At 44.7% G+C, this 288,358-nt stretch overlaps 1 protein-coding gene across 1 annotated transcript; it reads left to right on the top strand.

The window, feature by feature from the left end:
* Positions 1-69,386: 69,386 nt before the first annotated feature.
* Positions 69,387-204,015, top strand: CD180 (CD180 molecule). The gene is made up of 3 exons (XM_086963490.1): positions 69,387-69,584; positions 183,366-183,532; positions 201,965-204,015. The coding sequence occupies exons 1-3, from the start codon at positions 69,387-69,389 to the stop codon at positions 203,703-203,705; spliced, it is 2,106 nt and encodes a 701-aa protein (XP_086819616.1). The 3' UTR covers positions 203,706-204,015.
* Positions 204,016-288,358: the final 84,343 nt, after the last annotated feature.

Below are 288,358 nucleotides of genomic sequence, written 5' to 3'. Positions count from 1 at the left end.
ACTTTTCATTTACAGAGTATGTGAAAGATAATGCTATGTTCTGATATGAGTTAAAATGCAATGTTCTGATATAAATTAAATAATCTTGTTTGAAGGGGGATGGGGATTTTGCACTCATGTTGTATTTATTTTTACCATCTTTCCTTTTCAGGAAGTTTTTCTCTTGTGATGTATTTTTGTCATCTCTGCATCCTAGCATTTAGAAATATGTTCTAGTATTGTTTTCTTATCGCTGCATTCTAGAGATTCGCCATTTGTTCTATTGTTGATTTTCACTTCTTTTAATGATTGCATCTTCTTTGATGCCTTTTTCATTTGCTGCATCTTTGTGATTAGTAATGTATTTGTATTGCAATGTAATTGTTTTCTTTTGTTTAAAGAAAAAGAGGTAATGTTGTATTCTACTTCATAATAACAGGTATTCTAGCCCTGCTGCCTCTAGCTGCTCAGCCAGAGTGTGTCTTAGTATTAGAATGTTGGTGTGCCTGTGATGCGTGGAATGCCTGGGTGACTGAGTGGGATGAATGTGGCAGTTGGAGATGGGCTGAGCAGCTGGGGAGGCTGCTCCTGGTGGGGCTGGTACCATACTAGGCTGGCTGGAGTACAGAGATGTTGTTACCTTAACTGAAGACTGAATAAACAAGACCATCTCTGTACTCCAGCCAGCCTAGTATGGTACAAGCAGGGCTAGAATACCTGATATAATTATGTAGAATACAACACTTTTCAATGTCTACAAAGATCAGGTCAGTATGTTTCTCTTGGTGTCTTTTGTGGTCTCACTGGCAGATAAAGAGGATGCCTGGTGTTGTAGTGTTTTTTTCGTAGAAAATGAATGTGGCTAAATATTGATTTTTAATAATGGCTCCAATGCTGTAATACAAAACTAACTTGAATGTAATTAAAACTAGTTTTCAATAACGCACAGATGTTGATCTATTTTAGTTAGGCCGTATTAAGATGAAGACCGCATTTTAAGATAATATGGATGCTGTTTATATCAGTCCTGCTCATTCCCCCTCCCATCTAGTGCCTCTGGGCACATTCTCTCTACACAGGCTTTGCAAAGAAAGAGAGAGAATGATAGTACACAGTATTTTCCCTAGACATACATGTATTGTGAATGAACTTTCTTCGTATTCCTAATGTTGCAAAGTACCCAAGGTCCTTCGCTGTAGTTCTGCTGCTAGATTAGCATTCTTCAACTAGTGTATGTTATGTTATGTTATGTTATTTATTTACTTATTTATTTATTTATTTATTTTTGTTCAAAATATTTATTAAATTTTAAGAAGTGAATAAATAGTTAAATACAATACTAGGTGATACAATCGAAGAGAAAATGAAAGGGAACAGTACAATAATTGGTCCAAAGATGGAACAGGATTTTCAAGGAATAAATTAATACATGGAAAAAACTATAGAGGATATGCCAATGAACCAAAATGAACAACAAAAGTATCACCATTATAATGGAAAAGGAAAATAAAGAGAGAGAAATGAAACAGGAAAAGAGGAAAGAGAGCAAGAAAAAAGACAGTAAGAAAAGAAGAAGAAGAAGATAGAAAAGGGAACAAGGGGGAAGGAAAAGAGAGGGACAAGAGAAAAAAGGGGAAAAAGGAAAGGAGAGATCTACTGCTGGGCTACAAGGATGTTGGTGTATTATTCATGTTCATAATCTCATTTGGTTTTTCTGTTGGTTGGTGTGGTTATCAGATTCACTGAAATCTAAGATATTGCGATATTTTGGATTTACTTGTCTGCAGTGGTGGCTCCTCCGCTATTGCGGAGGAGCGATGGCCCACTGTTTTTGAGCAGTGCAAAGTAAAGGAAATATAAAAAGATGTTAAATTTGAGTTATCATTTTATGTTTCCTTTGCCGGTGGGCGTGCTACTCTGCCTTTGGAGCAGGGAAGGAGTGGTTTGCCCACTCCTAAGTGTGCAATGACTGTTTGGTCGGCCCTCTCAGGCTGCCCAAACCAGTCATATGCAATTTCCCCATTCTCCACGCAGGCTGCATGACAGCCGGCGTGGAGAAACGGCCCAGGCCCCCATTCCCTGGCTGAGTGTCCAACCAGGACGCTCAGACCAACCACAATGCTGCATTCCAGCATTATGATTGGTCAGGGAGCCTGGTTGCTTACCAATCACTACGCTGCATTGCAGCGTTGTGATTAGTCAGTGGGGCCTGCTTCCTGATACTCGAGTTCCACGAGGAGAGCGGGAACAGAGACGCGGGACCGGCGGGAAGGTAAGTTTATTTTTTTTAAGTTTTTTTAATATGAGCACCATGAGCAACCCCCCCCCCCCCCTACTGCGTGACCACCCCGGGTCCACCCCGCCACCCGCGAATTATGCCGGCGACCACTGCTTGTCTGTATAAGACAGTTTGTGGTGTGAGGCATCACATAAAAATGGAGTGGGATTCTGAACTCAACAGAGTTTTGCTTTTCAGGTGTTGTGCCTAAATTTGGTGGGTTAACTTTCTCCTAAGTGCACAGGAGTAAATGCACTGAATTGATTGGGGCTTTCCATTTTCTGTTCTCGACTCAAATTCATGTTTTTTCTGTTACTGAGGTTTCATGGTTTGCGATTGAATTGTCTTCTTTGATTTACTGACTTTTCTTTCATATATAGAGTAAGCATACAAAGGTATATTTAGTTTATTGCTTGAAAAGAGGCTTTACAATTGTTTTCTTGCTCAGAGAGAAGCCAAGCTGTGATTGGTTAGTCACTCAGAGAGCCATGCTGAGATTAGAGAGACGCCACCACAAAGCCACATTCGGATTGGTTTGTTACTGACAGAGCTGCAATGTGATAATTTGACCTTTCACAGACCCACACTGGGATTGGTTGTTGTTCACTAGTTTGTTTGTTCTGATTTTAGGGTGTTATTCAGTTAGTTCCATTATGTGGGAATAATAGGACAGGTATTGAAAAGCCTAAGACTTCTGTTTTACCTGCTATACAGGGCCCAAAAATACCTCCCAAAGGGGACACCTGCATTTGAGATGATGGTGGACATTGGGTTTTACACATGCAACTGGATTTCTGAATCGCATGACTATATTGCTTCTAATATTTTCTTTAGAAGGTAGTTTTAATACTCAAAAGCTGAATTTCCATAGAGGATCAGTGAATGTCAAGAAGCCGATGCCTGGACCTACACAGTTTGAGGTGATAAATAAATGGGATTTGAAGACAAAAGAGAAAGAAAGAAAGAAAGTGAAAATGCAGGTAAAGTGCTCATTCAGACAGTGGATTGAGAATGAGTGGGACAGGAGAGAGAAATGTTGGCAGATGGATATTGTGATAGGTGTAAGAGCCTATCCTGCCACAAACCAATAACAAAGACAAGACATACAGAAAGAAAAGTAGACAGAGGATCCTGATGAAGAGGATAGTTTCATAAATTAACTTTTGAATTATAGACTGACTCCATGAACAGCCAGAGCAACAGGGACCAGTGGTCTTAGTTCAGGATCTGATACGATTGCTGGAGGAGATGGTACTGTGGTACAAGCTCCTACAGGAGCAGAACCGAGTGCACCAACTGAGATGGAAATGGCAGTGTTCCCTAGTACAAGTAAGAATGCCCTACCTGATGCTCAGGTTCTAGCTACCAGACCTATAAGGACAGTGATATTTGAAGAGGTTCCTAGAGAAACTAGCATTGGCATATTAAAAATTGATTTAGGTGAAATGTTACGGAAAAACATTGATTTAAACAGGCTATTGACTTACAAAGATGATGAAATTAGATATTTGAGTAAAGAAGCAACCAGATGTGCAAATGAAGTGCATGTTAAATTAGAGGAGCTACCTGGTTAATGTGAGGTTGGCATCAGCAAGATGAAAAAGGTGAAACAAGATTATAAAATGCATTTAACTCATGCTAAGATCAAAGAAATGGGCTGGATTACCCCGAGATCCCATGTAAAAGTCTTAAGAAGATAAGAGAATAGAATGATTTAAAGATTTAGCAAGAAATATGGAAGTGAGGGACAGCCAGTAAAAATAAAACAAAAGGGACTGGAAGGGGGAAGAAGGGAGAATAGTAAGTGATTCAGAAGCAATGACAAGGACCGCAGTGTTAGAGTTTCGTTTGAGGGAAGTGCATAGAGGGAATATGGTGCATGTGCCATGGTTGTGAGCTAATTTACATGCATTTACTACCAATTTCCTGAAATTGAGATAAGAGCAAGGAAAGTGGTAGGAAGAGGATGACAGAATGGCTAATATTTCTGAGATTTTGTAGACTGATTTGCATTTGCTGTTTGAGATTGTAGTTCCTAGTGACTTGTGGACAGAGTGTGTGGTGTGCTTATATGGCTGGCACAGGAACCTGCTAGAGCAGCTCCGAATAATGCTTCTGCTGTGGAAGTAGCCAAAGAAAAGGTAATAGAGTATTTAAAAAAATGAGTTCCTAAAGACAATATAAACTGGGTAAAGATTTTGAGAACTTCACAAGAGTGGAAAAAAGTCAGTGCATACCTTTTAAGAGAGGCTTATGCAAATGTTAAAGAAAGACAGTGGAGTAGACGATCCCATAAAAGATGGTGTCAATGGTTTAGTATCTGCTTCCATGAAGGTTTTGAAGCTTGAGCTGAGGAGTCATATTCAGCAGAGTGAATTGTGTTGGCAAACAAAAAGCATAGAAGTTGGTAATTGCCCAGACAAAGCAATTTGAGAGATTGTCCTGGAACCAAATGGGTTCAAATATAAAGTTTGCTCTGCTTGGAACGTGTGGAATTAATCAAATGCAAGGTGTGTATATGGGAATTGTGTACTGCAAATGCAAGTAGGTGGAAAAAGGATGATGACTAATAATGGAATAAATATGAATGTTCAAATGTTGATGAACAACACAGCTTGTCACTTCTGTGGGATGATCAGGCACTATAAAAGAAGTGTCATTACAATCCAAATATTATTCACGGGGAGGTTGTTCCACGAATGCAGAGAAATGTGATGATCTAGAATATGCCAAGTTCTGAGCAGGGTGTGCATTATCAGAAATCATTTTTAAATGCCAATACCTCCAGCCTCTGTGATGCAGCAATACATGAGAAACAAATGCCCTATAATACAGAGTATCAACAAGAGCCATTAACTCTGAGAGATGAGTTGCGAAAGAGCAGTTCACAATGACTGTGGCTGAGGGGGGAGGAGGATTGAGTACTTTAAGCAGTTCTAGAGGTAGACCAAAGTGGCAATATATTGCGGGAGCAGTCAAAGGCCATTCTGTTTAATTTTTGATTGAGATGGAGCTACCCGTTTTAAAGTTTGCACGGTGAAAGTGTCAAACCTATTCCTCTTAGGAAGAGAAGTCCAAGTTGTAAGGATTAGTAATAAACAAATTATTAACCAGGTTTCAGCAGATGTTCTAGTTAAAATTAGTTATATGAAGAACAAACACCAGTTCTTTTTGTGTGATTCACGTCCTGTGAAACTATTGGGAAGGGACTTGCCTTGCAAATAAATTGTGTGATTTACTGCGCCCAGGAAAGGGTTGCAATTGAAACATAAAATGAGGATTTAGGGCCTGATTTACATTTTGATTGTTCTGGTCCCACCATAGTTTTTATTTCACTTTCTCTGTCCGCCTAGTAGGTGGTCACCCGCTCAATTTTGATGCAGGTGGGTCTATGACCAAAAGTGCCTCCAAGTGCTGCCATCTCTGTCACAATTTTCCTCCCACATGGATGACACCATAGGCAAAAGCAGCTGTTTGCGGTAGTCCAGGCAATATTTTCACCAGGCCAATCACAATGGGCCATTCCGCCGATGTTACTGTAGCGGTTAAACCTCCACATATGAGTTGCGATGTCGAAGGTTTATAAGGTAGACACTTACCATTTCTTTTCACTTCTGTTTCCAACATTAAATCAATTATCTAAGTCCTTCCTATGCTGCTGCTACTTGACCACAAAGCTAATGAACCCCATTGTCACAGGAATCAAAGGTACGCTTCCGTTTTACATGTTCTTGTTTGCATTGTCTGTTTGAATTAGCTCTGCACTCGTGCATTTTGAAATCTCACTGACAAGCAATATTTTACTAATGTGTGATGCATGCACCTGCAATGTTGTCATTTAAGAAATTTAAAGAAAGACAACTGTATAGTTTTATTTTACTTTCCAATTTGAGGTGTTGGACCTGGCCCTTTTTGCAGGTTTATCCCCATACCTTTTGCTTCCTTCCTCCTATTTTCTCTGACCTGTTTTTGTTGGCTATAGGACTCTGGGAACTTTTCCACTGCTGATCATTGTTAAAGTGCAGATGCTCTCAGTGTAAATTGTGATTATGAATGGTTATCTATGATTGGCATAGTTGATTTACTGGTAAGCACCTAGTAAAGTGAAATGTGTGTGCCTAGGGCATGTAAACCAAATGCTACTAGTGAGCCTGTGGCTGTAACAGCTGCCGTCTTCTTCGGGATCTGCATGACGAGATTATGGCCCACCCCCAGGCATCTCCAACTCAGTATGATGTGTGCTGTTATAGCTCTGAGGCTTAGAAAGGCCAGGTGGGTGGAAGGGTGTGGGAAGGAGATCTGAAAAGGAAAAATCAGTTAACACACACAGGGCAACCATAAGCTTAACAACCTTGACAATTCATTTCTGTCTCTTATCCTAAAATACTTCTCATACAGAAACATATATGACTTCTGCAATAACATCTTGCAGAACTATAAGAAACCCAAATGTTCTGCAATGACTACTTGCCGCATTTCAATACACAAGCACTACACTTAATAGGTGTATTCCAGTACCCTGTTCAATTATCACAGGCACTGACTTATGTAATAAGACATGAATTTCGAGCCTGAGACACACACATACATCAAAACACTCTCCAAGAATACTGCCCTCTGGAGATTCAAGAGAGGGCGTAACTGTAATGTAGAAAAATGGAAATGAACGCGTTCCCTACCACGGGGTGGTTGCCGTTCAGAGTACCGCCTGCTCTGACTATGGCTACCGGAGCGTAGATGGAAATGGAACTGCAGCAGGCCAAGGAACTTCACAGCTCTTGATGGAGAAAATGCACCAATATGGCAATCCCAAGCTGGCCAGCAGAGGGCGTGCCCCCCACGCACCAGCACCTCACCAAAGGCTCAACAATGACTGGAGCGCTGTCGAGCAATGACGGGAACTTCACACTGGAAACTGGATCCAGGATGCACTCCAGAAATCCCGAAGGGCCGGCTGCCATCAATGAAACCTGAAGGAGAATAAAAACCCGGAGCTCCTTCTCTGCCCAAGATCGAACAATAGTGAGCAGCACCCAAAAGGCGGGGCTTCTTATATAAATCTGGACCAGGCCCAAGAAGACTGCTTTCAGCAGGGGGGAAATCCCCACAGCTGCAGCAGGAAAACAAGTTTGAGCACAGGAGCCACACCCTAAACAAGCATTGCAAACCTGTAAGAGAAAGGTTACATTAAAGCAGGACATTGTAACCACCAACATGCGGAGTGGGAGAGATGCCTTTTCCCACAGCATACCACTCCCTTATAGAGGCAGGAGGGGACCCACAAAATCATGCACACTCTGAATGGAGCAGGCTCTAGCGCGCTGCTGCTGCACTGACAGTACATCCCTCTCCCAAGCACATACTATGGCCCGGCTTGGCAGGATGGAGGAGATGAAAGCACTGCATAAGGGGCGTAGCATGTACATTCTGCGTCTGAAACCCAAGAATCAATTACTGCCCGTACCCTTGCCAGGCAACCAAGTACCAGAGCCAGTCCTGCATCTTTAGGCATCCAAATCTGCATGCACCTCATGTTCCCATTCCCCATGGACCAATACTGGAGGTGGACAGGAACGGGAGTGGGTGGAAGCCAATTTCAGGAGCAGGTGTGTAAACTGGGTGAATCTGCAGAGCACGGGGCAACTGTAGCGTGTACGTGAAAGGATTCACTTGTCGCATTACTTGATAGGGACCTATGAATTTTGGACGAAACATATGTTTATGTTTAAAAGTAATGTGTCATGTGGACAACCAAATGTTGTCACCAGGTTGGTATGTGGGACCAGGACGATGTTTTTTGTCATATTGTGTCTTATAAGCTTTCTTAGCTCGATCTAACTGAGTCTGGATGTGCTTCTGTGTCTGCTAGAGGGTGTGTCAAGCTTCTGATACCGCGGTTGTAACATTCGCTGAACCAGGGATAGTGATAGGCAGCATATCAGGGTGATAACCATATAAACGATAAAATAAAGTACATCTTGTGGATGAGTGATAAGAGTTGTTGTACGTCATTTCTGCCAACCACAGGAACTTTACGCAAGCCTCGATTGTGTCCTCAGCATAACATTGAATGTATTGCTTATGAGTCTGATTCAATCATTCTGTTTGACCATCCGTTTGTGGATGGTGACTGGTGACTAATGTGGAAGAAACCTGCAATGCTTTACACCATGTCTGCCAGAATTGTGAGGAAAACTGAGAACCGCGATCTCAAAGAATCACCCTTGGTGAACTATGTAAACATACAATATGATGAAGCAACATAGCTAGTTGGCTGGAGGTTGATAACTTATTACATGCTATGAAGTGAGCATATTTGGTTAATCTGTTAACTAAGGCCAGGATTACGGAACATCGCTGTACCTGTGGAAGTCCAGTGATAAAATCTAGTGTAATGTGTTCCTATGCTTTTGTTGGGTTGGGAAGAGGCATCAACAGACCCTTTGGTTTGGAATGGTAAGTTTTGTTCCTGGCACAAATGCTGCAGTTTGTTACCATTGTCTTGATGTCTTTTCGTAAGGTTGGCCAACAGAAGTATCTTTGTACCAGTTCCATGGTCTTTCTAAAGCCAGGATGTCCAGCTATGTGAATAGTTTGAAGCCAGTGAAAAACTGTTTGCTGTAACTCTGGGGTTTGCCCGAAGAGGCCTGAATCATGCATGGGTAATCCTTGATTTATGGTTATCTACGGATGCTCACTGAGCCATTTTTGCCAGGCTGAGTTGGTAAATAGATCTCATAACTTATCAAAGAACTTATCAGTGCAAACTGTGTAAAGGACCTTAGATGGAGCAATGATAGACTTTGGAGGTCCAGTTGTGTGTGTTGTTATTAGATCTTGACGTGATTGTCCACCAGCTTTCCTGTTGTCACTTCGTGGTCTGAAGGTTACTATAAAATCAAATTCTGCGAAAAAGAGCAACCACCGTAACTGCCTAGGTGCAAGGAGGCAAGCAGAACTCATAAATTACAAACTGCGGTGATCAGAGTAGACCATGATGGTATCCTTGGCTCCCTGGAGATAATGTCACCACTCTTTGAAAGCATCCCGAATGGTAGGCAACAGGGTGGTGTTGCCACGTTTCATGGTTTCAGAAACTATTGCACGAATAGCTACGTCGGTATTACCTGCTACTACCACAAAGGGTTACTCTACATTAGGATGAGCTAGGATTGGAGAAGTGGTACAGGCCTCTTTTAATGTACAAAAGGTTGCTTCTGCCTCAATTGTCCATTCAAAGCGTTCCTTTTTGCGCAACAGTCTTTTGACTGGAACCACTGTTTGCGAGAAAATATTGTTGAAGCAGCAGTAGAAATTAGCAAAGGCAAGGAAACATTGCACATTTCTAACAGAGGTTGATGTAGGTCATTCCGCCATGGCCTTGACTTTCCTTGCTGCTATTTTCATTCTTAAAGGAGAGAGCATGACTCCTAAGAACTCAACAGTAGTGATGTGGAAGTCACATTTGCTGAGTTTACAAAACAGATGATGTTTTCCGAGCACCAGCAAAATGGCCTTGACATGTGTTTCATGATCCTTTACATTGTCTGTGTAGAGGAGAATATTGACGATAATCAATTATAACAAATCCAAAAATTACTTTAAGACTTTGTTTAAAAGATACTGAAACACAGCTGGCACATTGCAGAGCCCAAAGGGCTTCACTGTGTATTCGAATAATCCATACCGAGTCTTAAAGGCGGTCTTCCATTCATCCCTGTCCCACATTCGAGCCAGGTGATATGCCCTACATAAGACCGATTTCGTATAGATAACAGCGGAATTTACCTGATCGAGGAGGACAGGAATTAAAGGTAACGGATATCTTATTTAGTGCTCTGTAATCTATACAAGATCTTAGGTCCTTTTTGGCTGTGGGGACGAAGAAGAGTGGAGATGCGACCGGGGACTTAGAGGGGCAGATGAACCCATTAGCTGGATATCGGTCAAGATACCCCTCAGATGTTGGTTCTCTTACTGCGATAAAGCATAAATGCGACAGCTGGGACTCATAAGATGCCATTTTCCACAGCATACCACTACCTTATGGGGGGGGGACCCACAAAACTGTGAATGCTGGTAATGTGGCGGGCCTTAGAACATTTACTCCTGCTGCACTGACAGTAGCACTGATTGTGCCACAGACACAAGTAGCCCTTCAAATGTGTCATACCTGCCACTGTAGTGTCTGCGCATGCAGTTTTAAAGTGCCATTTCGACTTGGCCAGTACACCAACTTTATAGTGCCAACAGGAGAGGGAGGGATATTTACTCTTATTCCCCCTAATGTATAAAGACAATAACAACGGAAGAGTGAGGAGTCAAAAAAATATCAAAAAAGCATCAGCATGAGGAATCCCTCTTATTTAAAAGATCCCTTACTCACCAACCAAGTTGGTGACATGCTTCCTCATTGGATTCCCACCAGAGAGGCCTCGCTGGTGTGCCACGATGCCTGAATTAGAGAGGAGCGGGTATTTGTGATGTGGTGTCAATGCAGCAGTGAAATAGTGCAAGTGAAAAGATGCTTTGGTTTATTCCCAGAATAATTTTAACGGTGGAAAACCAGGGGGTCCATTACGATGTCGGGCGGATTTCCTCCGCCAGGCTGGCGGTGGCCACCGCCAGACTGGCAGAGGAAATCCACCCGACATCTATTGTTCAATTCTCCCCGCCATATTAGGATGGCGGAAGAGACCCTGGCGGTGTCTGTTAGTAAATGATTAATATGGAGGCGGTGTCTGTTAGACACCGCCCGCCATATTACAATGGGCTTTTGCTGATGCTTTTCCGTGGCGGCAATGCCGCCACGGAAAGGCATGCGGAGGCTCCCTGCGGGGCCCCTTGTGGGCCCCCTGGTAGTCCGAGGCTTGGGGGGTGCACATGGGAGGTACCTATGGTACGCCCCCGCATTTCTAAGTGCAACATGGCAGGCAACGCACGGTGCCTGTCATGTCACGCTTAGAAAAGTACAACTTGCACTTTTACCATTGCGGCGGGCAGAGATTTCTGCTCCGCCCGCCGCATTGGTACATATACAGGATGCGCCCGCCTGTGTGGTGGGCGCATCCTAATGCCCTGATCGGAACTCCCGCCCTTATGGCGGGCGGTCCCGGGTCCCGGTATGATGGCGGGCAGACTAAGTCCGCCCGTCATCATAATGACCCCCTAAGTATCATTAAAAACAGGGTGGGATGGACGTTTGTTATCTGGCTAGATTGACCAGGCACATCCAATTTAGACCAGGTGTAGGTGGTGGTCAACATGTTTCTGCTTTAGAACTGCAATTTGCAAAGCATTCGTCAGGACCAAAACCCCATGGCGGTATGCGCACACTAAGGCGCACCCTAACCTGGGGAGGGATTTAATGGATAAACTCACGGTTTTATCTGGAAGGCCTTATGTAGTTCCAAAAAACTGATATCTGCTGTAAGAGAAAACACAAATAAAAAACAGACACAACTATTCGGTGAGTTCAAGAGTACCTTCTGACAAGTAATCAATAGGTCTTGTCTCTTGTCTTGAGCAGTATCTGGTACCCCCTTCGCTATGAACCCCCCACCTGCTTTTTCATGTAGAAACCGGCAGGTTTGTGGATATAGAACCTGAGTCGGTCTCAGTCGTTCTAATCTACTCTGAAAACACATTAGCAAGAGACCATACACCAAGACATAGACTATGTGCACCTACACATACTTACTAACAGGCTCAACAAAGTTTTTTGTATTGACTACAATTCTCACATTCTAGTGTTCCAGCTAACGCTCCCCAGATGTAGCACGCACCACATGACACGCCCCGGTCACATGATCGGAACGAGTTCCAGTATTTGAATCCTCTGAGCAGAGACTGAAGTAACATCCAGGTACGAGGATTCAAACTGATAGACAGTGTGCGGGTGAGCAGCTTTGGAAGTAAGTGAACTGGGGGGATTTATCTTGGTGTGGAAACCCACATCAGGTTTTCTCCTGTCCTGACAGTGTTTTCCTTTTGTCCGGCTTAGATCCTAACAGCGGCTCCAGCCCCCACCTGGACCCATGACGTGAAGTCAGTTTAAACTTCACGTAAGCTCTAGCTTTTTCCATGTTTTTAATTTTCACTGCCTTTTTATGCTAAACGTGTGTTTACTTTCAGTCGCGCTTTCACAGGTTAGTCACCGTTACTGAACTTGTATGCATCACAGATAATGCATAACACACGCTTGATAGATAGCGCACCATTTGTTACTGGGTGTTACCCTTAACGACGACCACTCTGCATGCAGATGGAAACACAGAGTTGCAGTACGATTTTCACTGACAGCCAAATATTCTCATGCATCACACCTGTGCAGCAAATCCATGATGACGCTGGGCTTTCAGTAAGAAACCAACGCATCACCTCCTCAGATGGAAACACAGAGTGGCAGTACGATTTTCACTGACAGCCGAATATTCTCATGCATCTCACCTGTGCATCAAATCCATGATGACGCTGGGCTTTCAGTAAGAAACCAACGCATCACCTCCTCTTCAGTTAGGAACCAACGCATCACCTACACTGTCTGCCAGTAAGCAACCCATGCATCACCTCCCCTGGAGAAAGGAACCGACACATCAGCTTCCTTGCGTCTGTTTTTGTCCTGTATTTTTGACACATTTGAGGTACTTTGCGCAAAATAGTTTTGTATTGACAGAACTGCTTTCTACCTTTTAAGAATCATATTTTCATTTGTGTATTTTGGATATTTGGCTTTTTGGTCCTGTTTGGTTTTAGATAAATATTCTCTATTTTTCTAAACTGGTGTGGTGTCCATTTGTAGTATTTTCACTGTGTTACTGTGAGTTATAGGCAAATGGTTTACACATTACCTCTATAGTTTAGCCTGACTGTTCTGTACCAAGCTACCAGAGGGTGAGCACAAGCAAACTTAGGTGGGTGCATTAATCATTCAGACTAGAAGGAATGGTCTCTACTTGGACGGGGTGTATAGCTCTGCCAACTAGAGACCCCCAATTCTAACATGGTGCAAGCTGCCTTAATGATAATGGACACTTAAACAAAAATTGACATTAATCAACAAATTCGAAATGTGTCCATACATGAGTTCTATTATGTATCGCAAACTATCAAATTATAAATGTATGCATTACACATTATTTGAATAATTTAAATGTAATATAATGTAGCAATTGCACTAGACATGGTAAAGTGTTTGGTTTATAAAATAAATGTAACATCAATGTTAGTTCTAAACTTAAATCAATTTACATATTTATAAATGTAACATTACCTCATGTCTAGTGCATTTTCCGTACTTTATAACATTTTAGTGTTCTCTTTATTTTATCCAGTTGTAGTGAATATGTGTTTATTTTTTATCACTTATCAAGTAAAGATAAACACACTTGTATTACACTTAAAGGAATAAAAAAAATGTTTATTTGATGTAAGTGTCAATTATCATGATGAATGTGTGCACCAAAATGTTAATGTACATTACACATTTGTTTACAACTAATGTTTGGACTGAACAAATATGTAATTTTAAAAACCCTTTAGTAGTTAGTTTCTGTCATAAATGTAAGTAAAATATGTCTTTCACATTTTGAGCATTAACATTTTAATTAATCAATGACTTATAAATGAAAAATAATGTTAGGACAAACTTTGTAAAAGTACAATAATTTTATTCATAAATAAGATACTTTTCTATAAGTTTTATTTAAAAAAATTTAACATGAGAGGTGAACTAAAGGGTTTGTTTCAAAGTCCAGCAGGTTGGGGTTTTGAGCCCACAACTTGCCTCCTAAACATACTGCCAAAGGGTAACCCCCTCATGAAAGGGCATCTATTGGGCCCAGAGAAGGCACCTCAAGGATCTTTCTTGGGAGGGGTGGGTTTGTGTTTAACAGGAGTTAAGGACAGGTAAGAGGTGAATTCAGGTGAAGGAGAAAGGTTAGGAGGGGTGAGAGAGTATTGGGCTTTGGAAGTAGAGAGAGATGGAGTGTGCGACCTGCGTGTGTCTGTATGTTTGGCTGTTGCATATGGGTCTGGTGTATGTTGAGTATGTTTGCATATGTGTTTTTGGGTGGTTTCTGATATTCGGTGAGTGTGTGTGTTTGGTTTTGGTTGGTGTTGTTTTGGATCTTGCAGTGAATTTGTGTGAGTGTGTTTGTTTTGATGAGTGTGCTGTTGAGTTGGTTGGTGTGGTTGTGGTGTGTATGGGTGTGGTGGTGCTTGTGGATGTGGTGGTGATGGTTGTGGTGCTTGTGGGTGGTGGTGCTTGTGGGTATTGTGGTTGGTGTGTTTGAAAGTACGCTAGTGGTTGTGGGTGTGGTGGTGGTTATGGTGGTTTTGGGTGTGGTGGTGGTTGTGAGTTTGACAGTGGTTGTGGTGTCTGTGTGTGTATGTCGTTTGTGTGTGTGTTTGTATTTCTTTGTGTGTTTGTGTTTCTGTCTGTGTGATTGTGCTGCTTAAGCATGTTGGAGTAGGTGCATGAAGAGAAGTGAGTGTGCTTGGGATTAGGGTGGGTGTTTGGGATTGGGTTGAGGAAGGGACCTGAGTTGGGACACAAGGCTGGGCTGATTGGAAGGCTGGGTGAGGAAGGATGATTTTTTGCAGCGATTTCTGCATGTCATTTATTGAACTGTTAATGTCATCCAGAAATGCAACCATTTGTTGCCTTTGGAAGCTAAGGCCCTGGATACCATTCAGTATCGCAGTATTTCCTACCGAGATTATGTATAAGAGGTGAATAGCCTCCTCACACAGTGTACCCAGGGGCAGGCGGTGAGATGCCTGTGGCAAAGAAGACCCCAACCATTTTAGGGGGCTGGGTTTGGCCAACTGGAGGCACGGGGCAAGAGGAAGGTTGGTACAGTTCTTGTAGGGCCCCCTACCATTGGCGACTGGTCACTTGTAGCGGCCTCTGAAGAAGACGACAAGCTGTTGGCCTCCGTTCCAGTCCACTAACCCTCAATGCTGCTGATCCATTGATGTCAGATGTTTCACCACCCAAAACACAATGGCCAGCTGCTTCCCCGCCTTCTTAGGCCATGTCCCCTTCGCCTGCTCCTGAAGATGCTGTAAAAACATATACAATAGTTTTATTGTATCTATGTAAATATAACTTATCATGAATTTCTTTCTCAAAACATTTTCAAACTCTTCAAATTTCAACTGCTTCCAGGCTTTTAAACTTTGTTTTATTTTCATCACTATCTTATGCATGTAGGGAACTTCTTCAGAAGCCATTTGGACACAATCTTCTTATTTCCCATTTTGCTCCTATATTATTTTTGATCATTTCTCTGTTAAACACCTCTGAATGGCTCTAATTTGCAGTTTTTGAATAGTGAACTTCTGCCACATAAAGTTGCATAAAGTAAAAATCCCTTTGTACATTGTGTGTATAAGGCAAAAAAAGTAGATTTTTTAAAATATAGAAATATAAATCAATGTCTGTCAATATTTACTGAAATGTTGTACCAATATTTGTATAAACTGAAAACCTGTTCCATTTGTTTGGGCATTTCATAATAGTAAAACTTACTTCAAGTAATTTAAGTTTTTTTCAAATGTTAAAATAAATTTTATGGATTCAGTACCTAAGTTGTAAATTAATGTGTCACACCTGATGCATTTTCTCATGTAGTTTCAAAATACGTCTACAGCATAAGTAAATACATAGGGCTTGATACATGTCTAATCCACTTCAGAGGAAATAAAATTACAAATACCTTAAGTTATTTTTTATTTGGTTTAGCATTGTGAAAAAAAAAAAATGTGACTTCAGTTTAGTGAAAAATTGGAACAATATTACGTTCAGTTGTAAATGCAATGATTCATATATATTTTTTTTTAAACAATGCACTTTCAAATATATATGTTATATATATATTAAACATAATAAAAAAAGGTTTTATATATATATATATATATATATATATATATATATATATATATATATATATATATATATATATATATATATATATATATATATATATATATATATATATATATATATATATATATATATATATATATATGTAGCTCGGGGGGATGTGACCAAAAAGCGAGTCGCACTCGAAAGCAAGTTGCCTTTCCCCAAAGCTTTTATTGGTATTAGCATGCTCGGTGATAGGTGATTGAAAGCACCCGACTGGTGCTGACGTGTTTCGTATGCTTACTTCCTCATAGGCAATTACAGTCAGTTAAGGTGCATGCTGGTCCTTTGATTTCTATACTTTGGCAATATCGTTTGCCCAAATGGACAATGGGGAAAGGCAACTTGCTTTTGAGTGCGACTCGCTCTTTGGTCACTCATGAATGATGTAATATGTGACATCATCAGCAGTGGATTGCGGGTGCACGATATATAGTTAGTGCGGGTGCGCGATATATAGTTAGTGCAACTAACTATATATGCGAATTTCAATGTTTTTGTGCGAGTAAATTAAGGTTTTGTACATGCTAATCCCTAACTATATATGGTCTATAACCTATAGTTTTTTCAGTGAATTTTTAAGGTTTTGTAAATGCTAATTCCTAACTATATATGGTCTATAACCTATGATTTTTTCAGTGAATATATATATTTATATATTATATATATATATATATATATATATATATATATATATATATATATATATATATATATATATACATTATATAGCTTGATCTGATTGAAAAATATGATATATTTTAAAAGTTGATGTTAATTTTGTTGATTTTCCATGAAATATATATATATATACTTGTGCAACTTGGTGGCAATAAATTTACCGCTCAGCAACTCCAGCATATGCCTGACCAGTTTTTAATGTGAAGTGGGATTGGTGAAGTATGTTAGGCGGAGGTCGGCTCTGCGATCAGGCACGCCTCTTGGTCTGGTGCTCCGCGTGTAACCGACAAAGATTGTGGAGATGTGCACGGACTGCACAACGCGGCACCCCCCCCCCAGCCTGGACTGTGGTAAAGGCATTGGGGAAAGAGCAGCAGCTGGTCTGCTGATAGAGTTGCTCAGCGGTGAAGGACCTTGCGATTGTTTATACAGGTACACGGGCGCAATCTGCACAAGGGCTGACAAGTTCAGGGCATCACTGTATGCACCGGCAGGTTATTATACCTCGCTCGCGAATTGGAACATTTGTGCCCCCCTCTGTATAATCGCTGCACAGGGTTAAGTGCAGGGAACCGTGGAATGGACATTTTGAGAGAAAAAAGGTACTTACTAGATGGAACTCCTCCCTGTGCTCTCTCAATGAATACAGCAGTCAACCAATGGCGTTCCCCGCCACAGTCATTTAAACATCGTTCTGTCATAAGCCTCACTTTGATCTATCCAGCTACAACGGCATTGATAAAGGCAACCGCTGAAACGCGTCTGCCAGGAGCTGTGACTGAGAACATTGTTTTATTACTTGTGCAACTTGGTGGCAATAAATTTACCGCTCAGCAGCTCCAGCATGTGCCTGATGCGTTAATGTGAAGCGGGATAGATATATATATATATATATATATATATTTTTTTTTTTTATTCACGGTTTGACACTGAAGAAGCCTTACTGGTGAAACGCGTCTGTTGTCTTGGGGGCAGGGGGTCTGCCATTAAAATCACTTTTTAACCACAGCTCACGAGTGCCGTCTACTTTCGTTGAAGCTAACTAATGTGTTGGAGACATTAAACGCGGCTCACCACCGCGAGACGAGAGCACCCGGGACAAAGTTGGAGCGACGGCGGTGACTGTGCTGTTCGATAAGTTAATGTGGCAGTTTGCCCCGAGGTTTGGAAGAGGACCGCAATAAGTTTCCTGATTGGGGAGCCGAAAGCGAGGATCCATGAACAGGAGAAACCTGCTGGAAGCCTGCCGGAGTTGTAAGGTCGCGGTACGCCGGACGGCTGTTACGGACTTCCGACCCGGATAAGGGCTACTCGCACGAGTATCCCGTATTCAATCAAGCACATTATTAACAAACCTCTGTCTCGACTTGTGAGCGAAACGTGGCAGACCCCCATTACACTGTAGCTGTACCCCACAAAGTGTGACAGAAACAGCGTGAAACGAGTGCGCATTCTTTTCCCTTTTGTTAAGAAAATGTCAAACACTGCTGACAGAGATAAAGAAGCGGATGATATCTTTAGGAGCCTGAACACTGTGGCAAAAAGAACGGAAGCCGCGGGAACCACACAACCAACAGCCAGTAACTTACAATTGTCATTCCAGCAACTAGAAAAGACACATGAGCGAGAGATAAGAAAGTAGTGGGAGGCCACATCGCTCCAATGCCATGTGGACTGCAATCAGGTACCTAGGGGTCTACGCATATTTACGATACCCTCCTACGAGAACCCAGACCCGCAACTCTTAATAGACTGGGCAGCCTACACTGCAGAATCAAGTGAAGTAATGCTGCATATGCTGATAAAGAATGCGTGGAGCGACAGGGACAAAGCTCTTGCAGAAATCCAAAAACTGGAAGAGAACATCATTAAGGAAAAAGATACTAAACATGCCGAGGACTTGCGCACAGCAATGCAAAAAAGATTGAAGGATTATGAAAATGTGATAAAAAAGAGAGAACAAACTAAATTCCATGAGCAGGACTATTTGACTGGTCGAATCCTCACCTTTGAGAAGAAATTCGACGCAACAAGAAAAAGGCTCGCACAAGGGGGGCAAACTGCTTCGGAAGTCATTACATCAGAGTCCGAGGCATTTGTCTCGGAAGATGAGTCAGCTAGAAACAATAGAAGCGGGAAGAAGGGCACTGTGTACGTCGTCGCAGTTCCTTTTTTAGACGAATTCCAAGTACTCAAAGAGACCCGCCAACGACCGCAATCCCAGAAAACAACAAAAGCATTCCAAAAAAAAAGGAGGAAAACCAGGCGGGGCAGGAGGGGGCGATCAAATGGCAACCCCCATGACCACCCGCAGCAAGGGCAAGAGAGGGAGATGGTGAAACAACAAGAAGAAAAAACTATAGTGAACCTCTCAGATAGAAAGCTGATAGAACATGAAGAAGCAGTCTTGAAAAGAGGCATGACTTTTTGTCCCACGGCCAAATTTGACCCAGTACAAGCTCGAATCGACATCTTCAAATTTGTGCGCAAGATAATAATTACAGAAAATATTTGCGTCAAAACCTGCAACACCATTTTCAGCTACACCGGAAGAAACGGAAGAATCCGGAAGTGGCCTGATAGACAATGACGTACCATTGCTGATGACTACGCATTCCCTGGCAGAGCTGGATGAAATACCTAGTTCCATAGAAATCTTGAGAAGATAAGAAATAACAAAAAAGAGGGATCCCAGCAACCTCAAACGAAAATCAAGGTTTCTACCACACGTCACGCATGATGCAATTGACGTTTTTAATGATGCAATCCTACAGGATCTGGAGAAGATGACCATCAAAAATGTGGAATTAACTAGAAAAAATTCAAACATCTCACGCATGGAGTGGCAAGCTATTACTGCACTGAAGGAGGATAAATCAATCGAAATCAAACCTTCTGACAAAGGGGGGAACATTGTTATTTTTAACAAAACTAATTACAAGAAAGAGGCCCTAAGACAGCTACAGGACCAAGACTGTTATTCCATCATTAACAGAAAGGACTTTGAAAAATGCACCATGGATTATCATGCACTACTGAAGGGATGGAGGGATGAGTGGATGCTCAACAAGGATGAATTTGAATATCTATACTGCGAGCACCCAATAATCCCAACATTTTATCATCTACCCAAGGTGCATAAGGACACCAGCAATCCACCGGGGAGACCCATTGTCTCCTCAATAGGAAGCCTCCTGGAAGCGACATCTAGGATTATCGACAACTACCTGTCCCCCTTTGTGAAAGACTTACCCTCGTACATCAGGGATACCCAAGACTTCCTAAGGTTAATAGATGGCATCATATGAGAACCAGACATGCTGCTGATCACCCTTGATGTCGCCAACCTATACACCTGTATTGGACATCAACAAGGACTGTCTGCAGTCAAATGGTTCCTTGGGAAGAAAAATATGCAATACCATCAGCATAACCGCATGCTCATCCAAATGACTGAATTCTGTCTATACAATAACATCTTTTTATTTGCAGGGATGATGTACCGCCAAATCAGAAGGACTGCCATGGGAACGTGCTTTGCCCCCAGCTACGCGAATTTATTCGTGAGCTGGTGGGAGAAGCACGTGGCCTGGGGAGGGACCAATGAGACGTGGTTGGACAATATAATGATCTGGACTAGATATATTAATGACTTGTTTGTCATTTGGCACGGCGATCGAACCTCGGCTGAGGAATTCGTTGCAGCGCTGAAAGATAACAGTCTCAATTTAAGATTCACCAGTACCATCAGTGACAAGTCCGTGCACTATCTGGATCTAGAGGTCTTCACGGTAGGCCGATCCCTAAACACAAGACTCTACCGGAAACCCACAGCGGGTAAAACCCTTCTGCATGCGGCCAGTCACCACCCTAGAAGTATGAAAGTTAACATCCCTTTCGGTCAAATGCTCCGCCTGAAGAGAAATTGCTCTGATACAATTGAATTTTCAGAAGCAAAAGAAGCTGCATAACACGGTTCCGAGCTAGAGGGTACTCGACAGCGTCTTTGTTGGATGCTTCGAGCAGAGTAGATCGCATAAACAGGAGGGATCTCCTAAAAAATAAAACGAAGACGACAGAACCGGAACCAGTGACTAGAATGATCACCACTTACAACATGAGATCAAACGAACTGGTCCAAATTCTAAACAAAAACTGGCACATCCTCCAAACAGATACAGTCTTAAAAAATAGGTTACCATCGAAACCATCCATAACCTATAGACGCTGTCAGTCCCTCAGCGACCATCTGACCAGCAGTCACTTTGAGGACCCCCCGAGAACATCTAAAATGAAATTTATCCCAGGCTTTTTTCCGTGTATGCACTGTAAAGCTTGCAAACACAGCAAAAAGCGGACCAAATATGAGGGAAGGCCCAATGACCCACAGCCCACTAGGACGATCAGGAAATTTCTAAATTGCAACTCAGAATTTGTAATTTATTGCTTGGTCTGCCCCTGCTCCAAAAGATACATAGGGAGTACCATCAACCCAGCGAAAAAGCGTATCCTGGAGCACATGCGTGCCATAACAAATAAAGATAAAAACTATCCTGTGGCACGCCACTTCGAAATACACCACAAAAGTAATAGGGATCTATTAACTTTTTTTCTCATTGACCAACTTGAGAATAAGGAACGAGGTGGAGATAAAATCAGATCCCTAAGGGCACTGGAGTCCAAGTATATTATTGATCGCCAGACCATGCAGCCGAGGGGATTAAATAATGATGAACAACTGTGGGTACACCTCGAATAACAACACGGTCCAAATACTGAAAAAATAAGGTCCTCCAGCGACAGCTTATAACATCAAAAACCCAGGAGAAATAATTGCTGAAATATAGAAAGAGAGAGATCATTAACATCCGTGAGCCTCTCCGTTACTCAGCAGTGTGGGACCGTAAAATAAGGTCATAGTAACACCCTTGCCCATATAGGGCGAGACAACAAAAAGAATAAACAAAAAAAACGAAAGGGTTGTGATGTAAATATCTAACAAAACAATAGTAACAAATAATGATTTGTACTACCATTATTGCATATATAGTGCAGAGTAATGACGGCATGTCACCCATCGAGACATGGTTTAAAATAAAGGTAACGCCTCTACTAGGAGGTTGAACAATGATGAATTGAGCTCTTGCAGTAAGATTGAGACGGGTTGACACTGAAGAAGACTTACTGGTGAAACGCGTCTGTTGTCTTTGGGGACAGGGGGTCTGCCATTAAAATCACTTTTTAACCACAGCTCATGAGTGCCGTCTACTTTCGTTGAAGCTAACGAATGTGTTGGAGAAATATATATATATATATATATATATATATATATATATATATATATATATATATATATATATATATATATCACCTACTGGCGTTCGCCAGTAGGTAGTTATAGTTAGGACCTATTTTCCATAGGAAATCCGCAACATTCTATTTGGAATAACTTTGGTGCGGCGCTCCGGTCCGCTCCTATCCTGGAAGTTTTGGGGTGATTCGTTAAGCAGGGGCTGTGAAAAGAGGGGGGTCCCAAAACGTGTTTTCCCAATGCAATTTTCCATAAGTACCGTTCATCGCGGCTACAGCCCGAACAGCTGAACGGAATAACACCAAATTTGGCAAAGTTGTAGTCCTTGGTTCAGACTTGTGCCTTTTGCTTATATGGTGTAAATCTGTTCAGTAGTTCCTGTAAAAATTACAATTAAAAGTACATATATATCTATGGCTTCGGTGGATCCGTGCAAGTGTTGGCAGCCATTTTGTGCCTCAGTAGAAGCGAGGATCTAGAAATTAGTGGAACAAGTGTTTAAAACGTATAAAGGGGGCAGGTAAGAAATAATTGACCCTCTAGACCTGCTTAGGGGGTCCCACAAGGACTGAGAAATATGCACTGGGTGCATTGATCTGCCATTAAAAAAAAAATCAAAGCGCGGGCTCCTGTGCTTGTTTAAAAATTAACTACCTGGGAAGATGAAATCCCGGAGTCTAAAATATTGGATATGAAGTGGGGGCCGAGAAAAAAATGGGGTCCCAAAATGTGTTTCCCCATGCAATTTTCCATAGGAATCATTCATCACGGCTACAGCCCGAACGGCTGAATGGAATTACACCAAATTTGGCAAAGTGGTAGTCCTTGGTTCAGACTCGTGCCTTTCGCTTAAATGGTGTAAATCCATTCAGTAGTTCCTGAGAAAATTTCAATAAAAATACATATATATCTATGACATTGGTGGATTTGCGCATCTTGCGCGCACTCTAAGCGCACCGTCCCGATCACGGGCTGAATGCTAATTGGCTGTCAAGTGGTTGTTAACATTCGAAACCAGGAATTGTTGGCAGCCATTTTGTGCCTCAGTAGAAGCGAGGATCTAGAAAATAGTGGGACAAGTGTTCAAAACGTATAAAGGGGCATGTAAGAAATATTTTGATCGTCTAGACCTGCTTGGGGGTCCCACAAGGACCCCTATGGTCCAAAAAAAAGTTATTTGGGGGGGGGGAACAGGGAAATGTACGTTGGGTGCATGGATCTGCTGTAATAAAAATAAAAACAAAGCGGGGGCTCCTGTGCTTGTTTAAGCATTAGCTACCTGGGAGGGCCAAATCCTGGGGTCTAAAATATTACATTCAATGGGGGTCCAGAGGGGCCCTGTAGCCCGGGGACCGCCACTCCTCAGTGCTACAAAATAAATGGATAAGGGAGCTCAAAGATCCATCTAAGCTCCGGTGATTACCACCCTTTGGGGTTTTTATCTTTTGGGAGGGGAGCTGCATGGTCTACATTCTGGAGCAGTCGAAAGCATTGAACACCACCTCCCAGGAGCGGCTCCTGCTGTGTCTCGGGGTGTCTACCCCGGGACACTGCTGTTTGCTATGGCAGGGTGGGAGTCGAGGTTCCTGCTGTGTCATAGCAAACTTGAGGGCATATTAACAAGTGCCATTTCGCTGCAATTTTTGAAAAAAAGACAAAATGCGGTGAAAATTATATTGCCCTATTTACTAGGTGACGCTAAGACGCATTAATGCATGTTAGTAGCCGGTTTGCTAAGGGCTCGCCTCGTATCTCCAATGAGTTGCAGTGTAGGTGTTCTCAGTGGGAAGGTAGGTGTTCCTATGAGAATATAAAAAGGAAGAGGAAGGTATGACAATAGCGTTGTCTTTACAAGGCGGCCCTGGATTTGAGGACCAATAGGAAAACTCTCGCTAATTGCGGTTTATGTCGGATCCTAACATCTGTTCTGAAGTAGACTTAAGCATGTTTAATATGCGAGGTGGGTTGATATGTTAAGTCCACAGTCTTATATTAATAAGCTTTTCACTTGCGAACATAAATTATTGCTGTATTACTCATGATATTGGGGGCATATTTACAAGGACAGCTTTAAAATTATCGTCGCTTTAGCGTTAGGAAAGTATTGTTAAAGCGGCCCTAATGGCTTAATAATAGGCTTTTGAGAATTTGTGAGAATTCCAATAGAAGCCCAGGTTTACACCAGAAAATGTTAACGCTGTCCTTGATAATATGCTCCCAATTTTGCTATGACAGGGCGAGAGCCTCGGCTCTCACTTTTGCACAGCAATCAGCAATGTTAAAAAAATATTCAGGTAAGATAAGAAAGGATTTTGAAGTCCATTATTGCCGTTTTAGTTGTAGTTTGCTGCCGTTAAAGCGGCGACAATTTTAAGGCCGTCCTTGTAACTATCCCCCTAAGTTTAGTAATGTCGACGATCCCGTCTCCCATTTAAATAGGCACAAAGTATTTAGTGAAGTGCATTGTGAATCGTGAAGCAACACTGATTAATTGTGATCGATAAAGAATTTGAAGAGTTGTGTACTTCTTTTGCTCGTAATGTGCACAGGGACAGATTTACACGTTCCTTGTGTCACTATTTCATCACTTTTAACACATGAAAAGTGACGCGAAAGTGGTGCAAGGGGCTTGTAAATCTGCTACACAGTGTTCTGTCTTAGGTTGCTTTCCTTTCTGTCATGTAGAGGATCCTGGGTAAATATAACGGCTTCTGTACAGCCAGTACCTTTCAACCCTACCCCCAAACTGCTTACTGCCTGTTACCATAGAAACAGTTCATGGAACACTTAAGGGAGCACACAGGTTACATGTTCACCATACAATGTTGCTAATCCAAACAGTTACTGTGCTGGAGTTTTTAAAGTTTTTAATAGGAACCGTTAATCGCAGCTACAGACTCTGGTAAAGAGCTGGTAAAGAGTTAGCCTCAGTATTATACTTCTAGTTATAAACATCATTTCTATTTTAATTGTTTAATGTTTTCTAAGCACATGATTATCACACTAAATAATACTGCAATATTGTCAGAAAAAGAATACATATATACTTTTTTAATTAACTTTCATTAAATCAACAATAAATAACTAGAAACGTAACTTTAAAATAACAATGTAATAAATAACTATAAACATAACTTTAACACAACAATATAATAAACAAAATGTTCGATGGACTCCAATGGAACAAGGGTAGGTAAACAAAAATGAAAATAAGTGTTTAAAATTAGATCGAGGTGACTGAATGAGGTCAAAGATCACAAATTAAGGTAACACTTGGCAATATTTGTTAATTTGCACGTCTGCAGTGTGCCTGATACATTCCACATCTCTTATAGGCCCGCGTTCAAGAGGTGTCTGCACAGAAGTGCCTACTGCGTCAGATTTACAGTATGGACCAACAGGTCTTTAAAATGATTCAGAGATGAGACAGAATTAGGTGAGAGACCACGTCATTATGCAGGACAATATTCTTTATTTTGAACGCATTTAATCAGAGGCATCGTGTATCTAGGCCGCTCTGCTTACCTTGTGTAAACACTGTGGTGAACAGAGTTCACAACTTGAACTCAGCTTTGGTTCTACACTCTAGACTATATTAAATTCAGCTTTGATTTTTTTGTCAATTAAAAACGTCAAAATAATGCAGGTCCTGGCACACTTTCCTGTTACTGATTGATTTTTTTATCAGAAGAGTGGACAGCAGCGTCCATAACTTTAAAAGAGAAAGAGAAACAATGTGAGAGAGAGGGAGAGAGAGAAAGAAAAAAAAACAACATTAAAAGTGTGAGAGAAAAAGTAATAGATGGAGCAGTATTACTGGAGAAAATCTTTGTAGCTCACCTTTTTGCCTCTGTTGTGTGTCCAAGCACGTGCCGGTTCATAGTACACCCTCAAGTTTAGTGATCTGAAAGATAGTATAGAGTTAGTGATAGCATAGTATATACAACTGCACAAGTATATTTTTTAATTATGTCTTTGTACACTCAGGATACTCTATTTCATCAACTTTCAGTGTAAGGAGGTGTCTGTGCGCTGTTTTTCTTCCAAAGTACTATACCCCATGCACTCCCATTGCATAGCGGTGAGTTCTCATTACTGCGTACCCAGACTGTTGCACCCCATTGACTCCCAGAGTCCGGAGGTGAGTGCTTTTTCTGCGCACTCAGGGGCAGATTTACAAGCTCCTGTAGTAGTAATGGTTTTATCCGGTTGTGATAGCAAGTGGTGCGCAGTGATACACATGGTTTCGATCATCATGAGCGTCGGACATTTGACCGATTATAAAATCTTTCCTGCTATTGGAAAAAAAATATACAAATGCAATAAGTACGGTATATAGGACTGCGTACGCCTAAATCGCTGCATCGCCTTTTTGTATCCAGTCTGCTGCACCCCATCTAATCCCTTCGCTGCGCACCCAGGCATCACTGCTCACCTTTTCGTGGACATGGCACCTTCTACATCATGCAGTCCCGCTCTGCCACCAAGAAGTCTCACATATGGTGCTGAGTCTTGATATCGCTATGGCTAAGGGCATACTCGTGCTCCCATCATCATCGCAGGTTGCTCACCCGCTCAGTCCTTGTGGTACCACTAACTCAGTGACTAAAGAGGCCTCGCACGTAGTGGTGGGCCCCCCTGCTCGGTGGTTCGGGCCTACATGAGGCGTCCGAACCACTAGGAAGGGCTATCACAGCGCTTGCGATGGGAGCAACTCTAAAATGGCATAGAGCACTTGTGCCCCTTCTTTTTTATTGGTAGGGTCACATGTGTAGTGACATATGTGCTGGATGGGTGTGGTGTGGGTGTATACCAGCCATGAGGGAGTGTGTGTGTGCCGTTCTGACAGCTAGACCTGGAAGTAAGAGATCACTACAATGGAAATCTGGGCTGTGTACGTAACTTTGTTATGTTTTCCTGGAAGCGGAAGCGGAGTGGGCTGGACTGACGTATACCAGTGCTGAGCGAAGCTGTGAACGATTACTCCAGAGATATGGGTGTGGTTCCGTCGTGAGCTATATGAAAAATCTACTGATTTGGGTGTCCGTGTTGTAGTGCTGCTGTCACCCGGGTCTTACATGCCAATGTGTCATTATCAGCCTGATTCATCATTCTCCCGTTTTGCGAGCCCCTAATAGCGATTCATAGCGAATCGCTATTAAGGACTCGCAAAACGGGATTCATGTAGAAATTGCATAAAGAAATGCGATTCCTACATATTCCTTATTTGCGATTAGAAAATTGCTAATCGCAAATAAGGAATAACTCGCCACTCATTCCTATGGGCCAAAAGGCCCATAGGAATGAATGGGGAGTTTTCCTTATTTGCGATTAGCAATTTGATAATCGCAAATAAGATAGCGATTTGAAGGGTGCCACGGGTGTCCAAAGGACACCCTGTAGCACCCCTCAAATGAAATTTTACACAGGTGTTGCACACACACATGTCCAAAGGACATGTGTGTGTGTCACATGCAACTCAGAAATTTGCGAATTCGCAAAATAAAATTGGATGATGAATTGCATTTAAGGAATCTCAAATAGAGATTCCTTAAATGTAATTCCTCGCAAAATTGCGAGATCGCAATTAGCGATTTTTACATTTGGGATGTTGAATCCCAAATGCAAAAATCGCACTCGCAAAGGGCCAGATTCTCAGAATCTGGCCCTTTGCGAGCGCAATTTTGTTTGATGAATCGGGCGGTATGTCTGTAAAGTCAAACAATATAGCCAACATGGGAGGTACGGGGTATCACTGACCCTATATTCATCCATAGATGCACACATAAAAGATGGTGGACAGGACGCATTTCTGCGAACATGAATGTTTGTTGTACATTCAGTGGAGTGTTGTAGCTGTAGTAACACAGGCCTGTGAAAGGTTTAGGTTGCAGTTTTTGGCACATGAAGGACAGATAATATATATATACGTATGTGGTCATTCAGGTATACTGTCAAACTTGGTGCTGGAAATCATTGTTCGAGGCTCGAGTCGCGTCCACATTCTGTTATTGTAGAGTAATGACGTAATCAACACGTGCCTGAAAATGTACGGCAAATACGATGATTATGTAAATTGTTGATATAGTTTTAGGTCAACTTTGCGCTATTGAAATATGCAAAAAAAACAAAAGAAATAGTACAAATTTATAAATTGACTATATAGTTTCTTTGCGGTATTGTAATGATCCACTTTGTACGTTCGTTATTGTAGAATGAGCTAGAGAAAGTTATATAATCGAATTTTTGGTTATTGGCAGAGGTAAGATGGTTGCATACGCTATTTACAGCACAATATAATGTGGTAGGGCGCAGGAGCAGCATTTTACAAACATAATAAGTAAACAGACACAGATAGCTAGTTGACGTGGGCACGGGCATGTGTGCTCGACTTCATTTTATTACGGTGTTGTTGGTAATAAGTAGAATAATGATCATGATATCATACACATATATACAATCATAAACGGTTTATGACTTCCGCTGTACAAAGGTAGGAGTACTATATGTGAAATTTTACACAGAAGATTCTATCGTAAAGTGGTCATGAGTTGTGGTACACTGAGGTAGGTGCGGTTTGTGTGAAGCTTGCGATGATGCGTGGTTCAGGCAGAACACACTGGTAAGAATATATTTTGGCAACTGAATTTTGCCTTAATAAGGCCACGTGGCGTTTATTTGCTCAATGTGTGCTCACCCTACGATGATGCGTGGTTCTGGCGGTCTGTACTCAAAGCATTGACTGTTGCATACTGGACTGCATGAACTTTGAGGGGGAAAAAAATAACTACCATCAATGGTTATCAACTGCTCTGCAAACTAGGTCTACTGATTGTTCCCCATAACAAATTAAACAATTGCATTTCACGCAATGCATTCTAACTTTCTCAAAATGGAGACGTATGTCTGGTGGCGATGTTGAAGGTGATGCCCCACTGGTACTTGGTATTGCTGGTGGTGGAGGTACATTTTGGCGCTTTGTTCTACATTCTTTGTGAACATAGTTCACCGGATGCAGGGATTAAAGGCGCTTGCGCATACTAGCAGTGCCACAGGAGTATTTTTTGTCTGTGCCTTAAATAAATCAGGGCTAATTTCCCTACTGTCTGTAATGTAGATACAAAGCTCAGTTCAAGTTGTGTAGCCTACTGTCCGCAGTGTACATCGAAGCCACTAGTCAGCACTGTTATAGAAGAATGTTTTTTTCACTTATTTTAACAAAATCTGAATACATACAGTATAATTGTCTCTGCATTAGGTAAATCAAGGCTGAATTCCCTACTGTCTATAGTGTAGATGCAAAGCTGAATTCAAGTTGTAAACCGTGCTGTCCGCTGTGTAGATCGTAGGGTGGACTGCATCATCTGTAATCATGATTGAAATGAAAGATAGAACATGTATAAAATACATTATTGAAATATGTATGTTTCAGGGACATTATACTTCAAATTGTGATCTGTGCTGTCCTTAGTGTAGACTGACATTAAGTGTGTGTTTGCACTTGCAGCATGAATTTTATCATTCAATTAAATCTATAAGTGATATATAAAAGAGGTTTTTGAAGGAAGCATACTAAAAGGATATTGTATAGATGTGATAGGTGTTATACTTAGTTTGGTTTGCACTGAGTTAGTGGCATCTGAAACAACAAGGTTCTGTGGAGCCTGCGATGATGCGTGTTCCGGGTAGGCTGTATTGATAGTAATGATTTTTGTTTTGTGAATTCAGTCTTAGTAACCCCACGTGACAATGATTTTTTGTGCACTGAGTTATTAGAACCTTTGGCGCTTAGCGTGTACGTATCCTGCAATGATGCGTGGTCGGGGAGCACAGTAATTGGAGTATTGTGTTTTGTTGATTGGATTCTGCATAAATTCCATTTAAAAGTGATAGTATGCCTCATTGCTGACATAAAACTGTTTACTCTCCTCTGCGATGATTTATGGTGCACTGAGTTAGTAGTATCTTTGACGCTGAGCTTGTACTTATCCTGCAATAATGCATAGTGCAGGGAGGCTGCACTGGCAGCAATGTTTTTTGCCTAGTGAATTCTGCCTTAATAAGGCTAGGGGGGATGACTTGTGGTGCAGTGAGTTAGTGTTACTGAAAGAACTCAGTGTGTGCACACCCTGCAATGATTTGTGGTTAGGGGGGGTCGCAGTGGTATAATGTCTTTTGTCTACTGGAATGTGTAATGTACAATCGCCATTCTACCTGAATCATGAGCGCTCACAATGTAGATCAAAGGCAGTAGTCATCACTGACATCAAGAAATTATTTTTGTCATATCTTTTAACAACATCTGAGGACATAAAGTACAATTATCTCTACCTTAAAAAATCAATGCAAAATTTCATGCTTTTGGTAGTATAGATTCAAAGCTGAATTCAAGATGTGAACCCTGCTGTCCACACTGTAGATCGAAGGCAGTAGTCAGCAGAGATATCAACAAATGATTTTTGTCAATTATTTTAACAAAAGCAGAACACATACAGTAAAGTTTTCTCTACATTAAATAAATCAAGGTTGAATTCCCTACTGTCCGTAGTGTACATGCAAAGTTGACTTCAAGTTGAGATGTCATCAGTCATGTCATCAGTGATGTCACTGGCCATGTCATGAATGATGTAATATGTGACATCATCCCCAGTGGATTGTGGACGCGAGAGTTACAGTTAGTTCAACTAACTATAAGGGAGGAATTTCAATGGTTTTGTATGAGTGAAATGTCCAGCTAACTACAACACCCCTGAAACCCATGTTTTTTTCAATGAATTTCTACGGTTTTTTAAATGATAATTCCTAACTATAACCTGCCTGAAACCTATGGTTTTTTCAGTGAATATATATATATATATATATGTAAATACATACAAAAAATAGGTTGTCAAACACAACACACACCAATGTTGTGGTGTTGTCTAATTATGTGTTGAAAAATACACACCATCGTATTTCTATGTAATTTAAAAAGAACAGAAATGTCACTTCAATCACTACACTTCACTCAGGAACTAAAAGGGACATTCAAGCCTGTGTTAAAAAATAATTTTTAAGTCAGATTTACATTTTCATTTTAAACATTTACCTGTTCCTCTGGTGAGCCATATAGCTGGGTGTACAGGGACCGGGCCTCTGTAGCCAGCAACACCAATGTCTCTGGCAGGAAGTTTGGGACCCTGTCTCCTGCTTTCCCTGGAAATTGTGGCTCCCAAAGATCGGAAACAGCAGCAAAAGTTAAGGAGGTGTTGCTGGTTGCAGTGTTAGGAAGCAAGTGGGCTTTTTTTTTTAAACACCACATACATTTACACAACGGGTGCGATTGTCAAGGGAAACAGACGGGTCCTTGGCTTTTGTATATTGCTTTCACACATGTTAGCCTATGGCTGTGTCCGTCGTGTAGTTTCCCACCTACTACCCGGTCATCTTTTACCATCTTACGTCTGATTGGAAATGTCTGACAGCGAGGTCAAGCATCCACCATTATAGATTGTGAAATAGTGTGTATGTTGTGTGCATTACCACCTCTCAAACTGGTGTCTAGTTTGTTTTCAGATACGAAATGCTAATGTTATTAATTTGCTTTGCCAAAAAATGTTTTATGCAGTGTGTTAATGTGGTTACATGCAATATTTGACAGTTTTGTTATACTTCCGTTGATGGAATTATCGATGAAATAGAAAAATAGCCTTAAGTTCTGAGACCTTTTTCAGGCCTTGCCACCTTGGAAGAATGGTATATCATAAACAACTGCTGATTATATAGGCACACTATTCTTGATTTATGTCATCAGCTGGAGCCAGATTTTCTACCTCTTAATAAGAATCCCACAGCAATAACACCAATAGTGAAATTATTGTCAGTACTCCATTTTGTGGCCACCGAACCATTCCAATACACTGGTGCAGTATCTGGTGGATTTTAAGCGCTGTGCTACAAGAAGTTGTTTCTTCAGTATTGAGACACATCAACAGCTTTATAGAGTTTACACAAAATTAAGATTTTGCCAACTTGAAGGTAGATTTTTATGTTTTGAGTCACCTAAACCATGGTTGGAGAAATTGGGGGCACACATAGTGCGTTGGTACCACCACACAACAGAGAACAAGTCTACTGCAGTCAGAATAACTTCCATTCATGTGTCCAGTTACCAGTATCAACACATGATTCCTTTCTACTATGGAACAGCACCATACCCTTGCAAATGTCACAACTTGAACCTGAGAGGGCCTGGCTTGTTGGTAAGTACAATCTGTTTTTAAATGTTTTGGTTAATTTCAAGTTTAATGATAAAAAAAGGTAATTTTATTTTTTTCTCCATTTCATATAGGAGACTCAGCTTATCCAAACCAACTGATCGTCAAAATGTAATTGACAACTTTTTCACATGAGTAGAAGTATACATTCACATATTATAACATGAAATCTAAAATGAACTTTGAGTCTAATGGGAATAAAACTCTGTGCTAAACATGCTTGTGAAAGGGCAAATTAAAGTAAATCCAGGGAAAATAAGTTTGCTGGTCTAAGTTTTGACACAATGCCTACTGTGTTTATTTACATTGTTTATCTTTCAATGCTTTTAGAAAATGTGTCCTCAAAATGTGTCATTTCTAAAGAGTCTATTTTGTTATGCCACACTAATAATGTATTTTTGTTTTAATCTGGTTTCGGTGGGAAACATCCTTTACAACGCAACTTTTACCACGCAGTGCCTTTACGACGCAACTTTTACAACGCAAACCATTACAACGCATTGCACTGGGGGGCGCTCTAGGATAGGGAATAGGTTTAATCTACTATCCAACACCTTCCCTACTATCCACGGGGACTGGAGTTGGAATAGTAAATTAAACTATTCACTATCCAGCGCCCGAAAGCACGCGTTGTAAAGGCATGCTTTGTAACGTCATACATCCGCTTTCGGTTCCTTCACCATGTCTTCTTCATTTGGACATTTCAACGTTATTACACTTGCAGTTATTTGCTGCTGTTGCGAAGCACAAAGGGAACATGGGTTGATCCTGTGAAAGACACACACACTTTAGATGTACAGAGCTTGTAGAAAGACAAATTGCACTGTGATTGAATTTCATTTGTTAAGATTGCATTAAACTTGTTTTTGTTGATTGTGGCCACCAAAACTATTTGAGCTGCTTACATTGCTCTACTCACATGTGGTAGGACAACCAAAGCATAAAAATCTGCCTTCACCTAGGCAAAATCCCCATTTTGTGTTAAGTGTATGAAGCTGTTGATATGTCTCATCATCGTAGAAATACCTTATTGTAGCACACCACTGATGGTTGGGACATTCCACCAGACACTGCAACAGTTTATTGATAGGGTCCTGTGGCCATAAAATGCTGTACTGCCATGATTTTGCCTATTCGTGTTATTAGTGTGGGATTCCTATTGTAAGGCAGAAGATCTAGCTCTAGCTGATGACATAAATCAATAACATCTTGCCTATTTAATCCATTGTGGCAAGGTCTGGAACTATAAATGAACACAAAAGGCATTATGTATGGGGTTTATGCATGGATGTAATGTTTTTGAAACATATGAAAAACATTTATTTATTCGAATGTAATAAAATGCTAGTATTTGATTTGATGTTTTTGTTCCTTTTTGTCATTTTAGAGAAATGTGAAAAACATTTCCTTCATAGAAATTATTTAAGAATAAACGATTTAATTTTTACCTTTTAAAATGTATGATGGAAGGAAAAAACTAAACAGATTGAGAAAAGAAGCACAGCACCAGTCTTTGACTTTGTATCAACAAAACCAAATAAACTAAAACAGGATGGAAAACAAAAACCAAACCAACATTTTAAAAAAAACTTAATCATGGTGAATTAAACTATTATTGAGAAGCCAAAATAGTTTGAAATTGAATGTACAGAATAACAGCTGGCATCAAAAGAATAAATGTTTTCAGAAAATTGTCCACAGGGTGAATGGTAGTCACACACTAGAGAAAATTAGGTTCTGCATCTCTTGCTCGTGGTGAAGGTCTTGCCATCCTCTCTTGTTGGTCAGGATGAACGACCCATCCTGATGGAGGCTGGTAGATCCACAGTTTCAGGGACAGAAGTGAGTGCAGGTGTATCCTCTTGTGGCAGGGTTTCCCTTTCTGTGGCTGAGCGAGATGTAGTTGGCCCACTTGTTATTGGACCACAGAAAGGGGAAGATGTTGCTAGAAAAGCCCCGCACATATGGGTATAACAATCCTGCAGCACACCAGTCAGGGAGCCCAAATTGGAGTTTAGATTTTCCATCTTTAGATTATGCTCCCGCTGCAACTGCTTCATCTCTCACAGCTTTGTACGGACCTGGCCTATCATGTCTTGGGGCTGACAGAGGGATTCCAAGACACAGTCGATGGTGGCCTGGGTGACAGAAAGCCCAGTGGCCTCACTTTGCTGGCCCACAGATTCCCTCCCATGACCCCTATGCCCACTACCCTGTGCCCTTGACCCAGTGTGCCCCATCCACTGGTTACTGGCTGAACTGGAGGTGGTGGTGTTGCATCAATAGCAGCCAGAACTGGGCTGCAAAAGATTGGGGCGATGTTCATTTGGACACAGGAAGCGCAGGTATCCAGAGGCTCAGGTGTGGTAACAGCCGGAGTTCGAGGTGTAGGTGTGGGTCAAGTAAGACTCACTGGAGCTGTCTGCCCAGGCAGACCAGATGGACCAGGCTGCTCATCATCATCTGAGCTTGCAGGAGTGGGTTCTTCACTGAAGGTTTGATACTGGTCTGTGGTGGAGGTATCCTTATTAACAGTTGTATATGGTTGTCCAAGTACATCTGGGTGTTGGACCTATTACACATTTGTTACAATGATAAAAGTTTGGATTATACGTCAAATGAACTTGAACCTAAAAATGAAGCAACCTAAATGGAAAAATAAAATGAATATAATGATTAAACCTTTCAGTAGTATAATTATAAATTACATAAACATTTTAATTCACACACAAAACTTCTTTAAAAAGCAGGAACAAATATGCCCTGAAATGAAACAGAAATACTTTAGAAAGTATACATAAAATATACCAAACATTCAAACCAACACAGTAGAGAGGAGAAAGGTGAAATAATCCATTCCAATGCAGAGCATGGTAAAATTCAGACAATTTAACAACTTAGAAGGATGAATAGCATTAGTCATCATAGAAACATTGCAAAGTACATTTATTATCAATAAAACTTATATTCAAGAAACTACAAAACACACATTAAAATGTTTAACATACTTTGATTTGTGAAACTAATTACATCAATTCAATAAACCAAAAACCGACATTTCAAAACATAGTATAACATAGAGATTGATTATTATATTACATTTTAATGTATGTGAAAATATGAAAGAAAAGAGAGAATGACCAACATCACTTTGCAATGTTATTTTCACAAAACAAAAAGAAGCATCATGGTAGTTGTAGTCATTTCAATTAAAGATTAACAACACTTGCAAAATCGTAAGTTGAAGATACCTAGTAATATATATGCAGTGAAAATGAACAGACATTTACAAATTTTTTTTGGTTTTGTTTTTATTTTATTGATTTTTGTTGCAAACCAAACAGATTATTTTGTTAAGTAGTATTAAATACAAAGTCAAAGAGACGAAATCAGATTCTCCAATAGAAAGGTCAATACTAAAAAAAGAAAGAAGTAAAGGGAAACAATACATTTTGACATAGATAGAATCATAGAGTTGATTAGTTCGTCTCCCCATGGATTCATTGTTGTATCGGAGCCCAGATTTTCATCCCTAGTTGTTTCTTTTTTCTTCCTTTTGTTGTATATATAGCAAGTTCAAAATTAAATTTGGCTAATAGGCGAGCCCTTCACATGGCAAAAGAAGGTGGTTCCGGGCTGATCCACTCCTGAGTAATACATGCACGAAATTTAGACATCATAATAAAAATCAAGAGTCGTTGTTCTCTTTCTATGGAGTCTGATGATAATCCAAATAAAATCAGTTCAGGAGAAAGAATTATTGTTCTCCCTGAAATTCTCTCAATAAATGTCTGGATTTCTGAGATTATACCAGCTAATTTAATACAAGAAAAGAGCAAATGTTTTGCATCTGCTCCTATCAGAGTACAGCAATTACAGGTTATACCAACAGTGACCCCCCATTTCATAACTTTAGCAGGTGTATAGTAGAGATCGAACATAGCCATGTAGTGTTGAGTTCGTGATCGCCCAGAAAATAATATGGAGTTAGCTGTCTTAATTGATTCTTTTATTAAAAGATCGCTTACTCCTAGTTTCACAGCCCATTTATGCTGAATCAAAGAGAGATCATCTGGAAGATAGGTCATAAATAAATTGTAGAAATAGCCAATTTTTCTTTTGACATAAACACTGCCTATTACCAAAATCTTTTTAAGGCCTTGTCGATCATTAGAAGAGAGTGAATTTAAAAAACTATGAATTTGTAAGTATTTAAAATAATCATGAGATGGGAGTTTAAATTTAAGTTGAAGTTCAGAAAAGGTAGTTATACAATTGTCTGACCATAAATCACTCAGATGACAAATTCCATTATGATTCCACCTTTTCATCACAGGATCTCTAAATATAGGGGGGGAAATAGTGTGGGGAATTTAAAGGAGTATATCTTACACGTTTTGGAATCCCAACCAGTCTTTTTATAATTCTCCATGTTTTATATGCAGCAGTTATGATCTTAAATGTAGTTTTTTTGTAGTAGCTTGGTTCTATTATTTAAAAATAAATAGCCGCTAGCTTCGCTACCTAATAAGAGTTCATATATCGATGGGGAATGTGCTTGTAAAATTGGAGCTTTGTTGTCCACGATCAAAGGGGATATAAATTGTAATAATAAGAATCTTCCTGACATTTTTTCAAGTTGTTTAAAAAAATCTAATGGAAATTCAAGTGGGACTGTTCTAAATAAATATGTAAATTTTGGTTGAATCAACATTTTTAGTACATTGTTCCTACCATGTAATGATAAATGTAAATGATCTATTCGTTCTAGGGTTGAGTTAGCTTTTTTTAAATTGGAGTATAATTGAGATTAGGAATATTCGAAATTGGGGTAGTTAGTTTGATTCCCAGATAAATTGCTTCAGAAACTACATTACTACGGGGCCGAGGATTTTGACCAACAAAAAGTATTTGTGTTTTAGATAAATTTAGTTTATATCCTGAAAAGGAACCAAAAGTTGCTGCTAGTTCTTCAATCTTGAAAAAGGCCTTTTCAATATCTCTAGTAACTACCACCACATCATCTGCATAGTCAAGAGCTCTATAGCTAACTCCCGCCAGCTCAACCGGAATTATATCCTCATAATGGTTTAATTGATTGAGAAAAATATCAATGTAGATGGCGAAGAGGAGAGGGGAGGATGGGCATCCCTGGCGTGCTCCTTGTTGGATAGGGAATAGAGCAGATTTAGTAGCCCCAATTTTTACATATGACATCGGGTTTTTATACACAGCCTTCAACGCAGCTATTATACCTGAGCCGAAGCCCCTTATAAAAAGTAAATCCCAAAGATAGGGCCAGGCCACCCTATCGAATGCTTTTTCGGCATCCAATAGGGCATCCAATAGGGTGATCCCGATTGATGTATTAGTACCTTCTGCCCAGTCCATCATGGCAATAATTCTGCGAATATGATCTGCTGTATCTCTGTTTGGGATAAACGTGTGCTGCCATCGGGACACAATTGTGGATATTATTTTTGACAGTCGTGAGGCAAGTATTTTAGAATATACCTTACTATCGGTGTTTATTAATGATATTGGTCTATATGATGCAGGGTTTAGTGGATCCTTATCCTTTTTAGGAAATGTCAATATTACCGATTGGGCCCAGGAGGCCGGTGAAGACCTCTCTGTGCCTCATGAAAGTTAATAAGCATATCTTGCTTTATAATGTGCCTGAAAATCTTACAAAATTCCAATGGGATGCCGTCGGGTCCCATTGTTTTCCCTGCTGCTAATGAATTTTTCAATTTCTTCCCATGTAATTTCTAATTCTAAAGCAAATTTTTGATCATTAGAAAGAGATGGTAAAAAGTTTAACCTACCAAAGTTCATGCAGAGTTCTGAAGAATAAGAATCATCATCATATTGGTATAGTTTAAGATGGAATTGATGATAGACTTCCAAGATTGATTCAGGTTTATTGTGTGTCTGCCCTGTTCCGTTGAGTTTATGGTATTAAACACTTCTTTTTGCCTAGTTCTCTTTGTGAGAATTTTCCCCTGAATTTTCAGCCATCTCATACATTTGAAACCTAAAAGTTGCCATCTGTTCTGCCAATTTAGATGCAAAGGATTCATATAGTCGTGCTTTATAAATAGCTAGATTAGTTTCAATGTCGGATGTTGGCTGTGCTTGGGCAATTGCTGTTACTAATTTCTTCTCCCAGAATAAAACATTTTTGTACCCTTGATCTACTTTTTGCCGGATAATTTTTTGTTTCTTAATAACATACGATAGTGATTCTCATCGAATTCCTGCTTTGAATGCGTCCCAGACATTCTGAGCGGAAGCCGTTCCTCTATTAATATCAACGAATTCTTTTATCCATTTTGCCATCATCTCTAAATAATCAGAATCGGCTAATAGTTTACGGTCAAAGGTCCAGGATCTAGCATGAGATGTTGACATGTTGGTTTTAATTTCAATCAATATTGGATTATGATCCGAAATTATGCGTGGGTATAACTCAAATCTGGTATCGAAAAGTAATGCCTTCTTGATAAAAAAGTAGTCTAAGCGTACAAGTTTTTTGTGAGGAAAGGTGAAGAATGTAAACCCAGGTGATGATGAATTTTTTTCCATGAGCTACATCAGATAGACCACAATCCATTATCAAGGAGCAAAGAGCTTTGAATGAATTTTTTTTGACACCTTGATAGAAAAAAGTATCACGTATATTCAAATTAGGGTCTATATGAAGATTTAAGTCTCCACATAATATTAAAAATGGTGAGAAGTCTGCTAATTCTAGATTTAAAAAAATCAAGATGCTTGGATCATCTATATTTGGGGCATATACTGAACAGACAGTCCAAACTTTATTACTAATTCTAAACTCAGCAATTGCCCATCTACCATATTAATCCACCTTACTCCGAATCATAATCCCCAAGCCTCTCCTAACTAAAATTGCGACTCCTATTGTCGTTGTCCCTTGAGATGTACATACCACTAGATTGAAGCCCAAATCTTTATATAACTGTCTATCATTCCACATGATATGTGATTCTTGAATACATAGGATATCAACTTTCATAGTCTGAATGATTTGTGCAGCAATCCCCCTTTTTTTTATTATTTAAAACACAGATATTCCATGAACATATTCGTAGTTTCTCCATTTAAAGGATTATTATACACATAAAAAAAAAAATTCCCCCAGTGAAGCAATATATATGAAGTCCCGTTGGGAAACATATAAGTCAGTACACTCCAAAAATGAATATTATATCTCAGAATATAATGAATGTTGAGAGAACAAATGAAGAAAAGAAAGAAATTCAACATAGTCAAAGTAAAGCATTTACTGATTTTGTTTGCAACCCCACTTCCCCACCCTACCCTCCCTGAGCTCAACCCGAGCCCTCCCACCCCCTCCAGCACCCCCACCCTACCGGGGCAAAGGGACTTGCTAGTCCCTAACATTGATGATGTGATAGGTGTAAACCCGCAAGTTCCGAGCGGGGAAAGATGGCGGATGCAGGAGCGTCCGAGTGAGCAGCCCTGAGAGGGAGCTCGCGTCCGGCTCTACTCTATGCTATGTTTTTTTAGCATCTAGATACCGAACCGCTGATTTTTCTTTAAAATGGGCTAAGCCTGGAGAAGAATCTTGCTTCTTTACAAAAGTGAAAACGAACTTACGGAGCCGAACGGTACTGGTGTGCGGCTGGACCTCTGGAAGATTTACACGCGCTCACTTCGCTCGGCGTGGGTACGCCCAACTCTCCCTTCCTCTCCCCGGAGCACACCTGACGTGACTATCCCAGCCTCGCAACTGAATCATCGGAACCAGCAGAGACGCCCGGAATCACTTGAACGGTGTAATCAGCGTAATCTGTACATTCGGGCGGCTCAACAGAACTGCTTAACCTCAGATTCAGCCAAAACTTCTTCACTAATGGCTCCAAAAAATCCGACCTCAGGAGCACTGAGACCGCAAAAGCCGAAGACAAGGGCTGTTACCGCCGCAGCACAAGAGTCAACTCAGACTATGGGGACTACGGCAGTATCTTCAGATATTGTGAGTACATTGAACCCAATGAACACTGTAAATATACATCCTGCTGTGGCTGAAAATAATCTCCTAGCCCCTCCTATATCTCCTGCTACAGTCTATACCATACCCAATGTAGAAAACACGAATATGGTGAATTCTGGGGGATGTAGGCTGGGCGCTATTCCTAAAATACCAGGGATGTTTACAAAAAAAACTCCTCTTACTTCAAAGCCCTCTAAAAATGTAAACAATCAAAATGCTATGCAGGATAAACACTTACAGATAACTGTATCCTCTAGCAATGATTTAACTACTACAACACCAGATCAAAGTGTGGAAATATCTGGGGTGTCAACGTCATTGATCCCAGTTGAGGATACGGAATCTATTGACTCTGCTGGTAACTTTTATTCTATGACAGATCTATCTCAAGCTTTAGATTCTGATGGCGCAGAAGGTGTAGAGGGAGCAGAGGGGGTCCGATCCCTGCATGACTTTGAAAAATCGTTTTCTGACCCTGGGCAAGACTATCTAAGTAATGTGGAAGATTCGGATGCCGAAGAGTCTCCAAATAGGCCAGAGTGGGGGGAAGAGGAGAATTCAAATATTACTATGCAAGGTGGTAATGGATGTTCCCCTCCCCCTACATTTGTTTCACTCGAAACAACTAAATCAACTTTAGAGGGGTCTGAAACACCGGTGATAACATTAGAAGTTCTATATCAAGTTATGCTCCACCATAGAGAAGAGACAAAAGCAGAGAATCTACGTACACATGGGGCAGTACGGAAATTGCAAAATAATTTAGGAAAGGTGATGAAAGTATCTAATGAAACAGTTGCGAGAGTAACAGAGACAGAAAGCAGGATCTCACTAATTGAAGACTCTATGGCTCAGCAAAGTCTCAAATACGAGCAATGGAAGGATTAAAGGAAGAAATTAATTGGAAACTTGTCGATTTGGAAAACAGATTGCGCCGGAACAATCTCCGAGTCCTAGGCATACCGGAAGGAAATGAAGGGGCAAATCCTCGACAATATGTAACAGAACTGTTTTCAGAGGCCTTCCCGGAGCTAAGTCATTGGAGATGGGAAACTGAAATACAGAGGGCCCATAGATTTCCGTTCCAAAAAAATCTTCGACAAGATTCAACTCTCAAACCGCAAGCTATCCTGATTTCTCTAAACAACTTTTTGGCTAGGGAGGCTCTCTATGACCTAGCTAGGCCTAATAGAAAGCGCAAGGGCAAAGGCTTGGAATTCTTTGTGTGCTCTGATTATTGCCATGTTACAGTTCAGTTGCGCTGGCAGTTTATTTATTTATTTATTGACATTTATTAAGCGCGACGAATACCCGTAGGCGTCTCGGCGCTGGCTTAAGGGGTGGATCAGCGTTTAAGAGAACCTAACAGAATACAGAACTATTGGTCAAATAACCACGTCTTAAGTTGTTTGCGAAATATGAACAGGGAAGGGCTGGTCCTAATGTGTAGAGGAAGGGTGTTCCAGAGTTTGGGGGCGGCGACCAGAAAGCGCCTGTCACCCCAAGTGACTGTTCTAGTACGAGGCACTACTAGGTGGTTATGAAGAGAGGAGTGAAGGGAACGGGTTGGGATATAGTGATGAAGATTATGTTTAAGGAAATGGGGGCCTTGGTTATTGAGTGCCTTGTAAAGAATACACAATGATTTAAATTTGATACGACTGCGTATCGGAAGCCAGTGAAGGTCCCTGATGGTGTTTGAAACAGATGCAAACTTAGGGAGTCCCGCCAGCATCCGGGCGGCAGCATTTTGAATTGACTGCATCTTGTTAGTCACCCGGGATTGTGCATTTAGGAATAGGGCATTACAATAGTCCAGTGCGGACAGGACCAGAGAGCTGACCAAAGTTCTCCCAGCAGTGTCCGGTAGGTAGGGTAGTATTTTCCTGATCATTCTGAGTTTCATGTGAGCAGTTGCAGCAGTCTTGTTGGCGTGTGCCATAAAATTTAGTCCTGCATCAAAGGTGACGCCCAAATTTCTAACTTTAAGGGCTGGGCTGGGAGGAGTTCCAAACGATGTTGGCCACCATACTGGTGACCAGGCCGGAGAGAGGTGACCGAAAATGACCACTTTAGTTTTTTCTGAATTAAATTTTAAACAATTCGTGGCCATCCAGTCACCTATGGCCACCATTCCTCTGGTGAATAGCTTCGCCACTTCTTCACCATTCCCTTTGATGGCCAGTACCAATTGGGTGTCGTCGGCGTAGGAGGTCAGGCTCATCCCAAATGCTTTGATGACCCTAGCAAGGTCCGACACGTAGATGTTGAATAGTGTCGGACTTAGGGACGAGCCTTGGGGGACCCCACACGGCAAGGACACCTTAGAGGATTGGTATGGTCCTAGAGATACCGCCTGAGTTCTGTTAGCCAAAAACGATACAAGTAGGTCCAGCGCTGTTTCCTGGACCCCTAGTCGTTCGACACGGTCGGCCAAGGTCTTGTGGTCGACCGTGTCGAAGGCCGCAGAAAGATCCAACAGGACCAGGACTGCTGTCCACCCCTGGTCACGTATGGCTCGGATGTCATCGGCCGCTTTTAGAAGGGCGGTTTCAGTTGCGCCTGCTTATACCGTTATTCCAAGCTAAGGGAGCTCAAGTATTTCTTCTAAATCCTGCTAAACTTAAAATAATTCATAAAGAGCGCTCTTATTTTCTAACTTCATAGGGGACAGCTAAAGAGTTATTAGCCTCGTTTTGAAAAGTTTACTATTCTTTAAAAAATGAATAAGTGATGGTTGTAGCGGTTCACCAGATTTAATGTTCAATGAGTTTCAATACAGAGCAAGTAGCTTCTTATTTTACAAGGGGTAGAGAAGAGTATATTATTTCGTTTTGTACTTGCCTTTATCAGTTTAACCAGTATTTCCAGTTGATTGACTTTGGATGTTCTCAAGTTGCTCTTTCATTTTTTCTTTCTACTGGATACTGGATTGGGTATGGAACAATAACCGTGGAGCAGAGCCTTGTGACGTGAGCTACTTAGCGCCTATCACATCATCAGACATTTACAATTTAAAACACATATATGAAATATGTTATGAGGTGGAAAGACACTTACACGCAGCATAAATTAATGTGAAATGAAATGGAAATTGAAACATGTAATCTTAAAGGCAGCACAATACATTCAAACAAAACAAGGTAAAAACAGCATTCACTATGTCAACTATTCTGGCCCACATTTGCCTTTTCTGAGCAAATGTTGTATTTTGTATTCTGGCCCCAAACAATTGTGGTTCTACTCTAAAACTTCTCCCTCACTAAAATGTGGATTTCCCCTTCCATGAGGAAATAATAAACTTTACAAAATATAATAACCCACAAGATAATAAATAAGAAAAGGACAAAATGAACATGAAACAGAAAGCAAAAACATAACCTGACTTGACTGAAAATAGGGCTCAAGAACAATGTTGTGCTGAGGTTGAATGGCAAAGATCATAGTCTGAAATGGAGTGTGTTTTAAAGTGTGGTATGCAGGTGAAAAAAATTAGCCTAAACACATCAAGTGTGTGATGCTCGCATCCATCCAAAAGCCATTGGAATAGTACAATGTTCAATGAATCTCACGGCGGAATCACTACATGGGCAATCCACCGCTAAGACACTTTCAGTGCAACTGTGAAATCTAAATAGACTCAGCACAATCCTCCCATCCTGACAGCAACGCATTCATGTTAGCCAGCAAAGGTGTCCATTACTTCAACAGCGGTGAGCTGCTTATGCAAGGGAAAACAGACGGAGCATCAGCCAGCTCACATCTCAATACGACAGGTGGTAATCTATCAGCTCTATGGAATACTTGTAACCTCCACTACGGAGGGAAGACGGAAGTCCCACCAAGATCTAAAATAGAGCCTCTATGTTTAAAATAAACCCAGCAGTTTTCATAAAAGAAGATGTGCTTTTGGTTGTAAGACATACTGTCAAAGAAGAGGTATTGGAGTTTTCAGGAAAAACAATTGGACTGATCAAACGAGCAGAAACAGTAAAGATAAAAGTAAAAACAGATGCAGTTTTCCTTAGAATTAGATGATACAGACTTTCAAAAGAAGTAGATAAGGGAATGAAACCAGTAATTGACATACTGATTAAGTAGAGAATCCTCCAGGAGGTTTTTGGTAGTCCTTGTAAATCTCCGCTTAGACCTGACATCCCTAGAGTGGTCTTCCCCAAAACCTTTTGCCTTCAGTCCTCCTGTTTTGCTTGCTGAATTTGCTTTTGTTGACCTTAGAACTAGGACTATTACCACTCCTAACCAGTGCTAAAGTGCATGTGCTCTCTCCTTTAAACATGGAAAAATTGGCTTACACCTGATTGGCACACAATTTAATTATCAGTCCCTAGTAAAGTGGTACTACGTGTACCCAGACCCTGTAAATTAAATGCTACTGGTGGACCTGCAGTCCTTATTGTATCACCCACTAAAGAGCCTTTTAAAAGCATGTCTCAAGCCTTCCACTGCAGCCTGTAGGACAATTTTACACTGCCATTTTGACCTGGCAAAGTAAACCTATTGCCAAGCTTAAACCTTTCATTTTAATACATTTAAGTCACCGAAAGGAAGGCCCTAAACAGCCCACAGGGTGCATTATATTTAAATAGGTGGATATGTACATTTAGATTTTATATGTCCTGGTGGTGAAAAACTCCTAAATTAATCTCTCCCATTGGATAACATTGGGTTACATTGTTACCTTTAATAAGTGATACCTTTTGATTGGGCGCAATAAGGAATGTCATGTTAACACTCAAATTAATTGTCATTCAAAACATCTTTAATGTTAGCGTCAGAATTTAAGTCACTATTCTGCAAATGCCATTTTGAGCAAGTTTCTTATCCTAACCATTTGGTACCTGCAGCCTGTGTCCTGGGTCACTGTGCATAGTTGGCAGTTGGCTTTTGGGTATGCCTCCGGGACATTGAGACAGAGGGGGACCAGGTAATTGCAGGATGAGAGTGGAAGAGTTGCTCTCTTCCCCACCTACATTTAAATGGACTGCCTCCAGCACACTCACACAAGACCTAAAACCAGGCATTTGTCATCTCAGACTGCTTGGAGCCTGGGCAAGGGAAATTTCCAGAACCAGATGTAGGCAGGGCTAGACGTTTTACCCACTTTAAAGGATGTTTAATTATTAAATCTTCAGAGACACTCTTCAGAACACTCCTGGACCTGTAAGCTCTTCAGAAGGAGGACTGCAATGTTGCAAGAGGATTGCCCTGCTGCATAAGAGCTTCCTTGCTGTCTAAAACAGAAGACTGGCACTGCTTACCTTCATCTCAGGCTACCTCTGTAAATAAATAAATAAATAAATCCTGTATTTGTAAAGTGAGAACTAATCACCCCTAAGGGTCTCAATGCGCTGGGGGCCGTTAGGGGATTAGGGGCCAGATGTAGGTCGCCCAATACCGGTCGATAACGGCCGAAATTACCGAATTTTGGCCGATACCAACCAGTATGGGGCTTTTTAGATGTAGGTGGCATTTTTTAAGGATTCGGTAATTTACCGAATCGGTAATTTAAGGATTTGGTAAAGTACCGAATTCTTAACATACCGATTCAGTAAATTACCGAATCCAGGATGTAGGGAGCACTCAAGTTGGTGCATTCCTCAGTTGAGGATTCGTTATTTACCACCAACTACAAGTTGGTGGTAAATAATGAAAACCTTTGAAAAAGCATTTTTTTGCTTTTCCAACAGTGCGATGTGGCATACATACATGCCCTTAGGGCATATATGTGTGCCACATGTGCACCCATACACAATTGAGGGGTACAACAGGGTGTCAAAGTGATACCCTGCCACCCTTCAATGTTCTCCCCTTTTACCGAATCAGTATTTACCGATTTGGTAATTGGCAATTACCGAATCGGTATATACCGATTCGGTAATTACCGAAACTTACCGATTCGGTAATTTTTAACGAAAAATTACCTACATCTCATTTACCTATTCTTAAATACCGAATCGGTATGATTCAGTATTTAAGAGTCGGTAAACTGGTATTACCTACACCTGGCTCCAGGTGAGCTTTTGCCAAGTGCCACATGATGCTGAGCTGAGCTGCCGCTGGGGAGCAAACTGTGAGCCCTGCACTCCAGAGTCAGCTGCTCTGGCTGCTGCGCCACACCACTCCCTTAGTGACTCCAAGGATCAGTTGGCTGACCACCTGCTCTGAGTTACAGGGACACAATAAGCTACAGAGGTCTTTCTGAACATGTCCAGCTGCCCAGCTGCAATTGGACTTCCCTGGACCAGCAAATGGACCTGCATGATCCCTGCTGGCCTCTTCCAGTATCAATCCTTGATTCCCAAGAGGTGCTTCCCCAGATCCTGAACCCTTGGCTGGGTTCAGAATGTAACTCTCTGAAGAAAAGGGAGAAATCCTGAAGTGTGGGCACTTCACAACAGCGAACGGGCCTGTTCACTCTGAGACTCTTTCTGCCGCGATGACTGCCAATGTGAAGCTCCAATAAACCTCACTTTGCACTACAGCGACCACCAGCAATAACCGGCAATGTGAGATCTGCCATTTGTGCTACAGTAACAAAAGCCCAAGGTGACTACCGATTTGAGGCTCTAGTGACGACTGGCCATGGCACGTGACCGAATCTTCGCACAACAGCAATGACCTGACCTGCTCTTCGTGCCACAGCAACCACCATTCTCTACACACTCCCTGCTCCTCACCGCCTACTCCACCGCCAACAGAACTCTTCTCTCTAGGCGTGCAAAGGTTAATTTTTTTCAGCTGGACTAACCAAGTCCCTGTATCCAGCCTGTGCTCAACTATTCTCGACTTGAACATGTAACTTTACCCCAGTCTAGAATGACCAGATTACAGCGAGTCGCGTTTTGTGCTTTATAGAGATATTTCCACCTGGATTTCTAAAAATTGTATCTCACCGGTTCTGTTGATTGAATTTTTGTCATTTTGTTGATTACATTTTTCGCTACTTTTCTAAATTGGCATGGGATTTTTATTGTGTCATGTTTTCACTTTATTACTTTTTATGTGTTGCATACATACTTTACACTTTGCTCTAAGTTGAGCCAGTCTGCTTATGTACCACAAAAGCACAGGTTCATTTAGTGACTTTTTGTGGTTCACCATGACCAGGATTGATGTCTTAGTGGAGCTTCCACCCCCTCAACCAATAACCTGATTTATTACACTTGTCTGATTGAGCAGCACCACAGAGTTTCTTTGTATTACACTGCAATTCAAAATAAATAACTTGATACCATATTCAACCTTTTTTTACCTCGTTTGCTTTTTCCAAACTCAATTCTAGTCAACCTGACTCTGCCTTCTGCAAGCATGGCGTTTGGGCTAAACAACCTAGAGAGCCACATACACTGTGGCTGAACTCATGAGATTCTGCAGGGAGAGGGGGATTTCAACAACCAAGAACTCCAAGAAGCAGGTGCACCAAAATGCCATCATGGCCTGGGAGAAGGCTCAGCATGTACAGGCTACAGCACAGGAGGAGGATGAAGAAAGTGGATGTTAAGGAGTAGGAGGAGGAGATGGAAGGGAAGGATGAGAACTCCTTGATTATGGCTCCAGAGGAGGGCCTGTCAAAGTGAGGTCCTCTGTCAGATTCAGAGAAAGCCCCAGCATCTTTTTCCACAACTGTCCGAGGGGAGCTGGTGTACAGAAAGCCAGAGAGGGAGTTCAGGCTTCAGATGGCTAAACTAAAGATGGAAGTGGCCAGCGAGGAAGCTACTTCAAATAAGCCCTGAGGAGGGAAGGATGTGTCCTGAACAGAGTCTTAAGGAGCTGAACCTAAAAGAAAAGTCGCTCTCAGAGTCCAGCAGTCATTCAGACTGTGATAATGCAGTGTTCAATGGAGACATAAAGGTCCACATCCCCAAAGACTTTCAGGGGCATATATATGAGTGGAGTTGTGTCGCGCTTGCACCATACAACGTGGTGCATGTGTGTGCAAGCCCGAAATGCAATTTATGAAGCGATGCAATGCCACGTTGCGTGGCTCTGAGTGGTTTCTTAAATCAGGAGTAACGCAATGCAGCATTCCATGGGTGTTGCATTGTTGGCCCTAAGTAACTCCCATGGATTTTGACGTAAACCCTCAGATTTACCATTGCTAGAAGACCTGGGAATGCACCAAAAAGATATGCCTTCTCAGGTAATGTGTGAATAGGAGAAATATCTGTATTTCTCCTCAGTACTTCCTCTATCTATGCGTGCTGCATTGTGCAGCACACATAGAAAGAGGAATATGCCTCTCAGGATTGTTTTTGTGCAGGAAGGTGCCCCTTCCTGTCTAAAAACATTCCTGCATGCAAAAGAGGCACCCTTGCACCATGGTGCAATGGTGCGTGTGTTGGTACTAGGGAGCCAAAATGGTGCTAGTGCAGGGGCAAAGGCAAGAATCCACAGTATTCTTTTAAATACAGTGTATTTCTGCCCTTTTCCTATCACATAACACAGCATGGTGACTTTCTGCGCTACGTGACTTTGTTATAAATATGGCCCCTGCTGTCTAGCTATGTGGTGGGCATGACATTGACAAATGTTGTTCACCCTATGAGGTAACCCTGAGGAAGTGTGGCTCACTGGTTAGAGCAGGCAGACCCTGAAGCAGAGGTCAGACCCGGGACCAGGGTTCAATTCCCGACGCGGCTGGGTCTTGAGCTCAAATGTCCATGGACTCGATAATTATCGCTTCGGTGCCTGACCTAATCATGGGTTCACACTCTGCAACTCTGGGCATTAAGCTTGCTTAATCTCCACAACGGCCCCCCCGCGGCGGGATGCCTGGCTTTCACCTTGAGGATGCCCTGTAGGGGCTATCTCACAGGGAAAAGCCAGGACGGGTTCCCAAGGCAAGCGCGGAGATACCCCTTCGGGGGTCGATTCAGGCGCTATATAAGAAACATAATAATAATAATAATAATAATAATAATAATAATAATAATAATTGGGGCAAGTTTCTGAAAACACATGCCTATGGTGGGAGGAATACCCTACTTACACTAGAGGTAAAGGACCAGATGTAGTATGCCCCCATGAAGGCCATTCTTGTCACTAAATGTGGGCTAACCCCAGAAAAGTACTGCATGAAATTTAGAGTTTAAAGACAGTCAGAAAATGCTAAACTAGTCTTGGGTGGATTTCCTTGCTTACTCCAGCAATGCACTGAGTAGTTGGGTGAAGGGCAGTAAATTGAAGGATTTTAAAGGGCTATATGATCTTATTTTGAGAGAGCACATGCTCAGTACTTGCTTAACAGAGTTGCCCCTGAATGATTGCAAGCTCACTTCACCTACAGAGCTTGCCAAGGAGGCAGACTTCTGGGTCAGCACCAAAGTGTTCACTAAGGTGTTCACTAAGGTATCTCTGGAATGGTATTAACAAAATTAAATACGTGGTCCCCACCCGCAGAAAGAAAGGGGAGACAAGAATACATTAAGGAATTATCTAGGAATTCTATAAAGGCCCCCAAAATAGTTCCCAGCAGAAGGATCCCCAATCTCAACCTTGCCAAAAGATGAATTGATTCCCTGACAACAAGTCTTCAGGGAAGTTCACCCCAAATTGCTGTGAATTCCATAGGTACAGGCTCTACAAGGGAGGTTGTGAAATGCCCATAGAGGGCGCAGCCTCTCACTAATGGGTGGACACCAGGGTTGGCTAGAGTACAGCGTGGGGTGGAGGTAGCCCTTGTTACCCTGGGGTGAAGTGCAGAGGCTACACTACTGCCCCTGAGTGACAGAGGGATGGAGCCAAAGGCTCACAAGCCTATTAGTACTAAAGCGTAAAGGCAGTGGGTCATCATCAATGGCACATAGGTGGAGTCTCTGAAAGACAAAGAACCCAGTATGACTACTGTGGCTTGTCATTTAGTGTCCTCAGAGCAGGCAACACAAATGCAATCGATCAGGTTATAGTAGCTGACAGTCATGACAGTCAGCATCCTGTGGCTCTTGGTTCCCTTTACATGGGGGAGGGCTCAGGTTCCTTAAGGATAGCTATGAGCCTAGCAATACCTGTGGATTGTCTGCTCAGTCATGAGATGGAGCACATCATCTGGAATGAGGTGGAGCTCCAGTTCCACCTGGAGATGTTAGGGTTGCCTGAGTGGGTGTGTCTGACCACGCTGTCCATGATCGCCTGAGAAGGTAGTCAAGAGGACCTGGAGTCTGAAAGAATGGCCTAGGTAACTGCCAAAAAGAAAAAGGACAGGGGCATGGGAAACCTACCACTGAGTCTCCCGCAGTCCAGAAGGAAGCTGAGCCTGAGGGTGATGCCCTGTAACCTACATTGCTGCCATGGGGGACCTACCCGAGCTGGCAGGTTGGCAGGATGAAGGAAGATCCACCAGGGAGGAAATCTGTGGGGCACAGATAGAGTGCCCTACTCTGGAGGGCCTATGGGTGATCACCTGATCTAGTGGGAGAAAGATCTCCTGGACAGTGAGACTAAATGTTCCTGAGTATGTTGCAATCTGTGTGTTGGTGGTCCCCAAGTGCTGCTGTGCCTTCCTACTCGGTTTGGCTCATAATCTACCTCTGGCGGGACATCAGAGACAAGACAACACCTTTGCCAGGCTTGTAGCCCATTTCTTTTGGCCCTGGATCAAGATGCCATTGGATGCTTTCTGTAGGTCATACCCCACCTGCCAGGAAATTGGTAAGTCAGGTGGAAGGCTCCCTTGGGTCCCCTTGCAGTAATTGCCACACCTTAGAAAGCATGGGCATCAACATTGCTGGGCTCATAGCTCACAAGACTACCCAATGCAAAAGCGTCATCCTGTTCTAGATGGACCAAGTCACCCAGTACTCGGAGGCATTACCACTGAGGACCGTGACTGCACCCGCAGTGGCCAGAGCACTAATGCTGATATTTACCAGATTGGGTTTCTCCAAGGAGGTAGTATCTGACTGGTTTAGGTGGTGGAGGACATGAGGCTTAGGGCACAGAGGAACACTGCCGGACGCCTCTTGGTCCGCGCTAAACAAAGGTTAAACAAGGCGGCAGGGAGGCGTGTGTACTGTTCTGGACTTGCCTGACTTTTGGCCCCCGTCACCTCACTCTTCCTTCTGTTCCTGCTTGGCTGCTGCAGGCGACTAGGCGCTTTTCGCAGGCAGACTTCACCCTGCCTCGCCCTCCATGAGCGCGTAGAGCCTGCAGGATTCTCCGTGGCCCCTTGCAGCCCCCTGCTTCGCTCCAGTAGTTGGATTCACCGGTGCAGCTTGAGTCGAAGAAGGCAAGGGGGAGAGGTGCACATCTGTGTGTGGCGTGCAGCAACGGTGAGAGCGAGCCAAGGAGTAGGAGTAGGAGTGAGAGGAGTGAGAGGGGTGTCCATGTCAGCGAAAGAGTTTGCATTAGTGCATCCCGCACCGGCTCCTCTACTAACCTCCTTGACAGATTGAGACTACTGCACTACCTGATTACCGTGGGCGCACTCCGAAGGGTCACCAGCAAGTGCGGCTGCCTCTAACGCAGTGACTGCAAAGAGTGCAGTCCCTGGAGGCAGCTTGATTAGGTCAGGTGAAGCCTGCGATTCCACATCAACACACCAGTGGACTTTAATCCCGCAATTATCGTTGGCACTACTGTTTGATCCTGCTGCAGGGACACCAGGCTGTTCTTTATGCCCCCCCTGACATCAAGCCCACGAACTTGATACCCTGGTAGGACTCGCTGTCCCAGGGTATACCGTGCCTTAGTTCCTGCATTGTTTGTAGCTGCTGAGGGAGGGTGGTGATCGCGCTATAAAGAGCTGCCTCAACCGCCGCGGCGGGCCACCCCCTTTGGTTTTGGTTTTCTGTTTTTTGTAGCTGTGGGACATAACTGTAGCATTGGTCTTGGACTTTAACCTCCCTGTGGCGGCCCCCTTGGAGAAGTTCATAGGCGTAGCATTACAATGTGGGGGCAGTAATATTATTTATACGGGCTCCCATATGCTCTCTCTGTTGAATGGTATGACTGTGTAACGGTTTTTCAGGTTGTTACTGTTTCTTTTTTCTTTTAACCAGTGAACCTGGTGCTGTGTTTATACTGCTGCCTTTATTTTTGGGGGTTCATTTAGGTATTGCACAATGGGGAGGCAGAAGACTGAAGCTAGACAAGAAGGGTCTAAACCTGTAACTAGGGCTTATGTTACAACTATGGATGCTTTTTTAAGGAGAGCTGCCTCAGTTATAGATAAAGAGATCGAATTAGTTAACAGGGGCCTCTCTAGATCTCCTTTACATTGCCTAACTTCCCGTATGGTTGGTTCTATCAGCCCCCTTAGGGAATCTGATATGGAAACTCCTAGTTTACCCTTGCCTCTTGTGTTGGGTAGTGACTCACAGCCCATTGAAGCTTCATCTCCCTTGCAAGGAACTCCTGGGGTGATCCCACATAGGACACTTTCCCCTGTTATCACTATTGTTGATAAGGAGAATGGCGCTTCTATACGTACGATAGGGATTGGTGGCATCAATAACCATAAGTCACAAGAAGTTCATACCATTGTTGGCCCCCCCACAACAATCTAGGGTGGCCCAAAGGTCATCTGGGTGTACAAAAAGAAAATTGAAGCCCTTGGGAAGTCAAGCTAAACATATCCTCTAAGCTAGCCTCTAAGATCTTGGTATCTGCTCCCCCAGTAGCAAATACAGTCCAACCGGCCATGATGGAAGACTTTATAGCAACCATGAGTTGTATGTTGAATACAAAGCTGAGTCCCATCTTGGATAGGCTAAACTCAATAGAAAAAGCTCTAGCAGACCACAAAAAGTCTGCGCCACCCACACAAAGTACTCAATCCTTGGTTTCAGGGATGTCTAGCGACAACATGGCTCCTGGTGCCACGTGTGTGCCTGGGCCTGTTCTATCACCCTGGCCGGTCAGAGGAGTCCAGCCCTGTGGCAAAAACGTGGCCTAAAGTCCCAGGGATGTGTTCCAAGAGAAAGACAGGTCCCAAATGTGCCTACTTCTATTCATCCTTAGGGCTTGGTTTCCCAAAGTTCAGGAATTCCACCTGAAGAGGGACAGGTTCATTCAACAAATGCCACACAGAATTTAGAGGTTATTAATCTCCAACCCCAATCCACACCCCTTGTAATAATTTTGGATGATGTACCTTCACTCTTATCAGGGTCAAATAAGAACTTCACTCAACTCAAAAACAAGGTTACACACTGGCTGTCGAATAACACTTCTCTGGGCCCAATGGTGGAACGTAGTATTATCCTGGTGTATCGTGTGGGTTGGATAGGGAGTTCGAGGAATTCAGGAGGGGATGATTGTATCATTGTGAACTTTAGTAACCCTACCCTTGTGGATAGAATTTTTCAGGAGGCTCAGCATACTGATACACAACGTGCTTTTGGTATCCAGGTTCTCCCACTGGGCTTTATCTATAAGGCTAATTATACAAGATGCTTAAATACAAGCAATTCACGTGATAGGTGGTTCCAAAAACCTTGTGAGGTTAGGGGTGGGAGTCACTTATTATCTCAGGGGGGTTATCCCCGACTGATTGGGTACCAGCTGGTCACTCGGGTAGAGCTATCCAACAGATTTTCAGCTCTATCGAAGCTGGACTAGTGCGACTGACTACAAATCCAGAGTCCGCCGGTGAGCTAGCATATCAACAGGTGTCCCCTTGCTTTCCCATGGGAGACGCTGTACACAGTTCCATGGAGAGTTTTGGAAAGCCCAGCACTCAGCAGCAGTTGCTTTTACCGGTTCTAGAGCACAGGAAGATTGCAAGGTCAGATTTGTATAATGTTCTGTCATGGAACATAGCAGGACTGAAGGGAAAATTTCAGGACCCTATTTGGATGCAGTTCATCAGACAATTCCCTGTGATTTGTTTCCAGGAGACTTGCCTCGTGAACTGTAACCTGTTCTTGGAGGGCTACAAAGCCTTCTTTGTTCCCGCGTCCCCGTCTCCATGTGGTAGAGCTAGGGGGGGATGGTGATCTATATATTGTTGGCTGTACCCTGCAGGATACAGCAACTCGCTACTTATAATAAGGATTTTCAAGCAAGTAATTGTCCTAAGGAGAGGAAATGACAGTATGGGCATTATTAATTTTTATAATGCAATAAGCATGCAGGGGGAGTGCAAGATTGCCCAGTTGGGTTGTCTTATAAGACATACCTGTGGCTCTGTTGCTCTTAAGTTTATGGTGCCGGGGGATTTTAATATTCACCCCTGTGGAGATCCTAAATCCAGAAGTGTGGCTGACTTGGGATGTTCCTGGATGCAGGGATTTCATTTTGAGCATTCTGTCCATTTTGAGCAACTGAGCATTAAACAACTTGCTTAACAAATTTGATTTGCTTTCATCAATGTCTTTAACTGCACCCCCTTAGCAAACAGCCCGTCCCCTCTTTTAAAGCATGTAGTAGCGGTTCTTTTATAGATCATATTCTGATCTCCACTGGTCTTCAGTCCAGTTTTCGCTGGTTCACAATTATGGACAGTATTTTTAGTAACCATAATCCTGTCTGTATGCACTTGGAAGTAAGGCTGCTGTCAACATTAGCTAGGGTGTAAGCCCCAGGCATGTTGAGACCCGTAGAGGGAGGACGCCCCTTAAAATGGTCGTAGATATCTCGAAACTCATTTTACGGTAAAGTTCAAGGGTCTTGTGCATCAGAATTAGCCTATTGTGTGTCATCTGATTCCCATCCGGGGGGAGTCCTCAAGGCTTTTGATGGCATTACCACCAAGGTAGGGTCTCTCCTATGCGTTCCTTCGAACAGGACGGTGTCATCGGATCCCAGATGGTTCAACCCACTATGCTCTAGGGCAGCGAGACAATTAAAAGATGCCCTAAAAGCCACCCGAGAAATCAACCTTTGATTAGCGCCGCCGTATCGAGTACAAATGGGCTTTGGCCACCTATAAGGGTGAATTGAAGGAGGAAAGGTGGAGAGATCTTCTGGAAGCAAGCAACTTGGGGAATAATGCAAGGTTTTGGGGCATTATTAACCGACCTCTATTTGAAAGGGCGGGGGACGGAGAAGTAGGCACTAATATAAATGAGGACGAATGGGTGTCTCACTTTCAATCAATCTTTGCCTACCCCATGGTTCACCACCAACTCCTCGGCAGGGCCAACACTAACGATCCAGTAACGTTCGAACAGAAAGAGGTAGAGAAGTGTATTCCAGGGCTGACATGCAACAAGGCCCCAGGCCCGGATGGTATCCCCCTGGATCTTTTCAAATGAAACCCACACTTTTGCGCTCCGGTCCTGATGGCGATGCTTAATGCAGCAGCCAGGATCAGTTGCCCAGGTTCTTGGGGCATCTCGACCATTGTGCCGGTCTTCAAGAAGGGCGATCGCAACAGCACTCTGTGTTATCGTCCGATCTCCCTTCTTGATTCTGTGGTTAAGGTTGTGGGCGGGGTGTTATTGGAAAGATTATCCTCCTGGGCCGCAGAGAATAAGATTATCTCCGACATACAATATGGGTTTCGCCCAGGGCGGTCTACCCTCGCCCAATGCCTTAACCTGTATATGATCGCTCGCCAAGGTACAATCTACATGGCCTTCATGGATCTTTCCTCCACTTTTGACTGTGTCAATCGGGGGAAATTGTGGCAATCCATGAGAGCCATAGGGGTGGAGGACAGCTTGGTTGACTTCCTGGAGGATCTACATCGGGACACCAAGGCCAATATTAGATTTGCCAAGGATCTTTGTGTATCCAGGGATTTCAAAATAGAGAGGGGGGTTAGGCAGGGATGTATCCTGGCCCCCTTCTTATTCAATCTATATACCCTGGTAAAAACAGGGGTTGATTTCCCTTGTGTGGGGCGATGGGGTCTGCCCGGGCTGCTATACGCGGACGGCAAGGGGACTTCAGACCCTGCTTGATACATTCCAAAGCTTTATGGAAGATCGTGACCTTGCAATTAACAACTCTAAATCTTATATCATGCAGATCAGGACTCGCTTGAAGAAACAGTACCCTTTCAAAGTGGGTAACGAGAACGTCCCGGTGACCACGATATTTTCTTACCTGGGTGTCTTGATAGATGATCGGTTAAACTGGGAGGCTCTGATCAAGAGGAAAAAGGGGGAGGTTATAAGGGCAAATGACTCAATCTTTAACTTTGCCGCAAAGATGGGTAAGCGCCAAATTGCGACAATGTTGAAGATATAGCAGGCCAAAAGTGTTGCCATTGCTAGCTATGGGAGTGAAATTTGGGGCTATGCAGCAACTGATGCTTTGCAGGTGGCGGAGAATTACTTTTTAAAACGCATTTTAGGAGTGCCCAGTGGAACATCAAACTTGGTAGTTCATGGAGAACTGGGGTTGCCTTATATAGGAGATACACTGTCTATGCGCCCCTTGTTGTTCTGGCTTAATTGCTCGTTAAACAAAGATCTAGCTCTTAACCATCAGTTTTAAGATAGAACATTACCCATGATCATATGACACGCATTCCATGGTTAAACTATATTATGGGATGCTGTGAAGAGCTGGGGCGGCCGGTCCTGTTTTTAAAGCCTGAATCAATTACCCTGAAGGACGTGGAATTTGTAAAGAAAACTTTCACTACCTTCAAAAAGTTTTGTAGAGATGACTTAGAAATTGGAAAAACTAGTGTCTGCAAACATATGGTGCTCAAAACATCGCCATCCATTGAGCCCTATCTCTTGTGGCCACTTTCATCTGATAAGCGGTTTTTATTGACCAGGTTTTCACTTGATGCTTGCCAACCCAAAAGGGAGCTGCAGCGGTCAGGTGTTAGCATCCTGTGGCTACGATGGAGTGTCTCCTCAGGATTTGCTACACTTCATGTTTTTTTGTAAATTTTATTAAGTACCTGGCAGATACTTTTTAATACCCCTTTTAAAGAAGTTGAATTTTACCCAGGTCCGCCCAGCCCTTTTTTATCTACAATTGTTGAAACCAGATTGTGTAACTTTTATAGTAGGTTTTTTTAAATCGTCATTGAGAACAAGGATTTGTACAGAGAACTAGTAATCCCATATCATTGGTAGGCACTCCTCTTTGGTTGTTTTCTCGTTTTGACCAGTTTTTTGTACCAGATGTATATATTGCTGTTTTTTGGGGGGATTTTTATTTATTTTTATCGTTATTCATTGTATGTTTTAACTGTTTTATGGATCTACGTAACTATTATTGTTTTAACTCTAAAGCCGAATAAAGTATATTTGATTTGATTTGACTGGTTTACCAACTTCATGTCAATGTACATGAGGACCATATGGTATGAGTGTAGAGTAACTTAAAACATTCTCTCCACCCTTTCAGCCCTACAGCAATGGCTTTGTCGAAAGGTTCAACAAGTCCTTCAAAAACATGAATATGGGCTTGTCAGAGCTCTTGAGGTGGAAGTGGGACGTCCTCTTGCCATGGCTGTTGTTTGCTTACAGAGAGGTACCACAAAAGGGAGTTGGGTTCAGTCCTTTTGAGCTTCTATATGGCCTCCCTGTCAGAGGGCTTCTGTAGAATTTCCATAAAAATTAAGAAGCAGGGAAGATTTGAGTTGTAGTTTATCCAAATACAAAGAATCCAATCAGACAGCTGTCAGAGCCTGTTACAACTGAGCAGCATTCTTCAAAGCATAAATGACCTCACCACACTCTAGATTCCTGAGAGCATGGTACATAAATAACATTACAATTCCAGTAATACAGAATATCACACATCTCCCTCCTATAATAACTATGTACAAGCTTGGAAATAACATTACAAATAATCCTTTAGATCACATTACGAATAATCTTTTAGATATGATGGACGTTTTGAAACCCTCAACGAACAACAAAGAAGATCACGTTCATTTCTGCAGATACCTTCGCCTTCACCAGCAACAACATTCCCTTTCTCTATAGTATTATGGTCACAATTGTCCTTGTCATTGTTGCAACTCGATCTTACTATGACCACTCTGTTCAGGTTCCATATTCTTAACAGCATTATTAAAAACTTTTATGACTAACATAGGTTTGAGAAATTTTGAATTGCCACCACCAAATAAACCAAGTTGTTTAATGGCAATCCAATCTCCTACCTTAACCATAGTTTTCTTTACAGATTTTTTAAGACAAAGGTTTCCTTTCTTTGCTGCGCTTTATGTTCTTCCCTATCATGCAAGCCTTTTTCATCAACACTCTCACTTCTACCTTTTTTTCTACAATAATCATTGACCCAAAACGGTTCCAAACATGTGTTGGCAAACCTACCACAAAACAGAAAGAAAGAAGATTTTCCAGTTGTGGAATGGGGGGTTAATCTGTATTCCTCAACTTTCTTACGTACTTCCAGTCAAGACGCATGGATTTAACGAGAACAATGGTTTCTTTCAACATCCTGCTAAACCTCTCAATCATACCATTTCCTTCAGGATGATATAACGCACAAGTTTTATGTACAATGGCAATATTTTCAAGAAAATTTTCCATTTCCCTGGAAATCAGCTGCACACCATTATCCGTTAAAATAGATTTTGGATTACCCTCTCTAGAAAATAATTCTTTCAAACACCTTATTGTACAATGTGTCTCCATACTGGACAAAAAGAAAACCTCAGGCCACCTAGAAAACATGTCCATGATAACCAATAGAAAAGTTTGAGAACCATTACTATGGATTGGTCCTAAGATGTCCAAAGCAATATCTACCCATGGACCTTTGGGACGTCTTCTCACTACCATGGGTTGGACACGAGGAAATTTGTATTTGTCACTTAGACCACAAGGAATACAATCTCGAATTTCCCTCTCTATGAATTTATCCATCGCAGGCCACCAATACGAGTTTCATAACCTTTCTTTGGTTTTAGTGATACCAGAATGTGAAACATGAGCCATGTCTAGAAACTCTTTCCTAATACTGGCTGGAGGAACTAACCTCGTACCACGAAAAAGAATCCCTCTATTGACTGACAATTCGTGTCTCACATACCAAAATGGGCTTGTGGCTAAAGAACCAACCTTAGCACTATTCCAGTTACCACTCAGCAAAGACAAAACTTCCATCAATGTTTTATCCTGTGCCACTTCATTAACCCATCTCTCTTCAGATATTCTTGCCAGATCCAATGCACAAACAAACTCTTCCTCAAACTCCTTGTCTTCATCCTCTGAATCGTCACTGTCATTAGCATTAACTTGACCACTACAAGGAACCAGGCAGGAAAGAACATCAGCTATTTTATTTTCAACTCCCGGAATGTACTTAATACAAAAAGAATACTATTTTGCATTATCCATTTAGTGATGCGGCCAGAAATTAAATCTAAACCCATCTTCTCAAAAATTTCCACTAAGGGCTTGTGATCTGTCCTGATCTCAAATTCCATTCCCCACAGAAATTTCTTTAGCTTCTTGACTGCCCAAAATACACCGAAAGCTTCACTTTCTACAACAGAGTACCTAGACTCCGGATCCCTTAAACTTCGAGATAGGAACATGATAGTTTTTAATCCTTATGGACCATTTTGTTGTAAAAATGCTCCCAACCCCTTTTCACTAGCATCCGTCGTGAGAATTGGTTTAAGAGAGGTATCATAACTTTGTAACGATGGAGCATTTTTCAAACTCTCTTTCACACTTGCAAACTCTGCATCACATTCAGGAGACCAATTATAACTAATACCTTTCCTTAGTAAACTTCTCATGTTGGCCGTGGTTTCAGCAAAGTTCTTAACAAATTTCGCATAATATTCTACCATGTCTAAGAACTTCATCAATCAATCAATCAATCAAAGCATTTATATAGCGCACTACTCACCCAGAGGGTCTCAAGGCGCTGGGGGAGGGGGGTCCGCTACTGCTCGAACAGCCAGGTCTTGAGTTGCTTCCTGAAGGCGAGGTGGTCCTGGGTCAGGCGGAGGTGGGTCAGGAGGGAGTTCCATGTCTTGGCGGCGAGGTAGGAGAAGGACCGTCCCCCTGTGGTGGCTCTTCGGATGCGGGGACGGCGGCGAGGGCGTGGCCGGTCGATCGAAGCTGGCGTTTGGGAGCGTAGAATTTGAGGCGGCTGTTGAGGTATCCTGGGCCTTGGTTGTGTAGGGCTTTGTGTGCGTGGGTGAGGAGTCGGAAGGTGATTCTCTTGTTGACCGGGAGCCAGTGCAGGTCTCTCAGGTGACCGGAGATGTGGCTGCGACAGGGGATGTCCAGGATGAGTCGTGCTGAGGCGTTCTGGATCCGCTGGAGTCTCTTCTGGAGTTTGGTGGTGGTTCCGGCGTAGAGGGAGTTGCCGTAGTCCAGACGCTGGTGACGAGGGCCTGGGTGACGTCTTCCTGGTCTCGGTGGGGATCCACCGGAAGATCTTACGTAGCATGCGCAGGATGTTGAAGCACGACGAGGAGACGGCGTTGACTTGTCTGGTCATGGAGAGGGAGGAGTCCAGGATGAATCCCAGGTTGCGTGCGTGGTCTGTTGGTTTGGGTGCGCTGCCTAGGGCGGGGGGCCACCAGGAGTCATCCCAGGCGGAGGTGAGGATCCCAGGATGAGGACTTCCGTCTTGTCCGAGTTCAGTTTCAGGCGGCTGTTCTTCATCCATTCGGCTACCTCTTTCATCCCTTCGTGAAGGTTGGCTCTGGCGGTGGCGGGGTCGTTGGTGAGGGAGAGAATCAGCTCGGTGTCGTCGGCGTAGGAGATGATGTTGAGGTTGTGCTGGCGTGCAATGTCTGCGAGGGGGCTCATGTAGACGTTGAAGAGGGTTGGACTGAGCGAGGAGCCTTGAGGAACGCCGCAGATGACTTCAGTGGCTTCAGATCTGAACGGGGGGAGGCGGACTCTCTGTGTCCTTCCGGCGAGGAAGGAGATGATCCACTCCAGTGCCTTCTCCTGGATTCCGACGTTGCTGAGTCGCTGCACTAGTGTACGGTGGCAGACAGTGTCGAAGGCCGCGGAGAGGTCTAGGAGGATGAGGGCCGCTGTTCTCCGTTGTCGAGCAGCGCTCGGATGTCATTGGTGGCTGCGATCAGGGTGGTCTCGGTGCTGTGGTTGGCCCTGAAGCCAGACTGCGAGGGGTCGAGGGATCCGTTCGTCTCGAGGAAGGTGGCCAGCTGCTTGTTGACGGTCTTCTCGATGACTTTTGCAGGAAACGGGAGCAGCAAGATGGGGCGGTAGTTCTTGAGGTCGGTGGGGTCGGCTGAAGGCTTCTTCAGTAGAGCGCTGAGTTCGGCGTGCTTCCAGCTCTCCGGGAAGGTGGCGGTGTCGAAGGAGGTGTTGATGATGTCCCGCAGGTGGGGTGCGATGACAGCGTCGGCCTTGTTGAAGACGTGGTGAGGGCAGGGGTCGGTCGGAGATCCGGAGTGGATGGAGTTCATCGTGCGGACGGTGTCTTCGGTGCTGATCGGGGTCCAGGCGCGGAGGGTGGTGGTGGGGGGCGGTGGTTTGGTCGTGGCGTGCGTCGGTTGAGTGCTGAAGCTGTTGTGTATGTCCGCGATCTTGTTGTGGAAGTAGGAGGCGAGGGAGTTGCAGAGGTCTTGCGAAGGGGTGATGTTGTTGTTTCCGGCGTTGGGGTTGGAGAGCTCTTTGACGATGTTGAAGAGTTCCTTGCTGTTGTGTGCGTTGTTGTCCAGTCGTTCCTTGAATGCGGTTTTCTTGGTGGCGTGGATGAGTTGGTGGTGCTTTCGGGTGGCGAGCTTGAGGGCAGCCATGTTGTCCGGAGTTGGGTCTCTGCACCAGGTTCTCTCGAGGGCTCGGCAGTTCTTCTTGGAGCTCTTGAGTTCGTCGGTGAACCATGGGGCCTTCTTGCTGCCGGGTCTGCTAGGCGGGGTCCTTGTTATTGGGAGGACTCACTTTTTGTATGACATCAACCATGTCTTTCTTAGGTCTAGCACCATGTGCATCTATCATGTGACCAAGATAATTTATAGAATCTGCATGGAATTTACATTTCTCTTTTTTCACAGTGAGGTTACATTTATTCAGATTACTTAGAACCGCTTTTAATCTTACATCATGCTCATCCATATTATTGGCGAATATCAAAATGTCATCTTGATAGATGCACACCCCAGGTAACCCCTTTATTACATTCTCCATAACTCTTTGGAACACTGATGTGGCTGAGACAAGGCCAAATGGCATCCTCTTAAACCTAAACGTACCTAAAGGTGTAATGAATGCTGTTAAATCTCTGCTACTCTGCTCTAGCTCTATTTGATGATAAGCAGATGTTAGGTTGATGGTGCTAAAAATCTTAGCACCACCCAATAAGACCAGCAGTTCATTTATTTTAGGTAACGGATATTTGTCAATAACCACATTTTTATTAAGTTGGCACAAATCGATGCACAGACGAAGATCGCCATTCGTTTTTCTTGCGGCCACCACCGGAGCCAAACATTCCGTCACTTCGACCTCTTCAATTATTCCACCATCTTTCAATTGCATATTATCTCTAACCGATAATGGAACGTTCCTAACCTTACAACATACAGAAATGGAATTACTCTTTAACTTAATCTTGTGTTGATAACCCTTCAAACATCCCAGCTCATGCTTGAACACATTGGGAAATTCTTTAATGAGAGATTGCAAACATTCACTCCTTTCGCTCTTAATACCATCAGGAGTAACAGTGTGCTTCTTGTCCAAAACTAACACATTACATTTACTACACCTAGGAGTAGAATCGGATTTATGAATAACTGAAACATTTTCTCTGATCCGAATAGGAGGATCAGCATTTGGATCTAAATACACTCCTAAGTCTCCTTGGTGGAGCCAACTAATTAAACTGTCCCCCTTTTTTGATATGTATATTTTCCCTGCAACCATTCTATTCTTGTATTCAATCACTCCCATGAAGTACCCATGAAGTTTGATCGGTTCGCCTCCATAGGCTAAGGGTATTATATCAGGCTTGAAGAATTTAATTTTATTCTTAAGCTTTAGATTGTAACTCATTCGAAACAATTGTAATCTTTGCCCCAGAGTCAAAGAGAACCCTTGTTGATTCACCATCAATGAGTATATCATCGAATGGACAATTTTTCCTCTTAGAAGGGTCTTGAACCTGAACAACAATTTGTCCACACTCAAAGTCATCAGGAGACGACTCCGAATTGCTTTCATATACCTCAACTTTCGTAACTCTTGGAGTTATTTTAGTCCTACATGTTTCCGAAAAATTACCCATTTTCTTACATTTAGAGCAGATGTGATTAAATGCAGAACATTTGCTATCATTTGCCAAATGCCCTGTCTTGTCGCACCTAAAACATTTCAAAGTGTAATACTTTTCTTTGCTTTTAAATCTTTTATTCTTAAATTCTCTATTTGTCTTAACATCCACCCCAGAACTGAATTTATGAGTTTTCTCCTTGACTAAATTAACTTTTTCATCTTTCACTTCACCATTTTTCTTGAGAACATCAACACACTTTAAAGAGTGTTCTATTCTCTTTGCAACGCTAAGGACCTCTTCAAGGGTAGGATCATCTCGGAGCCATAATTCTTCCCTAACTTTTTCCATTTTACAACCTAACATGAACTGATCTCGTATATGTTCATCAGTCAAATTATCATATTTGCTTGATGAAGCCAACTTCCTTAAGTCTGTTATATATGTTTCAACTGTTTCCCCATCCTTTTGAGTATGTTTTCCAAAGTGATACCGCTCAAGTATAGTACTTATTTTTGGCAGATAATGTTTATCCAACTTACAAATACAAACTTCGTACTCATTTAAACCATTAGACTCTGAAGTTGATAGGTCTGGTAGATGATCAAACACGTCTTGGCCTTCGGACCCTAAGCAATGCAGAAGAAGTGATGTCTTTCTTTCTGCACTCAGAGATGCCCCACAAACCTTTAACACGCTTCCATTTTTTCCATCTAATTGGAGGATCACCAGGCGTGTCAAGAAAGAAGGGTGCCGCCGTAACATTCTGCATATTTAAATGGTAAAATTCACAATATCAAAATTATAAAGATGAGTAAAATATTTTGCCCTCACATGAAACACAACCACAAGCTTACTAATACCAAGTACTATTAGTGTATGTATATCACAGGACTACTATAATGAATCCTCTTGAATAATTTTAAAATTTGCCCAAGGATGTGTAATGCACATCTACAAATAAAACACTGTTAACTATAACTGACTCATAAATGCGTGCAAATTGTTGTTGAAAACACAAAATAAAGATTTGCAATTCAATGAAATATGACTCACTGCCCTAAATAGAATTAAAAAAATGTGTAAATCACTGTTGAGCAAAACAGATTGATGAACCCCAGAGTACTAGTTTTCAACGTTTCACTAAAAATACATCTAAAGCATGCAAATCGCTGTAGAAATCGTAAAAACTGATTTGCAACTCACTGAAGAATGTTTGATATGCCACACACAGTTTGTTCTTCGAAGCGTGCAAATTGCTGAAGAAATCTTTAAAGGCGGTAAGTTAAAAAAAAAACACAACTCACAGTTTGTTAAAGAAGCATGAAGAATGTAAATCATGGTAGAGCTTCAAAAACAAAGTTGAAAGGAAACGATCGCCACCATCAAACCGCAATGTCAGCAAAGATCTTGACCTCCTAGGCAACAGAAATGCTAAAATGGCCGCTGTGACGTCAGAATGCACAAAGCGTCATTAAGCGTTACGTAGACGTGCAATATGATGCAAAACGCTGAAAGCAGAAACGTCGTCCACCAAAGAACAAGAAGATGGAACTGAACCAAGAACAATGCTGTCCTTCACAAAAAAGTAAGGCGTTTTTTGAGCGCCGCACGCGAAGCATCCACAATGACTGTTTAACGATCTCCACGTCGGTAAGTGTTTACTTTGAAACACAAAGTGCATAAAATAACAATTCAAGTAGTTTTTAAAATCGAATCACCACATCCAACATAGATATCTTCCTGAAAAAATTTCCTGAAGCATTATAAGCAGCCAATTCCTTGATCTTTATGGTACAAAAATGTATGAGGATTCCAAAAATTAAGCAAATATACAAAATTGATCAAATGGAATGTTAGCTTAGGAAAGAATTACATTCAGAAAATTCTGGACTCCAATCCGATATTTATGAAAGTTAAAGAGATCTAGGATGAGCCCACATTGATGTGCTATATATATTTTAAATCAATATATATTAATATTATGCAATAAGTGGCGAAGCTCAAATCCCACTAGTCCATATGTAAAGTCATATAAATAGGTGCATTAATCCTCAGCTCCAATGAATTTATGAAGTTGTAGAAAAATTATTTTTTTCTGCAAAATGAAAGACAGAATCTGAGTTGACATCCTATGAAGCTGCTGACTACGCCAATGTAGAATTTCCATAAAAATGAAGAAGCAAGGTAGATTTGAGTTGTAGTTTATTCAAATACAAAGGATCCCATCCAACAGCTGTCAGAGCCTGTTACAACTGAGCAGCAATCTTCAAAGCATAAATGACCTCACCACACTCTATATTCCTGAGAGCATGGAACATAAATAACATTACAATTCCAGTAATTCAGAATATCACACATTCTCAGGCTTGTGAAAGAGGCGTTGGAGCAAGCTCCCAAGAAAGCCCCCCATAATGTAGACAGCTACATGTTTTGTTGGCTCCCAGAACCCAAATGCAGCAATTCTGGAAGAAATCCAAGGAGAATCTGGATACCAGCCAGGAGGGTATGAAACTCTGGTATGACCAGAAGGGCACTCTAGTCAGATTTTATCCTGGCCAGAAAGTGTGGGTGATGGAGCCAGTGAAGCCCTGGGCCATGCAGGACCAGTGGTATGGGCCTTATTAGATGAAGTAAACCTGGGGAAGGTCATCTACCTGGTGAACCTCAAGACCCCCAGGAGCCCCATATGGCCCTGCATGTCAATCACCTCAAACTCCATTCTACTGTGCGAACAGTGGTGGTTCCAGACTTATCCCTCTCAGTAAGAAGCATCAAAGTTGTTGGAGTTGCTAATTAAAAAATGAGGAATCCGTTTACTGAGGATGTTCCCATAAGAATAGGAATTTTTGAGGATACTCACCAATTTGCGGTCTGTGTTTCGAGCCCTGTGAGTTTTTTGGGAAGTGGCTTGTTGTGAAACCTGAACTGCACCATTTACCGCACACGGAGAGGTGTGGAATTTCAGACCCTTTTAAATGGTTAATCAAAATCCAGTTGTTGCACTGTGCCCTATGATGACAAGTGAAGAATTACCATTGGATCTTGGGAAATACTGTGAGGTTCAAGGTTTGGGATTTTTCAGGAAAGGACATGGAACTCATTAAAATAGTTGAGCTCATCCATATACAGATAAAGCCAAATGCAGACTATCCCATAACACCACAGTTTAACTTGACCCCTGAAACGATTGCTGGAATAACGCCAGTAATCAATACAATGATTCAACAAGGCATTTTGAAAGAGAATATGGGGAGTTCATGTAACTCACATATTATGGGTCTGTAGAAGATTAGCGGTAAGTACCGCATAGTGCAGGACCTTCACAAGGTAAACAATATTGTGATTCCTTGTTGTCCCATAGTACCAAATCATGATTTGATATTGTTTCAAAATTCCATGAGAGGCCGAGTGTTTTTCTTTTATCAATTTCTGTCACACTTTCTTCTCCATACCCCTGCATGAGGACACTCAGTTACTTTTTGCATTTAGTCTTGGCATTCGTGTTTTGACCTGGTGCCAAGTCCCACAAGTATATGTAGAGAGTCCCTCCATTTCTAATCAGATCCTTAAAAAGAAATTGAAGTCTAAGGTTATGCCCTGTTACTGTCCTGGTACAGTATATTGACGACCAGTTGGTTGAGTCAAATACTCGAGAAGCTTGCAAAACTGACACTTTTGCATTGTTGAACGACTTGGCTGAGAATGGACATAAAGTGTCCCCCAGCAAGCTGCAATACTATTTGAAAGAAGTCTTGAATCTTTTTCATCGTATTGAGAAAGGAGTCAGAAAGGTGTCAAAGGAGTGAATGTTAGCAATTTTGCAAATGAAACCTCTAACAACCCTAAAAGAGGTCAGGATGTTTTTGGGAATGGTGGGTTACTGTCACCAGTGGATACACAACTTTTCCCTATTGGACAAGCCTTCATAGAGGATGGCACACACAGATGTGTCAGATCTGGTGCCCTGGGACAATGATTGTCTGGTCACTTTCCTAGAGTTGAGAGAAAGCCTCTGCCATGCTATGGCACTAAGAATGCCTGATTACAGCAAAGCATTTACGCTTTATTACAGTGAGAGGGAGGGCTGTGCTGTCAGTGCTTACACAAACACATGGAAGTGCCCATAGACCTGCGGCTTATTTTTCAGCTACCTTAGATCCAGTAGCGGAGGCTTTGCCTGGACATTTTAAATCTGGAATGGCTGTGGGTGTCACAAAGAGAGATGTGAAGGCACTGTCATGGGTCATCCTTTACCGGTGTACGTGCCGCACTTTGTGGAATTATTGTTGATGCGTACTCACACACAAAATTTGACAAACAGCCGCCTGACCCAGCATGAACAGACCAAACTGGTGGCTGAAAATGTAACTTCAAAAAGATGCTCTGTTTTGAATCCTGCCACCCTGTTGCCTTTCCTGAAATTGATAATGATGAAAATTAAATGGATCATGACTGTCTTGATGCCACTGAACTGTACACCACGCCAAGACCTGATATACAAGATGAGCCACTACCTGAATATAATTTTGCAATGTTTGTGGATGGCTCATGTTTGCAAGACCATGAAGGAAATTTACGAGCTGCTTATGCAATCTGTACAATTTCAGGAGTTGTAGAAGCTTTGCGGCTCCAGGGAGACATTTCAGCACAAGTGGCGGAATTGATTTCTCTTACTAGACCAGCAGAGAGTGACCATTTTCACTAATATTACGGCTTTGGTATTGCTCATAATTTCGGACAGTTATGGTCCCAGAGGGGGTTTCTGACCTTCTTGTGCTCGCAAGTTTGGAATGGGGAGCAAGTCTGAAAACTCCTTGAATTATTGCAGATGCCTGCACAAATTGTTGTTGTTCAGTGTGCAGCACAATGTAGGAGGATGATTATGTGACCGGAAGTAATAGATATGCAAACGAAGTTGCGAGATACTGTGCTTACAATGCTTGTACCTTGAATGTAGAGTATACGAGCGAAGGAACAGACAAAACCAACTACAACCTTTTGTTAACTACAGTTGATACTTGGGTGGAAGTCAAGAGGTTGCAGGAAGAAGTGTCAGAGGTAGAACAGCGGCGTTGGGTAACAGCAGTTTGTGTCAAGAGAGATGAGGATGAGATTTGGGTTTCAAGAAATGGGAGGCCAGTGTTGCCTATCAGTCTTTTACCCCTGATGGCCAGGCATTATCTTGGTCCTACTCATGAGAGAAGGGGCGTGATGGTCTGGTTGTTTAGGCAGACTTGGTTCAATCCAAGGTTTAGGTTGATGGCTGAAGCAGTGTGCCACAGATGTGTTGTGTGTCAACAGAATAATGTGGGGAAAAGGACTGCAGTAATTCTGAGTCACATAGGGAGGTCAGGTGGTCCTTTCAACAGGATATATTTGGACTACATTGAGATGCCTGTGTGCAATGGATTGAGGTGTGTTTTGGTTGCTATGTGTACCTTTTCCTGATGGGTTGAGGCATACCCCACAAGAAGGAATAACAGCCTTACAGTAGCAAAGCTTTTTTTTGAGGGAGTTAACACCCAGACTTGGCATCGCAACTTTTTTGGAATCTGACAAAGGTATGCAGTTCAACAATGAAATTCTGAGGATGCTGTGTTCTGCTTTACAAGTTGATCAGAGACTGCATTGTAGCTACTTACCTGACGCTTTAGGTCTGGTGGAGCAGGTCAATTGGACTTTGAAATCCAGGCTTTCAAAAGTATATGTTTCTATGTCTTTAAAACGGCCGGATGCTTTGCAGCTTGTGTTCATGAGTCTCCATAGCATACACGATCATAGGACAGTATTGTCTGCCCATGAGACCAGCTGTGCCTGCAAATGCTCTTGTGAACATTACTGATGATCTGATAGTTGATTACTGCAAAAGACTTGCTGATATGGTGTATTATGTGTCTCAGATTGAAGCCATCACAACCTTGCCTCACCAGGAGCAGTGCCATGACCTCAGCCCCAGTGACTGGCTCCTGGTGAAAAAGCACATCCGCCTCGCTGGCGTGGGCCATTCCTGGTGATCCTTCTTACCACTGTGAAGTGCGGAGTTCGTCTCTCCAACTGGGTCCATGCTACCCACACTCGTTGAGTTCTGTGTCCCCTTGATGATATAACAGTACCTCTCCCAGAAGCACCAGTGGTGGTCGATAGACCAAGGAAGCAGGTTAGTCAAGCTGTCGGGGACCAGCAAGAATCTGAAACAGCACTTGTTCAGTCTGAGGTGGTCCTGTGAGAGTTGGTTGCCGAAGCTGCAAATTAAGAGGCTAGTCCTGTGGCTGTAACAAAGCCAGACTCACACCCTGATGAAGGGCCTAGTGCTGTAAAACTGCATGTAGCTGCAGGAGAACATTGACTGAGAAGACAGCAGAGGGGGAGACTACTAGAATGTGATCCCAGCCATCCCTAAGGATACTGAGAATTCCAATCTGAGTGATGGAGAAAGAGAAAGGACTACACTCAGAAGGTCAAAGCGGGCAAGCATGCCCTGTTGGTGGTACTCTTCCCCTGAATGGCTTACTTCCTTGCAAATGATAGGGAGAACAAGTTCTGGGAATTCTGGAATCATTGTAAAAATTCAACTGAAACTTGATCTTTAGGTTAATCTTACTCTTGAACCAATGAGTTCTTTGTTCCGCTTGATAAACTTAAACACTTTATTTTGAAACTGATTGTCAATGAGCAGAAACCGTTTCTTATTAGAGGCATTGTAAATTGTAAATATCAATCAATCAGGGGTTTATATAGCATGCTACTCACCCGTGAGGGTCTCAAGGCGCTGGGGGAGAGCTCTGGATCAGGCCAAGAGCCAGGTCTTGAGGTCCTTCCTGAAGGTATGCAGGCTTGGAGAGCGTCTGATTTTAATGGGGAGCTTGTTCCTGGTCTTGGCTCTGATGTAGGAGAAGGCTACTGCAAGGAAGAAAGAAGAGACACAGGCCCGAGGCAGCTGAAGGAAAAAAAGGTTGTCCTTTAGAAGAACGCAGAGTAAGGCTAAGGAAGACTCACGTAGATCTTTATACTTAATTTTGTTTCATATCCTTTGAACTTGGTTTTGCTGCTTGCATAGGTGGAAACCATAAGACTATGCAGCTGCTACGCTCCTCCTAATGGTTTAGAATCCAACGAAGAAATGGAAGCCAATTTTAATGCTAACAGATGTAGATGGATCATAACAGGTACATTAATAGTTGTATTAATCATAGTATTTACAGGGTTATATCCAGCTATATATGTCAGTAGAAATCAGGTCTACTAATGCCCCTACTGCATCACATTCTGCTGATAGTAACCTGCAATTGTGTGGGGCTAAGAAACTGCACACAGATCTATCAAGGGGACATTTTTCTTCAAACACTTGTTTAAGATTGCATTATGAATACATTGACACTATGATTGTGAGAGATTGCCAGGTTTGTACCCAGTTGGCTGCTTCTGTTGCAGTGGGTATAACTTACCACCATCTTCCTTTGGCATATGGAATTTCTTGTAGTCTTCTACCAAGCCTATTTTATTGACATGGTAGTTTGAATTATAACTTAGTCCGTTCAGAAGTCCCTATGTTCAAATACTTGAATAGGAGTCCTTATTTCAAAGGTGCAGAGATTGCAGGCAAATATTGTGTGGCTCCTAAGTCCCTGGCCACTGCATACGGACATAGACATAATTCTGCCTGTTCCATGTCAGACATGGAGAAGAAATTCTTGAATTTAGGGGAAGACAGAAGAAGTGATCTAGAGTCGCAATCTGTAAATGATAAAGGGGCATATGTAGGAAGCCGTTTGCGATTCGCAAACGCCGGAAATCGCAGAATTTTGCCGTTTGCGAATCGCAAACAGCGAAGGAATCGCAAAAATTGTGATTCCTTATTTTGCTCAAGCATTTAAGAAATCACAATTTTGGGATACCTTAAATGCTATGTAGGGGTGCCTCACAAATTGCGATTTTTGCTTAAGGAATTGCAAAATACCACCTACTCCAAGTAGATGGTATTTTGCGATTTCCTGTCAAAATGCATTTTTTTTTAATTCAAAGTGCCATGTGGCGCACAAACATGCCCTTAGGGCATGTCTGTGCGCCACATGTACTTACAGGCACATTCCAGGGGTGCAACAGGTGTCCTTTGGACACCCTGGCACCCTCGGAATTGCGATTCTCGAATTGCGATTTTCTCATAGAAAATCGCAATTTGAGAATGTATCTCTATTCATTCCTATGGGCCTCTTGGCCCATAGTAATGAATGGGACACTCATTCCTTAATTACGATTCGCAATTTGCTAATCGCAATTAAGGAATTTTAGAGATTCACAAAAAAATTGTGATTTATTACCTACATTCCATTTTGCAATTCTCAAATAGCGATTCCTTAAAAATCGCTATTTGAGAATCGCAAAATGGAAATTACCTACATATGCCCCAAAGTTCTTAAGTGACGCCGCAGGTGGAGCAGTGAAGAAACTGAAAATTAGGTGAAGGGAAGTTTTCCGGCCTTGACCTTGGATTGGCAACGTAAGGGAAAGCTGTGTTTACACATACATCAGATTTATATAGACCTGTTATTTTTAGGTTAGAGCAAATGTGAACATGTTTTCAAGGCGACAGGGAAGAATTACCTTTTCTTGGAGAGTCACGATCTTGTGATTCCTGGAATGTATTTTATTTGTGGACAGTATGCATATTTTAAATTACCCCATGGATGGCATGGTGTATGTTACTTTGCCATAGTGTTTCCAAAGATCTACCATGTTGAACCTTTTAATTATCCTGTATGGGAAACTAAATCTAGAACTAGATGAGTTGTTAGTGCAGCTGATTTGGCAGGAGATATTTTTGGCACCATAATCCCACCTGTAGCTGTCTATCTGAATGATTTGAAAATTAGAAAGCAGTTTACAATAATGGATAAATTGGCAACTAGTACTGCAAATTCTTTATTGCTTTTAAATACCTAGATGGTTGTGATAAGGTCCATGGTCTATGGAATAACAAAATCAACTTGCGTTAGACCTTTTACTCCCAAAAGAGGGCAGCGTCTGCAGGATGTTAAAAGTTAAGCAATGCTGTACTTATATCCTAGGCGAAAGTCAGGATCTGGAGAAATATATTCAGAACATATCTGGACTGACAAATTATTTGAAAGAGTTAAGAGCGACAAGAACTTGGGAAGCCATTGGGAATAGATTTTCTATGTAAGCAAATAGTTTAAAAAATTGGGAAGTGGGATTCTGTCCGCCATCTTGAAACCCCTTTTAATAATTGCTCCTTGTGCAATATTCCTTTTCATGATCCTTAAGGGATACAACAATGCACAGGTTAGATGGGGGAGTGAAAAGGAAGGGAGCAGATGTAGTTAGAGGAGAGTCAGGGTAAATATTATGATGACATGAAACTTCTGGAGGATTCTAGAGGAAATATGCTCAAGACTGAAATGTTTTAAATGGTCTGATTGATAACATCAGATTGTAATCTATGATGGCTTGATTTGCCATCAGAGGGAGGACTACAGCAGTGTATTTGTGGCTCCATTTTCATGTGTGACTAGGCCACTTAAATGTTTACTCATGGCCTTATGTATTCGTGCAACTTCACATTATTAATGTAATGTAGTGCATTTGATTAGTTAGAAAAAGTGCATTTACTTAGTAATCTCGACATTTATATGAATGTAAATATTAATGTTTTTCCTAACAATAACAACAAATTACAGTTCTCACATATATGTGCATTGGTGCAGTTTGAATAATATAGTTAATTCTTATATATTCACGTACTAATGCGAGTAATACTTAGCATTTATTTTATGACTTAAAATGTTATTCATTTGAATAGTAATCTGCATCCATATTGCACCCATATATGTATCCGTAATCATGCATTCGTATATGTATCTGTACTCATGCATTTAAAATATGTATTGATATGCTTGCCGGGAAACAACCTTTACAACGCAGTCATCACATTGCACTACATTTACAACGCAGTCATTACATCGCAACATCCTTTACAACGCAAGTCACAACACCGCAACCATTACATTGCCTGTCACTACAATGCATTACACTACAACGCATGTCACTACAACGCAGGCATTACATTGCATGTCATTACAATGCATACCATTACAACGCATACTACCCCTGATCTCTCCAACACTTACCCTACTGTTGCACCCCATGGAGTTAGAATAGTGATTTTTACCCTTACACTATCCAACACCTACCCTACGGTTGCACCCCCTGGAGTTAGAATAGTTATTTTTACCCCTACACTATCCAACACTTACCTTAAATGCAATGTTATGGCATGCGTTGTAATGGTATGTGTTGTAAAGTAATAATGCGATGTAATGGAATGTGTTGTAAATGTAGTTGTAAAAAATTTGTTGTAATGGTATGCAATGTAAATGTACGCGTTGTAATGGATGTTGCAGTGTGAAAACTGTGTTGTAAAGGCATGTGTTGTAAATGTATGCATTGTAATGTCATACATTCATACTTTGTGTACAACAAGGGGGGAAGAGGGATCTATATGGATCCTGAGGGCCGAATTACCACTCAAGGGGAGAGTGGAAGGTCCAGACCGCAGCAATAGGCCCTCAGATAACTGGTACCAAGGAGGGGGCTGGGTTGTTCCTGGTTTAGAAAATACAGGTCAAAGGAGAGTGGATCTGTGTAGGGGGTTAAAGGGTAACCCGCCTATGGGTATCCATTTTGTTGGATATATTGGCCTCACACACCCTTGCAGGTGTCATGCTTCATCATTTGAACCGATTCAGAAAAGGGGGTGGTGATGAACAGTGTCTGAATTAAGCAGACCACTCTTACCCAGTCCAAAGATCAGGGCTTGATCCATCACCGTTATTTATCTCACTGCACCATCCCAGCTCAGAACCTGGCTATATGCAAATCAGTCTGTCCCTGGCCCAGTGCATCATGGGAACAGGGCAGACTAAACTACCAAGCCAATTCTTCACCAGAAAGGAGACAAGCTACCGGGGACCGGTTTCTGGCATTTCAGCCGTCTTCGGCCCGGCTTGCTTGAATCCTGATGGTGCAGTGAGAAAGGGACTCATGTCTGAGTATACCCTGCCACACCTATAGTGGCCAAAATCGATTCAGAAAAGGGGGTGGTGATGAACAGAGTGTCTGAATTAAGCAGACCACTCTTACCCAGTCCAAAGATCAGGGCTTGATCCATCACCGTTATTTATCTCACTGCACCATCCCAGCTCAGAACCTGGCTATATGCAAATCAGTCTGTCCCTGGCCCAGTGCATCATGGGAACAGGGCAGACTAAACTACCAAGCCAATTCTTCATCAGAAAGGAGACAAGCTACCGGGGACCGGTTTCTGGCATTTCAGCCGTCTTCGGCCCGGCTTGCTTGAATCCTGATGGTGCAGTGAGAAAGGGACTCATGTCTGAGTATACCCTGCCACACCTATAGTGGCCAAAATCGATTCAGAAAAGGGGGTGGTGATGAACAGAGTGTCTGAATTAAGCAGACCACTCTTACCCAGTCCAAAGATCAGGGCTTGATCCATCACCGTTATTTATCTCACTGCACCATCCCAGCTCAGAACCTGGCTATATGCAAATCAGTCTGTCCCTAGCCCAGTGCATCATGGGAACAGGGCAGACTAAACTACCAAGCCAATTCTTCACCAGAAAGGAGACAAGCTACCGGGGACCGGTTTCTGGCATTTCAGCCGTCTTCGGCCCGGCTTGCTTGAATCCTGATGGTGCAGTGAGAAAGGGACTCATGTCTGAGTATACCCTGCCACACCTATAGTGTCCAAAATCGATTCAGAAAAGGGGGTGGTGATGAACAGAGTGTCTGAATTAAGCAGACCACTCATACCCAGTCCAAAGATCAGGGCTTGATCCATCACCGTTATTTATCTCACTGCACCATCCCAGCTCAGAACCTGGCTATATGCAAATCAGTCTGTCCCTGGCCCAGTGCATCATGGGAACAGGGCAGACTAAACTACCAAGCCAATTCTTCACCAGAAAGGAGACAAGCTACCGGGGACCGGTTTCTGGCATTTCAGCCGTCTTCGGCCCGGCTTGCTTGAATCCTGATGGTGCAGTGAGAAAGGGACTCATGTCTGAGTATACCCTGCCACACCTATAGTGGCCAAAATCGATTCAGAAAAGGGGGTGGTGATGAACAGAGTGTCTGAATTAAGCAGACCACTCTTACCCAGTCCAAAGATCAGGGCTTGATCCATCACCGTTATTTATCTCACTGCACCATCCCAGCTCAGAACCTGGCTATATGCAAATCAGTCTGTCCCTGGCCCAGTGCATCATGGGAACAGGGCAGACTAAACTACCAAGCCAATTCTTCACCAGAAAGGAGACAAGCTACCGGGGACCGGTTTCTGGCATTTCAGCCGTCTTCGGCCCGGCTTGCTTGAATGCTGATGGTGCAGTGAGAAAGGGACTCATGTCTGAGTATACCCTGCCACACCTATAGTGGCCAAAATCGATTCAGAAAAGGGGGTGGTGATGAACAGAGTGTCTGAATTAAGCAGACCACTCTTACCCAGTCCAAAGATCAGGGCTTGATCCATCACCGTTATTTATCTCACTGCACCATCCCAGCTCAGAACCTGGCTATATGCAAATCAGTCTGTCCCTGGCCCAGTGCATCATGGGAACAGGGCAGACTAAACTACCAAGGCAATTCTTCACCAGAAAGGAGACAAGCTACCGGGGACCGGTTTCTGGCATTTCAGCCGTCTTCGGCCCGGCTTGCTTGAATCCTGATGGTGCAGTGAGAAAGGGACTCATGTCTGAGTATACCCTGCCACACCTATAGTGGCCAAAATCGATTCAGAAAAGGGGGTGGTGATGAACAGAGTGTCTGAATTAAGCAGACCACTCTTACCCAGTCCAAAGATCAGGGCTTGATCCACCACCGTTATTTATCTCACTGCACCATCCCAGCTCAGAACCTGGCTATATGCAAATCAGTCTGTCCCTGGCCCAGTGCATCATGGGAACAGGGCAGACTAAACTACCAAGGCAATTCTTCACCAGAAAGGAGACAAGCTACCGGGGACCGGTTTCTGGCATTTCAGCCGTCTTCGGCCCGGCTTGCTTGAATCCTGATGGTGCAGTGAGAAAGGGACTCATGTCTGAGTATACCCTGCCACACCTATAGTGGCCAAAATCGATTCAGAAAAGGGGGTGGTGATGAACAGAGTGTCTGAATTAAGCAGACCACTCTTACCCAGTCCAAAGATCAGGGCTTGATCCATCACCGTTATTTATGTCACTGCACCATCCCAGCTCAGAACCTGGCTATATGCAAATCAGTCTGTCCCTGGCCCACTGCATCATGGGAACATTGCAGACTAAACTACCAAGCCAATTCTTCACCAGAAAGGAGACAAGCTACCGGGGACCGGTTTCTGGCATTTCAGCCGTCTTCGGCCCGGCTTGCTTGAATCCTGATGGTGCAGTGAGAAAGGGACTCATGTCTGAGTATACCCTGCCACACCTATAGTGGCCAAAATCGATTCAGAAAAGGGGGTGGTGATGAACAGAGTGTCTGAATTAAGCAGACCACTCTTACCCAGTCCAAAGATCAGGGCTTGATCCATCACCGTTATTTATCTCACTGCACCATCCCAGCTCAGAACCTGGCTATATGCAAATCAGTCTGTCCCTGGCCCAGTGCATCATGGGAACAGGGCAGACTAAACTACCAAGCCAATTCTTCACCAGAAAGGAGACAAGCTACCGGGGACCGGTTTCTGGCATTTCAGCCGTCTTCGGCCCGGCTTGCTTGAATCCTGATGGTGCAGTGAGAAAGGGACTCATGTCTGAGTATACCCTGCCACACCTATAGTGGCCAAAATCGATTCAGAAAAGGGGGTGTGATGAACAGAGTGTCTGAATTAAGCAGACCACTCTTACCCAGTCCAAAGATCAGGGCTTGATCCATCACCGTTATTTATCTCACTGCACCATCCCAGCTCAGAACCTGGCTATATGCAAATCAGTCTGTCCCTGGCCCAGTGCATCATGGGAACAGGGCAGACTAAACTACCAAGCCAATTCTTCACCAGAAAGGAGACAAGCTACCGGGGACCGGTTTCTGGCATTTCAGCCGTCTTCGGCCTGGCTTGCTTGAATCCTGATGGTGCAGTGAGAAAGGGACTCATGTCTGAGTATACCCTGCCACACCTATAGTGGCCAAAATCGATTCAGAAAAGGGGGTGGTGATGAACAGAGTGTCTGAATTAAGCAGACCACTCTTACCCAGTCCAAAGATCAGGGCTTGATCCATCACCGTTATTTATCTCACTGCACCATCCCAGCTCAGAACCTGGCTATATGCAATTCAGTCTGTCCCTGGCCCAGTGCATCATGGGAACAGGGCAGACTAAACTACCAAGCCAATTCTTCACCAGAAAGGAGACAAGCTACCGGGGACCGGTTTCTGGCATTTCAGCCGTCTTCGGCCCGGCTTGCTTGAATCCTGATGGTGCAGTGAGAAAGGGACTCATGTCTGAGTATACCCTGCCACACCTATAGTGGCCAAAATCGATTCAGAAAAGGGGGTGGTGATGAACAGAGTGTCTGAATTAAGCAGACCACTCTTACCCAGTCCAAAGATCAGGGCTTGATCCATCACCGTTATTTATCTCACTGCACCATCCCAGCTCAGAACCTGGCTATATGCAAATCAGTCTGTCCCTGGCCCAGTGCATCATGGGAACAGGGCAGACTAAACTACCAAGCCAATTCTTCACCAGAAAGGAGACAAGCTACCGGGGACCGGTTTCTGGCATTTCAGCCGTCTTCGGCCCGGCTTGCTTGAATCCTGATGGTGCAGTGAGAAAGGGACTCATGTCTGAGTATACCCTGCCACACCTATAGTGGCCAAAATCGATTCAGAAAAGGGGGTGGTGATGAACAGAGTGTCTGAATTAAGCAGACCACTCTTACCCAGTCCAAAGATCAGGGCTTGATCCATCACCGTTATTTATCTCACTGCACCATCCCAGCTCAGAACCTGGCTATATGCAAATCAGTCTGTCCCTGGCCCAGTGCATCATGGGAACAGGGCAGACTAAACTACCAAGCCAATTCTTCACCAGAAAGGAGACAAGCTACCGGGGACCGGTTTCTGGCATTTCAGCCGTCTTCGGCCCGGCTTGCTTGAATCCTGATGGTGCAGTGAGAAAGGGACTCATGTCTGAGTATACCCTGCCACACCTATAGTGGCCAAAATCGATTCAGAAAAGGGGGTGGTGATGAACAGAGTGTCTGAATTAAGCAGACCACTCTTACCCAGTCCAAAGATCAGGGCTTGATCCATCACCGTTATTTATCTCACTGCACCATCCCAGCTCAGAACCTGGCTATATGCAAATCAGTCTGTCCCTGGCCCAGTGCATCATGGGAACAGGGCAGACTAAACTACCAAGCCAATTCTTCACCAGAAAGGAGACAAGCTACCGGGGACCGGTTTCTGGCATTTCAGCCGTCTTCGGCCCGGCTTGCTTGAATCCTGATGATGCAGTGAGAAAGGGACTCATGTCTGAGTATACCCTGCCACACCTATAGTGGCCAAAATCGATTCAGAAAAGGGGGTGGTGATGAACAGAGTGTCTGAATTAAGCAGACCACTCTTACCCAGTCCAAAGATCAGGGCTTGATCCATCACCGTTATTTATCTCACTGCACCATCCCAGCTCAGAACCTGGCTATATGCAAATCAGTCTGTCCCTGGCCCAGTGCATCATGGGAACAGGGCAGACTAAACTACCAAGCCAATTCTTCACCAGAAAGGAGACAAACTACCGGGGACCGGTTTCTGGCATTTCAGCCGTCTTCGGCCCGGCTTGCTTGAATCCTGATGGTGCAGTGAGAAAGGGACTCATGTCTGAGTATACCCTGCCACAATTATAGTGGTCAAAATCGATTCAGAAAAGGGGGTGGTGATGAACAGAGTGTCTGAATTAAGCAGACCACTCTTACCCAGTCCAAAGATCAGGGCTTGATCCATCACCGTTATTTATCTCACTGCACCATCCCAGCTCAGAACCTGGCTATATGCAAATCAGTCTGTCCCTGGTCCAGTGCATCATGGGAACAGGGCAGACTAAACTACCAAGCCAATTCTTCACCAGAAAGGAGACAAGCTACCGGGGACCGGTTTCTGGCATTTCAGCCGTCTTCGGCCCGGCTTGCTTGAATCCTGATGGTGCAGTGAGAAAGGGACTCATGTCTGAGTATACCCTGCCACACCTATAGTGGCCAAAATCGATTCAGAAAAGGGGGTGGTGATGAACAGAGTGTCTGAATTAAGCAGACCACTCTTACCCAGTCCAAAGATCAGGGCTTGATCCATCACCGTTATTTATCTCACTGCACCATCCCAGCTCAGAACATGGCTATATGCAAATCAGTCTGTCCCTGGCCCAGTGCATCATGGGAACAGGGCAGACTAAACTACCAAGCCAATTCTTCACCAGAAAGGAGACAAGCTACCGGGGACCGGTTTCTGGCATTTCAGCCGTCTTCGGCCCGGCTTGCTTGAATCCTGATGGTGCAGTGAGAAAGGGACTCATGTCTGAGTATACCCTGCCACACCTATAGTGGCCAAAATCGATTCAGAAAAGGGGGTGTGATGAACATAGTGTCTGAATTAAGCAGACCACTCTTACCCAGTCCAAAGATCAGGGCTTGATCCATCACCGTTATTTATCTCACTGCACCATCCCAGCTCAGAACCTGGCTATATGCAAATCAGTCTGTCCCTGGCCCAGTGCATCATGGGAACAGGGCAGACTAAACTACCAAGCCAATTCTTCACCAGAAAGGAGACAAGCTACCGGGGACCGGTTTCTGGCATTTCAGCCGTCTTCGGCCCGGCTTGCTTGAATCCTGATGGTGCAGTGAGAAAGGGACTCATGTCTGAGTATACCCTGCCACACCTATAGTGGCCAAAATCGATTCAGAAAAGGGGGTGGTGATGAACAGAGTGTCTGAAATAAGCAGACCACTCTTACCCAGTCCAAAGATCAGGGCTTGATCCATCACCGTTATTTATCTCACTGCACCATCCCAGCTCAGAACCTGGCTATATGCAATTCAGTCTGTCCCTGGCCCAGTGCATCATGGGAACAGGGCAGACTAAACTACCAAGCCAATTCTTCACCAGAAAGGAGACAAGCTACCGGGGACCGGTTTCTGGCATTTCAGCCGTCTTCGGCCCGGCTTGCTTGAATCCTGATGGTGCAGTGAGAAAGGGACTCATGTCTGAGTATACCCTGCCACACCTATAGTGGCCAAAATCGATTCAGAAAAGGGGGTGGTGATGAACAGAGTGTCTGAATTAAGCAGACCACTCTTACCCAGTCCAAAGATCAGGGCTTGATCCATCACCGTTATTTATCTCACTGCACCATCCCAGCTCAGAACCTGGCTATATGCAAATCAGTCTGTCCCTGGCCCAGTGCATCATGGGAACAGGGCAGACTAAACTACCAAGCCAATTCTTCACCAGAAAGGAGACAAGCTACCGGGGACCGGTTTCTGGCATTTCAGCCGTCTTCGGCCCGGCTTGCTTGAATCCTGATGGTGCAGTGAGAAAGGGACTCATGTCTGAGTATACCCTGCCACACCTATAGTGGCCAAAATCGATTCAGAAAAGGGGGTGGTGATGAACAGAGTGTCTGAATTAAGCAGACCACTCTTACCCAGTCCAAAGATCAGGGCTTGATCCATCACCGTTATTTATCTCACTGCACCATCCCAGCTCAGAACCTGGCTATATGCAAATCAGTCTGTCCCTGGCCCAGTGCATCATGGGAACAGGGCAGACTAAACTACCAAGCCAATTCTTCACCAGAAAGGAGACAAGCTACCGGGGACCGGTTTCTGGCATTTCAGCCGTATTCGGCCCGGCTTGCTTGAATCCTGATGGTGCAGTGAGAAAGGGACTCATGTCTGAGTATACCCTGCCACACCTATAGTGGCCAAAATCGATTCAGAAAAGGGGGTGGTGATGAACAGAGTGTCTGAATTAAGCAGACCACTCTTACCCAGTCCAAAGATCAGGGCTTGATCCATCACCGTTATTTATCTCACTGCACCATCCCAGCTCAGAACCTGGCTATATGCAAATCAGTCTGTCCCTGGCCCAGTGCATCATGGGAACAGGGCAGACTAAACTACCAAGCCAATTCTTCACCAGAAAGGAGACAAGCTACCGGGGACCGGTTTCTGGCATTTCAGCCGTCTTCGGCCCGGCTTGCTTGAATCCTGATGATGCAGTGAGAAAGGGACTCATGTCTGAGTATACCCTGCCACACCTATAGTGGCCAAAATGGATTCAGAAAAGGGGGTGGTGATGAACAGAGTGTCTGAATTAAGCAGACCACTCTTACCCAGTCCAAAGATCAGGGCTTGATCCATCACCGTTATTTATCTCACTGCACCATCCCAGCTCAGAACCTGGCTATATGCAAATCAGTCTGTCCCTGGCCCAGTGCATCATGGGAACAGGGCAGACTAAACTACCAAGCCAATTCTTCACCAGAAAGGAGACAAGCTACCGGGGACCGGTTTCTGGCATTTCAGCCGTCTTCGGCCCGGCTTGCTTGAATCCTGATGATGCAGTGAGAAAGGGACTCATGTCTGAGTATACCCTGCCACACCTATAGTGGCCAAAATCGATTCAGAAAAGGGGGTGGTGATGAACAGAGTGTCTGAATTAAGCAGACCACTCTTACCCAGTCCAAAGATCAGGGCTTGATCCATCACCGTTATTTATCTCACTGCACCATCCCAGCTCAGAACCTGGCTATATGCAAATCAGTCTGTCCCTGGCCCAGTGCATCATGGGAACAGGGCAGACTAAACTACCAAGCCAATTCTTCACCAGAAAGGAGACAAACTACCGGGGACCGGTTTCTGGCATTTCAGCCGTCTTCGGCCCGGCTTGCTTGAATCCTGATGGTGCAGTGAGAAAGGGACTCATGTCTGAGTATACCCTGCCACAATTATAGTGGTCAAAATCGATTCAGAAAAGGGGGTGGTGATGAACAGAGTGTCTGAATTAAGCAGACCACTCTTACCCAGTCCAAAGATCAGGGCTTGATCCATCACCGTTATTTATCTCACTGCACCATCCCAGCTCAGAACCTGGCTATATGCAAATCAGTCTGTCCCTGGTCCAGTGCATCATGGGAACAGGGCAGACTAAACTACCAAGCCAATTCTTCACCAGAAAGGAGACAAGCTACCGGGGACCGGTTTCTGGCATTTCAGCCGTCTTCGGCCCGGCTTGCTTGAATCCTGATGGTGCAGTGAGAAAGGGACTCATGTCTGAGTATACCCTGCCACACCTATAGTGGCCAAAATCGATTCAGAAAAGGGGGTGGTGATGAACAGAGTGTCTGAATTAAGCAGACCACTCTTACCCAGTCCAAAGATCAGGGCTTGATCCATCACCGTTATTTATCTCACTGCACCATCCCAGCTCAGAACATGGCTATATGCAAATCAGTCTGTCCCTGGCCCAGTGCATCATGGGAACAGGGCAGACTAAACTACCAAGCCAATTCTTCACCAGAAAGGAGACAAGCTACCGGGGACCGGTTTCTGGCATTTCAGCCGTCTTCGGCCCGGCTTGCTTGAATCCTGATGGTGCAGTGAGAAAGGGACTCATGTCTGAGTATACCCTGCCACACCTATAGTAGCCAAAATCGATTCAGAAAAGGGGGTGTGATGAACATAGTGTCTGAATTAAGCAGACCACTCTTACCCAGTCCAAAGATCAGGGCTTGATCCATCACCGTTATTTATCTCACTGCACCATCCCAGCTCAGAACCTGGCTATATGCAAATCAGTCTGTCCCTGGCCCAGTGCATCATGGGAACAGGGCAGACTAAACTACCAAGCCAATTCTTCACCAGAAAGGAGACAAGCTACCGGGGACCGGTTTCTGGCATTTCAGCCGTCTTCGGCCCGGCTTGCTTGAATCCTGATGGTGCAGTGAGAAAGGGACTCATGTCTGAGTATACCCTGCCACACCTATAGTGGCCAAAATCGATTCAGAAAAGGGGGTGGTGATGAACAGAGTGTCTGAAATAAGCAGACCACTCTTACCCAGTCCAAAGATCAGGGCTTGATCCATCACCGTTATTTATCTCACTGCACCATCCCAGCTCAGAACCTGGCTATATGCAATTCAGTCTGTCCCTGGCCCAGTGCATCATGGGAACAGGGCAGACTAAACTACCAAGCCAATTCTTCACCAGAAAGGAGACAAGCTACCGGGGACCGGTTTCTGGCATTTCAGCCGTCTTCGGCCCGGCTTGCTTGAATCCTGATGGTGCAGTGAGAAAGGGACTCATGTCTGAGTATACCCTGCCACACCTATAGTGGCCAAAATCGATTCAGAAAAGGGGGTGGTGATGAACAGAGTGTCTGAATTAAGCAGACCACTCTTACCCAGTCCAAAGATCAGGGCTTGATCCATCACCGTTATTTATCTCACTGCACCATCCCAGCTCAGAACCTGGCTATATGCAAATCAGTCTGTCCCTGGCCCAGTGCATCATGGGAACAGGGCAGACTAAACTACCAAGCCAATTCTTCACCAGAAAGGAGACAAGCTACCGGGGACCGGTTTCTGGCATTTCAGCCGTCTTCGGCCCGGCTTGCTTGAATCCTGATGGTGCAGTGAGAAAGGGACTCATGTCTGAGTATACCCTGCCACACCTATAGTGGCCAAAATCGATTCAGAAAAGGGGGTGGTGATGAACAGAGTGTCTGAATTAAGCAGACCACTCTTACCCAGTCCAAAGATCAGGGCTTGATCCATCACCGTTATTTATCTCACTGCACCATCCCAGCTCAGAACCTGGCTATATGCAAATCAGTCTGTCCCTGGCCCAGTGCATCATGGGAACAGGGCAGACTAAACTACCAAGCCAATTCTTCACCAGAAAGGAGACAAGCTACCGGGGACCGGTTTCTGGCATTTCAGCCGTCTTCGGCCCGGCTTGCTTGAATCCTGATGGTGCAGTGAGAAAGGGACTCATGTCTGAGTATACCCTGCCACACCTATAGTGGCCAAAATCGATTCAGAAAAGGGGGTGGTGATGAACAGAGTGTCTGAATTAAGCAGACCACTCTTACCCAGTCCAAAGATCAGGGCTTGATCCATCACCGTTATTTATCTCACTGCACCATCCCAGCTCAGAACCTGGCTATATGCAAATCAGTCTGTCCCTGGCCCAGTGCATCATGGGAACAGGGCAGACTAAACTACCAAGCCAATTCTTCACCAGAAAGGAGACAAGCTACCGGGGACTGGTTTCTGGCATTTCAGCCGTCTTCGGCCCGGCTTGCTTGAATCCTGATGGTGCAGTGAGAAAGGGACTCATGTCTGAGTATACCCTGCCACACCTATAGTGGCCAAAATCGATTCAGAAAAGGGGGTGGTGATGAACAGAGTGTCTGAATTAAGCAGACCACTCTTACCCAGTCCAAAGATCAGGGCTTGATCCATCACCGTTATTTATCTCACTGCACCATCCCAGCTCAGAACCTGGCTATATGCAAATCAGTCTGTCCCTGGCCCAGTGCATCATGGGAACAGGGCAGACTAAACTACCAAGCCAATTCTTCACCAGAAAGGAGACAAGCTACCGGGGACCGGTTTCTGGCATTTCAGCCGTCTTCGGCCCGGCTTGCTTGAATCCTGATGGTGCAGTGAGAAAGGGACTCATGTCTGAGTATACCCTGCCACACCTATAGTGGCCAAAATCGATTCAGAAAAGGGGGTGGTGATGAACAGAGTGTCTGAATTAAGCAGACCACTCTTACCCAGTCCAAAGATCAGGGCTTGATCCATCACCGTTATTTATCTCACTGCACCATCCCAGCTCAGAACCTGGCTATATGCAAATCAGTCTGTCCCTGGCCCAGTGCATCATGGGAACAGGGCAGACTAAACTACCAAGCCAATTCTTCACCAGAAAGGAGACAAGCTACCGGGGACCGGTTTCTGGCATTTCAGCCGTCTTCGGCCCGGCTTGCTTGAATCCTGATGGTGCAGTGAGAAAGGGACTCATGTCTGAGTATACCCTGCCACACCTATAGTGGCCAAAATCGATTCAGAAAAGGGGGTGGTGATGAACAGAGTGTCTGAATTAAGCAGACCACTCTTACCCAGTCCAAAGATCAGGGCTTGATCCATCACCGTTATTTATCTCACTGCACCATCCCAGCTCAGAACCTGGCTATATGCAAATCAGTCTGTCCCTGGCCCAGTGCATCATGGGAACAGGGCAGACTAAACTACCAAGCCAATTCTTCACCAGAAAGGAGACAAGCTACCGGGGACCGGTTTCTGGCATTTCAGCCGTCTTCGGCCTGGCTTGCTTGAATCCTGATGGTGCAGTGAGAAAGGGACTCATGTCTGACCATGGATTCAAGCAAACCGGGCCGAAGACGGCTGTAATGCCAGAAACCGTTCCCCGGGAGCTTGTTTCCTTCCCAGTGTAAGAATTGGCTTTTGTAGTTTGATTTGCCCTGTTCCCATCATGCACTGGGACAGGAACAGACTAATTTGCATACAGCCAGGTTCTGAAACTGGGATGGTGCAGTGAGCTAAAAAACGGTGTTGGATCTAGCCCTGATCTCTTGACTGGGTGAGAGCTTTCTGCTTAATTCAGAGACTCTGTCCCTCACCACCCCTTGTTGTAAATATTTTTGTCCACCCTAAGCGTGGAAGGGTATTCTCAGATGTGAGACCCTTGCTCATTGCACCATCAGGATTCAAGCAAACCGGGCCGAAGACGGCTGTAATGCCAGAAACCGGTCCCCGGGAGCTTGTTTCCTTCCCAGTGTAAGAATGAGCTTTTGTAGTTTGGTTTGCCCTGTTCCCATCATGCACTGGGACAGGAACAGACTAATTTGCATACAGCCAGGTTCTGAAACTGGGATGGTGCAGTGAGCTAAAAAACGGTTTTGGATCTAGCCCTGATCTCTTGACTGGGTGAGAGTTTCTGCTTAATTCAGAGACTCTGTCCCTCACCACCCCTTGTTGTAAATATCATCATTTGAACCGGCACTGTCACCGAGTATCCTCTAGACGCGAGTCGCATCCCCGACTTGCGCCTCAGCACCACACTGAGGGTGCACCCGCGGTACGGCCATTGAAGCCCGACCCTAAAATTCCGTATTCCACTAGCCCATTGAGGTTTAAAGTGCGGGAAATCACACAGAAACGGAAAACTAGATTATCAATAGTTATTAACTTCATACTTACATTTGGATCCTAACAAGGACCTCATTGCTTGGCAACCCCCGGGCTTTTTACATTCAGGCATAATTTATTTCTAAGTCCTGATGATGATCCCATTTATTTAACTGAGCAATAGGGATCGAAACGTCGACACCCATGAGTGGGGATACATTTACGATATTGTCAAAAAGATTGTGTATGTTCCACTCCAGGCGATACTGTCATTACTTTCTAATTTACTCACAGTGCCCTGTTTTGCTCCTTTCTTTTGCCTGAAGAACACCCCTTTCACTCTACTATCATTCTTTCTTCCTCCTTTTTTGGTACGGCACAGGCTTGTGTCATGCTATTGTTTGCAATAATATAAATGTATATTTGACATTGTTTCTTGGAAATAAATTCCTCGCCCGGCTGGGCAAGGAAACCTCAACGTATAGTATTCCATTGTGTCCTATACTGTATTGTGATGACTTTGAATGAGCTAAGAACCTTTGTTTTCTATAATGCTTCATCATGGGCAATGCTCCTCGTTGGGTGGGCGGTGCAACACCCAACGGGCAACACCTAAAAGAGGGGCTCTTTAACTGAGATCTTTTAATCCAACTGCCCTTAGGGTGAAGTGCGGGTGAGGGGCCAGAAGCGATTGTAGACGGTATGTGAACTTAAAATAGCGCAGGGGTACCAGAAGGAACTTTATTCGGGTGGTCCCATGTGCTAACTAAAAACAACAATTAGCCTAGGAGACTTGGAAAGTAATGTTTTCCGTGCTCAAGACTGTGCTAATAGGTGAGAATTGTGGTCGACATGTTTCTCGCAAGGGTTAATTTACCCGCGATTCTTCAGGACCTATACAGAACAATACTCATTGTCTACAGTATGGCTGATCTTTCTAAGTATCAGTGCTTATGTGTATATATGAGAATTAAAGTACCTTCATCTACATTGCTCTATGCCTAGAGGTCACAAGTTAAATGTAGCAGCAGTGTCTGGCGGGATGAACATCGGTGAGTCAAGCCTCTAAAGCTAAGGTTCATGCTCCCGTGTCCTGCTTTGGACGCCTACCCCTCTCCGCCAGTACCGATCACTTCTGGCCCCTCACCCGCACTTCACCCTAAGGGCAATTGGATTAAAAGATCTCCGTTAAAGAGCCCCTCTTTGAGGTGTTGCCCAACGAGGAGCATTGCCCATGATGAAGCATGACACCTGCAAGGGTGTGTGAGGCCAATATATCCAACAAAAGGGATACCCATAAGCGGGTTACCCTTTAACCCCCTACACAGATCCACTCTCCTTTGACCTGTATTTTCTAAACCAGGAACAACCCAGCCCCCTCCTTGGTACCATACATTCATACTTGCCACACTAAATTGACCAAAGGACTTAAGCATTTGGGTTTTGCAATATATAAGCTTCAATGTGAACATTTGCTTTGGATGCCATGTTTTCTCTCCTCTGCAGGTGCAGTCATATCATCTAATGAATAAAGAAGGCATATTGTGTGAACGAGATAGTGGGGTTCGGAAGGAGTATTTTTGGCAAGAATAAGAACCCTTAAAAAATGGAGGACTACTGTCTATGCAGAATGGGGGAGATGGGAGGAATCCAAGGATGTTCTAATGTGCGGACCAAAGGAAAGAAGTTTTGAATGTAGTTGCCAAGATTTATTGTTTGAAGGTGGAAAATAATGAGACATGTGATATCAAATTCTCGAAGGTTCTTTTATAGGTATAATTGACACAGTTTGGTTTTATTCAGATCCGTTTTAGACTTTGAGAGGTACAGGCCTCTTTGCGAAATCTCTGTTGTTTGGCTTCATGTTACACAATATTCTTTCCCTTTAGAGAACTTCTACAGAGGTTCTGCTATGCTGACACCTTCCCTGACTTAAATAGGATGTTCCTGCTCTCTAGTTTACAATACAGTTTAATAGATTTTCTTAGACAACCTCATGTATTGGCAGTAGGATCGAAACTTTCAATCTAATTATCTTTGTATTACATCTACAGAATTCCTCATTTTCTTTCTGTTATTAACGATACATTTTGCCCAACGTTTTGGAATTCCATTTGTGATTTTTTATTTTCATACTGTGTTCTGCAACTGATTTATATCAGCTTGGGTTTTTAATCCCATCTTCCAACTCAGAGTTTTACTGTGTGGTCAAATGGACTGTGATTATGAAATTGTAATTGAGCCTAACTCCTTCTATTTCTCAGGCACCTACAAACTTCCATTGCAGAGGGCAAGAAAGTAGGAGCCCAAATTTGATGCGTTAGCAATAACGTCACAGGACTCCACATTGCAGTCCTTCAGCTTTATCAGAAGAACCGCAGCTGCACGACGCATCCTCGACATGGAATCTTGCAATGCTCTGCAGACCAGGATTTAGGATTCTTTTTTCATCTGGCCTAACTTGGTCCCTGTTTCCGGCCTACACTCCATCGTGGTCAGCCTGAACTTGTGACTTCGTCTCACTCTGGCGCGACCAGATAGCCACAGTTGACGCTTTGTGCTTTTAGGCACTCTTTTAACTTAAATATTTAAAAATTGCATGTTTCTGGGTCTGTAGATTGAGTATTTGGGCGTTTTGCTAGCAAAGAAATGTGTTTAATTAACTCTAATTTTCTAAATTGTTGCAGCATTTTTTTTGTGTTGAGTTTTCACTTTAGTACTGTTTCAAATGCTGCATACATACTTTATTTACTCTAAGATAGACCTGACTGCTTTGTGGAGAAGTGTGGCTCAGGGGTTAGAGGCGGCAGACCTGGAACTTGAGTTCGGCCCGGGACCAGGGTTCAATTCCCCGCCTCGGCGGGTCTTGGACTCAAAAATTCCACGGACTCGTTAATTCTCGCTCCGGTGCCTTCTCAACTCACGGGTTTACACTCTGCGACTCTGTGCAATAGCTTGCTTAATCTCCACAACGGCCCCTCGTGGTGGGATGCCTGGCTTTCACCTTGTGGATACCCTGCCAGGGTTATCTCACAGGGGAATACCAGGACGGGTTCCCTAAGCAAGCGCTGAGATGCCCCAGGGTAAGTCGTGCGCTATATAAGTTTCATTCGTTTCATTTCATTTGTGCCAAACTACCAGATGGTTAAGCACAGGTGAAATTGAGGTTTGCTTGTGTTCCACTCTGACAGATTCTAGTTGAAGCTCGAGTAGAGTTTTACCCCCCTCAACCAGTAACTCCATTTCTAACTGCCTGTATGTGCATCAATGACAATTTCAGACCAATCTTGAATCAAGGAATGGGACAGTCACATGTAGGCTAAGGCCTAAGACATGATGTGATGCTCCCTAAACTGTACAATGTTGCTTCTTACAGTGGCATGCATATGCTCTACAGATCTGATACCTGGCATGGTGGATAGGTGGCCGCATGCACCTTGACAGCCACATGGCCAATGTGTAGCATGGAAGGTCAGATTTCCGCACAGTGGCAAACTTCTGTGTACCATGCCGCACGTGGCCTAGTTATAGTATGCCATGAGCATAGAGTATGTTGTCGTGCCTTGCAGCTCCACCAGCTGACTGATAGATTGGCATTTCTGCTTAGGCTGTAGGTTTCATCCTGCTGCTTTGGCTTGAATGTCTCTAGGCCAGGCGCGCAACACCCATTGGGCTCAAGGGGCTTCAGGCCCCCCCCCGCATCGTGTGTGTCAGCCCGGGCTGACACGTCTTCGCGGGCTGGCGAGCATCTAATTGCACCCGAGTACTTAACCGATCTTTAAAAGATCATTAATTGTAAATGAGGCTTTTGTTGTGTTCACCCATTCTTACAGCCACTCTGTCTGTGGTTGGAAGAATTAGCCCCCCTGAAATATTTTTCGGCCCCCGCACCAGCCCCCCCCCCACATTCACCCCCACCCCCACGAAATTTGGCTCTAGTTGCCCGCCTGCTCTAGGCATTTAATCAATTACATAAGTTCTCAACCCCCATCTTGCTGCATTGTGATTATGACGTCGTTTATAGCACTGCCCATTTGGTGGGTTCATTTATACCACTATTCATAAATAAGTAAGTTGGGTAAAGTCCAGTACGTTATCACAAAGCATGCACGTTAATGCAGGTGCTCCAGAAGGGTCATGTAGTGCAGATGTCCTCAATGCTCTGCTTACTGCTCCACTAACCACATCAAGATGTCCCTTCGTGGGCAGCCAATGCCCTGCTCGGCTGGCTTCCTGGGCACGCGGCAGTCCACTTGATTAACGTGTAAATGCCACTCTGTCCTTGAAAGGTAGGGCTTCTGTGAACGCCGTTACTCCAGAAAAAGTTGTATTCACGCGAGGACGATGCTCTGGAGGATGTTTTAAGATAAAGTGATTTTTTTCCTCGTATACACGGTTTACCATTAAAACCCTTAGCCCAGAACTGATTATGGCTACCAGCAACACCCATAAACAACGTGTTATATCTACAAAACACACTCCTTATTTACAACATTTGGAAAACAAGAAAAACTTTGAGACAGAAAGAAACTCAGTCTACGATTAAAACTTGATCCAAAAATCACATTCTAATTAGTATTCGAAGCACCTGACAATAAAAATCCTGTGGACAGTTTTTAATGCCCTTCTGCTGAAATAAATTAGCACGTTACTTCCAGTTAATGTTTCAGATCTCTGCTTTCAGTGGCATTGCTTGCTTCTGCTTTTTCTTCAACTTTGTTGGGACCTCCGACACCAGACGCTGCACCGAAGCTGGACGCAATGTTACATTAAGCACAGACTCCTAATTGCAGAGGTGGTGCGAGATTTCTTTTCGATGGCTCTCGGCAAATGTCTCTTCGCCCTGGCCCTGGCTGTCCACCTCGGGTTTGAGGCCTCGAAACAGGAAGTTTCAGTCGCCGAGAAGACCTGTGTGGAGGTAAGTAAAAGAGCGCGTGCCCAGTGGCGTCACTAGGGTTGGTGTCACCCAGTGCGGTAACTCATGGTGTCACCCCCTCACGACTTACCATAATTTACCCCAAACTGACACTCACAGACAATATTTGCACTACTTCAGTGCTCTCTCACCTGTGCCACAATGACGTGTTCCCCTGTAGTGCCAGGGTGAGCCAGAGAGTCTTTCACCAGGTTCCTGGGAAGAGAGTCACTCAAGCTGCAGCCGTAGTGCTGTAGACTGACTGGAGGTGGCTGTCTGTGCTGTTGAGATGGTTGGCTTGCCTGGTTGGTGCAGTGACACGCACTGGCACCGCGCTAAGCAGCTCTCTCTTGTTATGGCACTTTGACGGCTTTGGTCCAGTCTGCCACCTTCTCATTTTGAAACTATTGTGTACTGATGTGGTCAGTCGGCTGGAGCTTTCATGTGTGCCTGTGCCAACCTCTGGGCCGCATTGGCACAGAGCTGCTAACCAGGCATGGCTCATCTGGACTGGGGGTTCTGGGCTGTGTTTGTTAAATACTTGCAGCACCGAGATGGCCTTCGATGTGATTTAAGAACTATTATATACATTTGTATTTACATTAACTAGTTTAGGTTTCAGTGTGACATTTTCATAATTTCAGTGAAATTATGTGACGTTATAACGACAGTGAATAACACGAGCAAAAATCAAGCATTGAAGACGGGGGAAACACATAGGGGCACGGAAGGCGGCTAGGAATGAATCAATTTAGCAGCCATAGCAAGTTACAGTTGGCACTTCCTCACCTCCTAGTGCGGGCACACAGAGCTCCTTCTCGGCACTTTCTCGCCTCTGTCAACGTTGAGCCTCTCTGGATCGTACTTTGCAATAGAGAGTTTACACCTTCTATTAGAATACGCCTTCAAACACTAAACTGTCCCGCGCTTGCCCCGGAAGTATGCCGCAGAACACCAAGAGCGTTGTCGGGCAACACCCCTCCCTCCCCCTTGCTGGTGGCTGCGCAAGAGAACACAATGCATCAGGGATGCTGCGGCTACTAAGCGGACCAGTGCCGATCTGTGCTTCTTTGTATATAGATTAGGCGAAAGTGAGAGATGCGCTCCCTGAATTTGGAGCTGCGACCTTGTCTCCTGGATAATCCACGTGAGAATCACCCACCCACACTGTAGGAAACGGGGTTCTGAAACCAATCGTGAGATGTCTGAAAGACAAGAGGGCTGGGTCTGAGTCAGTCTCGCGTGATTGTGAAGCCGTGAAATACTTCGCTGGGACATGACATGCCAGTGCTTCAGAAAGGCCTCCTATCCAGGCAGTCCGGAACTAGGCGTCAAGGGAGTTAAGATTTGTAAAGCAAGCTGTCCGGACGAGGCCTGGCCCCTGGGTAGACCTGGACCTGTAGATAATGACTCGGGGTGCGTGTGCGCCCCACAACTGGTCAGGACCTTTATGGGCAGGCCTTGTAATTGTTTAGATTTTTTGCTAGTATTTGGATTTTGAGTTTACTCCACTCTCCTCCAGCCAGAGACGGAAAATACACACATGTGGATAACTTTAAACTTCTCACAGGGGGCTCGTGTAGGATGACGTGCTTCGCCAAGATACACCGAAATACACCGAAATGCTGTGTCAGCAACTGTGTTTTCAGGAACCTTGTGACTTGAGGGCAACTAACCCTGCTGGAAAATTATTACTAAATCAGCAGCATTCTTTTTTTAACTTTTCTGTGGCGTAAAAACTGAAACATTTGTATGGGGGGGAAGTGAAAAGAGTGGAAATGCACATTCAAACTTTTCAAGTAAATGCCAAAACTTGGCAAATATTTTACTTCAATAGTTTTCGAATGTGTCTAAGGTGGGAATTTAACATGTTCAGAAACGTGTCTTTCTTTCACACCCTTTAGTGTGATCTCCTATGCTGCCTCTTTCGCCACCTTCTCGCGCTCCTTTGGTCAGCTCCCTTCATTTTCTGATGCCTGCATTCGCCCTCTCCCTGTAGGTCTCTCTTTACTCGTACACACTCACACTGCACTCTCTCTCTTTCTCCTCCCTCTCACACACGCCCACCCTCACATCACCTCACCATTTTCTATGTGCCCTTCGGAGCCCACGTGCTGCTGCCACATTCAGGTGATTCCTGGAAGGCAAGGCTGGGCGTTCATCTGCTCTGTGGTTCAGGAGGGAGGTCTCGCTACCTGCCTCAGAGACTGCCCTGTATAGCAGGTGCCTCGTGCTTCCGCTCCCCACACCTCATGCACGCACCTCTCTGGATACCCCTGCAAGCGCCAGCCCCGCGGGACCAGCTTCTTTGCTGCACTGGTTGAATGGATTAAGTCTTACATCCCGGCTCCCTCCCACCCACCACAGTCTTTTTTGAAAGAGGGCGCCCTCCATTCTAGCACGCCCTGCCTCCCATGGGCCTTTGCGCGCTCCCACTGCTCTGATACCAGCGGTGCCAAGATCATAACGGACATTGGACGCTCTCCCCTAATGAGAACCCTCAACACCATGTATCAAAATGGGACTACAACCCCCCCTCAACCCCCCACACACACAGACATTAGAGACCCACCCTCCAAAACACTTCTCTATCCACTCATGGAAGCTGTGGTCTGAACAGCTACAGAAAAGGTGCAAGCACTCTAATCGTTGTCACCTGAGAGCTATACAAATACCCCTGCGATGTTGTGCTTGTTATTCATCCCTCCTTTCAGATGCATCTACAGACCTTTCCCTGCCTGAAACTACCGGCAATGAAACAAACTCTGGTATTTCTGAAATCTCTAACCCACTGATTCCCAACATCTGCGCACATTAGGAAATACGTGTTTTCCTCAGATAAACTTTGCACTGGTGACCCGGACCGTGAAGTACAAGGACCTGGCTGGGGTTCAGCTGGGCTTCGAGGCCCGACCGTGCAGTATAATACCCTTACCCAGGCTGGGCTCCTGGCGCCGCCGTTCAGAGGACCTGCTCGGCACTTGCTCACGTCCTGGTGTGGGTATTCACAGGACCTCCCCAGCACCTCCTAGCACGGGCGCTTGGAGTCAGAGCGCATCACTGCACAGCAGAGAGGAGTGAGTCCTGTTTCCAGGCCTGCTGAAGCGGACACGGTCGGAGCGGAATTCACACAGAGCAGCAGCATGTCCTGTGTCAGGCAACAGTCTCCCGTCGCTGCTTCTGACTGACATGAGGTCACATCCCCCCACCACGGCGCCAGAGAGCCTGCAACGCTGAGGGCAGCCCCCCGAGTCTCCAGGCAGCAGAGGACATTTTGTAAGATTGTAGCACGGCACGGAGAGATTTTTAACCGTTACGGAACCAGCGCTGGCAAGTGAATTTGGCCGGCCCGGTCGCACGCACAGGTGTCAGATTTGCCAGAAATGCGTTAGTGTCATGCCCTATGGTGATACTTGGCAGGCCTGCACGGTGTCACCCCATGTGATGGTGTCACCCGGTGCGGTCCGCACCCCCCGCACCCCCCTAGTGACGCCACTGCGCGTGCCTTATTTATTAAAAAACACAAAACGCGCTGCTCAACCCGCTTGGGTGGAGACACGCCAGAGCTTCAAATTTAAGAGACACGAGTTTATCGCAACCTATGATTGAATTTATTGGCATTTGCCACAAACATTTCCCCTGAACACAGATCCAATTACAAAAACATGACATTAAAGGATACTGAAAACAGAAGGCAACATAGTACATTTTAGTTCCGAAAAAATATTTGCGACTAATATGCAAGACCAGGGTTATACCCCTAGATTCATCAAAGTCCTGTATTGCGAGTCCTTAATAGCGATTATTAAGGAATCGCTATTAAGGACTTGCAAAACGGGATTCATGTAGGAATCGCGAAATAAATTGCGATTCCTACACATTCCTTATTTGCGATTAGCAAATTGCTAATCGCAAATAAGGAATAACTCCCCATTCATTCCTATGGGCCTAAAGACCCATAGGAATGAATGGGGAGTTATTCCTTATATGCGATTAGCAATTTGCTAATCGCAAATAAGGATGCGATTTCAAGGGTGCTAGGGGTGTCCAAAGGACACCCTGTAGCACCCCTGAAATGTAAATTTAGACATATGTTGCGCACACACATGTCCAAAGGACATGTGTGTGTGTAACATACAACTGAGAAAAATGCACAAAAGTGCATTTTTCTCAGTTTTCGCTATGTACCACGAAGTCAGACTTCGCGGTAAATAGCGGCAAAAAATAGCAAAATCACAATTTATTAATGGTTCATGAATAGCATTTAAGGAATCTCAAATTGAGATTCCTTAAATGCGATCGCAATTTGAAAAATCGCAATTTTTTGCGATTTTTCTAATTGCGAGTTCATGACCCATTGATGAATTCCAAATGCCATTTTTGCGGGCGCAAACGGCCGTATTCTGCGATTCGCATCGTTTGCACCCGCAAAAATGCTTCATGAATCTAGCTGTTAGACATACAAAATTAGCGACAGATTGAAATCGGGGACTTATATGTTTGTATAGTTCTCGGCACATTATTCTTTTAACATATAGTGTTTTTCCGTCTTCTCAAGCTAAAGGATGGTTTAGAATGAAATCTCATAAAGTTCCCACTATCTACAGTTTATTGTTCGGTGTGTCACTCGGTTTATTTATTTATTTTAATTGTATTTTATTTTATAAATTTTATATAGCCCCAGCTAGACCCAGGGGTATCAGAGCGCTTTACTTACATAGATGCTGACAGAGGGATGCATACAGTTAAAAGCCAAACATTGAGAGTAGTCGTGCATTGCATAGCAGGACATAACAGTGCATGAGGATATAAGCAACACATTATAATTTGGCATGCAGTGAAGGATAGAGGGGGAGTTCACTAGGTTGAAACCAGTCCAATCTCCACTTATCCATGATGGACAAATAAGAAGGGAGTCAACTAGTTTATTGGAGTCTTGGTTCGTTGACTAGGAAGGAAGGTACTTCTTGAGGAGAATGAGTTTCGGTCTCTTTTGAAGCAGGGGAAGGAGGGGCTGCATCCGAGGTCTTTCGGAAGTGAGTTAAGGATCGGGACTTTCACCTGTGTCATTTCGTAAGCTATTTCACTTAGCATTATGCAATGTTAACTTAGTTTCCAGGTTACTCCTCAAAAAATGCCCATTGTGTAAGAGACAGATTTGTCTTAGAGATAAACTGTGGTAGCAGTCAATGTCCGAAGCAGGAAGGTCAGGATTCTTGGGTTATCTAGAAATGTGTGCTCTCATGAATACTATTCGACCTTTTAAAGCCTTCTCGTGGTTTTTAGAAGAATGGCTTCTAAGGATTTGGACACTTTTTTGTTGCACAGTCTTATATCTTGTGATATGAATTCACACACAATTATATTTGTGCTCCATAGCTGGAGGAATATATATCACCTACTGGCAGTTGCCAGTAGATAGCTATAGTTAAGGCCATGTTTTGGTATATAGTTAAGACCATGTTTTGCTATTCCTTTCTTTGTGGCCTCTAGGTATAGCACATTGCTGTAGTCCAGTTGGGAGGTGACTACGGCATGTACTATCGTTTTTCTTGCTGCGGGCGGGAGGAGATTAATGATCTTTTTCAGGGTTTTTATTGCTCCATAGCATTTGCCAGCTACTTTCCTGATCTGGTTATCAAACGTCATTTTCTCATCTAACCAGATTCCCAGATTTTTCACTTCAGCCTTGGGGGTGGGTGTTGTGCCTAGAGATTCGGGCCACCATGCAGAGGACCAGATTGATGATGCCTTGTCCACATTCATTACTTCTGTTTTGCTTCCGTTTAGTCTAAGGCAGTGGTTAGACATCCACTCTGCCACATGCGTTAGACATTCTGAGAAGCGGACTGCGGCTAGCTTTTGATCCTGAGACAGCAATACAATCAGCTGTGTATCAAAGAACTGGTTTGTTACGCTGCTGCACTCTGAATCGCTGCCATAATTTTTAAGCACTACAGAATACTAGTTCGCTTTTGAATACAGATAAAACTGTTTCCTTTGAAGTTATGTTACCGATGTCAGCATAAAACTATTGTTGGTGGAATCACCCGACATAGCGGGTGGAGAATTGTGGACTTTGTTCCCTTTACGACCATTTTCGCATTGCCTGCACTTTAAAAACTTTGAAATACACCACTCACCATTTGGGTGAGACTCGCACTGCCTCTCGTGACCGCCATTTTGAGTGGGAGACTAGGGGCTCAGGGACGCTCCCAAGATGCCATCTTGGGTAGCGCTCTAGTGTTTGAAGGACTGCTCGCCAAGCACGATTTAAGGACCCAGAATGCAAGCGCGCAGCAGGCGCGCAGCTGACGCGACGCAGGCGCGACGCAGGCGCGCCAGAGGCAAGCTTGTCTGCGCCCGTCCGCGCCAGGATGGTGCCAGGGACTTGGACCTCTCCTCAATTTCACTTTTACTCCAGGGATACTCTCCTGGCGCTAAGAACCGGAAAAGAGGTGCTGGCTGAGCTCACTTCAGCCAGGCTACAGGAAGAATCCCTCCTGCAGGGAAGGTGCGAATATACACGGCCCAAGATGGTACTACACTCACATACGACCCAGGGGTTAAAAGTTGCAATGTTGAACACACGCTCCTTGCAAAAGCACCATCTGGAAGTGTTTTCCCTCCTTCTCGATGGCGATATTGATATTCTTGCCCTTACCGAGACCTGCTGGGGGCCTCTTCCACCCCGGATGTCCTTGCGGCACTCCCTCTGGAATATGATGCATTATGGTACAATCGCCCTAAGGAGTGCAGAGGTGGAGGGGTTGCAATACTTTTTTAAAAAACTCTCAGGGCTACACAGGTTTTTGCGGAAAACTGTGGCAGTGCGGAGATATTGGGCATAAAAATCTCATTAAATTCAATATACATTATGATGGTGGTAGTATATCGCCCACCAAAGAGCTCCCCAGATTTCAATGAAGCCTTTCTGGAGTTCTTAACTGATCTGAGCTCTAGATATAAATATCTTTTGGTGGTAGGGGACTTTAATTATCACTGGGAGAAGTTACCCAGAGACCCTACAGAGACAGGGTTTGACACTAACCTGACCTCATTACACCTGCGCCAATTAGTGGTGGGCCCTACGCATGTCAAAGGGCATACGTTGGACCTGGTTTGGTCCTCTATACCCCAGGTAGAGATAATCGACGTTTGCCCTTGCATATGGTCAGATCACTCCCTGATCAAGTGCTGGGTTCCATGCGATGTCTCACCCGTAACGTCTGATCCACTTTGGAGGAAAGTTCGAGCTTGGAAGAAGTTGGAAGCTGAGTGTTTGACGTCCACGCTCCTCTCAATTCCACCTCCAGAGAGGTCGGAGGGAAATCTAGACTCAGACACCACAGCCCTCATGGCCTGGATTTGTGCTGCCTTGGACACTCTTGTCCCTGAGCGAATGGAAAGAACTAGAGCTAAGGGGAAGGGAGCACCTTGGTTTGATGCCTCACTTAGAGAGAGGAAACAAGCCCTCCGGCAAGCAGAGAGAAGGTGGAGACTCAATTACAGCCAGGCTGAGTCTGAAACTTACAAAGAACTTCTGTCAAAATACAAGACTGATATACTGTCGAGGAAGGCAGCCTTCTATGAGGACAGAATTAGACGTGCCGGGAATAAGCAAAGGGAGATATTTGCCATTCTCAGGGAACTAACGCAGTAAGAGGGTAAAGCCTCAACAAACGATCGACCGGATTGTGACACCTTTCAGAGGTTTTTCCTTCAGAAAATACAAGACATCATTAGGGACATCTCAAAAACTTCAGCTGATCCTTTTCTTTCATCTACCTCTGCCTTCCAGGAGTTGACGTGGAATCTGAACAGCATCCCGTGTTTGGATGCGGGGAGTTTGTCAGCCATTGTTCGTCAATTTAAGCCAGGATCTTGTATGGACCCATGTTCCCCGAGAATATTCCAAATGGCCTTGCCCAGCCTTGAAAAACAGTTGTTAAGCCTATTAAATAAGTCACTGGAGCCTGGTTATCTCCCAGCGAACCTGAAGGAAGCCAGGGTCATCCCCCTCCTGAAGAAAGCAGGAGCGGATATTAAGGCTTTAAAGAACTATAGGCCAATCTCTCAATTGCCCTTTCTGGGAAAGATACTGGAAAAGCAGGTCCTAAATACGCTTGCCAGTTAACTGGAGGAGCACGGTCTACTCCATCCAAGCCAGGCGGGCTTCCGGCCGCAGCATAGCACAGAACTGGTCATGGCCATGGTCGCTGACGATCTAAGAATCAGGGCAGATAATAAACAGCCTTGCGCCTTGATTCTATTGGATCTGTCAGCGGCGTTTGATACGATCAGCCATTCCATCCTGCTTGATCGTATCACGAAGCTGGGAATAACAGGGCAAGCATTTAAGTGGCTTGAATCTTTCCTTACTAGTCGGACCCATAGAGTGCAATTGGGAGACCAAATATCTGAGGTCAATGTTGTTGCCTGGGGTGTACCCCAGGGGTCCACACTATCCCCCTTGTTATTTAACATATACCTTCAACCTCTTGTGGAGGAGCTAACGCACAGGAATTGCCAAGTCTTTACCTATGCCGACGACAACCAACTGCTTGTTCAGTTGGAGAATTCGAGGGAGGCACAGGAATCAGTAAAGAACTTACTTAGATTCACTGTAAATTGGATGACCAACAACATTCTGAAAGTAAACGCTGAGAAAACGGAGGTGTTGGTTATTACCAATCTAGAAAACCCCTGGTGTGATTTATTCTGGCCCCCAGAATGAGGGAAAACACCATCTCCAGGAAGAGTGGTTAAAAGCTTGGGCTTGAAGATTGACGTAGACCTTTCTATGGCCCCCCAAGTCTCGGCAGTGGTAGGTTCCTGCGTTGGTTTGCTTAGGCAACTTCGGAAGTTGACCCCCATTCTGTCTATCTCTACATTGCAATCCATAGTGTCCGCCACTGTCATCTCCCGATTGGACGATGTCAATGCTTTGTATTTAAGCCTCCCGCAGAAACTCCTGAGGAAACTGCAGGTTGTGCATAATGATGCGGCCAGGTTAATCTACTCTCTGCCGAGGAGCTCTCATGCGAACCCCCTTCTTCTGAAGCTGCACTGGCTGCCTATCAAATATAGAGTGCAGTTTAAATGTCTCTGTGTGGCCCATAAAGCCATTTTTGGTAAGGCTCCTAAGTATATCAAAGAGCGATTGAGGAAGTACACTCCGGGGAGAGCCCTACGGTCAAGTAAAGCCTACAAACTGATTGTACCCAGATTTAAGCTTAAATCCAAAGGTGGCAGAGCTCTGTCCGTACTTGTTCCGCAACTCTGGAATGAGCTACCTGCATCTCTGCAGGAAGACTCGCAACTACTATCCTTTAGAAAGAACTTAAAGACCTATCTGTTTAAAAAGATAACATCTATACCCTAATGTGGTTCGATGGCGGAGGGCGCATTCGGGGTTGCTTCAGGTTTTGTAGCTTTTCTTGGAAGCGCTTAGAGACCAGTGGTGATTTGCGCTATACAAAAACATTGTAACATAACATAACATGGTCCGCGTAAGACACAATCGACACATTATATTGCTGTACTTGTTCTGCCAGTGGAGCCATATACAGGTTGAAAAGTGTAGGGCTCAAAATTGAGCCCTGTGGTACTCCCTGTGCTAGTGGGAAGGTCTTAGATAAGTGTATTTGTTGTGCGACTTGAAAACTCCTTCCAGAAAGGAACGAAGTCATCCATTTCAGTGCCCTATGTCTGATGCCACAGATTTTGAGTCTTTGTAGAAGCAGTGTGTGAGATACGGTATCAAACGGGGCACTAAGATCCAACAGGATCAGTGCGGCCATTTAACCCCATCTGCCTGCTTCCTCAGTTCTTCTGTCGCCAGTAGAAGGGCAGATTCTGTCGAATGGGCCCTTCTAAAACCTGACTGAGAAGGGTGTAACAAGTTGTTAGAGTTAATATGTTCTGTCAGTTGTTTATTAACAATTTTTTCAGCAACTTTGGCTACAAAAGGAAGCAGTGAGATAGGCCATAAGTTCTCTAGCACGGTACTAGCAATTGATGGTTTCTTTTTCAGAGGTTTTACAATGGCCTGTTTCCATTTCACGGGAACCACGCCTTGTTGGAAGGAGCGGGAGACAACTTTTGAAATCTGTGGCATAACCACAGCTGCTCCCTCCATTATTGTTCCTGGTCGGGCTGGGTACCGGGGTGAGCCTGATTTTATGTCCCTAGCTTAAGCTATCAATTCTGTTAGTTCTGGAATACCAAATTCATCTAGAGTGGTCCCTGGAGTCTTTTTTGGTTCAGCATAAATTTGGCTTGTCCCCTGTCTAGCTTCTGCTTCTGCTAGGAGCTTTAGACACAACTGCAGCCTGAACAACTGGACGGAATTACACCAAATTTGGCAGGAAGGTAGATTTTGGTTTGCAGATCACGCTTTCAGTTATGTGGTATAATTCTGTTCAGTGTTTGTTGAAAATTGTAAGGAAATCCAAATTTAGATATCTCGGATTGCAGCCATTCACGAATAATAACAAGCTCTGCAGGGAAATGCATGGCTCTGATTGGCTGCAAACATTTCAAGTAGGAAGTGTTTGCAACCATTTTAGGACTTGCTTAGCTGAGTCCCATAAAAAATTGTAAAGAAAACAAAAGGGGATAGATTAGGAATACCCTGACCCCCCCAAGTGTTGGTCTTGGGGCTGCAGAGGCATCCCGGCATGGCAAGAAAACATTGAAAGAAAAACATTTTGCTGCAAATTCACGAAATTCCTGAGGTTGCAGCAAAAATGAAAAAAAACAAGCACAGGCTCCAGGGCTTCTTTATACTAAAGACCTGGGTGGGTCAAGTCCCAGGAGCATGCAGATTTTATTTGTATAAAACTGGAAGGGGCACATCGGGCCCCAATCCAAGGGTTTCATAATTCCCCAGGGACCACCACCTCCCTAGGGCTAATGATAATGTTAATTGTGGGGCCGCAAAGAGCCCCTGGGACCAACACCTCCCTGGGGCTTTAATTACAAAAATTATGTGGGGGGCTGTAGGGACACACTCGGGCACCGGTGACCACCACCTGCCTGGGGCTTATGTAAATATGGTGCGGGGCTGCGCTGACCTGCCCACGACCGAGGACCACCACCTCCCCAGGGCTTTCTTGTTTTATAAGGAGAAGGGTAGCCATTCGGCCCCCCCACCCGACCAGTTCTGTGCTCCGGGGGACCACCACATCCCCAGAGAGGCCCATGCAAATAGAAGGAGGGGGGCATGCAGTTCCCCTCCTGGAGCCATACATGGCCCTGGGGACTGCCACTTCCAAGGAGGGAGCCGGTTGAAACCACAGGAGCTTTAGGCTCCCCCACAGTCCCATAGAAAAGTACAGAAAGAGGCAAAATAAAGGTCAGAAGGAAGCAGAAAGAGGCAGACTAAGGGTCAGCAACAACCAGAAAGAGGCAAAATAAAGGTGTGAAACGCGCAGACATAGGCTAAATAAAGGTAAAAAATTAGCAGAAAGAGGCAAAATAAAGGTGTTAAAGGAGCAGAAAGAATCAGAATAAAGGTGAGAAACGAGCAGCAAGAGGCAAAATAGAGGTCAGAAACCAACAGCAAGAAGGAAAACAAAGGAGAGAAACTAGCAGAAAGAGACTGACTAAAGGTCAGCAAAGAGTAATAAAAGGCAAAATAAAAGTGAGAAATTAGCAGAATGAGGCAGAATAAAAATCAGCTCTGAGCAGAAAGAGGCAAGATAAAGGTTAGAAACAAGTAGAAAGAGGTAGAATAAAAGTCAGAAACGAGCTGAAATAGGCCACATAAAGGTCAGCAATGAGCAGAAAGAAGCTGAATGAAGGTCATCAACTAGCAGAAAAAGGCAAAATAGAGGTCAGAAACTATCTGAAAAAGCCAGAATAAGGGTCAGCAACAAGTAGATAGAGCAAAATAGGGTTCATAATCGAGCAGCAAGAGGCAGAATAAAGGTCAGCAATGAGCAGAAAGAGGCAAAATAAAGATCAGCAACAAGCAGAAAAAAGAAAAAAAAGGTCGGAAACAAGCAGAACGAGGCAGAATAATGGCCAGCAACGAGCAGAAAGAGACAAAAGGCAAGAAGAGGTCCGAAATTAGTAGAAAAAGGCCTAATAAAGGACAGAAGTGAGCAGAAAAGGGTATAAAATGAGCAGAGAATGAGCAGAACCCTTTCAGGCACTCAGGAACCCACTCACAGAACAGCTCAGACACACACCCACTCACAGATGCAGTCAGACACTCATGCTTCCATTTACAGAATCACTCATGCTCTCTCATCCACACACAGATCTACTCAGAAACTCACACACCCACTTCATACCCACTTAGAGCTTCATGTACCCACTCAGACACTCATGCAGTCACTCAAAGGCTGACTGACATACTAATGGGGCACTCGCAAATCCACTCAGACACTCTCAGACCCACTCATAGCCCCACTAATACACTCTGAAAGGTTACAGTTAGGAAATAATATTTAAAAACGTAGATTTTCACTGAAAAACAAAGGTTACAGGGACATTATAGGTAGGAAAAAGAATTAAACAAACATTAGAAACTCAATGAAAAAACAAAGGTTGCAGGGGTGTTACAATTAGGAAACATAATTAGTTAAAACCTTAGAAATTCACTGAAAAAACAAAGGTTACAGGGACTATATTATTATTATTACTTTATTTGATCAAAAATATGATCATTCACATCATAAAAAAACAGTGCATCGGAATAAAAACAGTTGATATTACATTAAAAGAGTGTTCATTAAAATATCAATTAAAAACCAGGTTATAAGTCCTATAACAACACAATAAGCAGCATTAATCATAGAAACAGGTTAAGCTAAATAGGCACAACAATGTTCGGAGACTGGTTAACACATTTTGACCTCTTCCACCAGGCAAATAGCAAGAATCTCGAAGTAGCAAACACTAGCCAACTTGTAGTATCAGATTTAAAAATGTGTGTGGCTTCCGAAGGACACCTAATAGAAAGCATACGGCAGACAGGAGCTATCCAGGTTCTTCTAAAATGAACATAGGAGGGACAGCAAAAGAGAAAATGCTCAAGTGTCTCGGGAGCAGTGTGGCAAGAAGGGCACAATAAGTTAACCGACACATTTCCCCAGCAGCTTCTCCTTGCATTTAAAGGAATGGATCCGTATCTAAGTTGGGTATACAGTGCTCGTGCCTGTGGTGGCTCGATATCGTCCAGGAAAGATTCGAGGCCAAAACTTCCTTTAACATTTAAGAACCTCACAGTTAAAGTGCCATGTGCAAAGCGTTCAATGCTTTCCGAGACCATCAGTCCCCAAAACCTTTTTTAACAAGGGGGACCATAGATTTAGTAATGGTCCCAGGTTCCTCCCAGAGCTGCCCCAACCCGATTTATAAAAACCAAGCCTTGATCATGTTGAACCACTTGATTCGATCTGTCTGATTGTGCAGGGCAATCAGCTCAACCATGGCTTCCTTTAGCGGGGCCTTGGTGTTCCATGTCCAAACTCTTATCCAGAATAAAAGTGCCCTGAGAATGGCAAAGTGTTCGATTGGTTTTAGGCCAAGGTCTAGTCTTAGCAGCAGGAGTGGTGTGTTCACTGGCAGGTTCATGATGGCTCTAACAAATTTATTTTCAGTAAGGGTTAGGTCGGTCAGATTTTCCAACCCCCATAGCTCGGCACCATATAAAGCCGCTCTTAGACCTTTTGCCCTATGCAGTTCTAGGATAGGTGAAATGGGCCAGGAGGGGGAGGCTCTAGCCCTACGCACAATCTACATGCTGGAGGTCAAAGTACTCTTTTCCAGCTGCAGATTCCATGCCAGCCTATCGTTAATGCGTACTCTCAGGTAATCAAAGGTCTTTACTTGCTCCAAAAGTTGCATGCCCAGCACAAGTTTGCCCTTGCTAGATTTATAGGGATTGAAGGACATATATTTGGTTTTGGAGCATTTTACTATATAGTTAGGCTCAGATTTCATTCGTACAAAACCAGTGAAATTTAGCAGTTATAGTTAGCTGAGATAACTATAACTTATGCACCCACAATACACTGCTTAAAACCTCACATATTACATCACTCACCACATGGTCAGTGATATCACTGATGGCATCTCAAATAACATGATTAATGACCACTGATTAGATCATCCACAGAACCACTCACACACTAACTCACACCCCTTACAACCTTGCATAAACCCATTCACACAACCACTCACATATCCATTCACAGACCTATACAAGTACACACACAACCACTCAGTAATCCATACTGCCACTCACATACCCACTCACTCACTCATAAGCCATTCATACAACCATTCACCCATATAGCCACTCATACAACTAGTTACTCACCTTTACACACACTCATGCACCTACTCACTCACCCATACAGCCACAGCTACTCACATAACCCCTCATATACCAATGTAGCCACTCACACATTCAGTCACTCACCCACACAGGCACTCACACATGTATATTCACTTACCCATAAAGTTCCTAGCTCACCCATTCAGTCATTCATACAGATACTCAGACATCCACTCACTCATCCATACAGCTACTCATACACTCAGTCACTCACCCATAAAGCTCCTCACACATTCACTAACTCACCCATACAGTCTCTCAATACAGCCGCTCACTCACCCATACAAGCACTCACACGATCACTCACAACCATGTACCCATTCACACATTACAAACGCTCCCACATCTGCTCACTCACCCATATAGCCATTGACACAACCACTCACTCTCCAATGCTGCCACTGACACACCAACTCACTTAATCGAAACACCTACTCTAATTGCCAAATACTCACCCATATAGCCAATTATACACCCAGGCATTCACTCATACAGCCATTCAGACACCCACTCACTCAGCCTTAAAGTCACTCACTTATCCAGTCACCCACCAATACAGCCACTCACACAGCTGCTCAATCGCTCACAGAGCCCCTGATACACCCACTCCACTAAATTCACCAATACAGCCTCTCACACAGCCACTCACTCACCTACATAGTGACTCACACACCCACTTATTCACCCATACAGCCACTCACATACCCAAACAGTAACTCACACATGCTTACAGCCACTCTCATAATATATGATAGAAGTAGTATCATTCATTAGTAGTACACCTAGTATACTAATTTAACTTTTGTAATACTAAAGCATATATGTTTAACAATCATAAACTCTTAGAAAATACACTCACTTGATGATGTCATCAGTAATGTCATCCGTGATGTTGCTGACCATGTCATTAGAGATGTAATATGTGAGGTCATAAGCAGTGCATTGCGGGGGCGTAAGTTATAGTTCGCTCAGCTAACTATAACTGTTGGATTTCACTGGTTTTGTATGAGTGAAATCTGAGCCTAACTATAACATCCCTGTAACCTTTGTCTTTTCAGTGAATATATATATTTATATATTCACTGAAAAAACAAAGGTTACAGATTGTTTGGCTCAGTTTTCACTCACACAATACCAGTGAAATTCAGCAGTTATACTTACCTGAGCTAATGATAACATATTCCCCCGCAATGCACTGCTTATGCCCTCACATATTACATTACTCATGACATGGTCAGTGATATCACTGATGACATCATCAAGCTGGGCCTGATGGCTTAGTGGACTAATGCATCTACTGCAGGGGCCTGTGTTCGACCTCTTGGTCACAGGTTTAAATCCCGGTGGGTCCACTCAGCCTCTCATCCTTTCTGAGGGCGATAAAATGAATACCATTGATTTGGGTAACAATAAACATCTGTTATTCAGTCCCAAGATACCCCGTTGGGGGTTAACATGCACTTTACAAATACACGTTATATTATCATTAAATGAGTGTGTTATCTAAGAGTTTGAGTGTTAAATATATATACTAATCTGCTACAAAAGTCAGATTAGTATACTAGTTGTACTACTAATGAGTGATACTATTTCTAGCATATGTGATCTGAGTGGGTATGTGTCTATCAGTGTATGAGTGGATGTCTGAGTGGCTGTATGGGTGCTTGAGTGCATTTTTGAGTCGCTATATTCGTGAGTCAGTGAGTGAGTGGGTTTCTGAATAGCCCTATCTGTGAGTCAGTGGGTTTCTGACTAGCACATTAGTGTGTGAGAGGTTGTATGGGTGTGTGAGAGGTTGTATGGGTGTATGAGTGGTTTTGTTAGTGTGTGACTGGGTGTGCAAGTGGCTGTATGGGTGTGGGAGTGGGTGGATGAATGGATGTATGGGTGTGTGAGTGAGTGTGTGAATGATTGTATGAGTGTGCGAGTGGGAGTATGAATGGCTGTATGAGTGTGTAAGTGGGTGTGTGAGTAGATGTGTGTGTGAGTAAGTAGCCTTGTGAATGGCTGTATTGGTGTGTGAGTGGGTGTGTCAGTTGCTGTGTAGGTGTGTGAGTGGCTCTATGGGTGGATAAGTTTGTTTGAGTGACGGTATGGGCGATGAAGGGCTGTGTGAGTGACTGGGTGTGTAAATGGGTGTATGGGTAAGAAGGTTACTGTTTGCATGGGTGTTTGGTTAAGTGAGTTGGTGTGTAAGTGGCTGTATTGGAGAGTGAGTGTCTTGGTGCATGGCTGTATGGGTGAGTCAGAGGATATGGAAGTGTTTGTATGGATGTGTGAATGGGTATGTAAGTGGTTGTGTGGGTGTGTGAGTGTGTGTATGGATGAGAGTAGCTTTTTTGAGAGGCTGTATGGGTGAGTGACAGTGTACATGTGTCTATATAGGTTAATATGTCCGTGTGTGAGTAGCTGTCTGGGTGAGTGTATAGCTGTGTGAGTGGCTGTATGGATGACTGACTGGTTGTATGAGTGGTTTTATGGGTGACTGAGTGATTGTGTGAGTGTCTGTATGTGCAGTGGCAGTCACCAGGGCATATATGGCTCTAAAACAGGGGCCTTGTGGCCTCCCTCCTTCTGTTTGCATGGGCAGCCCCAGGGGCCAAGAACGGCCCAATAGGGGGTCGGGTAACCCCGCTCCTTCTAAAAAAAAATGTTTTAAATCCAGGGGGGTTGTCAGCACGGCCCCCTTAGTCAAGTTATTTATAGCCCCAGAGAGATGGTGGTCCCCAAGGCTTGGGGGAGTCTGCATGGTCCTCCTTAAGCATTTTTATTTGGAGCCCCTGGCAGGCTGTGGTCCCTAGGGCTCAAAAGGTGTCTGTGCAGCCCTCCATATAATTTTTAATTAGTAGACCCAGGGAGTTGGTGGTCCCTGGGACCCAGAGAGGGTCCGCCTGGCCCTCCATACTACTAAATGAGCACCAGGGAGGTGGCTGTCCCAGGGGCATTTTTAAGCCCTTGGCGGGGGGTCCAATGTGCCCCCTCCAATTTTTTATTTCAGCCCAATGCCCCCAGCCCACCCGGTGGCTACAATAAAAACAACTACGGGTGCCTTCCCTTGTTTTTATTTGCCCTGAATTCACAAATTTTGTGCCAGAGTCCCAGGAACAAGGCTAAGGGTTAGGGTATTTGTGCCCTGTCACCTTTTTTCGTTTTTTCCATTTTTTGTGGGACTCAGCTGAAGCGGTGTTCAAAGATGGCTGCCAAAACTTCGTGATTGAAGTACTAGCAGCCAATTAGAGCTCTGCATTTCCCTGCACAAGCATGTCATTATTTTCAAATTAGCCGCAATCGCAGATATCTAAATTTGGATTTCCTTAAATTCCTCAACAACTACTGAACGGATTCACACCGAATAGAAACCATGATCTGCGTAACCAAATCTACCTTTCTGCCAAATTTAGTCCAATTCCGTTCAGCGATTTGGGCTATAGTCGTGTTCAAAGCTTCTATGGGAATTAAAATAGGAAATGCACTTTTTTGACTCCCCCCCCTCCCCCACACCATCTGCGGTTCACCTCAAAACTGACTGCCAGTAGGTAATACATGCATATGTTACAGCTACTTGTGTCCAAGACGGTTTCCTCCACTGCAATGAACTCCAGGCTGTAGAAGCAAGCGGCACACCTCTATAAAGTGGAGAAGCTTCCTTTATTTCAATTCATTGCAATTTCCGAAAAACGCATAGTGCAGCAAAAATTGGCCTGCATGTTTCAGCCGGAGGCTTTTACTGGGCCATCTATAGATATATATTTTCCAATCATAAGATGATATAGTCCGGTTTAGCTGAACAGTTCTATATAATATGTCCAGCATGGCTGCCGCCCAGTACATTGCCACCTCAAGGCAATGGCAGGGCTGATGTCCATTTCAGTAGCTCACAGCATCTTTGCAAGAAATAACAGTCCATACTTCCAAACAGATTACAAAGTGTTTTTTTGTGTAAGACTACCTATTGCAAAGGGCTTGTATTGCGTATGACCACATTCAAGAATTGATAAAACCACTGGCAAGTGAAGGTGTACACTGTTATTTATTGTACAGGCTGCTGAGGGGGATGTATGTGCATGTATGTGTACATATACAAATATGTGGAAAGCGCATTCCCACAGGCCTAAAGATAGATTAGAGAGCGTGTATATATCTTCTACTAAGGTAACTCATACTTTAAATTGAAAATCCAAAACAAAACTATGCAACATAAATGAATTAATAATACTGCTAAAAACTCAATATTGTGCTTGTTTATGGCGCAATAAACTAGGGGGTTTGATAAAGAATGAACAGCATTGCATTTGTTGCAGCTGTTACTCATTATCTTCTTCAAAGCGATTCTCTTATCCTAGATCCAGTGTTGTGGACTTTCAGGATGGTTTAGATGAGAAGAGCGTTTCTGGGGTTGGCAAGTTCCATCTTACCATATACTTAGCCACCAGCAGCACATTGCGCCTTGCTATTGCAAATAATTCTGAGGGTTCGCCAACATGCGTATGTAGGGTTGTTGTGACGAAAAATAAGCAGAAGAATCTTTTTTGCAGTATACCACAAACCTCTAGAACAGTCATACCAAAGAAGGAAGCACATGTGTATTTTCCTTGTTGGTTACAGATGCCCACGGGAGAGAAAATAATAGCAAATTGTAACGTGCCTGGTTCGGTAAAATGTTGTGAACAAAAATGCTACACATATTTATTGATTTGTGCAATAAAGTATATAGAATTGTGCGACGGGCGGCCCGAAGCTTAAGTTGTTCATGAAAGTGCAATGCAACCGGTTCTAAAAAAAATATTGTTATTGTGTAACTTAAAATGGAATAATGTAGGAATTCAACACAAGGTATAGTGCATATTAAGTCAGATCTGAAAATGTTTTGCTGAGGTGGCTAAGCGATGTCTGGCACATTGGTCTCTTTGTGATCTGCAGGTCACTGCTCCTATTGCCTGTAGCGATGCTTAATTTGTTTATACACATTCAGGCACAATGTATGCGACCTGTGCGTTATAGATTCAGTTACTGACAAAAACAAAAAAACAGGTAATGCACATTCAGCAAGATATGCAGCTGGTTGGTCACATCTAACAAAGGCATGACGCCAGTACACTACAACCATTTCGAAATTAAGTATAAGAATCAAAATCACCCCATGCTCTTTATTATGATTTGCAAACCATTGTCCTTTCTGACCAGTGAGATTTGTCCCAATGTTACAGAGATCCATCCCGGAATATTCCCAGTTCTTTCCAGGCTTTTGAGTCAATTCTTGCTCCTCAATGCCATGAGCCTCTCCTCTTCAGTGATTTGGACAATTTAATCAACGGAGCTACAGGTCACAAGGAATCTTGGGCTTTGGACCACATGGACTATATGCCCAAAATGTAAGAATACAAGACATTTTGCTCTCAAGATCTGCCCTTCCATGTAGAGTTCCGGAATACCACAACTTGATTGCATCAGTTGCTCTAAGATGCTGAACTATGAACTTGCTTCCAAATTTCTACTTGTTTCCTATCATTCTCCAATGCGAAGAACTAGAGATGCTAGTTGATTCTCATTTTTTATATCACCCATTCCTCCAGGCATTTCTTTATATTGATGTCCAGGGACTCGAATTGTATAATTTTACTGTTCCTACCCATTATGCTACATTAAAGCACATGTCCAGTTCATTCCTTGATGTTGGTTCTGTTGCATACTCGAATATACCGCCATCTTGGGTGAGGAGGGTGAGTAGGCGAGCGGTGCAGCGCTCGGCCCCTCACGACCTCAGCCTATAAAAATCATTGTGTCACCACCTACTACTGTTTGGATGCTACGAGCCGGCCAGTGGGATCTAGCCACTCGCCCGACTCGCGCTGTGTTCTGCGCCCTTCGCGCACTATTTTTAACTATTTTAAAGACTTCTGTGCATGTCTAACCTTTTTGTTGTGCAGGTTTATCCCCATTGCGCACCGGGCGTAATCACTCCCCGCTTCTGCAGCCCGCTGATACATCTTTGACAGCCGCCCTCGCAGGAGATCAACTGCAATACTTTACCCTCCCTCTGCTCTTATGCGCCTACAAGCCTCTGCTAGCCCCCTATCACCCGATACCTGGACTCGGATCTCGTCACTTGGTATCGCAGGAAACTCCCCCCCCCATCTGGGGCCGGCGTTACCACTCATTGCACCTGCTCTTACCGAGTCGCAGATCCGTGTACTATACCTAAATACGCGTTCTTTGGTCAGGCATCAAGCCGATATCTTTCATCTACTCATGACCGAAAGGCCAGATGTCCTCCTACTATCTGAGACCTGGCTCACCGACGATTCCCTTCCCGATATCTTGGCAGCGTTACCCCCAGATTACTTTCTGCTGAACACCAACCGACCGGGGAGCCGCTCTGGGGAGGGGTGGCAGCGGTAATACGTAAGGATCTTAAGATTATTGCCTCCGCTTCCATGACTCTCCCTGAAGTGGACAACCTGGTTCTCAGTCTTGGGACTGAGGTGGGTGCAGTTACCCTTATGGTACTCTACCGCCCCCCCCACCCCATGCCGTCTTTCCCCTCATCTTTCATCGAACAGCTGACCAATCTTGCCACCTCCTCCCCCCGCATTGTCATTATCGGTGACTTCAACTACTGGTTCCAGCATGAGGACGCCGGTCCGCACGCCTCCGAACTGTTCGAGGGTCTTTCGAGCCTGAACTTCATTCAATCAGTCAGGTCCGTCACCCACAGTGGCGGCCACATCCTTGATCACATTTGGACCCTCTTGTCCGCTAATAACACCCTGTGTGTGGTCTGATCATTTTTTGATCGACACCACAATCTCGGCTGTCGGCCAGATTAGGATTCCCCCCGCGGGAGGGAGGCACTGCCCGTAAGTGGAGGGCTGCCGATTCCTCCAAATTGCTATCTCACCTGTCTCAAACCCGCCCCTTGCTTCCCAATGACATCGGTACCAATGAGCTCTATGGGCATATTTCTGACTGGCTCACGACAACCAGCGATATCTTCGCCCCCCTAACTAAGTTCCCCCGATCCCGACATAGCAACTCCCACAAATGGTTCACCCCCCAACTTAAAACCCTTCAATTGGAACTCCGTCAACTAGAGCGCAAGTGGAGGAGAGACTATTGCTCGTCAAGCAGAGACGTCTATGTGGCTGCTCGCAATAAGCATAAAACTGCCATCTCCGCAGCCAAAAAAGCCTATGCCTCAGAAAAAATCTTATCAGCCCCCTGCAAGTCCAAAGAGATTTTTAAAGTTCTCAACGAATTTACCTCCGATCCCAGGCCGCTCCCGACTCAGGCCCCCACACAGGAATCTTGTAATGTGCTACCCCCACATGCATCATTCTGGGTGTTTGCGAATTCTAAATTGCGAAAAATAGCGATTCGCAATTTAGAATTCGCAAAACGGGATGCATGAATATTTTCGGTAAATTTATGCGATTCGGTAAAAATCGCAATTTTTACCGAATCGCATAAATTACCGAAATACAATTTGCGAATTCGCTATTCCCATTGGTAACTATGGGCAAAAAGGCCCATAGGAAGCAATGGGACGGCATTAGCAAATTGCGATTTTCACTTTGAAAATCGCAATTTGTTAATGCATTTCATGGGTGCAGGGGGGGGGTCCAAAGGACCCCCCCATGCACCCCTGAAATGTATTTTTCGCATCATGTTTCACACACATGTGTCCGTAACATGAATGTTGAAAAAAATGCATTTTCAGCATTTTAAACACTTTTTGCAAATTTACCGAGTGGTTCAACCACTCGGTAAATTTGACCCCCTAATTGCGATTTCGCAATTTTAAAAGAAATCATGCATTGCTTTTAAGAAATCGCAAATTTGCGATTTCTTAAAAGCAATCGCATTTTTAGAAATCGCAAAAATGTTGCGATTTCTAAAAATGCTTGATGCATTCCAAAAAGCATTTTTGGAATCGCAAACGGCCGATTTTAAGGAATCGCACCGTTTGCGACTCAAAAAAAATGCTTGATGCATGTGGGGGTTAGTACTTTTTTTATTCAGAAAATTGTATTGATCAAGGACACCATCCCGGTCATCCCCCTGGCGCTGGATCCGTTTCCCCCCCCGCAACACCCTCTCTCTCACACAATTCCCTCCTCTAGATCCTACATCCCTGGCCACTCTGGCCTCCCGTACTAAGTCTGGATCTCCAGACGACTGTTGTCCCCCTTCCATACTCCGGGACATCTGCCATTCTCTACCCGACTGCATCCTCCCCTTGCTGAACTCTTCTCTTTCTTCCGGTACGGTGCCCAGCTCCTTCAAGGAGGCTGTGTTGGTGCCTCTTTTGAAGAAACCTGGGGCTGACCCCGCCGCTCCGGCGAACTACCGCCCCATCTCCCTCTTGCCCTTCTTCTCTAAAATCTTGGAAGCCCACGTCACCGCCTGTCTCTCACAGTTCATCGAGAGCTCCAACTTTCTCGAGGCCAACCAGGCCGGCTTTAGACCCGGCCACTCTACGGAGACTGTGATCTTGGCCGTGCTGGATGCCCTGAGAGACGGCGTTGACAAGGGTACCCCCCAGGCCTTGGTATTATTAGATCTGTCAGCCGCTTTCGACACGGTGGACCATAACATCCTCCTCCACCGTGTCGAGCAGGCTGGCATCCAAGGCCTGGCGCTGGCATGGGTCAAATCCTTCCTGACCGGGAGGTCTCAGACCCTCAGCCTGGGCACTTTCAGGGCTCCTAGGGAGTATTCGCCCTGCGGGGTCCCTCAGGGCTCCTCCTTATCCCCTCTTCTCTTTAATCTTTATCTTCGACCCCTTCTTTTCTCTCTGAGGCAGTGGGACGTCACCGTTTTTAACTACGCGGACGACCTGCAACTCATCTTTTCTCTCAACTCCCCTTCTGCTATTCCTAATTTCCAGGCAGCTATGTCCCACATTCTCCAGTGGATGTGCCAAAACCAGCTTAAATTGAACCCCGGAAAGACGGAGCTCCTCCTTCCTGGCAGGAGCTCTACCTACTGGGGCCGCACTTCTGGCCGGCAGAACTTGGCCCCTCTCCCATCCCCGTGGCCTCGGTGAAGAGTCTCGGGGTCACTATTGACTCCGGTCTATCTCTTGGGCCCCAGGTGGGGACGGTGGTCTCCTCCTGCATGTACCAGCTGCGCAGGATCAGGAAGGTGGCTTACCTCCTTACGCCTGACGCCCTCCTGCAAGTCATCATGGCCCTCGTTCTCTCCCGCTTAGATTTTTCGAACGCTATCTACCACGGTCTGCCTAAAACATCTCTCTCCAGACTGCAATCTGTTCAAAATCAAGCGGCGAGATTGGCCCTTGGGATTTCGAAATGGCAATCCCCCAAACCCCTCCTCTCCAAACTGCACTGGCTCCCTGTCACTTCGAGGGCAGCCTTTAAGATCGGCTGCCTCACTTTCAAATCTCTATCTGGTCCCTGTCCCGCCTTTCTGAAATTCCTCATCAGGCCCTACTTTCCATCACGCAATCTGAGATCCTCCCACCTTCACTTCCTGACCATTCCCCCTTTTAAACTTTGCAGATCTGGAGGCCGGAGATTTGCATACCTGGCCCCTAAACTTTGGAACTCCTTCCCTCTCTCTCTCAAAACCTCCAATTCTCTTACTCTTTTTCGTAAATCCTTAAAAACATGGCTCTTCCCTAAATCTAGCTAAGTCCCCCTGTCCCCTCTGCATCCGACCAGCGCCAGGAAACCCACGGTGTCAGTGCGCTTTACAAGCACCCCTTACAATACAATACAATACAAATAATAAATGTTTCAATGCAATCAACCAAAAAAATCCCATCTTTGGTGGTGATGGAACCAAAACCAATCAAAATGATCCTATTTTCACCCTTGAACACTGGGAAAGTATTGTATATTTCTTTAGTGATGATATAAGAACTTTTCGAAGGACTTTTGAGCTAATTGTTAAACCTTCACCCCCAATCACAACACTAAATCAAATGACATTTCTCCATTTCTGAACATAAATTGTAAAACATTACTCACAACAGCTGGTGAAATCAAACCACACAGCCAGGCCTTACCCAGCTTCTATAACCACATTGCCACCATGGGTTTCAGCACACTGCAATGATCAGTACATCTCTCCAACAGGAAAGTCTTAGAGGCTCTGAAATAAACTGTCATTCCATCACTGATAAATAAATCCACAGACTAGTCTGTGTACCTAGGGAACGATGATTCAATCTCATTTCCGAATATGTACTTGGATGGTGAGAACACCCATCATGTCCAAAAACACCTGGAGCGGTAAATATCTACTCTATCATCAATTAGACTTCCAGAACGTTCGCAAGCATCTAGAACACAACAGCCAACAACATTGAGGATCGGCTCAAATAACCTGATGCTTGACAACTGCAAATCATAATCCTCCACAAAACCCTGGGGGAGTGCCCTTAAAATGACCATTGATCACATAGTTATGCCTACAAGGGTGTTGATCACTTTTTGTCGCCTCAAGCCGAGAGATCAAAATATGAACCTCATATTTGTCGAAGAAGATCTTCACCACGACCATAGACCAAGGCTCCTTGCTGGCACATTGGCACATATATTTACTTAAAAGCAAGATTTCAAATGTAAAAGGAGAAACATATTTTATCTTGAATGAAGGAGAGCAAAAAGTGCTTGCATGGCCAAACAAATCATAGATATCGCTAAGGGATGATCCCTACTTACAATGCTTCTGGATCCTTGTGGATAGCCACAGACTAGGAATGATCACCTTTTACACATGAAACACCAAAACCTCAGGGTCCGGTTAAAAAAAGAGCCCTCTTGTTATAATCACTAACTCACTGCCCTTACGGGAGATATCAGGTGCTGAATCATGCTGTGGAGCAATGAATAGAATACATTTATAAATAGTTAAGTAAAACCATTCAATGTATTCAAACCACAAATTATAAAAGCACGTAGTGAATTTCATACAGATTATCCATCCCTTTAAAAACCATATTCCTACATTTCACAAAGCTACTTATTAGAATACCTTCAGTGCTATTATAACAAATAACAATTTAAGTTTTACAGGTTCAGATACAATATTCAGTTGCGTGAAAACTGGTGCTAGAACAATTTCGAGTTCAATTAAGAAGACTGGACAGCAGCATATGAGGTGAGTATAACGTGAAGTCATGTCTCACTTTTTTGTTTCCAAAATGTCCAATCAGGGTTTTGTCTTCTGTGTCTCCAGGATTGCACGATTTCTCCTCTAAAAGATATTGAGTTCTCATTTGCCATGAAATAGTAGGGTATTTGAGTAGTACTTTCCCAGCACCAAATTGCTATGATGGAATATGCTGAGGAGCATATAGTCACACAGCCGATTGGAGTTTATAATCTAACTTTTGAGCCATAGTACTTTCATACACTCTTAAGTGTTAAGGTAATAAAATAGTACCACCAAACTGGATCATGTCAATTTAGAACCATTCCAAAAACATATATTATTACTTAATGAAAGTTTTTTTACTTAGGGCCCTATTACGAGTTAGTTGGTCCGACCGCCCTTTAACCAGTAGGGCAGTCGGCTGCCAAGGGATGGCTGCTGCTGCCAGGTATCTGTAATCCCTGGCGGTGTTGCGGCGGTCTTGAGGTCACAATATTCTTGGCTGCTGCAAGCATACTATGAGTTTCTTCTCTGCCACGGTTTTCATGGCAGTGAGCATGCCATGAAAACGGTGATGGAGAGGAAACAAAGCCTCCTTTTGCCTCTACACCAGGGGATGCATGCAGAGGGGCACATTGTGTGCCTCCTGTCTACATGCACCCCTATTTCCTGCCGGGCCTCGACTTGACAGTCCATGCCCTGCAGAACTTGCTTTGGCATTATCATTGCAGTGCCTTTTTTATAGGCATCACCGTGGGACCACCAAAGAACCACCAGCCATTGACGAAAAAAGTTGTGATCTGGTGGGTTGTGCGCACATGGGATTGGAGGTGCAGGAGCGGGGTGGTCTCGCACTGCCAACCCTTTAATAAGGCCCTTTGTCTTTAGGTTTTTCAAAAAGGTAACAGAACATCACCGTACCATTAAAGCAACCCATGATTTATTGCACGCTTAGGTAGGGCCTGATTTAAATCTTGGCAGGACTACCATCGTCCTGCCACGCAGGCAGTCCCAAGTATTCCGTCAAGCTGAATGCAGTCCGCCTGCTGTATTTAGATGTTGTGGCTATAGACAGTTTACCACCGCGGCAGCGGTCTGCTCTGCTGTTTAACAGTACTCCATTACCATCATGCCGGCGGATTTGCACTAAGCAGATTTAGATGTTCCTGTTGTGCTGGTGATGTCCTGGCGGCTGGATCCTGATGGGGTGAGGTTCCCTGGTGGTGTGGAGACAGGTAAGTACTACTCATCATTATCTTACTACACATATATGTTGTTCATTATAGTGTATATGTAGGTAATGTGTAATTCCCTTTTTTTACATATAGCACTGCACAGGAATAACATACACACACCATTGAATGTACACCCACAGGCACCCCAAGCACCACCACCTAATAAATATTTTTTTATGTCTCAACACAAGTGTGTTTATTTTACCACTATTCTTTGTAAGATGACACATGACATGTGCATGACACATTTAAAAAATTGCATGTGAGAGCAAAGTAAACAATACATCAGGCAAACTCAGATGTTACCATACGATTCACGGTGAGACAAGTGATATTGAAGCCTACCTTTGATTCTCTAGCGCCAACGGTGTTGCTGACCATTATGGTGAATGGAATGCAAAAAAGATTTATAGAACACAAACATATACCCTGAGGCATCATGGAGCTAACCAGAAACAACAGAAGGCAAAAGGAGGCTAACCAAGATTAAAAAGCCAAGTCTTAACACCTTAGCTGCTTTGGAACGTCCAGCTCCAGTGCTGAACGTTCCATTGCGCAGGTGCAGTTGGAACGTCCAACGGCCGACGGCAGCACTCCTGAGGTAGTGGTGCCGTTGGCCGCAGGACGGGCGCAGCGCTTAAGGGGTTAAGATTCTTCCAGAAAGAAAACAGAGATGTACAGGATTTCAGTTGCAATGGCATGGCATTCCAAAGGTAAACCATGCAAAGAACAGATCTTCTGCCTCCCCAGCGGGTTCTCCTTAATCTAGAGACGACCAGATTGTGTGCTAGTGCCGAGTGCAAGCCTCTTGGTGGGAGTGAACCAGATACATTTATTTTGTAAACATACTGGGCCCATGGTATGCAGGGCCTTAAAAGCTGTACAAAAAACCTTTAAATCAATGTACTTATGCACTGAAAGTAAATAAAGTTAAACTAGGGTCTGAGAAATAGATTGATGTTTAGGAATACCTGCTAACAGACTGGCATTCTGCAAAATCTGTAGTTTGTTGAGTAGCCACGTCGGCAAGTTAACATACAGAGAGTTACAATAATCAAGATTTGAAAGGATGAGAGCAGTAATCACTAATTTCCTAAGTTCCAAAGAAATAAAAGAGAAGATCTCTCCCAGGATCTTTAGAGTAAAAAAAGGATGAGGTGTCACTGCATTGGTTTGTTTGTCAAAAGACAGTTGATTGTTGAAAATTATCCCTAGATTTTTCACTTTGGATACAGGAGTGCATATATTACCCATTTCTGCTGGCTACCAGTCAGGGGACCAGAAGAATGTGATGTGTTTTTGCCAAGAAGCAATACCTCCATTTTATCTGAGTTTAGCTTCAGACTAGTATTAGTCATCCGCCGACTAATCTGTTGGATGCAGTTGCAAAAATCAGTAGCAGTATCCTGCTAGTTTCTAGACAGCAATCTGAGTGTCACCTGTATAACTGATCACAGAGAAATCCAGTGATTTAAAAATGGTAGAAAGGGGCGTGACACACAGGTCAAAAAGGGTAGGGATCAATGAGGAACCCTGCACGGAAGGGAAAGGGAATTAGAAGAATAGCTATCCATAGCACCAAATTGTTCCTTTTCTGATAGAAAAGATTTGAGCAGTCCAATAGCTGGACCTTTGATTCCCAATGCCATGATATGGTAGATCTAAACCTTATGACTGACTGTATCAAAGGCAGTTGAGAAAGAAGTACCAGCAGTGCAGGAAGGACCTGGATGATGAAGTTCAAGAAAGAAAAGGATATGGGAACCAAAAAAAGGTTAGGTGTTCACCTCTTTTCCTTCCATACCACCAACTTGAGTTTGAAGGTTTACCCGCCACAGTTGTCTCTGCAGAAAGGCAATTGTATTTTGGCATGGTAGTAATCTTGGCGGGACTCACTCCGACAGTCGCTTCTGCCTCTGATGCCTTCAACCCGGGAGCAAGATCTGGGAGAAGAGGGTCCCTCCAGAGACCCGCCAACATCTAAATGCAGGGGTGCAGACCACCAAGTCAGCTGGCGGGAAGACCGCCAAAAATGCGATGGTGGGAAGACCGCCAAAGAAGCGATGGCGAAGGCATTGTTGTAAGAAGCAAACAAGCTCCACTTAATAAGCTAATTCAAATATTTTTTTGCTAGACCCATATTTCAGAAACATGTATTTGGTCCAAAAAGTCTTGAGAATAATGTAGAAATGTTTGGCTGTTGACATACACTGGCAATTGACCATGTTTCCACTAAATCCATTAAACGTGGTGCACACAACATCAGATGTTTTCCCCACATCCATTTCACCCTGACCTCACACCAGAGGATTCTCTTAAATCCACAATCCTGTTTACAGTTCCACGTGACTTTTAACTTCTACAGTTGAGAAGAGGCAGATTCTGTCTCGAAGCTAGATACTGCTCCAATCCTTCCATGGGACACTTGCCACACATCTGTAAATTCTAATTTATCATAGTGCTCGTGCATGGGGAGCTCTTGTTTGAAGCACAGCCAATACCTTAATCAGAGAAGACGTGACACCAGAGAACATAAACAGTTTCAGAGAACTGTGCTCTGTGTTGCTCCATGCCAAGTGTATGTGCATGTCCACCACGTATGTCTAAGGATCTTCCTTCATGTATCCACAACAAATGGTAGTAAGGAGGGACCAGCAGGCCAATCCAATGCTAAGAAGGGGATGAGAGTAAAAAACTAGGATTTGTCCTCCCAGCTAAACATATTCCACCAAAACGTATCCTATTGTATAATGTGTAAGACTTGACACTAACAAGGTCACGAAATTTCTTATTTGTTTCCCTAGATCTTTACACACCCTATTGGTGTCATGCTTCATCACGGGGTCTCATCCTGGTCCCTAAAATCTAGGACGGGCTCTACCATATTCCAGGGTATTTGAATATTCTCCTGCCGGAGTCGTAGAATAAAAATACCTCAGAACACCTAGGTATCCCTTTATTTATGGTGTTCCTGGCATGATTAAAAACAAGGGAAGGGGATGCCTATGGAGATAATGTTCCTACACCCTACATAAAATGTAACAGGTTTAATCCCTAAAGTATAATGGGCATAGGGCCTTGGGCTTTCATCAGGACTGGATAGGCTGTATGATACAGAAAAAAAGTCACTTAGAGATGTCAGTTAACCTAACACAATTATTTCAGGAATGGGTCTATTATACTGACAACCCAGGGACCCAGGACAAGAAGGTCATGGAAAAGGAGGAACTCTGCCCTTTGCATTCTATTTATGTACATTCTGGGGTTGCTCATATATGTAATGTGTTTAAAGTGAAGTACTTTCTCTATGTTTGCTGAGACTACAATAGGAATAGTAAAATTAACCCCATCAAAGTCCAACGCTTTCTCTACCGTTGCACAGAGTGGAGTGCGAATAGTATGTTTTACTCCTCCGAAGTCCAACACCTTCCCTACTGTTGTGCTCTTTTGGAGTAGGAATAGTATTTTAGCCCCTCTGAAAACATTTTCCCTGCAGTTGGTCAGACTGGAGTAGGAATAGCAAATTTTAACCCTTCGAAATCCAGCGTTTTGTCTTCTGATTCTGATGCGCTGTTTGGAATGGGAATAGTAAATGTAACCCCTCCGGAATATAATGCTTTCCCTAATGTTATTTATACAGGAGTGGGAAGAGTAAATTTCACATCTCCGAAGACCATTGTCTTTCCTACAGTTGCTCAGATTGGAGAGGGAATTGAAATACTGTCTCTCTTAAGCAGGCCTAACAATGATTATCACATCCAAAGTTTTCTAGCCCCTTTGTTTGTCAGAGGGTGGAATCAACATCAACCCATGGCCTACTACAGTAATTTGTGACATTCCATGTAACAAAATAGCTGTTTACAGCCTTTAGTACAGGGTAATAATCCATTCTGAATGAACTATTGGTTTTAACTTATGATTTTCACAATATATATGCCAGAACTACTGCCTTTGTCATAAGGTTTCACAATGAACAGATCAGGCTTACAGCTTTGATCACTGACTTACCATCATAGCCAACACAATCCTGCTGCATTGAGCATAATCTTTCCCTCCAAGGACTGAAGAAAGTCAACATGTGGAGGGTAACCAAAGCCCCTCTCTCTGTTGAGCTTTTGAAAGTTCTGGTGATCACGTAAAATCTACTGACAGCCGCACAGTTAAGCCATACCTAAAATTGTGCTGGTGGTTAAGTACCACTATTTATGGCCTACAATGCAAGTGACTTTGTAGTGTGACATTGGCAGGGGAGTAGCTATCAAAAGACTGTGAGAGGCCCTCTGTACTATGGGATTAACAAGCTAAACCTCTACCCCACATTCCCCACAAAACCGACAAGGGAAACACTTTCAATACTTGGAGATATTTATAAATGTCTTTCTTAGTATTAACATTTATTTTGCTTTGGCCATATTTCGATGCTGTCCTGGATGAAGACAAAAGTATGAAAAGGAGACACTTTCACCTAAGTTCTTCTAAGAGAAAATTCTTCTCGCTTCAGGGGGAACCTCTGAATGAAGAAAAGAGGAAATGTGTGTGGAGGACTGATTGATGTAAGCTATTTCAAGGAAAAATGTATCCTCATCAGGAAGGACTTTTATGGGTGTTCACTGCACACTGGGACTTCTGGGACTTTTAGTACTTTAACTGTTGGATAAGTCATGCACCTTTATGGTCTTTTCATGGATCAGTTTGTATTTGATGTTCCAGTTTGTAAATTTGATGAGCAGTTGGGTTGATATTATAATGTAATATGTGGATGCTTATTGCCATTAGATATGTGATGATATACAGTGGTATGGAATCCTGAATGTAAGTATGCCAGCATATTTCCAGAATAAGATTTAGGATTTAGAAATCCAGAATTGTATGTGTGTAATGGTGTGCAATACCAAGAGGTGCAGATACCACGGTATTAAAAGCGAAATATTGGTGTCTTGTCTTCTCCTTCTTGCATTGTTTGTCTGGAGCCTGATGAGGTTCCTGCTTCCCACCAAGTCTTTGATCTTGCTTGCCAGATATGGTGGAGTGATTAGGTTTACCACTTTGCAATGATGCACTAGATTTTGAAGGTAATGCAGGCTGGCAGAGGGAGCAAGGGGGAGTCATTGGGAGTGAGTGAGATTCTGTCAAACTTCCCAAGACTGTAGATCAGTGGGGCAGCAGCCTGACGGACAATGTTTAAGGGCGATGATGGGAATACTTGGTCCCAAATCAGAAATTGAATTACTAGTTCACATACAGAAGTACATTCATAATCACCACTGTAGCTATACCATCCCTACTGATTTAGTAGTCCAGGGGCCTCGTGGACAGTCGCCGCCAGCATACAAACACACCCGCACCCTGAATTGTCGGGTTGGATAATTTCGACTTTCGCGAACATTTCCAAGTGAGGGCCGCCATTCTATGAATCCAAAAGAAATTTTTTGGCGCAGAGACTGAGCTTCATCTATATTCACCAATGATGTCCGTATATGAACACTGAAAGTAACGGATTAAGTCCTATATGTTACCTTCGACATCATCACCTGAATAACTATGTGGAAGGCCAACGACCATTAACTTGGAACTGTAGGAGTGGGACTGTGACCAATCAGTTTTTTAAGACCATCCAGATGTAGGAGGATCTTGATCATCCCATATAAAGAAATTTTGGGCTCACAGCTTTTTTAACCACGGTACGAAGTTTGTGTCATACACGTCCTGAGGAAGACCCGCAGGTCGAGGTCCCCAGCTACCCCTGTACCACCAGACGGGTCGAAACGTCGTCGCTCTTCTCCAAAAAATAGGACCACTGTTGTTTCAAACATTATACATGCCAGTTAAAGAATGTATAAACGCTAAAAGAGAAATAAGCAATCAGTGGCCTTATTACATAATTTGCTGAATTTTGTACAGCACTGTTCTTTCAACTTTAATAAAACCCTATGTCACTATTCTGTTGAGGCTTACACCCTTTCTTTCAAAATCACTTTTTCTTCCTGTTTTCCGGCACCCTTGTAGAAGCACGCTGCTCTCCTTGTTACCGTTCGTTTTTGAAATTTTTATTAATGTATATATGAAATTTTCTCGCTGTGTTGGAGCAATTCATTAAAACTCCTATTTGAATAAATTAGTTTTCTCGAGGTGGATGCTTTTTAAGTGGAATGAATATTTTTTGATTAAATCTACAAGAGGTGATTAATTTTAACACTCATTCAGTCACAAAAAATGATTAACTGTGAGTACTGATTCATTGAGCCAATAATCTATTTCGGGTTGGGCCATTGTTTTTGCTAATAATTTCGACTACCCAGGTCCAACAACCGTTTTTGGGTTACCCCATTTCTATAATGGTGAGCTCCTATTGTGACACATGTTGCAAGGATTCATACATCAATGTTCATGAACATACACTTTTGTGTATAAATGGTGTTTGTTCGATGGAGAACGGATGTTGCCCATAGACGCTGAACCGGTCTATTACTTTGTATTATTCTACAGCTCTTTACTTTTTAGACAAGACTGGCTGAATGTGCAGCCAAAGAAGGATCTGAACTTCTGCAGGTAGGCAGAAGCCCCTGTGTTGGATTTTGTGAAGGCAACTTTCCTTTACTTCCAAGGAGGAAAATTATGACCCAGTCCAATTGGCTGAAATGTAAACATTTGTGAATAGCTGTGGGTCATTTCCCAAAAGACTGCCTTTCTGAATTTCAGCTGGAGCTGTCCTCTAGCAAAGAACACATTTTAGATGTGGACATGTGTGGATAATGATTCCAGAGAGTGGAATTTAAGCTTTTATTGAGGTTCCAGTGGTAGCTGCAGCTACCAGGATTGATCACGTGGGACGTGTTTTGCTCTGTTATTATTGTGTTGAGATGTCTGAGAGTCAGGACGACTAAACAGAGAAGTGAGTACATGTGAGGTTTTGCGATTCTTCATTTTGAAGTATACTGGCAATGGTAAACCAGTGGTCGTGGTTACCTACTTTTTACTTTAGCATGCTATCATATATTTAGTGGTTCTGTAGCTGCTTTGTGTAGTACTGTGCTTTTCGTTGCAATATTCTGACACGGCTTGCATTCATTTAATGATCATGAACATTGTATAATGTGCTTAGCTGGGGCCATGGTTTTCCTGCTACATTGTTGTATGGCATTGTTTCATTGTGGAATGCGCATGGTGTTTTGTGCTGTAGAATTTTTATAATTGTAATTCTCATTTGTACTACAGATATAAATGGATATTCATCAGTCATTAAAGGTTCCCATAACCTCCACTCTGGCTGGATATTTATATCTGTATTATCTTTTTGCAACTCTGGCCATTGTGTCTCACTTTACCAAGATTTGCCCGACGCAAACTCCCTTGAGTTAGGCCTCCACTTTCTGTTCATATCCATGTATAGTCAAGGAGGCTTAAAAAGGCTAACATCGTAGTCCTAGTTCCCACAACTCTGGTTACTAAGGAATCTCTAGCAATCACAGTTTCCAAGTGTTTGGTGGTCCATCTAGCTGCAAGCCCCAGAGAAAAGTCTGACACATTTATTCTCTCTTACATTTTTGAGAAAGTTGTGTCACTGACTGGTGCATGTTCCAGAGCAAAGTACTTACAAAGAGAAACATTGGCACTGCTGGAAATGCAAGAGTAGTCTTGAGTAGAGATGGTTGCTCTGTGACGGTGCTCTGTGGACTGTAACTTCTCCTGGGCCCTGCTTGCACATATATGAGGACCACACCAAGCACACGCGAGAAATCTACTGTGGGATGCAAGCTGTACCTGTCACCATGACCTGGGCTCCAGGGACATCTGAGTAAAAGTTGTACCCCTCTGCTCCACCCTGCAGTCCCATTACACCTGGGGAACGTGCTTTGGCTGGCATGGTCTCTCAAAACTGATGGCACGGAAGCAGCTGCCCATCCCCAGCCTTTTACTAAGATGTCTGCCACCAGTTGTCACTGTCCATGGAAGGAGTGGAATGGCAGCAAGGAACTCTGAGTGCCCATGAGAAAGCAGGGGCTGGAGCAACTTCACAACAGCAGAGAAGGGGACGAGCAACCGCACTAGATTACAGTAGGTGGAAGACAGCGGCAGGTGCCTGTGAGTAGGAGCATGCTATTAAACTGAACCTAAACCAATACGATTTAAAACAACTACAGTACAGACTATTTGCTAGCTAGACATACGCCCACTTACGACGTTCAGGACTTGCAAACTGCACACTAAAAACCATAGACCGTATCTCTCTTACCCCCATGGCCTTTTCCAACTCTACCCTTTTATTGCTTGAACCTTCCCTACTCAGCCCACATTCCTGATTCCTACACAACCACATTTACACATTTCATGCCATCCATACAGGGCATGGCCTCACAACACTGTAAGGGTAAGCCAATGTGAGAATCCTCTCGTAATGTGAGTGGTTTAAATAATTTCATGAAGAGAAAAAAGTACTGTATTACATACATACCAGAGGATCTGATATTGCTCTTCTACAAGAGACATGCTTATCAGAATCACCCACATGACTGGGTGGATTTAGTAATCAGCTGTAGCCAAACACGTACCATTAGACACTGGGAATTCCAAATCTAGCTCCATGTCCAGGTCCACAAAAATGTGATGTAGCCATATTAATCAGAAAATAGCTGTCCCACAGTGACTTGTGAACATGGACTGACCTCAGAGGGTGGTATATATATATATATATGCACCCAACATGTGCACGCACAACTTCCTCTGCAGGTTGTAGAGAATACTGATGGGAGGTGATTAGAACTGGCTCAGTTCTGCACAGGCCTGACCCTACTGATCATTGTAAGAACAACAGAAGAGTTCTCCTGTGAGACGTCTGCAAGGACCATAGTCCTATAGATGTTTGGAGCCTGAGGGAGAAGGAATTCCCCTTCTCTTCTAAACCCCATGGCATAGCGCCTCGCATTGACATCTTTCTACTAGATCACTCCTTGCTGACACAGTGTGAGGTACAGGGCGGTGGCCTGGACAACTACGATTTTATACAAGAGGACTGGAATTGGGTCATGTTTCTCCACCTTTTTTTTTTTTTTTTAGCATTTATTAAGCGCGAACAATTGCCCGCAGGCGTCTCGGCGCTATACTGTATTACCCTCCTATGTGATATTAGAAATGTTGTCAGAGGTTGAAAAGCCAAGTTTTCAGTTTCTTCCTGAAGGACATTAAATTTGGACTTGATCTTATGGTTTGTGGAAGTGAATTCCATAATCTTGGGGCGGCAACTAGGAAACGTCTGTCTCCCCAGTTGACCAGCCTAGTCCGTGGCACTACCAAATCATTTTGTCCTGCTGATCATAGCATTCGAGTGGGAGCATATGGGACCAGATGGTCACACAGGAATTGAGGCGCTTGATGGTGTAGTGCCTTGTAGACGATACATAACGTCTTAAATTTGATTCGATTCCTGACAGGAAGCCAGTGAAGACTCCTCAAGGATTCTGCTATAGGCTTAAATTTAGGGATTTTGAGGAGAAGTCTGGCTGCTGCATTTTGGATTGTTTGCATTTTCTTAATTATCCTCACTTGGGCATTTGCAAACAATCCATTGCAGTAGTCCAGTGTTGATAGAACCAGAGCACTGACCAGTGTCTTTCCCACATTAGTAGGGAGAAAAGGAAGGATCTTCCTCACCAGGCGTAGCTTGTAAAAAGCCGTAGAGGCCGTCTGATTGGCATGAGCCATGAAATTTAGGTTGTCATCAAAGATGACGCCCAGATTTCTTACTTTCGTAACTGGTGTGGGTGCGGGTCCGAAAGATGATGGCCACCAAGTCGGGGACCAGCTAGGGCTGAGGTGGCCGAAAGTGACCACCTCGGTTTTGTCGGAATTTAATTTCAGACAGTTTGCTGACATCCATTTTCCAATGGCCAGCATACCTGTCTTGAAATTTTCCGCCACTGTTTCCCCATCATTTCTGACAGCCAGTATCAGCTGAGTATCATCTGCATATGAGGTAAGGTTCATCCCGTGCGCTTTGATGGTGTTGGCGAGGTCCGACACATATATATTAAATAGTGTCGGACTCAGGGATGAACCTTGAGGTACCCCACAAGGCAGTGATAACTCAGCGGATTTAAACTGGCCCAGTATTACTGCCTGGGATCTCTCTGCTAGAAAGGACGCTAGCAGATCTTTTGCTAGTCCTTGCACGCCCATCTTTTCGACACGGTTGACCAGGATCTTATGGTCAACCATGTCGAAAGCAGCCGATAAATCTAAGAGCACCAATAGTGCTGTGCCACCTTGGTCTCTGATTAATCGGATGTCATCCGCTGCTTTGGTGAGCGCTGTTTCCGTACCATGAAATTTACGGAATCCAAATTGTGTTTCATCGAGCAGATGGTGTTGCTCGATGAATTCCGCAAGTTGAATATTCATGGCCTTTTCAACTATCTTAGCCAGAAAGGGTAAGTTCGCTATAGGCCTATAGTTTTTAAGTTCTGCTTTGTCCAAGCCAGGTTTTTTCAGGAGGGGTTTGAGTAAGGTTTTTTTTAACTGGTTTGGAAAGATGCCTGTGCGGAACATGAGATTGCATATTTGGGTAATAACTGGAATAACAGTGTCCATAATGGAGCGGAGAGTGTTTAAAGGACAGGGATCCAGGGCTGATCCAGATTTAATTGTTTTAATAATGTCCTGAATGTGAGCTTCTGTGACCTCTGTAAAACTAGGAAAATTATTACTAGGAGATGGGGTATTTGCATTTCCATGGCATTGGTTATCACCTAGGCTAAAAGCTGAAAATATATCGTTCACTTTGGTAAAGAAAAAGGATGCCAATGAATCACAGAGATCTTGTGAGCAGGGAGGGTTAAGGTCTGGGGCGCATCCCGCAAGATGTTTAGTAATTTCAAAGAGCGTTTTATTCGAATTTTTAGCGCTTTCAATTTGCTCAGTGTAAAACTTCTTTTTTGTCTCTATGATCAGGAGTTTGTATTTGGTTAACAAATCCTTGTACAATATCCTATCTTCACTATCGTACTTTTTCCTCCAGATTCTCTCTTTGTTTCTGCATTGCTGTTTTAGTTTTTTAAGCTCCTCGGTGTACCATGGTGCTGAGGGGGAGCTTCTATTCCTGGAGATTCTTTTTTCAGGTACCAGTGGATTGGCCGCCTGGCCTACCCATGTATGATATTGTTCGATAGCGGTTTCTGGGTCAATGGCCCATGTAGGTGTAGAGTTCTGTAACGCCTCCTTAAAACTGGGGAAATTGATGTCTTGCCAGACCTTAAACACTTCTCGTTTGGGGGGAAGTGTGGTGGCAGTAAATGTTTTGTTAATTTGCATTGAGGCCAATACCATGTGATGGTCGGACCAAGTCATTGGCAGGACTTCAGTCACTAATATATTTTCCAAATTGGTGAAAATTCCATCTAAGGTATGGCCTGCATTATGAGTAGGTCCTTTCACCAGCTGAGTTAAACCAAAAACCTCCATTTCGGATAGCAGAGAAGTAGTATCCTTGTCTTCGCTACATTCCAGGTGGAAATTGAAATCACCTAACAGAGTCACTGATTTATCAATAGCTGTAGTTTCCAGGATAGTGAGAATTTCTGTGAGGAATTCCGACCGCGACTCTGGTCTTCTGTATAGTAATACACCTTTAAAATTGTGTGAGGGAGAAAGGTGGATGTCGAATTGAAGTGCTTCACATGCCGTCGAAGGAATGGCAGTGGTACGAATTTTAAAAGAATCGCGGGCGATTATAGCAACCCCACCGCCTCTTTTACCAATTCTATCTAGTCTATAGGGCTTGAAGCCTTGTGGAACGGCTATTACAAGGTCAGGGTCGGAGGCTTTGTCCAGCCAAGTCTCCGTCAGGAACATTATATCTATGTTCCTGTCGATGAGTACATCGGCCACCTCTTGCCTATGTTTAGCTAATGAGCGCACATTAATGAGGGCTATCGTGAACACTTGGTTTGTTTGGTTCAGATTTTCACTACCTACTCTTTTATTTAATAGGGGAATGGACGTTTGACAGTGTTTACAGTCCAGTACAATTTTCGCTGATATGGCGTCGGGGCTATACCTCATACATTTTTCTAAGGCTTGTGGGCGGAGATCCATCAGCGTAGAGCGTGGATATGATGTAAGGCTAGTGCGATCATTCTGGCCAGGGGGGATGGCCCTAGGCCCGTGTCCGGCGTGGACGGGCGCAGACGGGCTTGCCTTTGGCGCGCCTTCGGCGCGCCGCCGGCGCGCCCGCTGCGCCCGCCCGCTGCGCGGACGGAATGGCCTCATCATTTTATAGTCTATAGAGGAGGGTGGGAGGCGTCCTGCCACTGGACCGCCAACCCTTCCTCCCTCCAAGATGGCGCCTTTCCCTGCGCTGTGAGCCCCTATTCGGCCACGCCGGGAAGAGAAGGTGCTTGTCAAGTGCCTCGGTGCAATGGAATCTTGCACACGAGAACGCGGTGCAACAGCGCTAATTAAAAGCGCTACAGGTTAAAATATTTACAATTTTATAAAAATGCCGCTTTCATCACTAGAAAAGAATAGAGGATAGAACCCCCGGCTTTCCGCCTCAGGGGAGAGTAATCTTGTACACTGTGCTGTGGTCTGACCTACTTAAATACACTGGAGGGCGGGAGGCGTCCTGCCACTGGACCGCCAACCCTTCCTCCCTCCAAGATGGCGCCTTTCCCTGCGCTGTGAGCCCCTATTCGGCCACGCCGGGAAGAGAAGGTGCTTGTCAAGTGCCTCGGTGCAATGGAATCTTGCACACGAGAACGCAGTGCAACAGCGCTAATTAAAAGCGCTACAGGTTAAAATATTTACAATTTTATAAAAATGCCGCTTTCATCACTAGAAAAGAATAGAGGATAGAACCCCCGGCTTTCCGCCTCAGGGGAGAGTAATCTTGTACACTGTGCTGTGGTCTGACCTACTTAAATACACTGGAGGGCGGGAGGCGTCCTGCCACTGGACCGCCAACCCTTCCTCCCTCCAAGATGGCGCCTTTCCCTGCGCTGTGAGCCCCTATTCGGCCACGCCGGGAAGAGAAGGTGCTTGTCAAGTGCCTCGGTGCAATGGAATCTTGCACACGAGAACGCGGTGCAACAGCGCTAATTAAAAGCGCTACAGGTTAAAATATTTACAATTTTATAAAAATGCCGCTTTCATCACTAGAAAAGAATAGAGGATAGAACCCCCGGCTTTCCGCCTCAGGGGAGAGTAATCTTGTACACTGTGCTGTGGTCTGACCTACTTAAATACACTGGAGGGCGGGAGGCGTCCTGCCACTGGACCGCCAACCCTTCCTCCCTCCAAGATGGCGCCTTTCCCTGCGCTGTGAGCCCCTATTCGGCCACGCCGGGAAGAGAAGGTGCTTGTCAAGTGCCTCGGTGCAATGGAATCTTGCACACGAGAACGCGGTGCAACAGCGCTAATTAAAAGCGCTACAGGTTAAAATATTTACAATTTTATAAAAATGCCGCTTTCATCACTAGAAAAGAATAGAGGATAGAACCCCCGGCTTTCCGCCTCAGGGGAGAGTAATCTTGTACACTGTGCTGTGGTCTGACCTACTTAAATACACTGGAGGGCGGGAGGCGTCCTGCCACTGGACCGCCAACCCTTCCTCCCTCCAAGATGGCGCCTTTCCCTGCGCTGTAAGCCCCTATTCGGCCACGCCGGGAAGAGAAGGTGCTTGTCAAGTGCCTCGGTGCAATGGAATCTTGCACACGAGAACGCGGTGCAACAGCGCTAATTAAAAGCGCTACAGGTTAAAATATTTACAATTTTATAAAAATGCCGCTTTCATCACTAGAAAAGAATAGAGGATAGAACCCCCGGCTTTCCGCCTCAGGGGAGAGTAATCTTGTACCTTGTGGACTCAGGTGAATGCAAGTCACCAAATACAAAGCTCCAGCAAATTAAAGCATTACACACTCTCACACACACCTCTACAAGGACAAAAAAGTACATCATCGATCCCAGCCCAGCTGTTGTGGGCAATTGAGAGAGTCATAAAGAAGGGAATCATGGCGTGGGACGCAGCAATGCCATAATTTAAAGCATGATGTAAACACAATAATTTTGAACATATGGTTGAGACGATTCACTACCCACCTGTTCTCTGCTGCAAGAAAAAACCTAGAAACATTATCCATTTGCTTGTTATCTACTATCGATTGATAACAAGCACATGAATAATGTTTCTATCTTTTGAAATTGCAGATTTTGTCCTCTGCCCAACTCCATTGGTTTGAGCAGCTCTTCCGTAAACCACAATTGATGTCAATAACCTGCGTTCGTTTGCTGGCAAGATATCAAGAATAGACAGAATTAATTGTTGAGTGTCATTTGGGTGCAACTTGGTGAAAGATGTACATCAAGGAAAAAAGATGATTGTATTTTTCCCAGTCCTAAATCCATTTGTGACAAAGGCGTTGGCAGATTTTCCTAATGGGTTTCGGACTCAACCCTCTGTTTTCTACCCCTGTTTTTATTATACCAATAGTGAACAATACGTTATTATTCACTATTGATAAAATGAAAGTAATGCACTTGCTAGAGAGGGCCCAGCAGCAGCATAAGGGAATGAATCTGTCTGATGGGCTGGCACATGTGCATGGAGGCCTCCTATCCTCTCCCATCCTATCTCATGGTGGGATGGATTCAGAAGCCTTCGCCAGTCATTAACTACTGCCATGGAAGTCAAGGGCTACACTTCCCCCGCAAGGACCACCTTTGCTGTTATAAATTGTCGTACCCAGGTCCCTGGGTTTGACCCTATTTGTTACAGAATATGTGTGTGTCAGAGAGCACGTGTGTGTGTGTGAGTGAGTACAAAAGTGAGTGACAGCGGAGTGATTGAGAATAAATGATAGTAAGTGACCATGACTGTAATTGTGAGTGAGAATCAGGGATCCAGAGTGTGTGAGAATTAATAAGAGAGAATGAGAGAGCGAAAGTAAGATGGAGAGTGAGACTAAGAGTGAGTGCAATTGATTGTGGATGAGAGTGGGATAAGGGTGCATGAGGAAGTGGTATGTTTGACCCCTAGACATGCAAAGCTTCCAGTTTAAGATGGCTAGGGGATCGGCCTGTGGGTAGCAAAAGGCATCCGAGGGAGACAAATACTAACGCAGGAGCGGCCAGATCACACTTCCCACTAGACACTTCTCGCAAATCGGACAGACGCATCTGATGCGAATAGGTTGGATGGGCGTTACCTGTATTACACACGTGCTCACCCAGGTGCGGCGGCTAGGGTGACCAACCGTCCGTAAATTTCACGGACCACCGTAATTTGGACCTCATGTCCATTGTCCGTGAGAATCCCTTTTACGGACGCCGTTTGTCTGTAATTTTGGGCATTGGCTTGGGGAACATCACTGTTCCCCTGCCAGAACCCTCAGCTCTGATGGGCCGCCTCTCACTGCTCTGAGCACACACATAGCCGCACCGAGTACTTCACAGGACTTTAAAAAACCAATTACGCATTGACGAGGCTTTGGTGTTTTTTCCGCCCCTTCATCTCCACACTCCCTGCCTATTGCTGAAAGAATTAGCCCCCCCACCACGCCTCCGAAATTTGTAGTAGCACCTTTGTAGTAGCACTGCCCCCCTCCCGCCGAAAAATGTGGCTATCGTCAGGGGCAGCTTTAGGCATGTGCAAGCTGTGCACCTGCACAGGGCCACCAAACCACAGGGGCCACCATGCCAATATATCCTTCATATAATAATCCTCTGAGGATGGATGCATATTTGCGTGGCGGCCCTGGCAGGGATTTGGCGGCCTCCGGCTCTGTTCCACTTCCAAACACCCTGACCCCCCCCTCTTCAATGACCTCCGCGCCTGCGTTCCTCTGGGGCCCCCCACCTGTTCCTCCTGGGGCCCCCTACCTACGCTCCCTGCCCTGGGCCACCATGATCCTAGAGCCGCCCCTGCTAACGTTGCGCTTCTGATTGTGAGTGACAGGTAAGGCTTGGCTGTTTAGCTGTCTATGCTGTATTTGTATGTGTCCTCTGCACGTGGAGTGACTGAACATTACTGACAGGAATAGGCCTGCTAGTGGCAGTGCTGGGAAGAGCAGGCCTGCAGGGCCATGGCCTTCAAGGACAGTGCTCCCAGGGACCGTGATCCGAAGCATATGGATGAAGGCGCTGGGGTGTAAAGGGCAAGGACAGCACAGGTCTCTGTGTGTTGGGGGGACAGGCCCATGTAATGTGGCTCTTGAACCGCAGAGTTGCAAAGTGTAGGGCTCTGAGGCCAGGGGTGAGTGTATGGCTGCAAATTGACAGTGTACGGAGGGTGAGGCTTTTAAAAAGTAGAACTTATGACGTGACCCAGCCAAAGCTGTCGAAAGGTCCTGTGCCATGTATGAAACACTAAACCAGTTCTGGCCTTTTAACCAAAAGCATTATAAATATGGGCATCAAAATCCCAGCATGGAGTGTTTTATTGGCTGGAAACAAAAAAGATAAACAAGTCGCACTTGCATGGGCCTTCCTGGTAGCTGTGGTACTCACGGAGGCAACTGCACTACGGTTCAGAGCGACGAGTAACATGACATACAGTGGGATCAAATTCTTTACTCTGCAACATCCTTTTACAACTAATAAAGGTCATGTGCAGGAATGGACATGCTGATGCCTAATCCCAGGTAGACCTAACCGTGATCGAGCTTGATGACAAGCCTTGCAGCAAATGACCCCATGATGTGACCAACCCGCCGGGAGCAGAGCTAAGACAGAAAGGCTACCAGTAACCCACCCTTCATTTCAGTCCAGCCCAAAACCCACCTCAGGGTCCTTTTCAGGAGTTTTAAATTAACCAAAGATGCATATGTTTGTCCCTCATATTTATTATTTTAGTCTTTTCTGACTGCACCTTTGACATTCCTTAACTTAAGGGGTTTGGCATATGAATAATTGCCACTATGTGCAGACATGGGAGGGTGACAAACAGAGTAGACCGAGAGGGCTTGCTATACAGCTGCCAGTCTTTTAAACCCCACACTCCCGGACTCGTGCCTTCCTATAGATGAACCTGGGTATGCAAAGACCCCTTCCTCTCAGGAGCTCCTACATATGGGAGCAAAGGATAGGTGTAAGGAGGGTGGGAGCTTCTGAAGAGCTGTTTCCCTATCAATGGATAAGAAAGAGAAGCTGTGCGTGGGATCTCTCTTGTGGATGATTAAAGTCCTTTCCATGTTCTAATGTGAAGGGCCCTCACAATGGGAGGGCAGAGGAGGTAGTATGCCCCAGGTCTGTGATCTTTCAGGGCCCCGTGCTGATGGAAGGATGGATGGCTAAATGAAAGAGGGCCTGGAGAGAGAAAGGGAGGATGGATGACTGAAAGGGTGAATGGGTGGATGAATGAGTAAGTGAAAGGATGGCTGGATGGGTGAAAGGGTAGATGGCTGGATGGGTGAGTGAATGGATGGATGAGTGGAAGAGTGGATGGAAGAGTGCACAGATGAATAAGGTGAAAGGATGATTTGAGGGATGGATGAGTGAAAGGGTGAATGTGTGGAAGGACGAGTGACTGGGTGGACAAATGACTAAGTGAAAGGATGGCTGGATGGTTGAAATGGTAGATGGCTGGATGGATGAGTGAACAGATGGATAAGGTGAAAGGATGGATGGAGGGATGGATGAGTGAAAGGGTGGATGGAGGGATAGATGAGTGGAATGATGAATGGATGGAAGGATAGATGATGGATAGGTTTGCAAATGGTTGAATATTGATATGGATGGGCACCCAGATGGAAGGACAGAGTGAATAGTGAAAGACTGAATGATGGATGAAAGAATGATTACACTTTGTAACCCCCATCATCTTAAGTACATTCCCTATAGATTGAATTTCACATTTATATGAGTCATTGTCTCTATATAATATGTGTGTGATGTAACTCACTCCAACACCCTGTCCATCTTACTTGGGATGAGTAGCACTATAAAAGAAATAAATACACATGAGAGAGGGTCTATGTGAAGAGGAGGGTCACCATTGGAGGGAGGTAGCAAGGCCAGACTGTCCGGACTGGGCATCAGGCCTTTCCCTGGGAGGCTGGAAAGGTGGGGGGGAGGGGGCGGTTTTGTTAACGCAAAAAGACTTGCACATTTATTCAAAGCTGTGCGCATACTGAAAAACCATGAAGTGCTCAATTATCTCCACCTAATATAAACTTCTTTTCACTTGTACTTAAGTGGTTGTTTATTTACTTACTTGTATACTATTGCGCGACCTCTTCTGATGTGTCTGTAAAACGTAACTTTTGTCCTGAATTTTGACCTCCTGTCCTGAATTTTTGCCCTAAATTTTGACCCTTTGTCCTGAATTTCTACACTCACCGTCCTGAATTTGCACCCATGCCAGTTGGTCACCCTAGCGGCGGCTAGATGATAGCTTTACGTGTTTGTTTTATTTATTTTTTAAGAGTACCATATTTTGCTTTATCCTTCTTTCCAATTGTACGCTCGGATGCGGCTATTTACACGAGACGCCATCTGGGTGCATAGATGCAACGACAAAACCATGGAAGGCAAGACAAGTAACTTGCTGTCCCGGTGGACATAAGTATTGCACCCTTCTGGACATTGTTTAGCGCGTCTAGAAGGCCGATACTTTTCCTTTTTAGTAGCAAAAACGTGCAATTCTCTTTCCTATGTGAGTCGTAGTACATTTAGATATCTTGTCATCATCATCATCAACATACTCAATCCTTATTCGTCTCATTAAAGCCATAAAAGAATTCATAACACCTAGATCAGTAATGTACAGAAAATAAAACTTAGCAGCAAAGATTACATAAATTGATTCAGAAAGCGACTTGTGAATGAAGAAGAGGAATATTAACACCAGTATGCAAACAATACATCCCATAATACATCAAACAACTCTTTTGTCTAACGGGATTTATAAAAATCTATACTACTATTGTAAAGCAAGAACTTTGAACCTTTGAGGTGGGTAAACTCGGGAACCACAGCGCCAATCCACACACCCGATACATCATTGTAATCGTCAGTGGGTGCAGATGGACATAGGCTATATCAACTATAAAAATATGCGTTATTTAAAAAATGTACCTTAAATAGAAAAGTAGTCCCTTCGAAGTAGCGCCGGCTGCGACCTGCGTGCTGACGTCAGGAGCGCGAGGAGGAGCGGTGACCAGCGGCGGACAGGCGGTGAGGACCGGCGGACAGGCGGGAGGAGCGGTGACGAGCGGCAAGGAGCGGCGGAACGGTGAACTGAGGAGCGCGGGGGAGGAGTGGCGGCTGAGGTAAGGCTTCAGGGGACCCACGGACAATGTCGGGGCAGGCGGGGGTCGGGGCAGGCGGGGGACGGGTCAGGCGGGGGACGGGGCGGACGGGGGCCCGGGCTGCTGGACAATGTCAGGGCGGGCGGGGTCCCGGGCTGCTGGACAATGTCGGGACGGGCGGGGGTCGGGGAAGCCTGATTGCTCCCGGACAAGGTCGGGACGGGCTGCTAGTTAGTTCATAAAGTGACTTGTGCATAGTGAGGGGGAATGTTGCTGATGACCACCTAAAGATCCAACCCATAATACAAACAACCCAATTACCCATCACTCACTACAAATACATAGGAAGATTAAAATGCATAAAACACAGGTTAAAACGTTACTTGCCCACCACATTTCTCAACCTTACTGCAGCCGATATATATGAACCTTTATACAAACTAGTTCTGATTAAGCATGGGCGGAAAATCCTTTCCGCTCGCGGATTTTGAGGATTTTCGGTAAATTTGCAATCCGCGAACGCTCGCGAATTTACCGTAAATCCGCAAATTCGCACGCAGCGGATTTTTTTTTCTTGGTGATACAATTTTGCGGCGTGCAGTGTAAGTTCGCAATTGTGAACATGTAGGTGCGGCGGGCAGCAACAATCTTGCACTTGCGAAATTACAAAAATTGCAATTCTGCACAAGAAATCCACGAGCAAGCAGCATAGACCTTCTGAAAATGATGATTTTTATGAGAATAACTCCTCAGGTTGACATTTGCCTGCACTTTTTTGGATTTGAGGCCTTTTGACTTTCTTTGGATCACTTTTGGATTAGAAATCAACTTTCACAAGTAAGCTTGTTTGGGGCATTACAGTTGCTGATATGCTGTTCTGCAGAAAAAATCGAGTTTTGCTAAACTGAAAGCAGTAGCACTCAGCAGGTGCAAAAGTTCAAATTCATCATTAGTAACCATTCCCTGTAGTGCTTCCTGACTGGGGCCCCTCCAGAGTTCAGTTGCTAGTTGTAACAATTGTATGACCCTGCTCTGACCCTCACAGCCGGATCATAGAATCGCTACAAGTAGGCCACAAATGTCCTGGAAAAAAAAATTGCACTGCAACAGAAAGCAAATTACAGATAAGGAAGCAGGTGCCAGACTGGAATTTTAAAACAGTGACACATTAATAAATCAACCCCAAATTAATTCATGTCAGTTGAAGCAGGGCAGGTGTGCTTGCTTTTTCCCCCCATAATCTGCAGTGATGATGAACCAGAGGGTGGCATTGATGTACCAGAGGGTGGCATGGGTGAAACAGAGGGTGGCAGGGGTGAAACAGAGGGTGCTGGGAACCTGTGATGATGAACCAGACGTAGAAACAACATAATCGCGACCATTGCGAGCCGACATGTAAGTTCGCAATTGCGAACTGGTACAAAATCCTCGCGAACTGGCAGAAATCCTTGCGAACACAAAAAAAAAATCTGCAAATTCGCGGATTTTGCGGATTGCGAGTTCGCAAATTCGCAAAAATCGCGAACGCCAGATTCGCAAAATTCGCCCATGCTTAGTTCTGATTGCAATATTTGAAGATGCATTAAAGCGGCCTACATCTTCTAATGTTCAACATCTGTTTCCTGGGCCCAATATAAGTTTACAAAAACAGAAGAACTGTAGCATGGATTCTGCTAAATGAATCGAATGGGCAAAGCACAAGGCCCACTTCTCCATAAATGTCTTTTGGGTAAGAATCGAAGAGATGGGCTGTATTAAATCTAAACCTAACCAGGTAGTGTCTCTGGTAGGGATGTAGTTAAAGATATAGATAGGGCGCCATGCGATCAGTGGTAATTATAGCTTGATAAGCAGCCACTCTCTTCTTGCTGCACTCTAAGCACTGATACTCCGTAGGTTATTATACTGTTCGGATCTTCCAAACAAGTTGAATTGGTCATTTGCATATATCAATCATGGAATATTGCATACATTATCATGCCAAAGACAATCAGTGATTATATCCTGGGTGAAAAGAGTCTCGAATTTTGACCAGATGGAAAGCCATGGCATAAGTGATGCTACTTTGACATGATCTTCTAGGAACGTTAATCCTTATTCCGAGTGACAAACTGTAGTGAGTGATGGGTAATTGGATTGTTTGTATTATGGGTTGGATCTTTAGGTGGAGACATATAACAATCTTCTCAAAAATACATTCTCACCAACTTGTATGTGTGTTGTTACAGTTCCCCGATATGCCTGCGCCAAACTTCAGCACAGAAGTACACTGTGCTTTATACATATTAATCTTCACATCTACGGGTTTGGAGCCTAACTTTGCACAGAATCTAAAGATAGCATCTATGGTTTGGTCAAATTGAGCTTTCCTCACTTTCATTAAATGCGTCCAATTACACTTTCTATCACAAGGTACCCCCAGGTACTTGAAAGTTGGTACACAAAGAAGTTTGGTCCTGTTAATATAATGTGATTTCATATTGCTAGACACACGCCCACATACCATGGTGTGCATCTTAGAAAAATTGGTTGACAAACTTAAGTAACTCATAAACAAAACACATCTGTACAGTAACCTTTGAAGACCTACCCCAGTTCTTGACATTAGAGCGCAATTGCCTGTGTCTAAAATGCAAGGAGGATCCTTACCCCCACTCGGGGCATGTCAGCCTCTCCTTGTGACGAAAATAAGTCAAGGTCATTAATATTTAAACAAGATAGAAAGGTTGCCAGAACACAACCCTGTCTCACACCACGCTTGAGCTTCATTGGGGTTGTGCGTTCACCATAAGGCCTGTACCTAATACACCCAGTGACAGCCGCATGCAGTCGGTATAACAAAATGCATGGCCGAAGCATCCACTCCCACTTCTAGCATTCGTCTCCACAGCTTTCCTGGTTAACCGAGTCAAACCTGGAGCTGAGGTCCATAAAGCCTCATTGTAAACAGCCGCTCTTTGTCTTAGTATACTTGCTGATTATTTCATGAAGGTTCAGACATTGGTCTACAGTGCCTAAACCCTATTTAAACCCATACTGAACAGTGCAAAATATGCCCTTTTTGTGGGCTTCATGCCTTTAACCAATCTAATATAATTAGTTATCTTGTTTTCAGGAAACTGTTAAAACCCGGTATTTACTCAGTAGCTACTATGTAAAGTATCTACATGATTTTATCTAGTGTCTAACAACGTAAATAAATAAATAAATAAATAAATAAATAAATAAATAAATGGCAGCGGCCCCGTCCCGCGATGTAGCTGTCACCACGTATTGTGACATACCGTGTAGAAAGAAGCGTTTTGTGCGATAACTTGTTTTATGAACCATTCTGAGCAGGTGGGAAGATTGGGGCGCTTTAATAGTATATATTTACTATAAGCTTCGAAACTCCCACTAGCATGAACTTCTTCTTGGATCACTCTCGTGAGGACTTTCAGCCTAGACCAAAGCAGAAGACAAATGCCTTCTCTGACATCACTTAAAACCAAGTCATAAAAAATGGCTGTGGTTTAGGACAACCGAGAATTAAACAAACAACTTTGTTGTTTCAACTTTGTTGAAGTTGGCAGCCTTGCGAATGATATCCAGGGAAGAGTTTAGTCGTAGTGTTCTAAATTAATCCTATTTTAGCTGTGTGCCCTCATGAAAAATGTATTTTTGTATACAGAATAAAATAGTAAGACTCGCCATACACAAGTAAGTGTTTTTCTACTATGATCCTTGTCATAGAAAATGAGCGCAAAGCATGATATTTTCTGGCACATCCAACACCCTAGAGTGACGTCAGCATCAACAGTCCATCCCCTCCTTCTCATCCCCAATGCATGTCTCTTTTAACTATATGGAAATACAGTGCAGTAACACACATGAAGGGTGGAGTCATGGTGTTTCAGTACATAAAATTGAGCTGGTACCTCCAAATATCTTCCTCAGCTCACTTATATGAACTACTATGAAATGCAAGAAAATGCTTTTCAGAATCTCTTTCAGAGGGCCACGAAGCATGTGGAGGCTACTGGGCCTAACAGTGGGGGGTTAAGCTTTTACTCTCGATGTCCCGGGGCCCCACCTACTATGGCTCTTGAACTACAGTTCTAAGTACCCCTTCTGCTCCTGACTCTCAGGGTTAATGTGGTCTGCGCAGACCAATCATCCTTCAGATGGTAGTTGAATATAGGATAGTGAACATGGGCTCGCAACTCAAAATACACACATCAGCAACAATAAATCATGATCTAGCCAAATGCTCACTTTTTCGAAAAAGTTGTTTAATTCTACCATTTCCAACACAAACGAAAAATATGACATTCACAAATAATTACGCAGTCCCACCCATGAGGTCGGCTCTAGTGTCTCCCTGTCCCGCTCCATCCTCTCTCTTGCGATAGTGGCTATTCCCCATTCACTACTGGTAATATCCAGACTATGCCCTATTAGTAGTCCTAGTCTCAAGAGTCCACTTTGACTCTAAATTAAAGTCAACAGTGTTCCAACACTACAGCGCTAACAAGCAGCAAATTACCCTGGGGCCAACCCAAAATCAGTCTTAACCACACTGGCAAGTGTGAAGTTTGGAATTATTTAGAGCATTACAACCGTGGGCACTTAGAGCGGCAGAAGCTAAGCTTAGGTGAGTTCACTGCACACAGCCCCGGCTGGCTGCATTCACTGGGTGCGGGGTTCCTCACACAATGCTGTTGTCCTGAAGGGACCAGAGATTCTTTTCTGCTTCTCCAGAGGTGTAAATGTTTCATCCGTCTCCCGATGGGGCTTTTTGCGATGATCCTGACGCGGGTCCCTCTTCTGAGTGATGGTGCGCAGATGCTCCCACAGTGTCCTCACTTCTCTGGAAGGGCTTGCAGATCAGGTTATAGTTCTTTATGCTCCAAGTGACCCACTCGGCATACGGAGGTTCGCCGGCTTTGTGCTGCACACGGGTGACAACCCAATTGGTACAACAGCTGTCTTTTCACACCTCGCCAAAGGGATCCATTCGCTAGGATTCCCCACTAGACCTGACTCCCTACACCTCTTCTCATCCTCAAAGGGCTCACTGGCAAGCAGGCAGATGCCGGTGTGCTAGGCTTCAAGGGCAGGAGGCCTTGGATATCATTGGGTGATGGCCCCTCATTCAGCTGGGAGACTGGCAGGCCTTAGCCTCCAGGTCTACTCACAAACAGAAGCTTTGCATAGTTTCCCTTCTCACACAGCTCATCTGGCTGCTTGGCAGATGACAATTTTTGAGGTCTCAACCCCCCTTCTTAAGGTCATTTCTAGAAGCTAAATGTGATTTAGAATCTGAGTCTTAGACGTTTTATGTTGGGGGTCTACTTCATTTGAAATGTCCACTCCTCTGCTCTTTCTTCCTCTGAAAAGCAATCTGTCACAGCAGGAGTGACTCCAAAGCTGAAGTCCCACAACCCAGGCCATTGGAGTGACTAAAGTTTGTACCTGGCTGTCAGCCATGGTGATATGTGTATCAAAAGGTTAGTCCAGGGCCCCCAGCTCTCTTGTCTTATCAGCCCCATCTCCTTTCTAAGTTGTGTGGAGGCCAGTTCCTTTTTGATTCTCACTGAAGTGTCCAGAGGAAGCCAGGTTCTCCACACTCCAGTGTGTGTCCCACCCAGTTTACAGGAATGTAACAATACACAAACCTGTCCGGGGGATTCTCTACCTCCTCTCCATGTCTCCCCCGTGCAGGCCTGGGTCTCCCAAAATGCAACTCAGGGCCCTCCATGTATTGTGCCATCCACAGGCATTCATACACTCAGTGCATGTGTACAACTAAACACGATGCACATCTCTGTATCCTTCCTCTGCTATACCACTCATAGGTACATGTATACCCAGCACATAATTTTAACCAGCATGCACTACACAGTACTGTACCTTTAACATAAACTTTTACATACACGCACTGAACAGTACTGCAATATCCCTGAATTGCAATATCTAGGTCTGGTGGCTTAGTGGACTAATGCATTCACTCCAGTGACCTGGAGTCAACCTCATGGTCACAGGTTCAAGTCCTGGTGGGTCCACTCAGCCTCTCATCCTTTCTGAGGTTGGTCAAATGAATACCATTGAGTTGGGTAACAATAAACATCAGTTATTCAGCGTCAAAATCCCCCCGTTGGGGGTGAACGTGTGCTTTACAAATTCATTGTATGTTATCCGAATGTACACACACTCCCAGCAAAGATAAACCACTCACAGAAGCATTGCAGCTCTACAAACCAAACCGATGTAGGCAAAGGGTGAGTTCAAGACCCAGCAGTGGTAGTATAAAATGCTCGAGTCTGTTGGCCTCATTCCCGTGCCACAGATTAAAGAGTACCTGCTCATTTCTACTGATCACTACACATTATTCTGCCACCATCACGCTCATACTGCTTAACATTTGGTGAAGGCAGTAGCCTCTCACCACTATGGAGGTAGCAGTTTGGGCGCCACTCCTAATCCAACAAGACCGTAATCCATGACTCAGGCCTTTATCATGGTGCACAGGCACAATCTGTGTTTACAGGTGACTACAAAAATCAGCATTAGAGACCCAGACATCAGTACAGTAGGGCACTCAGGGCAATGGTGCACTTCCATTACCATGCAAATTATTTTTCTGACCCAACAATGCTTATCTTGCAACCCTTCCCTCAGGGTTTAAAATGTTTGCCCCCTTGTTCATGGACTTCTAAATATAATAAAATGATCTGGCTACTACCACTTCCCACCACTCCCTTCAGGGCATTCCCTCCCCTCTCTTTAGACTTTCTGGGCAGTAATCCCATCACTTGCTGCATTGCTCACTTGGGCTACATTGTGTTCAGTGCTGCCTTGTCATCCTGGGCACACAAAAAACATTGTCTTCCTTTCAGCGGCGGCCGGTTATTTTTGTACAATGCTCCCAAACTATGGAACTCCCTCCCTCTTCATCTACGAAAGGAATATAATCATATGGCCTTTCTAAGTTGTTGAAAACTTGGCTCTTTCCTAAGTGACTCTTGAGGCTTTAGTGTCACCGCTTCAGTGCTGGGATGCCTCCAGGTAGCTACGCACTCTATAAGTGTTGTTTCATTCATTCATTCATTCATTCATTCATTCAATCAGACCGGGTTCGTGGCCAAGTCAGGAACTACTAGTAATTTGCTCGCTCTATCTGTAATGATGGAGAAAGCATCAGCTTCAAGAATGCCACTTCATTGTTGCTTTGTCGACCTCAAAGCAGCCTTTGACCATGTGCCCAGGGGTCTGCTATGGCATAAACTGTAGAAATGGGGAATCCCTCCTGCTCTCTTAAAGGCAATAACCCAACTTCACTGAAATACCTGGATTCGTACCAGGTTGGGGGACGGGTGTCACATTTTAAGAAAAATACAAACTTCATGCTGTGTTATACAAGGATGTGTGCTTGCTCCCTTCCTCTTTAACCTCTTTATTTCAGATAGATCACTGCTGCTGGACAATGTCAACTCCCACCCCTCTACTTGGCGGAACCCGTATACGTAATTTGCTATACGCAGACAATCTTGTCTTATTCTGCCACACAAGGGTCGGTCTACAGAGGCCTCTCGACTAGCTGTTTCCCTACACAACAAGTAACGGGCTGGAAATAAACCTATCAAATACAAAAGACAATTACTTCAGGAAAACGGAAGCCGCTGAGTGGCGGGTGGCATTTTAATGGCAAAAACATAGAAAGCATGACATCTTACAAATGACTGGGGGTTTATATGGACTCAAAGGTACTTTCTCCAAACAAAAGGAAGTGGTCGGGCAAAGGGCTATCAATTGTGGCAGCTTTAACGAAGCTAGCGAGGCAGCTATCCGGACCAAGTTCATACTCATTTTTAACAGTGATGAAAGCTAAAATTACTAACTACTTATTGTATGGACAGGAGATAACGCTGGGGAGTGATTTTAACATGGTGAAAAAAATAACAACAAATATTTTAAGCAAGTATGGCACCTGCCGAAATCTTCACCCTCAGCTCAGATAAGACTTGAGTTTAACCTTTTAGATAACCGAGGGGTTGGGTCCTGTGCCTTCATCAAGCTGTGCAATAGGCTGCATAACTCGTGGGAAGGAAGTTTGGAGGCTAGGCTCTGGCAAGAAATATTGGTCAGCCAAGTAGGACAAAAACAACGATGCTACTTAGAACACTCACTGCAAATGCTTGATGTAAATGAATACTGGCAAACCAACCCACCCAAGCAGGCCCTAAAAATATGTATCATAAAAAGAGTCCAACTCTGGTCTTTTCACTCGGACAGGGCACTACTGGCAAAAAGAAAACATGCATGGATGGTCATTTTGGGGTTCAAGCCCGGGGTAGAGGCATCCCATTTGTCAAGCACTTACACAGTACTAAGGACAAAAAGGTTTTTGGCACTGAGGATGGGTGAATGGTCTTTTTTGCAGCATCTACTAGACTGGCGCCGTCCAAGTTGCAACACCGAGTGCAGGGGGCACAGGTGCATCTCGAAGTCGTTGAGCATGTGGTATGTGTCTGTCCCATCTTACTTAATGACAGAAGGATTCTGCTACGGGGCGTATGGAACAAACTTGGTGTCCGATCGTGTCGACAAAGCGAAACAAAAGGGGATGATGGACGGAGCGTTTGAGCAAATCAAACACTCACCCCCAGTCAACTGATCTGGGATTAATCAATCACCATTCTTTAGCTCACTCAGCCACCCCAGGTCAGACATGGCCATATGCAAATCAGTCTGACCCTGTGCTTCATGGGAACAGTCCAGCCCGAACTGCCAAGCCATGTCTTCCCTGGACCGGAAACAAGCATTTTGGGACCGGTTTCCGATTCATAATCCTCATCAGCCAGGCTATCTTGAATCCAGTGGCCAAGTGAGCAAGGGACTGACGTCTGAGCATACCCGGCAAACAAAGCGAAACAAAAGTGGATGATGGACGGAGCGTTTGAGCAAATCAAACACTCACCCACAGTCAACTGATCTGGGTTTAATCCATCACCATTCTTTAGCTCACTCAGCCACCCCAGTTCAGACATGGCCATATGCAAATCAGTCTGACCCTGTGCCTCATGGGAACAGTCCAGTCCGAACTGCCAAGCCATGTCTTCCCTGGACCGGAAACAAGCATTTTGGGACCGGTTTCCGATTCATAATCCTCATCAGCCATGCTATCTTGAATCCAGTGGCCAAGTGAGCAAGGGACTGACGTCTGAGCATACCCGGCAAACAAAGCGAAACAAAAGTGGATGATGGACGGAGCGTTTGAGCAAATCAAACACTCACCCCCAGTCAACTGATCTGGGTTTAATCCATCACCATTCTTTAGCTCACTCAGCCACCCCATCATAGCAGCCATGAAACCTGAAAATACGATGCTTAACGTCTGGCTCACCAAGTTTGTTTCAAGAGCAGACAAGATTTTAACTCAGCGGGACCACCAGTAATCTCGCCCCAGTGTGTACACTCTTGGCAATATTCAACATTATACAGGAATCCCGAACATTTTGGGAAAACCCAAAAGAAGATACTATTTGCACAGCATTTTCTAATTTTTCTATTTTTTTTTCCTTTTCTGTTTCTTTCTTTCCTCTTATTCTGTTCTAAGTTTTCCTGACTTTTGATTCTTTCTGTTGTCTTTCCTTTTTCTGGCTCTAACCACTTTATATTTACAGTTATTCCATTGTCATGCAGAGTGTTATGACTCCAGCTCCTTTTTTGCAAGTACCAGGAGAACCACCATTGAATGGAAACTGTGGTTTAGGTCTTTTAAAGCATATTTAGGTGCTATTGACGGTCAGAGATTCAGACCTGAATGAGAGAAAAATCGAATGTAATATCATCTTGGTGTTGAAGGACAAAATGTTTTTGACCATTTGCCTCCTTATGACCCACCCCAGGGCGAATATCCTGCTGAATTTGAGATAGCTGTAGCTCAATTGGACAAGTAATTTTCTAAAATGAAAAATATTGTAGTACACAGGTACAAATTCTTTACTAGAGTGCAGACACCTTTGGAGATTATTGATATTTTCATCACTGCACTGAAGGTTCTTGCTTCCAAGTGTGAATTCAAGAATTTCACCTAACAATTGATAAGAGATCAGCTTGTAGCTAGTTGTAATTGTAAAAAAAAGTCAAGAAAGGTTACTAACCTGTAAGGATCCTTCTCTAGACAAGGCAGTTGACATTGCCAAAAGCATCGAATGTTCTATGGAGGATGCCAAACAATTTAAAACTGCTTTGTCCAATGTCACTGCTTCTGGTGCTGTTTCTAGCAAAACTTCTAGTACTAAGAGTGATGATGCCAGGAAACTAAATATGTTCAGAGGTGGAAGAGGTTTAATGAAAAATAGATATATAGTCAGAAACTTAGTTGTTTCAGATGTGGCTCACCTTTACATGTGTCATCTTTTAAGAATTGCCCTGCTGTTAATCAGCAGTGTGGTTAATGTGGTAAAATGGGTAATTATGCAAGAGTTTGTAGAGGAGCTAAAAAAGGAAGTGTCAGGTGTGTTTTGAATGAGTTTGAAGGTAATGATGATGATGATGTTACCAATCAAGAATACATTGTGGTGGTCAAAGATAATGGCAAACAAAAGACATCTTTAATTGTTGATCCTGAGGTTGATGTCACTATTGAAACAACTCAAATTCAACCTCTTGTTGATACAGGAGCAGGCATTACCGTTGTGTCACAAGAATAATACTTTAAATTTTGTGAAAACAAAAGTTTATTACAACCTGATGTTCTTACGGTGGCTTTTGAAGGCAGCAAAATGTAATTATTAGGTTACTTCGGGGCCACTATCAGCATGTTGGGAGAGCTCATCAAAGGCAAAGTTTATGTGGCCAAGAAAGGTATCAATGTTCTTGGTTTACTACATCAAGCTGAGTTTGGTTTAACTATTAAACCAGGTTTAGATAAACCTGTTTTCATTGATAAGATGGCAATACAAAATCAGTCCAGAAAGGATCTCAATTCCTTGTCTAGTACTGACTAAAGAAACAAATGAGAACATAAATTTGAAAAAGTATTTCAAGAGCGTCTAGGCTAAGTTTCTGGTTTTTAACACTTCATCACGGTGAAAGAAAATGTTCCCCTATCAAACGTAAGTTACGTAATTTTCCCCTTAGTTCCAGGATAGACTTATCACAACATTTAAAAAGTCTTTGTGATCAGGGCATAATTGAAAAAGTTGATGCTACTCTCTGGCTTTTGCCTATAGTTCTTGCTAAAAAGAGGTCCTGGGACTTGAGGATGTGCGTCAACTTAAGAAGTGTGAACAATGCCATCTGGGTCGATAGTTTTCCTCTACCATTTATTGAGGATTTGATTGCAAAAGTGGGATCCTCTTGTTGGTTCACGAAATTGGACCTCAAGGCCGCCTATCATCAAGTGGAGTTAGATCCCCAGTCTAGCCATCGTCCGGCGTTTGTTACCCCTGATGGAGTTTTTCAATTTTGCCGCCTACCTTTTAGTTTGGCTTCAGCAGCTGCCATTCTTCAGAGACTCCTGGCTGAAATGTTTCAAAACAATTCTCATGTTGTGGTGTTTCAGGATAATATTCTTATATTTTCCAAAACAGAGGCTGAACATGATCTACCTATTGATAACGTTTTTAGTATTTTAGAAAACAGAGGTGTAACCTTACAAAGAAACAAGTGTACTTTCAAAGTACGTGAAATAGAGTACTTAAGCCATATTATTTCAGAGCATGGTATAAAGCCCAGACCACGTTTAGTTAAAGCATTTTGGAAGCCCCAGCGCCGCAAAAGAGAGAACAGCTCATGTCTTTCTTGGCCTACGTGAATTTTACGCAAAATTCATGAAAGATTTTGCAAAGACAACTGAATGTTTCAGAGCTCTTCTAAAAAAAGGTGCAAAGGAATGTGAAAAAGGTATTCAAACTATCAAGAATCACATTATTAAAGCTCCTGCTGTGCAAGCATTTGTGGACGGGGTGACAAACAGTTGTCACTGTTGATGCTGTGAATATGGTTTGGGGGCTGTACTTTCACAGTAAGAGAAGAGCAAAGAGCATATAATGGGATTGGGAAACAACCTTTACAACGCAGTCATCACATCGCACTACATTTACAATACAGTCATTGCATTGCAACATCCTTTACAACACATGTCACTATAACGCAGCCATTACATTGCATGTCACTACAACCCATGACACTACAACGCATGTCACAACAACACAGGCAGTACATTGCCTGTCACTACAACACATACCATTACAACGCATAGTACCCCTACACTATCCAACACTTACCCTACTGTTGCACCTCCCTGGAGTTAGAATAGTCATTTTTACCCATACACTATCCAACACTTACCCTACTGTTGCACCCCCTGGAGTTAGAATAGTCATTATTACCCCTACACTATCTAACACTTACCTTAAATGCAATGTAATGGTATGCGTTGTAAAGGTATAATGCAATGTAATGGAATGCATTGTAAATGTAGTTTTAAAACATTAATTGTAATGGCATGTGATGTAAATGTATGCATTGTAAGGGATGTTGCGGTGTAAAAACTGCGTTGTAAAGGCATGCGTTGTAACATTATACATTCAGTGGGATTTGCTTGAAGGACCTTTGTCCAGTTGAACAAAAGTATTCTGATATAGAAAAAGAACTACTAGCCTGTGTTTGGAGTATCAAAAAATGTAAACAGTACTTTGAGGGGCAGATTCTTTGTTCTAAAAACTGATCATCACCCCCTTGTTGATATTCTGTCTGGTAAAAAAAATAAAACGCACCACTGCCCGTTTGGCTAGGTTGTCTTCCAAACCTTTAGAATACTTTTTCAAAGTAGAGTATATCTCAGGTGGAAAAAACTGTAGGGCAGATTGTCTTTCTAAAATTCCCATTGCTGATACTGAGGAACAAGACTGGGAGGTAGAAATTGAGGAATGCTTTGTGGTATGGATTAGTCAGGACAGTTGCCCTTCACTGAGATTGGGTGGCTGAGGTGGACATGGATGTTGTTCTCAATGAAGTTGTATTTTTGATTAGGAAGGGTTTGCCTAAGGAGAATTGTCTTTCACCGGAATTACAAATGTAGTGGAATGTCTGTGATGAGTTATCGGTTGAGGGTGGCAAAGTAGTTAGAGGTGACAAATTGGTTCCCCCAGAGTGTTTCCGGCAAAAGAAATCTTAGCTGCGCATCTGGGTCATTTAGGGGCAACCATCACTAAAAGAAAAGTTAGGGCTGATTTTTGATGTCTGAAAATGGATTTTCAAATTGATGAATCAGTCAGACAGTGTGAGAGGTGCAACACTAGTGACAAATTCTCGGTTGAATCTCCTGTGTCTCCACCTGGAAGGGTGTGGAAGAGATTAGGGATGGATTTTCATGGTCCTTTCCACATTCTACCTTCTTATATGTGATATTTTCTGGTGCTTGTGGATCCTCTTTCTAGGTGGGTTGAAGTTAAGCCTATCCTCGTTCCTAATTCTAAGAGTGTTATTAATTGTTTAAATAAGATCTTTCTTAGAGAAGTTTATGCTGAAGAAATTCTGTCAGATAATGGTATCCAATTTGTTTAGCAAGAAGGAGGTGTGGTGATGCTGTAAGAGCTGTGTGTGTGATGTCACCTGGAATGATGACAGGTGCCTTCTGCCTTGAGTGTTCCTTTGTTGGCAGTTGCTGCCTGTGCCTGGGATGCTGCCGGTCTGAATGGCTCTCTGTACCTACCAATAAACATGAAGACAATCAACTTGCTGTCGAGCCAATCGTCGTTCCTTCACTTATGAACTGAGTTCTAGAGATGTGGAATGACCATCATGCCTAAAAGTGTTATAAAGATGTCTGACCTAGGAAAAGAACTCTCCATTTCCAGATTTAATGGCTAAAACTGTCTCTTCACCAAATTGTCCATGATATAAGAAGGTAGATTAGCCGTCAAATAGGCCACCATCCTAAGTAGTGTGACCTTGAGTCAGTTGGGTCATGGCCATCGCTGGGTGGTCCTTCAGGCTCTTCAGCATAGGAGTTATACATTAAAGTTATCACCAGTCAAAGAAAGGCATCTGAGGATTCCTGAGAAAGTTAATGTTAACTCCCGTTACCTAGAAACACAAGAGGCCATAATATCATTATTTTCATGTGAAAAGTAGTGAAACCTTTCCCTTGTCACGAGGAAATTGGGCCCAATATTGGTGGATTGTAAAAATGGTTTCCAGTAAAAATACTGTGGGCAAAAAAAGCTGGCTGAAAACTACAGAATGAAAAAAGTTGTGCCTACTAAAAAAAGAAAGAAGGAAAACACAAAATATGTCATGCATTATAAGGCAAAGGTAAGTGTGCTAGGAGGATAGGCAAGGGGGTATTCTACTGCTAAAGCAGAGAGGAGAATTTATTTTAATGTGTGGAAGGGGGCAGCACTAGTGATTTATATTTTAGGATTCAGGGAAGGATAACATTAAGTGGTAATAAGAGGTTGGCAGGGTCTAGGGGTTGGTAGTGTTAAGGGGTAGTTAGGGGCTTTTAGGATTGAAGAAAGTGTAATGGTAAAGGAAAGTAAAGGAGTTTGAGTATTCAGGGAAGGTAGCACTAAGGTCTAGTTTGTGGTGTAATGGCTCAGGGATGGAAGTGTTAAGGGTAGTAAGGGGTCATTAGGATACAGTTAGATAAATCAAAGAGTGCATGTAATAAAACAACTTAAATGTCAATATTTTTAGAAAGATCATAGGTAAACATGAAGGACGCAACATTATTACCCCAATAATTAAAACTCAACTTTTATGTAGTGAACATTTTAAAATTCAACTTTATTAAATACAACCAGACAGCATTTACCAGTGATGATGGGTGAACCGGTAATGTCTGCTACAAGATTTGTGAAACTGACAAGTTCTGCTTTATTTTTATTTGTGGGAAAGCCCCTATCTATGGTGGCTATCATAATACATTTTACCAACACTACTGTTACAACGGGCTGGAAAATGCAACATTTATGTCCATTGTAGAAAAGTTCAAAAAATGACACAGCATGCCAGAATAATTTTTCTTAACAGTAAAAAGTCCGCAAACCACATGCCTGCCTGTTTGTTTCTAACTGAAACCACAGAATCAGTGCCACACTTGAAAATGCAGTCACTTAAGTTGGTTTGGGATGTCGTTAATGGTATTTTATTCACAGGCCTCTTTGTCGAAAATACTTGCTCGTAGCAGAAATAATGTAAACCAATCGATCACTTCAAAGTAAAGAAAAGTGCAATACTTAGTTGTATTCCTGAAAAAGGCGGAGATTAGCATTAGGAACATGTATATATATATATATATATATATATATATATATATATATATATATATATATATATATTCACTGAAAAAACCATAGGTTTTAGGCCTTATATAGTTAGGAATTAACATATAAAAAACCATTGAAATTCCACATATAGTTAGTTGCTCTAGCTATATATTTCGCGCATCCGCAATCCAATGCTGATGATGTCACATCATTCATCATTCATGACATAGTCAGTGACATCACTGATGACATCACTGATGACATCTCAAATGACATCCCTGATGAAATCATCCAGTGTCTGTGTGTTTTTGTAAAGTTTAAATATGTTTTACATGTTGAAGAATGAGTGGATGTATAAGAGTATGGATGAAGGATTTGATTGTATAAGTGAGTAAGTATGTGTTAGTATATTTGTGAAAATGTAAGCTGTTCTGTGTTTAACTGTATAGATGAAGAAATCAAAGTGTGATTGATTCTTTACAGGACTGACTAGGTGTGTGAGTAACTCCATGGATGAGTGGCAGTGTGTGAGTGTCTGCATAGGTGTATGAGTGCATATGATAGTCTTGTAATGATGAGTGACTGTATGTACAAGTGACCTTATGGGTGAATGAATGAATGTGCATGTAGACGTAGGAATAATTGAGTGCGTATGTAGTAAATGGTATTGGTGTGTCAATAGTTTCAAAAATGATACTCTGTATTTTACACTAGGTGTAACAGAGGTTATATTAGAGTGTAAGGAGGTGCATTGTATTATCACATGAAGTATATCATCAGTGGTGTGATCATTGATGTTAAATGAGCTGTTATCAGTGATGCCTAAAATTCATAAGGGAACGAGACCAGTACCTGGGAGACCTATAGTCTCGGGAATTGATTCCATTTTGGAACCACTCTCGCAGTTTTGCGATCACTTTTTGCAACCACTTGTGAAACGTATTCCCTCCTACATCCAAGACACCACCGATGTCTTGCGCCTCTTGAACTCACTCCAAGACATGGGGCACATTGACCTTCTGGTTACTCTAGATGTGGAGGCCCTCTATACCAACATCCCCCAGAGGGCCACACTAGAAGTAATAGAGACACGGTTAGGACTGGAAGAGTGGAACTCGAACACCCCACCGTCATTCATCATGGAATGCGCCACCCTGGCCCACACAGAAAATTTCTTTGAGTTCAAGGGTAAATATTTCCATCAGACCCAAGGGACTTCGATGGGCAGGACTTTTGCCCCGTCAGTGGCATGTCTGTACATGGCTGACTTCGAAGAGAAACATATACACCATCAATCGAATCCCTTTGCAGACAATATCAAAATGTGGAGACGTTTCATAGACGATATCCTCATCCTATGGACAGGTCCACCCAATTCGCATGAGGCTTTCTTTGAATGGGTTAATACACTCAACCCATATCTACATTTTACTATGTCTTCCTCAGCGAATGAAATTGCCTTCCTTGACCTAACGATAAGATTACTGGAGGGGAGAATTAACACCACGATGTTCAGGAAGCCCACAGATTGTAACAGCTTGCTACATTATGAAAGCCATCACCCAAAAGCTTTACGCTATAATTTACCTTTCGGGCAATTTCTCCGTATCAGGCGGAATTGCAGTGATGTGGCAGACTACAAAAAAGAGTCCACCATCCTGTCTAGGAACCTACTTGACAGAGGTTACCGGAAAAGAGAGGTCGCCAAGGCCAACAAACGGGCCAGAAACAACAACAGAGAAGCCCTACTGGAAAGACGGGAAAAAACACCTGCCGAGAACCAGCCAATCACCTGTGTCACTACTTTCACCCCCATATCTAATCAAATTAAGAGCACAATCAAACGCCATTGGGGGAACCTTAACACAGGCGATATGAATCTTGAACAGCCCAGGTTCGCATTCAAAAGGTCACAAAACGTAAGAGACATCCTCATCAACACTAGACCTAAAACGACAATGAAATGCACCCAGCAGACCTTATGGAATCTACCTCCCGTCACTGGCCATTACCCATGCGGCACATGCGGGGTGTGTAGATATACTACACCTCAAAAAACAATCCAACTTTCCGAAACCTTCAAGTGGGAAATCAGTGGCCACACTAACTGCAACACCACCAACTGCATATATATGCTGACATGCCCATGTGGTCTTCAATACATTGGGATGACAACCCGCCCAATCAAAACAAGAATCATTGAACACCGCAGCAACTTTCGCTGTAAGAAAACCCGCACCAAAATGTGCAAGCACTATGTGGAAAACAATCACAACGCAGATTCAATGAGGTGGGTGGTACTTGAATCCAGTCCCAACTGCCCCAAGAATGCCCTATTCCGAAAAGAACAAAGATGGGTCCACCGCCTCTCTACAGATAAACAAGGACTCAATGAAGATATCCCCTGGCACTCTCTATAAACTAGCCACTGTCTGTCCCGCCAACCTACCATCTGGCTTTACATAATGCTATCCTGTATACTATAATCTCTATACCACCTCCTTTGAGCTTATCTGCCTGCCCCTTGTACCTCTGTTTCTATTGATACAGCGAAGTTTGACTCGATAGTTTGACTCTATTTGCCACCACTGAACTATGGCTGACACCATCCCCTTAGTTAACACGTGATCCACACAGTGGGCGTACACTGGCGCAGCCCTATGACGCGGCCACCTATAAATAGTACACAACCCCGAGCGTCTTTACCTATTCGAGCTCGGCGGTGATGGGTAGGTGACTCCACACGGACACGGGAAGCTTGAGGTAAGACAGTCCCCTTCCATCTAACCCCTGGCAAACCCACTACAGGAGTCAACACATCCTTGACCTCTCTAGGGGTTGCATTGACTTTAATCTTCCCAAGCTAACAGTCCCTTCTTCTCCTTCAGCCAAAACTATAGGCACAACCATGATGTACCGACCCGCCGACTACTCATGTGGTAATTAGTCCATGACCATTAGGTGAGTAGTGAGTCAGCATCATACCAGCACCACTGTTGGGCCTTACACCTCCATAGTCATGGTATTCTCTATGAGATTCCTGCTGCGGTTTTTTAGTAACACTGGTTTTTAATTTCACACCACACTATTCCTTTCACGTACATAGTGTGGAAGAGTGTTCACTATGCACTGCACCCGACGACAACACAGGCATGGTTTAGTCGTGTGAGTATCCCCACACATCCGCTGATTCACTGCACTATGTTGTTTTTCTGGCTGTGACCTCATATATATACAAGAGATTGATGAAAATGTTAACCTTGTTCTCCATTGTTTAGGCATAGGATTAACCCCTGAGGTAAACTACACAACACATGACATCAGCATGTTTTTTCTTTCTTTCTTTTTAACTCTCACCATCACTAGGTCCTGACGAATCGCGGGAATTTTTCCCAGGCGAGAAACATGTTGACCAACCCTCACTCTAGCCTCTTCTAGGGTTACGCTACCTAATCTGCCGTCACCCTGCGAGCTAGTTCCACTTTTTTAACTGCAGTAGGGGGACCCCCAGAATAAAGTGTTTTCCGGCACCCCCTGCTACATTTTAATCACTTTTCTCCAGGAAACTTACTGCCCTAACCCACATACCCGTACTTCACCAATAGGCTGTTGGACAAAAAGATCTCCGCCAAAGAGCCCCTCTCTGAGGTGAGCCCGTCGGGGATTGCACCGCCTCCCCGACGAGGAGCAATGCCTATGATGTAGCATGACACCCTTTCGGGTGTGTGAGGCAAACACGTCCAACAAAATGGATGCCCAAAGGTATAACACACACACCTATGGTCACGCCAGTCTGTTTCAATTTCTTTAGGAACAGTTCAGCACTCTCCTTTGTTCAACATGTCACTGACTATGTCATGAATGATGTAATATGTGACATCATCAGCATTGGATTGCGGATGCGCGAAATATATAGTTAGTGCAACTAACTATATGTGGAATTTCATTGGTTTTATATCAATAAAATGTCCAGCTAACTATATAGGAGGAATTTCAATGGTTTTTTATATGTTAATTCCTAACTATATAAGGCCTAAAACCTATGGTTTTTTCAGTGAATTTCCAAGGTTTTTTAAAGGCTAATTCCTAACTATATATAGTCTATAACCTATGTTTTTTTCAGTGAATTTCATTGGTTTTTTAAAAGCTAATATATATATATATAACGCCTCATTCCACAGTGGGTTAATGGCATGTCCCCCCCTCCACCCCCTCAGGTGAAGCTGGACTCCCTGTCATGAGAGGTGACTAACTACCTTTCGTGTAATTCACCCACCAAATTCTAAGCTGTCTGTAAACAGTACGCAAGTCTCCCACAATAAAAATATGCTAGCCTTTAAACAGTACGCCATTCAATCACCCAAAAATATGCTCGCCTTTACACAGTCCGCCATGAACACCCCAAAAACTATGCTTGCCTGTCAACAGTAAGCCATTTGCCCACCAACAACAAAAACAGATTCAGTCAGCTACCGATATCCAGCTCTATTTACACGCACTGGTTTTCCTCCAGCTGAAGCAAACTAGCGTATTATTACTTCTACAGTGTGACAGCTTGTGTGTTTGTGGATTTTCTGAAACACCTATATTTTTTTTTATCAGGCGGGTGAAAGTGCAAAGTCAAGTAGCTCAAAGGACACGGAAGAAGGAAGAGAAAAAAAGGAAACGGCGCAGTTATAAATGCCAGTGTGGATTCTATTACTTTAGCCTTTTATGTGTTTGTCTTTCCTCCTTTGCTTGTGCTGATTCTAAAGATATTGTGTCGTGCATGTTATCGTGAGTGAAAAGAGCCTGAAATCCCGAATCTATCGATCAATTACTTACTGTATTGTAATGCAAGAGGTCTGCGTAAAGTGGGGATAGATAGAAGAATATTACAAAAGGAGACTTTTGCAGAGGACTTTGTGTTCTGCCTTTGCCACATGCTTTTCCTCACCCTCCCCTCCCCTCTTGTAATACTCGCAATTCCGCAGTTAGTTTATTTCTGGGTACTCACGGTTTGGGCTTATGAGAGTACAGAGACAGATGTAGAGATAAAAGATTTTCATAGGAGCACGTACTTTGCTATGAAAGCCTGGAGTTCAGAAAGTAGCGTTATTAGGGCCAAAGATGGCAGCTTAACCAGGAAATCACATTGAGTTTTAAAGAATATATTTTTTGTTTCTCGCCATTATTTTGTTTCTTGCACCAAGGCCCATGGAAACCTTGCTACACCACTGTGTCTCAGATGAGCTGGTCACATGAAATGAGCTGGTCACATGAAACCTCAGCATTTCTAAGGGTTGTTTTATATTTTGTCTCTCCTTTGGCCATCTCCGAGACATTGGAGAAGCCCTAGAATTGATTGAAGGCTCCGTCATCTTACCAGACCTACAGAGACAGAACCTCCATCCAGTCTGGCTCACTTTGCATCCAGGCTGATTTGCAGACTTCTGCTCTTTAGGTCAGTCAGAGTCCACTTTATGTCTAATGGTCATGGCCTGTTTCATAAGGTAACGTCCACCCCATGTGTAGTAAAGGCTGAGGTGAGCAAAATACTTCCCTGAAGGAAGTGCATTTCAGCATTCACATTCTTCACTCGTTGCCAGGGACAGGCATTGATGTTTTGGAAAAGACCAGTCGGGTTGCCTCAAAAACTGAATAGGCTAAAACAGACTTTTTGGGGTTAATTCACTGGCAGGTTGGACACATTCCTTCTGGGAGAGTTGAATTGCTCAAATGGGTGGCGTGGGCCTGTTATGCCCCCTCTCCATGGCGAATAGGCTCATACTTTATTTTCAGTGTCCTAGAGGGTCTAATTCACCAAAATACAGACATCAATGCTTCTGACAGAACCTTTTTTTCTGAAACCTGTGGCCTTAGCGTCCCAAACCGACCAACTGAGTGTGTATCATTTGCGACTAAGGACACAAGTCTGCCTCAATCTGAAAAGCAAAAACCACGTCATAAACCTGTCACAGATTGTGTCGAGTGAATCTGAAACACACTTACTTCAAAACTTCTTCTTGGCCATCGCTCATTCTTCTCTAAAAGAGCCATTAACCCTGACATTCAAGATCTAAATCAATTGATTACCCCACTCGTAAACAGGGCCTGGCTGCTCAGTTCCTCACCCACCCATCCACTGTCCTAGAGTAAAGGCGTAGATCTTGCTCACTGTTGATAGGTCCATGTTCTCATGAAGGCCTTGGAGCCCTCAATGGGCAGCAGCCCATGCTGCACCTGTTGGAACCAGGGAGCTTCACAGAGGTGCTGCAGGCCCAGCAAGTAAAGTCTGCTTAACACTAGCTTAAAGATGTAACCTCATGGAGACTGGCGCCAGTACATTGCTTTTTGTTTCTCGTGTCTCGTTAGACTCACTCATCTTTACATTAATCACATTAGGGAAGGGGTTGTGGTAGTGCTGTCTCTTGGAGTGCTACATGTCATAAAGGCTCTTAAGTTCTAGTTCCAATAAGGTATTTTTTAGCTTGTCTCTTTCTTTTAGAGAAATGTTGGGGTTAGCCCATTAGCACAGGGATGCTGGTTGGTATCTGCGCTTGAAATGCCATCTTGCCCTCTTCCTGCTGGACTGTTTAACCCTTAATTGCCTCCATAATAGAATGCTCAAATTGACAAACTGAATTGGTTGAAGGTGTCCAATAAGACATGCTGCCACTTAAAAGCTGTGTTTTAAAACTTTTATAAAGTCACCGGGTAGATTTTGAAAAACTCTGCTTGTTGCACACATCAATGCAGATATAAACTCAACTCGTATATTTTGTAAGGGTGACCTCTTTCTTTTCACATCCTGGTTAAGCAGAGCCAATGCCGATCATTTATGTTTCATAGTGGAAACCGTTCTGCCAGTCTTTATTAACATACAGCAGGGGTGCACGATTGGTTGTAGCAATTCAACCTTCTCTAACACAAATAATTCTTAAAGCGCAGGAGTGACAGTAAGTCCTGTTTCAAACACACACAACAGATACAATAGAGACTGTAACAGGTAAAGCTTCCCTTCATCACAGAGTAAGTGCAACTAGAGCATCACAAGTGCAAGCATCTTCCCTCACACAACAGCCAGGGAAGCACATCTTAGAACATACACTACACACAAGGCAGCAGCAGATCGACCTTCCCCCTCACAGGATGAGTTAGTGAAAATCCTAGAGAAGCATTGCAAGCTGGCTTCCGTGTAGAACCGTCACAGCAAGGCAAGAGCAACATAAGCCTCACTGAAGTCAGCAGTTGCAGGGCAAGCTTTGTTTGGCACAGCATGTCAGCAGCAGCGCAAGTTTCATCACTTCATCGAAACTGAACAGCTTTCACATCAGTGGCTTGTGAGTTACACACAGATCTCTGCACATGTGATTATATCACACAGATCCCTGTGTGAGTGATTAGTGAGTATATATGTGAGTGCTACAACCACTTTCTCTCAGGTAGCACTCTGTGTCAGAACGCGTGCCCTCTCTCTGCCCTTCAAGCCTCTTGTATTCACTTGTCATTCTGTCAGTGATGTGTCTGTCATAGCGTGAAAGATATGTTCCAATCACTTCACCTTTGTTGCAGCTCCTACGTGGGCGGACACATCGAAGGCTTCCCCCAGGCAGGGGGAAGCGGAAACCAACCAGCAGCATCACCCGGTCTCCCCCTCGGCACAGGAGACCGGGCGGACGCGGACACATCGAAGGCTTCCCCCAGGCAGGGGGAAGCGGAAACCAAGTCCTCCCGGCCCCGCCCACAACCAGGCGGTGGCGGTGGCCATCATGAGGCGGCTCGGGCCGCGGCGGTGATCTCGGGGGTAAAACGAGGGGTGGGCCCCCTCGAAATTGAAATAAAACAGACAAAAATAAAAGAGAGAAGCCCCCCAAACCCCCCCCCAAATTTTTTGGGGGAAAAATCGCGGGGGTGCGCTCACTGGTGCGCGCTTATAGATATATAATTTGTTTCTCTTTTAATTTTCTCAGGAACCACTGGAGGGATTTACACTATTTTACCAAAAGCGTGATCTGCGTACCAGACACTACTATTTTGACAAGTTTGGTGTAATTCCCTTCAGCGGTTCAAGCTGTAGCCGTGTCTAAAGGTCCTATGGAAATTAACATGGGGAAAACACGTTTTGGGACCCCCCTTTTTTCTCAGCCCCCACTTGACTAATCCCCCCCAAACTTTCATGGAAGGAGAGGAGCGGAGCGAGCCATCTTCTTTGAGAAATTTGCGAAGATTCATCAACCAGCGCCAAAGTTATTCCCAATAGAATGTTGGGGATTTCCTATGGAAACTAGGTCCTAACTATATATACCTACTGGCGATATATATATATATATATATATATATATAAAGAATATACTTTTGATGAGTATTGCTCATTCAAATTTAGAACTTCTCATTATTCGCCAAATGCTGCACCTCACACATTTGTCCACCTTCGCTGGGAATTTGCAGAAGACAAATCAGCAAAAAAAAAGCAACTTGCTGCGCGAGGCAAAGACTGTTTTTATCCGTGTTGGTTTGTGTATCATCCACACCCTCATTTATGCCTCCTGACCAGTTACAACTAGATCTGCTGGCTCCCCTTGTACCACTTGTTGGAATGCCATGCCTAAACCTCAGTTTATTTATCTCTCCTCGCCCCATATGGTCAGGAACCACAGTACATAGTCCTGAAAGAAGAGCTCTATGTGCCTTTCAGTTGCCATTGGTGTAATAATTCAGCACCTTAGAATTGCAGGTGCCCTTGTGCAGCCGTGCAGAAAATAAGAACTCTTTTCATTGACAGGTGTGACAAGAATTAAAAGATAGGGAACTTTTTGTCTCAGAAGGCGAGTGACTTGGTGACCTTATCTGGAGAATTTTCCATCATGTTTTCTCTTTCGGTGGCACTCTCCTTGTGTTAAGATTCAATCTCATACCCCTAAAACCCTTAACTATATGTCCCTCCCTTCAAGACTGAAGAGTGACCTGGGCAATGCAATTATTCTGATAATTCCTCACCCACAAAGCCATCAAAATCTTTGGAAGGGACACTGATAGCACGCCCTTACAAACACTGAATTGGTATCAGAATCCAATCCCATATTTGGCAGCGGCAAAAGTTTACTGAATCCTAAACTGGGCATAACACATTAAAAAAAGCATTTTTACAGTTGCAAACTATGAATTTGAGTGTTGATGATTGTACAAATTTTTTGTAGCTTACTTTATTTGAAACACGGAGATGATGGTCTGCTTTCCCTGCAAAGCGATACAAAAGGGGATGATGGACGGAGCATTGGAGCAAATCAAACACTCACCCCTTAGTCAACTGAACTGGGTTCAATCCATCATCATTCTATAGCTCACTCACCCACCCCAATTCAGACTTGGCCATATGCAAATCAGTCTGACCCTGTGCCTCATGGGAACAGTCCAGCCCGAACTGCCAAGCCATGTCTTCCCTGGACCGGAAACAAGCATCCTGGGACTGGTTTCTGGCTAATCAGCCGTCATCAGCCAGGCTAGCTTGAATCCAGTGGCAAAGTGAGCAAGAGACCCACGTCTGGGCATACCCTGCTAACTTAGGGCGAACAAAGCAAAACCAAAGGGGATGATGGACGGAGTGTTGAACATTGCAAGCACTCACCCCCTGTCAACTGATCTGGGTTTAATCCATCATCATTCTTTATCTCACTCCACCACTCCAGTTCAGACATTGCCATATGCAAATCAGTCTGACCCTGTGCCTCATGGGAACAGTTCAGCTCGAACTGCCAAGCCATGTCTTCCCTGGACCGGAAACAAGCAGCTTGGGATTGGTTTCTGGCTAATCAGCTGTCACCAGCCAGGCTATCTTGAATCCAGTGGCAAAGTGAACAAGGGACCCACGTCTGGGCATACCCTGCCAACTGAGGGCGAACAAAGCAAAAACAAAGGGGTTGATGGACGGAGTGTTGAACATTGCAAGCACTGACCCCCAGTCAACTGATCTGGATTTAATCCATCTTCATTCTTTAGCTCACTTCATCAACCCAGTTCAGACATGGCCATATGCTAATCAGTCTGACCCTGTGCCTCATGGGAACAGTCCATCCCGAACTGCCAAGCCATGTCTTCCCTGGACCGGAAACAAGCATCCTGGGACCGGTTTCTGGCTAATCAGCCGTTGTCAGCCAGGCTAGCTTGAATCCAGTAGCAAAGTGAGCAAAGGACCCACGTCTGGGCATACCCTGCCAACTTAGGGCAAACAAAGCGATACCAAAGGGGATGATGGACAGAGCATTGGAGCAAATCAAACACTCATCCCCAGTCAACTGATCTGGGTTTAATCCATCATCATTCTTTAGCTCACTCCACCACCCCAGTTCAGACATGGCCAGGGAAGACATGGCTTGGCAGTTCGGACTGGACTGTTCCCATGAGGCACAGGGTCAGACTGATTTGCATATGGCCAAGTCTGAACTGGGGTGGGCAAGTGAGCTATAGAATGATGATGCCCCAAGTATGCATCCATATCTGGCACACTGCGAGAGCTTCATTGGCTGCCTGTAAAGAAAAGAACTAAGTTTAAAGCTCTCTGCATTGCTTACAAGGCAATTCACGCTCAAGGTCCAGCGTTTCTGAAAGACTCATTTTGCCCGTACAAACCTGCTAGATACCTTCGATCCTCAACCGCTGGTCTCATGTAGGTCCCCAGAACTAAGAAAGTCTCCTGGGGAGACAGATCCGTCATAGTTACCACCACTAAACTATGGAACAGTCTTCCACCTCACATCAAAACCTCTACTTCTCTTCTTTCTTTCCGCCGACAGATAAAATCCTGGCTGTTTACGCAATAACTCCTCATGGACTAGTTCATTCGCTCAGCGCCGAGACACCCACGGGTATTTGAGCGCTTAACAAATCACCTAAATAAAATTATGGAATAAACCCAGATCAGTTGACTGGGGGTGAGTGCTTGCAATATTCAACACTCCGTCCATCATCCCCTTTGGTTTTGCTTTGTTCACCCTAAGTTGGCAGGGTTTGCCCAGACGTGGGTCCCTTGCTCACTTTGCCACTGCATTCAAGCTAGCCTGGCTGATGACGGCTGATTAGCCAGAAACCAGTCCCAGGATGCTTGTTTCCGGTCCAGGGAAGACATGGTTCGGCAGTTCGGGCTGGACTGTTCCCATGAGGCACAGGGTCAGACTGATTTGCATATGGCCATGTCTGAACTGCGGTGGCGGAGTGAGCTATAGAATGATGATGGATTAAACCCAGATCAGTTGACTGGGGGTGAGTGCTGCAATGTTCAACACGCTGTCCATCATTCCCTTTGGTTTTGCTCTGCTTTCCCTGCAACCATGCCTGTGAAGGCCACCAATCAGCGTGAGTCCCAATTTGCAACCTAACTCATTAATGTTCATAAAATTGGTCAGATTACGACCAACTTTTACTCAGAATATTACAAATTGACCTAAAAGTCATAGAACAGTTTGTTAAAATTCTTTACTGATCGTAAAAATACTGGTCACAAAGTGTGACTGGAATTTTGCGACCAGATCTAATGGCTTTTCTTTGCCCTGGTGATTTTCACTGGCCTTTTGAGCTACTCCACTTCAGGAGACAGTGACAAACCCCTTTGTGAATTGTTCACAAAGGAAAAATGTTAGAGGTCTGGCAAGGTTTCTCACTACTTCCCTGCGAAGTCCATTCCCCTTTTCCCACCCTTCGCTCCCATATGCCCGTATATGACATAAGCACTTGAACACAGGAATACCCTAGCCCAAATTAATCTAGATGAGAACTGTTGCCGATATGCTTTAATGGCTAGACTAAATTTAGCCAGAAGTGATATTTTAGATGTTTTGTTTTTTGCATTAGTTTCACATATGTACAAGATAGGGACAAGTATGAGCAACCTTGTCACTGGATTTACTAATTGGTGGTTCTTATGACTGCGGAGAGCAATGGTTTTGGTGAAAGCGGCATAGAGCCACAAAATTGTAACAATTTTGAAGCTTGATGCACTTGACATGATCATGTTTATAATAATAATAATACTTGGATATGATTAGAAAGGCTAATCACTTGTGCGGGTCTCTAGGCGGGGCGCATAGGCTCGGGAAGTTTGCATGATTTGGCCATAATCAAAGCCTATAGATCCAAGACTCTAACCTGGATCCCCAGCTCCATGGTCGGCAGCTCATTAGGCTTCCATAAATGAAGGTGCATTGTATTGTGACTGCATTTATATAGCGCTTACTAACGCTGACGGGTTGTTGAAGCGCTTTTTCGCCAAGTAGACTCCAAAACCCATAAAGTATTAGTGGTGAATTAGTATATTGAAATATGAAAGTAATTTAAGTGATGGATATGTTAATCTGTTATTTGGATTGAAAAGGATATTGGAGGGATAGAAGAGGGAAAAAGGTTTGCATTTACATAACGCTTGCTACTTCTGATGAGGTGTTGAAGTGCTATCGGTGAGTAGCACGCTACTCCAGAACCCAACAGTATTAGTGGAAATGGTGTGGAGGGTGTAAAGTCATGTGCTGTTGATTGGAAATAAGTGTGGGTGATGCAGGGGTGTATATGAAATTCTCAGGGCATTCATTTGAGAGAGATAGATATTATGTGTATTAAGTGAAAAAGGGTGACAGCTGTGGTGGGATGAAGGTGTGTGGGGAGGGGGTCGAAGAAATGCGGGGTCAGCGTAGTAGGAGGTGAAGGTGGAGGAGGAGAGGAGGGTGGTGGCACATGATCTAGGTTGTGTAAGTGTGTGGCGCATAGGGCATTGGTTGTGAAACGGACACTGCACCGTTTGAGAATGATAAGATCTTTATCTATCCAGACTACGTGCAGGCCGTGCAGGGGGACAGGAAGTCCTTCTCAGAAGTCAAGAGACAATTGAAAAGCAGGGATTAAAAATACTTCTGTTACATTATACAATGACTTATGATGACCTATGTATTGTCAGTAAACATTTCTCTAGAAAGTAAGCCTTCCAGGCACACTACAGCAATTATAATATTGCCAACAATAACCATGCCTTTGCACCTGTATATGTGGAGGATTAACAGCCTGGCCTTGAATAAACTACAGAGAATTGCCCAAAGTAAAAGAGTTCCAGAAGAACTTGCAAAAAAAAAGAAAGGGAATGAAATGAGTTTGGCCAATTTCCAGCAGAAAAATAGAACACAACAGTCAATGATATTAGACCGATATGGTTACACAAGGTGGGGTACCAGCCTTGGTACTATAGAGAATGGTATTGAAGAGGAATAGAAACAACCAATGCTATGAATTGCTTTCTCTACTCTCGCTCATTATTTCCCTAAAATTGTGTACTTAAAGCTTTTTTAAAGTACATCCAGATTCTAAATTGCACATTTACGTATAGAAAGCCTCAATTTTCACACTATGGCACAACTCCTGAATACTGGTTCATAAAATTGAATTACAGGATTCTTGGCGCAGCTTCATGAGACCCAACAAACACCAGTATGAAGTGATCCTTGGATACTCGATCACAAGCCCTATCGACTTTCCTAGTGTTTTGTGGTTAGAGCAGGATAGACCAGAAAATACTCAGTCTGCTCACTATAGAAATGAGATAGGTGTAGGTGGTATTTTCACAACCTTGACTTGGGTGAAACGATCTTTTGTAAAACAATTATTGAAATACAGGTCTTGTGAATTTGCACTTCCCCGTCAAGAGACACAAAGAATTACGTGACCACAGGTTGCCCTCCTGAATGGGAGATAGAATACGGGTGCCGACTAAGATACAGGATGCTAAACTGAATCCTGCTTAAAAGTATGCACCGGCCTTCTTCCCTCGAGGTAGCTGTCCCTTTTAGCATCAGTACCTTATTTAAAGTGCTAGGAGGCGCAGGTGCGCGTGCATGCCCAGTTTTATGAAGCATTACCAGTGCGTCGAGGAAGAGGGGGGCAGCCTGGGGACGGTGCAGTACAGAGGTAAGTGGTTTTAAGTTTCTTTTTAATTAATTTTAACTTCTTAATAGGGGACGGAGGTGGGGGGCTGGCCATCTCCACTACACTGCGGAGTGTGCAGAGATTTGCCTTCTCTGCGTTCTCCGCGGAACGCAGAAAAGGCAAATCTCAGCACACTCCGCGGGTGGAGGGGAGGTCTCCTCCTGGGGTTAGTCATAGTACTCTCAATCCCCATCCATCAGATGGAGAGGCACAGGGCGAGGAGAATCAGCCCTGTGCCATCTTGCCCACCCAATTCCCATTTATGAGGTGTAGAGGTATGGGCGAGGAGAGTCCGCCCTGTGCCACCATCTTTCCCTACTTGAAAGTCTCCTCTGCTTCAGACAGCTAAGAGCTCAAAAACTGCCTGCACAACATCCAGACCTGAATTCCTAGTGCCTACTTGAATCTCAACCCAACTTAAATATAAAAACAACCAAGAAACAGTGTAAACCTGACTCAATGAACCTTGACAGCTTCGAACCCCAACTTTAAGTGAATGTTACTAGGATTCATGCTTGACCCCCAACCTCACTCTCAAGAAACATGTTGCCCCAAAACAAAGATGTTCTAGCACCAACTCTGTCTTCTCTTCTAAAGAAAGTTAAATTGTTTCTTCCAGAACGCGACTTCAGAACTGCTTTTCAAGCCCTCATACTAGTAAATCTTGATTCCTCCAAGGCTTCACACTGCCCCCTTTATGGGCACCCTACACATTGCAGCATGTCTCATCCAGTGCTTGATGAAATATGATCACACCAATTCCATCCTGGTAGAACTTCATTGCCTACCCTTGCCAGCCTGCACCATCTTCAAAACCAGCTGCATCTTTTTACAATTATTCTCCTCTTTTTGATCGCTTTTTGGGAGATTAGCAGTGTAGCTGTTAACTGCCTGGCCGTAGGAGGGCTATAAAACAAAGCAGGCCACTAGTGTGCCAAAGGTGCACAGACGGCAAGCACATCTGCACCTGTCTGGGACCAAGGACAAATATGCTAGATGTGATTTAGAACGTAGGGGACCCCTATATACGAAAATTGCTAGTTATACACAGGGAAAGGAATCTAGTTATATGCCTTTTTCAAACCAAATATGCTAGATATACCATTGAAAAAAGGCTGTTCTACAGCGATGACATGCCTAGCTTTTTCCCTACATTTACATCGATTTTAAGAAAAAACAATATTTATGCTGAATACTCACCTCCAAACAGCTTGAAACCTGACTGCACCAAGATTTAACCCACTAATGCAAAAACTCTACTTAGAAGTAGATTTGGAAGATTCCTTGCAGGCTGCCAACCAAAATACACAGTCACTAGTCAAACACAAGATAGAAATACACAAATTATTAAAAGTAACCAAACTTGATATTATGTTTCTGGCTGAAACATGACTCATCGAGGAAGATGTTCATAATATTGTTGAAGTTTTACATAATAGCTATTATGATTTATGCATAAATAGAAATGATAAGATGAGGAGAGGGTGTAGCTGCAATTATCTATCACTGTATCTGTTCCTCCTTACTAAAAATCCTTTTGATTGAAGGTGTAGATTTACTTCTTTTTAAAACTGAATCCGGCACTATCTCAATAGCTTCCCTAATAAAATGCTGTCCACCCCGTAATATGGCAACATTTGCTCAAACTTTTTATGAATTCCTGTGCCCATTAATAAGTAACCACTCAAGATTACTCATCCTTGGGGACTTAATCATAATGATGACTATTCAGGATTTAAAAGGCAAAGAATTTGTTAAAGCCATGGCTCACTTAATCTAGTGCAACATATCACCAGCCCAACTCATATTCTGCGTCAGATTCTGGATCTAGTTTGGATGCTTAACTTAACTCTTTCAAATGTACCCATTCAGCAATGCCTTTGGTCAGACTATCATCTGATCAGCTTCTGTATTCCACCCGATTATTGTAAAAGACCTAATACGTCTAAACTCAAAAACCTTAAACAAATGGTGCCATGTTATTAGGCAGGAGACTATACTTTAATATCAAAGCCCATATTCAGTGAAAATATTAAACTGGCAGAAGTAGATTATAGAAGCTGGATCAGGCATGCCTATGACAATCATGTTCTGCCAGTTAAACAATGGGTGGTAAATCAAACCAAGCGTGTGCCTCGGTATTCTACTGTACTAAAAGAGGCTAAACTTGAAGTATGTCAACTCAAGCAAAACTGTCATAAAACGTATGATGAAGAAAATTAAATATCATTTTACACAGGACTATCAATCTATAAAGGAAAGCTACTAAAGATAGACTATACATACTACAACAGCAAAATCTTTGTTTCAATTAAAAGGGAATGTTCAATATTGTGAAAGAGCTTTCCTCTTATGAGAAGATCTCATGTACATTCACGCCTAGACAGGCCTTCTTTGATACTCCGAATAACTATTTTTCAGATAAAATTAAGCGTGTCAAAGAAAGCATTGCCTATACCAATAAGAGTAGGGAAGTGGCTAGAAGGGAATCAACTCCCATCATTCTTGCACAATTTCAAGAAATTAGTGAGGATAGGATGCTCAAGCTAATGATGAAGGTCAAATCATGCTGCCCGATGGGCCGGTCCACTATCTATCTATGTCATTGGTTGTCAGAAATTTATTTTATTTATTTATTTTATTTATTTTATAGCATTTATAAGGCGCACAGCTACCCACAAAGGGTTTCCCGGCGCCGAAATCAGCAAAGACACAAGGCGCAACTGGAGAGAGAGCAGATCCGAAGGCAAAGATTATTGATCAAACAACCAGGTTTTCACGCTTTTTCTGAAACTCCTGTAGTTTTCTTCTTTGCGTATTTGGGTAGGCAGTGAGTTCCACAGAGTTGGGCCCAAAAATGCAAAGGATCTTCCGCCCAATCTAGCTCGTTTATACCTTGGTACCGCAAACTTCGCAGATGTAATTGAGCGAAGATTGCGGTTTGGAAGGTAAGGCTTGGCAAGGTCTTGAAGATATTTGGGGGCAGTCCCAGCTTTAATTTGGAACAAATTGCTCAGGGTTTTAAAACGGATCCGATTTTCGACCCTAAGCCAGTGCAGGTCTCTGAGATGTTTAGTGATCCTGGCATATCTGAGAATTCTACAAAGCAGTCTGGCCGCAGCATTTTGTACCAACTGTAGGCGTCTTATTACTGCTTTATTTGCACCCAGGTACAGGATGTTGCCGTAGTCAAGCCGAGATGTCACTAAGGCATTGACTACGGTCTTCTGGGTGGTCGATGGTAACATCCAGACAATTTTACGTAGCCATCTGAGAATAGTAAAACAGATGCCAGCCACTTTATTAGCTTGCTGCACCATAGATAAGCTGTCATCAATGATGACTCCAAGATTTCTAACTTGAGTGGCAGGGGTCGGGAGCTTGCCCAATGAGGTCTGCCAATGGGAATCGCTCCAGAGATTTTTACTGTTCCCTAAGAGGAGGATCTCTGTTTTCTCCCCATTTAATTTAAGTTGGTTGGCCGACATCCAGCAGAAAATTTCATGGAGGCCTGTTTTAAGTGCAGAAGAATCAGACGAATCAGATTTGGATAATGAGAATAAAATCTGAGAATCGTCTGCATAAGTCATCAAAACAAGACCAAAGTTCTCTGCAAGGGTGGCTAGTGGGCGAAGGTACAAATTAAACAAAAGGGGACTCAGAATAGATCCCTGTGGTACACCATGCGGGGAATAGAAAACATCCGAACAAGCCTCAGAGGAGGTGATCTGTAAGGTCCGGGAGGATAGATATGATTTGATCCATTCTAACGCCTTGCCCTCGACACCACTCTCCCCCAGCCTACAAAGTAGTCTGGAGTGAGAGATGGTGTCGAAGGCTGCACTTAGGTCCAACAAGACCAGTGCCACCGTTTGGCCATCATCTCTGAGCTCTTTAATTTTTTCCGTGATTCCGAGCAGGGCAGTTTCAGTGGAGTACCCACTCCTGAATCCGGACTGAGAAGGGTGAAGTAGTTCATTATTTTCCACATATGTGGAGAGAGCTTCATGGATGTGCTTTTCCAGCATTTTGGAAAAGGCAGGAAGTAACGATATTGGTCGATAATTGGCCAATACCGTAGGATCGGCGGCTGGCTTTTTCAGCAAAGGGCTGACTATGGCGTGTTTCCATATAGCAGGAACTGAAGCCTGTTCCATGGACGCGTTGAGTATGTCCGTAATGGGCGTCAGGGTAGAATCCTCCAGTTGGCTGATAATACTGATGGGTATGGGATCACGGGGAGAACCCGATTTGATAGTTTTAAGAAGTTTCCTCGTTTTGTCCGGTGTTAAGGGGGGCCAGGCTTCGAGATGACAGTTTCCTTTAAAGCTTTGAGAGGTGTCCTCTTGGTTATGAGAGGTAGTACTGTTTTTATTAATATTGGAGACGATCTTCACGATCTTTTCAGTAAAGAAGGATGCTAAGTCTTGACATTGCTGAGTACTAAGAGGGGGAGCCTCCGCTCTTGTGTTTTCTCCAGCCAATTCCTTCACCGTGTTAAAAAGAGTCTGGGATTTATTAGCCGCTGAATTTATAGTCGTGGTTACATAGCATGCTTTAGCTTTCATGCATGCCGAGTGAGAGCTGTTTCTGGCCCTGCGGTAGAACTCTTTTTGGTGAGCCTCGTAGTTCTTCCGCCACTGTCTCTCCAAGTTCTTACAAGTAGATTTTTCTTTCTTGAGGGCCTCTGTAAACCAGGGGGCCGGGGGACGATGTACTTTTCCCTTACAGCGGGATAGGGGTAGGCAGGCATTCACTGCATCACTAAGCCATGCTTGTGTAGCCTCAGCTATGCTTTCCATGTCTCCATCAAGACATGGGAGGTCTTTGTTCAATGCACTATTAAGATCATCTAGATTTAATATTTTCCAATTTCTCCTCAGAGATTCAGAAGAAGTGATAGAAAGAGATTTAGTGGGTTTGAGAGAGATGGCGAAGAGTATGAGAAAATGGTCTGACCAGCATATAGGGATAGTGTTCAGCCATGATAGTTCTTCCATATTAGAGATGATGGGGTCAAGCAGATGTCCTGCTTTATGGGTAGGACCCTTATTGCGCAGTGTCATATTCAACGCCAAGAGATCATCAATGAGGTTTTTACAGTTCGTATTGTTCTCATCCTCCAAATGGAGATTCAAGTCCCCCAGTATTGTAAAGTTTTGAGCTTTTAGATGATGAGGTAAAATAAAATTTACCAAATTATCAGACCATGAGGGGTTATAAACTGGTGGTCGGTAAATCAGTAAACCAGAAAAAGTGAAATTGGGGCTGAGGGTAATTTTAAAAGATGCTGCTTCGCAATTGGGAATATCTGCAGGTTCAAAATGGCATACAAAGTCTCTGTTGTAAATAATGGCTATGCCCCCTCCTGTTTGGCCAACGCAATGCAGGGGAAATCCCTTGAGAATGCTTTTAAATAAATCTCATCAACAGGCCTTAGTCCCTGATTCACTTAAAAATGCCATAATATTATCTATACTACTATTATAAAGAGAGAACTTGCACCTTTTGGCCAGGTAAACTCGGGAACCACAGCGCCAATCTGCGAACCCGATACTTCTATGAAAATGTCAGGGTGTGTAGATGGACATAGGCTATATAAATAAAAAAAAAGTAAATTAAAAAAATTAAGTTTGTAAACAAAGTAGTCCCCTGAAAGTAGCGCCGGCCGGGACCTAGCGCCGGCCGCTACGCAACGTGTGTGATGACGAAGGAGGAGGGCGGTGCGGTGACGAGCGGCTGTGCAGTGAGGAGCGACGGCACAGGTAAGGAAAGGGAAAGTGAGACTGCGTGATGCAGGGGGAGGCAAGAAGGAGGCAGCAGTAAATGAAAATGTCGGAGCGCGAGTGAGTCGGGGCGGGAGGGGGACGCGAGTGAGTCGGGCGGGAGGGGGGCACGAGTGAGGCGGGGCGGGAGGGGGGCGCGAGTGAATCGGGGCGGAAGGGGGGCGGGAGTAAGTCGGTGGTGGGATGGGGGCGCGAGTGAGTCGGGGCGGGAGGGAGTCGGTGCTGGAGGGGGTCGGGCGGGAGCGGGTGTACTGCCCCCAGCCCCTTTCTGCCCCAGGCAACGCTGGGGCGGGCTGCTAGTCCTTACTAAAAAGAAAAAAGGTGAAGATCCTGAAATTCTTAAGAATTATAGACCGATCTCATTACTTCCCTACCATGATAAAATCTTTGAATCACAAGTTGCAAATGAAATATGCAAGCATATCCAGTCCTCAGATTTTCTTCGCCCTTTGTAAGCAGGCTTTAGACCATTACATAGCATGGAGTCAGTTATCCTATCTCTGGTTGATGACCTAAGATGGGATGAAGCCCAAGACTTGACTGTGGGTCTGGTCCAGCTAGGTTTGTTGGCTACATTCAACACAGTGTACTGTATGATCCTAGTTGACCAAATATAGCAGACAGGTTATTAAAGGATTACCCTCAGGTGGTTGAAATATTTTCTATCCCATCATACACAGTCCATACAACTAGCACATTTCACTGCAACTTCAACTACATTGCATTATGGGGTTCTCCCGGGCTCAGCCTTATCCCCACATCTATTTAATCTATATATGAAGCCTGTGATTCATGAATTGGCTTTGAGAGGCTGCTTGCGGATGTTATAAATCTTAACCACAAATTCTCGTTTGCTCATTCATTTGGATGGTACAGCCGCTTCACACCTGTATTTTCAAATTATGATGCGTTTGATCTCTGATGGGATGATAGTAAATCAATTAAAACTAAACACTGAAAAAAACAATAGAAATTCTCAAGAATAAGAGCAACCTATGGAACCAGGATTACTGACCTCCGACATAAGACCTCTTCCAAAACATAACCAGTCAGCTAAGAGTCTGGGAATGATTGTCAACAACCTCACTCTGAATAAGCAGGTGGGTGCAGTATTTTCTAAGTGCTTAGAAAAAACACTCCACAACTTCCTTTTGAAGGCAGAAAACCATTCTGATGGTACAGTCATATTTGAATTTGAAGTGGATTTCTAAAGCGCGTAGCTACCCGTCGGCGTCCCAGCGCTGGACTCGTTAGACTATATCCGAAGCAGAGTGATTCAGGGGAACAACCAGGTTTCCAATAGCTTCCGATAAACTAACAGATTAGTTTCCCTCCGGATGTTAAGGGGTAGAGTGTTCCATAGCCTGGGGGCAATGTATGAGAAGAGACGTCCCCCTGAGCGTGCTCTTCTGATTCTGGGAACGCTAGCCAAGGAGAGAAGGTTGGATCTCAACTCCCTATTGGCTTTATGTGGTTTGACCAGGGGTCTCAAAATAGGGGGGCTTTTCTTGTGGAGGATTTTGTGAGTGATGCATAGGGTTTTAAAGGAGATTCTTTCCTGGATTGGGAGCCAGTGTAACGGGTTAAGAGCGGGTTTTGCAGAGCATCAATGTTTTGTGCCAGTGAGCAGCCTGGCTGCTGCATTCTGGACCAGTTGGAGTTTATTGATGACCGATTTTGGAGCGCCCAGGTATAGGGCGTTTCCATAGTCCAGCCTTGATATGATGAGGCCCTGAATGAAAAGTTTTCTGGACTGAGAGGGTACGAGGGGGAGAATCTTGCGTGCAGTGCGCAGGAGGCAAAAGCAGATTCAAGCGGTTTTCCTAGCTTGTGTCTTAAAATTGAGGTCCTGGTCGAGCCAGATACCTAGGCTCTTTATTTCCTCTTTTGGGGTAGGGGTTGTTCCCATGCAGGGTGGCCACAGGAGCTTGGTGGGGAGTTTGGATGGATTGCCCAGCAGTAAGACCTCTGATTTCTCCCTATTAAGTTTGAGGAGAGATTCACTCATCCATTTTGAGATGTTTATGAGGCACGCGGATAGGTTTTCCTGGCATTGAGCAGACTGATTTAAAGAGACAACAAGTTGGGTGTCGTCGGCATACATAACTACCTTTATGCCAAAAGGTGCCACGATTTCCTCCATATTGAGACTGGACTATGAAAACTCAGTGTATTTAGGGATCCCTGAAACACAATCCAGCCACTACTGGCCATACAAAACAAAGCTGCTTGCCTTATACACCACCACACAAAATGGGCGCATGTCAATCATTTATTGGAGGAACTCTATTGGCTGCCTATTTACCAGTGGATCGTATTCAAGCCATACTGCATAACATTAAAGGAGTTTTTGAAGACTTGCCACTGAATACATTTCTAAGTAGGTGAAACATTACTTCCCTAAACACAATTTGCAATCTTCTCATACTAGCTTCTGGCCATTCTGAAATACCAGAAATGTAAATCTGGTGGTAAATGTTTTGCAGCACAAGTTCCAGTGATCTGGAATTCTCTCCCACTGAACATTCATCTGGTATCTAATTTGCTGCACTTCCGGAAAAGCCTGAAGACCTGGCACTTCAAACAATCATGCCTACATTAGACCCGAAACTCACTCTCCTTCACATCATTGATGCACTATGAGGTAATCGATATCAGCTGTCCTTATTGTTCCTGGGTTTAACTCTGGTAAAACGAGACATAGCAAGAGATTGGAAATCCACGACCCTCCTGTCCTTAGTGGTGTGGAAAAGTGGCATGGATCACTGTATGGGTATAAGGCACGGGGCTGTCCACAAAAGCATCTGAAGATATGGCAGGCATTGGAGGATTGCAGGGGCATTGTGTTGGAACCTGTCTGCTCTGTATGACAAGTGGTGAACAATGAAATGTGTCTGTTTATGGGATGAGATGGGGTGAGGGGAAATGCACCAGGTGATCTAGTTACTGGACATACTTTATATCATATTGCTAGAATGTGCGTGGGGGTGTGGAAGCGAAGTATATTTCACTGCTTTATGTTTCTTTCTATTTTGGCCTTTCCGCACATATATTTCTTGTAAAAACAGGTGTTAAAAAAACATGCCTAGATTAGTCCCCAGCTCTATACTTCAGGCCTTTTCATTGTTAGTTCTTTTTCAGCGCCAAGAAACCTGTGGGTGACCCTCCGCTCATTAACAAAGTTATCATAACCAGCATCTCTAGTGGTTCTTGGCACACCCTTAGCCAGGACACCAAAAGACTGACTGCAGCAATTCAATTCAATTAAATTCAATTAATTTATATAGCGCGCTACATCCCCAGAGGGTCTCAAGGCGCTTGGAGAAGGGTGGGGAATTACTTTTCGAATATCCAGGTTTTAAGTTGCTTTCTGAATGCTATGTGGTTCTGAGTGAGGCGAAGGTGAATGGGAAGTGAGTTCCAGGTTTTAGCCGCCAGGTAGGAGAAGGATCTTCCTCCCATGGTGGTTTTGTTGATGCGAGGTACAGCAGCAAGGGCTTGGTTGGAGGAGCGTAGCTGGCGGGGGGGGGGTGTAGAAGGAGAGTCGTGTGTTGAGGCATTCGGGTCCAAGTTTGTAAAGTGCTTTGTGTGCGTGGGTTAGGAGGCAGAATGTTATCCTCTTATTGACGGGAAGCCAGTGGAGGTTTTTCAGGTGACCAGAAATGTGGTCATTACGCGGGATGTCTATTATGAGTCTGGCTGAAGCGTTCTGGATGCGTTGGAGTTTTTTCTGAAGTTTTGCGGTGGTACCGGCGTATAGGGTGTTTCCGTAGTCCAGTCGGCTTGTAACCAGTGCGTGGGTGACCGTTTTTCTAGTTTCGGTGGGGATCCAGCGAAATTTTTTTTTGAGCATGCGAAGAATGTTAAAGCAAGATGATGAAACGGCGTTGACTTGTCTGGTCATTGAGAGTGAGAAATCCAGAATGACGCCCAGGTTCCGTGCGTGGTCTGTCGGGATGGGTGCTTTTCCAAGGGACTCTGGCCACCAAGAGTCGTCCCAGGCAGAGAGGGAGGTACCTAAGATAAGGACTTCTGTTTTGTCAGAATTCAGTTTCAGACGGCTGTGCTTCATCCACTCGGCTACTTCTTTCATTCCTTCATGTAGGTTGGTTTTGGCGGTGTTAGGGTCTTTGGTGAGTGAGAGGATCAGTTGAGTGTCATCAGCGTAGGAGATGATGTTGAGGTTGTGTTGGCGTGCGATGGCCGTGAGGGGGCTCATGTATACGTTGAAGAGGGTGGGACTGAGTGAGGATCCTTGTGGCACGCCGCAAAGGACTTCAGTGGCCTCTGACTTGAATGGTGGGAGGCCGACTCTCTGGGTTCTTCCGGCAAGGAACGAGGTGATCCATTCCAGTGCTTTTCCTTGGATTCCGATGTTTCTGAGGCGTTGTAACAGGGTGCTATGACAGACTGTGTCGAAGGCTGCGGAGAGGTCGAGGAGGATGAGGGCGACTGTGTCTCCATTGTCCAGTAGAGTTCGAATGTCGTCTGTTGCTGCGATGAGTGCGGTCTCAGTGCTGTGTTTGGCTCGGAAGCCGGACTGTGAGGAGTCGAGGGATTTGTTGGTTTCGAGGAAGGCGGCGAGCTGGATGTTGACAGCTTTCTCGATGACTTTTGCCGGGAATGGAAGCAGCGAGATGGGGCAGTAGTTTTTGAGTTCGGTGGGGTCCGCTGTGGGTTTTTTCAGAAGGGCGTTGAGTTCGGTGTGTTTCCAGCTTTCCGGGAAGGTGGCGGAGTTGAGGGAGCAGTTGATGACGTCTCGGAGATGTGGTGCTATGATGGAATCTGCTTTGTTGAAGATGTGGTGAGGGCATGGGTCTGTGGGGGATCCTGAGTGGATGGAGATCATCAGGCGGATGGTGTCCTCAGTGGAGATTGGGTTCCAGTCATTAAGGATGTTCAAGGGGGGTGAAGGTACGGCAGAAGGTTGGGTGGGTTGGTCTCCGGGTTGGTTGTCGAAGCTGTTGTGGATGTCTGCGATTTTGTCATGGAAGAACGAAGCTAGGGAGTCGCAAAGGGCTTGAGAGGGAGTGATGTCGTTGGAGTTGGCAGTGGGGTTGGTAAACTCTTTGACGATGTTGAATAATTCCTTGCTGTTGTGGGCGTTGTTGTCTAGTCGGTCTTTGAATGCGGCTTTCTTGGCAGTCAACAAAGCAGCTGCCTTTCATCTATGCACCTAGGTTCTGGAGCAAAATCCCTGTATCCATTAGGACTGCCTTATTAGGAAAGAGTAGAAGACACAACTCTTTCCATAACTCTATACGACATCTCCCATTACTCTTTGTCTTTATGCTTGTCTTTGACACTGAACAGCACTCTGCTAACTTTTGTCTAGGTGCTTGCTACAAAAATACCAGATGCATACATGTACTCTTAAAACTCTTCAATCCTCTAGTGGACATATAAAACACAATGAAGAGGAATCTGGTGGCAGGATACAAAGGGATAATGTCTTGAGTGTGCAAGATTTTAAGCCACTTCACAGTGGCAAGTGACTTTAATCATCACATGGAGACAGAAAAGAGTGGGAAGGTGGTAAAACATAGAGAAGTTTTTAAGCTGTGGAACTGATCCACTTAGTCTCGGACCGACACATGAGGCAGGACACATGTTGGATCTGGTTTTTAGTAACTTCAAAGTCTAAATCTCAGTAGCAATTATTTGGAGAGATGATTTCCTTGTTAGTTTCAAGATTGCTTTGGATGATCAAATCAGCTCATACTCAAGCAATACCCGACAAGCATCCCAGGCCTAGAAGAGGGTAACAAAAACTAAACTCAGGGCAGTATTTAAGCCACCAGACATTGCAAAAGAGGGGAGAATGGATACTGCCACATGGTTTTATGGCTGCGCTGAAACAGGCCTTAGGCAATATCATCCCTCTTAAACTGGGCACAAGTCTCCTCAGGCTAGGTAGGATAAAGAAGATCTCTGAAAGCCGAGCAAAATTGTAAAAGGTTGCGAAGAGCATGGATACACTCTAAGTCCAAGGCACCGAAGCGCAATTACTACTTTAAATGACAAGGAGAAAGTTCCTGGCAGAGACTATTTACAAGAGTTCATCCACCACAGCATTTATAATGATTTTGGATACCAGGCTACACCGTACTTCATTCCATCATCCAATCAGTGGGACTCTAAACACTTTTACAGTCTTGGTTCCTTTACTCAATTTTTCAATTTAAAAAATCTTTTTTCAGATTAAAAATCAATAAAAGATACTTACAATAAAAACAATACAGTAATACTTTTGAAAATTAAAAAGCCTAATATTGGGTGCAGCACAATAGCTACTAAAAAAAGGTGATTCACTTCTGGTAGCAAGCGAGCATCACATAGAGATACAACAGCACTTAGTCGGGGAATTGTCCTTTCTCAACTTAAGATACAATAGATGAAATTAGTTAAGCTCGTAAACAAAATTTTGCCTTCCTTATTTTTATGGCTGGGGATATAAATGAGGAAACTGCAAAACATAATTCCACTGTATCAAGCTTGCATAAAAAGTTAAGAGCAGCCTTGTGGGAAAACAAACTATGTGCCTTATTAAACGGTTTTAAAAAGTGCTTCCTAACATCCTGGTAAAATTTACAGAACAGCACAAAGGGCCATATGTATCAAGATACCCATTTGCGATTCTCAAATAGCGATTTTTAAGAAATCGCTATTTGAGAATCGCAAATGGGTATGTATGTACGAAATCGCATTTGTTTTGCGATTCCTTAGAATTCCTTAATTGCGATTACCAAATTGCGAATCGCAATTAAGGAATACTTTCCCATTCATTTCTATGGGCCAGGAGGCCCATAGGAATGAATGGGAAGTAATTCTCAATTTGCGATTCGCAATTTGCTAATCGCAAATTGAGAATAATTTCAAGGGTGCAGGGGTGCCCAAAAGACACCCTGTTGCACCCCTGAAATATGCATGGGTGCACATGTGGCGCACATACATGCCCTAAGGGCATGTATGTGCGTCACATGGCACTTTGAAAAATGCAAAAATATGCATTTTTAAAGGAATTTGCAACTTCCTAATTTGCGATCCCTTAAAGCCAATTTGCGAATTTTTTTGGCTTCTTACATTGCATTTAAGGAATCGCAAAATATGCGATTCCTTAAATGCAATCGCAAAATAAGGAATCGCAAATTTTGTGATTCCTTATTTTAAAAGCAGATTTCCTTGATACATACCATTTGTCCAAATTGCATTCGCAAACGCCGAAATTCTGAGAATTTCTGCGCTTGCGAAGTCAATTTGGCTTGATACATATGGCATTAAGTGTTGTGTCAATTGCACAGATAAACCATCACAAAGGTATTTGGCAACATCTCTTTCTATACCCCACACTTGGAAATGCTATAAAAAATGTGTGATAACTAGCCGTGGCCTTGTGAGGTAGATTGTGTCCTGTGAGTTAGTTACAAGGGATAAGTAAATTTGGGTGCTTGATTGTGTGGGTCCAGCGAGATATCTCGGGACTGATGGTTTGACATTCTCGCTGGGTTCTCTCCTAGAAATTCTATGTGTTAGAAGAAGTGACTTCAATTCCTTTTTTCTATAGCATAATATACTGGCTGGGTCATCTAGAATAATATTTGGTTCTATCTAATTTATGAGATTTTTTACTTGAGCCAGCCAGAGAATTTTATCTCTGTGGTCAAGGGCCAGACAGTCTTGAAGTACTGCTTTTGTAAATTTGGTTCCAGCCGTACTCCAAATGCTATGTCAGGGGAGGAGTGCGCTGATGTTAATGGTATCTTCAATATAGCTATTACAATATAGGTGGAGGTAGATTGTGGTACTGCTAAGAGCCTACACAAAAAGTTGCTCTCTGACACCTGTAATAGCCTACCATCTTCCATACCCCATATGACGGCCCCATAGGTGGCATTCCTAATTAGCCCTGGGCAGATTTTGCAGAGTTCCGCTACGCATAACTTCGGAAAGTGACCCAAAAACTCTGACGAGCTATATGTAGTTCCACCAGTGTGTTTGTTGTACGAACTGCACCATGTACAGCTCAAGAGGGCACTGCTTCTTTCTGCTGCTCGAGTAGCTGTTCAAATTGAGCGGCAGCTTCATCAACATGAACGGAACGTTTCTCAACACGAGCGCTTGCGGCCATCCGTGACTGCTGTGTTGAGAAATCTTGTAGGAAAGTAGTCGATAGTAAATTTTTCATCACTCACGCTCACCAACTTTATGTTGTCAAGCACGAGCGAGGAAAAAACTCTGCTACACATTGCGGAGCTGAGTTTTTTGGAATTCCATGCACTCAATGGAGGGCGGAATGGAAAAGAAAATTACTAACGCATTTGCACTTATATAGTTGCAATATCTCTCAAACAGGCTTGTTACCAATTTTCACATCAAACCTGAAAATTGCTTCCTTAGAGCACAGATATTTCTTTTTGCCAATCTTCAGATATGGATCCCTTAAGCCACTGTTAGAGAAATGTAAACCTAAGTAAATGAAGCTCAGGGTTGCAGTTAGTGCTTGCCTTTAAGCAATTTGTGTCCTCCTCTTAATTTTTCCATTTTATTACAAACATCTTTGCTGGATTCAGTTTCATATCTTTGCCCTCCATCTTTGTGACAAAACCTGTAATTAGGTGTTGTTAGCAGTTTGTGCTATTAGTACCGTATCGTCAGCATAAAGGAAGATTTGGGTAGGGCAATCGCCTATTTTAGGGGGATCGGCTGTCAGTTGTTGTAGGTACTTATCTACCCCCTTTACATAGAGGGAGAACAGGAAGGGTACAATAATGCACCCTTGCCGAATGCCTCACCTGACTGTGAAACCCGATTTGCATTCTCCATTAGTTCCACAGTGCACCTGGGCGGTAAAGTGACTATAAAACTGGGACAGAAAGGAAATGAAGTAAATGGGGGCACCCATGAGTTCTAAAGTCTTCCATAGCTTAACATGATTAATGAGATCAAAAGCGCTACTTAAGTCGGTGAAGCATAGATGGATTTGACCTTTTTTGTAGTAGTATATTCGCTTATAAGCAAGTTCTTTACTCAAATCACTGTAGAAAAAGTCCATGTTTCCTTCTTTTCATTATGGATCTCCTGAGGATCCGTGCCCTGCACTTGTGCACTTCCCTTTATTTGCCTTTTTTTGAGCCATTACTGGGAGATAAGTTCAATCTTTCTCTTAATAGTGTAAACGTTTCAAGGATGTAGAAACATGCTCATGTGCAGCCTACCATAAAGAAGCTCAGCACTGATCCATCTGTCCAGTTCAATTACTGGCCCATCTTGCCTGCTAACATAACTGGCCAAATTACTGCAGAAGACAATTAGCACACAGCTGACCCAATATTTTGTTGTCAATAACATCCTGGCTCAATCCGTTTTTACAGCACGGCATGGCACGGATACCACCTTTCTGGCAGTAACTGATCTACTTTGGACCAATGTGGTTGAGGGCAGGCCTGATGCCCTCATTCATCTGAACCTATCAGCAGCCTTTGATATGATTTCACACCTGATTCTGATCAAAATTCTAAAGAAAATAGGCATGGACTCATGGGATTAGGCCTGGTGTGCTGACTTTCTCGCACAGAGATCTCTGCCTCCATTTAAGTCAAAGACCACCTTTACATTGTGAGGGGGACCACAGGGATCTTCATGGGGCCCCACTTTATTTAATACATACGTGGCACCCATGGCCTGGATTGGCAGAGAATAAGGCTTTAAAGTACGGTTATTTTACTATATCATATGCAGATGAAGCTGAACGTATGGTATCAAATGCAGAGGACCAGGGAGCATCCAGGATGAATTCCTGCAAGTGACTTCAAGCGGCGGATTGTTGGATGGAACAGAATTGTCTCCAGCTTAATGGAGACAAAACAGAGGTTGTCATTTTTGACAGGGCCAGCTGGGTTTGGGCAAACGGCTGGTGGCCACACCAACTGGGCACCCCCTCCCCCACCGCCTTGAGAAAAGATGCTAGGAACTCAGATTTTCTACTAGATGACACTCAGTATGAGGAATCAAGTGGTAGGGGTTTGTGAAGAACACTTACTTTAATGTCCTGAGTAAAAAGATCTTTTACTGTATTCCGCTACATAGCCCAGACAATTATGCAGCCCTTATAACCAGTCCCCAAGATTATGGCAATGCTCTGCTTGTTGCATTAAATGACTCATTGCTGGCAGGCTGCAAGCAGTGCTGGAGGTGGCTGATGGACTGATTTGGCAATGGGGGGCACAGCATACCTTAGAGAGACGGTCTCCTTCTATCAGCCAGACATAGATCGTTTGATATGGCCCTAGTTACTCCACATTAAATTCCCAGGGTAGGAAGTGACGCTGGTCTATTTCGTACTTGGCGTAAGAAGTTGGACCAATTTTCCTTGTCCCACTTGATCCTGCAAGAATCTAATATCTTTCAGTTAATTGAAGCATTTTGGGCAGGGGGTAAATTTTAAAACCCACATGCCGAAAACATTGTAAATTATGGGTAGCAATGGTAATGCTTGTGAAGTACTTGTGAGCAGTGCGGGATGTTCACAAGTGAACTCACTGCAGACCATTAGATTGAGTACAGTTCTTTGACACCCAAGTGCCAATGGAGCTGCCCTTGATCCCAGATTTGCTTGTTTTTCTTTTAAGAGCATGTTGGTTTTTTTTAGGTTACGATCAGTGAGTTTAGTGCATATCTAAACACATGTATTTCCTTTCTCAGGTTATGGGAGGTGAAAGCTACACCTGTTACGATTCAGGACTGAATGAGATTCCTGGAAGCCTCCCATCCAGTCTGAAAATTCTGGACTTCAGTTTCAATGCTCTTTTTGCCATTTACTCATCTACTTTCAGCAGATTTCAGAGTCTGCGACACTTAGACTTGACGAGGTACGGTAGCCCATGATTTCACATTCTTATCATTTTTTTATATTTTACAGAGGCTTTTGTATATTGGCAACGCCAGATTAAGATGTAATGTCAAGTTTTTATTACTTACATCACACCTAATACGTAAATACTGTGTTCCTGTCTTCACTTCTATCACCTTGGATCAGGGTCGGATTGGGATCACAATTCGGCCCGGGCACTGACGAAAAAAGTGGCCCACATTCAAGAGGCGTGGCCCACATTGAAGAGGCTTTTGTATATTGGCAACGCCAGATTAAGATGTAATGTCAAGTTTTTATTACTTACATCACACCTAATACGTAAATACTGTGTTCCTGTCTTCACTTCTATCACCTTGGATCAGGGTCGGATTGGGATCACAATTCGGCCCGGGCACTGACGAAAAAAGTGGCCCATATTTAAGGGGCGTGGCCCACATTTAAGGGGCGTGCCCTTTCATGAAACACTATTTGCACAGACAAGGAATGAAAGTGGGAGGATACTGTTCTTGCACAGGACACAGGGCCAAGGTGCCAATGGCCTACATGCTGAGCAACTAAAAAAAATAGCAAGGCCCCTTTCTGTCACAAAATTATTCCAGCCATCCAGCACAGGAGCACCTGAAAAGCAGCAAAGCCACTGCTATTACTAACCTACTCAGCCCTCCCCAGACCTTCAGCTCAGGAGCACATGAACAGAGGTAAGGCCCCTGCAATTAGTAAATTAATCAACCCTCCAGGCCTTGGGAAAATGTCCTGGCAGGGGAGCACAAAACACAGCTTTCTGGGTCATCCAAGGTAGCCAGGTAGCCAGGGGGGGAGGCTAAGGTGAAGCTGGTGCAGGGGAAGTGCCTTCCCAGTGTGTTCTGGCAGTTTGAGTGTTTACCATTTACTGTAGTATTACCCTTGTACCTGTGTATGGTACCCTTTTGTAACTTGCACACGTCACTTTTCTTTGGTATCACACTGTATGCTACCTCTCACTTTTGTTTGCTTTAGATACTTGCACAAGTGCCACCATTGCCTACGTAACGTTTGTTCTTGTGCTGGAGTGTCTGCCATTAATTGCAGTATTATACCTCTACTTGTATTTTGTACGCTTTTGTAACCTGCACACATATCTCTTTTTCCTCCTGTAATGTATCGTTTGCTCCTCATGTATTTTGGTTGCTCACTATTGTCACTTTTGATTCATGTAACTTAACGTTTGCTTTTGTAATTTGTCCACTTGTAATTTTTCTCCTCATGTATTATTGCTGTTCCTTGTGTGAAGCACTCTGACACCTTCGGGTAAAGTCCGCGCTATATAAAATTGCATAAATAAATAAATGAAATAAAAAAATTCCAAACATCACCTGGCCCCCCACAGCAAAAGACCCATTCTTCCTCGTCCACTATGCACTGAATGTGAAGGGCTGTGGGCGAGGTGCTAAGACTAACACCGTTTCTGGGCTGCATGGGCCACAGGGGGGCCGAGGTGAAAATGGCTCAAAGGCCTGAGAAACACCTGGCCCCCAGGGAGGCCGATTCTTGCCAACAATCACCCCTCCCCAGCCCAGCCTCAGCTTGATTGCTTGGCAGGGCAGGGGTGAAGGAGAGGCCACAGCTGATAATCGCTGTACGGTGCACAGCGAGGCTGCTTTCATTTTCTCTGTCTATCTCGTGCCCTCCGTGGGCCGTTTTTTTTTTCTCCCCTTTCCTAGTCCACTCTCTGTGGACTGGGACAGGGGAGAAGAAAACGGCCCACAGAGGGCACTGAGGCGCCGGCCCTTCGGCCCATTCCCGAATGCCCGCCTTGCCAATCCGCCCCTGCCTTGGATTAAATAAATGACATACTATTTTAGTTCTGTCTAGAAAATTGATAATGACCATGTACTTTTTTATGGTACTGTTATGAATCCCAATGTACCCCAATATAGGGCTAGGTAGTTACACAACATTTTACCTACATTTGTCCTATCATTGTTCTACATAACAAGTTTGGTGCTGACCTTTTACCTAGTTAGGTGCTGCCTAAATGTTGTGTGATTTTCTCCGAAAACTAGCCTAATTTTTTATGCATGAGGATTCTCAGTATCATAGCAGAATTACAAACTTCTGCATATTAACTCTGTATAAGGGTCATCACTATCGTCATCCTTGGCCGACATGCCCACAGTACCATGACGCATCTAGGTAGAACCCCTGAGGGTACCTTTTGGGTAAATAAGCACTACATCTTCGCTGGGCAAAATAGAAGAGAAAGACTTCCATGCTGACATGCTGACATCAGATGCTGAGGTCCCTACATGCAGAATCTCCAGCAAGCAGTAGTCTGACATCCCTTGCGGGGTGTCCGTCTCAAGACCAAGACGGGGTCCTACGCTGTCTCACATCAGGTAATGGGGCTGGCTCTTTCCTAGGGGGATTTTTGGCTGCGCACATGCTAGGTACATTTAGGTACATCTAGTCAGGGTTAGCATCGTAGGAGTACATATTAATACTGTCATGTATCTATATGCCTGCAAATATCCATTGTTTTAGCACTATGGTAGAATTCTACCTTTTATTTACTCTGTTGGTGCTTGTAATCATATATATATTTTTTGTCTAATGGTTGTTGCAGCACATGTATTTTACACTAGAATGACTCTGGTTCAATAAATGCTTATTGAAAACGTCCCCACCATTTATTCTGTGTATCTCTCTGAGACAAAGTGAGTACGAGTTACTGAGCAAAAAGTACTGTTCTGTTTCCAAGATCCCTGAGGGATAAGGGTTGTCATGTTCGATAGTTGCCAGAAACTATTCGCTCCTTGGTAAGGTTGTGAGGCTTATAGTGGCACTGTGAGCTAGCTGGTCTACAGGTGAACATATCCTGTGGGGCTGTCTGGAATCCGTCTGGATACCAATCCCTTAGTTTATGTTGTCTAAACGTGCAGATACCATATAGATTTGTAGGAACTACATGACAGTACTTTATGCCACATTTCAGCCATTTTCAGTGCAGAAAATAGCAGGTGTTATCCACTTTAATTGCACTTCCATTTCCAACCTCAGAAGGATGAAAGGCAGCAAAAGTATGGCTGGAATTTTACCTCATAACCTGCATATCATTGCTGATATCAGGGGTGAGTTTGGAGTCACCTAGCCATTTCCTAATTCATTGAGTGATCTCACAGTAACAAAATGATTAACTGAAAAGCTTGAGGTAGCATTTCATGTGGCATTACAACTAAACACTTCAATATTTACATTTCCCAATCTTTGTATATGTTGAGGGACACATTTCATTCAACTGTTCACATAAGGACGCAAAGTTTTGCCCTAGTATCTTCTTAAAAGACTCACATCAGAACACTTTCTAGGTCAATGCTTCCAAAATCTTTTAGAACCTGAGGTTCCGTGACGATTGTAAGTGGTGTTTTCGACTCGCACGAATATGGTCGAGTCTGATATCTATGAACCGCAAATGACGAGTTTAGTGGGTGTGCGCAGTTTCGCTGTGCTAACCTAAACCGTTCGTTTGTTACGTGGGTTTTTCATCTGTACCCACGGGTTCCATCTTAGATATAGCATCCATTTTGTTTCTTGCCCTCAAGTAGCCAGCGAACGGACGCTGTCCGCTTCGCGACCCTGGGATTACCAAGACTCTTGCGGAAGACACATGTTCTTTGAAATTGTCTTTATGACGAGGGGGATGATACTGTAAGGCAGATGGCCCCGCTCGAGGCTCATCTTACCGTACCGGACTATTGTCTCAGCCGTGCATCTCATTAGGCACGTCCCTTTGATGCCTGTATCTCGTGTTTCCTGATACCTCCCCTTTTACACCCTTTCCGATCTCCCCACTGTATCTGCCTTCCTCTACACCTGTTCTTGTTCCTTCTTCGATCTGTTTACTGCCGATTGGAATGTACTAATGGTGGGAAGATGGGTTTTTACAGTTGGGAACCGCCAAATATTTCCGCACTTATGTTTCGGACCTTGAATGCATCAAAGTGACCCCTCTCGGGGATAATGATGGGAACCAAGTTGTAAACCTTTGTGTACTATGTTAGCTTATGAGAGAAATCGGTATAAAAGGAGCGATCCACTCGTAACAAGTTGAAGCAGTCTCCCCAAGTTGCACGTGTTGTACTTGTTGTGACTTCTGTGTTCCCTGCAGTAAATAAACCTCGAATCTTTGACGCCGAAGGAAGTGTCCCGTGTCTCTGTCATTTGTACGCCGGAACAGGTAACCCACGAAGGTTTCAGGTGTTGTCGCCTGGCACCGCTGGGTCCTAAATAACCCAGTCCTTCAGTTGGCGCCCAACGTAGGGCTGCATCAGTGGTACCGGTCCAAGCCCGACGATCGTGAGGAACTTCGTGTGAAATCTCCGAGGGAAGGTGCACTCCGCTTCATCGATCCTGTTGTCGAAACAAGTGGGCCGAAGACTTTTCCCGCGAAGATTCCCGCCTCCTGACGGCTGCGACGGACTGCTGCCCTGACTGTAGACCTGTTTTGGCGCCTGGCGTAGACCTTGGTACAGCGAGACGATTGACGGGCCTTCCTGGTGACGCCATCGATCTTTGAGTTAAGTATTTGTGGGTCGCTCCCAGAGTCCTTAGTTGTGGTTCTTAGTTGTTGCATGGTTCCATTGCATTTGTGGTTCTTGGTACTTGATTCTTTGTTGTATTATTTGACATCTGCAGTTGCCAAAAACCGAGGGTTTTCGCTCTTTGCTGGGACTTGGTAAATCCCGTAACCCTTGACGTTTGTGAAACTCGGCTAGTGTGCAAGATGCCTGGTCGCAGTACTCTGTTTAGTTGTTTCAGATGTTGTGGTACGGATTCCCGACTGGAGGACTCGTGTCCGATACATCCGGTTGGGACTCCAACTTATGAACTGTACAGTAAACACGGGTTAGGTCCGATCACCTTTAATGAATATTGGATTTGTTATACTAAAAAGGACGGTGTCCTTAGTTGGCCACCTCACGGTAGTTTTGAGACCCCCATTTTAGATAACCTCGAGGCTAAATTGTTCGAGAAAAAGTCAAGGCCGGCCATGTTTGATGCCTTTCGGTTGTGGCGTAAAGAACCCCGACAGAAAGAGATCAGACAGACTAAACGTAATCAGAGAGATGGTGTTGCTACCATTGTAAAGAAAGCAGAGCAGTTTCAGCGCGATAAGGAGGATAAGGAAAAGGAAGTGTTTGATAGGCTGCAGCGTATGTCCATAGATAAATGTTATCCCGCTTTGCCTACGGAGTCGGATAAGAAGGAAGAATCAGTTGAGGATCCCTTAATGTCTTATCTTATGAAGTCGCCACCTCCCTATGTACAGGGTACCGCACTTCCTGTGGTTCCCCCTGTACCTGCTCCTCCTGTTCCTCCACCTGTTCCTCAAGCTGCACCCGTTCTTCCGACTGTTCCTGCTCCTTTACCTACTGCTATTCCTACTGCCCCTCCGCTTCCACATACTCCTGCTCCCGCTACTGCTCCTGCTCTACTAACCCCTGTTGTTTCTTCTGTTTCTACCCCTTCTCTTATTAGTCCCTTGTGTTATACTTCTCCATCTACTCGAAGTCGCACTCCTCCTGTTGCGGCTAGCTTCTTTCATTCTCTTGGACCTGTTCTTGGGTCCGCTGGTTCAGACAGTCCTCAGAGACGTAGTCAGCTTCCCGGTAACAGGGAACGTGCTTCGCTATACAACATGGCGATGGGTTGGATGACGCACCCTCTTAGAAATCCTCCACGTGCTGTACTTAATACGTTCTGTCAATTCAATGTACCGACACAAAGATTTGTGTTCGAAGAAATGTGCAAGGTTCTGCGCGATCAGATATCAGCCGATGCACCTGACGATGTGTTGACCGCTTTGTCTGATCTACAACTTCAGTTCTCGAATGGACTGATAGTGGATACCAATGTTCGACGTGCTGTTGAGCGGTTGCTATCTTTCCGTCCCACTCCTATACCTCAAGCCTTGTTTGTTGAGGACGTTGAAAGCCAGTTCGATGCGTCCGGTCAGTTTCCCATGCGCGAAGTTCCACCAGTGTGGATGCCAGGCGACGCTGGTGCTGCTCCACCGGTCTTGCCACATTTCCAGAGAGTATGGATACATCTCCCATGGAAACGATCAGAAGTGTTACAGGTGAAGCAATCTTTGCCTGACCCTCGCAAAAATCCCGCAGGGTACTATAAGGAATTATCGCAGCTCGTAGACGCTACGATAATGAATGTTGCCGATATCGATATGCTGTTTGGCAATGTCGTACCGCAACCGGTATGGGCTAAGATTCGTCAGGAAAATCATGCAAACGAATTAGGTGGTGATTGGGCTGCCCTTATAGCGGCGGATGGGTTGCAAACTGGTGGTGCTAAACCCGAACAGTTGATCGCTGCTCTCCCCCAGAGAGTAATCACACTAATGAAAACTCTTATGCCAGCTATGAGGGTGAACTGGGACAAACTGTCAGCTTGTAGACAGAAGAAAGACGAGAGTGTCTCCGATTTCTTTACGAGATTTGAGGAGGCATTCATTGACCACAGTGGTCAGGATATGGGTACTGAGGGTGGTCAACGGTTGTTTGTGGATAAATTTGTCTCCAACTTATTGCCCGACTTGAGCAATAAATTAAAAAATTCTGAGAGTGCGTGGGCTGTCTCTACATCTGCTCAAATATTAGCTACAGCTCAATATTATGAGAATAGAGAGAAAGAAGAGAACGATCGTGCTGATAAAAAGACGAAAGAACTTAAAACTAAAGTGTTATTGCAGCAAGCGTATCCTCCGCGTTCGAATCAGAATGATTCGCAACAACGTAATCGATCGCAGTCGCAATCTAATAGGTCGCAATCGCGAAATGACTCCTCTTCGCAGAGATCATCGTTGGGGTACAATCAGTGTGCCTATTGTAGACAAGAGGGTCACTTAAAATTCCATTGTCCTGCTTTAGATGAGCGTAATAGTGGTAACACATCTAGAGGAGGTTGTGGTGGTTCTCAGCAGTCATCACGTGGTAGAGGTCGAGGTGCTCCCAATGGTCGTTCAGACAATTCATCCAATTCTAATAATTGTTTTGATCAACGTGGATCATCGCAAGGACGATCTGCGCAGTACAATGTAGACGATTATTACGTCGATCAGGGAACTGACGATGGTAATTACTAGGACAGCCAAAGACAAGGAGAGGGAGTGGTATCAGTTCCGGTTGATCAGAGAGGGCCTTACGTCGCAGTTGCTACATCGGGCGTCGTTGAGCCTTTTCTGTTGGACACTGGTGCAGCGAAAAGTTCCATAATGCATTCCAAACTCCCTGGCGCACCTTTGTCTGGCTTAACAAATGTTTCCGTTGGATTCTCTGGCGCCCCCGTTAGCAATCCAGTTTCGCGCCCTTTGCCCCTTACAATTGGGCCACGTGAGCTTGAAGCTCCGCTGATTTTAACTACTGGCTGTGGTGAAAATCTTTTGGGCCTGGATTTGCTTAAACGTCTGTATGCGACTTTGTATTGTTCTCCTGCGGGAGTAAAGCTTACATTAGGTGAGAGGGTTGTCTCTCCTATGTACTTGTCTCTCGATAAGCTTCCACCGGAATTGAGTTCTCTTCCTGCATCTTTGTGGGCAACAGGTCCCAATGATGTGGGCCTGCTCGACATCTCCCCTTATGTTGTTCACGTGAAATCTAATGTGCGATTGCCACGTATTCCCCAGTATCGTATCTCCCTTGATGGTGAGCGAGCATTGTTAGCGATCATCTATGATTTGATCGAGAAAGATGTTCTTGAAGAGACTCGGGGAAACGTGTGCAATAGCCCTGTACTGCCCATTTTAAAACGTACTGATCCTTCTAAACCACCTGTTTATCGTTTTGTTATCGATTTACGGGAGGTAAATAAAATTGTGATTCCTCAATTTCCTGTTGTGCCTGACATCACGGCGCTACTGACTCTGATTCCAGCTTCTGCATCATGGTTCTCGGTGATCGATCTGAAGAATGCTTTCTTTAGCATTCCGATTGCCGAAGAAAGCAGAGACCTTTTCGGTTTCTCTCTTGGTGGTCGCAGCTTCCGGTTTAAACGCGCTCCTCAGGGCTACTGTGAAAGTCCATCTATTTACAGTCAAGCCTTGAAGGGTCAACTAGATGCGTTTGTGTTGCCGGTTGGTGCGGCCTTAATCCAATACGTCGATGACCTGTTGGTGGCTGCCGATACTCAGGACATTTGCAAAATTGCCACTATATCGTTGTTGCAGCATCTCTGTGACTTGCATCACAAGGTGTCTCCTTCTAAACTTCAATATTGTTGTCAAGAAGTAACCTATCTAGGTCACTTATTGTCAAAGGAGGGAAGAAGGTTGACCCCAGAAAGAATTGCAGCAATTGCGCGCATATCCGTACCAAAAACCCAAAGAGATGTGCATGCCTTTCTAGGTATCACGTCATACTGCAGACAGTGGATTCCAAATTTTTCATTGTTAGCGAAACCATTGGTGGCTCTTACGTGCAAGGATGTTTCAACTCCTTTACCATGGACGGACGAATGTCAGAAAAGTTTTTCTGAATTGCGTGACGCATTGTGTTCGGCTCCTGTGTTAGGTACTCCTGACTACAGCAAGCCGTTTACACTATACGTTCACGAGAGGGAAGGTTGTGCGTTGAGTGTTTTAACGCAACCTTTCGGTGATAAGCAGCGTCCATGTGCATATTTTTCCTCGACCTTGGACCCGGTAGCTAGAGCATTGCCGAGTTGTTTAAGAGCAACGGCGGCAGCCGCGGTCTTCATCCGACAATCAGCAGGATTGGTCATGGATAATATGCTTACGGTGATGGTTCCGCACGCAGTTGACACTCTTTTGAATCGTACGAAAACTCAGCACTTGACGAGTGCGAGGTTGTCAGGGTACGAGTTGACATTGTTGGCAAGTCATATTCAGATAAAACGTTGCAATGTTCTGAACCCGGCGACCTTGTTACCAATTAGCACAGAGTCAGATGAAATAGCAGCCCATGACTGCTATTTGAGAACAGAAGAGGAAACAAAAGGTCGAGTGGACCTTAAAAACACTCCTTTGGAAGATCCCGATGGGACTCTGTATGTGGATGGTTCATGTTTTAAATTACCGAATGGTGATGTGACTACTGCGTATGCTGTTGTGACTTTGAATACTGTCGTGGAAGCTGCAAGATTGAATCAGAACTCTGCTCAGGCTGCGGAACTGATTGCTCTCACTAGAGCATGTGTGTTAGCGAAAGGGAAACGTGTGAATGTGTTTACCGACAGCCAATATGCATTTGGCGTCGCCCATAGTTTTGGACGATTGTGGAGAGAGAGAGGTTTTATGACGTCGCATGGTACGAAGATTCAGCATGGACAACTTGTGAATGATCTTTTGGATGCACTTACGTTGCCTAAGCAGGTAGCGATTGTTAAATGTAGTGCGCATCGTAAGGTGACGGATGATGTTGGTCGTGGCAATGCATTTGCGGATGAGACTGCTAAGGAGACTGCCCGGAACCTTAGCACTCGAATGTATGTGACGAGTTCGGTTAGGTAGCCTACAGAAACTAGCATGTGTGAAGACACTGTCGAGAGTGTGAAAGCAATTCAGAATGAAGCCACCGAGACTGAAAAGACGAAGTGGAAAGAAAGCACGGGAAAGTTGGATGCGAATGGTTGTTGGGTTGATTTGTCGGAACATAAGAGATGGATGTTGCCGGATGCGTATGTGCTAGCTGTTGTGACAATGGCACACGGGTTAGCACATATCAGTGCGAAAGGTATTTGTAAGTTGCTATCCCCTGTATGGAAGAATGATGGTATCACGAAATGTGCTGAACGTTTGGTTAAGAATTGTATGGTATGTATGTTGTACAATCCTGGTAAGGGAACTCCAACACCTCCTGGCCACTTTGCTCCCCCTTCATATCCCTTTGAAGTAATCCAGTTAGACTTCATCCATATGGAGAGATGCAATAACCTGAAATACGTTTTGGTTGTGGTTTGCGCGTTCTCCCGATGGATTGAAGCCTACCCTCTCAAAGACAATACTGCCCTGTCGACTGCGAAAATCCTACTGAAGGAATACTTTCCTCGGTATGGAATGCCTCGGATTGTATGGTCGGATAACGGAAGTGAGTTTGTGGGGAGTGTGATGAAGAGTGTGTGTAAGGGCCTTGGAATTAATCAAAAATTCCATAGCGCCAATCATCCCCAGTCAGCTGGTTTGGTTGAAGGGTATAACGGCACCCTTAAACTAAAGCTAGCGAAGATTCAGGCTACGACTGGTCTTTCGTGGCCTGACGCTTTACCCTTAGCTTTACTGTCAACAAGGGCAACCGTACACTCCCGAGTAGGGCTCAGTCCCTATGAAATAGTGTTCGGTCGTCCTGCGAATGTCTGGGGGGTCCCTAGACCGGGTGTGTTCTCCAGTCTTGAGTATCCAATGTTGATTGACTATCTTCATGATCTGACGGCTAAACTGAGGTTAATTCACCAACAGGTTTACGAAGCATTGCCGACGCAGACGGAGGGTCCAGGCCACCAACTCCAGCCCGGAGATTGGGTGGTCACGCGGAATTTTGCCCGTAAGAAGAACTTGGAACCCCGCTTCACTGGACCCTACCAGGTCCTCCTTGCCACGAGGACTGCTGTCCGTTTAGAGGGCCGGAAAAATTGGGTGCATGCCACCCATACGAAGAAAGTTCCTATACCGTTACCGGCAGACTCGTGGGTGAGGAGAGGCATTGCTTCAGCTGAATCCGAAGGATTACCGGCTTTTGTACCTTTTAGCGACGCACAACTTGTTGGAGAATCCCCAGTGCAGCAGAAAGACATTGTTGGACGTTCGCCAGCAAAAGACTCAAGACAAGAACATTCAACTGATCGACAGGACTCTGTTCCCTCATTGGATCCTTTGTTTGATGAACATACACGTCCTGGGAAAACTCGATACTTTTTGCGTTCCAGCACTAAGGACAAATAAAAGATTTCGTTCTGTTCCTTGATAATTGCATTTCCCCCGTTTTCCACGATCAAGTCTGAACACCCGAATAATTGTAATTATTTTTGTATATATTGAGTTTTGTTCCATATGTATTTTTGCTTCCACAGCTGAGAGACATTTTGCACATGCATTGTGAATAAAGGCCGTAGGGCCGCGCGTGTACTTCCTTCTGGTCAGTAGGTCTTGACGCTAGGTTAAAGACCGTCGGTTCCTGGGAACTCCTGGGGATTGACTACTGCTGCACAGAACGAAGTGCGTCAAGAAACGTTGCGGACGGTCATAGGGGATGGCGTTTTCAAAGCTGATGGACTTGGAAGAAGCTCAGGCGCAAAGGTTTAAACTGCAACAACTTATTCGTACCAAATGTTTCATGTTTCAAATGTTTGTACTACTTTTGACCGTTTCTGCACTATTGGCGGGTGGGGTGTATTACATGATGTCGTACTTCTTACCCTCTGCCATACCTACTCCTACTTCTGATCCTAAACTTACCTCTACTGCATCCCCTCATTCTTTCCATATCCTACCTGAACACGAACAGGCTAGACGTGCAGAATTCCGAAATAATTCCTTTATTCAGCTCCTTCATCAGCATCAGTTAGTGGTTAATACTACTAATTGTTGGGTGTGTGGGTTGATGCCACATACTACGGATAAGGGAATTCCATATCTGGTCTTACCGTATAGTTCCCAGGGTTCGGCTCGAGCATTTCAAACAATGTTTCGAAGTGCACTAGATTCTTACCCCAGTCGAGAGCCACGTTCTCCCTACTTTGGCCCTGGCTCGTATCATAAGCCTTTGTCCATAGCGATAGAAGATTTAGATAGAGATATCTATGAGCCGTCGCTCATCCCAGAGGAAGAGGTACAAGCCTATAGGGTTTTGAGTAAGGTTGAGTATAGTGCGCTCACGAGTGAAAAACAGCTTAAAAGCTCGCCTCCGATATGGGTCGTACCCCACATTGGTAATTTTTGTTTAATGGGTCGTGGCCGAAGATCGAAAGCCCGACTTGGAGAGAGTGCTTGCACCGAGAATTACATTCTGCCGATGGTCTCGTCCCCTGTGTTCCTGGCTGCCAAGGGTACATACTTTGTCTGCCATGATCGTGCGTATGCATGGTTGCCCTCCGACTTTGTGGGCTCATGTTTTATCGCAAATCTGTTGCCTCTGACGTTCACTGTAGACGCAGACTATCACAAAACTAGAGTTGTGAGAGGCGTAATTAGCGAAGAGGACACTGCCGGTCAAGAGGCAGGAGACTTTTTCAAGGGTTTCCTCCCGTTTTGGGGGCCTATGGTTAATAGTAGGAACCTGAGACAGTTGACTCGAGTGGTGGAATCGACAGCTAATATTACTGCCAGTGCCCTTGGTAATATCACCACAGAACTTCAGGCGGAAAGGCTTATGACGTTACAAAACCGTATGGTTTTAGACGTGATCTTAGCAGATCGAGGTGGGGTATGTAAGGTGATCCATTCGAGCTGCTGTATTTTCATTCCGGATAACGCTCCGACTGTCTATCAAGCCATCTCAAAGTTGCATAAGATCTCTGAGTCCATACACGTGGACGTAGGGGATTGGACGCTGCTTGGGTGGTTTTGGGGCCTGATGTCGACTTGGGGTTGGAAGATTCTGATGATCATCGGGGTTGTAGTAGTGTTCCTGTTCACGTGTTGCCTTTGTGTGCAGTGTGGTCCTGCCTTATGTGGCCTCTGTGCTACAACGTGTATAAGACAGCCACCTGTTACCAAGGGGACTCGGTTGGACAGAGCTATGCTGCAGCAACATCTAGATGGTCTGATGAATATCGAGTATGATTCCGACTAGTGCTTGCCTACATGAGGGCAAAAGGAGCGTCTGAGGTTCCGTGACGATTGTAAGTGGTGTTTTCGACTCGCACGAATATGGTCGAGTCTGATATCTATGAACCGCAAATGACGAGTTTAGTGGGTGTGCGCAGTTTCGCTGTGCTAACCTAAACCGTTCGTTTGTTACGTGGGTTTTTCATCTGTACCCACGGGTTCCATCTTAGATATAGCATCCATTTTGTTTCTTGCCCTCAAGTAGCCAGCGAACGGACGCTGTCCGCTTCGCGACCCTGGGATTCCCAAGACTCTTGCGGAAGACACATGTTCTTTGAAATTGTCTTTATGACGAGGGGGATGATACTGTAAGGCAGATGGCCCCGCTCGAGGCTCATCTTGCCGTACCGGACTATTGTCTCAGCCGTGCATCTCATTAGGCACGTCCCTTTGATGCCTGTATCTCGTGTTTCCTGATACCTCCCCTTTTACACCCTTTCCGATCTCCCCACTGTATCTGCCTTCCTCTACACCTGTTCTTGTTCCTTCTTCGATCTGTTTACTGCCGATTGGAATGTACTAATGGTGGGAAGATGGGTTTTTACAGTTGGGAACCGCCAAATGTTTCCGCACTTATGTTTCGGACCTTGAATGCATCAAAGTGACCCCTCTCGGGGATAATGATGGGAACCAAGTTGTAAACCTTTGTGTACTATGTTAGCTTATGAGAGAAATCGGTATAAAAGGAGCGCTCCACTCGTAACAAGTTGAAGCAGTCTCCCCAAGTTGCACGTGTTGTACTTGTTGTGACTTCTGTGTTCCCTGCAGTAAATAAACCTCGAATCTTTGACGCCGAAGGAAGTGTCCCGTGTCTCTGTCATTTGTACGCCGGAACAGGTAACCCACGAAGGTTTCAGGTGTTGTCCCCTGGCACTGCTGGGTCCTAAATAACCCAGTCCTTCAAACCACAACCCAAATTTTAGAATGCCAAAGTTTCGCAACCCACCTAGGGTTAAGTGACATGAGGCAGGATGATTTTTTTAATAGCAGCAATTGTTATTAAATGTCACAACCTTGACTGTCCTTCAAAATCAGCCTGTTTTCAAGCTATTGAGCTGCCCATAAAAGTGGTGTTGTAACACAAACAGGTTGGGCTGCTTGAATTATTTCAAATGATCAAGATTTTTACCCCAGCATAAGCTCAGCTGTTACGCCAAACTCATCAAGTCCTCCAATGGATCTTGTTCTGTGCTGAATGGGAGCAGAATACATAGGGGATGAACAACTGTCATAAGAGAAGAGGACCTGGAATAAGATCATTGTTAGCATTCATTACTGAATGGATTTTCTCGGACTAAATCTATCTTCAGTTCAGCAAACTTGAAACACATAAATTGGCCACACCAAAACAAATGAATGAAACAGAATCAGCAGAGTAGTTTATCCTAGATGGGTACTTTATTGAATTTAAGTAATTTGCATGCCAATCTGATTTATGATCGAAAGGATTTAATAAGCATTAACAAAAAGTTGAATTTTGATTTCAAATGAGTTATCTTCCTCAGCCAAGGAAGATAGTATCAAAGGACTTGAGTCTTCAGAAAGCAAATGTCCCCCATTCTAACCGTATAGTTAAAAGTTCAGTATTCGCCAAATGACCAGTTCCAGTTCATGAATAGGTTTGTCCACCCCTGTCCTTACTGCAGCGTCAGTGCCACAGCTGTTGTCAGAAACCTTCCATACGGAAAGATTCCAATAGCCAAGCATACCAGCCAGGAGCAAAATGCAATATTTTGTCACAATTTGCATTTGTTTCTGGAAGTCTAAATCCTCAGTATCTGTACCACAAGGTGGGCTGGAAAGGGGGACAAGATAGAAACCGCCCCTGTCCATATATTAGGCAATTAAGTGGGCTCCACAATAAGTGTCACACACCCACTAGTAGCATTTAATTTACCAGTCCTGGGCTTAAGTTATACCACTTCACTAGGGTAAATTAAAGATGGCAATCAGGTATAAGCCAATTTTACCATGTTTAAGGGTGTGAGCACTAGCATTTTGGCACTGATTAGCAGTGATACAGAGGCCTAAAGCGGGACAAAAACGAATCCAGCTAAAATAAGAGGGTTGAAGGCACAATGTTTGAGGGTGACCCTGAAGAAAGGGTCAAGTCCAACAGAGATCTTCTAAAACTGAACCTATCGGTGGGCGTGTCCAAGATGGCAACAGAGTGCAAGCTCTTTCTTCCCCTCCAATCCTGGCCTAAATGGCCACGGTCCCCTGCTGTTATCTCCTGCACAAGTCAGACCAAAATAAGTCAGCCGACAGTGGAGGAGGCCAGTGCGTCCACAAGGAATCACTCCTAATAGCCTACTTCGTCAAGAGCCAGCGTTCTGATAACCAGATTGATGGTATGGTGGGAAAAATAACTGCCACAATCTGGAGTAGAGGCTGCATGAGGAACTCGTAAGCTCTCTGGGCATATTACAGAGGCACCCAACGTAATGAAGGAGCGTGCAGGTTCCTTTACCTCTCTAAACCTCCTGTAATGCTACACGTGCTGGGCACAGTATGCAATTAGTGCCATCACAGAGCAGCACAAGTGGTGTGCATGGGTACCATGGTGGCCAATTTAAGTGTGGATTGTCGAACAGGCAGCCCAGTGGGTTTGGCCCATAAGCATAATTAAGCCCAGGGTCAGACATGAGCACATCACAACTGCAGGGAGATCATACCCCAAATACCACAACAAGCAGATGACTTCCTGGAGGCTAGTGTAATCTTGAATACACACTTCGTATTTTGGTATACATATATAAATTCAACCAACTACAAGCTTCGAGTTTAGTACTGTGGGCTGCACATAGGAGAGCTACGTACAGGCAGTAGGAGAGCTGCTATTAGCTCACGAGCTACTCATTGGAGAAGCCTGCACTAGGCAGTCGCATTATCAACCAAGACTCCATTTATACACCTAAGGAGAATCAGGAGAAATTGTTTAGAGAAGTATTCACCCAAGTTATGACATCACAAGTCTTTGAAGTCTTGATTGGAGAGGACTTAAGTATGGCAATAGGCACAACCATAGACCACTCAATTTAATGAGTGGGCCAAACAGGGGGCTTATAATGGATGAGGAGCTTGCAATTAGTGGATATCTGGGGGCAATAAATACCACACAATGGGATTACACATTTTCTCACTCTCATATCAACCCTATGCCAGGATGGACCTCTTCACAGGCACAACACACAGAGGGGCTTCAACACAAAACACCAGCATTGAAACCTCCGTGCCCTTAGACCACTCACCTATCATGATTAAGCTACGAGATCACCATTCTAGCATTCCCTTACACACATGGAGAATAAATGATACTATATTAAAAAATGACACAGTCATTGAACAAATTAAACAAAAAATTGCAGAATATATGCATGCTTATGACGGCCCGGGCACAGGGATTGTGGTTTTTCGGGATGACCTAAAAGTGCAAGTGGGGAACAGATTTCAGAAGCGCCACAATATAACGAGGAGAGGTGAGACACTAGGTGTGACCTGGAGGATAAGTGAGAGAGATGGTGGATGAACATAGGAAGTCTGGTGCTGGTACAGTATGGCAGCAACCAAATGAAAGCTTTAGATATGGCTGGAGCGGAATACACCCATTTGTGTTAAAAACAGCATTATTACAAAACAGCTAATAGAGCTGGGAAATTATTAGCGTGCAGGTTGCGGGAGCTTTGATGTGGATTTATATACCTCAGAACCCCTTCAGGTAGACATTACTCCATCTTATTTATCAGATATCACTATGCAGTCCCTCAGGACGCAGCACACCACATCTCTTGAGACGGAGCTCCCCATGGCGGAGGCTGCCTAAGAGATGACTAGGGTATAACTTGGTAAAGTTTCAGGCCCAGACGGCTTTACTGTAACATTCTAAAAGATATTTTGACCACTTCTAGCCTCACGTTTAACACACCTGTACAATGCCTTGCTACCACTGGCTTTTTAACACAAGCTATGCGTGGGACAGTTATCACTGTCATTCGCAAACCTGCAAAGATCCTGCGCGATGTGCGTCATACTGCTCTACATCCCTGCTGAATATCAATGTGGAAATGTTCATGGGTGCATTAGCGCATCATAGACTTAGGCCATATAAGCAGGGATCAGTGGACCCAATGCAAACAGACTTCGCCCTAAAAACAGCATGTAGTGACAACACCACGCGTATTTCCCACCTAATTGACATAACAAGGTGTACTGAGTAACCTATGTTCCTGCTCTTTGACTGCAAAAAAGGCGTTTGACTGGGTTTGTTGGCCCTTCTTAATAAGAATGCTGGTTTAGCTTGCTCTGGGCCCAAGATCAGGGCCGGACTGACAGTAGCGGGCACCAGGCATTTCCCGGGCGGGTCGGAGGGATGAGGCCAGTTTTGTGCCCGTGAGGCGCGGTTTTGTCACTGAGTGCTAGTTTTGCAGCAGTTCTGCAAAGTCGGCCCCTGTAACAAAAGCGGGAGCGGTGCCTCTTGCTAGCATACCCCCCCAACACCCCACCCCCCACTCCCGGGGCAGTGGAGCAGCAATCTGCCAGGGCGGGTTGCTGTTCCCAGTCCGGCCCTGCCCAAGATTCAAAGTATGAGTACTGAATGGTTATTCTGACCCAGTGTTTAAAGTTCTAGTTAACAGTATCCTGACACACTCCTTCAGCATGCGCAGATGAACAAGGCGGGGAGGCCAATTGCCCCTAATCCTTTTTGCCTGTATATGGCCATTGCTGGAACGAGTAAGATTAAATCCCCTTTATTTTACAGTTATTCTATTATTACTACATTCGTTTCTTTGTTATGTGGCAATGGGTTTCTTCTATTGTTTTTTACGGCCAGAGCCGTGTCTGTCTTTTTTTTAACTAAGTGAATTCTCATTTTCCAAGTTAAAATCGACCTCATGAGGCACAGAGAGAGGCAGATTTCTCAGTGGAAAATGGGCAGCCTCCGCCGGTCCTTCTCGTTCTATATATTTGGCCTTAAAAACCCCAAGCAGCCCCCACTTTTACCTCCTCTACTAACTATTCTTGGGGCAGAAAGGAATGGACGAATATACACCTAACTTGTAAACTCTAGATCACAAGCTGGGGCCCCAGCCGTTTAAGATTCCAAAATGCCCCGTCGAAGCTCTCGTCTCCTCATCTCCTTCACCTTTGAAGTTTGGGAAAGGAGAGGGTCCCATCCTGGGATGTCGAAGCATGGTTTGCCCAAAGAAAGGCGGCCCAGAGCTTGATTGCCTCAACAGACGTCACGTCACCTGGGTTCCCCTCTTCGACCACACTCCTCATTGTCCGACACGGTGTCTTGCACGCGCAGCAATGCATTGGCTTGGACAGGGATGTGCCATGTAATTTGCAACATGTCTTTGGCCAATTCCTCCTGTGGCACCACAGTGCTGTGTATTGCCTACATGCCAAAAAGTCAAAAGCAGTCTTCCTTGTGGTAGAAGTTCCTTGTGCTGTCATCTAAAGTCATTTATGATGTCACGAATAGCCTGCCATAACGCTATTAAGTGAAGGTTTTGTTTCAGTCTCGTGTCTGAATTTAGAATGAAGCAAAAATAATATGTCTCTTTTACTCGGTTTTCATTTTTGTGTTTTTATTTACAGATGCTTGATTAGCTGGATTTATGAAGGTGCATTTGAAAATAATCCAGATGTGGACACACTCCTATTAATTGGAAATCCCCTGATGTATGTGGCAGAAACAGCCTTTGATGGTCCTGTCGCGCTCAAGCATCTCTTCCTAACTCAGACCGGCTTGAGTAATTTGACTTTTATTCCAATGAATAACTTGAATATGCTGGAAAGTTTACATCTTGGACGTAATCTTATGAGTTCAATCAGATTACCCACTGGCTTTTCTGGGAAAAGATTGCAATATTTGGATTTTCAGTTAAACAACATACACAGCATATCGGCAACCGATGTGGATAACTTGAACAAAGCAACTAATATAAGTTTAATTCTAAAAGGAAATTATATTAAATACATTGAACCTAGAGCTTTCAACTTAGACAACTTTTACACCCTGGACTTTGCTGGATGTGCCAGTTGGACAGAGATTTCGGTGATTTTGGTAGGGTTAATGGGTGTAAATGCCCACATTCTTAGAATTGGCACCTTCAGGGATGTTCCTGATCCTATCCCTATAGCTCCTCACATGCTGCAAGCTATCTGCAACATCACTGCAGCTGAGGTCAATTTACAGAACATGTACTTCTCTGATCTTTCCAGCTCCACATTCCAGTGCTTGACCAAAATACAAAAACTGGATCTGACTGGCACCGACCTTAAGTACCTACCTTCTGGAACCAGTAACAGCAGTCTGTTGACTGAATTAATCCTCGACCAGAACTATTTTAAAGGTATGTGTGACATCAAGTTGGCCAGCTTTCCTTTGCTCACTCATCTTTCACTCAAGGGGAACCTGGAATCCCTGCAGTTGGGCTCCGGCTGCTTCAAAGAACTTGCAAACCTCCAACACTTGGACCTGAGCTCCAGTGGCATTGGGCCTTCGGATTGTTGCAGTGCACAGTTCAAGGGGCTGGTTAGTCTGAAATATCTCAATTTAAGCTACAATGACATGCAAAAAGTCCAAAACTTAGCGTTCCACGACAATGTGAACTTGGAGTTCCTCGATTTTACTCATACCCATCTTCAAGTTAATGGCTCACAACGACCTTTCCGCAACCTGCAGCACTTACGCATGCTGAATCTGTCCAGCAGCCAAACTGAAACCAGCAACAGGGATCTACTGAAAGGCCTGAAGAACCTGGTCATTCTTAATCTCAAGGGGAACACATTTCCTTCTGGCATCATTCCCAGCGATAACCTCCTACAGCAGGTTCCTAATTTAGAAGTTTTAATCTTATCCGAATGTAAGCTAATCGCAATAAACAACGAAGCATTCTATACTTTGACAAAGTTAAAGTTTGTGTTCCTGAATCATAACAGGTTAAGCATGTTCAGCACCGATGCCTTTTATGATCTCAGACAAATTGTGCTCAACTTTGCAGAAAATGATATTAAAATTATACCTCAAAAGATGGTAAATGGCATATCTGGTCACAGCATCATTGATTTAAGTTATAATCCACTGGATTGTTCTTGCGCCAACATCGAGTTTCTTACCTGGTTCCATAACAACAAGGAAAGAATGGAAAACCTGGAAGGGACCTCCTGCAGCACTCCCAATGCTCTCGCAGGAATGAGGCTGGACACGGTGAGGGTCTCCTGTGGGGTGCCTGCTGTAGTGATTGTTTCAATAGTTATTCTACTGCTACTGCTCATCGCAGCCTCAACATTTACACTACTATACTGTCTAAAGAGACGGTACCAATCCATATAAGATGTCCAGGCATTTGAGACTAAAGGAAAAAACTTTAAAAATCTAAGTCCAATTCGCAAACCATATCAGAATTGCGCCTTATAGTGCATTTAAACTGCTGCTGAAATGTTTTAATATTACAAAATGACACACAAGAAAAATGTGCTCGCTTTAAAACGTGAAAGAATTCTGAATTTCATTACTAATGTCGCAGAGAAATCCAGTAGCTACTCACAGGAAGGAGAATTTGCTTATTCAAATATTTGTGCAGACAACGCTTGAAACTTTTTTTTGTACTAAGATATCATTCTTAAAAGCACCCCTTAGTAGGCCCAAAAGATATCTTTCTCGACTCTTGCTAAAGCTTAATTGACTTAAGACATTTTGCTTAGTACCAGCATCTTGCTAAAGAATGTGCGGACTTGAAATCTCTGTTTCTTTATCTTCATCACACCATGTTAAGTCATGTTTATAACAATACACTTTGCTGTAATGCATTATGAATAGACTGATAGAATGAATTATAATGAAAATATATTTTATGTATGCTAGAAATTTTTTGATACAGTTGTTTTGTGCATTTGACTTTGTCTATTGTTTTTACAGTAGAACACTGAATACAGCTTTAGCTTAGGTAAGAAGGTTCTATTGAGAACTTTCCTGCATATTACCAGAGTACGAGACATTGTTTTACTATACACCGGCATGAATGTTTACAGTGGGATTCGAGGTGAGAAGCGTTGGAAGTTGATGACACAATCGGACGAGCGGTTTCCATTGGTCAAAATATAGAATGATTCTCACAGTTGCTTCATTATTATGTGCTTTTATATTAATGAGTGTTCTTAGGGAGTTAGCAGTCATTCGTCATTCTTCCCTTCCCTGATTATTGCCAATTGCTACTGCTAAAGGTGACTATATCTTATATCTATTTTCTCTTCTCCCTCTGAACAATGCTACTGCAATAATCATTTCCCCTAACAATGGTATTCAGACAGTTGCTACTGCAACTGCGGGTAACTCGGCTGAGTTTCCGGAACAACTCTTTATGGGATGTTTTCTCTCTGCTACGATCTCTTGGGGCCATATGTATCAAGCCTTTTTCCTGTTTGCAAACTGGCAGATTCTCAGAATCGGCCCGTTTGCGAATTGGAAAAAGCCTTTTGGGATGTATCATCCCAAAAAGGCCATTGCAAAATAGAGAATTGCAAAATTTGTGATTCTCTATTTTGCAAATGCAATTAAGGAATGGCAAATTGCGATTCCTTAAATGCAATTCCGGAAGCACCAGAAATTTGTTATTTGGCCTTAAGGAATTGCAAATTACCACCAACTTCAAGTTGGTGGTAATTTGGGATTTTCTTTAAGAAAGCACTTTTTAGATTTTTTTGAAAGTGCCATATTGTAAAACGGGAGTGCAATCAACGAACGAAATAACCTTAAGTATTGCCCGGCGATGTCGCCTCTTAACCCACAGAGTATTGATCAATAAAGCGGCAGGCGCTGGAGACTGGAAGGCAGGAAACAAGGGTTTATTTTCTCCGGAGGAGAACACATCAGATCAGACCAACAGGGAATCTTCTCGAGGTGCTCTAACTGCATCTCTGAGGCCTGGCCTCTTATACACGCATTTATGGCAGGAAGACATTCTTTATTACAATAAAGGTACTTTGAAGTATGAAAGACATCCCCGGAATCTTCCGCTTCAGACCCATTCCCACACACCCTAACAGTGAGAATCCCCTCCCCAATCACAATACAGGATCGTTATCAGACGGTAGGAACAGCAGGGCATTCCGCCGATTCCCGGAATGCGTGTGGTGTGACGGATCTCAGGGGGGTGGAAGCCTTGATCTACTGTAACTCCTTTGAAGAGGGGTGGTCCTTTACAGTTGGGGCCATAAACTGCATCCACAGGGCGAGGTGATAGCCTGGGAACGGCCTGGACAATCGGATACAGAGGAAGAGAAGCGTCAGAGGGTGCGATAATGAATAGGATGAAAGGGAGGTGTCGGGCAGGCACGGGATGTGATTCTCAGGGAAGAGCAGCGCAGATGGAGGGGGTTTATGGACCATGCATGAGAGAGAGAGAGAGAGAGAGCGGGGGTGACCAGTGCGTGGGGGAGATGCTTGCGAGGGTGGGGAGCCACGCTGGAGGTCGGCGGCGTGCCGAGAGAGGGTCTGACCAAGGCATCTAAAATGGCTGCCGTGTGGGACAAAAGTGTGGCATTGGAAAAAAGGCAAGATGGCGCAGATAATGTTTATCAATACGAATTAATTTTCCACAATATGTCGCACATACATGCCCTTAGGGTGTGTATGTGCACAAAATACGCACTCATACATATTTCAGGGGTGCAAAAAGGTGTTCTTTTGGCACCCTTGGAACCCTGAAATTGCATTCTCAATTTGCCTAGCCCATAGGAATGAATGGGAAGGTATTCCTTATTTGCAAATCTCAATATGCGATTCACATATAAGAAATATGTAGGATTCGCAACATTTTTAGCAAATCCTACATACATTGCATTTTGGGATTCTCTAATTGCGATTCGCTAAAAATCGCAATTTGGGAATGGTAAAACTCTTTTTTGATACATATGACCCTTGGTTATTTCCTAAAGGAACTCTTTATGGGTTTCTCTACTTAAGGTAGATCAGGCTGTTAGCTAGTTTAGTGACATTCGCCCCTCACGGAACACTCTCTATTTGATTCATGCTCTCACTAATCAATATTTTCTTGATATTCCTGTAATTTAGACTAATCTGAATAAAGATGACAATCATACTAATCCTTTAAGATAATTTTTTAAAAAAAACTTTATCAACCTCTCATCATTGACTAAATTTTAAGAATTTGACAGTTAATGACATATGCATTATTTGAATATCTCGTTAAAGCTCTGTTCGCACTATGGTGACAAAGGTCTGTCGATCTGTCGGGAAGCCATCAGGATTTTCAAAGGACAACAATCTGTAAGTTGTGGTGTCCAGTCTTAAGTGACCCCTTAGAAACCTTTTAGGAAACATTTCCCACAAAACTATCATGTAATAGTTGTTAAAAACCATTTTTGAAGATTTTGAGTTGTAGGTTCTCAAAACATAAGACAGATTTAGGGCCTGACACGATCTTGGTGGACAGGGTTACTCCATCACTAACATGACGGAATTTGGCAGATGGGATATCTGTCACATTTGTGACGGAGTATTCCATCTGCCAAGACTATAATCCTATGATAGATTGGAGCCTTATTAATACTAACATAGTTACAAACTGCTGGCTAGTGACTAGTGGGCAGTTGGTATTGTTTTTCCAGTACATAATTGCCAACCAGATTTTTTTCCCCAACTTCCTGGCCTGCATGCATATACAGAAGCCTCTGTATATCCCCAACAGCCATGTTAGCCATATCTGAAACGTGGGGGGCTCTGGATCTTTATTTTTTTATTTTATTTACTGAAATGTATACAGTGCATAGCTGCCCCAGCGATGGGGCGTTCCAGCGTTACCAAGTAACCATGATCAAAGCAGACAGTGATAACGCCCCCCTCTCTCCCCCCAAAAAAATATTATCCCGGAAAGAGCCATGTCTTTATAGCTTTAGGGAATTCCAGATGATTTGAATTGCAGGTGGGAGAGAATTCCAAAGTTTAGCCACCAATACTATGAAGGACCGACTGCCTGCTCTAACTCTACAGACAGGGGGAATGCAGACCAGTCTTAGGTCTGATGGCAATTATTATCCTGGCAACAGCTACACAAACAAATAAAAAATACATCTGGGTAGTGTCCAGGCCACTGCAGTTATCGTAGCCCAAAATCATCAAGCTGGGGCTCCAGTTGATCCTGCACCCAAACAAACCTTCCCAAAAGCCCACCAGCCCAATCCGCAGAGGAGGTAATCTGACACAGTTGTAAAACATGTGTACTATTGTGGCCAGTCCACCCCAAACCTTGGACACTTTTCATCTGCTCTCTTGCCCTAATCAAACAGTTTTGCAGGGGTAAAATGCAGATTAAGTAAAGTTTTATAGTGCTGAGCCTTCAAACTTTTTGATAAAAGAATCTTTGCGGTTAGTGCCATTGCCAGATCTAAATCAGCATCGGGATTACCTAGCATCCTTGCCCAATTTGCCTAAATTTTTTCTAGATTATCCACAAGCTATCAAGCAATACACTATACATGATTTTTATTCTGCTGCTAATCCAGACAATTGCCTCTACTAAAGATATTTTATCTAGAGATATAGCTGACCTGAAAGTGGTGATAAATCCCCTGATTTGCACATATTTAATATACTGATTATCAGGGATTCCAAACCCTTGCTGCAGGAGGATGAAAGGGCAAATCTGATCTAAAAAAATAGAGGTCCCGTGTTGTTCAAACCATGCTTTTCCCACTGTCTTCCCATAGTATTTTAGAAAAGCTGCAGAAAAAGGGTGGATCACCACAGAGGTGTATATCGGCAGAACTTCGGAATCTCCATAACTTTACGAGCCTTGCTCCATATTTTCTAGGTGTCCTAAATCACCTTGAATCAAACTTTCTTCTAGTAGCTCTGTTCTAGCTGCGCAACAACAGCCGAGCGGCCTTCTTCTCTAGAGTCAATTCATATATCGACCGAAGAATGACGATACTCCCAAAAATAACCTTTTTGTTCAACACAATACCACTATCCTTCAATGCTAAAGATATTGCCATTCTTCAAGGGAAGATAGGATCTTTTATATGGGCACCAAAAGATTGGGTGGGGATGTGCACTCACCTTGCTGCCAGGTCCCGCGTCTCTGCTCCTGCTCTCACGCTTCAGACTCCAGGAACAAGAAGCACACATGCTTCCCTGACCAATCACATTGTGCAATGCAGCATTGTCATTGGTCTGAGCGCCATGCCACGGCCCTCAGCCAGGGGCTTGGAGGGTTGGGCATTTCTTCCACACAGGCTATAATGCAGCAAGCATGGAGAACAGGGAAAGTGCGCATGACTGTTCTGAGAGGCCTGAGAGGGCCAGCCAAAGAGTTGTTTCGTACTTAAGAGGGTTCGGGTTCTCCCAATTTCCCCTTGCTCTGCAGCCCCGCCCCGCCCCCTCACGCAAAGCAGTCACATCAGGAGGACAAAATAAAATGATAATAACATTACTTTTTCAATTTATTTTTCCCTTTCTTTTCCTGCTTCAAGGCAGTAGTGCGACGCTCCTCTGCCATTGTGGAGGAGCCGCCACTGACATAATCTCTCTATCGCCACTATTTTTACCCCTTTTTTCTTTGCCTCACCTCTCTCACTACCCAACTTCTTTCTTGGTATTTTTCTCTACCTCTTTCTTCTGTAATAACCTACTCCCCCTCACTTGCTTGTCTCTCTCTGTAGCTCCTCTATTTTAACTCATCCTCTGTACCTCCACTCTTTCTTTCCCGGTCTTTATTATCGCTCCCTACCTCATGTCTCTGTTTGATAACAATCTCAATCTCACCTCTCTACATATAGGTATCTTCCTCACCTCTCGTGTTGTACTGAACCTCCGTTTTTCATGTGCACCTCTTATCTCTCTGCAATTCACCTCACTTTCTACCCTTCACTTGCGGGTCTTTCTTTCTCTTACTTTCAATTTCCCCTCTCTACCTCGCCACTTTCTCATTCTATCTTGCATCTCTATACGCCTGACCTCCTCCGTTCTCTACCCACCTCTAGCTCTTTCAAGCATCTCTTTATATCTCTTACATCTCTGCGGGGAATGAGATTTTGATATCTTTTCTGATCACTTAGATACCTATCTCATTCATCCTTTTGGATCGATTATTGACTGTCATGGAGTAAAAGGCAAACCTACATAAGTTAGATCAACCCCATAGACTGACGCAACTCTGAAGAACCACTTACGACTGATAAAGTTTAAAAGTTTAATATAAAATCAGCGTCAATTGCATATACAATCCTCTCAAGATAAGATTCAACAAATATACAGGAACTAAAAGGTACATAAATTCCCTAAAGAATCTTAGTCTACAAAAGAAAACGATCAAAACCAATTCCAGAATCAACAAATTGAATAGCATAGACACAAAATGAATCTGTTGCGTCATTTACAGAAGAGAATAAACAAGTTAAATCTGTCCTTACTCTATGCTAGATGACATCCCTACTAGCAAGTTCCTTTACCTAAAAAGGTGTCAGCAGTTTGACTTCCTAAGAAGTTCAAACTCTCTTAGTCTCTGATGGTAACCTATGTCGAGAAGCAGTACCCTTTCTGCCTACCCATCCGCTCTCTAAGGGTCCTCGGCCTACTGCTCTCTTGCGCTCTGCTCTCTGATCTTCTGTTCTGCGCTAACCTCTCCCCGGGGTGCTGTCCCTAAATACAAGATCACAGTATGGGTGGAACGCCCTTTGTGACGCCCACCACGTACACATTTCACGTGATCCCGCTTCTGGGTTTTTCCATAGCTTCATCTCTTCGCGTCGTCTGTTAAGTTGACCTTGCTTCTTAGGCGCCATCTTCATCTTCGTGCTGGTAACCTCATGACATTCCAGTTGACACTTTCAGAGCAAAGTCTATCACCTCAAACAGAGCTCTAGTCATTACAGATGTGATTGTAACCTCTTTTGGTCCTGTGAACAGTCACTTCTAAACAAGACCCCAAATTCCAAGCGTCCCTTATCTCACTTAAGCCATAAACTTCGTCCAGCATTGTCACTTTAATTTAACAAGACCTTTGACTCTTGTCTCGCACGTACAGATCAAAGCTATCCCCCTCTTCCTGAGAGGCCACTAAATTATATGCAGTGGACTACACTCTTGCGAACCCTTGGTCAGTTAGGTTAAAATCACATATGATCACACTATTCTAAAATTCCTACAACTCTTCTACTCAGTATGACTTTTAACACACATATATATAATCGAATTAGCAACTTATTCATTATAATCGAATCCTTGTTGCATAAAATACAATGTTATACTCTCGTTCCTACACAGTGCTATATAGTCTGCACTTTCTTCACTTTACATTTCATCTTCTCTCTCCGTTTTATAATTACCTACGTACATTCAGTTTAGCACGCTTAAGCATCTTCACATTTCTATATTAGGCCAGTATATATACGGGCCTTTCTAATTCTAATGCACATTCTAGAATACATATGAATACATTTCCTATTACTAAGTCACATCGCTAACTTTACGCTACAAGTGCTATTTCACGTTACAACTTCTAACTTTATGCTACAGTCTTGTAAATATGGTACGGATATATATTTCATTCAAATTGCGCTCTCTCAGTTCCCCCCTTTGATGACCTCTAGGGGTCATCACTAATTTCAATTTGAATGTTACTTTACACAGAACTAGTTACAAGGCTCCCTCTTTTTATCGTCTCGAGAGCTCCCAAACTTCTATACTGCTGATCTTGCAAAGCAGCTAATCTTTTTTCTTGCTCTCTCATGGACCTTTGTAACCGGTTCGACCTATACCATTTGTACAGTCTCACTAAACCCAACAATGTGATTATGCAAATCAATATTATTAAGACAGGTTTCAAGATGTACCACACAATACCTTTACCAAGATTGGCAAACCAACTTCCAACTTTTCCCATTCCATGACCTACTTTCTCCCAAACATTTACTTTTGTTAAATCTTCGATTTCTTGATGTATCTCTGTAATGTTCCGTATGACCTTCTCAAGTGGTTTTGAATTGTCTGGAATATAAGTACAACATTCCTGGACCTTCAACGCCTTGCAGACTCCGCCCTCTTTCGCTAGCAGAACATCTAAAGCAAGACGGTTTTGAAGAACCATTGCTCTAATCGACTGCATCTCTCCTTCTACTAGCATCAATGACCTTGCAGTACTTGCAGACAATCTATCCACAACTGTAGCTAGTCTCCTGATTTTAACATCATTAAGTATCAAACCTAAAAGAGGAAACATTGCTCCAAATATGTCTCCAACTACTTCAGCATCTCCTACTTCCCTTTTCGCTCTTGTCGAAGCCTTTCCTTCTATGATCTCTAAATCCTTTGCATGATATATTTTGGGGAAGACAATTGCCAAGTAACACGAACCATACCAATTGTCAGGCAGTTTTACATAGGCATTTCTTCCACATACAAAATATACATTAGGAATCGCTTGCATCCCTTTCATGAAATCTTTCGTATAGTATTCCAACCGAAAAGCACGTTCGCAATTAACTTCACCTACAAATACACTCTCATAATATGTCTTGCTTCGAGTTAAACATAACTTTCCTTTCTGCGTTCTATCCAAAGCTATTGGACCATTACTACCCTTCCTTTTGTGTGCTTTTTCCTCTTCGGTCCAATCAGTTTTCCACTGTCCTGACATTTTTAGAATCTTCTGCCTCCTGTACCTGTCATCTACCTGTCCAATAAATTTCTTCTCAATTTCTGACACTTTGCAAGTCAGATTATTTCTGCGTGCATATGAAGTATCTAATGTATCCCAAGGAAGAAAGAATTTTGCCAATCTATCTTCCCTTTTGTGATAGTCCCACTTGTTCATTTGTTTATAATTCGGGACTTCAGGCAGTACCGAATCATAATTTGAAAAGTAGTACTCAAACCCTTCTCTACCATAAAATATACTAAGCAATAAACTACATGTTATCCCATATGTCAGTGGGAGGTGATGATATCTGATGCCTTCATCTACAGAAGCCGGCAATTGCATGCAAACATAACAATCTTTGGCCTCCATGGCATCAATATACTCATACAATAACTTGGCATATGCATTTGATCTAAAATTTCCCTGTGACTCGTCTACGTGTAATCTACGAGCTTCATTTGCCAGTAACGCCTTTTCACGGATCACATTGCCCTCCTCCTTCTTTCCGACAAGAGCAGGTTTCAAGGTCGTTACAGGCTTTACATCTGTTGTCTCCTTTACGCTTGTATGTCCTACTATGTATGATATGGTAACTACTGTAATAATGAGAAAAATTACTACTGCTATTAGTGTACCTATTATGCATTTGGCTTTTCGGTTTGGGTTGCCATTCTCCATGTTATCAAACAATGTAACTCTTTCTTTTTCGAGGAAAAGTTTTCTTTTTCAGGTCTTTGTTTGCTTTATTTGCTTTCTCAGTCTGTGAAGCTCTCTTAAAAAGTCTCTTTTTCACAACAATGTCCTTTTTATCTTCAGCAACAGACAACCCTAACCCTTCTCCGTCCTCTAAATGTAATCCCTAATTTGATTCTTCTTTCCACTCGGCGCTAGGTTATCTTCTTCTTCTTTATCTCTTAATTACAAAAGTCTTTATGCATCTACAATAATTCTCGTAAAGATCAGTAACTCCTCAGACTCGATTCCAGGAGTCAACATCCATATCTCCAATGTCATAATTTGATCGATATTGGTCGCTTGCACTTCTCTCACTCTCCCAGATCTCTGTCTCCAGGACATCTGCTAGATAAGTCCATTCTGGGGTGGCGTATCTTCTGCAGGGCAAACGTACCCTTCTTGATCTTCTCGGACTCTCAGAGCCTGAGTCCGTAACTCCTTCGTCTAGATCTGAATCTTCAGAGATCGGGACAAGGGTTCTCTCTGGATTTTCTCTCAAGCTTGACCTTCTCCTTCTTTCCGGCCAACTAGCTTCTCCATTCCTTGTCCTCCTGCTCCTTGTTCTTGGACTCGTCTCTTGATCACTTACAGCTTGTTCGGTATCTGACTCGAACTCCCAGCTGTTTTCTTCTTCTGAGGCAACTTCGGTCTCACTGGTGTCCTGACCGTCATCAGCCTGTTCCGACACAGGCTCAGCCTCTTCGATCACCTCTACAGCTTGACTTTCCTTCTCTGTGGCTTCTCCGCTTTCTGCAGGATTTTCATCCGAGAGAGGAGCTGTTTCTTCCAGAGGTGCTGGAACTCTTCGGGTGTGTGAGGCGTGTATCCAGTTGGGCAAGCCTCCACACTTTACTGCAGTGTTCGTAACTAGTATGACTTGGAATGGTCCACGCCAGCGCACGTCTAGACAGTTCTTCCTGACATGCTTCTTCACCAGGACCCAGTCCCCCGGACACAGGTCATGGCACAAGTCTTGTGCTGATGGAACCTCTGCAGCCTGCACCTGAAGGGACACAGAATGAATGGCATCAGATAGTCCCTTGCAGTAGTCCAAGATCAAATCGTCTGTGATGTTCAACAATGCTGCAGTCGGAACCGATGGCAGTCTCATAGCTCTCCCCATTAGCACCTCGTGTGGAGAGAGACCTGTCCTTCTATCTGGTGTGCTACGTATGCTCATAAGGACCAATGGAAGTGCATCAGGCCAACTCAGGGAAGTCGATGAACAAACTTTGGGGAGTCTGGATTTTATTGTGCTGTTGATTTGTTCTACAATCCCCAAAGCTTCTGGTCGATAGCTACAGTGGAGCTTTTGGTCGATACTTAAGGCTTAACATAGCATCTTCACTATTTCGCTGTTGAAATGAGTTCCTCTGTCCGATTCCAAAGAGGCTGGCACCCCAAACCTCGGTATCAACTCTCTAAGCAACAATTTTGCTACTGTAAGTGTATCGCACCTACGTGTAGGGTAAGCCTCAACCCATCTAGAAAATATACAGACAATCACTAAGACGTATCTGAGTCGATTGCACTTGGGCATTTCAATAAAATCCAGCTGCATTCTATTGAAAGGCCCCCCAGACCTCCCTATGTGACTCAATGTGACTGGTGTTCTTTTTCCTACGTTTAGTTGCTGACAGATCACACAACGCTGACATACTGCTTCTGCCGCTACTCTAAACTTCGGATTGTACCACGTTTGTCTGAATACTCTCACCATGGCATCTCTACCTATGTGTGCTGGTCCATGCAATCTCCTTGCCATTGGACTAACAAGTTCGTTTGGTAAAACTGCTCTCCCATCTGCAGAAATCCAAAAATTCATCTCACTTTTGGTACAACCAGCTGTTTCCCATGCCTTTTTCTCAAAATCTGGTGCATTTTCCTGGACACACTTCAATTCATCCCACGTGTCTACAGTGTCTAACAGCATAGTCAAATCAGTTCTTTCTTGTATTCCCCCCACTTCTACCTTGGTGTGAGAATACCCCTGTTCGGCACAGTAACGTGCAACTTCATCTGCGTATCGGTTTCCTTGCGACACAAAATCTGTATTCTTTGTGTGCGCGGCACATTTAACAACCGCTATAGCTTCTGGACCTTGTAATGCTTCTAACAATAATCTCACGAATTCTCCATTCCTAATACGAGAACCCGAGGAGGTCATATAACCTCTTTGAGACCACAACTGCCCGTAGTCGTGAACTACCCCGAAACCATACTGGCTATCGGTATATATGGTGACTCGAATTTTGTTGCCTGCCAAACAGGCACGGGTCAAAGCAATGATTTCAGCTACCTGAGCGGAATGTACTCCTTCCAGGCAGGCGGCTTCCACCACTCCGGTGATAGTACAAACTGCATATGCTGCTCGCAGCTGACCGATATCGTCTCTTACACATGAACCATCAACAAAGAATATTTCATCAGGGTCAGTCAATGGCTCATCTACGATATCTGGTCTTGGTTTGGTGCATAGTTCAGTCACATCAAGGCAGTCATGATCTGTACAGATTTCATCATCAATATCATTTGGAAGTGGCATCAAAGTAGCAGGATTCAAGACAGAGCATCTCTTTAGGGTCACATTCTCAGCAGCCAATATGACTTGCTCATAGCGTGTGAGCCTGCTATTCGTCAAATGCTGAGTCTTGGTCCTGGTCATTAACAATTCCACAGAATGCGGTACGTACACCACTAACTGATGTCCCATTACCACATTTTCACATCTTTCAATGCTGACACCCGTTGCAGCAACGGATTTGAGACATCCGGGCAACGCTGCGGCTACTGGATCTAATGTAGCCGAAAAGTATGCAACTGGTCTACGCGCATTTCCGTGTATCTGGGCCAAAACTGCTAAAGCACAACCTTCCCTTTCACAACAGTAAAGCAAGAAGGGTTTTTCGTAATCAGGCATTCCCAAAGCCGGGGCACGACACAAGTCCTCCCTCAGCTGCAAAAACGCCATCAAACAATCTTTGTCCCATGGTACCGGATCACTTACCCCCTTGTGCGTCAGTTTTTGTAACGGTTTTGCCTTTAGTGAAAAGTTTGCTATCCACTGCCGACAATAACCAACCATGCCTAGAAACATCCTGACTTCTCTTTGTGTTTTAGGCGCGTTCATTTTCATGATCGCCTCTATTCTGTCTGGAGACACCTTCCGTTTTCCCTTTTCAATCCTATGGCCCAAGTATTGCACTTCGGTCAAACAATACTGCAATTTACTTGGAGACACCTTGTGTCCGTTCTCGGCCAAGTGATTTAGTAAGGTGATGGTGTCTACTTTGCAAGCTTCCTCAGTTTCTGACGCCACAAGTAGGTCGTCTATGTACTGGACCAGAATCGAGTTCATGGGCAGTACTAGACTTTCAAGATTTTTCTTCAGCAGCTGGTTAAAAATCGATGGGCTTTCTGTATACCCCTGGGGAATACGACACCATGTTAGAACGCGATTTTCCAGCTTAAAAGCGAACAAATATTGGCTTTCCTCATCTAGAGGGATTGAAAAGAAAGCCTGACACAAGTCTATCACGGTGAACCATTCAGCTTGGAACGGTATCTGAAACAATATCACTGATGGATTCGGTACCACTGGACAACATGAAACGACGATATTATTAATCTTTCGAAGGTCCTGCACTATTCTGTATTTCCCACTAGGCTTCTGCAAACCCATAATCGGGGAGTTACATGGACTTCCCACGATCTCCTTCAATATTCCCTGTTTAATCATGAATTCGATCACAGGCTTTATTCCTGCAATTGTCTCCGGTGTCAACTTATATTGTGGTGTTCTTGGATACTCGGCATTGGGTTTTACCATGATCTTTACTGGTTCTACCCCTTTGATCAGTCCTATTTCTTCTCCAGTAAAATCCCACACCTCAGCTGACACTGTCTCCTGCAAGTCCTGTGGAAGCTCCTCCACCATTAAGGTAGGGTATAGTTCCACGCATCCCTGCGAGTTTACAACCTTAAAATCGGCATCATCATCGTTAGTCTGTACTTCTACTCCTTCTGGTGTGCAATATATTGTGCAATTTAATTTACACAACAGATCTCTTCCTAGCAGACACACAGGGCTAGAATCACAAATCACAAACTGATGTTCATCACTGTGCTTCCCTATCTTCACTGACACTGGTTCTGTCAGAGGATTTGTCATTCTCCTATTTGCGACTCCTACCATCTGAATCGTCTCTCCCGACATTGGCAGACCTGGGACTACCGCCGATCTCAAAGTGGATCGAGTGGCCCCCGTATCCACCAAAAAGGTCGTAGGACATCCAGCCACCTCAGCCTCTACGTATGGTCCCCTCTGATCTACCTCCAGGGCTGCTCCTAAGGTACAGTCTTCTTCCCTATTCACTCGTTGTCCCGTAAGGGGATCAACGTAGTAGCATTCTTCTCCTCCTACGAACAGTGGTAGTTGTCTATAGGTTTTTCCTCCATTTGCAATGCGAGGCGGTTGAGGGAACTGAGCTCGAGGAGTCTGAGTCCCCCCTTTGATAAACTTTCCCTTCGGGACCGCTGTTGCCTTCACCAGGTTGTTCTGAACTTCATCCTCCTCCTGTTCTATTTCCCCCGTCTCGACATTATAGGGACACTCGCGCCTCCAATGTCCCACCTCGTTACACTGATGGCACCTCGTTGTCTTTTTCAGTGTCGCGATATCTACCCTAGGTCTTGGTTTTTCCTCCTCATCTCTGCTTTGATTGATCTGTTTCTTATAAGCAACAATCGGTGTAAGAAGTTCCCCAAGGAGAGCTAAAAACTTTAGCTAGTATTCTCTCTCATTCGATTTGACTAGGGGTGATGTGAGGGTCTATAGAGCATGGTGTAGACCCTTATTCCAGAATGTAAGGATACCTCACACAGGCTACCGGTAGGACCACAACTGTAGTCCCAACCGATGACCGTCCAGCGTCATCATCGGTATCCTGCTCCTTCGGCAGGCTGGCGGTGCAATGCCCGTCGGGCAGCGATGGGTGCTGCACTTTGGCGGAGATCTTCTATTCTGGGCCAACGGGTGTGTGTGTGTGAGGGGCCTAAGGGAGTGCAATCGTGAGCAGGGTGGAGTGGTTTAAAAAAAGTCAGTAGAGTCCTGTAGGTATTTTAATGGTCAGGCTCACTGCTTTGATTAAAAGGTACAGGGGTATTAAGGGGTGGTTGACAATGGGACCAACCCTTATTCAACCCTTAAAGTGAAAAGACGGTCGACATGTTTCACGCCCTAAGGGCGATTCATCAGGACCTATGTGCTCATAGAAATTGCTTGGATTCTCTGAGTTAAGAGAACACCAGTATACGACCTGTAAAAGTGTCGTACAAAACGGTTCCGCGAAGAGGACTTCCTGGGAACTGAAAGGAAAGTAAAAAGAAACAACAACAGACACAAATGATGGCACCGTTAATCTGACTTTAGATTATTCTTGTACGTGCCTATGTTCAAAGTGTCATACCATGCGTTCCCGGTGTGTGACCCTGTCATAGTGGTGACAGCGTGAAGTGCAATCGTGAGAGAGAGAGAATAAAATTACAATTAATTCAGTGCGTATAGGCATTTCGCACTGTGTTGTGCTGCCGTGTTGGCTCGCTATAACTGGCAAGCCCGAAAGAGATTATTTCGTGAACTCGGCTATGCAGCATGCGTGGTGGATCAGGTCATCACGTGGCATGATCAGTGTCAATCATACCTCTCAAAGCAGCGGCGTGTGACTATAGTTTTCAAAGGTAGTGGATTCAGTTAATAAGCCATATACAGTAAAAAACCACACAGATTGAACCAAAAATCGGAGTTTTTTTGTCCTGGAAAAAGGGCTTGGGTTTGTCCCCACACCGACCCCCGACTCATTTCAGGAAATGATAGAACTAAAACAATTTTTCAGGAAGGTACGTCTCCGTGCTTTTTTTGATAATCAACCAGACACCCCCTGTGAAGACACAGGCCTGAGGAAACCATCCACATTCACTCCTACTGATGGGATGGTCCCTCCAGAGGTCCTAACATTTGAAAGAGCAGTCCTGAGAACCATGAGGAACGTACCATCAACTAAACCATTCAACAATCTTTCCAATGCTGAGAGACAGGCAGCTTCCTCGCTTGGTAAGGATACCTCGATTGTCATCAAGCAAGCCGACAAGGGGGGTGCCACCGTCATTCTGGACTACGACGATTACGATCTGGAATGCAGACGTCAACTGTCTAATTCAAACCATTACAGACTATTGACAGAGGATCCAACGAACCGACTGACGACTACCGTGATGTCCCTGGTGATTGAAGCAGAGACCAACGGGTGGCTAAGTAAAAAAGAGGCAGAATTTCTGGTAACAACGGACCCTGTCATACCGTATTTCTACATTCTGCCCAAAATACACAAGGGCATCACCCCAGTCCCAGGAAGACCCATCGTGTCCGGGATCGGTTCTATTTTAGAACCCCTCTCCCAATTCTGTGACGCTTTCCTGCAACCTTTGGTCAAACTCATCCCGTCTTACCTACAGGACACTAGAGATGTGCTTCGTCTCATCAACGACATGGATGGCAGAGAGGACATCGATTTTCTCCTAACACTCGACGTGGAAGCGTTGTACACGAATATACCCCAACAGGCAACGCTCGAATCGGTGGAATCTCTCCTCCGACAAGAAGAATGGATGTCCCCTACTCCAGTCTCCCTCATTATGGAACTGGCGCATATTGCGCTCACCGAGAACTTTTTTAAATACGAGTCGAACTTGTACCACCAGATACGCGGGACATCTATGGGCTCGACCTTTGCGCCGAGCCTGGCCTGCATCTACATGGCATCGTTCGAGGAAAGATGCATTTACCCCCCAGAACACAATCCATTCCGTGAGAATCTCACTTGCTGGCGTCGATACATTGACGATATTTTGGTGTTTTGGAAGGGGGACCGGACGACCTGTGAAGCATTCTGTACGTGGATAAATCTACAAGACCCGTTTCTGAAGTTTACGGGCACCATCTCGAGTGAATCCATCCCTTACTTGGACCTCACCATAGTACTGGAACCCACCACAATCAGCACCACCCTTTATAAAAAGGAGACTGACAGGAACAGTTTGCTGCCTTACAATAGTCACCATACGAGATCCCTGAGAGACAACCTACCATTCGGTCAATTTCTCCGCCTCCGGAGAAATTGCAGTTCTACCAATGACTACAAACGACAAGCACGCTCCCTACAAACCAAACTTCTTGAACGTGGGTATCCCACCCGCCTTTTGAAAGAATCTACCAAAAGAGCCCTCAATAATAACAGAGAGGCTTTACTTGAGGTGCATCCCAAGGCACCAGATGACAAGATCACCTGTGTTACCTCGTTCACCAGAAACTCTTCGTTTATCAAAAACACTATCAACTCACACTGGGGCATTCTTAACTCCGCAGGGATGGAGCTACCTCGCCCACGTTTTGCTTTTAAAAGGACGGCAAACCTGAAAGATACCCTTATCCATACCCGTCCAAAAAAGACCTGCATCCAAAGTGTCAATACGCTCTGGGACCTGCCCCCAGTCACTGGACATTATCGATGTGGTACTTGTGTCGTATGCCCACAGACCATCCAGGGCAAGACCATTGTACTCAATAACAATTTCACGTGGACTTTCAGCAAACATACGAACTGTAACAGCTCCAGGTGCATTTATGCCTTGATCTGCCCATGTGAACTGTTATACATCGGGATGACCATGCGCCCCGTTAAGCAAAGGATTATGGAGCACAACAGCAACATTCGTTGTCGCAAAACACACACCAGACTGTATGACCATTGCAAAGAGAAAAAACACCCTCCAGAAAGCATTCGATGGACTGTTATTGAGTCCCTACCACATCTCAACCAACAGGCACTCTTTAAACATGAACAGAGATGGATACATCGTTTGCAGTCTGAAACATTGGGATTAAATGATGGGGTGCCCTGGACGACACTCGCCAGATAGTCTGTATTTCTGGACCTGTTGTCCACCTTCATATGCCTTGTGCTTACCTTACTAAGACATCTCTGTCCACTCCAAGATGGCGCCCGCTTTAGTATGCCCAGCCCGCACCGTCCTTAAGAAAACCCTTCCTTTCTGTTTACCCTTGCGAGCCGTCACCTAGCAACCTGACGGACACACCCTCGCAGCGCTCGAACCTTCCCCTTACTTTAACCCAGACATTGTCTTACTACAATGCCGGCTGTCCAGTCATCTGGTTTCCAGTGGGAGGGGTAGGTGCAGAGAAGCCTGCCTGCAGCGACTCTTGAGGTAAGGTGTCGGGCCATAATTTCGCTTGCGAGCTGCCATTAAATGCAGCTCTCCTCACATCCTTAGTCGCGGATGCCCGGTTGGCTTTATGTAAATACCCAGCGGGCTGCTCTCCTTTCCCCTTAGGATCCCCTCACTCGCTGCTGGCCCCACCTGGACAGCGCGTGAGGCTCCCTGAAGGAAACAAAGAGGGTAAGTGCATCGCCGTTTTCTAGTACTATAACGGGACGCGCTACCGTTTTTAGAGGGCACTTGCCTCTGGTTCCCCCGTCTCCCTATCAATCGGAGTCGGATACACATGCACCCCACACGCGTGCTGGTTGATATGAACCAAGTACCAGCGTTTGTAGTTACCTTCAAACAGAGTGTCAAACTCCGATTTTTGGTTCAATCTGTGTGGTTTTTTACTGTATATGGCTTATTAACTGAATCCACTACCTTTGAAAACTATAGTCACACGCCGCTGCTTTGAGAGGTATGATTGACACTGATCATGCCACGTGATGACCTGATCCACCACGCATGCTGCATAGCCGAGTTCACGAAATAATCTCTTTCGGGCTTGCCAGTTATAGCGAGCCAACACGGCAGCACAACACAGTGCGAAATGCCTATACGCACTGAATTAATTGTAATTTTATTCTCTCTCTCTCACGATTGCACTTCACGCTGTCACCACTATGACAGGGTCACACACCGGGAACGCATGGTATGACACTTTGAACATAGGCACGTACAAGAATAATCTAAAGTCAGATTAACGGTGCCATCATTTGTGTCTGTTGTTGTTTCTTTTTACTTTCCTTTCAGTTCCCAGGAAGTCCTCTTCGCGGAACCGTTTTGTACGACACTTTTACAGGTCGTATACTGGTGTTCTCTTAACTCAGAGAATCCAAGCAATTTCTATGAGCACATAGGTCCTGATGAATCGCCCTTAGGGCGTGAAACATGTCGACCGTCTTTTCACTTTAAGGGTTGAATAAGGGTTGGTCCCATTGTCAACCACCCCTTAATACCCCTGTACCTTTTAATCAAAGCAGTGAGCCTGACCATTAAAATACCTACAGGACTCTACTGACTTTTTTTAAACCACTCCACCCTGCTCACGATTGCACTCCCTTAGGCCCCTCACACACACACACCCGTTGGCCCAGAATAGAAGATCTCCGCCAAAGTGCAGCACCCATCGCTGCCCGACGGGCATTGCACCGCCAGCCTGCCGAAGGAGCAGGATACCGATGATGACGCTGGACGGTCATCGGTTGGGACTACAGTTGTGGTCCTACCGGTAGCCTGTGTGAGGTATCCTTACATTCTGGAATAAGGGTCTACACCATGCTCTATAGACCCTCACATCACCCCTAGTCGAATCGAATGAGAGAGAATACTAGCTAAAGTTTTTAGCTCTCCTTGGGGAACTTTGTACACCGATTGTTGCTTACAGCGTTCTAGGACAAGTACTACTGGACCCCATTAAAAATTGTCCTCCCCTATTCCCCCTTGTTGATATCGATACTGATCTGTTTCTTCCCTAGGGTTCCTGTTCCCTGTTGCCGCTGTCCACCCTTTCCAGCTGACTGCATCTGTACCAACATCAGCTTCTCTTTAAGTTTCTTTGCTTTCGAATCTATTTCATCGCTACAGTACCTCGCATACCTCAGAATCTCATCTAAAGGTTTGTTTTGCCAACAGATCAAATGCTGTTGAATCATTAAGCTTATGTCTGATCTCAATCCTAGGACGAACTTCGACACGAACTGTCCTATGTCTTTGGGATCCATTACGTCCAATCCACTATACTGTTTGAATGCTTTCAGCAATCTCTCATAGAACTCGTGAACGGTCTTTTTAGGTTCCTGAGTTGTCCGATCTATCTTAACCCAGTCTATGTCCTGCAACGGCACCTTCTCTTTTAACCATGCTATTACCCTCTCGTACTTTTCCATGACTCTCTCTGATGGACCATTCGTCCGGGCATCCCTATCTGGTTCACAAATGGGCCATTCGACACTAAGCTTACATGCCGTCCGCAAAACTCCGGGTACTACGATTTCAAACAGGGTGTTCAAGTCGACCCACAGCACCTTAGAGATCTTCACGAACCTCTCTACCTGTTTGTACCACTCGACGGGATTCTCCCTTAGCTTTGGGAAAGAATTGGTAAATGCCGCTAAATCCCCCCTACTCCAGGGCACATGCACGTAGTTTCCGTTCGCGATCTCTCGCAAAGGGAAAGCTTCCATTCGCATTAGCCCTCCCTCCGGGGACCCCGCAAGTGTGCTCCTTCTGATGGTTCCCCTCTTGGACCATCTTTCCTCCCATTTATCCAAATTCCTCCACAATCTGATACTCAAGATCAGTTCCTTTATGTGTACTTTCAGCCCAATCGTCCTACGCTCATCGAGATCCTGATCCGTGCAGTTTAACCTATGGTTACCCTGTAACGCTTTAGTTCGTGATAGGTCTATCATATACCTGTCTGCCAACTCAGATAATTTTTCATGAACTGACCTCGCTTTCCGAGTAACATCCTTAGATATAAACAGTATTTCATCCTGTTCATACAGATCGATCCTTTCCATTGGCAATGTGCCATCTATATTTCTTCCAAATCTGATTTTAAACTCATTACATCGAGCCGTTTTGCTTTTATCCCAGCTCTCAGTACCTCACTCCTAGGTTGTTCGTTTACATCCCTCTCACTCCCACTACGAGTCCTACGTCTGGGCACAGGTGAGTTATGAGGCGTCCTTCTTGCTTCTCTTTGTTCCCACCTCTCTAGATCCCAAGCTTTCCCATCTTCCCTTGGGGTGTGGTGGAACAATGTTCTATTCCCCATCACTGCATTCTGTCTTTTTGGCTCGCTCTCTCTAGATGCAAGATAGGATCCTCCGTTCTGTTCTAAATCACTGCTATTCCCTTGCTGTCTGGTGTCACTCAATAAACGGAAAGGTCCTTCACGGTCCTCCATGTTCCCGCGATCTCGTCCGTGATCACCGGATGCATGGCGAGACCCTTCGCGACTCTCCATACCCTTGTGATTCCAATGTCGCACATTTTCGTCCGGGGCATGGTGAGTGCACCTGAAACTATTTCGGTATTCCTGCGTCTTACGTTCTCCCTCACTAAGGATGAGGCGAGGCACTCCCCCACATCCTGTACTCTTGTCTTCACACAATTGTCTTTTGCCACCAATGGTATGGCAAGTATCTCCTTTGCTTCCTTGACTCCCTCCCTCCCACTCCGGGCTGCTTTCGCCAGCTCCGCAGTGAGAGAGGATCCTGTTATCTTGATCTCTCCATTCTGTTTCTGTTTCTATTCTTTTATTCTGAGTCTCTACGGCTGCATCCCATTCTTTCAAGTACTCTCTTAACTCCTTAAAGGATTTCGGTTTCGGTCCCCTCAGATCCATCTGTCCTCTCTGACCCCCCTGTTCTATCCAGGGATTCGTTACTGGATCCAATGGGGTACTCCGACTCCTTGGTCCTAGCAACTGCCTTTGGGAATTGATCGTATTATTCCTACTTTCCATCTCTGCCCTTTCCCTGTCCCACCGTGCCTGTTCCTCCTGCTGGGCTCCCTCTGGGTTGTAGATTGACACTATAAGACCTATGGTAACAGGTACTTGCAGAGCATCCGGCAGTTGATACGACCTTGCGCACTCCGTTTCTGGCGCCTTCTGGACCACGAATCTTCCTACTACTCTCTGTACGGGACTAGCTTGAGGTACTTCCTCACCTTTCTTGGGATCCCACTCTGTTACTGGGAGCGGTTTATATTCCCCCCACCTAGCCCCGTCCCCTTGCTGTAGTTCGGGACTTTCGGCTTCTCTATTGTACGGAGGTGGTCTGTCCATTAATAGCCTCTCTATTAGACCATCGCCCGACTCGCTGTCCTCATCTTCTTCTAGAGGCTTTTTCCCTCCCGTAGCCTCTAGCATTGGGTACAGTTTGTCTGCTTCTATTTTTTGCACCCTCCACTTTTTAGCTTCATCATCCCATTTAGCATCCTGCACTGCTTTTACCGATCGTCTCACTCTTTCTTGGCGCCTATTCAAACTCTTGTCGTGTGCCGCCCTGAACCATGCACTAAGAGCTTCGAACTGTGTTGGCCTCGGTAGAGGTCTCGTTGCTAGCATTATCGCTTTCAGTTGATTCAATACTTCTAACCTAAACGTCCCGTATCTCGGGAACGCCAGTTCCTCATTTCCTTCTGTTAGCTTACTCCACTCGGAGATCCATAGTATTGAGTGTAACCCTACATTCACAGCCATATAATAAGCTGGTGTGCCTTCTGGTGGGGCTTCTTCCCCTGCATACGAGCTTCCTCTATCTCTCTTAAAGATCGCCCTTAAACGCTTAAAACACTTCATTTTCAAAAATCTACGATTTTCCTTATTTCTCTTCCTTATTTACTTCCCGATGACAAACAACCAATCCCTGCGCGGATCTCGCTGACCAGCCAATCCCAGCGCGACTCTACGCTGACGTCACTCGTCCCCTCTGCAGCAGTTCCCCTCCTTTCTCAGCTCGTCTCACGGGTTTGCATGCGTTTTCATTCATACGCCGAAAAATGACTACTTCCGACCAAGCGATCACTTTTCTTGACTGTACGTCCACAGTCTAACTGTAATTGTCACCTCAACTGGCGAGACGTCTTTCCTCTCACGTTCAGACGCTCGCCTTATCTGATAGGTTACTTACACACAGTAAACGTCCGACCAGCGTCCGTTACTCATACACTCACTCAGACATTCCCCCTATCATCGGTCCTACGGGCGATCAATGGTACCTCATGACCCCCTTTACAATGGTAGACAATTACTCTGTGTTGGAATTAGGTAGCCTGGCCTAGGGCAAGACAAACATTTAGAGGCACAGTGTAAAGGTTGCAGACCACCCAAAAGTAACTTCACGCAATAGCACTCAAAAAGAAAAACACTACACCAAAATTATATGAAAATACGTACTGCTTTATGTAAAAATAATATTCTCTCTGTGGTCAAATTTCAGTAGCTCACATATAAATAATTCAAAGCAGTTTAAATCACTTTCAGGGTCAACAATTACGCTCTCTAAATTATTAGCAGATTATCACTTAATACATTTCAGGTTGACTTAGTAATAGTAAACACTTCTAACCGGATAAGCAAGACTCTAGATAGATTTAACATTACAGTACATTTGTCATTTAGTCAATATTAACACTCTCAGGTCTATTAATGTAAGTTAAGCCTCAACAGTGCACTTGCTTAGACTCCAGAAATACTGTGTATGGGTACTATGCAATGTACTATATGCGTCTCCCCCAGCACCAGTATTCCCTCCTTCTTCTTATTACATAAACTCTGAGGGTTCAATTACCAACTTTACATAGCAAGGATTACCCCAGAACTCAACTCCAGTAGAAGAAGGGGGGGCAAACTGTCATAAGTTACCAAGAGCCATGGGGTTCTATATCGACTTTATGTTCCTGGAACCCCCACTGGTGATCAGGCTTCTTGAGTCAGCCAGTATTTTAACTGATAAGGCTTTCGTTTCTAGGCTCTCCTCCTCTTGGTCTCAATTAGGGTCAGTGGAAGGAAGAAGCTGAACGCGTAGGAGGCCTGACCAGCTCTCCCACGCTACCCCACACTCCTCCCTGCTTACTTGAAAAGGGGGGCCGGCAGACGGATCTTCCGCCCACCCCCTGGACCTTGGGACTGCTTCTCACACAGCCTCGATCTCTCCGCCTCCGGAGAGAACAGAACCGGAGCGCTGCACACAGCGCATCAGCCGCTTGCCAGGCTGCTCCTCACACCCGGATCTGTCCCTCGGCGCGCAGCTCACACACGAGCACTCGCCGAAGCCGCCTCCTCACAGCGCTCCTCACCCGAAAGTGACGTCGTCGATTTCCACTGCCCCGGCCTCCACTGCGCATGCGCGGGGGAAAAGCGACTCCGCTCCGGGCCTGCTCAATCCTCGGCCCCTTCTCTCACCACAGTTCTACAATTTCACGGGGGAATTAGCGCGCTGGCGCCGGGAAGGAGCACTGCGCTCACACTTATCTCCGGATCCACCGAACGCTGACACAAAGCGCGACAGGTGCCCCCGGGGTCCCGTTTTCGGCGCTGGCCTCACAAGGTTGCCCAGGCTCAAGGGAATCTTCCACCAGGCTCCAACCACTGGTCCATCAACACAGGGTCGGCTCCTTGCCAGTTCTGACCCAGGTAAGAGGTGCCCAGTGCCACCCAGGACAACAGTTATCTTCTTGTTTCCAACAGGAAAAGGGGGGATCAAAGGGGTTCCACAGAATGAAGCTTCAGGGTGCTTTCTCCTCACTAGGACCCCAGCCCTCTTCCCTAGACAGTTAATGGGAACCCTCTCAGTTCAGTTTCCAATGCTGGGCAGAGGACTGCGCTCCACTGCGCTGCAGTCTCCTTACCCTACCTACACCCTACTATTTTGAAGTTAGGGGTCAGTCAGGCGCCCAGGGTCTCCCTTAACTTTCCCAGCGGGGACAGGACAAGGAACCCACAGGAGGAATAGAGAAGTGGAATTATTAGGCTGCTTCCCAGTCTAGAAGTTCAACCCTTACACTAGTCTCCTCCCACCTGCCAGGATAGCCTGTCCTCCAGCTGACTCTCACAGGTAGACAAAATGGCTGCCCCGCATTCCGCCTTATATAGGCTGCCCTTCAGTGGTCCAGAATGGACCAGAAGGTTCTGGAATGCCCTATGTTGGTCTATGGCCAGGTTCTGTTGGTGACAGTTGGGGCAGTTGGTGGCCACCATTTTAGGTGGTGCCAACTTTCCTGTCAGAACAGGCCTCTGGACCTGAGGTAAAAAACTATGAGGGGGAGAGGGAACACCTATCCCCCTGGCCAACACCTATAAAAATCCAGTAGACACAAAAATTAATAAGGGTATGAGGGGCAAAAAGGGGACAAAATAAATAAAAATTAGGAGGGACTTCGCCAAAAAGTCAGACAGGTCTAACACGCGTCCCCCCCAGCTGAAAGTGGGGAGAACTACCCAACCCCTTGGGAGTCCTCATCACTAAGGCGGAAATACCTGGAGAGACCGTCTGCATTGGCGTGGTCCACTCCAGGCCGATGTTCCACCCGGAAGTCCATTCCCTGTAGGGAGATGGACCACCTCAACAACTTGGGATTTTCCCCCTTCATCTGCATCAGCCAACGAAGGGGTCGGTGGTCAGTCTGAACCAGGAAGTGCGAGCCAAAGAGGTATGGCCGCAGCTTCTTCAGAGCCCACACCACCGCAAAAGCTTCCCTCTCAATGGCACTCCACTTCTGTTCCCGGGGAAGCAGCCTCCTGGATAAGAAGACTACAGGTTGATCCAGGCCCTCTTCATTGAGTTGCGATAGCACTGCCCCAATGCCATGCTCTGATGCATCCGTTTGGACAATGAACTCCTTGGAGAAGTCTGGGGCCCTCAAGACCGGTGCCGCACACATTGCCTGTTTCAACTTTTCAAAGGCTTGCTGACAAGCCTTTGTCCAAACTACCCGTCGAGGTTGTTTCTTAGAGGTGAGCTCTGTGAGGGGCGCTACAATAGTGCCATACACCTTCACAAAGCGACGGTAGTAACCTGTGAGGCCCAGGAAAGCTCGGACCTCAGTCTGTGTCTTGGGGGGTTCCCAGGCCATGATTGCCTCAATCTTCGCCTGCAGGGGCTGCACAGTCCCCCTACCCACCAAGTGTCCAAGGTACACAACCGACCCCTGCCCAATCTGGCATTTGCTGGCTTTGATGGTCAATCCAGCTTGTCTCAGGGCCTGGAGTACGGCCTGCAAATGCTGCAGATGGTCCTCCCAGCTGCTACTGAAGACAGCAATGTCATCCAGGTAGGCAGCAGAGAAACTCTCCAATCCAGAGAGGACCTGGTTCACCAGCCGCTGAAATGTGGCAGGGGCGTTCTTGAGCCCAAAGGGCATCACACAGAACTGGTAGTGTCCCTCAGGCGTGGAGAAGGCTGACCTTTCCCTTGCTCCATCTGTCAAGGAGATCTGCCAGTACCCTGAAGTGAGGTCAAAGGTACTTAGATATTGGGCAGCTCCTAGCCGGTCAATCAATTCATCCGCCCTAGGGATCGGATGAGCATCAGTCCTTGTCACTGAATTCAGTCCTCGGTAATCCACACAGAACCTCAGTTCAGGTGTGGTGCCTGGTGGTGCGGCTTTTGGCACGAGCACCACCGGACTGGACCAAGGGCTGTTGGAAGGTTCAATTACTCCTAGTTCTAGCATCTTGGCAACTTCTCCATGTATGCTAGCCTTCACCTTGTCAGACAGCCGGTAGGTCTTGGACTTCACTGGTGGGCTGTCTCCTGTGTCCACATCATGGGTACACAGGTGGGTCCTTCCCGGGACAAGGGAGAACAACGAAGAGTACTGCTCCAGTATCTGGCGGCAGTCCTCCCGTTGCTCAGGAGTGAGAGTAGGAGAGAGATTCACTCCCTCCACTGACCCATCCTTCTCTTGGGATGAAAAGAGATCTGGGAGAGGTTCGCTTTCCGCTTCCTCTCCCCCGTCAGTCACCATCATCAGCATGACTTCGGGCCTCTCATGGTGGGGCTTGAGTCTGTTGGCGTGTAGCACCCGTAGGGGCTGTCGAGGGGTCTTAAGGTCCACCAGGTATGTGGCCTTACCCTTCTTTTCCAACACCTCAAAGGGGCCTGTCCAGCGATCCTGGAGGGCGCTAAGCTCTCCAGGTTCCATCACCCACACTTTCTGTCCAGGCTCCAGTTCCACCGGGTGAGCGTTGTGGTCGTACCACTCCTTCATGACTGCCTGGCTGGCCTCCAAGTTGTCAGAAGCTTGCTTCCACAACTTCGCCATTTGGCTCCTGAAGGCCAGCATGTAGCTCACCACATCCTGGGGGGGTTTCCTGGGAGATTTCTCCCAACCATCCTTCACCAGGCTGAGAGGACCGCGTACAGGGTGCCCATACAGAAGCTCAAAGGGGCTGAAGCCCACTCCCTTCTGGGGCACTTCCCTGTAGGAAAAAAGTAAACAGGGTAGGAGGACATCCCATTTCCTCCGCAGGCTCTCGGGCAGACTTCTGATCATGCCCTTCAAGGTCTTATTGAACCTCTCAACCAGTCCATTTGACTGGGGGTGATAAGGAGTGGTGAACCGGTAGGTCACTCCACACTCCTTCCACATTGCCCGCATGTAAGCTGACAGGAAGTTGGTCCCCCTGTCGGACACAACTTCCTTGGGAAATCCCACTCGGGTAAAGATTCCCATTAGGGCTCTTGCCACTACAGGTGCAGTGACTGTCCTCAGAGGTATTGCCTCTGGGTACCGTGTGGCATGATCCACCAGCACCAGGATAAACCTGTGACCAGCTGCTGTGGGTGGATCCAAAGGCCCTACAATGTCGATGCCCACCCTCTCAAAGGGGGTGCTAACGACTGGAAGTGGTTCCAGGGGAGCTTTTAGCTTCACCCCTGTTTTCCCACTGGCCTGGCAGGTTACACAAGTCCTACAGTATGTGTTGGACGCCGCTTTCATCTGAGGCCAGTAAAAGTGGAGAACAAGCCGTGCAAAGGTCTTGTCCTGGCCTAAGTGTCCTGCCAGGGGTATGGCATGAGCCAGTTCCAAAAGAAAGGCTCGGTACTGTTGCGGGACTACCAAGGCCCTCGATGAACCAGGCGAGGGTACCTTGGGTTCACTGTAGAGGAGTCCATCCTCCCAGTAAATATGGTAATGTCCCGTAACATCACCTGCTGCTTGGGCTTCAGCCTGTCGCCTCAGTCCCTCAAGGGTGGGGCACTCCCTCTGCCCCTTACAGAATTCCTCTCTGGTAGGACCTCCCTCCACATGCCACTCCGTAGGGATGGGCAAATCCTCCAGAGAGTCTACTTCCCCCTCCACGGACTCCTGGTCCACCACCGCAGGTGGCCGATCTGTCTCATGGGGTGTGGAAGCCGGAGCAGGCTTTCTCTGTCTCCGGGTCTGTCCCTTCTTAGCAGCGGGTTGGGCCATTGTTCCAGGCTCCAACCCAGGCGAACTCCCTCTCCGGGCAGTCGCAGAGCGTGTGCTGACACAGGCCCAGTCAGGTGTACCCAGCATCGCAGAATGCGTCCGGTATTCCACCTCTCTCCAAGTATTGTGTTCCATGTCATTCCCCAACAGACAATCGACTGGCACGGCAGGGCTTACGGCAACTCGAAGTGAACCTGCAACCCCCTCCCACTCAAAGGGAACCTCAGCCACTGGATAGTGGCCCATTCTGCCGTCAGCCATCGCGGCGGGGTGGAGTACATTAGGAACAACCTGCTCTGGGGACACCAGCTGACTTCTCACCATAGTCATGCTGGCTCCTGTATCCCTCAGAGCCTCCCCTCTCTGGCCATTGATGGTAACCCATTGCCCATACTTTGTAGTATTTGGGGGCACCTGGATCTTTGGCACCATCTCCCGCTCTCCCAGGGACACTAAGGTGACACCCGCCCACTCACCCCCCTTATCTAAGGGCAACTCCTCCCCGAGCGCTACACTAGCTACTCCCGGTGACTTTCCTCCGGTGGGAGGGGGTGGTCTCTTTGGGCATCTGACATCTCCCTTATAATGTCCAACGCCACCGCATTCAAAACAGTGGAGAACCCTGGGCTGCTGGCTCTGGCCAGGATGAGGGTTCCGGGGCGGGTTTGCCCTAGGGGTGAAACCTGCTCCCTTCCCTTGGAAGTTATTTTGGGGACCTTTAGAGAACTCTTTCTTTTTCTCCCCCCCCTCTTTCTTCTGGGGGGCGCCCTGTCCGGCTTTTTGAGATTCCCCTCCAGTCCCCTTGGTGGACACCCGGGTACTTGTCCAGATGTCCGCCTCCTCTGCAAGCTTCCGGGGATTGGTCAGCTTGCTGTCTACCAGGTGTTGGCGCAGCTCGGGAAAACATTTCTCGAGGAGGTGTTCTCTCAAAAACAGATCGTACAGCCCCTCATAATCCTTTACCTCACTGCCCTTGACCCAGCCCTCTAAAGCCTTTCTAGCGTAATCAAGGAAGTCCACCCAGTTCTGAGTTCCCATCTTGTGGCTCCCCCTAAACTTCTGTCGGTACCTCTCTGGGGTGAGCCCGAACTTCCTCAATAACGCCAGCTTCATGGTGGGGTAGTTTGTCTGTTCCTCTGGCTCCAGGGCCAACAAAGTGTCCCGACCAGCAGGAGGCATGTACTTGTACAAACTACCCCCCCAGTGCTTCTCCTGCACCCCATGAACCTTCAAAGAAACCTCATAAGCGGCCAGCCACTTAGCAACATCATCCCCCTGACTGAAGCTCGCTATCAGGTCCTTTGGGATATAGGGTTTGGTCTCCCTGGCTGACTCTTTCAGTTCGCTGCCACCATTCCTAACAGGAGAGGACCCCCGTTGTAGACTTTGGAGCTCCAGTTCCTTTAGCCTAAACTCATGGACCATCCTCCTCTCCTCTTTCTCCTGTTCCAACTTAGCCAGCTCCCACTTTAGTTGTCTCCTCTCCCTCCTGTCGGTGAGCTCAGCTTCTGTTAGGCTTCTCCCAGAAATGCTACTGCCCTTTCTGGAATAGGACACTGGTCCGGTGAGCAAGTTTTCCCCCTCATGGTGGAATAACTCCTCCACCCCCCTTTCTGTGCCCTGGTCAACCTCTTCATCCTCCTCCTTTGTCTCTTGGTGTGCCTCCACCCAGGCCCTAAGGCTAGTCTGGAGCTCCCCCTTCCTAGCACCATGCTTGAAAAAGACCCCCATCTGCTGGCAGAACATTCTCAATTGGGGCACAGAATAGACTTCCAGGTTTTCCACCGCAAACTCCATGGTGAATCTGGCAAACCTGAATACACACCAGAAATTTCAGAGGGGTGAGGGTAACCTAAAACCAACTCCACCCACCACCAGGAATAAATTTAGAAAAAACAAAAAGACTAATTGGGAGGGCCGCAAGGAGAAAACTCCTGGTGTAGGTTGGGTGTATTACGCCAAATTACTAGTAAGTAGCTGCAACCAAGTCCGCAATCCCACCGCTAGGCACCAATATGTTGGAATTAGGTAGCCTGGCCTAGGGCAAGACAAACATTTAGAGGCACAGTGTAAAGGTTGCAGACCACCCAAAAGTAACTTCACGCAATAGCACTCAAAAAGAAAAACACTACACCAAAATTATATGAAAATACGTACTGCTTTATGTAAAAATAATATTCTCTCTGTGGTCAAATTTCAGTAGCTCACATATAAATAATTCAAAGCAGTTTAAATCACTTTCAGGGTCAACAATTACGCTCTCTAAATTATTAGCAGATTATCACTTAATACATTTCAGGTTGACTTAGTAATAGTAAACACTTCTAACCGGATAAGCAAGACTCTAGATAGATTTAACATTACAGTACATTTGTCATTTAGTCAATATTAACACTCTCAGGTCTATTAATGTAAGTTAAGCCTCAACAGTGCACTTGCTTAGACTCCAGAAATACTGTGTATGGGTACTATGCAATGTACTATATGCGTCTCCCCCAGCACCAGTATTCCCTCCTTCTTCTTATTACATAAACTCTGAGGGTTCAATTACCAACTTTACATAGCAAGGATTACCCCAGAACTCAACTCCAGTAGAAGAAGGGGGGGCAAACTGTCATAAGTTACCAAGAGCCATGGGGTTCTATATCGACTTTATGTTCCTGGAACCCCCACTGGTGATCAGGCTTCTTGAGTCAGCCAGTATTTTAACTGATAAGGCTTTCGTTTCTAGGCTCTCCTCCTCTTGGTCTCAATTAGGGTCAGTGGAAGGAAGAAGCTGAACGCGTAGGAGGCCTGACCAGCTCTCCCACGCTACCCCACACTCCTCCCTGCTTACTTGAAAAGGGGGGCCGGCAGACGGATCTTCCGCCCACCCCCTGGACCTTGGGACTGCTTCTCACACAGCCTCGATCTCTCCGCCTCCGGAGAGAACAGAACCGGAGCGCTGCACACAGCGCATCAGCCGCTTGCCAGGCTGCTCCTCACACCCGGATCTGTCCCTCGGCGCGCAGCTCACACACGAGCACTCGCCGAAGCCGCCTCCTCACAGCGCTCCTCACCCGAAAGTGACGTCGTCGATTTCCACTGCCCCGGCCTCCACTGCGCATGCGCGGGGGAAAAGCGACTCCGCTCCGGGCCTGCTCAATCCTCGGCCCCTTCTCTCACCACAGTTCTACAATTTCACGGGGGAATTAGCGCGCTGGCGCCGGGAAGGAGCACTGCGCTCACACTTATCTCCGGATCCACCGAACGCTGACACAAAGCGCGACAGGTGCCCCCGGGGTCCCGTTTTCGGCGCTGGCCTCACAAGGTTGCCCAGGCTCAAGGGAATCTTCCACCAGGCTCCAACCACTGGTCCATCAACACAGGGTCGGCTCCTTGCCAGTTCTGACCCAGGTAAGAGGTGCCCAGTGCCACCCAGGACAACAGTTATCTTCTTGTTTCCAACAGGAAAAGGGGGGATCAAAGGGGTTCCACAGAATGAAGCTTCAGGGTGCTTTCTCCTCACTAGGACCCCAGCCCTCTTCCCTAGACAGTTAATGGGAACCCTCTCAGTTCAGTTTCCAATGCTGGGCAGAGGACTGCGCTCCACTGCGCTGCAGTCTCCTTACCCTACCTACACCCTACTATTTTGAAGTTAGGGGTCAGTCAGGCGCCCAGGGTCTCCCTTAACTTTCCCAGCGGGGACAGGACAAGGAACCCACAGGAGGAATAGAGAAGTGGAATTATTAGGCTGCTTCCCAGTCTAGAAGTTCAACCCTTACACTAGTCTCCTCCCACCTGCCAGGATAGCCTGTCCTCCAGCTGACTCTCACAGGTAGACAAAATGGCTGCCCCGCATTCCGCCTTATATAGGCTGCCCTTCAGTGGTCCAGAATGGACCAGAAGGTTCTGGAATGCCCTATGTTGGTCTATGGCCAGGTTCTGTTGGTGACAGTTGGGGCAGTTGGTGGCCACCATTTTAGGTGGTGCCAACTTTCCTGTCAGAACAGGCCTCTGGACCTGAGGTAAAAAACTATGAGGGGGAGAGGGAACACCTATCCCCCTGGCCAACACCTATAAAAATCCAGTAGACACAAAAATTAATAAGGGTATGAGGGGCAAAAAGGGGACAAAATAAATAAAAATTAGGAGGGACTTCGCCAAAAAGTCAGACAGGTCTAACACTCTGGGTGTTCGATACACCCGAACCACTTAAGCCCTTCTCTGGACTTAAGATTTTATCCGGTTGCGCGCGCTCACAACCTTCCCTCAATCACACTACAGGCATTCAACTCCGCTTGACATTACAACACAGGTACAACACAAAACACCGCAATCTGGCAACGCATGACCCTTATACTCACTCTCGACCGACTCTGCTGCTTTTCTCTCTCGCACCATCAGCACCTTCTTCGGCAGGGATTCTTCTTCTGGTCGTCGATGACTAGGGACCTTGGGGTAATCTAGACCTGACCTAGGTTGCCTTCCTCAAGAAGCCAACCATCTTTCTCTGCTACCAACTGCGGGGAATGAGATTTTGATATCTTTTCTGATCACTTAGATACCTATCTCATTCATCCTTTTGGATCGATTATCGACTGTCATTGAGTAAAAGGCAAACCCACATAAGTTAGATCAACCCCATAGACTGACGCAACTCTGAAGAACCACTTACGACTGATAAAGTTTAAAAGTTTAATATAAAATCAGCGTCAATTGCATATACAATCCTCTCAAGATAAGATTCAACAAATATACAGGAACTAAAAGGAACATAAATTCCCTAAAGAATCTTAGTCTACAAAAGAAAACGATCAAAACCAATTCCAGAATCAACAAATTGAATAGCATAGACACAAAATGAATCTGTTGCGTCATTTACAGAAGAGAATAAACAAGTTAAATCTGTCCCTACGCTATGCTAGATGACATCCCTACTAGCAAGTTCCTTTACCTAAAAAGGTGTCAGCAGTTTGACTTCCTAAGAAGTTCAAACTCTCTTAGTCTCTGATGGTAACCTATGTCGAGAAGCAGTACCCTTTCTGCCTACCCATCCGCTCTCTAAGGGTCCTCGGCCTACTGCTCTCTTGCGCTCTGCTCTCTGATCTTCTGTTCTGCGCTAACCTCTCCCCGGGGTGCTGTCCCTAAATACAAGATCACAGTATGGGTGGAACGCCCTTTGTGACGCCCACCACGTACACATTTCACGTGATCCCGCTTCTGGGTTTTTCCATAGCTTCATCTCTTCGCGTCGTCTGTTAAGTTGACCTTGCTTCTTAGGCGCCATCTTCATCTTCGTGCTGGTAACCTCATGACATTCCAGTTGACACTTTCAGAGCAAAGTCTATCACCTCAAACAGAGCTCTAGTCATTACAGATGTGATTGTAACCTCTTTTGGTCCTGTGAACAGTCACTTCTAAACAAGACCCCAAATTCCAAGCGTCCCTTATCTCACTTAAGCCATAAACTTCGTCCAGCATTGTCACTTTAATTTAACAAGACCTTTGACTCTTGTCTCGCACGTACAGATCAAAGCTATCCCCCTCTTCCTGAGAGGCCACTAAATTATATGCAGTGGACTACACTCTTGCGAACCCTTGGTCAGTTAGGTTAAAATCACATATGATCACACTATTCTAAAATTCCTACAACTCTTCTACTCAGTATGACTTTTAACACACATATATATAATCGAATTAGCAACTTATTCATTATAATCGAATCCTTGTTGCATAAAATACAATGTTATACTCTCGTTCCTACACAGTGCTATATAGTCTGCACTTTCTTCACTTTACATTTCGTCTTCTCTCTCCGTTTTATAATTACCTACGTACATTCAGTTTAGCACGCTTAAGCATCTTCACATTTCTATATTAGGCCACTATATATACGGGCCTTTCTAATTCTAATGCACATTCTAGAATACATATGAACACATTTCCTATTACTAAGTCACATCGCTAACTTTACGCTACAAGTGCTATTTCACGTTACAACTTCTAACTTTATGCTACAGTCTTGTAAATATGGTACGGATATATATTTCATTCAAATTGCGCTCTCTCATCTCTCTTCTTCACCTTTCTGTACACCATGTCCTCCTATCTATATTTTCACGTGTCTCCAGAGTTCACTACCTCACTCTGAAGCTGCCTCTTTTTTACCTTTCTCTTCCCGATTCTCTGCATTTTTTCTGACGTAATTTTTCTCAGTTTACTTATGGCTTTACATATCTACCCTCTCTACCTAATCTATTTATCTGCCTCCCTTCTCGCTTAACTTCATATCTCTCAATATGCGGTTCTCATTACCTCTCTGTCCTCTGTCTCCCACCCCTTCCACCCTCTTGCACAGCAGAGGAGAGTGACACTGTCTAGACAGAGATGCACATGCATAGAAAGAGTAAAGGAGTAACAAGGCAAAACAAATGTAGGCTGAAATGTTCAGATTTTACCCTATGGAGTGTGAAAACCAGTGACGGGCATTGACTTTTACTGTTGTAGCGAGATTGCCAGTTATAAAAGGGGATTTTTTTGCGATTAACTATATGCCAATTAAAGATTTGATTTCAAGTTCTATATGCATGCGTTTTTTTTAACTATTATGCAATAGTTCATAAAGCAGCCACCAAGTCACCCTTCAAGTATCTTTACTAAAATATGAAGAACAGGATGGTTAGAGACTGAATCCAAAATAAAATGTGTTGTTGCAAGGGAAATAAATTCTGATACAAGTTTAAATAAGAAATGGCGTTATCAAAACTCTTTTAGTACTATTTGGATAGCGGATGCTGCACAGCTTGAGCTAACATATTTTTTGCACGCCCCTGTTTCTGAAAGTTTAATATAAAATGGAGGTTTTTTTTGTTCGGCATGCGGGCTTAAATTATATGAAGATGAGTATTACATTTAAAGATGTTCCAAACAGTGGACCCCAAAACTTGTCTTGATACAGGCCCCAAAAACCTTTACGATGGCACTGTTGAAGGCATGAATTAATACTAGCTAGGATTCACACTGGAACCATCTGTTCCAAAGAGCACATGCAGCATCGAAGGTGTATAAAATAACATTATTAGTAATCCGCATGGCAGGGGCCCAGTGTGCTTCTCATGATTCTGGTAGCACGTTTGGATGCTGTTGTTGTCGAACACCAAGGCTGCCTCTGTTGGATTCTACATCAGGCCTCTCGTCCTCCAGACTACCCTTCCTGCCTCTTACTTTTATCCTTTCAACTTCATTTTCATTGCTGCTTTCACCTTTTGTCAAGTTGTTCCATTTGCCAAAACATTGTCTTTATATATATTTTGCTCTATGCCAAAGTCTGATGATGAAAAAGAAGTTGTGATCCCCAAAAATAAGTGATGTGCTCACCAAATGGACAAATTAAGCACTGCAAAGTATTCAGTACTACATAATTGCACACTGTAATGAGTTAAGGAAAGTACACATTTCTCTGAATCTCATGTGGGAAGGAAGAGGGGGTGCTGGACACTAAAGAGCCATGATTTCGCTTTCAATATCTTAGAAATTGAAGTGGCGCTCACACCACCAATTTTTTTTTGTTTAATCGTTGTATTTAGTTTCATTTTAATGATAAAAGAAAACAATCTGGAGCATAAACATGCAGCATAGTTCAGCACATTTTTGTCAAGAACATTTTGAATTATTACAAAAGTATAAGAATACATTTTCACAACACCCGGGACCCAACAACATTTTCCTAGTCCTTGATTATTAAATCTCCTCCAAATCAGAGTCACTATTTTCTTTGAACCGGCGGTGGGTCACACATCTCACCTCTAAATGTATTCCACGCTCCGACGGTTGACATGGTTAATAATTCGTTAACAGGCAAGCAATAAATGACGGCGCCATGGACCTTTTGTCCTATTCTCTAAGCATAGAATTGAGTGCACCTGTACCCTGCTGTTCTCTCTCTCCTGTTGTGGACTCCTGCGCGTCATTTCTTGTGGGGACTCCGTCAAAAAGAGATAAAAATGTCATTACTCACCATGAGTGACACTCCAATCACCCCTGGGTTGGTTCAAAACTTGAAGGACATATCCAGCAAGAAGGGCTGAAGGGTGCTGACCCAAAGCTCCTGTCTTTGTAATTTTTTCGCCAATATATGAGATAAAACAATCAGGGAAAGCTGTCCTCGAAGCCTAAAAAATGTCGAGTGGCCTCCTACAAAGAGGAGTTTTGAGTGCTTAAGAAGAGTTTACATAAGCACTTTAATCTGTCACTTTTTGGTTGTGTGACTGAAGGCCCTTATGCCAAGGTAGAAGGTGCCGTGTCAAGAGCAGCATTGCTTCGAAGCAGCACATTTGGCATCCCTTTGGATGGCATTGTTGCTGAATTCAGCAGAGGGGGCCTCAGGTGAAAGTTTGTTTATTAAATGCCCAGTGTTCCTGATTATTCCAGATTTGCCTCAGATGAAGAATATCATAATTCCAAAAATCTTGATCACAGCAGCATCACATATTGACCGGTTGGCATTCACTCCATGACATTTATGATCATAATCATTCTATGCAACAACAACAAAAGAGTGTTCCTGTTCTGGTTAAGGTGGAAAAAGGCACAGAGCACAAGGAAACAACAAAGCCCAATAGGTTTGTTAGGAAAGCCCTCACTCACCGACCTGGTCGGTGACTTGCTTCATCATCGGGCCCCACCGGGTGTGACCGAATGTCACCCCGGTGTGCTTCGACGCCAGAATTACTGCGGAGCTGGTTTTTGTGATGGGAGGGCTATGTGGAAAAATACGTGAATAGTGTCAAGTGGTGAGATTAAAATTGCCTTGTATGTGTCAAAAATTTAATTTTAATCAAAGACCATCAAGGGCAAGGTTAAAAAATGTGTAGGTGAGTAGGGCCAACTAATTGGATGGTCTTACTCCCTCTAGCATTAAGTGAATATGTGAATGGTCGACATGGACATGTTTCAGCCGGTGTGGTATCATTAACCTGGCATTCGTCAGGACCTATGGTGTTAAACCTCGGCGGTATGGGCACTCTAAGGCCCACCCTACCAGAGGGCTTGAAAGTTAAAAAGTCTGTGAAGTGCACAAAAACACAGAGGCGGGCTTCACCACCCGAAGGTAGGACGCACACACCTCCAGCCTCTAAAATTTAGAAGGCACCTGCAAAGGTAAGGAAACACAGACAACACAAGACAAAAGAAACATAATTAGAATATATTGTCAATTGATTTAGCCAAATTCAGTCTATTTCTAGTGCTCATAGTGCCTGGGTGCACCACTCATGCAGAATAGCAGAGGTGCGTGGCTCTGCCGTTGGCTGAGGCTACACGATAAGTCATATTGTTAATATGGTGGCACTGTCAAGGTAGATTGCCAATTTTGCAAAATCTAACTGTGTAAGTGCACAGGGGAGGGTATTGATACGTGAAATGAGGGCGAAATGGCAGTGAGAATAAACACGCAACATTCTGTCACTCATCGATCAATGGGCCAAATGGCCGGTGGCCAGTCAGCAATGAAGCAGTCAAAAAGTGGCGAGAAAGAGGGAGAGTCTCACTTCACCAGGGATGAAAATCCACCCCATAGACCGCGGGAGGGAGGGGACGGCGCATTTGGCACATCCTGTAAAGCAAAACAGAGGGAAGAAAAGGGACACCAAAACCTGGTCAAGCAGCAGTTAACAGTACTTAGCTCTGAATGGTTTCTCAGCCGGACTCGTACTCACGCCCACGGCGTCCGTCTCCTGCAGATAAGCCTACACGCCCTCAGGACCGGGTCTCGTCGATCCGGTTGGGAAGGGCGAAGGCGGTTATATGCGTTGCCGGTGAGAAAAAAGGGCGCGACACCACTTCCGGGCAATGGCACCACATGCCGGATACGGACCGCCACCATTCCCCTTTCCACACCCACAATTTCCTATGATGGGTTGGAACCCAGGATGGCATCACCCTCCTCCTCCTCCCCCCCAAAACCAATACCAGCAGCCTTTTTTAGAACGGGGCCGCAGAGGCAGAGGGAGGAACAAGAGAACCCCCAACCAAGTTTCCTGGCAAACAGACGAAGCTGTCGGGAACCGCACGAGGAGCCACACACCACAACCAGGGACCAGCAACCAACAAGTCTAATCACCAACTTGTCGGATTTGGAACTCACACCTACGGAACAACGAGTATTAGAGAAAGGACTGGGGTTTGTGCCTACAGCTCGTCCTGATAAATTCAAATTACATTGTGAACTCACCGATTTTTTCCGCAAATTAAAACTGAAGGCCTTTTTTGAAGGGAAAGAGGATCCTGATGCAGAAATGCGTAAGGGAGATACTGGCCTGAGACCAAAATCGACGTTTGTACCCCCTCCGCACACTGTACCAGCTGCTATTACAGCTTTCGAACAAGCAGTGTTCTTGGACTTGGAAGCATGCCCCGAACCGCACCACTTTGGCAACTTCAGCGCCGAAGAGTACCGGGCACTTGATAAACTAAAAAACAACAACGCTATCACCATCAAACCAGCCGATAAAGGCGGCGGCATCGTAATCCAAAACACTAGGGATTATGAGAGGGTATGTGAAGAATTACTGAGTGACACCAACAATTACCTACCACTTACCACAGATCCCTCCCCTGAACTCCAGAATCGTATCACTAATCTGGTCCAGGAGGCCGAATCCAGGGGTCATATATCTAAAAATGAAGCAGACTTTCTCTCGAGGAGTAATAAAATTATTCCATACTTCTACACACTCCCGAAAACTCATAAAAATAAATTGCCCCCACCTGGACGCCCAATTGTGTCAGGAATCGGGTCCATATTAGAACCCCTGTCAACCTTTTGTGACCAGTTCTTGAAACCAATTGTGCAAAACACACCGACATACCTCAAGGACACGAAAAGCCTGCTACATCAACTGCAATCAATCTCTTTTGAGCCAGATACCATCATCTTGGCCACCTTAGACATTGAGAGCCTATATACCAGTATCCCGCAAGATGAGACTATAACGGTACTAAAGGCCGCCCTGCACTCTACCACTTGGGAATATAACACCCCCAGAGACTTTATAACTGAATGTGCCACCATCGCACTGAAAGAAAACTTCTTCGCATATCAAGGGCGTCTCTTCCTACAATGCTCGGGGACCTCGATGGGCAGTACATTTGCCCCCAGCATAGCGGGGTTGTATGTCGCAGACTTCGAGGCTAAAAACATACTGTCTATTAACAACCCGTTTAGCAGAAATATCACATACTGGAAAAGGTATATTGATGACGTGTTGCTCATCTGGAAGGGCAGCATGGAAAGACTTAAGGAGTTCCTGAACTGGCTTAATACTCTTAACAGATACCTGAAATTCACCCATACAGTGAGCACCACGGAGGTGGTGTTTCTTGATGTGGTTATCACTAAGAGTGGAACAACCTTAACTACCAAGACTCATTACAAAGCTACAGCTAAGAATAACCTGTTGCAGTTCTCCAGCTTTCATCCTCGCCCGTTAAGGGAGAATCTCCCGTATGGTCAATATTTACGGATTCGCCGGAACTGCAGCAACTTAGTTGATTTTAAAACCCAATCAACTGATCTAACAGCTAAACTGGCACAAAGAGGCTACCCCAACCACCTACTAAACAAAGGCTTCAAACGTGCACGGAATCAACCACGGGAAGCACTTCTGGAACCGACTTCGAAAATAACAACAACAGAAGTCCCCCTCACGTGTGTAACCACGTACGGTGCACTATCCAACCAGTTGAAAAAATCAATAAACAAGAACTGGAAAATCGTCACCAGCATCAAGAAGGACTGGCAAAAACCACTGTTTTCCTTTAAGAAAGGGCACAGTCTCAAGGATGCTCTGGTCCACACCAGACCTAAAATACTACCTGCAACCCCGATGAGGAGTATAACTGACACTTGGAACCTTCCTAAAGTGACGGGCCACTTCCCGTGTTCAAACTGCTCTGTCTGTCACCTGACTACCCCGACAAAATCCTTGACTCTGGAACCCGGGAAAACCTGGTGGCAGAAAGCCCACACTAACTGTAACTCTGTCAATGTCGTGTACCTCGTCACTTGCCCATGCTCACTCCGTTACGTGGGTATGACAACCCGCAAAATAAGGCTACGAATATGTGAGCACAGAAGTAATATCAGGTGCAAAAAAGCGACGACAAGAATGAGTGACCACTTCCTCCAGACCAATCACACCACCAACGACCTGAAATGGACTGTGATTGAACAGATCATTGGGGGCCCCAATATATCTGAGAGACTGTTTGAAAAGGAACAGCGTTGGGTGTATCGCCTTGGCACCCATACTAATGGCCTTAATGATGACATACCTTGGGGCTCTGTTCTCAAATAAATGACTGAAATAAATATATGTTATCCCAAGATCTGTATCTGTTCCCACTAACTCCCTCTGTCTGCTACGGTGTTACTTTAACTTTCTTAATTTTCCTAGATCAGTTTTACCACTCTACTGGTCTTGATAACACCCATCCTGAACTCATGAGCCAGTTATACTTTTGACTGACTCTGATTATACCCCTCACGCGCACATCGAATTGCGCTCTTGTGTTTCCATTCGTGTTCTAGTCTCACCTCGTCTGCGCATGCGCATTACGAACAGTGTCACTATCCAGAATTCCGAAGGAAATCATGTCTGCGCATGCGCCTCCATCCGCGCGTAATGCCCGGAAGTGAGTACCCTGCCCGGACCAGGCTAGCAGTCTAGCCCTGGAGTACATCCTCAACGCATGCGTGGTAGGAAGGCTGAGACTCCCGGAAGTGGTGTCGCGCCCTTTTTTCTCACCGGCAACGCATATAACCGCCTTCGCCCTTCCCAACCGGATCGACGAGACCCGGTCCTGAGGGCGTGTAGGCTTATCTGCAGGAGACGGACGCCGTGGGCGTGAGTACGAGTCCGGCTGAGAAACCATTCAGAGCTAAGTACTGTTAACTGCTGCTTGACCAGGTTTTGGTGTCCCTTTTCTTCCCTCTGTTTTGCTTTACAGGATGTGCCAAATGCGCCGTCCCCTCCCTCCCGCGGTCTATGGGGTGGATTTTCATCCCTGGTGAAGTGAGACTCTCCCTCTTTCTCGCCACTTTTTGACTGCTTCATTGCTGACTGGCCACCGGCCATTTGGCCCATTGATCGATGAGTGACAGAATGTTGCGTGTTTATTCTCACTGCCATTTCGCCCTCATTTCACGTATCAATACCCTCCCCTGTGCACTTACACAGTTAGATTTTGCAAAATTGGCAATCTACCTTGACAGTGCCACCATATTAACAATATGACTTATCGTGTAGCCTCAGCCAACGGCAGAGCCACGCACCTCTGCTATTCTGCATGAGTGGTGCACCCAGGCACTATGAGCACTAGAAATAGACTGAATTTGGCTAAATCAATTGACAATATATTCTAATTATGTTTCTTTTGTCTTGTGTTGTCTGTGTTTCCTTACCTTTGCAGGTGCCTTTTATTTTTAGTCTCTAAATTTTAGAGGCTGGAGGTGTGTGCGTCCTACCTTCGGGTGGTGAAGCCCGCCTCTGTGTTTTTGTGCACTTCACAGACTTTTTAACTTTCAAGCCCTCTGGTAGGGTGGGCCTTAGAGTGCCCATACCGCCGAGGTTTAACACCATAGGTCCTGACGAATGCCAGGTTAATGATACCACACCGGCTGAAACATGTCCATGTCGACCATTCACATATTCACTTAATGCTAGAGGGAGTAAGACCATCCAATTAGTTGGCCCTACTCACCTACACATTTTTTAACCTTGCCCTTGATGGTCTTTGATTAAAATTAAATTTTTGACACATACAAGGCAATTTTAATCTCACCACTTGACACTATTCACGTATTTTTCCACATAGCCCTCCCATCACAAAAACCAGCTCCGCAGTAATTCTGGCGTCGAAGCACACCGGGGTGACATTCGGTCACACCCGGTGGGGCCCGATGATGAAGCAAGTCACCGACCAGGTCGGTGAGTGAGGGCTTTCCTAACAAACCTATTGGGCTTTGTTGTTTCCTTGTGCTCTGTGCCTTTTTCCACCTTAACCAGAACAGGAACACTCTTTTGTTGTTGTTGCATATTATAATTTGGGGACTAAGAGTGTTCACGACTCTCCCTCTCTCTCTTATTGTTTGTAAACATAATCATTCTATAGCATAGGTGGGCATGATTTCAGCCGCTTGTCATGATTGGATGGCTTTGTTGTCTTTCTCAGTCTTCTCCTCTTGATCAAATACCATTCCACCCTATTCTTGTGCTTGTCCTGCCCAGGAGCATTTCGGCCTCAGTGTTCTTCTGATTGGTTGGCTTGTCCCCTTCCACTGCTGATGTGGCTTTCATTCAGGAAACACATTTTTCTTTTTCTTTGAGGACATGTGTTTTTGCTCTATCTCCAGTGTGCTGTTATCTCATTGACTTTGCCCCCACCTCCTCAATCTCCATGTTGCTCCCTTCCCCCACCACAGGATGGAAATATAAACTGATCACCCCCAGTTTTAACTACGGGTTTAGTGGGTTGATTATCTCCATGGTGGAAATGCTGTCTGTGTAGAGGAACAATTAAATTTGCACAGGAGGCTCTATCGCCCCTGTGTGGAGTTCTACGCTATGTAGTACTCTGCACCATGGAAATAAGTGTGGAAATAGTCACCTGTGCCTGATGCTGCATTCCATGCGTCCTACTTGGATTGTTTGTGAAGAGCAAAACAACCTCAAATACATCCGGAAGATGTAACTCTCCAACCTTTCTTTTACCATTTTTGAATGAATAGGGGTGAATGTTCTCTGTTGCTTTTAAACTATATACACTAATAAAAATCTTCAAGGTCTTGATCTAACACTATTCTTTACCCTACGCATGGTCAGAAATCGGATTGACTCATTAGATGGAGATTATTGAAGACTCAATAACGTTTATCTAACTCTTCAACACAGGATCTCCATTGTCCTAAATATAGTTCGGGAAAATAATGGTAACAAACCTACACGCAAAACTAATTATACTGGCAAAATGGCAAACATTTTGGCGCCTTTAAGTTTGCTTAACAATGCATTGCTTAAGCACGACCATCTCGGTGCAGTTAAACTTGCTAAATTTTATTTAAATGATTTATTATTGCAGATTTATATAGCGCAAACTCGACCCAAAGATATTGGAGCGCTTTACATGACCACACGTTACTGTACACAATGACACATTCAGGCACGGGGAGATTAAGTGATTTGCCCAGAATAACAGGATGTGGACGACCCTGAGCCTCGAACCTTGGTTTCCAGCACCAAAGTCGGCAGTCTAGCCATCAACCCAAATCCGCCCCCCTAAATGATGGAATGCCTCTGCATCTCAGGCAATCACCGTCACTGCCTCAATTCAGGAAGGACCTCAAGACCTGGCTCTTCGACTGGACTCCAGAACCCCTCCCAGCGCCTTGAGACCCTAAAACGTGATTAGTGGCGCTTTATACCAGCCGGATTGATTGACTGCCTCCATTCCATGTGATAGCTGCCATTTTGAAGGTGTGTTTTGCTTCTATGAACCTGAATAGGACTTTGATCTGCCTGCTTGCCTCTTGCTTCCACCGTGGAATGATACACTGGAGCAGTTTGCTGTCATGGACAGAGCATTGCCTTTGCTATAAATCAAGCCTATAGTACCAGGGAAGTTAATGGATAGCCCTTAAATAGGTCCGAACATGCATTTAGCGCACATGTTTTTTCAGTAGAGACACCAAATGGCTCCATCAGTGATTATCCATTAAAGAGTTGTACACCAAAGAATGATCACCAGCTAGGTGCATAAAATCCTGACAGTGCTGTGACAAAATACCTTTAATCTGATTTTAATTGCCTCCAGTATCAATGTCATTAAATCATTTTTGAATGTGCACCATTCTTTAGAAGCTCAGTACAAAATGAAAAATGTCAAAGACAGTGCCAAGGGTAGTGACGAAAGGTCACACGGGGGGGTCACAGCAACACATTAAGCTGAATACAAAGATAAAATAGCAGCATAAACAGACATGAAAGTACAAAATCAGAGATTTTACAATCCACCTCAGCGTGTAGTAGAGGAGAAGCACAGAAAGAATAGTTAATAGGAGTTCAAAAACGGATGAAAGAAGAGCAGTGAAGCTCAAAGATGGGCTATGGTGTCAACACTTTTAATTAATGATAAACAGGTGCCTTTGAAGAAAAATACAAACAAAGTTCTTCATAATCATAGCAGAGCTTCTGATAATAGCAATCAGTCAACTTTATATGTGATAACGGTACTCATGCAAGAAAGATTTGAACAGCGATGTCTCAAGGAGTGATTTCTATGGGGGCACACATAAAACTATACATAAATAAGCATATATGTACACACAAACACACGCATGTATCTATATATTACCTACTAGCGGTCGCCAGTAGGTAGTTATAGTTAGCTCCTATTTTCCATAGGAAACCTGCGACATTCCATTCCCAATAACTTTGGCGCCGGTTGCGAATCTTCGTGAAATTTTCAAAACTTTTGGCCAGCTCCGGTCCGCTCCTATTCTTAAAGTCTCGGGTTGATTCGTAAAGCGGGGGCTGAGAAAAAAGGCGGTCCCTAAACATGTGTTCCCCATGCAATTTTCCATAGGAACCTTTAGTCACAGCTACAGCCGGAACTGCTGAAAGGAATTGCACCACATTTGGCAAAGAGGTAGTCCTTGGTTCAGACTCGTGCCTTTTTGTTAAATGGTGTAAATCTGTTCAGTAGTATTTTAGATATTAAAGGAAAAAAATATATATATATCTGGGCGAAGCCTAACCACACATCTCATCGTGAGATCTGATTGGCTGTTAGCACTTCATTCAAGAAGTGTTGGCAGCTATCTTGGGACCAATATACATGATAGAACCTCATTAAAAAGCATTGCAATTAATAGAAGGTTTTAAGACTTTAGTTAAATTATAAATCATTTGTTGATGGTACCATACTCATTTTAAGAATTGTGGTGTGTTCGAAGGTGATTTTACCATGTGAAAAAGCCTTCTGCTGGGATATCATGAATCATGTTTGAGAGAAAACTATTTTCTCAAGCTTTTCCCACAGAAGTTTGGAAGGTGATCTATAAACTAAACTGAGAGCATATTTTCTGTAAATTCACATTATCTTTCTCAGTCATGTGAGAATGAAGTCTGACATTCTCAGTAAAACATGTACATCCAACAAGGGCAGAGACTGGGTGTATTCCTTTTTCCACCCTATTCTTGCGCTTGTCCTGCCCAGGAGCATTTCGGCCTCAGTGTTCTTCTGATTGGTTGGCTTGTCCCCTTCCACTGCTGATGTGGCTTTCATTCAGGAAACACATTTTTCTTTTTCTTTGAGGACATGTGTTTTTGCTCTATCTCCAGTGTGCTGTTATCTCATTGACTTTGCCCCCACCTCCTCAATCTCCATGTTGCTCCCTTCCCCCACCACAGGATGGAAATATAAACTGATCACCCCCAGTTTTAACTACGGGTTTAGTGGGTTGATTATCTCCATGGTGGAAATGCTGTCTGTGTAGAGGAACAATTAAATTTGCACAGGAGGCTCTATCGCCCCTGTGTGGAGTTCTACGCTATGTAGTACTCTGCACCATGGAAATAAGTGTGGAAATAGTCACCTGTGCCTGATGCTGCATTCCATGCGTCCTACTTGGATTGTTTGTGAAGAGCAAAACAACCTCAAATACATCCGGAAGATGTAACTCTCCAACCTTTCTTTTACCATTTTTGAATGAATAGGGGTGAATGTTCTCTGTTGCTTTTAAACTATATACACTAATAAAAATCTTCAAGGTCTTGATCTAACACTATTCTTTACCCTACGCATGGTCAGAAATCGGATTGACTCATTAGATGGAGATTATTGAAGACTCAATAACGTTTATCTAACTCTTCAACACAGGATCTCCATTGTCCTAAATATAGTTCGGGAAAATAATGGTAACAAACCTACACGCAAAACTAATTATACTGGCAAAATGGCAAACATTTTGGCGCCTTTAAGTTTGCTTAACAATGCATTGCTTAAGCACGACCATCTCGGTGCAGTTAAACTTGCTAAATTTTATTTAAATGATTTATTATTGCAGATTTATATAGCGCAAACTCGACCCAAAGATATTGGAGCGCTTTACATGAGCACACGTTACTGTACACAATGACACATTCAGGCACGGGGAGATTAAGTGATTTGCCCAGAATAACAGGATGTGGACGCGACCCTGAGGCTCGAACCTTGGTTTCCAGCACCAAAGTCGGCAGTCTAGCCATCAACCCAAATCCTCCCCCCTAAATGATGGAATGCCTCTGCATCTCAGGCAATCACCGTCACTGCCTCAATTCAGGAAGGACCTCAAGACCTGGCTCTTCGACTGGACTCCAGAACCCCTCCCAGCGCCTTGAGACCCTAAAACGTGATTAGTGGCGCTTTATACCAGCCGGATTGATTGACTGCCTCCATTCCATGTGATAGCTGCCATTTTGAAGGTGTGTTTTGCTTCTATGAACCTGAATAGGACTTTGATCTGCCTGCTTGCCTCTTGCTTCCACCGTGGAATGATACACTGGAGCAGTTTGCTGTCATGGACAGAGCATTGCCTTTGCTATAAATCAAGCCTATAGTACCAGGGAAGTTAATGGATAGCCCTTAAATAGGTCCGAACATGCATTTAGCGCACATGTTTTTTCAGTAGAGACACCAAATGGCTCCATCAGTGATTATCCATTAAAGAGTTGTACACCAAAGAATGATCACCAGCTAGGTGCATAAAATCCTGACAGTGCTGTGACAAAATACCTTTAATCTGATTTTAATTGCCTCCAGTATCAATGTCATTAAATCATTTTTGAATGTGCACCATTCTTTAGAAGCTCAGTACAAAATGAAAAATGTCAAAGACAGTGCCAAGGGTAGTGACGAAAGGTCACACGGGGGGGTCACAGCAACACATTAAGCTGAATACAAAGATAAAATAGCAGCATAAACAGACATGAAAGTACAAAATCAGAGATTTTACAATCCACCTCAGCGTGTAGTAGAGGAGAAGCGCAGAAAGAACAGTTAATAGGAGTTCAAAAACGGATGAAAGAAGAGCAGTGAAGCTCAAAGATGGGCTATGGTGTCAACACTTTTAATTAATGATAAACAGGTGCCTTTGAAGAAAAATACAAACAAAGTTCTTCACAATCATAGCAGAGCTTCTGATAATAGCAATCAGTCAACTTTATATGTGATAACGGTACTCATGCAAGAAAGATTTGAACAGCGATGTCTCAAGGAGTGATTTCTATGGGGGCACACATAAAACTATACATAAATAAGCATATATGTACACACAAACACACGCATGTATCTATATATATTACCTACTAGCGGTCGCCAGTAGGTAGTTATAGTTAGCTCTTATTTTCCATAGGAAACCTGCGACATTCCATTCCCAATAACTTTGGCGCCGGTTGACGAATCTTCGTGAAATTTTCAAAACTTTTGGCCAGCTCCGGTCCGCTCCTATTCTTAAAGTCTCGGGTTGATTCGTAAAGCGGGGGCTGAGAAAAAAGGGGGTCCCTAAACATGTGTTCCCCATGCAATTTTCCATAGGAACCTTTAGTCACAGCTACAGCCGGAACTGCTGAAAGGAATTGCACCACATTTGGCAAAGAGGTAGTCCTTGGTTCAGACTCGTGCCTTTTTGTTAAATGGTGTAAATCTGTTCAGTAGTATTTTAGATATTAAAGGAAAAAAATATATATATATCTGGGCGAAGCCTAACCACACATCTCATCGTGAGATCTGATTGGCTGTTAGCACTTCATTCAAGAAGTGTTGGCAGCTATCTTGGGACCAATATACATGATAGAACCTCATTAAAAAGCATTGCAATTAATAGAAGGTTTTAAGACTTTAGTTAAATTATAAATCATTTGTTGATGGTACCATACTCATTTTAAGAATTGTGGTGTGTTCGAAGGAGATTTTACCATGTGGAAAAGCCTTCTGCTGGGATATCATGAATCATGTTTGAGAGAAAACTATTTTCTCATGCTTTTCTCACAGAAGTTTGGAAGGTGATCTATAAACTAAACTGAGAGCATATTTTCTGTAAATTCACATTATCTTTCTTAGTCATGTGAGAATGAAGTCTGACATTCTCAGTAAAACATGTACATCCAACAAGGGCAGAGACTGGGTGTATTCCTTTGTGTTCTACTGCAGCTTCCCAGAGTGTTCTAAAGAACAACTAGAGTGCCAACAGCCTAACCTATGACAAAAGTACAGCACAAATGAAGCCATCTTGATTGGAATAAAGTGGTAACTCTTAAAACATTTAATTTAAAAAGGAACAAAATGAGGGGGTTCATTTGGCCATAGAAATTATGACTAGTGCTGCAGAAAGAAAAATTAGGGCCCATTTTGACTTCTCAAATCATCTTCTATTTCATTAACAAATTCTGACATGCAGACTGAAACATGCACTTTGAATACCAGCAGCAGACTTCCCCGGTGAGCAGTAGCTTTACTAGAGTGATCTAATGAGAAACTAGTGTGCTAACATTCAGAATTTATGGCAAATGTGTGACACATCTGAATGCCTTCTTGATGGAACCAAAGTAAAAAACAGAAAGCATTTCCTACTGAGGAGACTGACCCCTTTTTATGGCTCTAAAGCAGTTCTGCTGACATGGTTCTCTGGCTCTAGAGCAGCTCTGCTGACACGGTTCTTGTTCCTTGGCTCTAGAGCAGCTCTGCTGACCTGGTTCTCTCCCTCTAGAGCAGCTTTGCCGACCTTGTTCTCTCCCTCTAATGCAGCTCTACTGACCTGGTTTCTCTGGCTCTACAGCAGCTGTACTGACCTGGTTCTCTGGCTCTATAGCAGCTCTGCTGACCTGGTTCTCTGGCTCTAAAGCAGCTATGCTGGCCTTATTCTCTGGCTCTAAAGCAGCTCTGCTGACCTGGTTCTCTGGCTCTAGAGCCGCTCTGCTGACCTAGTTCTTAGGCTCTAGAGCAGCTCTGCTGACCTGGTTCTCTGGCTCTATAGCAGCTCTGCTGGCCTGGTTCTTAGGATCTAGAGCAGCTCTGCTGACCCGGTTCTCTGGCTCTAAAGCAGCTCTGCTGACCTGGTTCTCTGGCTCTAAAGCAGCTATGCTGGCCTTATTCTCTGGCTCTACAGCAGCTCTGCTGACCTGGTTCTCTGGCTCTAGAGCCGCTCTGCTGACCTAGTTCTTAGGCTCTAGAGCAGCTCTGCTGACCTGGTTCTCTGGCTCTAAAGCAGCTCTGCTGGCTGGTTATCTGGCTATTGAGTAGCTCTGCTGACCTGGTCCCTTGGCTCTAAAGCAGCTCTGCTGACCTGGTTCTCTCTCTCTAAAGCAGCTCTACTGACCTGGTTTCTCTGACACTACAGCAGCTCTGCTGACCTGGTTCTCTGGCTCTAGAGCAGCTCTGCTGACCTGGTTCTCTCTCTCTAAAGCAGCTCTGCTGACCTGGTTCTCTCACTCTAAATCAGCTCTACTGACCTGGTTTCTCTGGCTCTACAGCAGCTCTACTGACCTCGTTCTCTGGCTCTAGAGCAGCTCTGCTGACCTGGTTCATAGGCTCTAGAGCAGCTCTGCTGACTGGTTCTCTACCTCTAAAGCAGCTCTGCTGACCTGGATCTCCCCCTCTAAAGCAGCTCTGCTGACCTGGTTCTCTGGCTCTAGTGCAGCTCTGCTGACCTGGTTCTCTGGCTTTAAAGCAGCTCTGCTGACCTGGTTCTGTCCCTCTAAAGAGCTTTGCTGACCTAGTTCTCTGGCTCCACTGCAGCTCTGCTGACCTGGTTCTCTCCCTCTAAAGCAGCTCTGCTGACCTGGTTTCCCTGGCTCTACAGCAGCTCTGCTGACCTGGTTCTCGGCCTCTAGAGCAGCTCTGCTGACCGGGATCTCTGGCTCTAAAGCAGCTCTGCTGACCTGGGTCTCTGGTTCTAGAGCAGCTCTGCTGACCTGCTTCTTAGGCTCTAGAGCAGCTCTGCTGACCTGGTTATCTGGCTATTGAGTAGCTCTGCTGACCTGGTCCCTTGGCTCTAAAGCAGCTCTGCTGACCTGGTTCTCTCTCTCTAAAGCAGCTCTACTGACCTGGTTTCTCTGACACTACAGCAGCTCTGCTGACCTGGTTCCCTGGCTCTAGAGCAGCTCTGCTGACCTGGTTCTCTCTCTCTAAAGCAGCTCTGCTGACCTGGTTCTCTCACTCTAAATCAGCTCTACTGACCTGGTTTCTCTGGCTCTACAGCAGCTCTACTGACCTCGTTCTCTGGCTCTAGAGCAGCTCTGCTGACCTGGTTCGTAGGCTCTAGAGCAGCTCTGCTGACTGGTTCTCTACCTCTAAAGCAGCTCTGCTGACCTGGATCTCCCCCTCTAAAGCAGCTCTGCTGACCTGGTTCTCTGGCTCTAGTGCAGCTCTGCTGACCTGGTTCTCTGGCTTTAAAGCAGCTCTGCTGACCTGGTTCTGTCCCTCTAAAGAGCTCTGCTGACCTAGTTCTCTGGCTCCACTGCAGCTCTGCTGACCTGGTTCTCTCCCTCTAAAGCAGCTCTGCTGACCTGGTTTCCCTGGCTCTACAGCAGCTCTGCTGACCTGGTTCTCGGCCTCTAGAGCAGCTCTGCTGACCGGGATCTCTGGCTCTAAAGCAGCTCTGCTGACCTGGGTCTCTGGTTCTAGAGCAGCTCTGCTGACCTGCTTCTTAGGCTCTAGAGCAGCTCTGCTGACCTGGTTCTCTGGCTCTACAACAGCTTGCCTGACCTGGTTCTCTGGCTCTAAAGCAGCTCTGTTGGCCTGGTTTCTCTGGCTTTACAGCAGCTCTGCTGACCTGGTTCTATGGCTCTAAAGCAGCTCTGCTGACCTGGTTCTATGGCTCTACAGCAGCACTGCTGACCTGGGTATCTCTGGCTCTACAACGGCTCTGCTGACCTGGTTCTCTGGCTCTAAAGCAGCTCTGATGCCCTGTTCTATGGTTTTAAAGCAGCTCTGTCCACTCTTACAATAATCCTGACAGAAGCATGTCCCTATCTAATCACTATTCTGAAACATAAGTGCTTATAAACGTATCCTGCTGTCAACTACTAGCACTCTAGGAACCCAGTCACTGTCTATGCCCTTACAGAATGTTTCAGGCATTGAGACAAGCAGTGGTACAGTCAAATGTGCACAATATATGCGATCCCATAACCTCTTGCAGACTTCTGAGTCAGTCCTCCAAAAGCCCAGGTAATAATCATGCTTGTCTGGAATCACACTGTGAGTCTGTGTCCACTCCTACAATCATCCCGACAGACGCATGCTCTTATCTAATCACTCTGCTGAAACGTGGCTTTTCCTCTCCTTGAAAATACGATTCATTCAAACGCAGCACTTTGCGTTGAAAGGGCGTTCCATGGGTGTTGCTGTGTCTGTTCCCACCCAACACCCATGAGATAACATATCAAGATTTACGAGAAAGTGTAAATCTGTAGATACATGTGATGTGAATGGTGCACCACCCTAGGGGTGGTGTAGTGAGGCACAACAAGGAGAAATGTTTTAATTTCTCTTCGTTTTTTCCTCTCTTTCAATCCATGCTGCATTCCACAGCACACATTGAAGGAGGAAAATGCCTTTAGTGATTGTTTTTGTGCAGGAAGTAGTCCCTTCCTGCACAAAAACAATCTCCCCACGAAACAGACATCCTTGCACCATGGTGCAAGGGTGCCTGTGTAATTGCAACATAGTCATGTAAATATGTCACATCCCTGTGCTTCGGAAGTGCCGCAGCGAGGTGCAGCCAAAGGGCTTGCAGTGTCACGCTGCAGCACTTCCTCATAGATCTGCCCCTATAAATTCACCATACAGTACTAATGCATTATTTGAGTCAATCATGCTCTACACATACATTCAGCCAAACTTTCAGACATTACCATGCAATTATAGTTCTTTTTTTAAACCAGATAAGATAGTTCTGAACTTTTCTTTTCTTGTTTTTTGTTTTCTATTTTTTTTGTAGTTTTTTAACAATTTTGTACTTTTTTGGTGTTTTTTTAAAAAATTAACAAAAAAGGGAACTAAGTAAACAGTTAGCTTTTAGAATTGAACATCATTGCAAAACCAAATTTTTTTTTAAAAAAAATTGCATTTGTGGTTCCATTGAGCTGCACAAATAGCGTCTACTGACTGTTCACCATAACAGATGATGGTTTTGCACTTAGGGGGTCATTATGATTGCGGTTTTTCCGCATCCTCGGGGCCGGCGGAAGCCACCGCCGGCCCGAGGATGCGGAAAAACCGCAGCGGACTGACCAAAGACCCACCGCCAGATTAGGATGGCTGGTGGGTCCTGGTTTCCGTCCGCAGCTTTTCCGCCGCAGTCGGATTACAACCGCGGCGGAAAAGCTCTAATATGGTGACGGTGTCTTCCAGACACCGTCCACCATATTAGGATGGCCAGTAAATTATGCTTTTCCGCGGCGGGTTTTCCGCCGTGGAAAAGCAAACGGAACTTCACTGCGGGGGCCCGTTGCGGGCCCCTTAGGTGAAGGGGGGTGGGGGTGCACATGGGGGGTACCTATGGTACCCCCCTGCATTTGCATGCAGAAAGCGGCAGGCACCGCGCGGTGCCTGCCTCTTTCTGCATGCAAATGCAATGCGTGCATTTTTAACATTGCCGCGGGTGCAGCTTGAAGCTGCACCCGCCGCAATGTTAAAAATAGAGGATGTGACCGCCAGGGTGGTGGTCACATCCTAATTTCACAGGAGGGAACTCCGCATGCCATGCGGAGGTTCCCTCCTGCTCTGGGGTCGCGGACGGACGCAAGTCCGTCTGCGATCCTAATCGACCCCTTAGTGCAGTGCTGCTGCAGAAAAGCAAATTCTGGGCGAAAGTCTACTGGTGGTGCTGAAGTGGCTACTCCGGAGGTGCTAGCAATGCCTGGTGGTGGTTTTTTTGCTGCACACCTCATTTCTTCTCATGCCGGATTTTTCGGGTGAATGGTCTGCAGATGTATATACATACTCGCTGTTCCACAGGAGTATTTCTTGTCACTGCCTCGAGACAGGACCCGGTCACACTGCAAGCATGTGACTTTTCTTGCGTTTACCTTCTTTCTCCAACAGGAAAGGTGAAAATTTTCCATACCCCTGATTCAGGCCTCTGCTTGGGTGGATCTTCCCTGTAAGATATCTTCATCTGAAGAATGATGAGGAGCTTGCGAACCAGAAGCCATTTCTCCAATGCAATTTTTTAAAAACACCAAAATAATTCCAAAATCAGCTCTGGAAGAAGAAGAGATGTCTCTCATCAACTGCTCCAACAGTGGGGTCCTTCAATAGTTACAGTGGGTAATGTTATGAACCAATCAAATTTTTTTTTGAGGTCACATGGGATCCGCGCACCATGCGCTCACGAAGCGTGCACACGACGTGACTTCGCGAAAATATATTTAAAAATAATATAAGTTTATTACAAGTAGAAATATATTATTTTTATGAATACCTTAGATTATCTTTTGCCCTAATATGTACATTGAAGACACATACATATCATTTTAAAACATAAAAAATTTCGCTGGAGTCGTTCACCCAGCACGTCCCAGCACATATTTGACGTCACGTGGGGCCCGCCACCGCGCAAACATCATGTACCGTAATACGCATGTGTCGCAAATGCATGGGAGCAGGAGTCGCGGACCGGTTGCATACCGGTCGCGCACACCACGTAACAATGTACGTATATGATATAACTGAGAAAAAACACGCACTCGTCGCTCACCATATGCGGATCCTTCACAACTTTTCCACAGTGGCAGCTAGAATGCACGGACCCGCTGCTGTAGGTACGCTTTGGGTGCACGACTCCCCAAAAAATATTGAATAAAAAATTAAAAAAGAAAATTACATACACTTATTAAAATACAAAAAAGAATAATAAAAAATATTTCTGTTTACATTTTTTTTTAATTTGTTTTGCAATTTTCCGAAAAATATATAATTTTGTTTAATAAATAAAATATTTATGGATAAACAGTTAAACAACTGTAGAAATTCAGTACAAAAAGTAGGTATAACTACTATTGCACTTAAAAATTAGCATTTAAAAACCTTTGAAATTCACTGAAAAAACCATACGTTTCAGAGACGTTATAGTTAGGAATTAGCATTTAAAAAAACCTTTGAAATTCACTGAAAAAAACCATAGGTTTCATGAGTGTTATAGGTAGCTGGACATTTCACTCGTACAAAACCATAGAAATTCCTCCGTTATAGTTAGTTGTGCTAACTATAACTCGTGCGCCCGCAATGCACTGCTGATGATGTCACATATTACATCATTCATGACATGTTCAGTGGCATCACTGATGACATCTCAAACGACATCACTGATGAGATCACTGATGACATCATCCACGTGACAATCTGATACACCTCATCACACACTAGTATAACATTTGATCACTCACTGTAAAATACAGAGTACCAGATTTGAAAGCATTGACACACACATACCAGTTACTACATACGCACTCACTGATTCCTAAGTCTAGACAAACAACTGTCCATTCACCTACAGAATCACGTACACATGCAGTCACTGATCAATGGTAACACTATCAAATGTACTCATACACCTTTATAGACATTGACACATCAGCAGTCATCCTAGTTGGTTATGCAGTGATGCTACTTACTCATTGAAAGAATCAATCACACTTACATTTACTCACCTACACAGCTATACACACAACACCTGATTTATACATACACATAGTAAATCATAGTAAATCATAGTTACTATGTTAAAAAATCACTATTACAATTATACACTCATTCATACAATTACTCTTACAATCACGGACTCTTATGTATACTTATTTATATACGGCAACTATCATACACAATGCCTTTTATTTTTCTACTTTATTGGAGATGTACCACATATATTCACTTACCAACACCCAAATAAACACACTCAGACACCCAAACAACTGTTTCCATAAACACTACTAAACCCATATGCCTAGACAATCAACCACTCACACATCTATGCATAGAGTTACAAGTCCCCCACCCAACCACAGATACACTCAGTCTCCCTTACAAATACCCAGCCAACTAATCAATAACTAATATAGACACTCATGGAGTTAGTGTTAGTTAGTGACCAATTGATGCAGCAGGTTATACAACAACAAAGACAGTGATGCACACATTCACATAGTTTGGTTACTAACCCATTTATATATCCACTCAATCTTCAATACAGATTGGTATATATATAATAGATATTTAAATTTCAAACAAAACCACATCAGTGATGTCATTTGAGATGTCATCAGTGATGTCACTGACCAGGTCATGAATGATGTAATATGTGACATCATCAGCAGTGCATTGCGGGCGCGCAAGTTATAGTTAGCACAACTATCTATAACGGAGGAATTTCTATGGTTTTGTACGAGTGAAATGTCCAGCTAACTAGAACACTCATGAAACCTATGTTTTTTTCAGTGAATTTCAAAGGTTTTTTAAATGCTAATTCCTAATTATAACGCTTCTGAAACTTAGGGTTTTTTCAGTGAATTTCAAGGTTTTTTTAAATGCTAATTTCTAACTATGACGTCTCTGAAACCTGTGTTTTTTTAGTGAAGATAGATAGATAGATAGATAGATAACTAGATAGATAGATAGATAGATAGATAGATAGATAGATAGATAGATAGATAGATAGATAGATAGATAGATAGATAGATAGATAGATAGATAGATAGATAGATAGATAGATAGATAGATAGATAGATAGATATTTTGGGGGGGTTTTGCTGTTTTTTTTCAAAGCAAACAGTCTGTGATCGGTGCACACTGGACTCTGCAGGTGCATGTCTCGAGGTCAGACCATGCCTCTCAGTAATTTCTTCAATCAAAAAAAGGAGCACTGCACTCCAGAAGTCATATCGGTTGAAAAAACCTTTTAATAAAACATAGTTCCCGCCACCATTACCACCACCAACCGTTTCGACCAAGAGATGGTCTTTGTCACGGTTACGTGAGTCCTTTATCGATTTCACCCTTTTATAATGTGAGTTTATGTTGCCAGTTCTGATGCATTCTGGCACTTGTATTTTCAAACAAGTCACATTTCCTGAATTTACACGTGCATTAGTTCACATATTTGAAATTTGGCATTCCAATCTTTTTTGATTATGTCATCCACTCATGTGGTGTTGTGCAAGTCTTTTTGTTTCTGAAACTGGTGAACAAACTTTATTCTTGTGTCCATATTTTCTGGTTCAGTACCTCTTTCGAGAACGGCTCACCTCTATTTCATTGTTGTCCACTTTGTAGTGTTTTTGCAAGTCTTTTAGTTTCTCCAACTTTTTTTTCTTTTTCAATTTGAACAAATGTTATTAGTGTGTCCATTTTGTATGGGTTAAGTACCTATTTTCGAGAATGACTTGCATCATTTTTGACGTTTGGACAGTTTCTTTCCTGGTTTAGTACCCAGATGTATATATATACATACATATGTTCATTCACTGAAAAAAATAAATGTTAACGCAAGCTTACAGCTAGGTGTTGAAATGAGGTGAATTAAAAACTGATGGTTAAAAACTGCGAAACCACAAAAATTTCACTGGTTATAGTTTAGTTAAATAACAATAACGTGCCCACAAGTGATTCCATTAGTGATATTATTTGACGTGTCACGAGTGACACATCATGAGCTGTGCATGACAGGGCCACAAGTTATAGTTAGTTCACTGTAGGTCCAGTTGAGGTCTTATTACCATCATACCTAACTATAACGTGACGTTAACTTTTGTTTTTTGAGTGGATTTCTGTAATTTAAAAACATCATTCACGTTGAGAAAATTCTCACCCCGAGGGTAACTACACCCAACCAGACAGGGAGCAGCCAGTCCCCTCTGCGCATGGCCTTTGGCGATGCGGGGGCTTGGTTGCAGTGCTGGGCCTGTGGGTAGGCACTGCTCCCATTCCCCAAGTGTGGTCAAGACCTGCCCCCAATCCCATCCAGGGAGCACTCAATGTCTGCTGCACATGGTATTTCAATTTAGTACACCATATTTTCCTATACAGAACAATATGGAGTGCACGCACGGGTCATCGCAATCATGAAGAATCAATCATTTACAGGTAATATGATTTGATGTGTGCCAGTCCGAACTCCCCTCATTGGGTAAAAGTACGCATTTTGGGAATGCAATATGAGACTGCTTGCAAGCATATAGGCAGCTGGTAATGGCAGACTGCAGTGATTCGGAGGTGACCTGAAGAATATTGTGTAGAAAGTTTTGCAGCACACAAAGAAGGCGAGGACCCAATATCATTTTTAATAGTGCTCTGCTGCATGCTATGGGGGTAAGGAGCTCCATGCCTCCATGTCTCACCTGAATCAGGAGAATAACAGTTCTACGTTTAGTTCCCTGGCTTTCCTTCAATTCAGAGCAACATGAATGTTGAGGTATTTGAAATGATTAATCGTTCTTTGCAAGTAAGCCACTGCATCAATGTTGCTACGATCCCCGCCACCATATATTGATTTGTTGCAATTGACAGTACCGCCATATCTCTGCAACATGTGCACAAGTCCAGGTAAAGAAGACATTGGGGCTGGTATGTAAATTGGGATGTTGTCAGCATATAGAGAAATTCTGTCCTCCCTTGCTGTGTCTCTTCTGAACCTGCAGAGCTGTGTGACTCGTCAGATCCACTCTGCAAGCGGCTCAATTGGCAGTGTGAATAAGTCTGGTAAAAGGATGCATCACTGTCTCGTCCATCACTGTATATCAATGGGGCGGGGTAGGGCTGCCTTGTTAGGGGTCTGTATATAGGACCTGGACATATCTCCCAATTAACGACTTGAAATTCATTTGGTCCAGCAGTTAGAACTTGAGCAGCCAGTGCACAGAGTCATACGTCTTCGCACATCAATAGAGATTAAAACCCACTGGTTTGCGCATTTCCTGGAGTGGGTCAGGGCAATGTTCAAGCTTCTGAGACAATGGAGTGCGCTGCACCCCATCATGAATCCATCCTGATCTTTGTGCATTACACTACATATCACTGCTATCAAACCATTAGGAAGGATGTTGGCTAGAATCTTTGCTTCCAAATTAAATAAATTATTTAACAATATGGGATTGTATGAGGCACATCGCATTTGGGATGTCCCTTGTTTTAGAATTACTGAAACTATTGCTCTGCAGAAGTCATGTTGTAGGAGTCTAGTCTTAAAAGCCTCCACGTAGGGTGCAAGAAGGGGGGGTGAGAGTCAAGTATGATGCATATCTTTTGAAAACTTAGAGCGTGGAACAGCTGAGGCTTGGAGTTTATCATTATCAAATTGATAATGAATGCCCATGTTCCACCCTTAGAATACCTTTCAGCGCAAGGTAGTGCATGGCAGCACTATGTCCTGCCTTTCGTTACTCTGAATCTACTAAGCCACTATTGGAAGGTGGTAGTAAGGTAGCCTAAATTACCTAAATTAGTAATAACGCCACAATCACAAATAAGGTCCAGTCAAGTTCTCAATAAATTATTCCTTACTCAACCCTTGGTTACTTGGCTACAAACAGACAGGCTTAACGTAGGAGACAGGAGTGTAAAGCAGTTAAAAACACCAATACATTAAATAAGTAAGACACAACACACAATAAAAATCCAATGGCAATTTACAAAAAGAGAAAATATTTTTATGATGATAAGGACATCAAAATGACAAAAATCCAATGTAGGGTATTGGAGAAATTAATGTTTAAAGATTAAATACTTTCTAGTGCCTATAAGTGCCAACTTGGGACATCTGGTCACGCTTGACAGGAAAAAATATTCAGGCCGACTGTGATGGAGCGTGGGAGGTTGGACCTGGTCAACTCTTTATCTTTTGACGTAGTTACTTTTTTGGAGCTTTTTCTCTCGAGCTTGTGAGTCAATGACGAAGGCAGCTTGCATCCTCAGTGAAATCCTGGATGCCTTGGAGCTCTGGACCCGTCAGTAAAATAAACTTGAATTTTTTTAGGCCAGATTGTGGCTCGACATTGGCGGCTTGACTCTCACAAAATTCTCTAAATGATTGCAAACTTCTGGATCTTCTTCCAGAAGGTCCATTTGGGCTCTTGAAGAGTCCACAACCTTAATCCAAAGTTCTAGAATCTCTGAGTTGCTCCAATGGAAGTAGGGACTGCATTGTGTAATGAATGTGACTTCTCATCAATAAGCCACACCCAAACCCTGCACTCCCACTTTGGAGGCAAACATACCACTGCACCTTTAAATAATATACTTTAATCAGCACTCCCTTTAGGTGAGGCAAGTTTACCACTGCACCTTTAAATAATACATGCTTGAGCAACACTCCCAAAAGACGAGGCAAAGACCCAGCACTCCCTTAAGGCGAGGTAAGAAAACAATTCCAGGTGCATGCAAAATAACACACAAGTTTATTAAAGCAATATTTTAGAAAGGCAGTCCGAATATATCAGTAATTGCAGACTCCCAAATATCAAGTGAACAATTAAATGAACAATTGAAATAGAATGCAGTATATACAAGTAGCAAAGAGTAGAAAATATATATATATATAATGGTTAGGAACGCCTCACCGATTGCATTTGCATCATCCTTGCCTCAAGCTATGGGAAGCCCGTCAACAGCCCAGGAAGGAGTTCAATCAGGACTCAAGATCCGTCACCTCCACAGCAATAGGTCTATTCTGTGGTGAACTTCCATCTGGCCCCAAAGGCTCCCAGCTTAAATACCATTATTAAGCGTGAGGAAAAGCTTCTAGAAAACCTCGCCCCCTTCTCATTAGAAAAGAAATGAGCTGGCTGTACCAGTCTGTGTCAAGGCCAAGACGGAGGCTGGCCAAGCTCCCGTATTTTGCCTTCGAGGCAGAGTTGCACATTCTACAGATAATATCCCGTTCACTCTGGTCAGTGAAGGGGGAAAAATAAGTAAGGAGCAGAAATATGCCCTCCCCACTTTGCAGCTACGTGCGAGCAGCAAGGCAAAGCCAGAAAGCACGATGACATGATGCTATGTCAAAGCCAATAGTAAAAACTCATAATTCTCATAACCCAAACAACTTGCAAGCATTTTTGTGCACCCAAAAAAACTGCAGCAAAGCAAAGTCAGAAAACAAGATGACATGAGTCCATGTCAAAGCCAATAGTAAGAACTCATAATTCTCATAACTGTACAACACAATACACATTTCTGCACAACTGCTTATAGCAACACATACTTTATCTCTCAATGAACAACACTGAGCACATGTGTGCACCACCTCTCACAACACTGCACTTCGAAATCTTAAAAGTACATTCCACACCTCTCTCTCCCTCAAACGCTTTCAAGTACACATCCCACACCTTCTATTCTTGGCAAGACCATTCTACTCCGTGACAGCTCCCACTTAAAGACAGAAAGATTGCAAGACAGAAGAAAAGCAGGCATATGCAGGACCGTCCTACATTAAGGCTAGGGTAAAATAACACACTAAAGTCAGTTAAAATTATGGTAGTCGAAGGCCATCATAGGGTGCCAAATCACAAGAGTGCCTCTTTTACTACATACTGTCCAGCTGTGCTCGTCTTCGTAGAGAGAATGCAGTTGAAGCTCTTTTTTACCTGTTGCTTTCAGGGAGTCCACTCCTCAAACCTTTAGAGTCAGACAAATTCCTTATTTTCCTGAAGCCCAAAGTGTGCAGCAGGTGAAGTCCTTCAGAGTGAAGTTTTCATGGTGCACGTCAAGGGTTCAGCAGGGCAGTCCTTTTCTGTTTCGTTCTTCCAGGCAGGGATCTTGGTTTCCAGGCAGCTCTCCCATATTTATCCAGGCTTCTGGGCTTGCAGGCAAGGGGGCACCCTTGACCGATGGTGTGCAGGGTGCCACCCTCAATGATGACCACTTCCCCTGAAATGTGGAAAATTATTGTCCCAGACAGCACTTTTTCATAAAATCCAAAAATGTAGAAAAACACTCCTGGAGCGTAAGGTCGGACTAACCCAACCTACAGGTGTGGTTAACCTTCCCTAACCCTTCCGGACCCTCTGCTAATTCAAATACAGGGCTCCTTTCAGGTTGGGGCGCAGCAAGTGGGGTTGGGCCTGGTTCCTGTCCTTCTGTGGGTCTCTCTTTGAAGACCAATTTGGCTATTTCACCCCCTTCCCCCAATTTGCTCTGCCACAGCAGTTCTCCTGCCAGCAGATGTCTCAGTGTTTCCTTTCAGGGCACTTCACACCTCATCAGAGCAGTTTGGCTCAGCCTGTCAAAGGCTGGCCAATCAGGAGAGGCTGGTCTAGTGCTGAATTCCGGCATCAGAAAAGCAAGTTCTATAACTTCTTATTTGTCATAGTTATAATAAATCTAACCTTGGCGAGTTGTTGGAATTATTCAAACACTATTCAGTGGCGTAACAAAATTCGAGGAGGTCCCCCTTGCAAGGTGCAGGAAGGGGACCGCTCTGGATTTTATCAGGAGCTCTCGGACGAGAGTACACTGCAGAGGGGCCCCCTGCAGATCGGGGCCTGTGTTACATCACTGTAACTATTATTTAGACACTTTGAATTATTACTTTAGCTCACCCCTGTCAATAGTTAGACTTTAAGATTCATAAAGCCTTCTCACGTTAGCCTATGGAGCTAATGTACTACAATGGGGGAAAACAAAATTGGCAGTTTTTCCCGCACTAGGTCATATGAACCATCTTTTATAATGTCCTTGCTTGTAGTTACAAGGCACCCTACACCTGTGGCACCTAGAGGAGAACTTAGGGGTGGTATATGTAAAAATAAGGCAGTTTAAGACTTTGGAAGTACCTTTAATTTCAAAGTCGAATTTGCATATAATTTTAATTTAAAAGCAGTCAGCAAAGCAGGGTTCACTTTTAAAATGGGAGCAGGCAACACAGCAGCGCACACTTAAGTGCATTAAATCAGCTGGGCCTCTAAATCTACACCCCCTACCATTTACTAAGGACTTACAAGTAGGTTGTCAGTACCAAATGTAGTTACACCTAATTACCATATAGCTTTTTATCAGAGCACTGGCCCTGGGCCTGGTTAACAGGGCCCAGGACACAATCTTAGCCAGTAACCACCAGAATAAGTAAAAAAAAAAACTGGGGTGATCAGGTCAAAAAGGATGACTTCTTCACAGCCACGCAAAGGGGTTTGCGTGGCTTAGTAAATACAAGATAATTCTTACTTTGCCTTATGACGATTTGAGTTTTGCAAGGAGGGTGCAACTTCTTAGTACAATGATCTCAATAAATACAGTTGGTCAATTATCTGATCTGTCCTTCCTGGGCAAAATCATATTGAAGACCATCACAAACTAGCTTCATGAGAGTAGTGCCGTCCTGCAAATCTACTGGTCTGTAATGCATTCACATGGTGGCTGAAAGATAGTCAACTTACAAGTAATCAATGATGATATTCATCTTTGACAATAACGGCCCATGTATTCTTGTCATGACTGGCCTCTCTGCAACCTTCAATAGTCAGTCACGTGTGTGCCCTAACCAACACCTACTCAATCTTAATGCTTTTCGGAGATGATATTTTACAGTGGTTCATTTCAGACAAAACCCTATCTAGTCTAAATGAGTACTCTTTCAGGTCCAAGTCTATCAACACCTTCTCTGGTATCCAGCAGGACTCCATGTCCAGCCTGCATATGGAGCCTAGAAGTTCTATTGGAGACAAGCTTATCAGTTTTCAAAACATTGTAGAAGAATGTCTCTCAAAAATAGAAAATATGGTTCCACTTCAGCAATAGCTCATCAAGCTAGCTGCTTATGCTTTCAGCTAGACGCCAAACAATTTCAGGACCGACAAAGCACAAACCAAATACAGCTTGCCGTCAGCTAACCATTCTTCAATGAAAGAAGCTATTCCTGCCGAGTGAACTTAAGAATGGGTATCACTATCTTATCTAATGGAAGGTAATGTTCTGCTGGCTGGCATCACTGAGACCCACTTGACTCAATGTAAGGAAATATACGCATCATAGCTTATTTTAATACAGCCTTTTGAAAGTCTGAAAGAATAAAACCAAATCTTGGAGACCTCCACTGGCTCACGCTACCTGTTTGCATTACAGTAAAAACCTGATGCATTGTCTACAAAGTTGTCAACTCTTAAGATCATACCCTCTTGCAATGGTCACTGCCTATATTGAGACAGACAAGATACATAGCAGCAGCATCACCAGACTTGAAAACAAAATATTCAGGATAGCGAAGACCAAAGAAGCCTTCTCGTGCTTTGCTCCAAGAGCAGGCACTCAATCAAAGTACTCATCACCCAGGCCCCAACTATTCCCCACATCTTGAATAGGAGGATACTTATCTCTTTAGACAAAAACCTGTTGCTCTATAACTACCCCACTTCCAAACACACCCCAGAAATACACTGTATCTAATCACCCTGTGTAGTACAACAGCCTACAATCCAACCTCCTCTCCTCTTGCACCCTTTCCTGCTGCGTTTCCCTCTCATCTTCCACTGTATATCCTGTATGGTAAACATTGTTTACCATGAATCATTTTCCCCGCAGGGAATTACAACGCGGTTGTTACAACGAATACCATTACTCCGCAAGATGGAACAACGACTTGCCGAGGGGGCAGAAGGTGTTGGATTTAAAATCCAACACCCTCCCTACTGTTGCGTATACTGGATTTGGAATAGTAAATGATACTATTCCAATATCCAGTGCTGCCCCTACAGTAAGTCGTTGTTACAATTTGCGGGGTAATGGTATGCCATGGGACAACGCGGTTGTTGTAAAAAACAAGTTGTAATTGCATGCGGAGAAAAAGCATGCAGAATAAAGTGGCCTATTCCTCCTGCATCCTTGCACCGTATTCCCGGTTGTAATCCAGGGAGCCATTGCCAACATATGACCATCATCATTGATGGCATTGAAAAACCACCCAAAACAATCTTTGTGAAGGCTCAAGCTCCATCCAAGGGACAGGGACGAAGACATAGCACTGACTGGAGACAGTGTTCCCTCCTCAGTCCGTTTAAGAGCGTTGCTCCATTCTTCTGTCACCTCATAGCACCCCAGAATCTTAGTTTCTAATTAAATGCTTCTACCTCGTGGAGCCCTGCAAGTCTTCATCCCTGTGATCCCTCCACCTGGACTCATTCAGCGACCAACTACCAGCCAAGAGGAGGCGGCACCACAGGCTGCAGCATTTGATCACGTTTTTACCATGAGACTTATGAGCCCTGAGAGTCACTCAGCCAGAGCCTGCAGTAGGCAGCACTGGAAGAATTTTTGCTTCATCCCAACGATGATGAAGTGCAAGGAAAATGTCATGGTCTTCCCCCTCCTTCGACTTCACCTCAATCACTCACTTATGTTCTGGTTAAACCGGTAGTCCAGTCCTAGCAGAAGTTGCATGTTGCGATGTCCATATTTTTTTCCGGTGCTTAACATCCAAATATGTCCTAATGGTGTCCCATCGACTTCCAGTTTAATGGGGGGATAACACTGATTTTATTGCAAAATGTTTGAGGGTTATTTTTTAAAATACATTTTGCTTTATTTATATCTTCTTAACTTTTCAGTTTGTGTTATTTAGTACATTTAATTTTTACACATTCCCATGTATGCACATGGATAGCTATAACGAATACAAATATGCGTAGTAAATGCAGACATTCGAAGAGACGTGCGCGTGAGTTGTCGATGGCTTAAAGAGTTAGGAAACAAGGTTTGGCCTTTGAAAGATTATCTTCGTTAGCTTTGAATTAAGAAGCAGCGCGGAAACATTTAAAGTACATTTTCATCAGAAAGCATTTACTTGAAAAGTACAAAGATTTAATCTTCCAAAGAGTAAGTAACACACGTTTTCATTTGGTAACCAGAAAATAATAGGCGACCTGGAGCCAGAGGTCACTCAAGGGCAGCTGCTGCCTCGACCGCCCACCGGTGAGCTGTGGAGTCAAATGCTCGTTAACCCTTCGCTGTGCAGCTTGATAATCCCAGCTTTTATCCGGCACAGGGGGGATCAAGACAGGCCTTTAGTATGGGGGATGCAATATAGTACCAGATTCTTCACCTGTAATACATGTAACAGTTCGTGCCTGATGAGAAAGAAGTGCTTGAACACTAAAGTGTGAGTTGGGGCGGAGATCTGAGAGCCTGGCAACAGAAAGGCAATTCCACCCTACAGGTGGGAGTCCAAAGTCCACACTTAAACATCGTTTTTAAATCAATTTGAAACTGGTCTCATGATGGATTGTGGCTCTGCCTCTTGGATGCAAAGGGGGGAAGGCTAATGCATCTAGGAAGATTGAACAAAGAGGAAGGGTAACAGACAGCTTCAGGGTGAGATCACGAGCTCAAAAGCTCTCTGGAACATCACACAGAAGCTAGAGGGGCCCAAAGTACATGGACACCTGACATACAAACTAGACACTTCATGGCAGAGGACAGACGTTCCCTCCTGCCGTAACCAATACTGCCTCAATGAATATTAGCTTCTGAGAGCGACTTGTCAGCAGTCACTTAAAGCCAGAGTATGTACAACATAGAGGCAGAAAGGTGACGAGGTGGGAGAGCTTACTGCGGTTAAGAGGATCCAGAAAGTATCCATGATGTGTGTGTGTCCTAGAGGATTCGGAAAGCTACCAGTTACTTCGCATTGTGTTAAAGGTTGATTGGTAAAACATAATGCATTTTGTCCAGGTATTAAATGGGTTATGGACATTGTCCTCTTTCTCACCGAGGATTTAGATTGGGCTTTTTCCCCGAAGAACAGGCCGAAGTTGGTAAGGGTAACCGCTCTTAAGCGTGAAGAGGTGAGAATGTTACAAAGGCCTCCAATGTTGATATTCCCTCTGACAAAAGTAGGAGCACAAATGTTATGGTCAGTTCTGGAACTTGGCCACGCAAGGTTCCAGGTTAGTACGTCTGGGAGTTCCAGACCTGGTGCTCTTAATGATGACCAAGAAGATCACAAAAGTGGTCAAGAATGTTGGGGGAGGTCAGATGATGCTGGCTCTGATGTTTCCAAGAGTGCTCATGAAAACTGAACAAAGGGTTAGCGTCACCAAGTGAAACTAATGTGTGGTGGAAGGAGTATGCTGTGTGAAGTCATGTTTGAGGTTAAGGTTATCGTTATCTTTTTCCATTGTTTATTTTGTAGGACGGCTTTTCCCACTTCAAGTCTTGCAAGGGGATAGTTTTCTTCTTCCATATTTTTTGGCTCCTATTTTATTGCTTAATCATTTTTATTTCTTGACCTTCTAGGAGTACTGCCTTTTATCATCAATATGATGATTCTTTATTTTGTTGTGTATTTCTTTTTTTCCTATATTCTAGCATTTTTATTTAGCTTGCCATTGTTGTTAACATTACAGTTCTGTTGTATTATCATTATTTTATTGGTGTGAGGTGGATGTGTTACGGGCATGCATTAGAATTGTAATAGTCAGTTCTGGAACTTGACCAGGGAAGGTTCCAGGTTTGTACAGTTGGGACCTGGAGCTGGCCTGTGACGGTTGGTGAATCTAAATTTGCAAAAAAAACATTCCTACTCACCTTGTTTGTCATTTGTGAGATAAAAAGCAACAACAAACCATGACCAATCTACTACGAGGAACGGGTGGGACAATTCGAAGCCCAAGAAACTTCCGACCTTTTCTAAGTACCCCTGAAGAAAGTGAGTCCCTGTAAACAAAATGGGGCTAGAAAAGGCAGAAGAAAGGCAACTCTTACTACCATAAATAAAAGAACACAATAATCCGGAGTGTTGCTGCTCTGGGCATACAGGAACTCAAAAACCCATCTTTCAAGCAGAGAGGTTGTTGCACCTGTATCTTTTTAAATCAACCTGCAGTTTATAATTGTGTGCTAAGTATACAATGCAAATATGATAGCATGCTTATGACCAATGCAAAAACTCTGCGTTCCGTAGTATTGTCCTCATCTTTGAAGACATCAACAGTATAGGCTATAAGATAGGCTATAAGAAAAAAAGCTTATCTAATTGCCTCAATCTTCTGTGGCAGAAAGTCATCAAAATCTATGACAGAAAGGCTGACCAAGAAGTGGAAGATGAGTGGACTCTGAAGAAAGAAGAGCAACAGATCTAGTAGCAGAGATTAAGATTCAAAAATACCAGGAGTGTCCAAATGTAACCTTGTGCTCTGCTGGGGACTGGGGAAGATCTCAGAGAGGGGCTACATGGGACCACCGTTCATTGAGGGTCTTGCGCAAATAGGGCCTGTGGCAATATGTGACAATGTGCATTGCTCACACGATCCAAAGACAGAAACCTCAACCTGACCCTATGCCTAGTCTGGTCATGGCATATATATTGAGATAATAGTTCAAAATAAACCTTCTAATGGGACGTGCTTTATGGGGAGAACAAACATAACATTCATGCCAATTTCTCCGTTAAAACGGAGTTAGGACCTTAGTGGTATGGTGTGGTATGTCAGAGTTAAATGTTGCTCAGCTGATACGGCACAGGTGTTGGTAAATTTCAAGTCAAGCCATACATATTTCAAAGACTCTATAAATCCCACGGTGCATTTTAATTTGGAGGTGGGGGTTGTGATTATATAGTGCATTTAATCATGTTATATTCAGAGGTACAGGTCCAGTACTGAAGCCACCTGTTGATGGGGATTTGATTACTTTCGTGAAGCTATTGTTTGCAAATAGGATTCATTCTGAAAGCTTTATTGTGATCAGACCACTTCGAATAAATATTAGACCATTAGAATTATCCTTATGAAATGCCGCCCTAGAACTAGAATCCTAGAAGCAGCAGTTCTCCCCTGCCCCAGTGTAACCAAGCTAAACTTGCATAACATGACTGGGAAAGCCAGAAATGATGAATTAGGCAGTAGGTACTTTCTCATTTTAATATTTCAAATACTTGAATAAAAATAAGTCACCCCTTCCTCATCAAAAAGAAATGCTTGCGCTTGTCGCATACTTAAATTTACAGTTTTTCACATATGCCTTTAACCTACCCTTGCTAGTCTGTTCCCATAACCGGAGTTCCAGATGCTATATGCTTGTGGCATCTGTTTGTATTCCTTAGACGCCTGCAGCTCCGTAGGGTGGTGTTGGACTTGGCCTTTTTCCCCCAAAATTTTTCGCTTTTGACCCCCTTATCTGGATTGTCTCCCCCATGGGATTAAACCTGTATAGGCCATGAGTGGTGTGAGACCCCTTGTGAAAATGTAATTACCTGACATAATGTGAGCACTTGTAAAATCCCCCATTTTAAAACTGCACCCCCATTTTGGAAATGTACCTGACTGAAATGTATTGTTTTTAAAATGGATGCCATGGCCATGGGTTTTGCCACTGGACTGACATAGGTCAGCGGTCTAGATAATATTACCCAGCTACCCCTAGTTTTGGAGGGAAAGCCTGGCACCCAGGGTGCTCACCCCCTCCCCTAGAACCAGTTTAGGCTAGATGTGCCAACATTCTAGAAGGTCCTGGCACTGCCTGGGAGGAGGGTATAAATAGGGGAAAGTGTCACCAGAGATTTGGTCAGCGCTGGGACAAGGAAGGGAGGGGGACCTGCTGTGAGGTGCGACCGCCACATGGGCCTGTGAGCTGGGCCCTGCACCCCTATAAACCCCCCCCGCTGCTGTCCCCATGGGCCCCTGACAAGGGAGGGCCATACCCAGGACACTGACGCTGTGGGACCTTGAACTACGCCAGCGCTGAAGGAAAGAGGTGCCCACATGAGGAGGAATGCTGTGGGCTTGAACCCCCCAGGAGGTGAGGAGTGTGCCCCTGAGGAACTGTGCCTCACTGACCTGCCTCAGTCAACCTGCCCCTGGACTGCTGAACAAGCAGTGCGCTGTGAATAGCGCCATAGCACTGAGAAGACTGTGAGGAGAAATAGCGCTAATCTGCCCCAGAACTGCCGTGTGGGCGCAGGGAGCAGTGCGTTGTGAATAGCGCTGTGGTGAGGAGTAGTGCGCGGTGGAAAACGCTGTTTCCTGAGGAGACTGTGAGGAGAAATCGCGTTGGAGGAGCCAACCCTCGTTTTGGCGCGCTTTCCGCCGTATAGTTAATTAATTAAGACGGGAGCCTACCCCTTACTGGTGCCGTCGTCACCGCCGCAGCCCGGTGTCACCAGGGAGACCCCCGCCGTGTTTGGTATCGTCGCGGCGGCCCCCGGTACCAGGAGAGGGCCGCCGATGTGAGGAGGAGGCCGCAATAGGCCTGAAGCCGGAGAGGCCGGCATCACGTGGCTGGGGCGCCGGTGACGTCACCGTCCGCGCCCCCAGCCCGCCGCGCACCGATTGGTTGGTGCTGTCGCGCCCCCGAGAGCCGCGTTCTGACTGGCTCCCAGGCCGAGACCAGGCCCAGCAGCAGAGAGAGGCCTCGCGGAGGCCGCGGTGGAAGTCCCGGGCCCAGTGAGGACGGAGGTGGGGACAGCCGAGTATCATCGCCGGAGGGCTTAGAGCAGCCCGAGAACCCCCATCGGCCAGCCCAGGTCCAGAGAGCCTGAGATTGCTAGGAGGCCTACCTGAGGAGACCCGGGTCCCTGAGAGAGAGGAGGGGCCCGGGGGAGGCACGACGCTAGCCGGAGGTGTACCGCGGGGCTCCCGGAGAGAAGAGGGAACCCCGGTTGTGGGGTATCGGCCTGATAGAGGGCTGACAGGCCCCGTGTGACCCGAGCCAGACGAAGGAGGAGAGCCCGCGACTCGAGGGCTGTGCGACCGGGGCCTCGAGGCACATTGTCGGTGCCTGGCCTACCGCCGAGGAGCCAGTGAGAGGAGCCCGGTGAGTGGGGCCTACGTTTGACTGTGTGGAGAGGTAGAGAGGGTACCGGGGCCGGATGGTGCTCGCCCCCCCCCCCTTGACTGACCGGAACTCTGTGGGCCCCTAATTCTTGAGCGTGGAGTCCCAGGATACAGGGACTCCTAAGGTGGAACTGCAATGGTGGGGCATTGAGGGCGCCTGCTAGGTACTGTGGATCTTGCTCTTCATGCCAGTGTGGGGTACCCTAGGGAGTCAATTAGAGGCCTGGTGCATATTTTATGGTTGTTAATGTACTGCCTAATCGTTGGGTTTCAGGTTGGGGGGGCTAAGGAGTCATGTCCCCCCAGGTTGCCTTTGATGCCTAGCGCACATATCTAGATCCTATTGAATATCAGGCCCCTGGCTGCATCCCGTGTTAGGGAGCAAGCCTGTTTCATTGCAGGTGTTCCTGGTCCACGAATATGGCCCCTACCTGATGTTAATGCAGTGTTTGTTCTCCCAATGAGATGTTACCGGAATGCTAAAAGATTAGGATGGCACGAGGTTATCTGATCTTCACTAAAGTGTTTAGTCCTGCCTAAAGGAGTTGCTGACTTACGGCCTACAGTTATATGAGGTTACTGATGCCAATGCTTATTAATGCTTCCCGCCTGGTGTTTGATATCCCTATGCTGATCTATTGCAGGTGTTCCGGTATGTTGGGACTTACCGTGATGCCCTAATGTTTTCCCTCTCAGGGGTCGTGGTGGAGTGATAATGCAGGTTATGTGTACTCATGCTAATGGTATTTTGCATTACAGTCTATCACTAAGGATGAGAGCCTGAGTTGGCCCCGCCATATTGGCCCCAGGCTCAATGTTAATTGGTTCTTCTTTATTTCAGATGGACTTACAGACTCAACCCTTTTTGTCCCATGTAAATAATTCCCCAGGATGTACTTGGCTCTGGCGCCAGTTGGCGCCTTGTTGCGATTACCAGTGTATTTTTCCTTTTTGCCTTGCAGGTTGGAGATACTAAACTGCTTAATTTTCCAACTCAAACTGGTGTCCTGCCTCTTTTGTGGTGTGCCTGGTGTGTTGACTGAGGGTACTGCGTGAGTGCTTCACATGTCCTCCAAGTTTGGCCTGCCCGCTTGATGCCATGCTACCCCCTTTGAGACTTGGGCAACCCCCATTTCCAACATTTGGTGGCAGAGCGGTGGGATCGGACTTGTGTTTGCGCAGTACCACAGCGGCCACGGGTTACACTGCAAATAGAGCTTGGAGGTAATCTGAGCCTTGTTGTGGGGATTATTGTGTTTTTTGATTGCTTCCTCCTGAAGAGTGTTCTGAAAGTGTTGTAGCAGAATTGTGTCCCTTGTTCCACTGGGAGGGTGTGTCCCGGGTGTACCTCGCCACGATGGGGTTGATTTACCAGGAAGTGGAACTGATGGAATACACCGAACAGGAGGTGATAGACTTCCTCCTGGAGAGAGGGATACCCCCAGTAGGGAACATTAGGAGGAACCTGTTTCTCTATGAGGCCCTCAAGAGGGGAGAGCCCTTAGAGATTGATGGGGACTTATCTGACTACCCCCCCCGAGGTGTTGAAGGGTCAGTGGGTTAGAGACCGGAGAGAGGGCTCCCCATCCAGAACCCTGGGAGGTAGTTACTCCGATGAGGAGGAGGAGGAAGAGTTTGAGAGGGCGGAGACGCCAGTAGCTGTGGAGGACACCGAAGATAGGGAGTCTCGCACTGGGTCCAGTCCCGGGGGCACTGCCCCATCCCTTTCCCTGTCCCCAGAAGAGTGGGTAGATAGGCGAGAAGAGAGGGAGTATCAGCTGGCGCTGGCAAAGCTCAGGCATGCCGAGGGCTTAGCGCAGCTGAGGGTAGAAGAGCAGCGACTAGAGACTGAAAAAGTCCTAGCGCTGGAGAGGATGGCGGAGGCGGAGAGGGCCTTCGCCAGAGAGAGATCAGCTCAGGTGGGTAGGTTGACCCCTGAGAGTGGTTTTAGGAGTCTGGATTCACCGAGGTGGGTGGGATCCAGTGGTGGCAGCGAGTGTAGGTCCAGTGCAAGCAGTCCCACTCCCGAAGCCCAGGAGACTGTGCCTGATTCCCCGGAGGAGGAGGACGGGTTAGTGTTGAGGGGCAGGGGAAAGCTGTCCCATCAGTCCTGGGGAGAATTTGAGGAGGGGTGTTGGACTGTACTGGAGGATTGGGTGGTGAGGAGAGCAGTGGAGGATTGGGAAGGGCTGTGCCATGCCGTTATCCGGGAGCACATGCTAAGGAGTTGTTTCCCAACACTGCGTCACCATCTGTTGCAGTGCGGGTTCTCAGACCCCAGGGAACTTGCACGGGAGGCAGACCTCTGGGTAAGTGCCAGAGCATCTGGGAAGGCTGAGGGGAGTGATCCCGAAGGGAGTGAGACGGGGAGGTGTCCCAAGGTGCCCCAGCTGCGGCCACCAGGCCTGGAGTGTTCTTTAAGAGAACCCCAGCTTGGGAGGCTAGGCTGCCCCGATGTGTCATCCAGAAGGAGGGATCCCCTTATGTCAGGAGAACCCGGAGCATCATTAATCAGAGCTTCAGGGGTTAAGGGGTCTGACCAGTCACAGGGTCTAGATCCTGGACTGGGGTTCCAGGTTCAGGGGTTGCCTGACCTGGAGGGTGGGGTTCCTGTAAAGCAGGTCCCTACCAAGTTGACTCCCAGGGGTACCACTTCCAGTGGGAGGGTGCGGAACTCTGGGAGGGGGTGCAGAGGGAGGAAGGTCTCTTCTCTGTCACCGGCTCAGCCACAGGGCATAGATCCCGGGTTGGGTGGCCAGGGACAGGAGTTGCCTGCCCTGGTGGGAGGGACATCTGTAATCAGAGTCCCCCCGGAAGTGACTCCCAGGGGTACTTCTCCGGGTAGGAGGGTGCAGAATTCTGGGAGGGGGTGCAGGGAGAGGGAGGACTCGCCCCTGTCACCGGTTCAGCCTGTGAGTTTCGACTCCAGGTTGGGGAGAGAGTTGTGTGAGGGTGTCCCCAGGCGTAGGAGATGGAGGAACCCAAGGAGGAGAAGTAGGGGGAGGGGAGCCTCGCCCCTAAGGGCTGGTCATTCTGAGGGTGTAGACCCCAGGTGGGTGGACCAGTGGAAATTTGGAGAGAAGAGAGTGGTTCCAGAGTATCACAAGCCTGAGGCTAGAGCCTACCACTCTAGGAAGGAGAGACATCCCACTAGGGAACACCAGTGGGGTGGTTCTGTTGGTGAAGGGAGGGTTGCGAAAGAGAACCATTGGGTTCCAGAGTGGAGGAGAGACTGCAGGTGCTCCTGTAGTTGCAGGCCTGCGTCCACCTTTTTCCGCCCCAAGCAGGGAAGCCCATCAAGGCATTGATCGGTCTACCCTGGCTTTTGGCTGGGGGGGAGTCGTGTTGGACTTGGCCTTTTTCCCCCAAAATTTTTCGCTTTTGACCCCCTTATCTGGATTGTCTCCCCCATGGGATTAAACCTGTATAGGCCATGAGTGGTGTGAGACCCCTTGTGAAAATGTAATTACCTGACATAATGTGAGCACTTGTAAAATCCCCCATTTTAAAACTGCACCCCCATTTTGGAAATGTACCTGACTGAAATGTATTGTTTTTAAAATGGATGCCATGGCCATGGGTTTTGCCACTGGACTGACATAGGTCAGCGGTCTAGATAATATTACCCAGCTACCCCTAGTTTTGGAGGGAAAGCCTGGCCCCCAGGGTGCTCACCCCCTCCCCTAGAACCAGTTTAGGCTAGATGTGCCAACATTCTAGAAGGTCCTGGCACTGCCTGGGAGGAGGGTATAAATAGGGGAAAGTGTCACCAGAGATTTGGTCAGCGCTGGGACAAGGAAGGGAGGGGGACCTGCTGTGAGGTGCGACCGCCACATGGGCCTGTGAGCTGGGCCCTGCACCCCTATAAACCCCCCCCGCTGCTGTCCCCATGGGCCCCTGACAAGGGAGGGCCCTACCCAGGACACTGACGCTGTGGGACCTTGAACTACGCCAGCGCTGAAGGAAAGAGGTGCCCACATGAGGAGGAATGCTGTGGGCTTGAACCCCCCAGGAGGTGAGGAGTGTGCCCCTGAGGAACTGTGCCTCACTGACCTGCCTCAGTCAACCTGCCCCTGGACTGCTGAACAAGCAGTGCGCTGTGAATAGCGCCATAGCACTGAGAAGACTGTGAGGAGAAATAGCGCTAATCTGCCCCAGAACTGCCGTGTGGGCGCAGGGAGCAGTGCGTTGTGAATAGCGCTGTGGTGAGGAGTAGTGCGCGGTGGAAAACGCTGTTTCCTGAGGAGACTGTGAGGAGAAATCGCGTTGGAGGAGCCAACCCTCATTTTGGCGCGCTTTCCGCCGTATAGTTAATTAATTAAGACGGGAGCCTACCCCTTACTGGTGCCGTCGTCACCGCCGCAGCCCGGTGTCACCAGGGAGACCCCCGCCGTGTTTGGTATCGTCGCGGCGGCCCCCGGTACCAGGAGAGGGCCGCCGATGTGAGGAGGAGGCCGCAATAGGCCTGAAGCCGGAGAGGCCGGCATCACGTGGCTGGGGCGCCGGTGACGTCACCGTCCGCGCCCCCAGCCCGCCGCGCACCGATTGGTTGGTGCTGTCGCGCCCCTGAGAGCCGCGTTCTGACTGGCTCCCAGGCCGAGACCAGGCCCAGCAGCAGAGAGAGGCCTCGCGGAGGCCGCGGTGGAAGTCCCGGGCCCAGTGAGGATGGAGGTGGGGACAGCCGAGTATCATCGCCGGAGGGCTTAGAGCAGCCCGAGAACCCCCATCGGCCAGCCCAGGCCCAGAGAGCCTGAGATTGCTAGGAGGCCTACCTGAGGAGACCCGGGTCCCTGAGAGAGAGGAGGGGCCCGGGGGAGGCACGACGCTAGCCGGAGGTGTACCGCGGGGCTCCCGGAGAGAAGAGGGAACCCCGGTTGTGGGGTATCGGCCTGATGGAGGGCTGACAGGCCCCGTGTGACCCGAGCCAGACGAAGGAGGAGAGCCCGCGACTCGAGGGCTGTGCGACCGGGGCCTCGAGGCACATTGTCGGTGCCTGGCCTACCGCCGAGGAGCCAGTGAGAGGAGCCCGGTGAGTGGGGCCTACGTTTGACTGTGTGGAGAGGTAGAGAGGGTACCGGGGCCGGATGGTGCTCGCCCCCCCCCCCCTTGACTGACCGGAACTCTGTGGGCCCCTAATTCTTGAGCGTGGAGTCCCAGGATACAGGGACTCCTAAGGTGGAACTGCAATGGTGGGGCATTGAGGGCGCCTGCTAGGTACTGTGGATCTTGCTCTTCATGCCAGTGTGGGGTGCCCTAGGGAGTCAATTAGAGGCCTGGTGCATATGTTATGGTTGTTAATGTACTGCCTAATGGTTGGGTTTCAGGTTGGGGGGGCTAAGGAGTCATGTCCCCCAGGTTGCCTTTGATGCCTAGCGCACATATCTAGATCCTATTGAATATCAGGCCCCTGGCTGCATCCCGTGTTAGGGAGCAAGCCTGTTTCATTGCAGGTGTTCCTGGTCCACGAATATGGCCCCTACCTGATGTTAATGCAGTGTTTGTTCTCCCAATGAGATGTTACCGGAATGCTAAAAGATTAGGATGGCACGAGGTTATCTGATCTTCACTAAAGTGTTTAGTCCTGCCTAAAGGAGTTGCTGACTTACGGCCTACAGTTATATGAGGTTACTGATGCCAATGCTTATTAATGCTTCCCGCCTGGTGTTTGATATCCCTATGCTGATCTATTGCAGGTGTTCCGGTATGTTGGGACTTACCGTGATGCCCTAATGTTTTCCCTCTCAGGGGTCGTGGTGGAGTGATAATGCAGGTTATGTGTACTCATGCTAATGGTATTTTGCATTACAGTCTATCACTAAGGATGAGAGCCTGAGTTGGCCCCGCCATATTGGCCCCAGGCTCAATGTTAATTGGTTCTTCTTTATTTCAGATGGACTTACAGACTCAACCCTTTTTGTCCCATGTAAATAATTCCCCAGGATGTACTTGGCTCTGGCGCCAGTTGGCGCCTTGTTGCGATTACCAGTGTATTTTTCCTTTTTGCCTTGCAGGTTGGAGATACTAAACTGCTTAATTTTCCAACTCAAACTGGTGTCCTGCCTCTTTTGTGGTGTGCCTGGTGTGTTGACTGAGGGTACTGCGTGAGTGCTTCACATGTCCTCCAAGTTTGGCCTGCCCGCTTGATGCCATGCTACCCCCTTTGAGACTTGGGCAACCCCCAATTCCAACACTCCTTTGCTGCAAACACCTCAATCACACGTGTTACATGGAGGTGCAGATTCATCCAAGCTTCATCTGGATCGAGAAAAGGCTAAGTAATTTGAACCAAGTCTCTGAGGCTTGTAAGACAAGGACACTCAAGCACTATGAAATGAAATACCGGTATTTGTAAAGTTCAAACAATTACCCCCAAGGGTGTCAAGGCGCTGGTGGCCGTCGGGAAGATTAAGCGAGCAATTACCCAGAGTCATATGGTGCTGGGCTAACCTGCCACCGGCAACGGGGATCGAACCGTGAGTCAGCCGCCCTGGCCGCTGTGCCACACTCTTCCACTGTGCCCTTACGTCCACTTCAGCTTTGCCTATGGCTATCTATGTTGACTAACATCCGCTTTAATCCGTGGTGAAGACGAAAGCCAAACAGGTTTGCTGTCTGCTAGGTGTTCCTATTTTTAATTTTTGAAGGACCGGTGTTTGAATATATGGTGGAGCCACCCTTGCGGGCAGTCTCTGCTGGGGCATTTGGATTGGGCTCTACAGAGTAACTGATACACCAGCAGGTAGATGTTTTGTTTACCAAGCAAACAGAAGGAAAATGTAAAACAAATCTGCAGTCTGTCTTCAATCATGTTTTTTATAAGATGTAGTTCCCACATTGCATTGGGAGCTGGATGCGCACACTTATCTTACTGGGTTTGAGAATATTGCTTTGTTTGTTTAACTATGTTGAAAACTGTGATATTATTCCATTTAACATTCTTCCATAACACACCCAGAACATGTGGTACTAGCATGCTTTGCAAGCAGAGCCTTGTGTACATCTACAGTTATCTGTAGAAACAAACATTTAACCAGAGTAACAGAAAAAAAGGCAAGACAGTTATAACATCCGTTATTGAATCGCTAATCGTACATCAGACAAAATTCGTGGGTCATTTGTACAGGAATAGCTGGAAGAGATAAGTGTTAAGATGTTTCCTGAAGGTAAGAACCATGTGCTGCTTCTCGAAGTCGAGAATTAGGGAACCTCAGGCTGTGTTAAGAGCACCGGTGAAGGATTGCTTCTGTGGAGATGTTCTGAATTTGTCTCTTTCATGTTTCTAGTTTTACAAGTTCCCAGGTAGATTTAGCTTAAAATACTCGGTCACCTAAAATAAGGGAATAAGCAGTTGCTGTATGCAAATGTAACCAGACCAGTGCCCTTGCGTACTGACAAACACTATTGAGATACCTCCAAATTATTGGAGTCACACCGGTAGATTTCCTAAGCCACAAAAGGAACCTTTTCAAACACACTAGAAAACTGTCAGATGCCTCCCTCCCTTCCCAGAGAGTTTGCTCACGTCGGTGAGTGTGCTAGGAGCAGGGAAAAGCTGCCAGAGAAGAATTCGCTCATCTGCAGGTGGTATATAAAGCTCTCCCCTTAGCCAAAATCCAGTCGCAGACACAGTTGGTATTTAAAACTACATTGATACTGATTATGCACCACTAGTCAGCAAAATATTTTCATTAACATGAGTATAAATGTTCTTAACAATTCATCAAAGGCAGAGGTTTGATAAGCCCTAAACACATTTCATCACATTTCCCTAATCAAAGAGTGACCATAATATCAATTCAATTCAAAAAATCTTTATTTCGGTAAAAGTTTACCATAAAAGACAATTATATAAAAACAATTCATTTAAATGATTTATACAGCGAATTGTAAAATTCATAAAACGTTACTAAAAGAAATCCTTATATACTAAACACAAGTCCGCACTCAAGTCTGTGTTTTGACACATTTCCTTCTGATAGACCAGAGGGCGCCCAAGTACTTGGCCATAGCAAACACAATATGGTCTGACAAATCAGTTTTTAAGACTCTAAAAGCGGCCAAACACTTCTTGAATCCCAGATTCCTGCATAGGGGAACAATCCAGTACCTTCGGATCTCTCTGTAAGCTGGACAGAAGAAAAGGATGTGGAGCTCACTTTCATCCGAAATTCTGCATGCTGGACAGGTACTACTTGAATCATGACCCCATTTGGTTGTGAGAGTTCTGATAGGGAGTGATCCATGTCTCCACTGGAGGTATAGTTTCCTTAAAAAGGAGGGATAAATTTTATCCAAAGTTGGTTCCATGTTGTAATTCACCTTGTGGGACAAAAAGAAAGCTGTCAAGGACCCAAGATGTTGGTGGTTGAGTATCAGGAAAAGTTTGCTTTCTCGGTATGACCTGGCTAGATCCTTTTTAGAGGGGATATGGCACGTGTTCTGGGGGTCAGACCACATTGTTGAGAGACCCAGGGCCTCCAATTCTATTTTGATAGAATTGAGCCATTTAATTTTTCCAGCACCTGGAGTGGCAAGAACCTCCCGGAGTCCTTCCCTGTAACTGGCCAATTCTGGAGTTGTCCATATTCTACGCCAGAAGGCCAGTGGGCGTAGAGCCAGATCCTCATCAAGCGGGCATAGGCCTAGGTCCATCCTGAGGGGGACAAGCGGGGTGCTCGGTGGTAGCCCAATAAGGTAACGAATGAATTTATTTTCCACCTTCAGCAGCTTTGATGTTTTCTCATGGCCCCAAAGTTCAGATCCATAGATGACAGCCCCCTTGGCCTGGGATTTGTATATCTGTAATGGGGGGCCAATCGGCCTGATTGAGGATTTGTTACTTGCCAAGAGCTTCATTATGCCTCCCGAATGCTGTGTCAGTTTGAGTGCAGCTTTCTCCAGGTGTGAGCTCCAGGTGAATTTATCATTTAGTACAATTCCCAGGTATTCAAAGGTTTTTACTCTTTCCAGCTTGATATGTGCAATGCTTGGACTAAAGTGAAATTTCTGTGGGGGGTTGAGGACCATGAATTTCGTCTTGGTGGCGTTAATTTCTAATCCATGGGCCTCACAGAAGTCCACAAAGCCATCAAGGATTCGCTGGATGCCTTTTGCCGACTTAGATAGTAGCAGTGTGTCGTCGGCAAACATAATGGCTGGGACCCTCTCAGCAGCCAATTTTGGGGCGTCAGAATTTGGTATACCCGCTAAGTGGGAGATTACCCCGTTGACATAGAGGCAGAACAGGGTTGGTGCGAGCACACAACCCTGCCTTACCCCCCTGCCAACGGGGAACCTCTCAGACAATTCCCCCATCCTGCCACATCTAACCTGGGCAAAATTAGTGGTGTGGAGGCGGATTATCATGTTCAAAAGACCTTCGGGGACCCCCAGTTTGTCAAGGACCTCCCACAGCTTGTTCCTCGGGACCAGGTCGAACGCTGCCCTCAGGTCCACAAATACAGTGTAGAGGCTGCCACCCTCCAACTGCACTGTTTTCCATTGTATGAGGACAAGACGAAAGACCTGGTCCACCGTGGAGACCTTCTCCCTGAAGCCTGCTTGAAAGGGGCTAAGAATGTTGAAGTCCCTGATCCACTCATGCAAGCGATTTAACAAAAGCTTGGAAAAAAGTTTCTGGAATACATCAATTAGGCTTATTGGCCTATAGTTTGCAGGGAGGAGGGGGGACCCCTTTTTGAAAATTGGCACTATTTCGGCCCCTGGCCAGGTGGAAGGGATTGGCAGACCTTTCAAAATGGAATTGAATAATACCCCAAGATAGGGAGCCCAGACTTTAGGTTCATGCTTGTAAAGATCGCCTGGAAGCCTGTCTAGGCCCGGCGCCTTGCCTGCAGGCAGGGAGGAAATTGCCAGGGTGACTTCCTTTATGGTGAAACTATCCATGGTAATTACACTATTTTTTATGCTGAAACTCTCCATGGCAGTTACACTATTTTTGATTTTGGGGGACACTCCTGCAAGTTCACTTGTCACTGCTATGTGGATGGTATAGATTTTTAAAATGCTCCTCCCAGACAGATGGTGCTATGTTGGCCTCAACTGCTGCAAGTGGTTCGGCCGAACCGTGCCTAACAATTTGCCAAAAGGTCCGTGAGTCTCGGCAAGCGAGGGCAGCTGTGATTTTTGTCCAATTCTCCTCGTCCCAATCTTTTTTTGCAGTGTGGAGGGCAGATTTGTAGGCTACTATAATATCACACAAACAGGGCTGTGTTTTATGAAACAAGTCCACAGTGAATTCACACAGCTAGATAGCTGCATCAGATGTGTTCAGGAGAGGGTCCCATGCAGCCATATTGTGTGGGGATTTAATGCTATTTGAATGGGTAGACCTACCCTCATCTTCACTGTATGTCAAAAATGGCATTAAAAATGGTCACTATGTTGCTGCTGGCTTATAATAGAAATATATTACCACTATTTCTAAAATATCAAGCTGGACCGCCAATGCCGACAGCAGTAGCAGTTGTAAATCAAGACGCAGAGATAAGCAGTTCCTCAATGTGTAATCCTGACCTGACCACCCTGTCAGAGATGTTGAAGGCAGTTCCCTATTCTACCCTTAAGGACAGATTTACAACCTCATCAAGCCCTTCTGACACAATCACCCATACCTTGGATAATTTTGTCAGGAAATCATGATTTGGTTCTTGTCAGAATTAAGGGTGTCATTTGGATTTCAGGACATCTCATTTAGAGGTGTCAGCTAAGTTATAAACATTTACCTTCCCTTCCCCCCACCCAAGCGTCTCCTGTATTAGGGTTAAGGAGCTGATTTAGTGGGAAAACAGAGGGTTGGAGGTCTCCAGTGACTTCATATCACAGGAGATTTTTGTAATTTATGCTCTTTGCGACACAGACCCTCAAATCTGGGGTTCATCTTGGGAAAAAACTTTACTCATGCCCCACATGTGCTAAGGGATTTCTCCCAGGTCGAGGGATACATCTGTGGGCTTTGTCTTTCTGAGACCATCACCATTTGCTTGGTGGGGCCTGACAGAAAGGACGGCAGCAGGAATATCCGGGTGGGTTCTTCCATATGTTCAGCAGTCCCATCAACACTATTCCCGCAGGTGGCTGGCCTACTGCAAAGAAGTTCTAAATGGTGGATCTAGCAGCAGCCCCACACTCTAAATGAGGTGGGGGAGCCAAGAGGAGAGTGGAGCAGGAAATTTTGTTAAATGTCCCTTTAGAGCCTCCTCTAAATGAGGCCCTAAATCTCAACATGGTCACTGTAGACCATTTCTCAGGTTTCCCAATTTACTTCTTAGCCACTGGAATGTTATCCTCTTACAGGTTAGGAGAGGTGCTTTTCCACTTTTGTGTTCTTGAGATCTTACATTTGGAGACTTTGAAGGAGCTGCTCCAGTCTTTCAGACTTAAGCCTCATTGCCTTCCCACTGGACTACATAGATCCACCAGATCACCCAGAAAGCAGGCATCTTGGATTGGGAACAGAAAGTATGGGTGATGCACATGTCTCTTTCAAAAGTTAGCAATGTTAAATGCTGGGAATTGTGTGGAAGATCATCTGTGCCCATTTGCGCCGGGTCTGGGCACAGTGCCAGTAACCCTGGGCCACCCACTGATACTCCGCCGATGAACTCTGGGCTCTTGACCCCAGACTCCACAACAACAATTTCTGAATCACTTCTCCCTCATCTACGGAAGAACCCTTCACCTGCTGCCACGGTCGCTTCACATGCAATGCAGGACTGCCTGCCCAAACAGGAACCATCACTACACCCACCCAGAAGACCACAAACACCCCAGAAGCACTCCAGTGCATCCTGCTCAACACCTGGTCCCTCTGCAAACACACCACAAAACTTCACCACCCTCAACCTCTCCACATCCCCCAACACTACTGCCATAGCGCCCGATGGCCACAAGATGATACATTGTGACCGCACAAACAAACAAGGAGGTGCTATCACAATCATCCACAAAGAAACCATCTGAATCACTGCCACCAAAAACAGCACCACACCAATCATGGAATGCCTGAACTTCCAACTCTTGACCAATGCCAGGACAAATATTAGAGGCACCCTCGCCTACAGGCGCCGACTACAACCTGCATTCTGTAATGCCAACTCTGAATTCATCACCCTGCTATCCATCTACTCCAAGCAGTACATCCTACTCTGCAACCTCAACTTCTACCTCAATGACCTAAACTCCACCAATCTATTGGAAAATATGAGCAACATCAGCCTCACCCAACTGGTCACAGACCCCACACACAGCACAGGACACACACTGGACCTGATCTTCACATTCAGTGACAGAATGAAATACAGCCATGTCACCAAACTCACCTGGACTAACCACGTCGTCATCCATTTCACCATCACCACCTAGTCCCCTAGCTCCTCTCACTACAGCTGGAACAAAGTAACTGAGAACCAGTGGACACAGGTCAACACCATTCAGCCGGACACCATGTCAGACCTGGAGCTGGCCGTCCAGAACGTCTCAGACAGGATCACCAAATGTGCCGACAGAGTTGCCCTCCATGAAGCCAGCCAAAACCTGCAGATCGTAAAGAAGAGCCAGCTGGTATAGGCCAGAACTCAGAAGCATCAAGTGCTAGTGCAAACAATGGTGCACCACCAAAGACCCCACCCATCAAACTGCCATGAAGTCAGCCCACAACAAGTACCACCAATGCATCAAGGACACTAACATAGACACCTTCACAGAGCACATTGAAACTAGGCCTGGGCGTAGTTTGTGGAATTTTGCTATGCGAAACTCCGCAAAGTTACAAAAAAACTCTGCGAAGTCATGCGAGCGGCACAGTGCAGTGCAAACTGCAGTTTTTGTTGATATTCCTGCCACTCGGGTAGTAATTCTACCCGAGCGGAAGCTTGCGCTCACGAACTTACCATCCGCGATGACAAACTTACCGTTAGCGACCGTAATTGTGGAAAAACTCCCCTGCACATCGCGAAGCAGAGTTTTCTGCACTCCGTGAACTCCGCGGAGTGCAGAAAACTCCGTCAATGGAGCTTAATTCACCGCCCAGGCCTAATTGAAACAAGCACCAACCACACCAACAAAATCTTCAACTCCTGCCCGCCATCCACTGGGGACACAGTCTGCCTTTCCCAAGAACTCTTAGACACCCTGTTGAACTACTTCCAGAGCAAGATAGCCATCATCTACAACAACTTCAACCCCCCAATCCATGGACTTCAACTTCAACAACCTTAGCCCACCCACGGACACCACCCACATGATCACCTCTTGGAATCCAATCATCACGCAGACCACTACAGCCCTCAGAGGACCCGCGGACCCCTTCCCACCACTTCTTCAACCTCACAACCCAAGAAATCAGCACTAAACTCATCAAAATCCCCAATGGCTCCATCACCACAATAGCCTTCCAACAGAAGGAAACACTCAAAAGTCAGACCTCTCCTGAAGAAACCATCTGCTGACCCTAGCAACCTCAAAAATTACGGCCATATCTCACTGCTTTGCTACCCCACCAAAGTCCTCAAGAAGGCCATCAACCACCAGCTCTCCAAACACCTAGAAGAAAACAACCTGCTCAACGCCTCCCAATCTGGCTTCTGTACCAACCACAGCACCGACACAGCCCTGATTGCTGCCGCTGACGACATAAGATCCCTCATCAAACCCAGTAAAACAGCATCCCTGATCCTCCTTGAGCACCATATCCCATCACACCCTCATCAACAGACTCAACCACATTGGCATCCAGGACATCACCTTAAATGGGTTGCATCCTTCCTCACCGGACAAACTCAGAGAACCCCCCTGCCACCGTTCACCTCAGAACCCAAGACCATTGTCTGTATTCCTCAGCCCCACCCTGTTTACCATCTACATGACACCCATCGCAGACATCATCAGAACCCATAGACTCAACATCATATTCTACGCTGATGACACACAACTCATCCTCTCACTCACCGAAGACTCCTTCACCAATAAACTTCAGCAACGCCATGGCCAATGTTGCTGACTGGATGAGGACCAACTGTAGCTCAACACGGACAAGGCAGAAGTGCTGATCTTGACGAAGATTGACAGAAAGTGAGCGACCCAAAATACCCTTGAGGGCTTGGGTAATTAAATAGAAAGGTAAGGATGCCTTCAAGGGGATTTATTTTGAACGTATTTGATGATTTAAAGTAATTTCAGAAGGATGAATTAATAATCCTTATCAGCAATCAATTAGGCAAAGTGAAATTCTGATTCAATTTAGAGTCTCTATTCAGTCAAAACATGTACACAACATATAAACAACAACACAAGGTGTATTAGAAAAATATAGATTATCAAAGAGTCATTTGAATGAACCGTTTCATATACAGATAAGTGAACAAACAAAAATACTTAGGCCTGTAAGTACACACATAAATAAATTAATAAGTGACTCAACAGAACCTAAGAACACCTATCCCAAATCAGACTGAATAAAACAAGACAGGGATAAGATGAAAGGTCGACGTTTCGGTTTCCTAAAAGTTAATTGCAGAAACCATCTTCAGGACTGATGTCAATTGGAATCTGTATAGAAAGATTGTAATCTCAATTCCTAACGCTGCCGGTCTGGGGTGGTTGCAAAACGGCCACAGTGTCGTGTCAAGTTGGGGACCGCTCCTATTAAATGTGTTGTATAACTCCTTGGTGTTAAAAGCGAATTGTATAACTCCTCAGTGTTAAGAGGGAATTTTCAAAGTTTTCCACAGCCTGATAAACTGCAGATCAATGATGCAATAATTTTAGAATGGACTTCAGATCGGAAGATATAATCTCCTGGGAACGCGAAGTTATGTTGCATCTGGTCGTGCCGCACGTCAGAAGTAATTTTTCGGGGCAGACTTAGAGCAATACTCTAATAGAAGCAGTAGTGGCGAGGTGCAGCACAGCATACAGCCAAGTCAAAGGCGACGAGGTGATCTGCAGTTTATCATGCTGTGGAACACTTTGAAAATTCACTTTTAACACCGAGGAGTTATACAATTCGCTTTTAACACCAAGGAGTTATACAACACGTTTAATAGGAGCGGTCCCCAACTTGACACAACACTGTGGCCATCTTGCAACTACCCCAGACCGGCAGCGTTAGGAATTGAGATTACAATCTTTCTATACAGATTCCAATTGCCATCAGTCCTGAAGATGGTTTCTGCAATTAACTTTTAGGAAACCGAAACGTCGACCTTTCATCTTATCCCTGTCTTGTTTTATTCAGTCTGATTTGGGATAGGTGTTCTTGGGTTCTGTTGAGTCACTTATTAATTTATTTATGTGTGTACCTACAGGCCTAAGTATTTTTGTTTGTTCACTTATCTGTATATGAAACGATTCATTCAAATGACTCTTTGATAAAACTATATTTTTCTAATACACCTTGTGTTGTTGTTTATATGTTGTGTACATGTTTTGACTGAATAGAGACTCTAAATTGAATCAGATTTTCACTT

The sequence above is a fragment of the Lissotriton vulgaris genome, chromosome 3_1 (assembly GCF_964263255.1).
Source record: "Lissotriton vulgaris chromosome 3_1, aLisVul1.2, whole genome shotgun sequence".
Taxonomy (NCBI): domain Eukaryota; kingdom Metazoa; phylum Chordata; class Amphibia; order Caudata; family Salamandridae; genus Lissotriton; species Lissotriton vulgaris.
The sequence above is the reverse complement of the archived record's forward strand: the minus strand, read 5'-3'. Positions and strand labels throughout refer to the sequence as shown.

Coding starts and splice junctions, on each gene's coding strand:
- CD180 (XM_086963490.1), top strand. CDS start 69,387: ATGAGACCAGCTGTGCCTGCAAATGCTCTTGTGAACATTACTGATGAT. Junction 69,585..183,365: donor AGCACATCCGCCTCGCTGGC/GTGGGCCATTCC, acceptor TTCCTTTCTCAG/GTTATGGGAGGTGAAAGCTA. Junction 183,533..201,964: donor CGACACTTAGACTTGACGAG/GTACGGTAGCCC, acceptor TTTTATTTACAG/ATGCTTGATTAGCTGGATTT.